Here is a 288,358-nt window from a genome sequence, read left to right on the forward strand (position 1 = left end):
GGGAAACTACACCCTAAAAAAACAAAAAATTAATCTTCTTGCAACAAAACCAAAAGAAGAGAGACACAAACATAATATCACCTCTAACAGCGAAAATAACAGGAAGCAACAATCATTATTCCTTAATATCTCTCAACATCGGTGGACTCAATTCCTCCAAAAAAGACATAGACTAACAGACTCGATAGCTAAAGAGGACCCAGCATTTTGCTGCATACAGGAAACATACCTCAGAGACAAAGACAATACTACCTCAGAGTAAAAGGTTGGAAAACAAAATTCCAAGTAAATGGTTCAAAGAAACAAGCTAGAGTAGCCATTCTAATATCAAATAAAATCGACATTCAACCAAAAGTCATCAAAGAAAAAAATCCACCAAGATGAACTCTCAATCCTAAATATCTATGCTACAAATGCTACGGCACCTACATTCCTAAAAGAACCCATATTAAAGGTCAAATCACACATTGAACTTCACACAATATTATTAAGAGATTTTAACACAACACTCTCATCAGTGGATCAATCATGGAAGGAGAAGTTAAAAAGCAACACAGAAAAACTAACAGAACTTATGAACCAAATTGATTTAACAGATATTTATAGAACATTCCATCCTAAACAAAAGGATATACCTTCTTCTCAGCACTTTATGTTACCTTCTCCAAAATTGACCATATGATTGGTCACAAAACAGGTCTCAACAGGTACAAGAAGATTGAAATAATCCCATGCATCCTACCAGATCACCACAGACTAAGGCTGGTCTTGAATAACAACAAAAAGGACAAAACACCCACATACACATGAATGTTGAACAGTGCTCTACTCACGGATAACTTGGTCAAGGAAGAAATAAATAAAGAAATTAAAGACGTCTTAGAATTTAATGAAAATGAATGCACAACATACCCAAACATATTGTCCACAATGAAAGCAGAGCTAAGAGGAAAACTCATAGCTCTGAATGCCTCCAAAGAAAACTGGAGAGAGCATACACTAACAGCTTGACAGCATACCTAAAAGCTCTTAGAACAAAAAGAAACAAATACAACCAAGAGAAGTAGGCAGCAGACAATAATAAAACTCAGGACTGAAATCAAGCAAGTAAAAACAAAAATAATTATACAAAGAACCAACAAAACCAGGAGCTGGTTCTTTGAGAAAATCAACAAGATAGATAAACCCTTAGTTAGACTAACCAGAGGGCACAGAGAGTGTATCCAAATTAACAAAATCAAAAATGAAAAGGGAGACAAAACAACAGAATATGAGGAAATTAAAAAAATCATCAGATCCTACTACAAAACCTATCAACATAAAAGAAATGGACAAGTTTCTAGAAAAATACCAGGTACCAAAGTTAAATCAGAAACAGATAAACCATATGAACCACTCCATAACCCCTAAAGAAAGAGAAGCAGTTATTGACAGTCTCCCAACCAAAAAGATCCCAAGAACAGATCGGTTTAGCGCAGAATTCTATCAGACCTTCATAGAAGACCTCATGCCAATACTGTCCAAACTATTCCACAAAATAGAAACAGATGGAGCCATAACTAATTCCTTTTATGAAGCCAGAATTACTCTTATACTTAAACAACATAAATACCCAACAATGAAAGAGAACTTCAGACCAATTTCCCTTATGAATATCGATGCAAAAATACTCAATAAAATTCTTGCAAACCGAATCCAAGAACACATCAAAACAATCATCCATCATGATCAAATAGGCTGCATCCCAGGGATGACAGGGATGGTTAAATATATGGAAATCCATCAATGTAATCCACTATATAAACAAACTGAAAGGTAAAAACCACATGTTCATGTCATTAGATTCTAAGAAAGTATTTGACAAAAATTCAACACCCCTTCATGATAAAAGTGCTGGAAAGATCAGGAATTCAAGGCCCATACCTAAACATAGTAAAAGCGATATATGGCAAACCAGTAGCTAACATCATATTAAATGGAGAAAAACTTGAAGCAATCCCACTAAAATCAGGGACTAAACAAGGCTGCCCACTCTCTCCCTACTTATTCAATATAGTTCTTGAAGTCCTAGCCAGAGCAATCAGACAACAAAAGCAAGTAAAAGTGATACCAAATTGGAAAGGAAGAAGTCAAAATATCACTATATTTGCAGATGACATAATAGTATACTTAAGTGGACACAAAAGTTCTACCAGAGAACTACTAAGCCTGATAAACACCTTCAGCAAAGTGGTTGGGTATAAAATTAACTCAAACATATCAGTAACCTTCCTCTCCTCAAAGGATAAACAGGCTGAGAAAGAAATTAGGGAAATGACACCCTTCATAAAAGTCGCAAATAATATAAAATACCTCGGTGTGACTTTAATCAAACAAGTGAAAGATCTGTATGACAAGAACTTGAAGTCTTTGTAGAAATAAATTGAAGAAGATCTCAGAAGATAGAAAGACCTCCCATGCTTATGGCTTGGCAGGGTTAATATTGTAAAAATGTCCATTTTGCTGAAAGCAATCTAAAGATTCAATGCAATACCCATCAAAATTCCAACTCAATTCTTCATAAAGATAGAAAGAGCAATTTGCAAATTCATTTGAAATAACAAAGAACCCAGGAGAGCGAAAACTATACTCAACAATACCCAAAAGATGCTCCAACATACAACAAAGAAACATGCTCCACTATGTTCTTAGCAGCCTTATTTATAATAGCCAGAAGTTGGAAAGAACCCAGATACCCTTCAACAGAAGAATGTATACAGAAAATGAGGTACATCTTCACAATGGGGTACTACTCAGCTATCAAAAACAATGACTACGTAAAATTCATGGGCAAATGGATAGAACTAGAAAATGTCATCCTGAGTGAAGTAACCTAATCACAGAAAAACACACACGGTATGTACTCACTAATAAGTGAATATTAGCCCAAAAGCTTGAATTAACCACCATACAACCCACAGACCACATGAAGCTCAAGAAAAAGGATAACCAAAATTCAGATGCTCCCCTCCTTCTTAATAGAGAGAACAAAAATATTCACTGGAGGGGATTTGGAAGCAAAGTTTGGAGCAGAGACTGAAGGAACAGCCATTTAGGGTCTGCCTCACATGTGGCCCATATATATATACAGTCACCAAAACTAGATAAGATTGAGGAAGCTAAGAAGTACATGCTTACAGGAACCAGATATAGATGTCTCCTGAGAGACAAAGCCAGAGCATATCAAATCCTGAGGCGAATTCTAACAGCAAACCACTGAACTGAGAATGGGATCCCTGTTGAAGGGATTAGAGAAAAGACTGAAGGAGCAGAAGGTGCTTCCAACCAGGTAAGAAAAACAATGCCAACTTACAAGAACTCCCAGGAACTAAACCACTAACCTACGACTGACCATGGACTCCATGGACTGACCCATGACTCCAGCTGCATATGTTGCAGAGGATGGGCTTGTTGAGCCCCAGTGGAAGGAGAAGCCCTTGGTACTGCCAAGGTTGGAACCCCAGTGTAAGGGAATGTTGGGGGCAGGGGAGGAGGTGGGGTGGATGAGTAGGGGAACACTCTTATAGAAGAAGGAGAGGGGGATGGGATAGGAGGATTATGTCTGGGAAAACAGGACAGAAAATAAAATTTGAAATGTAAATAAAAAGTATATCCAATTAAAACAGTAAAATTAAAAGGAGAAAAAGAGTACAGTGGAAAGCCTACAAATCTACAAGAAGAAATCTACATAGGCTGTCAATAACCTACTGTGTTCAGAGGAGATTCTTTTACAAGCAAAAAGTCCACTAATTGCTTATCCAACGCTAAAGAATTAATGTGTGTGTGTGTATGTGTGTATTAGTATTAGTAATTTTTTGTCCATACTTCCAAAGTTTACTTTCTGTCTTAACTAAACAACTGTTATAGGAACATATCACCAATATAGTAGCATTTATATTTTCTTGCAAAAGTAATAATTACCTTTACTTCAGCAGTAATATTTTATTATTTTTGACAAAGATAAAGATTTTTATTACCACAATAGAAATAAAAGTTAAATATTTGCTAGTCCCAGAACTAGAGGCTGTTCTCACTGCCATTGAACACAAAAAGTGTAGAGAGTTGTAGAGAGCTGGTCTGCCAGAACCACTCTCTCTCCTAAGGTCTCAGTCCACAGGTAAGACCCCAAATTCTCCCCATTGACTGGCCAAGAAGAGAATCCACAGGAGCACATGGAGCACTGGAGTCACAGGGAGGCCTAGGACAGCACTCTTACAATCTCCATCTGCTCCCAGAGCAGAGGCTGTCCCACAGCTCTCAGATTCAAAACATGCCTACAGAGAGCTGGTCTGTCCAGGAGCACTGTCACTCCAAAGATCACAGGCTTACAGGATCATAGGCCCACAGGAGAGAAGGTCCAATCAGAGACAGCGAGACCAACTAATAACAGAGATAACCAGATTGTAAGAGGTGAGCCAAAGAAAATAAGCAACAGAAACTAAGATAACTTGGCATCACCAGAACCCAGTTCTCCCACCACAGCAAATACTGGATATCCCAACACCCTGGAAAAGCAAAATTTGGATTTAAAATCACATCTCATGATGATGATAGAGGACTTTAAGAAGGGCACAAATAATTCCCTTAAAGAAATACAAGACAACACAGGTAAACAGGTAGAAGTCCTTAAAAAGGAAACACAAAATCTCTTTCAGGAAAACACAACCAGACAGTGAAGGAATTGAACACAACCATCCAGGATCTAAATTGTAAAGTAGAAACAATAAAGAAAGCTCAAAGAGAGACAACACTGAAGTTAGAAAACCTAGGAAAGAGATCAGAAGTGATAGATATGTGTATCACCAACAGAATACAAGAAATAGAAGAGAGAATTTCAGGGGAAGAAGATACCATAGGAAACATTGACAAAATAGTCAAAGAAAAAATGGGGTTCAGAGCTAAACAAAGAATTCACAGCTGAGGAATGCCGAATGGCTGAGAAACACCTAAAGAAATGTTCAACATCTTTAGTCATAAGGGAAATGCAAATCAAAACAACCCTGAGATTTCACCTCACACCAGTGCGATTGGCTAAGATCAAAAACTCAGGTGACAGCAGATGCTGGCGAGGATGTGGAGAAAGAGGAACACTCCTCCATTGTTGGTGGGATTGCAGACTGGTAAAACCATTCTGGAAATCAGTCTGGAGGTTCCTCAGAAAATTGGACATTGAACTGCCTGAGGATCCAGCTATACCTCTCTTGGGCATATACCCAAAAGATGCCTCAACATATAAAAGAGACACGTGCTCCACTATGTTCATCGCAGCCTTATTTATAATAGCCAGAAAATGGAAAGAACCCAGATGCCCTTCAACAGAGGAATGGATACAGAAAATGTGGTACATCTACACAATGGAATATTACTCAGCTATCAAAAACAACGAGTTTATGAAATTCGTAGGCAAATGGTTGGAACTGGAAAATATCATCCTGAGTGAGCTAACCCAATCACAGAAAGACATACATGGTATGCACTCATTGATAAGTGGCTATTAGCCCAAATGCTTGAATTACCCTAGATCCCTAGAACAAACGAAACTCAAGACGGATGATCAAAATGTGAATGCTTCACTCCTTCTTTAAATGAGGAAAAAGAATACCCTTGGCAGGGAAGGGAGAGGCAAAGATTAAAACAGAGACTGAAGGAACACCCATTCAGAGCCTGCCCCACATGTGGCCCATACATATACAGCCACCCAATTAGACAAGATGGATGAAGCAAAGAAGTGCAGACCGACAGGAGCCGGATGTAGATCGCTCCTGAGAGACACAGCCAGAATACAGCAAATATAGAGGCGAATGCCAGCAGCAAACCACTGAACTGAGAATAGGTCCCCTATTGAAGGAATCAGAGAAAGAACTGGAAGAGCTTGAAGGGGCTCGAGACCCCAAAAGTACAACAATGCCAAGCAACCAGAGCTTCCAGGGACTAATCCACTACCTAAAGACTATACATGGACTGACCCTGGACTCTGACCCCATAGGTAGCAATGAATATCCTAGTAAGAGCACCAGTGGAAGGGGAAGCCCTGGGTCCTGCTAAGACTGAACCCCCAGTGAACTAGTCTATGGGGGGAGGGCGGCAATGGGGGGAGGGTTGGGAGGGGAACACCCATAAGGAAGGGGAGGGGGGAGGGGGATGTTTGCCCGGAAACCGGGAAAGGGAATAACACCCGAAATGTATATAAGAAATACTCAAGTAAATAAAAAAAAAAAAAAAAAGAAAATGCAAAAATCAAAAAAAGCTCCTAACCCAAATAATCTAAGAAATCCAGGACACATTGAGAAAATCAAACCTAAGAATAATGGGTATAGAAGAGAACGAAGAGTCTTAACTTAAGGGGCCAGTAATTATCTTGAACAAAATTATAGAAAAAACTTTCCTACCCTAAAAAAAAAGAAAGATCCATGAACATACAGGAGTCCTGTAGAGCTCCAAATAGATTGGACCAGAAAAGAAATTCCTTCCATTATTTGAGAATCAAAACACCAAATACACAAAACAAAGAATATTAAAAGCAGTAATGGAAAATATCAAGTAACATATGAAGGCAGACCTATCAGAATTACACCAGACTTCTCAACAGAAACTATGAAAGGTAAAAGATTGCAGACAGATGTGATACAGACCCTAAAAGAAAACAAATGCCATCCCAGGTTACTATATTCAGCAAAACTCTCAATTACCATAGATGAAGAAACCAAGATATTCCATGATAAAACCAAATTTACACAATATCTTTCCACAAATTCAGCCCTACAAAGGATAATAGAGGGAAAACTCCAATATAAAGAGGGGAAATACACTCTAGAAAAAGCAAGAAATTAATCTTTCACCAAATCCAAAAGAAGATAGTCATACAAACATAATTCCAACTAAGAACAAAAAGAACAGGAAGCAAAAATCACTTTTCCTTAGTATCTCTTAACATTAATGGATTTAATTCCCCAATAAAAGGACACAGGCTAATAGACTGCATACGTAAACAAGACCCAGCATTTTGCTGGATACAGGAAAACACATCTCAGTGACAAAGACAGACAGTATCTTAGAATAAAAGGCTGGGAAAATATTTCCAAGCAAATGGTCCCAAGAAACACGCTGGAGGAGCAATTCTAGTATCAAGTAAAATCAACTTTCCACCAAAAGTTATCGAAGAAAATAAGAAAGGACACTTTATACTCATCAAAAGCAAAATCTCCCAAGATGAAATCTCAATTTTTAACATCTATGCTTCAAATGCAAAGGTATCCACATTCATAAGAAAACTTTACTGAAGCTCAAAGCATACATTGCACCATACACAATAATAGTGGGAAACATCAACAGCCCACTCTCATAAATGGGCATATCATGAAAACTGAAACTAGATGGACACACAGTGAAACTAACAGAAGTGATTTGAATTTAACAGATATCTATAGAATATTTCATCCAAAAAAAAAAGAATATACATTCTTCTCAGTACTTCATGGTACCTTCTCAAAAATTGACCATAGAAAACAGGCCTCAACAGATACAAGAAGATTGAAATAATTTCATACATTCTATCAGACCACCATGGACTAAGGCTGGTCTTCAATAACAATAAAAACATCAGAAAGCCTACATACACATGGAAGCTGAATAATGCTCTACTGATGACAACCTGGTCAGGAAAGAAATAAAAGACTTTTTAGAATTTAATGAAAATGAAAGCACAATATTCCAAAACATATGGGATACAATGAAAACAATGCTAAGAGGAAAACTCATAGCTCTCTCAATGCCTCCAAAAGAAATTAGAGAGAGAGAGAGCGAGCATATACTAACAGAGTGACAGCACACCTGAAATCTCTAGAACAAAAAGAAGAAAATTCACCCAAGAGGAATAGATGACAGGAAATAATAATTAAACAATTCAGTAGCTTTCTTCTACCCACAGGATAAACAATTTGAGAAAGAAATTAGGAAAAGATACCCTTTACAATAGCCATAAATATTACAAAATACCTTGGTGTGAATCTAGTAAAGCAAGTGAAAAATCTGTATGACAAGAAGTTCAAGTTGCTGAAGAAGGAAATTGAAGATCTCAGAAGTTAGAATGAACTCCCATGCCCATGGATTGGCAGGATTAATATTGTAAAATTGGCTACCCTACCGAATGCAGTCTACAGATTCAATGCAATCCTTATCAAAGTTCCAACTCAATTCTTCATAGAATTAGAAGGAGCAACTTACAGATTCACTTAGAAAAGCAAAAAAACCCAAGGTAGGGAAACTATTATTAACAATGAAAGAACTAGGGGGAATCACCATCCCTGACCTCAAGCTGTATTACAGAGCAATCATGATAAATACTGCATGTTATTGTTACACAGACGGGCAGGTAGGTCACTGGAATAGAACTGAAGATCCAGAAATGAACCCACATACATATGATCACTTAATCTTTGACAAAGGATCAAAATACATTCAGTGGAAAAAAGATAGCATTTTCATCTAGTTGCTAGTTCAACTAGATGTCAGCATGTGGAAGAATGCAAATTGGTCCATTCTTATCAATCCTGTACAAAGTTCATGTCCAAGTCAATCAAGGACCTCCACATAAAATTGGATACACTCGAACTAATAGAAGAAAAAGCAGGTAAGAATCTCAATCACATGGGCACTGGGGAAATTTTCCTGAACAAAATGCCCATGGCTTAGGCTCTAAGATCAACAATGGACAAATGGGACCTCATAAAATTGCAAAGCTTCTGCAAGGCAAAGGACACTATCAAAAGGACAAAATGACAACCAACAGATTGGGAAAATGTCTTTACAATCCTATACTTGATAGAGAGCTAATATCTAATATCTTCAAAGAACTCCAGAGAATCAAAAATCCTATCAATAAATTGCAAAGCTAAACAAAGAATTCTTTACTGAGGAATAATGAGTGGTTGAAAAGCACACAAAGAAATGTTCAATATCGTTAGTCATCAGGGAAGCGCAAATCCAAATCACCCTGAGATTCCACCTCACACCAGTCAGAATGGCTAAGATCAAAAACTCAGGTGAGAGTAGATACTGGTGAGCATGTGTAGAAATAGGAATATCCTCCATTATTGGTGGGATTGCAAGCTGCTAAAATCACTCTGGAAATCAGTGTGGCTTTTCTTTAGAAAGTTCAGCATAGTACTACCTGAGGACCCAGGGATACCACTCCTGAGCATACAGCCAAAAGATGCTCCGACATGTAACAAGAACACATGCTCCACTATGTTCATAGCACTCTTATTTATAGTAGCCAGGAACTGGAAAGAACCCAGATGCCCTTCAACAGAAGAATGTATACAGAAAATGTGGTACATTTACACAATAGAGTACTACTCAGCAATGACTACATGAAATTCTTAGACAAATGGATGGAACTGGAAAATATCATGCTGAGTGAGGTAACTCAATCAGAAAAGAACACAAATGGTATGAACTCACTGCTATGTCATCATTAGTCCTAAAGCTTGAAATACCTAAGAAAAATTTCACAGATCACATGAAACCCAAGAAGGAATGGCAGAATGTGGATGCTTCATTCCTTCTTAGAAGGGAGAACAGTATACTCATGGGAGGAAATACAGGAACAAAGAGCGGAGCAGACACTGAAGAAAAGGTCATCCAGAGACTAGCCTACCTGGGGACCCTTTCCATACGCTGCCACCAAACCCAGTCACTATTTCCTATGTCACGAAATGCTTGTTGTCAGGAGCCAAATATGTGAGTCTCCTAAAAGGCTCTACTAGAGCCCTACTGATACAGATGAGGATGCTTGCACCTAACCTTTGGTCTGAACAAGGGGACCCCAATGGAGGAGATAGAGGAAAGAATGAAGGAGCTGAAGGGTTTTGCATCATCATAGGAATAACAGCTACATCAACCAAACGAACCCTACCAGAGGTACCAGGGACTAAACCACCAACAACTGTGTGATCATGGAGGGACTCTAGCCACATATGTGACAAAGAATGCCATTGTCCAGCATCAATGGAAGGAAAGGCCCTTGGTCCTTTGAAGGCTTGTTTCTCCAATGTAGTGTAATGCCAAAGCATTGAGGTTAGAGTGGGTGGGTGGGAATAGAAACATCCTCACAAAAGCGGGGGCGTGAGGGGGTTAGGGGATATGGGAGAGTGGGGAAAGGGATAACATTTGGAATGTAAATACATAAAATATCCAAGAAAAATAAAAGTATAAAAATATTTAATTTATAATAGAACTCATCAATTTTATGAGTTATATATTTAGGTCTTGATTTATTTGTCATGGAGTTAAATGTTATCTTTTTATGATTTGGGTTGTTGTAACTTACTTAAAGAGTTGTAACTTACTCTTTTCCGTAGTCTTGGAAATCTTTGCCTCTTATCCAGTTGCCTTGTTGAGGCTCCAGGTGAAGACTTTTGCCTTGTGTTATTGGTTCTTGCTTTTTAGTGTATGGTTGTTGTCTCCTTGAGATCTGACCTTTTCTGAAGGGAAACAAAGGAAGAGTGTATCTGGGGGAGACGGGAGGTGGGGAAAACTGTGGGAATTGAAAGGAAAAGAAATATGGTGGTTGCTCTCACAAGTGATTAGAAACAAAGGAGTACTTTACAATAGATGTCAAAGATGAATAAAGTAAATAAGAAGTCATGAAGGAAAGAGACAGACAGACAGACAGGTAGACAGACAGGTCAATGAGCCCATAAGCCTTTTAGTGTTTTGAAAGACATTATGTATGATGGAAGGAATCTGGAAAATAAATTGAGGGATTCTTTCAAAGCTCAGCTATGCTGTTACAGTGTGCATGACCAGATGTTCCCTGCAAGACATACATATTTTTGCAGAGATGCTCAGTATATACAGAAACTGGGCATTTACATGTGGATACCTCAGATAGAGGTGCTGGCATTAGGAAGCAAGTACGAGCATGGTATTCTTACTCCAGAACACAGGAGACTCTGAGATCTGAGAACAAAATTAATTATGCACAGGAATGAAGCCTGCACATGCATTGCAAATGTCAGGAATGTTGTGGAACTGGAGCTTACTATTTGGAATAAATCATTAGAAACAAACAATGCACAATCCATTGGCTTGGCTCAGAAAATTTAACTCTTCAGTTGCTGCTTGTGGAAGCTTTATAATATGAGCATTTTTTACTTCATGGTTCCTTTAGAGAAGTTTTTCTAATATAGAAATGAATCAAGAATAACTCCCTGAAGTAAAAGTGACTGAAGACTGTTTACTATCAGAGAAAGATACTGAATGATGAGCAGGTATGTGCTAAAATTAACACCCATTAAGGCGGACACACATTTATTCATTTACTTACTCAATAATTCAAATTTGTCAGAGGCTGAAAATATGCACCACAGTCTTCGATTTGCCACGATGTTAGATATAGCCTTGCCACAGATAAAAAAACATCCCAAAGCTTCTTTGACTAAACTGCACTTAGCAGACTGCATATTTATGCTATAGACGGGAATGAGGGATGATATTTTTTCAGCAAAAGTTTCTAACCCCATTCACTTAATAATAGCTAAGAAGAGAACAGCCAAGAGATGATGAAGCAGGGACTATGTACACAGATAAATCAAGTTTGGCTGCAGTTGTCAAAGAAATTAAGAAGATAGCATGGCCTTTGATAACAGAGGCCGTTAAAATAGGGCAAAAGTTGACAATTTGATTTTTTGAAACTATTGATATTATCAAAGTAAAGCTATACTAAGAATTTGTCATCTCTTACAGGTTGTACCTGGCTATAATTCTATAATCATATTCAGGTATTTCCAGTACAACACATATTAATTATACATAGCTTAAATTGTTTCTTAATAAGTAAATATTCGTTCATCAGGGCTTCCCAATATCTTAAATAGACATTCAGAAGGTCAGATCTTACTCATAACTCTTAATTTTGATCTATGATAGGCTTTTAAATGTGGAGTTTTGATTGAGAATGGACATAGATCTGAGATATGATTTCAGGATTAGTATAGTAAGAAAATTATTTAGAATTAAGATATTTATAGTGTCCTGTGCTAAAATAATCTTTGTTGATTCTTTCTATTGAGTTAATGGACAGATTTAAGAAATGTTTCTATAATGGACAATTATGTTCTATATCTGGACAAACCAAGGAAACTGAGCCTTCTTTCTAGAAGTGATGAAATAATAAATCCAATTTAACACAAACACTGTGGTGTGTGTGAGAGTATCAGAAAAATAATTTATATGGTCAAATATGCTAGTAAGCAGAAAGAAGTCTGAGTGAGCTAAAATGCTTCCATTTTGCGTCTTCTCAGATATTTAGACACAATTACCAAGGTATAGAATTTACCTTTGCCACCTACATTAGATTCAAAATGTGCAGAAAATGTGGCTGGAAAGGCTGCTAAAGAATCAGTTTTTAAATATCTCAGCCTAAAGACATACACATAAATAATATTATACAGCATGAATATATTTATGTGGTGCAGATATAGGAGAGCTGGCAGGAATATTAACTCAGCTGCTACCCAGGTCCAGATCCACAGATTTGTGTTCGTCCACCCTAACATTTACCCCATCTGTGATATGCTGGAGTCCATAAAGGGCTGGTTCTGCAGAATTTCTATGACACAGGGCAACAGCAGGATATCTGAGAGGAGACCTGGTGGAGATCCAGTATTGATAGTATAACAGAAGTCAGGGACCTCGAATCAGACCAATGATTCACTGCAACGAACATTTGCAAGTAATGCTCTTTGGACAAAATGGTATACTATATACCTTCAATGGCGAGGTTCTTTTTTTTTTTAATTTAATTTATTATTAGTGTCTATTAATTTCCATTTTCTTTTTCAGGAAGAGGTTGCACTTGCAGAAGGTGGGTATGGAGAAAAAAGGTGAGATTGGGATACATGATGTGAAATTTGCAAAAAAAAATCAATAAAAAGTTTTAAAAGGTTACATATGTTTATAGAAGTACATATAATCGCTTCTCGGCCTTTTGGCTAAGATCAAGTGTAGAAGTACATATAAAGAAACAATTAATGCAATGAGAAGTCCTAAATTTAAAAGAGAACAAAGTAGGACATAAGGGAAGGTGAAGAGAGAGGAAAGGAAGGGGAAATTATGTACTTATATTATAATCTTAGTGGAAAAATCATGTTTTTAAAACTTCTAAAAGTTAATGGAGGGAAGTTTTATAAATGACATCTCTTATCCATCTAAATGATATGGATATTTCCAAATCAGGCTAAATCATGTCTTCATAACTCCAAATTAACCAATCTAATTTTTGTTGTATTTTAGCCCCACAAACATGTTGATAACAAGAAAATAGGGTGAGACAAGATAGTTTTTAGATTAGTATATTTTAGTTTGTTATGTTTTGTTGTTATCTCTTATAAGACTCTCTTTTTCGATTAGAGAAATAAAGGAAGGTGGATCTGGATGGAGATCTGGGGTGGAATCAACAGAATTGGAGGGAGGGGAACTGTAATAAGGATATATTGTATGACAAAAAATTATATTTTCAATAAAAGAAGGAAAAAGGAAAATTCTAGAAATAATAAAAATAAAACTACTAATACAAAACCATGCAAACAAGATATCCAAGTGCTTACTTGTAAATTATCATATGCTAGTAGGTTCATACTCCATTGTGAATATTTAAATGGGGGTACCCTTCTGTTTTCATGTGAGTGTAAAGGGGTGGCTATAGGTCCATGTGTTTGAACACTTAGACCCTATGTGGTGTTGTGATTTTGTAAGGTTATAGAGCAGTGATTCTCAACCTGTGGGTTCTGACTCATTTGGCAGTCAAACTACTCTTTCACAAGGGTCACCTAAGACCATCTGAAAAAACAGATATCATAGTATAATACATAAGAGGAGCAAAATTACAGTTATGAAGTAGCAACAAAAATAATTTTATTGTGTGTCAATGTAGACTGTATTCCATCTGGAACTATAGGCTAAACTGAATCACTTTTCCCATCTTACTTGGCGTTAGCTGTGAGACTCACCTGAGAAGAAAGACTGAATTGAGGGATTGTCTGTAACAGACTGGATTATAGTCAAGTCTGTGGAGAATAACTTGATTATTAATTGATGTAGAAATGCCCAGTCCACTGTTTTTGGCATCATTTCTTGGACATTGTCATCAGCTATAAGAAAACTTTCTCCCCATAAGCACAGGGAGCATTCTTCCTTAGTTTCTGTCTTGTTTTTCAGGTTCTGGCCTTTGATTTCCTTTCCCAGTTTCCCTAAATAATGGACTGTGACTTAAAAGATGAAACAAATCCACAACACAGCAAACTTTCTTTGGGTCACACCTTGGGCAGCATTTTAAGAGTATTTCCTTGGAAGTGTTCACTGAGTGGAGTGCCTGTCTTCTAGAGGGGGCTACAGCTTGTGATGGCCCAGATACAAGGAGGTCTGAAGGAAGAGATGGTGCTTTTGCCTGGTTGTCTTCATGCCTCTCTAGCAAGAACATCTAGTTGCTGATGATGCTGCTGCCATCCTTCTCTGACATCACAACTCTCCTTTCTGGCCTTTTACTATAGATTGAAGACCAGGAGCTCTTCAGAAATTCGCCACACCTTCATTATCACAATAGGACTGCCAAGACATCCAGCCTTTTGGGCTAAAGAAATGCAAGACTGCATCCTTTCCGGTGGGCAAATGGCTATTTCTGCACTTCCCAAGCCTATTTTCTAAGGTAATCTACCAAACTCCTTTTGTAGTACGCCTTATTGCTATCAGTTCTTCTCTTGAAAACCATGTCTCCTCATGAGCGGTTCATTTAAATGCTGACAGTAATCTGGAATTGCTTTCTTCTCTACTGACTTTTAAAAACTTTTCCCACTTCTGCTGTTTATAGCAGAATTTAAATCTCCTCATCACACAAGGTCATTCCAGACAGACAAGATCTTAAGTCCAGCTTTTCTGTGTTGCTGTGAGTTAAGTTTGTGGACTAAAACTACGAGTTGGCATTAAAGCAAATGAGCATCCTATTTATGCAGCTCAAATTACTGATATGACTTCACAGAGCAGCTGATGCTAGCAACCCTAGCATCCTCTAAATAGATCCCTGGACCCTTTATTTGTCACTCCCAAACGATTGGAATACTCTTGTCACTTGTGAATCAGTGATATAGTTTCTTTATAGATTTGCCAACTCAAGGCATTTTATATAACCTTAGGCACATCGTGGCTGGCATCTTTCACTTTTCATGCTTTTTTTAGGTCCACTATGTCATAAAACAATATTTGCAGTCCTTTAGTCAGTTGATAAAAACTTGAATTCTTTATTTTTGTTACAAATAATATTACTTAATATTTGTTTGGAACTTCTCCCATAACTCTTGCTCTCATTTGTTTTAGGTATGTAATTAGTAGAACTCTTTATTCAAATGTTAATTCTATGCCTTAGTTCTAAGGAAGTTTATGTGCCATTTTGAAGGAGTTGTTTATTTATAGTTTTTCCAGCAATCATACAGTTCTGAATGCTCATAGCCTCATCAGCAGTTTTTATTAGTGGTGTTTGGTTGCATTTACTGTGAGGACCAATTTGCATTTCTCTAATAATTAATGGTTTTGTGTGCTTACTAGCCTACAGGTTTTCAATAAAGTGTATGTTGACTATGTATTTGGTAGTGGGTTGTGGTAAGAGTTTCTTCTAAATATAAACACTTTCTCAGATCTCTCATACTATGGACTTTCTTTTTCCATTTTTATGGTGTTCTTTGAAGCATAGACTGTCTAAAAAGTTTTATTAAAGTCTAATCTTCCTGTTCTGTATTTTGTTGTGTTGCTCCAACTTCTAAGACATCCTTCCAAAATCCACCTTAGTGAAAATATATCTATACTTTCAACAAAGGATATTTCAGTTTTATTGTTACATTTAAGTATAATTCACAGTCTTTTGCGTATGCTACCAGGAAGGTGCCACCTTTTGGTACATAAAAGAAAGTACATGCTGTCTGTTTTATGCTTAGTGTCAGCCCAAGCTTTGGACCCTGACTACCATAAAACATAAATGTTAAAAATGAAGTTTTATTTAAAATTGTTACTTATGTTTCCTAAACACAGTTATTATGGAAAGGAACATGTATACAAGAAACCTAAACTGAGTTTGAATTTGATCCTCCATTTTAACTTTATAGTCTGTTCTACTGACCAAGCCAGCTTAGTCAGTCAAGTTCCCCAGGGCAGGAGTGAGGATTGAAAAGAAAAAAGGACAGTTAGACAACACAGTAGCTTGACTCCAGCCAGTTCTAAGTCTGAAGCAGATGTTTTGTTTTCCTATCTGCTTTTATGCCACTTTAATTACATGCAGAATAATAAGATCAGTTCTGGGTCAGGGAACAAGCTAGGCTTCTGTAAACACCGTTCTAGCGGCTAATCAGCATGACCAAGACTAAAGGACTGCCATACATGCTTCCACTGAGCCTGCTCTGAGCTTTGCAATAACTCAAATGTAAATGTTCTTAATCAGGGCCTAGTTCCTGAGCCCAAGCTCAAAGCTAGATTTTTGCCCTGGGCTTATTTCTTTTGTCCTGATAATGTCGGATTCCCACTAAGTGTCTAGAAACAAGTGGCCCCAAAAGGCTCTTGACATCCTATCATTGGGATACTCCTCAAACTTAAATTTTTTTCGTAAAACAGAAATTATACTGAACAAAAACAACACTATATTGGGAGTTGACTAAAATAGTCTGCTCAGTAGCTTATTGAGTTTTTACAGGTTACTAGGAATGAATCTCCTTCCTCTATCCATCCCTGCCACTGCTAGGACTATCCAGGCCTTATCCCTTATCCTGCTTGACTTGTTGATCTATCTTCTTTCCAACAGGAATTAACTTGATGGCTTTCTCCTTTCTGTCTCAGCATATGTAATGCCCCCACCTTGATATTTATGTTATAATTTATTTAGTTAACAGAGAGACCAAAAAATAAAAACAATGTGCTTTGTAGGGCATGGAAATGTCACATTCTGTAAATGCATTTGCTACATGAGACAGCTACTGGCATACAGGATAGCATGGTCTTTTACATCAGATGTAGCATTATTATCTCATTCTAACACCAGACTTTACACATGTAGCACTATAGGAAAACCACACCTGAAAGAACATGCAGCCAGTGCCTTGGTTCTCTGCAGTCCCTCCCCCCGAGCCAGGTACAACAGGAACATAAAGTCTGATTTTTGTCCATCACTATTTATAGCTTTGAATATTAGCCTTGTACTTTTAGTGAACTAGTATTGACACAGAAAATGTTAGAGAAAATCCATGGGAAACTGTAACATCATTTGTTTGCAGCAAATATGCTGTGTATTTGAGATACTCATATTTATGTATACATTTATATCCAGGTGAATATATCACGATATATAAAAAATATAAATGTATCATTAATATGTGTTTATATTAAATATAAAAATATACATGTATATCATGTGCATGTTAGTATTTGCTTATTTGCCATTGGTACTTATCTTATTTAGGCACCTGCATATCTGTATATGACATTCATTAACCACATAAATTAACACTTAAACAACTGTGGAATCTGAGATATTCTTTTTATATGAAATAGCACAATTGTTTTCATGCCTTGATGAATTCTTCTCTTAACTCTGAAATACATGTGATGAAGAGGAAAAAAAATCGTTATCAATTTTGAAACTATCCAAAAGTTAAATACATATTCCTATGAGTTTTGAAGACAGTAATATACACATTATCTGGAAAAGCCTATGGATCACCTTTGGTAGATACAAATCCAAAGAAAGATGTTATTTAGCTTTGAAGATAGATTCTGTTTCACAATAAAATAGATCAGAAGACACTAGTTTTAAACCATGTTCTACATATTTAATATTGATATAGCTAGAAACTCCAAATTTCATAAAATTTTATTTAAAATGGCTTAAATTTTGTTCATAGACATATAAAGAGCAACACGGGGTAAAAGGACACTATGAACACATTGACTACAAAAATATTAAAAAGGTGATTTAATTAACTCTTTAAAAAACACACCACAGATTTGTCTTTAAGATGTTTATCGTTAAATTAAACTTTTCCACAATGAAACTGTTTCATCTCTTCCCCAAACCTACTGCCCCATGTCAAGATAATCACTCCTCAGTGCAATTAGCAGTTGCCATTCATCCCAGTACACCGGTCTGTGAACTATCAATTCACATTTCAGACAGCTGCTGAGGGCAGTGCCCTCATCTTGGCTTGACTTTAAATTCCTCTCCTCACCTAACCCTCTCCTTTCGATTACCTTTCTCCTTTCCTCACTCCCACTGAGCTGTCAAGAGTTGAAATACTGTGCTATGAAATCATTGTCTCAGTGACTTTAAAGAGGGGGATTTCACTGCATCACCATCAAAGAGAATCTTTTACAAGCTAGGCGCAGTCAAACCCTTCAGGACTGTTATGTTCGCTCCAAACCAACATTATATGAAATGACAGAGGTTTAATCATTTTTTTCCCTATTAACTGCATGATTAGGGCTCAAACCGTACAATATCTTTTTCTTATGTTTTGCTAGTCAGCACCTCAGAAACCTTATGTTTCTTCTACAAAGATGAAGATAAGGACTCTGGAGGTAATCGGACAGATCTCTTTTACTAGCAGCAAAGCCTGAGGAATAATAAATAGTTGTAACTTATTTTAAAGAGGAAGAACTCTGGATGACTACCACAAGGCTACCATAATACAGTGGTACAGAAATTCAGGTCCTCTGTCTGGGTTGTTGATTCAAACGTGTCCAGGAACTCCTGTGACTCACAACTCACTAACATTTGCATCTATAGTGACATCTGCATCTATAGCGACTCTATTGAGAGCTTGCATGCTGAGGTTCTAACTTGGTCCTGATTTGGTCCACCATCATCTTGATGGGAACTGAACTTTACAATTCAGATATCTCCTCTTACCACAGTGACAGCAACGGGAGACAATTGTACTGGACTTCAAAATGTCAGAAGAGATGGATATAAGAGTGAGTACAGCAAACTTGGCACATTTCTGGCTTTTATAAAGCACTTTGTCTTTCATGAACACCCAAAATTGCATTTCTAATGCCAGGCATAGTGGTACACACCTTTAATCCCAGAACTGAGAAGGTAGAGGCAGGCAGATCACTCAGGTTGAGGCCAGCTTGGTCTATAGGATGAATCACAGAACAGCCAGAGCTACATGGAGAAACCCTGACTCAAAAACTAAAACTAAATATTAGGTATTTAAAATGTAAAGGAAAATAAAGATGGTACTTTGCATAATGGCATACTGCCCCAGTTTTAAAATGTTTATTTGTATTCTGGTATGGAAATGTTGTCATGCCATACACTTCTGGGAATACATATAGAAACACAATGAGTTCATTTATAATTTAATTTTTAGCTTTAGAAAATTGAACCTATTGATATAGTCCCTGTGTGAATATAATACGTTAAAAGTACATTTGCACAAGGTTTGTAAGGGAGATAGATGGCTGTGCAGGTAAAAGCATTGGCTGTGCAAGTCAGAGAATATGAATTAATCCTAGAACCCATGTTAAAAAACAAAACAAAACAAAACAAATACTGGCTGTAGTCCTGGGCATGTGGCATCCTAATACTTCTATATTGAGATGGGAGATGAAGCTAGGACAGTTTTTTAGATGTTTGCTGACCAGTTATCCTGGAATATACAGCATGGTGACAGAAACAACAGAAAACAGCCCTCAAATCGAGGTCAAAAGAGCAGAGTTGATTCCACAATGTCTTCTAGCCTCCACGGGCACATCGCTACAACTGTAAACCACAGATATCATCTCTCTCCCTTTCCTCCTCACCCTCAGGGCCTCCTCTCTTGCACAGAAAGTCTATGAGTTGAGTCACATCCCCAGGACCCATGTCCTCTAACCTTTATTTGCTCCTAATGGCACAAATCTACATTCACATATTCATAAACACACACACACACACACACACACACACACACACACACACACACACACACACACAGAGGAGAGAGAGAGGGAGTAGAAAGAATCAAAAATCATTAGTAAAGTCAAAGCCAAAAAATAAAAGCTAATGGAGGAAATGACATAATTTAAGTATGGTGAAGGTCGTTTGGTCCAAATGTTTGAGACTATTACAGAAACAGTAATATACATTATTATGTAAAAATCACATATTATTTGCATACATCAATGTTTTGGTACACATATGTCATATATGTGTAGGGATATAAATATGCCTATGAGAATTGTAAGACTTGAGAAGCACCCTCCCTCCTCCCCAGCCCTACGTTTGGGATGTCCCACTCACAGAGACACAGATACAGAGATCGATGCAATAAGTAAGAGGTTTATTGATCCAGTGCACTGGGGTCATTGTGCAATTGGAGCAGAGGCGATCCCAAAGAACAAAGGCACACACTCTTTATACTTTTTCATGGTATAGGCTTTAGGTTACAGGATGAGTTGGTTATTTCTAATTGGCGGGACTCATTACCTTTTGAATTCATTGATGGCTACCTATTGTCCTTTGAATTCATTTGAGACCCTAGGTGGGGAGACAGCTCTGGAACACAGAAGTGGGGAAGGTGGAGGTTCCTGCCCTTACTGTCGTTGGGACACTTCCTAAATAGGTGTTTACTCAGCAAATTCTTGTGAAACTCCCTGGCCTAAAGCTTATCGAGAAGTCCCAGGTGCCTGATGTTTTCTGAGATAGTTTTGTCTGCTTGGTTCTAACATTCCACACAATATGAAGGCACCAAAGGGACATGTACTAGTTACTGCTATCATTGCTGGGACAAAAATGTCTAAGAGTAGCTTAGGAGACTAAGTTTTGTTTTTTGGTTGTTTTATAGTTTGAGGAATATAATCTCTCTTATGGTTGATAAACAGTGAATATTAAGCTAAATTTGTCATCAGGGGTGTACTTCCTCCAGGAAAGCTCCATTTGCCCAGTGCTTCCGAACCTTCCACATCAACACGAGTAGCTGAGGACAAAATGTTCAAATACATGAGCCTATGGGAGCACTTCATACATAAAACTCATTAAGAATCCAGTAAAAGGGGAAAGAAAACATAATAATTCTGAAAAATATATAATTTCTATGTCAGTCCATGACTTATCTATGACCAAATTAGTGTATGGTACATATAAGAAACGCAATGATAACAGGAGAGGCAAGTTTATATCAGGAAGAATCAAACTTTCTTAAGGTAAGGGTTTCCACCAAAACACTGTTCAAAACCTGGGAGTTTTGGGGATGGTGAGGTAGATTCAACATTGATGAATAACCCAGTATTCAGACAGTAGAAAGTGGAAGTCAAAATGCAAAGTCTGATAACTACGTGAAGAAGTACATTTTGCTCAGCAATTATCTATTCAAATTAAATTATTAAATTGAGTTAGGTTTTGATTCTTCCATAAAATCTGAAACTCCTAATTTATTAAATGTCCACAGAGCATTAGAGTGGTTGGGAAATTTCTTCTGAAGAAAACATTGAAAAAGTCTTATTAATTTTAGTTAAAACTTATTTGATATTTTAAGTGGACCATAATTGGACATAATGGAAAGTCTGAGATGAAAAGCAGCAAAGAGAACCAAAGACGGTATGCTCACAGGCATTTGTATACATCATAAAGAGATGTATACCATTGCTTTATGACATGTTTAGTAGCATACATTTTTTTACCTTCATGTACTGCACTGCCCCAAGAGCTTTTCTCTTGAAACATGGAGGTAAGTGGAATCTACAAAGTTACTACTATATGATAGAGTCTCAGTTCTCTGGTGACTGTTCTCAGACAGATTAAAGCAGTTTACCCTAGTAATGAGACAATGCTATAAAAAGAGAGTTACAAAGATGCTATAATAAAGGGACATAGTGTGGCTGTGATGGACCCTTCTTTCTGCCTGTGCCTGCTCTCAGTGAGCCCAAGGTCTTTTCTCTCATGGTTCAGAAAGGAAAACTGAATATTCATGTTAGAAGAAAATAAGAAAGGATCTTATCATCATTTTTACTTGACTATATCAAAGGTCATTGCAGGTAACTCAATAACAAGATGCATTCTATTACAGGAAAGGCCAAATAAGTTCACCCCAAAACTGTTGAGCATGAAGATGTCTGCAAAAGAGAAATTTAAATTTCCAATCTGTAAAGATTACTAAACGTTATCAAACTTCCTAAAATAAAAGAAAACACAATCCTACAAAACTCTTTCTGCGGAAGCTTTTGCACACTTTTCAGAAATAGTTTTGTGTAGAAGAATCTGCACTTAATGAAATAAACTCTTTGAAACAGACAAAATTAAAGCTTAATTTTTATCCATTAAAAATGTGTTGATCTAACATTGAGTTCTAATAATAGATTCTAGAAGAAACTTAAGAACATTTGTAGTGTTGTCGAGCATGTTACCATGGGGCTGTGTTCCAACACCTAATAGCAATGTTCTTTATCCATTGGCTACTCTACTAAGGTTTATGAGTATGAAATTTTTATTAATATCCCACATGAGTAATAAGGCAGCTGCATCTGTTCCTGGCAATGTTTCTACCTGGGCTTCAAAAGTTGGATATGTTTGTGGTACTGACAATTTGATGAAGGAAACTAGACCAACTTCCAGGGATTGTTGTTGTTTCTATTGTTGTTGTTGTTGTTTTTGTTGTTGTTGTTGTTGTTGTTGTTAAGAGTGGTGGTAGCTTGTTTTCCTTCAATGCATGCCTTTTAAATCTGGGATGGGGAGCTATGTTACTTTGCTTTTACTACAAGAATGTTGACCTCATACAGCTGTGAATATGGATGGAAGTAGTCGAGGCATTCCAATGACAAAAGGCATTTCTGCTTTCCTAGGCTTTTCCTGCCTCTGATTTCTTGTCACCAAGAAGTGCCTAAAGAATTGGACATCTATGCTAAAAATAAACCATGAGTTTTTCTTAACATTTCCTTAACTAACTTGAAAAGTATCTTTGAATAAAATTAAAATAATAGAAAAAATTGGGAGGCTTTTCTAATACTTTGGTTAGTGTAATAGTCTAAAATACTAAAAAAAGGAAATATAACTACAATAAATATATACACATATCCAGTTTAATGTTTCCAGCCAAGAAAGCACTAACAATTTCTGTCATTTCCTTGTGTTTCCTACCTTCTCCCTTGTTTCCTCTCAGCTCAGGTAGTGTTGTTCTACTTCTGTCATTACTATGTGACTCTACTTTGCAAGATGTTATGGAAATAGACTTACACAGATGCTCTCATGCTTCATCTAGATTCTTCCACTTGTCATCACAAGTTAATGTCCTTCAATTCTATTTCATTCTTCAATTACATCTGTAAAAGATTATTCAACACTACTTTGTAACACATCCTCTCAATACTGAATAAGATCTTATGACAATAAACCACAGGTTTACTCTCCTTCGCTAATGGACATTTGAGATGTATATTTTATTTTCATGCATTATAATCAAAACTAAAATAAGTATTCATGTAAATTATTTAATTGCATGTAATTATTTAAAAAAAATTCACACTATTGCCAACCATGATCTAGTAACGTGGTTTCTTCTCCCCATTGCAAGCTGCAAGCAGTGGTCTTCCCTGCTTTCCTAGGCTTTTCCTGCCTCTGATCTGTTCTTATCTTCCCAGCCATCTGTCCCCTATGGCTAGCTGTCACAAACCTCTTTAACCCAGTAAATCAAAACTCCAGAGGCTTGTAAATTATCAGTCAGATTTATATCAGTATATTCTCAACTCACAAAATGCCCACACAATGAACTCAGAGCCAATTGATATTGATACAAGCTGCCCACCTAGGTTGTCCTATATTATTCTGTCCCTTCTATGATATTCATAGCTACCTCTGTCTATTTCAAGCTACATGGATCTGATTCGTTTCCTTCCTCCATCTTCTCTGCTCTTCTGTCTGTCTGTCTCCTGTCCTCTCTTCCTGAAACTCTCAGTCCCGGCTTCCATTTTCATTGTCCAATTGCAGACTCTAGTCTTATATTTCACCTGCCCTCACCTGTGTATCAATGGTAGTGTACAGTATTAATAGCAGTATACAGTATGCAGTAAGAATTATTATAGTCCTCAATATCTCTTTTGCCTGAAAGCAGAAAGACTATTAAACAATATTATGCTCAAATTTCTTTATAACAGTCAAATTACATTTTTGAGGTAGAAATACCAATTTATGTTTCCCCCACAATGAAAATTCCAGTTCTTTTTCCTCAATCACCACTTTTACATGAGATTTCAAACACCATGTAAATGATTACCTGTGTCTTCTCTGTGTTTGACTAATTTTCTAGTGGCTGATATGACTGAGAACATTGGACATTTGAAATATTTTTATTAATTTCTCAAGAATTTCATACAATGTAATTTGATGATATCACTCCCAACTCTACTTAACTCCTTCCAGATCCTAACAAACTCCCTGTTGTTTCTAATTTAATGTCCCTTAAAAATAACATTTAATTTATCACTTCATCTACTCCAATATGTGTTGTTCATGTACTGCTTGGTACAAGGCCATCTAGTGCTAGGTGGTTGACTTCCTAGTAGCCACACTCCTAACAATGATCTCTCCCTCCTCCAGAAGCCACCCACTGTCCATAACTCCACACTTTGGAGCATGAAATCCCTGTAACAGTGCATGTTACAGTGTATACTGTGTCTGTCAGTGTATGCAGGTCTGAGTGCACCCAGGTCTCTTGTTCTCTGCACTAATTGTGAGCTACTGTACTAAATGCCGTCCACTGTAAAAAAGAAACTTCTCTCATGGAATATAAAGGGCATTTGGATATTTTTATTTATTAAACTAATTGTAGTATGTTACTTCTGGAGCTTGTTAGATCCTCATCCATGGGTTTTTGGCAATATTTACAGTAAAAAAAAAAGAAACAAAAAAACAGCTAGTCTTATATCCAATCAGAAAGTGGTTGGATATCCCGATAACATTCATGCCAATATTGCACACATGGGTATATCTTGCCATACCTGTCCCTATTGTATTTTCCTGGGTTCACAGCCGGGTAAGACTGATATTTCAGTTATTGAAAATACAAAGACAGAAACTAAATCACTTTGTGAGATTCAGAGGCAACAAATGGAAATAGCAAAAGTAAAATCTGGAAAGAGTATAGACGGCACCACTGAAATCTTTGAGTTTTTTTTAATGTTGGCTTTGATCTGAGCAATAATAAATTCAAACAGTTACATTAGGATTTGTTACCAGTAGCCAGGCTTCTCATAAGGTTAAAACCTTATGCTAACATGTGCAGGAATTCAATCTTGTGTCAAACAATTAACAATACTGATGTGGTGTTAATACTATAAAAAATAGATATTTCCTCATTAGACAATCCTGTCATATTCTTTCCCTCTGCAAGAGACTGTCTCCCTTCCTTCCTAGCTCTCTTCTTTCCTTCATTCCTTCCTTTCTTCCTTCCTTCTTTTCTTACTATTCCCTCTCTTTCCCTTTTCTTCCTTCTTTTCATTAGCCTCAAAATATTTACTATTGTAATTCAGTGTCCTCATTTTTCCCCATGAACTATTCACAGATTCTTTCAAATAGTAACAACATGATCAACTTGTAAAGACTCATTTGATCTCTCCATTCTGCCTAATTATATTTAGCCCTAGTACGTTTTCTAGCTTTCTACCTATAAACTCTCTTGGATGGTGAAGACATACTTAAAAGACAAGATTCTCACAGCAATCCATTAGGATTTAGCATTAATTTTCTCATGGGCTTATGAAGATATAGCTACTAAGGATTTCAGCTCACCTTTCTCCCTGATTTCTGTAAGATGTGTGCATACAGCCCGAAGATCAAATTTTCTCACTCCGTACATGAGTTGAATGTTTTTCCAAGTACCTCAGAGAGTTGATGTGAACATCTAGTAAGGAAACAGAATGAAAGCTCTTTGAAAAGAGTAAAGCATTTCTACTACGAGTTTGGGGAATTGTTAATTATTGATACTATTAAGCCTAATTAGGACCTACTCTTAAATAATTCATCTGATTCTATTGATTTGTGTTCCATGAAATATTCTACCACTCTCTAAATAGCAAATTTACTTTGTTTTATGACTAAAACAGGAATGTTTGCCAGGGTATAATTTAAAATTCTTGCTACAAAGAGCCATTTTGAATACAAATAGGTTTTAGCATCCAGAATGAACATGAGTCATTGCCTCATGGGAGCAGACGTTTTTAATACATTCTTTTCAAAATCATGCATAACATTACAAAATTGAAAACATTCTATCTTATTCATATTTATCGCTAACATTTTAAACACAAATTATTTTTATTATATGCAGTAATGCATGAACCTGTGCTGTAGTTTTACCAATATTTAAATTATAGTCAAGTAGATGGCTATTCAAAAACTCACAACCAACCAATCAAACATTCTAGTAGAATTAGAATAATTAATATCTTTGACAACTATTTCTTTTCTTTTCTTTTTTTTCGGAGCTGGGGACCAAACCCAGGGCCTTGCGCTTGCTAGGCAAGCGCTCTACCACTGAGCTAAATCCCCAACCCTACTGAGCTAAATCCCCAACCCTGACAACTATTTAATTTGTGGCTTCATGGGTGTCATTCTTGGGTTGGATAATGCACAATGCCTGGGTGTTCATCTTTTTCATATTTTAATTATATATATTTTATGCCAGAAAATATCAGCACCCACTGTAGTCGTCGTGCAAATTTTGTTATAATTTTTCCGAGACAATTGTTACCTAATATCTGGAATATTTTATGTTGTTCTTAATATGGTCTTTTCTATTTATTCAAATATATGAGTGCTTACTGTTTAAGTGGGTTATAGAGTTTGCTGAAATATGCTATATTGTTTAAAATACAGTATTAAAATGTTACATTCCTTAAATTGGTTGTTCCTTGAATTCTGAGAACTCCAGTCCTTATGTGATCCAATTCTGATATAATACAATGAAAATCAACTTTAGAGAAATTAACATAGTAAAATAAAAGTGATGTAATTTATTAACTATAGAACTGTTCAAATAAAAACATCTTCAATTTTGACCTTCTACTATTGATTTTAAAAAGGAATTATGCCAGGTGTCATTGAATACCTGTAAATACTGTCCTCGGGAGAATGAAGACATGTAATCTAGTGTTTAAAAACAGGCTTAGATAGAGGCAAATGAGAGGCAAGCCTGAGCCACATGAAATCTTTTATAAGAAAAGTAGAAGAAGAGATGAATAATAAACACACAAGAAGTCATCTTTCCATGTTTCTGTGCTACAACTGTTACATTCTGCAAGTAGTTATCAGTTAGTTCATATGTACAAGGAAGTATTGGTCTTTCTTCAGAGTACCTAAGTCCCGAACTACACTTGAAAATACAATATGGTTAAGCCATCACTCAAGAGGTTAGTGGCTGCAAATTCTAGAGCTTGTAAAACTTCTAGAGATAACTACTTTAAAAAATCAGTGATAGGAGGAACACTTGTACTCACAGAACATTATTTTTAAACTCACTGCCAAGTAAGTAGTCTTACTGCTGAGTCAACAAGAAACCTATTTTAGTAAATTATGTGCAGTACATTAACATTCACTATGTCTTTAAAGCTAACTCAGATATTTATATATGCTGTGCATGTAATATCCAGGTCTGTGTTGCTATAAATATCTGTAATGATGTTACATCTCTAAGCGTACTTTGATCAGGGTAAAATATTCTTTTATACATTCTCATCACACTTCATTGTGGAGTCTTGTCCTCAAGGGCTTGCAAATTTTATACTTTCAGGCCATCACTTCTTATTTCCTCAGATACACAGAACAATGATATATATCTATCTCTATCTCTATCTCTATCTCTATCTCTATCTACATCTATCTATCTATCTACTTATCTATCTATCTATCTATCTATCTATCTATCTATCTATCTATCTATCTATTTCTATATCTGTACCTATATCTATATATACTCAGTTGAGTCCTGAGATGAGCCTACTTCCCTGTCTATACTGTAAAGTAGAAAAGAACTGTGGGTAATGAACAGAATTGATATAACACACTGAAAAATCTACTTTATAAACTATGGGAACATGTATCTCTCCAAGTTATTGACTTGTAAATTTGAAGCCATTTTCAGGGGATTGAAAATAGGGTTTGTTTTTGCAGTTATTGGTGGGTTTTGGTTTCGTTTCTTCTGTTTGCTTGCTTCTCTAGAGAATAATTGATTTATAATTTATAGTTGAGTGGATACCACAGGGATTATAAATTAGTGAAAAGTACTTTTGAGACTGAGAATTCCATTTCCAGGGCTACATTTTGGGGAATAGGATGCAGCTGTTAAATGAATTTCAGATCCATATATGGATTCCTATCACCTATGAAAGACAAATCTGAAAAATTTAAAAGCTTAGAAACTGCTTTCTTTCTGTATTCTTCCTATTCACATGTGAGGTCCTGTTTGGAATTGTAGGAAAACTGGGGATAGGGGTATATTTTATGCTTTTGTGTTTCTTCAGGGAGACTAAATTAGAATCGACGTGAAATACAATGTTCAGAGAAATTTTCCTTTAATCTTTTGCGTGTTGTTATCTCCTCTTGTTTATCTCTGGTCAATGAAATTTGAAATGTACTCCCATAACTCCTTCATCTATTCAATATTTCCTTCAACAGTGATGATGTTTTAAATTAAACAAAATTTGTTTTAATATTACAGTCCATTTGTGTTCTTTCCTTTGGATTAAAAACTACAAAAAAGGGATTGTAGATCTGGTCACTGAATATGGGCACTTAACAGGGGTAATTCTGTAATGCTTTGCATCATCAGTGGCACTTGAGCCTTTCATTCTGGGTTTTTCCCCAGTAATATTTGTTTATGAAACACAACTGATATAAATCACAGACTATAATTCCCTCCACCACAGACAATGGGCTTCTATGATTCCTGGTATATAGTTTAACTCTCCCAGAGATAATTGCAGAGTAAGAGTCTAGTGTTCTTTTCAAAGCTCAGGGTGTCTCAGCACTGACACAAACCTACAGTGTCACACACTTTCCAAAATTACTCCCTCTGTGTGCAGTTTAAGAGGCAAGTGAGATGCAGCAAGTCAAGCTCACAGCCTAGGCTTCCTGGGGATGTTTTATGTGCCCTGGGCACATTCTTCTGTGTTCTCTATCCATAGCCTGAAAATGTGACCATCTAACACATTCGGTGAAAACAAGTGGAAGTCTCAGTCTGTCACAGCTGTGCATCTAACGTCTATTACATTCTAGTATGCATAAATAACTTATAGAATTTGTCAAGTAATGAATATAGGAGTGAATGAGTGATAAAGGAACTACAACCTTAATTTTGATAGATAATAAACATTATAAACTGATGAAATTGGCAATCATATTTTATTTTACAAATAAATTTATATACCAAATTGAATGAAGCATCTCAGGACTCAATGATCAAAAGTTTACATTCCATATTAAACAACATGAATTGCATTTCATTGACATCTATTGCTCCCTAAGTGAATTGAACAAAATGTTTACAACCTTGTCCAGTTAGTCAATTAGAAGAAATGGTCTCATTATTACCTATTTTTGAGTCAGAGAAAAGAGCATGACAAGCATTATACTCAAGTCTTACTCTTGTTACTTTGCTTTTCTGATAATTTAAATTACAGAGAGTGGAATAATTTGCTCTGTAAGTTACATGCCTCAGTTTTTATCTCTAGATGTGGAAGTTGTAGTGACACATGTGAGTGTAGAATTCTTAGATCTCATCCCTGTCTGCTAGGTCCCCAGGCAAGCTCAGCAGCAGTGATTTCTCTCCTGTTCCCTCTGCCCTCCATCTTCAGGTCCACACTTCAACCTGCAAACCCAGAGGCCTGCCTACATCAGGGACCATAAAGTGAGACCCTTTACTCCAATTCTCTGGCTGCTGTCCCCTCTGAGCAAACCAGTAACAGAGAGTTCTGGCCTGACTTCTATGCACTCTATTTGTGAACCACAGTTCCACTTGGCATCCCTGGAGGTCTGCTGTCATCCAGGACAACCAGGTGTAATCCCCAAACCGGAAGTCCCTACCTGGTGTGTTCCCCAACAAGTCCAGCAACCCTGAGGTCTCCCTTGTCCCCTCTGCACTCAATATTCCCAGTCCACACTTCTGTGGTCAATCCAAGAAGTCTGCAGCCATTAGGGAACTCCAGGTAAGATCCCTATCACAATCATTTGCCTTCTGGCTCCTCTGGGAAAACCCATTAGGGTCAATTTCTGCCCTTCCCCTTTTGCACTCACTCTATTTCTGTGTCAACAGCTCCTGGGACTCTATGGGTGTGATTGTACCTGAGACTCCTAGCAGTGGGGGATATGGCACTTGAAGTGCCTACCTTCTGTAGTCAGGCAGGATTCCCAGTGGAAGAATAAGGACACCAACCCACCCATAAGACCTTTAACCAAAAATGTGTGCTGTCTATAAGTGAACAGGGACTGAGGAATGGACAAGCAATGAGTGGTACAACTTGAGACCCATCTGTGGGCAAGTACCAATACCTGAGTTTATTAATGATATGGTCCATGCTTGCAGACAGTACCGTTACATAATTGTCTTCTGAAAGGCTCCATCTAGTAGCTGACTAAAACATGTGCAGACTCATAGCCAAACATTAGATGGAGATTGGAGAGTCTTGTAGCAGAGTTGGGTTGGGGGTTCTATGGAACTCAAAGGGGATTGGAACTCTTCAAGAAGACCAACAGTCAGTCAACTAACTTGGACTCTTGGGGGCTCCTAGAGAGCGAGCATGGACTGGACCTTGGCCACCCACACATATGCAGCAGATTTGTACTAGGTCTTCATATGGGTCCTCCAACTACTGGAGAGGGAGCTGCCCCTGAGTCTGTTGCCTGCCTGTGTGTCCAGTTCTCCTCAGTGGGCTGTCACATCTAGCCTCAGTGAGAGAGAATTCCTGCAGTCACTTGATATGCCAGTGTAGGGTGATGTGGGAGGGTTCCCCCTATTCAGAGAAGAAGGGAAGGGAGAAACATGGAGAGGGTGTGAGGGGCATTGGGAGGATGATGAACTGCGACTGTGATATAACGTGAATAAATACTTAATGAAAAGAAAAAAAGAATTCATATATCTCCTTGAACTAATGGTGAAGTGTCTTTTATTCTTTGGAAAAGTCTCCCAATTCTTGATGTTTTAAACCTTATTTCCTCTGGTTTTGTCACACCCATTTTCTCAAGTCCCCTTTTTCTTTTCTCTGTCTCTTCCTGATCTTCCCTCATCTGGCCCTCCCATTCTTTTCACATAGGAGGCTAAACTCCTCCTCCTGCCTATCATAAATTTTTTTACTGTAGTTTTCACTGAATGTGAAATTATTTTTACATGACGATTTAAATTTGCTTGTATGAGTTTTTTGCCTGCATGTATGTATGGGCAACTTGTACAATCCTGGTGCCATGGAGGTCAAAAGAGGGTGTTGAGTTCTCTGGAACTAGAATCACGGTGGTTCTAGGCTACCATGTGGGTGATAGAAATTAAGCCAAGATACCCTACAAGAGCAACAAGTGCTTTTAACCACTAAATCTTCTATCTGCTCCCCATAAATCTGTTTTTCTCCCAGTTTGTTTTGATATGTAATGCAAAATTCTTAAACCCACTGAATCTCTAATTGTGTATTTTTCGAATCTAGAATTTTTGTACTTTAGTGTTTCACATCCTATGCAAAAAAATTGTCAGCTTTTTTATTTCTATTACTGTATTTTCACAATTATTTTAAAACCTCTTTGCACTGTATTTTATTTTAAAATCCTGATGACTTGTACTATATATAATTTTACCAGCAAATTTCTGAGGATGTCTGCTTTAGTGACAAGTACTTTATTTTTAAACATTTCTGTATTAATTTCTTGAGAATTTTATATTTAAATTACCTATTTTGAGCATATTCATTCCAATTACCCCTTCTAACCTTTTCTAAGTATTGTCCCCACAAATTTCTCTTTTCAACCTCATGTATATTGCAGGTTAAATAGAATACAACGAAAAGAAGTAGAGGCTAAGTGTAGTGTTATCTCACGGCAAGGAAAGCTCACATTGTCTCTGTCAGATGACTGGATACAGGAGTCAAGCCATTTGGATCATACAGATGAAATCTTAGGAAATGAGATCATGGGAAGTTATGCTTAGGCTTCGGAATAGTTCTATTTGAGTACCCATCTGAAGTCTCTACCTACTGCAATTGGGATTTTTCAGGTCACTGTCTCCTTGAATGACCTCCAGTTTCTCTTTGTCCAGTTAAACCTTTAAGACAGTTTCCAACATTTTCTTTTTTCTAGGTGGGTAGAACATTTCTTATAATGTACAGATCTTAAGAGACAAGGGGTCCCTAGTGACAAGCAACATTTCTGTATCATTTTCTCTTCTATCTTAGTGCAGTATGTTTCCAATCTGTGACTAATTCTAGTAGTGAATTAGTGTCCCCAATCCAAGATAGATATATTTAAAATTTTTCTACTGTACCTCACCCAATGACTGGCCCCTACATGGAAGAGAAAATATTTTTAAAAAATCATGTAAATTACGTTATATAACTCTCAATTATACATAAACATGAATGGTATTTATCAGCTATCCTGTGGTATGGTGAGGATAAAAGTATTAACGATAGCAATTTTGAGCATTTTCTGAAAAAAATATAATTTTTATTCTAATCTACAATTTTAAGCAGAAAGCAGCAAAATGCCTTAAACTAGTTGTGCTGCACATACTTGAGGTCTAAGCCAACAGTCTGACTGCATATTAAGTCTCTGCATTAAAAAACAAAAAATAAATACATCAACCCTGATCAACATGGAAATGGTTGTGTATCATGGGGTGCCAAAATAAACAAAATAAAAATGAAAACCACTGCTAGTATTTCATGGAATTTTGAGTTATTGATCATATTTTTTTATATCGGACAAACGTTATATTAAAACATTTTTTAATCCCAAGGCATCATAAAGAAAAGATACAATGAAAGATGAAGAAAGAAGGGGAAGGTCTTTAGCAGAACATGGGAGAGGGAGGGAAAGAAAAGTGGGAAATAAAAGAAAAGATAACTTGAGCTGTTTACGCATCTCCTAATAGTTTACCAGGAGGCTGGTGAATAAGGTGGAGAAGGAGTATTAGACTTGTATTGCTTATGCGCTCTACCTGATATATACAGCTCTTGTGTTTCATGGAGAATAACGGACACACTTCTGGCAACATATAGATTCAACCTGATGGAGCAGCAAGTAAGCCTGCCCCTCCTCTAAAGCCTGTGTGCCTTCCCAGAACAGCACCCTTTTTCTCTTTTAAGGCCCATTCATGCAACTTAGCCATTCTAAAATCACAGGGTGCTTTTTAAGCCTCCAGCAGCATCCCCTTTCTTAATGAAAAACAAAGAAACAAGTCAACAGAAGTCAGAAGTATTTTTTTTTATTAACTTGAGTATTTCTTATATACATTTCGAGTGTTATTCCCTTTCCCGGTTTCCGGGCAAACATCCCCCTCCCCCCTCCCCCCTCCCCTTCCATATGGGTGTTCCCCTCCCCATCCTCACCCATTTTCACCCTCCCCACAACAATCACGTTCACTGGGGGTTGAGTCTTAGCAGGACCAAGGGCTTCCCCTTCCACTGGTGCTCTTACTAGGATATTCATTGCTACCTATGAGGTTGGAGCCCAGGGTCAGTCCATGTATAGTCTTTAGGTAGTGGCTTAGTCACTGGAAGCTCTGGTTGGTTGGCACTGTTGTTCATATGGGGTCTTGAGCCCCTTCAAGCTCTTTCAGTCCTTTCTCTCATTCCTTCAACGGGGGTCCCGTTCTCAGTTCAGTGGATTGCTGCTGGCATTCGCCTATGTATTTGCTGTATTCTGGGTGTGTCTCTCAGGAGAGATCTACATCCGGTTCCTCTCGGCCTGCACTGTCAGAAGTATTTTTAAATGTGTTTCTTCAGCAAAAATTTCTTCTGTCTAAATGTAGACCAGGGATGTAATATTTTAGACAATAAACGGTGATTTCCTCTCCTTCAGCTACTTGGCATCTAATCTACATATATTGTTATATTTTATAAGTGAATTCATTTTAAAGCATGGCATTAATTCTCCTAAACACTTTAATAAGCAAATCACATAAGAATATTAATCAAGAAAAATTTTGTATATGAACACTGTATACATACTATTCATCTTTTCATATAGCTGATTCTGGCAGACATTTCTGTGTAGTTGTGTGTGAATAAGTGTTGGCCTAGTTGATATAGGAGCTAATTCTAATCACATGTATTCCAATTCTCTAATAAAATACTGACTCTGTTGATTTCATTCTCCTCCATAGACTTCTTTATTTTAACATTTTAATAGAAATGAAATTACGTCACTTGAACTCTATCTTTTCAGCCTTTCCCAGTTACCCTTTCTCCAACTCCTTCCAGGGAACTCCATTTTCTACATGAGAGTCTTTTTTATTGTTTCTGTTATATACATACAACTGTGAAATACAGGCATAAGAAAAAATTAATGCGAAATTTAAATAATATATAGTGCAATTATATACATACATTTCAGACTAAATTGGGAACTGATTAGTGATTTGCTAATTTGAGGTCACCTGTATGGAAATGCATTGTGACCATTCTCCAAACACAGTGATCCATTCTTTTTGCCTAATCTATGTGAGAAATGTGTTTGGAATGCTATTGCATTAAATTGAAGTTAAATTGTAGACAACGAGATAAAGCAACAAGTGGGGTGAGAGAGGTTAGGAGGAGACAACCTGTTGAATCTACAGGAGAGGAGACAGGGTGGGGCAGAAGGCTGAAGTAGGTGTTCTGTTGCAGAGCTGCAGACAAGTCTGGGTGATTTGCTGGAACACAGTGAGAGGTCAAGATTTACAGTCAGGGTATTACTTCCCTGCCAGGAGCCCACTTTCTTTTATAATGTAAATAATCAGTTTGTAATTTTGGTATAAACACTGAAATCAGAGCCTTGTTATATTCTTGTCTTATCACAACATTAAATTATATTTGCATATTGTAATTTTGGTATAGGCATTGAAATCAGAGCCTTATTATATTGTTGTCTTATCACAACATTAAATTATATTTGCATATGTCTTATAATGCAATTTGTCAATATGTAAAGATACATATAATTCACAACCTTTCACTGCAGTTAGTTATCTCAAGAAAAATATGAGTAAAGGAAAGAAAGAAATAGAAAGATGATGGTTTCAAAAACTATGAAGACTTCACTTATACAAACAACTATGCAAGGATATAATGTCATAAAATTAAAGTACTGTCTCGACAAGCAGATGAGGAAGTGAGTCTCTGGAGATTGAAGAGTGACCAATGTACCTACTTCAGGACTGTAATTATTAATCCACATTTATAAGGTCATTTTAGTATTTTAAACAAGTCATCAATAAAAATAGAAAAAGAAAAGGAACCAGAGAAGGAAAAAGATATAGACAGTCACTCTCTTCACTGTTTCGTGAAATATTATTTGTTCATACTAAAATAAGGAAAAATTACTGTATAACCTAATATTCCAACTTAGCTAGGAAAGATGCTAGGTTTTCCAATCATTTTCTCTGAAAAATATAATTTTTGTTTCTTTGAACTTCACCCCCCTCAGCAGTAACTCTTCCACAGTCTCACATCAGCCAAACAAGAGCACTCTAGACAGCACAATGGGTTCAGTAGAGCCTGGCATATTCCCTTTGTATTTTTTCCTCTTTTCCCCTAGCACTTGGAAGCCAATTATTTCCACACTTCCCGGATGTGCCTTGCATAATAGCTGGGATAAAGGAAAGGAAACCACTGTTGTTTTTGTGTATATCTTCTGGCAATGTGCAGGGCTCACAGTCCTCTTAGTCAGAAGGCTGACTGGGCTAAGCAAAGGGAAGAAGTAGGTAGCAAAGCTACAGCTTGCAGTTGCAACTCAATGTGGCTCTAAAAGGAAGGGAAGTGACCTTTAAGATTAAGGCCACACAGGCAAGCACAATGCAAAATGGAGTGATTATCGCTTGCTTCGATTCACTAAAATTGACCAAAGTATAGATTAGAAGTTAAATTATATTCACAATTATATCTTGTTTTTACCACACAAACTACTCCATTTTTATTCCCGTATATGCTACAGAAGCTACATAATGACAGAATTTCCAGGGCATTCTGGGGACTTGGCAACATGCTTGTTCCCAGAATCACCTTCAGTAGTACCAGGAGGTCATACTATTTCTTTTTATATATGATTAACTCTCAGGCTTTCATGAGATCAGTCTTTGGATGATATGGACTCATGATACACATACACATACACATATACACACACATACACACACAAGGGTGTTGGGAGGAGAGGCAGAGTTGTTTTAAGACTGTTCTATATATTATATCTTATTATAGTGGGAAAATCAAAACATGTTTTATTTCTTTCCTGCTCTCTATTAGTTAGAGTTCTCTAGAAATATAAAAATACATTTAGCAGACTTAAAGAATGAATCTCTCTCGTCTCTGTCTGTCTCTGTCTCTCTCTCTCTTTTTCTCTCTGTGTGTATGTGTATTGTGTATTTGTGTGTGCATGCATGTATTTATATGCTTTAAAGCATGATATATTCTCTCTATATAATTATGTATAAAGTATACATTATTCCTGTAGGTCCATAATTCTCTCTCTCATATAATATATAATATATTAGAATTACTTCACAGGCTACCTTACGACTAATCCAACAATGGCTGGTTATGAAAGAAAGTCCAATGATCCCATAGATGTTCAGTCCACCAGGCTGGGTGTCTCAACCCAGAAAGCAATGGATGTGCTAAAGAGGAGAAAGCAAATAGGCAAAGAGCCAAAGCTTTTTTAAAATCCATATTCTTGTATAGATTTCCAGAAGATGATGTGGAGTAGAATAAGGGTGTGTCATCCTACATCAAGACCTGGATTAAAGTTAGTGTATGTCTTTTTACCTCCAGATATGGATTAAAGGTGTGGGTTTTCCTACCTCAAGATTTCAATCAAAGAGATGTGTCCAGCCTAAAGGTGAATTCACTCACTTCAAGTCAAGCAAAACAAATCTATCATAGGTGTGCCCTACAGTTTGGAATTGTAGTACCTTCTAGAGGTAGTAAAGTTGACAATCAATAATAGCAATCACACATTCAGATAGCTACCCATAGTAAAGTGTTTCTTCTGTGCTAGTTAAACTTGCTAAATTATAAATTAGAGAGTGCTCTGCCAAAGAATACCTCTCCCTGCTCCAGTACTTTATCTAAAGGCAAAAACCATCACAGACTTTTATAATTCAACAAGGACTGGGAACGCATACTTCACATATGAAAATCAATTCTAAGTAAACTAAGTGAAGTTCTTGAGTTGTACACCTCCTTTCTGAATCATGTAAATTCCTATGAATATAAAATTCACTAGACAGTTAAAGTGATAGAAGATTTTCAGTTAATACTTTTAAATGCTTTACTTTAACCTAATATTTTCTACACTGTTCATCTATAAAATTTTCTTAATTCAATTTCATTGAGGATAGTATATTTTGTAAACATTTTTATTGGATATTCTCTGTATTTATATTTCAAATATTGTCTCCTTTCTCAGTTCACCCTCCAAAACCTCCCAATGCCATGCTCTCCCCCTGCTTCTATGAGGGTGCTCCCCCTACTACGCACCAACTACCACCTCACCTTCCTAGCATTCCCTTAAACTGAAGAATCAAGCCTTTATGGGACTTAGGGTCTCTCCACCTACTGATGCCAGACGATGCATCAATATGCAGATATTCTGCTACATATGCAGATGGAGCAATAGGATTCTACATGTGTACTCTTCAGTTGGTGGTTTAGTCCCTGAGAGCTCTAGGATGTCTTGTTGGTTGATATTGTAGTTCTTCTTATAGGGTTAAAATTTCTTCACCTCCTTCAGTCCTTTCTCTAACTCCTCCATTGGGGTCCTGGTGCTCAGTCCAATGTTCGGCTGTGAGCATCCACCTCTATTTTTCAGGCTCTGGCAGAATCTCCACAAAACAGAAACGGAAGGAACACTGCTCAATTCTTCTATGAAGCTACGATTATGCTTATGCCTAAACTACACAAAGGCCCAACAAAGAAAGAGAACATCAGACCAATTTCCTTCATGAATATCAATGCAAAAATACTCAGTAAAATTCTCACAAACGAAATTCAAGAACACATCAAAAAGATCATTCGCCATGATCAAATAGGCTTTATCTGAGGGATGCAGGGATGGTTCAATATATGGAAATCCATCAGTATAATCCACTATATAAACAAACTCAAAGAAAAAAACTATGATCATCACATTAGATGCTGAAAAAGTCTTTGACAAAATCCAACACCCCTTCATGCTAAAATCTTAGAAAGAGCAGGAATTCAAGGCCCATACCTAAACATAGTAAAAGCAATATACAGCAAACCAGTAGTCAACATGAAACTAGAGAGAAACTTGATGCAATCCCACTAAAATTAGGGACTAGACAAGGTTGCCGACTCTCTCCCTACCTATTTAATATGGGACTTCAAGTCCTACTCACAAAAGGAGGTCAAAGAATACAAATTGGAAAGGAAGAAGTCAAAATATCACTATTAGCAGATGATGTGATAGTATACATAAGTGACAACAAAATTCCACCAGAGTACTATTAAACCTGATAAACAACTTTAGCAAAGTGGCTGGGTATAACATTAACTCAAACAAATCAGTAGCCTTCCTCTATTCAAAGGATAAACAAGTTGAGAAAGAAATTAGGGAAAAGACACCCTTCACAATAGTCACAAATATAACATACCTTGGTGTAACTCTAACCAAGGAAGTGAAAGATCTGCATGACAAAAACTTCAAGTCTCTGAAGAAAGAAACTGAAGATCACAGAAGATGGAAAGATCTCCCTTTCTCATGGATTAGCAGGATTGATATATTAAAAATGGACAACTTGAAAAAGCAATCTAGATATTCAATGCAATTCCCATCAAAATTTCAACTCAATTATTCATATAGTTAGAATGAACAATTTGCAAATACAAAGGAAAAAAAAACAGGAGAGAGAAAACTATTCTCAATAATAAAAGAACTTTTGGGGGAATCACCATCCCTGAAATGTATTACTAAGCAATGAATGGGAGGAGAGGCACTTGTTTCTGTCAAGGCTCCATACCCCACTGTAGGGAAATGTAATGGTGGGGAAGTGGGAGGGAGTGGATTGGGTTGGGGAGCACCCTTACAAAAGCAGGAAGAGGGGAGATGGGATAGACTGTTTCTGGAGGGGAAACCTAGAAAAAAGACAACATTTGAAATGTAAATAAAAAAATCCAATAAAAAATTCGTTAAAAAATCAAATAAAATCAAATCCAGACAGTTATAATGAGGAAGTAGAGAGACAGAGACCTGTGTTTTGCCATGCCACTCAGTAAAGTTAGGAAAAGATGCCTACAGACTTGATCTCTGTCCAACAGTCTGGGTGGGGGAAGGGGGGACTGCATGACATTGGTGCAGAAACTGGTAGGTAGATCAATGGAATAGAATAGAAGACCCAGAAATGAACCCACATACCTATGGTCACCTGATTTTTGAGAAAGGAGCTAAAACCATCCCGTTGGAAAAAAGCACCGCATTTTCAACAAATGGTTCTGGTTCAATTGGTGGTCAGCATGTAGAAGAATGCAAATGAATACATTCTTATCTCCTTGTACAAAGCACAAGTGGATCAAGGACCTACACATAACTCCAGAAACACTGAAACTAATAGAAAAGAAAGTGGGAAAGTGCCTTGAACCACATGGTCACAAGGAAAAATTTCCCGAACAATACACCGATGGCTTATGATCTAAGATCAATAATTGACAAATGGGTACTCATAGAATTGCAAAGCTTCTGTAAGGCAAAGGACACTGTCAATAGGACAAAATGGTAATCAACAGATTGTGAAAAGATCCTTGCCAATCCTACAGTTGATAGAGGGCTAATATCCAATATACACAAAGAACTCAGGAAATTAGACCCCAGAGAATCAAATAATACTAAAGGGCTAAACAAAGAATTCTCAACTGAAGATTATTGAATGACCAAGAAGCACCTAAAGAAATGTTCAGAGGTTGGGGATTTAGTTCAGGGGTTGGGGATTTAGCTCAGTGGTAGAGCGCTTGCCTAGCAAGCGCAAGGCTCTGGGTTCGGTCCCCAGCTCCGAAAAAAAGAAAAAAGAAAAAAGAAAAAAAAAAAGAAATGTTCAACATCCTTGGCCATCAGGAAATGCAAATAAAAACAACCATAATATTCCACCTCACACCAGTCAGAATGGTTAAGGCCAAAAACTCAGATGACAGCAGATGCTGGTGAGGATGTGGAGAAATAAGAAAACTCCTCCATTTTTTGGTGAGTTTGCAGGCTGGTACCACCACTCTGAAAATCAGTCTGGCAGTTCCTCAGAAAACTGGATATATTACTACCTGAGGACCCAGCTATTACACTCCTCGGCATATACCCAAAAGATGCTCTAACATATAACAAGGACACATGCTCCAATATGTTCATAGCAGCTTTATTTATAATAGCCACAAGCTGGAAGGAACCCAAATGTTCCTTCAACAGAGGAATGAATACAGAAAATGTGGTACATTTATGCAATGAGGTACTTACTCAGCTATTAAAAACTATTACTTCATGAAATTCTATGCAAATGGATGGAACTAGAAATAACCCAATCACAAAAGAACACACATGGTATGTACTCACCAATAAGTGGATATTAGCCCAAAGACTTGGAATACCCAAGACACAATTCACAGAGAAGATGAAAGATCAATAAAAAGAAAGTCCAAAATATGGATGCTTCAGTCCTTCTTAGAAGGGGGAGCAAAATATTCAAGGGAAGTAGTGGGTAGGAGGGACTTTGGAGGATCAGAGGAAGGGGAGGGGGAAAGAGGCCCAGGATCCTGTATGGGAGGAGACAGGGATGATATACAGAGGGCCAGGAAGTTGAACATAAATGTGTAGCAATGGGGGATTGGGAACTAGGTGTAGCCACCAGCAAGTCCCAGATTCCAGGAAAGCAAGAGCTTCCCAGGACTTACAGATATGAGATTAGCAGAAAGGTCCAACAAAGAAGACAGAGAACCTGTAGAGACCATATCTGTAGGTTAGACAAGGCCCCCATTTGGAGGATGGGGCCACCCACTCATCTTCAAAAATATAACCCAGGATGTCTCCTGTCTAAAGGAAATAGGGAAACAAAGTGTAGAGCAGAGACTGAAGGAAAAGCCATCCAGAGACTGCCCCACCTGGGAATCCATCCCATATACGGACACCAAACCCAGACACCATTGGGGATGGCAAGAAATGTTTGCTGACAGGAGCCTGTTATAGATAATATTTTTTACTTTAAAAAATCCAATACAAATATGTCACCTGTAGTTGAACCCAATTAAAGCTACCCAAATTGACCTTGGTGTTGGGGGTAATGACAGTGGTGCTCCTCACCATCAGCCCCAGTGTTCTTGGTTCCCATATGAAAGATGCATACACTCAGCCTTTATTTTTAATATGCCTTAAACAGCTCAATAGCTGGGCCACTTCCTAAGCTCCAAGTGGTTGATGTATCTACTGATAATCCCATCTCATCACTTATTAAACATATTTTATCTTGGTTGCCCCAGGCCCAGAGCAGTAGCTCTCAGGCTGAATTCTACAGCACCTATGTGATGGCTTCGTTCTCTGTCAGGCACCTCTCAGGTGTGACATCTAGTCCTTTCTGGCCATGATGGATCTCTCTCTTCCTGCTCCTTCCTTAGTTCCTTGCCCCTGAATCTTAAAGTCCCACCTCTGACCCTCTGCCCAGCCACTGGCAGCCATCGGCTTTATTGACCAATCAAAACCATCTGGGTGCTGGGTTCGTCAGTGTCGTAAGAGTGGACATACAGATTCCTGTGCAATTTTGGGGGCTAAATTAACATAATACAAGCAGCACTAAACCAAATCCACAACAGTCATTGTTTATTACAAGTATTATAATGGTAAATAAATTTCAGTATATGTGCACAAACAATGCATTCTCTTCTTAAAAGTATTCATAGACTAAAAGGTGCAGGAGCTCAGGACATGACCCAAATATTATATGGATCGCTTCCCTGTTCAGTTGATAGACATAGAATGGCCTTCAAAAGGAGGCTTCATCCTTTCATTCACTTCTTTTGTCCTAGCTTCTCACCACAGTTCACCTCCAGCAGATGTTGAAACATGAGAAGGTCACCATCCCTTCTACTTCCCCTAAAAGTATATTATAAGACCTACGCTTTTAGGGTGTTAGGAAAGGAAGAAACAGTACACAAGTGATCCATCAGTCTTCTTATACCCAGTGATACTGTATCTGTAAATCATGTTTCATTACTGCTATGAAACTCTTTCATCCAATTTATCTTAAAAACATATCATCTTTGGATTTGGACCTTCATTTCTTAAGGGCCCAATGTCACTTTAGGCTGATTTAAAGAAGTAGCTATGTCAATCTCTTGTTAATATTTCTTTTCTTATACAGATATATGTCATAAACTGCATGATTCAGAATTTGACGAAAAATTTAATAATGGAAATCACATATTTGCTTTTCCTTTAGGAACAATAGAACAACAGAATCCACATTCCCAGTGATGGCCATAAAGTAAAGGATAATAACCTATGTGGATCACTTAGTTTATGGCAAAGGGAAAAATTCTAAAAAGATGTCTAGCACTTGGTTGTTAAGAATATAATTACTATGTGAAGGAATTTAATTTTGGAGAAAGATATTAAAATGAAATACAGAAATAAGACAGAGAATTGGCACTTCTGTCAGATTTGGGGGTTTATGTTTTACTGCAGTATATCTCGATAATCAAGCATATTGGTGAGAGGAAATTACAAGGACTGATCATTTTGCTCTACTTGTCAAATTCTGGGAGTCTTCACTGCACACAGGAAGTTAATTGTGTGTTGTATTAACTTCTTATTACAAGGAATGTTTAAGACAACTAACTTATAGAACAACTCATAAGAAGATAACAAACAACATTGTTCAGGACCTGTTTGCACCATCACTTTGAAGCAGGGAAGCATAGAGGGATAGTGTGGCAGAGCAAAACGTCATTCAGGAGAGTGATAAGGAAAGAAAGCAGGGTCTAGGTCCACAGACCCTTTCAGTGGTCTCTTCCAGAGACTGCCTATTTGAGTTTTTAAAACCCAATAGTGATTTTGTTGGAATGAAATCCCTAAAACATGGAACTTTAAGGGTTATTAAAAAATATCCAAACTCCAGAACATGAGTCTTAAATGAAAAGGCTGAATTCATATTGTAGAGGAGATAGACACCTACCTTTAGGAAGCAAATATTAGAAACCTTTAGTATATGACTCACTGATTTTAGTGTAAGGTTAATATAACCAAAAGAAAGTTCTCAGAAAACAACCTTTTGATAAAATGGTGCATACATGTTTGGAAAATACATATCCATACAGATTCACAGGACAGAATCCACAGAGATATCAGGAACAATGGAAAATAAGGATAAGGTATGAATTATTTCATATGTCACATATCCAGGAATTCCACCTGTAAAGAATTAAACAAATTCATTGTCAAAATATTGATAGGGATTTAGATTTTAAATTCATAAAATGCATGGAAGAAGTCAAGAAGAATGGATATTCAGAGATATTTGTATGGTATAGTTGGTTAAAGATGCAAAATTTATGTTTTAATTTGAGATAGGAGATGATGATGTATTAAGTAAAATGCAGCAGAAGACATGTGGAGATGAGAGGTCAACAGAAAGCTGTGACTCAGTGTGAGATGATGGGTCACATATAGAGGGCTCTGGGCAGTTTTAAAGAAAAGACAATGCAAGTCAAATTTCCAGATCTCTTCCAGAACTGTCATATAAACTTACTCCTCTACACGGAGTTGGCTACAATTCAAAAGAGTTAAGGATAAATATACATTATGAATTTAGCTTAAAAAGTAGCATTCAACTGGATACCCGAGATAAAATGAATATGAGGGTATTTGCTTATTTTCTCTTCTTTCTAAGACATAATGATACAACTGACATTGTTATTCTCAAAAAACCCATATTACCTAGCTTGAAAAACAATTACATATGTGTAATTATCAACTGACTATAAAATTAAACAACCAACAATAAACATCGTCTAGGACCCAATTAGGAAGAACTTAGCTTACTAATAATTAGTGTCACTTGTTTTAACTGCTTCTGTTACTGCCTAGTCAGGTCTCAGTATAAGTGAAAGTTTAGAGACTATTGAAATATGTATAGATCTGAAAATGCTAAATAAATGTGCACTTAAATTTGTATAATTATACAAAAGCTCATAGAAGGAACTCTAATTGTTATCAATAGTTTGCATGTAACTACCCATACACTTAAATGGAGCCACATTCCAGCCAAGATTATGAACTTCCTTCACAAGACCCTTACTCAGAAAATGTCATCCAATTTTAATTGAATGCCACCATCTGGTATATAAAAGGTTAAGCATTTATTCTTATTTATCTATTGAATTTGCTAGTTAAACAGTCTGGTAGATAAATTACAAAAAGTTTCTGACCTTAGAGTCTCTAACCTCCATTTATTAACTACATGGCAATAACCACATAAACAAGGAAGCTAGAAGTCGTCAAGTATCTAGTATTGAGGAACCCAGAGAGTTGTGTTCAAAACAGATTAGGAGGCTCTTCCTGTTTTAGATGGTCTGCAACATCAATCATATATGGACAGACTTAGCATTTCGTAGCAAAAAGTCTAAGTTTGGGCAGTAGGACAGAGGAAGGTCCATCATTTGCTGCAAAAGATTTCATTCCTTTTTCATGAGTTGTTTTTTACGGTCCTGGCAAGTGCCACTGTGTAATCCATAATATTCTCATCTGCAAATGCCTGGGTTTGTCTAGAGTAAACGTTTTCATAGTCAGGTATGAAGAATAAAACAAAACCAGGAACATGTGGATATTAAGACATTTGCCACAAGGAGTTTGGTTAAATGACCAACAATAGCAGATCTTAATACTCAGCACTGGTCATGAGAAGAAAGACAGGCTACAGTTGCTAGCCTGAGATAACAGGCAAGCTTTTTTCTTTGGGAAACATCCTAAACATTTTTTCCCATTTTTAAAATTTTTTATTGGTTACTTTATTTATTTACATTTCAAATGTTATCCCCCTTCCCAGTTGTCCCTCCACAATCCATTATCCCTTTCCCCTCTCCCTGCCTCTGTAAGGATACTCCTATACCCGCCCTCCCACTCCTGCTATAGCACCCTAGCATTCCGCTATGCTGGAGCATCAAGCCTTCTCTGGATCAAGGGCCTCTCCTCCCAGTGATGCCTGATAAAGCAATCCTCTGCTACATATCCAGTTGGAGCCATGGGTTCTCCCATGTGTACTCTTTGGTTGGTGGTTTAGTCCCTGGGAGCTTTGGAGTGTCTGGTTGGTTGATATTGTTATTTTTCCTATGCAGTAGCAAACCCCTTCAGCTCCTTCAGTCCTTCCCCTAACTCCTCCATTGGAATCCTCTCAGTTGACTTCAAGTGAGACGACTCCATCTGTATTGGTCAGGTTCTAGCAAACCCTCTCAGGGGACAGCTATATAAGGCTCCTGTCAGCAAGCACTTCTTGGCATCAGCAATAGTGTCTGTGTTTGGTTTCTGCAGATGGGATGGATTCCCAGATGAGGCATTCTCTGGATGGCCTTTTCTTCAGTCTCTGCTCCACTCTTTGTCTCTATTTCCTTTTGATAGGAGGCATTCTGGATTAATATTTTTGAGGTTAGGGGGTAGCCCCATCCCTCAACCAGGAAGCAAGCCTATCCACTGGCTATGGTTTCTACAGTTTCTATTTCCCCTTTGTTGGGCATTTCAGCTAATGTCCTCCATGCTGGATCCTGGGAACCCCTTGGTTCTTTGGCATCTTGGACTTTCAAGTGGCTATATCCAGTTCTCTCTTGCCCCTTGATATACACCTTTCAAACACCTGACCCTCTGTACTTCTTCCCCTTTTCCTCCTATATCTGAACCAGCCTCCCCTCTTCTCTTCGCCTCCTCTGTTCCTCCCAGATACCTCTCTTCTACTTCCCTTCTGAGTAGGACTGTAACATCCACACTGTGGTGTGATCTTCTTTCTTCTTGGGTTTTATATGGTCTGTGAGTTGTATTGTGGGTATTTCGAGATTCTTTTGGGCTAATATCCACTTATGAATGAATACATACCATATGTGTTCTTTTGTAACCCATTTTAAGATCTTTTAAAGAACTGAATCAGGCACTATTAGATCACCTAGACTTCTCTTCTACCTAATGTATGCTGCTAACAAATTTTAATCATATATAGAAAACACATTCACAGCAATGTCTAGCTTGCTGTTTAATTAGTAGCTAATAATTATAATTCAAATAGCATATAATTTGCCTTCACAGTGATAGCAAAGTTTCTAAATTTTAAGTGTCTTTTTTTTTAACAGAACTGAAATAAAAAAGAGCGGGATACAAAATAACTTGTTTGTATTTTTACTCAATAACTCTACCTTATCTGATTTTAAAAAGTACTCATTTTTTGCAATTATTTGATACATATGTGCTAATCAATTAGATGAAAATTAATTGTTTAAGTGCAATATGCCTTTTTGAAAAATACCTTTCAGGAAATGTTCCAATTATTTTGCTCTTTTTGTGAGAGAGATCTAGTTTGTGGAGTAGAGGATGATATTACCTAAATGTGAGCAACTATAATATCCCTCCCAATTCTATTTCTCTATGTTCCAAAGCTGAAATGGGAATTTCTCGTTTCATTGGAGACTCAGTTGTGTCATGCGTTTTTCTGGAAACTGTCTAATGAGAGGATGTTTTGCTGAGAGCAGACACATGGTGTTTTTCTGGAAGCTGCCTGGTGAAAGAGCACATTGTGCTCTTCTGGAGCAGATTCTTAAGAGTGCACACAGTGTTTGGAAAGAGTGTAGGTATAAGCCAACAGACAATGGACAACACCTTGCAATTCTTTGCTAGTCTTTATTGAGCTTCAGTGACACTGATCTTCACTAATGACACTCTTACATTGGTTCAGCTCGCTTTCTTTGCTCATCTTTGCTTGTTGTGATTTCATAGAGAGAAACAAACCAAAGAATTTCTAATGGTATTCCAGATGTTTCTTGTTGCTTTGGGGGACACATGGCAATCTCAGGAGCCTTGACATTCTTTTGGATCAAGCCACTGCTACTTATTTAGGTTTGGTGTTTCGCTAGTGGGCTGGACTGCTGGAATCAAAGATTGGTATTTCCTCAAGGAATGATTTCTAAACAGGTCCACAAACTCCATTTCCTATTAAACCGTTCTTTTTCACTACTTCTGCTTAGTGGTTTTGCTAGAAGGGCAGTTGAAGTGTTAAAGAACCACAAATAAAGTTGGTTTTGAAAAAAATCTAAGCCTACAACTCATAAGAATAATAGCTTGCTGTGCTCAAAATCTTTAACTACTAATGCTGATCAGTTTAATATAAAAGGCCCCCTCTTTGTAGCACTGCTCCAATATGTTCATGTCCTATTGAGAGGTAAAAGCAGACTGTTCTCAGGCAGTCAGACTTCTTCTCCCAGGTTTTCTCCTGTCACAGAAAAGTCCCAAAAATTCCATCTGAAGAATACTTTGAAATTAAGCATCTAGAGTACTTGTGCTTCAGTTTGAATGCCTCTCGGTTAGTTTTGGGGCCTTCCCAGTATATGAAGTCGTCACGAGAAAGGTGACTTACAACCAGATAGCTTTGATGGAAACCATGCTTTTTTATTTTATAGTCAGGCAATCCAAATTTTTTCAGAGGTCTTCATGATCTGCAAGATCATAAAGGAAATATTTAAAAAATTATTTATATTGTGATGCTAAGTAAGACAATTCTGGACTTAAGATCTAAACATTTAATTATTTTGCCTTTATATTACTAACTCCAAATAGATTTCTCTGATTTAACCATAGAAACAAATTATTTTATCCCACAATCTCACCATTTTTTGTGCTTCTTGAAAGTGTTTTGGGATTCAAGGGGGGGGTAGCATTTGTTGTATGACTACAGCAGCCTACTAAGGAGACAAGAAGACATTATTAGTATTTTTTCAGTCTCTCTTCCTTATAGCTTCATATTCTTAATTTTTATTGGATATTTTATATATTTACATTTCAAATGTTATCCTCCTTCCCAATTTCTCCTCAACAAACCCCATAAAACATACTCCTTCCCCCTGCATCTATGCAGGTGCTCCTCTACCCACCCACCCACTCCTACCTCACCACTCTGATATTCCCCAACAAACAGACATCAAGTCTTCACAAGAACAAGGGCCTCTCCTCCCATTGATGCCAAATAAGGCAACCCTCTGTCACATATGTAGCTATAGCCATGGGTGACTCCAAATATAGTCTTTGGTTGGTGTTTAGTCACTGAGAGCTCTGTGGGTTCTGATTAATTGATATTCCTGTTCCTCCTATGGAGTTGCAATCCGCTTCAGCGTCTTCTCTTCTTTCCCTAATACCTCCATTGGGGACCCCGTGGTAAGTCCAATGGATGGCTGCAAATATCCAAAACTATATTTGTCAGTCTCTGGCAGAGCCTTACAGGAGATATCCACATCAGGCTACTGTCAGCAAACATTTCTTGGCAGCCTCAATTAGTGTCTGGGTTTGGTGTCTATATATGGCATGGATCCCTAGGTGGAGCAGTCTCTGGAAGGCCTTTTCTTCAGTCTCTGATCCACACTTTGTCCTCATATTACCTATAGACAGGGCCAATAATGGGTTAAAAATTTGGACACAAGTGGGTGGAACCATTTCCCAACTGTGGGCCTTTACTAACCTTTGGATATGGTGTCTACAGGTTCTCTTTCCTCATTGTTGGGCATTTCAGATAATCTCTTCCTGGTTGAGTAATGAGAATATTTGCTTTCCTGGAGTCTCACACTTTCTGGTAGATACCCCCAGATCCCTGTCCATCATTTCTATATATATCTGTTAAATTTCCGGACCTTCTGTATATCAATCCTGTCTCCTCCCAGACCTAACCTGCCTCCCCTCTCCTCCTCCCTCTCCTCTCTTCCTGTAAAGACCCTCCCACACTCTATTTCCCATGAGTATGTTGTTCCCCCTTCTAAGAATGACTGAAGATTCCACATTTTGGTCTTCCTTCTTCTTGTGCTTCATAGGGTCTGTGAGATGTATTTTGGGTATTTCTAGCTTTCAGGCTAATATCCAGTTATCAGTGAGGACCATGAGTGCTCTTTCCTGAGTTACCTCACTCAGGATGATATTTTCTTGTTCAATCCATTTGGCAAAAAATATCATGGAGTCAATGTTTTAAATAATCGAGTAGTATTCCATTGTGTAGATGTACCACATTTTCTGTACCCATTCCTCTATTGAGGGACATCTGGGTTCTTTCTAGCTTCCGGCTACTATAAATAAGGCTGCTATGAACATAGTGGAGCATGGGTCCTTATTATATGTTGGAGCATAATTTTGGTATATGCCAAGAAGTGGTATACCTGGGTCCTCAGGTAGTACTAAGTCCAATTTTCTGAGGATATGCTAGATTGATTTCCAGAGTGGTTGTACCAGATTGCAACCCCACCAAAATGGAGGAGTATTCCTCTTTCTCCACATCCTCTCCAGCAACTGCTATCACCTGAGGTTTTGATCTTAGCCATTCTGTTTGGTGTGGGGTAGAATCTCAAGAGTTTTTGACTGGTATTTTCCTGATGACTAAGGAAGTTGAATATTCTTTAGGTGCTTCTTGGCCATTTAATATTTCTCAGTTGATAATTTTTGTTTAGGATTCACCTCATTTTTTAATAGGTTACTTCACTCTCTGGAATCTAACTTCTTGAGTGCTTTCTATTTATTAGATATTAGCCCTCTATCAGATGTAGGATTGGTAAAAAAACTTTTCCTAATCTGTTGATTGCCATTTTGTCCTATTAACAGTGCCCTTTCCCTTATAGAAGGTTTGCAGTTTTATGAGGTCCCATTTGTCGATTCTTGATCTTGAGCAAAAACCATTGGTGTTCTGTTCTGAAAAATTTCCCCTGGGCCCATAAGTTCAAGGTTTTTACCCAATTTCTCTTCTATAAGATTCAGTATATCTGGTTTTATTTGCAGGACTTAGATCGACTAGAACTTATGCTTTGTATTAGGAGACCAGAGTGGATAGGTTTGCATTCTTATACATGTTGACCGCCAGTTGAAAAAGCAGTAGGTGTTGCAAATGATGTCTTTTTTTCCACAGGATGGTTTTAGCACCTTTGTAGAAGATCAAATGACCATAGGTGTTTGAATTCGTTTCTGGGTCTTCAATTTTGTTCCATTGATCTACCTGCCTGTCACTGTACCAGTACCATGCAGTTTTTATCACAATTGATCTATAATACAGCTTGAGGTCAGGAATGGCAATTTGCACAGAATTTCTTTTATTGTTGAGGACAGTTTTCTCTACCCTAGGATTTTTTTTTTATTCCAAATGCATTTGTAAATTGCTCTTTTTAACTCTATGAAGAGTTAAGTTGAAATTTTGATGGGGATTTCATTGAATCTGTAGATTGCTTTTGGCAAAATGGCCATTTTAATATCTTAATCCTGCAAATCCATGAGAATGGGAAATATTTATATTCTCTGAGATCTTCTTTGATTTCTTCTTCAGACTTGAAATTCTTGTCATACAGATCTTTCACTTACTTTGTTAGAGTCACACCAAGGTATTTTATATTATTTGTAAGGGGTGTCATTTCCCTAATTTCTTTCTTAGCCCTTTTGTCCTTTGCGTAGAGGAAGGCTACTGATTTGTTTGAGTTAGTTTTATATCCAGCCATTTTTCTGAGGTGGTTTACCAGGTTGAAAACTTCTCTGGTGAAATTCTGCAGGTCAATTAATTAAATTATCATATCATGAGCAGAAAGAGATATTTTAATTGCTTCCTTTCCAATTTGTATCCCTTTGACTTCCTTTTGTTGTGTAATTGCTATGGCTATGATTTTGAATACTATATTGAATAAGTAGGGAGAGAGTGGGCAGCCTTGTCTAGTTCCTGATTTTATTGGGATTGCTACAAGTTTCTCTCCATTTAGTTTGATGTTGGCTACTGGTTCACTCTATACAGCTTTTACCATGTTTAGGTTTGAGCTTTGAATTTCTGACCTTTTAAAGACTTTTAGGATGAAGGGGTATTGGATTTTTTCAAATTCTTTCTCAGCATGTAATGAGATGGTCATGTGTTTTTTGTTTCCTTTGAGTGTGTATATACAGTGGATTATATTGATGGATTTTCTTATACTAAACCCCTACTGCATCCCTAGGATGAAGTTTACTTGATCATCATGAATAATACTTTTGATGTGTTCTTGGATTTGATTTGTCAGAATATTATTCAGTATATTTGCATCAATTTTCATTGGTTAAACTGTTTTGAAGTTCTCCTTCTTTGTTGGGTCTTTGCATGATTTAGGTGTAAGCTTAATTGAGTCTTCATAGAACAAAATGGGTAGTGTTCCTTCTGCTTCTATTTTGTGGAATAGTTTGAAGAGTATTGATATTATTTATGTCTTCTTTGAAGGTCTGACAGAATTCAAGACTATAAACAACTGGGCCTGGGACTTTTTTGTTTGGGAGACTTTTAATGAGTGCTTCTATTTATTTAGTAGTTATGGGACACTTTAGATGTTTTATGTGATCCTGATTTGATGTGGTACCTAGGAACTGTCTAGAAAAAGGTCCAGTTCTTCAGATTTTCCACTTATGTTGAGCATAGGCATTTGCAGTAGGATCTGATGATTTTTTTGAACTTTCTCAGATTCCATAGTTATGGATCCTTTTGATTTCTGGGTTTGTTAATTTGGATATTCTCTTTGTGCCCTCTGGTTAGTCTGGCTAACAATTTATTTATCGTGTTGATTTTAGCAAAGAACCAGCTCCTGGTTTTGTTGGTTCTTTGTATAATTACTTTTCTTTCTACTTGCCTGATTTCAGCCCTGATTTTTATTATTGTCTGCTCTCTACTCCTCTTGGGTATATTTGTATTTGTTTTTGTTTTTGTTTTTGTTTTTGTTTCATAGCTTTTTGCTGTGCTGTGAAGCTGTTAGTGTAGGCCCTCTCCAGTTTCTGTTTGGGTATGTTTTACCTTCATTTTCATTAAATTTAAAAACTCTTTAATTTTTTATTTCTTCCTTGACCAAGTTTTCATTGAGTAGAGCGATGTTCAGCTTCCATGTGTATGTGGGCTTTCTGTTGTTTTGTTGCTTTTGAAGGCCAGGCTTAGTCCATGGTGATCTTACAGGATGCATGGGATTATTTCAATCTTCTTGTACCTGTTGAAGACTGTTTTGTGACTGATTATATAGTCAATTTTGGAGAAGGTACCATCAGGTTCTGAGAAGAAGTTATATTCTTTTGTTTTAGGATGAAATGTTCTATAATATCTGCTAAATTCATTTGGTTCCTAACTTCTGTTAGTTTCTCTGTGACCCTGTTTAGTTTCTGTTTTCATGATCTGTCCATTGATGAGAGTGGGGTGTTGCAATCTCCCACTATTATTGTGTTAGGGGCAATATGTGCTTTGAGTTTTCATAAGGTTTCGTTTATGAACGGAGGTGCTCTTGCATTTGGAGAATAGATATTCACGATGCAGAGTTCATATTGGTGGAAATTTCCTTTGATGATTATGAAGTGTCCTTCCTTATTTTTTTGATAACTTTGGTTGAAAGTCAATTATATTAGATATTAGAATGAGTACTCTAGCTTGTTTCTTTGGACTATTTGCTTGGAAACTTGTTTTCCAGACTTTTACTCCAATGTAGTGTTTGTCTTTTCACTGAGGTGTGTTTCCTGAATGCAGCAAAATGCTGAGTCCTCTTTACGTATCCAGTCTGTTAGTCTATAGCTTTTTACTGGGAATTGAGTCCATTGATGTTAAGAGATATTAAAGAATAGTGATTGTTGTTTCCTGTTATTCTTCTTGTCAGAAGTAGAATTGGATTTGTGTGGCTATCTTCTTTTGGTTTTGTTACAAGGAGATTAATTTCTTGCTTTTTCTTGGGTGAAGTTTCTTCCTTACGTTGGAGTTTTCTATTTCTTAGGTCTGGATTTGTGGAAACATATTGTGTAAATTTGGTTTTGTCATGGAATATTTTGGTTTCTCTGTCTATGTTAATTGAGAATTTTTCTGGATATAGTAGCCTGTGCTGGCATTTGTTGTGTTCTCGTAGGGTCTTTATGACATCTGTCAAGGATTTTCTCTCTTTCATAGTCGCTCTGGAGAAATCTGGTGTAATTCTGATAGGTCTGCCTTTATGTGTTACTTGACTTTTTTCCTTTTTAATATTCTTTCTTTGTTTTCAATTCTTCTGTTTTCAATATTCTTTCTTTGTTTTGTGTATTTAGTGTTTTGTCTATTATGTGATTAAAGGAACTTCTATTCTGGTCCAATCTATTTTTAGTTCTGTAGGCTTCTTGTATGTTCATGGGCATCTCCTTCTTTAGGTTAGTGATGTTTTCTTCTATAACTTTATTGAAGATAATTACTGGTCCTTTATGTTGGGAATCTTTACTCTCTTCTATACCTATTAGCCTTAAATTTGATCTTCTCATTGTGTCCTGGATATCCTGGATGTTTTTGGTTAGTATCTTCTGCCCCATGAGATTCTCTCTTCTGTCTCTTGTATTCTTTTGGTGATGCTTGCATCCATGACTTCTGATCTCATTCCTAGGTTTCTATCTCCAGGGTTGCCTCCTTTTCTGATTTCTTTATTGTTTCTATGTCCATCTTTAGATCCTGGATGGTGTAGTTTAATTTTTTTCACCTGTTTGGTTGTGTTTTCCTGTAATTCTTTAAGGGATTTTTGTGTTTCCTCTTTAAGGGCTTCTACTTGTTTACCTTTGTTGTCCTGTGTTTCTTTAAGGTAGATATTTGTATCCTTTTTAAAGTCCTCTGTCATCATCATGAGATTTTTTTTTAATCCAAATCTTGCTTTTCCTGTGTGTTGGGATGTCCAGTATTTGCTTTTGGTGAAATGGTCTCTGATGATGCCAAGTAGTCATGGTTTCTGTTGTTTAGGTTCCTGTGCTTGTCTCTCACTATCTGGTTATCTTTGGTGTTAGCTGTTCTTGCTGTCCCTGACAGTGACTTGACCCTCCTTTAAACCTGTGTCAGTTCTCCTGGAGACTGGCTTTCTCCCAGTGGGATTTGGGTACAGAGAGCTGTGTCACAATGTCAGCTCTGGGCACAGGAGGAAATCAGAAGGATCCTGTCCCTGACTTCTCCTCAGTTACTGTTTCCTGAAAGTTCCCCCATTTGTTGATTTTCTATCTTAAAGCATAAGCCATTGGTGGTTTGTTCAGAAAAAATTCCCTTGTTTCCATGTGTAGCAGGGTCTTCACCATTATTTTTTCTATTAGTTTGAGTATATCTGGGCTTATGTGGTGGTCCTTGATCTACTTGGATTTGAACTTTGTACAGGGTGATAAGAATGAATTGATTTGCATTCTTCTACATCCTTACTGCCAGTTGAACCAACACCATTTTTTGGAAATGCTATCTTTTTTCCACTGGATGTTTTTTGTTCCTTTCTCAAAGCTCTATTGTCCATAGGTGTGTGGGTTCATTTCTTGGTCTTCAATTCTATTCCATTCATATACCTCCCTGTCTCTATACCAGTATTGTACAATTTTTTATTACTACTCCTCTGTAATACAGCTTTTCTGTTTAGACTTAACATATAGGAAGGTATTCTTATCACTGTGAAGTATCACCTGATACCTTTGAAATGCTCACCCTGTTCAGTCTTTGACTCTGCCACACTTAATAATTTTCAAAATTATTTAAACTAAATTTATAGGACATAAGTCAGATACTTACTTCAAAATTGCTGTTAAATTGGTAAATCATCTGAACAGATTATGATGAAAAATTTTAAGTTCTTAAATTGAATTTGAAGTTACTTAATTTGAAATCATTTATATTTCTTTTATTTAGAATTGTCCAAAAGTATACAACAGAATATAAGATCAATTTATGTGCAGAGAGGCCAGTATTGATATATTAATTGAAGAATAATTCAGTTTCCTCAAAATTGTTTTTTTATTAAAAAAATAATTTCAAAATGACACAAAAATTTAATGAGATTCCTTTCTGAGTTTGGTTATGTGTGTCAAGAGCATCTTAAAACTGGAGGAAAGATGGGACCATAAATATGCTTCTTGCCCTAGGGTTTCATTGATCAGGTTATAAAATGGCTATAACCAGAATATTTCAACTGAGAATTACTTGAGTTTATTTAAAAAAATGGATTTCCACCTTGTTTCCTTTTCTAATGAGTCAGATCATTTTCAGGACCTTGTTTGGAACCTCTGACTTAAATAAGCCTTTGAGGCCTATCCATGGCCAGATTTGGGTATGTTTTCATCAGGCATATTTTGTACCTAAATACAGGAAATGTTGAGTATTTTCCAAAGACATGATTCTGACTGTACAAGTATACTGCAGCATTATCATATCTTTCAGTAGTCAGTCTACTATTCTATAACTTAGGGTGTAAATATTTCATGTTCTTCAACTTAATAATAAATCTTAATTACACAGATTGTATCTTTATCATTAACAGTTTATATATGAGGAAGGAAGAGGAAGAGGAGGAGGAGGAGGAGGAAGAGGAGGAGGAGGAGGAGGAGGAGGATCCAGTTCCACTTGCCTTATCTTATGTTTGAATGCTGAAAGGCATGTGTCAGAAATCATGATCTACACAAAACTCTGACATTCTGACTCCTCACTCAGCAGCTCTTTCCACCAAACACTTCTGTTCTTTCTCTTCCTCCTTACCCTTCCTTTCTTCCAATGCTTTTTGTTATAACTTTCTTTGATTTGCCAAACAATTTTGGAAAAAATTTTACCTTTCTCCTGATTCAGTGTCTTACCTACTTATAAACTATGTATAATCCATATAAAATGTTTATATTTTTTATTTTTATTTATATTTGTTTTCATATATCATTTCTTAAATATGTAAGTAATAAAATGCACAGATTTTAAAAGAGTTTATAATATGGACCCGATTATTCACTACCTCCACATGTAAAGAAGATATGGAAATTTTCATTTCCAGCAGATGAGATAGTAGTATCTTGTTTTTGGCAACACCTCTGTCTTTATTACAGTTTTATTACTGTGATTAAACATCATAACCACAAAGCAGGTTGGGGAAGAAAGAGTGTATTTGGCCTCCACTTCCAAGTTTTAATCCATCCCTAGAGAATGTCAGAACAAGAAATCCAGAAGGCAGGAGTTGATCCAGAGGCCATGTATGGGTATTGCTTACTGGCTTGCTTACCCTAGCTTGCTTCGACTTTCTTCTTGAAGAATCCAGGACTACCAGGCCTGGGATGGCACCATCCATAATGAGCTGGAGCCTCCTCCATTGATCACTAATTTAGAAAATGCCTTAAACCTGGATCTAATGGAGGCTTTTTCCCAACTGAGGTTCCTTCTTCCTCACTGATGATTTTTAGCTTGTGTCAAGTTTATGCTTAGAGGGGTTGGGGATTTAGCTCAGCGGTAGAGCACTTGCCTAGCAAGCGCAAGGCGCTGGGTTCGGTCCCCAGCTCTGAGAAAAAAAAAAACAAAAAAACAAAAAACAAAAAAAACAAGTTTATGCTTAGAAACCATCCGATACAAGGTCTATCCAGACAGTACCAGAAGTCCATCACCTCTGTAATAGTATATGTAAATGAAATTTTCAACTGAGTTTTTCACCCTTTAGTTTATTTCATCTTTTTGTTTTGACATTTTGGTATTTTGTGATTACTAATGAAAGCAACTGAGTATTTTTCTCTCTTATTTATGAATTATTTTTTCTCAGTTAACTTTATGATGGGTTTAAAATCTGTTCCAGTCTTTGGTTCATAAGTTATAGTCCAATCAATTGATTTCCAAAATTATTTTCATTATTTCCTTCATTCCACACATTTTTTCATTTAATTTTGTAGTTACTTCTCTTCTTAGCTTCTTGAGATACAAACACTTATAAAGATTTTAAAATATTTTCCAAGTTTAATTATCAGCATATATTCTTACACATAATCCCTTTAAAGATTCCTTCATGTCACTCTCCAAACATTATGCTTCATATTCTTATTACTGAAGACAAATTAATTCTCAGTTCATAAATAGTTTTTAATGTCACTATATTAAACTATATCGAAGGGTACATTCTCTTTTTACCTCTCTTTGTAACTGCTAGAATAAAAAAATATGTTTAGATAACTGCAATGGTTATTGCAGTTAAGGTAAATGTCTACTGGGTTCTCAGCATTTCACAGGTAAATAGTCTATCAGGGTGGATGCTATTTGTTTCTCTGAACTCATTCGGCCAAAATTCACATCTTCTTCAGGGACTTGGAGAAGGTGGTGTTGTTTGATTGATTGCTAGCTACAAAATTTTGAAGGGAGCGTCTTATGGTGGGCAAGGGAATTATACTGGACAGATTGGAGTGAGACTCTCAAATAAGAATGAATGAATTCAAGTCAGAATGTACTAGATGTGCTGGAGAAACAATTAAGTAGAAAATTTCTTAACAACAGTTAATCAAGTATTACACGACATGTTTATTTAATTTTTCCTGCACATTAAAGTACAATGGAAGCTGTCTCTGTGGTATTCAATTATAAGTATGGACAAGTCTTCAAGACAACATAAAAGATGATATGGTGAAATTGTCCTGAATTTATTTCTTAAACAACATCATAGATGGTGCTTACATTTCCTGTCATCATTTTTTTTTCAGAAAAACTTCAGTCATATCTGTCTGAAATTAGGCTGATCAGCAAGAAAGGAAATGCACTAATGATTTTTAGTCATGGCCTTGATATATTGGATAATGGGCTTGAATCTTAGGTTACATTCTCTAAGGTAATTAAATATTCAAGTATCACTAGTGCTTTTGTGTAGTTTCTATATTTGTGTATGACTGTTTATACCATACAGTTTAAAATTATATTGTTGATACCATTTAACAAGAATATAATATTAAAACTCAAGCAGTATTACAGAGCAATAGTGATAAAAACTGGATGGTATTGGTACAGAGACAGACAGATAGACCAATGGAATAGAAATGAAGACCCAGAAATGAACCCACACACCTATGGTCACTTGATTTTTGACAAAGGAGCCAAAACCATCCAATGGAAAAAAGATAGCATTTTCAGCAAATGGTGCTGGTTCAACTGGAGGGCAACATGTAGAAGAATGCAGATCGATCCATCCTTATCACCCTGTACAAAGCTTAAGTCCAAGTGGATCAAGGACCTCCACATCAAACCAGACACACTCAAACTAATAGAAGAAAAACTAGGGAAGCATCTGGAACACATGGGCACTGGAAAAAATTTCCTGAACAAAACACCAATGGCTTATGCTCTAAGATCAAGAATCGACAAATGGGATCTCATAAAACTGCAAAGCTTCTGTAAGGCAAAGGACACTGTGGTTAGGACAAAACGGCAACCAACAGATTGGGAAAAGATCTTTACCAATCCTACAACAGATAGAGGCCTTATATCCAAAATATACAAAGAACTCAAGAAGTTAGACCGCAGGGAAACAAATAACCCTATTAAAAATGGGGTTCAGAGCTAAACAAAGAATTCACAGCTGAGGAATGCCGAATGGCTGAGAAACACCTAAAGAAATGTTCAACATCTTTAGTCATAAGGGAAATGCAAATCAAAACAACCCTGAGATTTCACCTCACACCAGTGAGAATGGCTAAGATCAAAAACTCAGGTGACAGCAGATGCTGGCGAGGATGTGGAGAAAGAGGAACACTCCTCCATTGTTGGTGGGATTGCAGACTGGTAAAACCATTCTGGAAATCAGTCTGGAGGTTCCTCAGAAAATTGGATATTGAACTGCCTGAGGATCCAGCTATACCTCTCTTGGGTATATACCCAAAAGATGCCTCAACATATAAAAGAGACACGTGCTCCACTATGTTCATCGCAGCCTTGTTTATAATAGCCAGAAACTGGAAAGAACCCAGATGCCCTTCAACAGAGGAATGGATACAGAAAATGTGGTACATCTACACAATGGAATATTACTCAGCTATCAAAAACAAGGACTTTATGAAATTCGTAGGCAAATGGTTGTAACTGGAAAATATCATCCTGAGTGAGCTAACCCAATCACAGAAAGACATACATGGTATGCACTCATTGATAAGTGGCTATTGCCCAAATGCTTGAATTACCCTAGATCCCTAGAACAAACGAAACTCAAGACGGATGATCAAAATGTGAATGCTTCACTCCTTCTTTAAATGAGGAAAAAGAATATCCTTGGCAGGGAAGGGAGAGGCAAAGATTAAAACAGAGACTGAAGGAACACCCATTCAGAGCCTGCCGCACATGTGGCCCATACATATACAGCCACCGAATTAGACAAGATGGATGAAGCAAAGAAGTGCAGACCGACAGGAGCTGGATGTAGATCGCTCCTGAGAGACACAGCCAGAATACAGCAAATACAGAGGCGAATGCCAGCAGCAAACCACTGAACTGAGAATAGGACCCCCGTTGAAGGAATCAGAGAAAGAACTGGAAGAGCTTGAAGGGGCTCGAGACCCAAAAAGTACAACAATGTCAAGCAACCAGAGCTTCCAGGGACTAAGCCACTACCTAAAGACTATACATGGACTGACCCTGGACTCTGACCCCATAGGTAGCAATGAATATCCTAGTAAGAGCACCAGTGGAAGGGGAAGCCCTGGGTCCTGCTAAGACTGAACCCCCAGTGAACTAGACTATGGGGGGAGAGCGGCAATGGGGGGAGGGTTGGGAGGGGAAACCCATAAGGAAGGGGAGGGGGGAGGGGGATGTTTGCCCGGAAACCGGGAAAGGGAATAACACTTGAAATGTATATAAGAAATACTCGTTAATAAAAAAAAAAAAAAAAAAAACTCAGGTGACGGCAGATGCTGGCGAGGATGCGTAGAAAGAGAAACACTCCTCCATTGTTGGTGGGATTGCAGACTTGTACAACCATTCTGGAAATCAGTCTGGAGGTTCGACAGAAAATTGGACATTGAACTGCCTGAGGATCCATCTATACCTCTCTTGGGCATATACCCAAATGATGCCCCAACATATAAAAAAGACACGTGATCCAGTATGTTCATCGCAGCCTTATTTATAATAGCCAGAAGCTGGAAAGAACCCAGATGCCCTTCAACAGAGGAATGGATACAGAAAATGTGGTACATCTACACAATGGAATATTACTCAGCTATCAAAAACAAGGACTTTATGAAATTCGTAGGCAAATGGTTGTAACTGGAAAATATCATCCTGAGTGAGCTAACCCAATCACAGAAAGACATACATGGTATGCACTCATTGATAAGTGGCTATTAGCCCAAATGCTTGAATTACCCTAGATGCCTAGAACAAATGAAACTCAAGACGGATGATCAAAATGTGAATGCTTCACTCCTTCTTTAAAAGGGGAAAAGAATACCCTTGGCAGGGAAGAGAGAGGCAAAGATTAAAACAGAGACTGAAGGAACACCCATTTAGAGCCTGCCGCACATGTGGCCCATACATATACAGCCACCCAATTAGACAAGATTGATGAAGCAAAGAAGTGCAGACCGACAGGAGCCGGATGTAGATCGCTCCTGAGAGACACACCCAGAATACATCAAATACAGAGGCGAATGCCAGCAGCAAACCACTGAACTGAGAATAGGACCCCCGTTGAAGGAATCAGAGAAAGAACTGGAAGAGCTTGAAGGGGCTCGAGACTCCATATGTACAACAATGCCAAGCAACCAGAGCTTCCAGGGACTAAGCCACTACCTAAAGACTATACATGGACTGACCCTGGACTCTGACCTCATAGATAGCAATGAATATCCTAGTAAGAGCACCAGTGGAAGGAGAAGTCCTGGGTCCTGCTAAGACTGAACCCCCAGTGAACTAGACTCTTGGGGGGAGGGCGGCAATGGGGGGAGGGTTGGGAGGGGAATACCCATAAGGAAGGGGAGGGGGAGGGGGGATGTTTGCCTGGAAACCGGGAAAGGGAATAACACTCAAAATGTATATAAGAAATCCTCAAGTTAATAAAAAAATATTTTAAAGGAAAAAAAAGAATATAATATTAAATTACATGAAAAACTAACACAAAACAATCAGTTAATTCTCGTGAAATAATATGCAACTTTCACAAAAGACTACTGCTAGAAATTTACCATGAATTCCAACACATTACTCCTAAAAGTTAAATGGTTTCTCAATTTTTTGCTCTGAAACAGCCATTAAGTAAGTACATTTTCAATCAGCTAAAGAAATAAATCATGCACCCACATTCCTGTGTCAGCCTTCCAGTATGTTTGGTAGTTGTTAATCTATTGGTAAGGAAGAAAAAATTGGGTCAGGAGCAGCAGCCAATAGCTGGAATGAACAGTCTTCGGAATGGACACATTTAACTCAAACAGAGACACTTAAGCCTTCACGTCCTCCATGCTTAATGGTAAAGGTAACATCTGGAGTGAACCGTCTGTCAAGCACATTCACATAATAGAAGCTGATATACAAAAACTCTCAGTGATTGAAGTTGCAATTTAGAATGAAAGGACCTAAAACAAGGTCTTACAAGGGGGCTGACAAATTAGATAGGTCAACAAGAAACAGAGCTTCACAGAGGTACAGGGAAGGGGAAAAGGACACCTAGAACATCCAGAGAAGACCCCTTAGAAACTCGGAGTTTCTTTCATGAATGGGTGAAAGGTCAGGCTGCAGCTGAGCTCTGCAAATCTCCTGATAATTAAGGGTTAGTCAAATTCCATGCTTGAGGTGTCTCTTGATGACTGTCCCCACTTGCATTTTGGAACAACTTTGTCAAACTAAACTCATTGTCCTACTTTTCAGGACAATGAATTGAGTTCATTTTCAGGACTTGATGTCATTGAGTTAACGAGCCAGTCACTGGAAACTGACTTACAACAGGTCTCCAAGCTCTCCACTTAACACTTTCATGTTTTGTTTTGTTTTTGTTTTTTTTCTTATTTGTCATCAAGTGTTTATCCAATATTCTGTCTTGTATTCAGTAGCAGACAATGGTACAATTTTTGACTTTTCTCCTTTATTTTAATCAATTCATTTGTAAACAAATTATGATTCTAAATTTCAGCATGTCTGATTTATATTTAAATAAACTAATAATATAAAGTCCTTTGGAATCCTAATGAAATGCATAACTGATAACAATTTTTAAAATAAGCATACTATCCTAATGCAAAAGAAAAGTTTATATGTTAATATGTTGAAAAGTTTAGTATCCAAAAATGTGCAAAGCTTTTGTAATTACAATGTGAGAAAATGTAGTTTTCTAACATTCCAATATCAAAAATAACAATTTCAAAAATATAAAAATTCAATATCAAAAATAGACAAGCTAATCAAAAATTAAAACCATACTTTATGTATAAAAGTAAAATTTACTTAATAGCAAAATAATAGAATAATTTAACATAGTTTTAAACAAAGTGGAATTTTTCAGACTACTAAATTCTACCCATAAAAATAAATTATCTATATTATATTTTAGCTTTGATGTTAGTTGATCTAATATTAGCTATTTTATTTTATTTTTTTCTCCATTTGCGTATTTCTTTTTTTTTCTTTTTTCTTTTCTTTTCTTTTTTCTTTTTTTTTTTCTTTTTTCGGAGCTGGGGACCGAACCCAGGGCCTTGAGCTTGCCAGACAAGCGCTCTACCACTGAGCTAAATCCCCAACCCCCATTTGGGTATTTCTTATTTACATTTAAAATGTTATTCCCTTTCCCAGTTTCCAGGCCAACATCCCCCTAACCCCTCCCCTTCCACTTCGATGTGGGTGTTCCTCTCCCCATCCTCCCCCCATTACAACCCTCCCTCCAACAATCCTGTTCACTGGGGGGTCCCAAGGGCTTCCTCTTCCACTGGTGTTCCTACTAGGCTATTCCTTGCTACCTATGAATTTGGAGCCCAGGGTCAGTCCATGTATAGTCTTGGGTAGTGGCTTAGTCCCTGGAAGCTCTGGATGGTTGGCATTGTTGTTCATACGGGGTCTCAAGCCCCTTCAGTTCTTTCAGTCCTTTCTCTGATTCCTTCAACGGGGTTACTGTTCTCAGTTCAGTGGCCTATATATTTGCCATATTCTGGCTGTGTCTCTCAGGAGAGATAATATATTCTATTATCTATGATTTTTAGTGTGAATATCGGAAATTTCAATAGGTGGTGTTTAAAATATACCACAGTGTTAATTATTAATGGTTAAGACATCTTGGTAAATTTTGAACAAAATTTACATATTCTTGTATTCTTGGGGAAATTCAGTAGAAATTAAAATCATGAAAAAACTGCTATAGGTTAAAGATTACATAGAGAATTATTTTAAAATATATTTCTATGAATTTAAATTTTACACTAATGAATATAAGCAAGTATATTTAGTAATCCCTTTTAGTGGGACTTTGTGCCACTCCAAGCTATCAGCCTGATTCTCTTGAAGTAGAAGTATATCTCTCACTTTGATGACCAAACCGGGTGGATCCTGTGTGCTGTGAGAGAATACATTGAGAATCCTGTGAGACTCACCCAGACATACACTGAGAATTCTGTGAGACTCTCTCTCAGCCCTATACTGGGCAGAAAGTGAGACCATTCTAGACCCATGCTGGGCAGTGTGTGAGACCCTTTGAGACCTACATAGGGAAGTATGTGTGAGCCTTCTAGCACTAATCTTGTATATATATATATATATATATATATATATATATATATATATATATATATATATATATATATATACTGTTAAGAAAATTTCCTAAGTAAATCCCAATAGTCAGTAATTATTTCTGGTGTAATAACCTATTTCTAAGACTAGCATCTACTTGAAATTATGTGTGGAAAGAAGAGTAGCTGCTTCTTGTGGGCGAATATGCCAAAGTACAGGACAAGCTCTGGACAGAGATCATGGGAGTATAGGAACCCTCTGGTGTATACATCCTTGACCACAGTAGGACTAGGACAGTGTTCAGTTAATGCTGAGGGTTTGTGTTAAAAAAAAAATGACAGCTAAATAGGGGAGTGCCTATTAACCAGATTATTCAGCCTTGTGACTGGAGTATTTGTTCCAATTGCCAGGGTGACACCAGAAGCACAAGATTACCTATGTTCTCTGGAATGATAAATGTCACAACTGCAAATTTACCTTTTGTTTATATTTCAAAAATATCTTGTGTTCTTCCATTGACTTCTGTGGGATTTGGGATTTGGTGCCCTGATGTTTTCACTAGAAAGCACAGAGTTGAGGTGAAATAAAAATAGTAGAATTTCATCATGCTTGTAAAACTCAAGGGGTTTTTATTCATTAACATATTTTTCAGTTGTGAAGCAAATAACTAAGAACAAAATAGGAAACTAAGAATGCTAGTCACAATGGAGTCAAAGCTAATTCATAGATTAGTAACCTTTGTTCATAGACGTCTCTGCAGGAGAAATGTCCCATATTCACCATTGTCCTTCAGTCCAGCACTACTGCTCTATGTCTACCGCACTCTGCTTTAGCAGGGAAAATGTTTAATAATATGTCAATCACTTTGGCCATTGCCAGTCTCTCCAAGAATGAAGCAGTAGCAAAATACATGCTTTCAAATTTCACAACAGATATCTCACAGAAGTCTTCAGAATTCTCAGACTTTATGGGCCTTTTTTTTTTTTTCAGCATTATATCAGGGCTGTTTCAGAAAGACCCAAACAAGAATATTCCAGAACACGTGAGAGATTAGCCGGTGAGGGGTCAGAAGAGACATACATCCAAGAGGTCCATGTTGTGTAGACCACTCCCACTTCCTCTACAAAGCCACAAGGTTCTGCTAAAAGTAAATAGTAGCAAGCTAAATAGAAATCTGTCCTGAATCATTTAGTCAGGGGGAAAATATCACTTAGTACACATCAATTTCCTCATTTTTAAAATGACTAAATGCATTTGTTCTCTGAAAGAAAAGAAACTAAAGATCCTTAAGTGGAAGGATTGAGTCTTGTTTTATTAATAAAGTATTATTTTTCTTCTAAGAATAATAGTAGAGAAGCACTTTTTTCCTACGCCACTATCCATCAGCTGGAGGAGGTGTTCCGAGCAGCTCTCTATATTTCAGCTGATTTATGGTTAATGCTGACTATATTTCTTAATGACTGCAAGCATGAGCAGCTCTGGAGAACCACAAAGCTTGATGTCTGTGATTTATTTTTCTATCCAGATAAAATTTCAAGTATGCTACAAGCAATTAAAGTGCAGGCAAAGCCTTCTTTCCCATTTAGACCTTTACAAACTTCAAAAATATATCACCATCTCTGTAGCATAAAATGTTCTCCAGCTGGGAAACTGTGTTGGAGTAAGGCAATAAGATCTGAGTTCTGTTAAAAGACTGTCCACCGACATCATTCATGGGCTTCACCAGCTGAGCACTGCCAAGATATGTTTACACTCCAATATGGCTTTTGGTTTAACTCAATGTCACTGAGCAAAAAGACATCACCCTGTAAATGAGTTGGATGATCGCCACAATTCTCACTAAACTATCTTCATAGAAAAACACCAATAAGAAAGGTAGGAAAAAAAAAACATAATTAAGACGTTGGTAGACATTTGCAGGCTTAAATGGGTGATTTATTTGTATGTGCTGGAAGTCCCATCTAATAAAATATTCATCTGTGTCACCCTGGGTGTCAGGGACCACAAGTTTCTATTAAATTTAGGTCCATTGGACCAGAAAGCCCCCCCCCCAATAAAGGATTTACTTCAATTTTTACTGATATGATTAAATGAAATGTTTTGCATAAAGATTTCCCAAATTGCTATTGCATCGTTTTACATTTTCCTTCACCATCCATACATGCAGATTGCTTTCTACATTTGAACTGATTTTGAATCAATGCTAAATATCAAGATGTAATATTTAGATCTGGGAATGATTAAAGCACAATATACATTAAAAATATCCTAAATAATGGTTGGGTTTTAGTTCCTCTGAATGACTTTTATACAGAGAAAAAAATAAAGTACTCCTTTTTTTTCCTCCTTTTTTTATTGTATATTTTTTTAAATCTACATTTCAAATGTTATCCCCTTTCCTGGTTTCCCTCCAGAAAACCTACCACATCCTTCATCCCCCTGCTTCTACGAGGGTGCTCCTTCACCCACCCACCAACAGTCTCCCACCATCCCTCCCTGACATTCCCCTAAACTGGGGCATCACGCCTTAACACGAACAAGATCCTCTCCTCCCATCGATGCCCAACAAGGCCATCATCTGCTACATAAGCGGCCGCAGCCATAGGTCCATCCCTGTGTACACTTGGGATGGTGGTATAGACTCTGGGAGCTCTGGCGGGGGGCGGGGGTGAGTGACTGCTTGGTTGATATTTTTGTTCTTCCAAACGGGGTTGCAAAACCCTTCAGGACCTTCAATCCTTTCCTTTCTCTAACTCCACCACTGGGTAGCTGTTTCTCAGTTCAATGATTGGCTGTAAGCATCCACATTTGTATTTGTTAGACTCTGGCCGAGCATCTCAGGAGACAGCTATATTAGGCTCCTCTCTGCATGCAGTTCTTGGCGTCTGAAATATTGTCTGGGTTTGGTGGTTACATATGGGCTGGAACCATAGGTAGGGCAGTCTCTGGATGGCCTTTCCTTCAGTCTCTGCTCCAAATTTCGTCTCCATGTTTCCTTCTGTGAGTATTTTGATCCCCCTTCTAAGAAGAAATGAAGCATTCGCACTTTGGTCCTTCTTCTTCTGGAGTTTCACATGGTCTGTGAAGTATATCTTGGGTATTCCAAGCTTTGGGGGTAATATCTACTTACCAGTGAGTACATACCATGTGTGTTATTTGTGATTGTGTTTCCTCACTAAGGATAATATTTAATAGTTTCATTCATTTGCCTATGAATTTCGTGAGCTCATTGTTTTTAATAGCGGGGCAGTACTCCACTGTGTAAATGTACCATATTTTCTGTATCTATTCTTCTGTTAAAGGACAATTGCATTCTTTCAAGCTCTTGGCTATTATAAATCATGCTGCAATGAACATAGTGGAGCATGTGTTCTTGTTAAATTTTGGAACATCATTTGGGTATATGCCCAGGAGTGATATAGCTTGTTCCTGAGGTAATACTATATAAAATATTCTGAAGAAATGCCAGACTTATTTCCACAGTGTTTATAGCAGTTGCAATCCCACCCACAATGAGTGTTCCTCATTCTCTACATTCTCACCATCATTTGTTGTCACATGATTTTTTTTTATCTTAGCTATTCTGACTGATGTGAAGTGGAATCTCAGAGTTGTTTTGATTTGCATTCCCTGATGACTAAGGAGTTTGAACATTTCATTAGGTGTTTCTTGGCCATTAGATATTCCTCAGTTGAGAATTCTTTGTTTAGCATTCTCCCCCCTTCCCATTTTTTGATAGGGTTATTTGATTCCTTGGAGTCTAACTTCTTAAGGTTTTTTTTTATGTATTGGATATTAGCCTTCTATCAGATGTAGGATTGGTAAACATCTTTCTCCAATCTGCTGGTTTCCATTTTCTCCAAATGACAATTTCCTTTGTCTTTCATAAGATTTGCAATTTTATGAGGTGTCATTTTTCTACTGTTGATCTTAAAGCATAAGCCATTGGTGTTCTTTTCAGGAAACACTCCCCTGTGTGCATGTTTTCAAGGCTCTTCCCCACTTTCTCTTCTATAATGTTCAATGTGTCTGTTTTCATGTGGAGGTCCTTAATGCACTCTGACTTGAGATTTGTACAGGGCAATAAGAATGGGTTGATTTGCATTTATCTACATGCTGACCTCCAGTTCAACCAGTACCATTTGTTGAAAATGTTATCTTTTCCCCACTGGATGGTTTTACCTCCATTGTCAAAGATCAAGTGACTATAACTGTGTGGATTCATTTGTCAGTCTTCAATTCTATTCCATAGATCTAATTGCCTGTCTCTGTACTAACACTATGCAGTTTTTTTAAATCACTATTGTTCTGTAATATAGTTTGAGGCTAGGGATGATGATTATTTTATTGTTCAGAGTAGTTTTCACTATCCTGGGAATTTTGTTAATCCAAGTGAATTTGCAAATTGCTCTTCCTAACTCTATGAAGAATTGAGTTGGAATTTTGATGAGAATTGCATTGACTCTGTAGATTGCTTTTGGCAAAATGGTCATACTTACTATATTAATTGTATCAATGATTATGGGAGAAGTTTCCTTCTCCTGGGATCTTCTTCAATGATTTTTTTTGAAAGATATGAAGTTCTTGTCATATCAATATTCACTTGATTGGTTAGAGTTACACCAAGATATTTTATATTACTTGTGACTATTTTTAAGGGTGTTAGTTCTCTAATTTCGTTCTCGTCCTGTTTAACCTTTGAGTAGAGGAAGACTACTGATTTGTTTGAGTTAATTTTATACCCAGCCACTTTGCTGAAATTGTTTATCAACTGTTCTCTGTTGGAATTTTGGGGGTCACTTAAATATACTATTCTATCATCTCCAAATAGTGATATTTTTGACTTCTTCCTTTCCAATTTTTATCTATTTGACCTTGCTTTGTTGCTTAATTTCTCTGGCTAGGAATTCAAGTACTATGTTGAATAGATAAGGAAAGAGTGGGCATCCTTGTCTATTTCCTGGTTGTAGTGGGACTGTTTCAAGTTTCTCCCCATTATTTTGATATTGGCTATTGGTTTGCTGTTTATTGCTTTTATGGTGTTTAAGTATGACCCTTGAACTCCTGATATTTTCAAAATTTTTAGCATGAAAGCATTTGTCAAATGGTTTTTCAGCATCTACTGGGATGATCATGTGGATTTTTCTTTGAGTTTGTGTATATAGTGGTTTATGTCGATGAATTTCTATATATTGAACCATCCTTGACCCTGGGATGAAGCCTACTTGACCATGATACATGATCATTTTGTTGTGTTCTTGGATTCATTTTGGGAGAGTTTTATTGAGTATTTTTGCGTTGATATTCATAAGGGAAATTGGTCTGAAGTTCTTTTTTTGTTAGGTCTTTGTGTGCTTTAGGTATAAGTGTAATTGTGGCTTCATAGATTTGATTGGGAAGTATTCCTTCTGTTTTTGTTTTCTGCAAAAGTTTGAAGAGTATTGGTATTAGATCTTCTATGAGTGTCTGATAGAATTCTGCACTAAACCCATCTGGTCCTGGGCTCTTTTTTTTGTTTGTTTGTTTGTTTGGTTTTTTGGTGGTTTTTTGTTTGTTTGTTTGTTTGTTTATTTGTGAGAGTTTTAATGATTGCTTCTATTTCTTTAAGCATTATGGGACTGTTTAGATGGTTTATCTGACCCTGATAATGTTGGTACCTGGTATCTGCCTAGAAAATCACCCTATTCATCCATATTTTCCAGTTTTTTTTTTTTTTTGAGTATAGGCTTTTGTAGTAGTATCTGATATTTTTTTTAATGTTCTCGGTTTCTGTTGTCATGTCTATATTTTCATTTCTGACTTTGTTAATTTGGATACTGTCTCTGTGCCCACTGCTTAGTCTGGCTAAGGATTTATCTATCTTGTTGAATTTCTCAGAGTTCCAGCTTCTGGTTTTGTTGATTCTCTGTATAGTTCTTTTTGTTTCTACTTGGTTGATTTCAGCTCTTGGTTGATTATTTCCTGTGGTCTCCTCATCTTATGTGTATTTCCTTCTTTTTGTTCTAGAGCTTTCAGGTGTATTGCCAAGCTGGTAGTGTATGCTCTTTCCAGTTGCTTTTTGGCAGTATTCAGAGCTATGAGTTTTCCTATTAGCACTGCTTACATTGTGCCCCATAAGTTTGGGCATGCTGTGCCTTCATTTTCATTAAATTCTAAAATGTCTTTAATTTCTTTCCTCATTTTTTCATTGACCAAGTTATCATTGAGTAGAGTGTTGTTCAGCTTCTTTTGGGTTTCTTGAGAGAAGATTAATTTCTCGCTCTTTCTAGGGTGTAGTTTCTCTCCTTTGTTGGAGTTTTCCATGTACCATCCTTTGTAGGGCTAGATTTGTGGAAATATATCATGTGAATTTGGAATTTTCATGGAATATCTTGGTTTCTCCATCTCCAGTAATTGAGAGTTTTGCTTTATATAGTAACCTGGACTGGCATTTGTGTTCTCTTTGGGTCTGTATGGTATCTGCACAGGATCTTCTAGCTTTCATTGTTTCTGTTGAGAAGCCTGGTATAATTCTGGTAGGTCTGCCTTTATATGTTACTTGACCTTTTCCTCTTACTGCTTTTAATATTCTTTCTTTGTTTTGTTTATTTGGCTTATTGGATATTATGTGATGGAAAGAATTTTTTTTCTGGTCCAATCTATTTGGAGTTCTGTAGGTTTCTTGTATGTCCATGGGCATCTCTGTCTTTAGGTTAGGGGAGCTTTCTTCTATAATTTTGTTGAACAAATTTTCTGGCCCTTAAAGTTGGGAATCTTCACTCTTTTCTTTATCTGTTACCCTTAGGTGTGATCTTCTCATTCTTTCCTCGATTTCTTGGCTGTTTTGGTTTAGGAGCTTTTTGTGGTTTGCATTTTCTTTGTCTGTTGTGTCAGTGTTTTCTATGGTATCTTCTGTACCTGAGATTCTCCCTTCCATCTTTTGTATTCTGTTGGTAATGTTTACATCTATACCTCCTGATCTCTTTTCTACGTTTTCTATCTCCAGGGTTGCATCCCTTTGTGATTTCTTTATTGTTTCTATTTCCATTTTTAGATCCTGGATGTTTTTTTTTAATTCCTTTACCTGTTTGGTTGTGTTTTCCTGAAATTCTTTAAGGGATTTTTGTGTTTCTTCTTTAAGGGTTTCTATCTGTTTACCTGTTTTGTCCTGTATTTTCTTAAAGAAGTTATTTATATCTTTCTTAAAGTCAACTAACAACATCATGAGGTGTGAGTTTTAAATCAGAATCTTGCTTTTCTATTGTTATGGGTTGCCCAGTACTTGTTGTGGTCAGAGAATTGGGTTCTGATGATTCCAAGTGGACATGGTTTCTGTTTCTTAGGTTCTTATACTTGCCTCTTTCCATCTGTTTACCTCTGCTCTTAATGGGTCTTGTTGTTGCTGACGGTGATTTCAACCTCCTTTAAGCCTATGTGTTAACACTTCTTCGAGACCAGTTCTCTTCTGGCAGGATTTGTGTGTGGAGAGCTGTGGCACAGGGTCATCTCTGGGTGCAGATGGAAACTGGAAGGATAATGTCCCAGGCTGCTCCTTGGTTCCTGTGTCCTGAGGCCCGGGCAGGCCCTTTGAAGCAGAAGTGGCCATTATAACTGTGTTCTCTGGTGTGTCAGCATTCTTGGAGAGACCAGAAGGACCTGGGTACAGAGAGCTGTGGCACAGGGTCAGCTCTGGATGCAGACGAAAACCAAAAGTACTCCTTTAACCTTCTGTCCCATGGTGTGTTTCTCTCTAACTTTCTCTCTCTCTCTCTCTCTCTCTCTCTCTCTCTCTCTCTCTCTATCTCTATCTCTATCTCTATCTCTATCTCTATCTCTATCTCATGTGTATGTGTGTGTATGTGCTCTTCCCTTAATCCTTCCATCATCCTTTTATCCCTTTCTATCATTTTTCATTTTTGCTTCCTTTCCCTTCCATATTTTTCTTCCTTTTCTTCCTTTCCTTCCTTTTATCCCTCCTTGCTTCTTCCCTTCCTTCCTTCCTTCCTTCCTTCCTTCCTTCCTTCCTTCCTTCCTTCCTTCCTTCCTTCCTCCATGTGTGTTGCTAAGGTTTGAGTGCAATGATTTCAGGTAGACTGTAACCCACTTGTATCTGATTTATAATTACGATTTTTTCTTTATAAGTAAATGTCTGAAAGTATTGGACATCATGGATATTTCACTCTGTGTTTAAGGTGACTGACCACTTCAAATGTTAGTGATGCTCCTTCATATTATTTATGCTTCACACCACTAAGGAAAACAAGTACTACCTAATATTCGCTGGCAACTTTCTTTCTTACTAAAAAAACTACAGACAGATCTCCCATGCTCATGGATTGGCAGGATTAATATAGTAAAAATGGCCATTTTACCAAAAGCGATCTACAGATTCAATGCAATCCCCATCAAAATTCCAATCCAATTCTTCAGAGAGTTAGACAGAACAATCTGTAAATTCATCTGGAATAACAAAAAACCCAGGATAGCTAAAACTATCCTCAACAATAAAAGGACTTCAGGGGGAATCACTATCCCTGAACTCAAGCAGTATTACAGAGCAATAGTGATAAAAACTGCATGGTATTGGTACAGAGACAGACAGATAGACCAATGGAATAGAATTGAAGACCCAGAAATGAACCCACACACCTATGGTCACTTGATTTTTGACAAAGGAGCCAAAACCATCAAATGGAAAAAAGACAGCATTTTCAGCAAATGGTGCTGGTTCAACTAGAGATCAGCATGTAGAATGCAGATCGATCCATTCTTATCACCTTGTACAAAACTTAAGTCCAAGTGGATCAAGGACCTCCACATCAAACCAGATACACTCAAATTAATAGAAGAAAAAGTTGGGAAGCATCTCGACCACATGGGCAATGAAGAAAATTTCCTGAACAAAACACCAATGACTTATGCTCTAAGATCAAGAATCAACAAATGGGATCTCATAAAACTGCAAAGCTTCTGTAAGGCAAAGGACACTGTGGTTAGGACAAAATGGCAACCAACAGATTGGGAAAAGATCTTTACCAATCCTACAACAGATAGAGGCCTTATATCCAAAATATACAAAGAACTCACGAAGTTATATTGCAGCGAGACAAATAACCCTATTAAAAAATGGGGTTCAGAGCTAAACAAGGAATTCACAGCTGAGGAATGCTGTATGGCTGAGAAGCACCTAAAGAAATATTCAACATCTTTAGTCATAAGTGAAATGCAAATCAAAACAACCCTGAGATTTCACCTCACACCAGTCAAAATGGCTAAGATCAAAAAACTCAGGTGACGGCAGATGCTGGCGAGGATGTGGAGAAAGAGGAACACTCCTCCATTGTTGGTGGGATTGCAGACTGGTACAACCATTCTGGAAATCAGTTTGGAGGTTCCTCAGAAAATTGAACATTGAACTACATGAGGACCCAGCTATACCTCTCTTGGGCATATACCCAAAAGATGCCCCAACATATAAAAAAGACACATGCTCCACTATGTTCACAGCAGCCTTATTTATAATAGCCAGAAGCTGGAAAGAACCCAGATGCCCTTCAACAGAGGAATAGATATAGAAAATGTGGTACATCTACACAATTGAATACTAATCAGCTATCAAAAATAATGACTTTACGAAATTCATAGCAAATGGATGGAACTGGAAAATATCATCCTGAGTGAGGTAACCCAATCACAGAAAAACATACATGGTACGCACTCATTGACAAGTGGCTATTAGCCCAAATGCTCGAATTACCCTAGATGGTCAGAATACATGAAACTCAAGAAGGATGACCAAAATTCGAATGCTTCACTCCTTCTTTAAAAGGAGAACAAGAATACCCTTGGGAGGTAATAGGGTAAAGTTTAGAACAGAGGCAGAAGGAACAGTCATCCAGAGCCTGCCCCACAGGTGACCCATACATATACAACCACCAAACGAGACAAGGTGGATGATGCAAAGAAGTGCAGGTTGACAGGAACCAGATATAGATCTCTCCTGAGAGACATAGCCAGAATACAGCAAATATGTAGGAAATGTCAGCAGCAAACCACTGAACTGGGAATGGGATTCCCGTTTAAGGAATCAGAGAAAGGACTGAAAGAGCTTGAAGGGGCTCAGGACCTCATATGAACAACAATGTGAACCAACCAGAGCTTCCAGGGACTTAGCCTCTACCCAAAGACTGTACATGGACTGACCCTGGGCTCCAACCGCGTAGGTAGCAATGAATAGCCTAGTAAGAGCACCATTGGAAGGGGAAGCACTTAGTCCTGCGAAGACTGAACACCCAGTGAACGCGATTGTTGGGGGGAGGGTGATAATGGGGGGAGGATTGGGAGGAGAAACCCATATAGAAGGGGAGGGGGAGGGGCTAGGGGGATGTTGGCCTGGAAATTGGGAAAGGGAATAATAATCCTAATGTAAATAAGAAATACCCAAGTTAATAAAGATGGAGAAAAAGAACAGTACAAAAAGAAAGTCTAGTTGCAAATTATAGCGATAACTTTCTTGATACACTCTTTACCGTGTGGATATGCTGATTTCAGTTTGATCCCTAAAACTCATGTACAAAATTGGGTATTATAAATGGTTTTCATCCTATGAAGAGGCTGTAGATACAGCAGATCTCTGGGGATCACAGGCCAACAAAACTGGTCTACTTGACTGTGATAATCCCTGTCTTCAAAAACAAGGAAGACCTGTTACAGGAGAAATAAAAACTGAGGCAGTCCTATGGTTTTCATATACTCATGTATGCATTTTCACATATACATGAATGTACCCAGAATAATCTCTATATGGAAAAAGTGTGAACTGGGAATATATATATATATATATACATATATATATATATATTAATTCTGTCCCACTGTATGAAAATAACAAAGACAAGAATCAACTCTGTTTGCTCTGTGGTTATTCCACATCTCTTTCAATGCTGCCATGTCTCACTATAGACTACAGCTTACTGTATCCACAGGAATTCAATGTTTACAGTAAACTTTGTTTTCTGCTTATGACTTTACAAAATAGAGGTGTGTACTCTGATTCTGAGAGTATAAAACAGTTATAATAAGAAAAACAAATATAATTAATGAAAAGGCAAGAGCTTGCAAATCAGGAAGTCAACATAGCCAGACCTCCAAGAGTCAGTGAGAGTCATAGAACAACCAAGATAACACTTATTTAGGATAAGCATGAAGTAAAACTAGTACAGTCTTCACACCACATTTAATAACCCTACCTACTCCCTCCCTGGAACAACTGCAATCTTTTATGTTAGCTCAGCTTCACAATTGCTGCTGGTTTTAGAAGAAAACCATAGACTTTGTTCCTAACAAAACTGCTCATTAACTTATTTGTCTTGACCTGACAGGTTTCCCTAATCTCTAGCACAAAGGCTTTTCCCCTTCTCCTGTAAATGAAAATCCTCCTAGGCCACTAAGACTGTGAAAGCAGACATACACAAATCTTCTGATACTGAGATAGTATTTAGTAGTAAAAAATGTCTGACACATCAACAATCTAGAAATTATTCTAGGTATTGAGAATTGGAAGAATAAAGGTTTCTCTCAATTACCATATATGCTGGAGTATATCGCTAATATGGTATGGAAGATACATGACCAGAGAAGATTTCAAATATTCTAAGCTGCAATTTTACCTGACCGTGGGCTCTATAATAGCAAAAGAAATGACTCAGCAGGTGGGGATTTCTTAACACAAGACAAATCTTGTGCTTTCTCTCTGTATCTCTGTTTCTTTCTCTTTCTTTCCCACTCCCATATACAATGCTCTTTTCTTCTCCCTCAATCTTTTTCTCATTGCTTTCTCCTCCTCTTTTTTCCTCCTCATTTTTCTCGTCATTTTCTCCTTTTCCTGGTATTTCTTTATTTCATGGGGTTAAAGAAAATTCTATTCATTCACAGAACTGCCGAGTAAGACTCAGAAAGTCATATTTTCTTTCTTGTATAGCATCTAGAGTGTATGTTTGTGTATATATGTGCAGGGGTGTGTGTGTGTGTGTGTGTGTGTGTGTGTGTGTGTGTGTGTGTATGTGTGTCTGTGTGTGTGTTCCTATATGAAAGTACAAAAGAGACAAGGTGAATAGGAGTAAGATGTAAAAACGATCTGTGAGGCATAACAACTGATAACTGAGGGGAAAGTAGTTAGAGTAAAAATCATATTAATATTCAGAATATATCACAACAGAAAACAAAGTTATTTTCAGGTGGAAAGAGACCAGTAGAAGCTTCAGGGAGATAAATGGGGAATTGCTGAGCAAATAGAAGCAAAATATAACCATTAATATATATTATATAATATATAATAAAATATATCCATTAATGAAAATGACCCATGAAAATTCATTAAATTGTATGTTAAAAGTTAATTTAAGTTGAAGAAAGAAATTCTGTCACTTATAGGAAAATGAATGTAAGTAGACAAAGACAGAGGCAAAGCTATGTAATGCATACATAATAAACACAAATAAAAAGTTATTTAGAAATATTTAATTACTTCAACATAGAAGAGGGGCTATAAGAATGTCATAAATACATTACAGGGAAGGGATAGCATCACAATGAAGACCATAAATTTGTTCAATTAATGTTTATGAATTATAATTATAATAAAAACATATAAACAACTGCAGAAATATTATATTTCTTCTATATTATTTAAAGTGGATAACAGTATTTCAGATTCTAAAACACAACTGGTAATTTATATATAAAAGTGTAATTTTTGACCAACAAAAACAAGAAATGTGTGTGGAAAACTGACAATATAAACAAAATAGTAACAATAAAGTATTTGTTATGGCCAATAGAAAAAAAACAAAAATTAAATTCATGTATGTATTCCAGTATTAACAATAGCTTGCTAGTCATTGGATCACTAGACCTTATTTTTCTTGTCAAAAATTATACTTTGATTTAATTCAAATTATATCATCTCACTCTTTTAAGAATTGCAATTATTGAGAAAAGAAAGTATCAACAAATCAGTGATATTTCAGAGAAATAGAAACACATTATTCATTGAAATCTCACATAGTGTAGCCACATTTGAGATAAGAAAAGGTTTACCTAATATACTAAATACATAAATGCTATATGGAAAAGGTATATTCTTCTTACATATTCCATGTAAAGACTCCAAGGCAATATGTTATAGAGATATGTAAATGTCCATGTTCATGGCTGAAGTATTCACAATAGCCAAGATGAAAAATCAAACGTAATATTTATCAATAGATGAGTGGAGAAAGTACATATACACAATGGAGTTTATTCATTCTTGAAAGAGGACTAAATTATACTATTTGCAAGAATATAGATGTAACTGGACATGATGCCAAGTGAACCATACCAGAAATGGACAAACATTAAATGCTTTCTCACAATTGTGAAATTTATATTGAAATATATATATATATATATATGTATATTCTTTAACATATATATGACATGTAGAAGGGAGATTGGAGAGAAAAGTATTGAAAGAAGAGTAAGTAGAGATGGTCATGGAGGAGTAAATGTGAACAAAGCATGAATGTATCATTTTGATATGCGATATTCTTACATTAAAGAAGGCTGAAGATTGGATTGTACAGAAAACACTGAGATCACAGAAAAAGCTGAGCTAGCCAGACAAAGAGATGGCTGGATTAAAGATATTGAGCAAACCTAGAATAAAGTACACATAAAACAGTTGCTAGAGGAAGTTTTCACTTTATCAAGAAGGTAACATTCTTACGAACAAGCATGCATCTAACAGCAGTAATCCAAAGTGTGGAAAAATGTTTTTAAAATGAAGGTTTAACTATTGATAATATTGGATGGTTCAGTATGTCATATTCAATAATAGATTTAACAATTAGCAAAAACATTTTTTAGTGGAGAACTCATGCTGTATTGTAATGCAAAGAGATCTAACAGACATGTAGTTCAGGTTTGTATGGAAAGAGAGAGTTATCCATGTATATTTCATAAAATCTTGTGCATTTAGAAGGTGAGATTATTTTAGTGATTATAAAACTGTGACAAACAAGTGACTTATCATATCCAGCATCTCTTAGAACAACCATAGCTCATAAGTGGTTGGCAAAAACAGCTAAATCTACTTAGCCAATTCAAGTACAATGCACATAATTATAGTACACAGTCATTACCCTATGCATTATGTTACCAGCATATTTGGTTAAAATGTTCACCCTTCGATAAATACTCTTTGGCTATTTCATTTGATTTTCAGTCTCTAAAAGCAGAATTATTCCCTGTGCTTATACAAGTCTAACTCTTTTGCTATCCACATAGAGGAAAATTGTACTTAGAAGTGGGATTGCACAAAGCTTGTCTTCCTATGTTTTACTTATTCCACCTAAGCTAGATCAGCCAATGTCATTGAAAAATGTCAAAATTTCCTTCCAATGTAAGTGCATGTCCATGTATTAATATCTGACATTTTCTTTGTCTTCTTCTTCAGCAATAATGACTGGCTAAAAAATTGTATCTTGAGAAGAGGTGAATTAATTTGTTTGTCTCAGATAAGACTCCAGTTACACACTGAAGAAATTATTTGCCTCCATTCTCAATAGGGGGACAATGTATTTACTAAAGTTATTCTGAGGTAACTGTGTCATTGGACAGACAATGCTAAAGTGAGGATAACTCATGAAGATGGCATCCAGTAAACTTCCTGCTCAACTCGCAAGGCTACCCCACCAACTGATACTGCTTGTACCTTTGTGAACTGCTTCCATAACCTGCAGTTTTCAAGAGCTTCCTGAGTCTCATAGATTTCCTTAGCTACTTGAATTCTATGAGTCTGTATCCAAGAGAGAATAACTTTGAAACTAATAGTCACAAAACAGGTGATATTTCAAAGTAGCTTCAAATTGTATTTCTCTGCTTATTATTGATATCAAGTAGCTTTTTATATAACTGTTACACCTCTGTATATCTTTTTTTGAAAAATGGTCATGGAGTCACTTTACCCATTTTCAGTTAGGTGGGGGTTTGTTGTGTTGATTTTAAAATCTTACTGTTTATTTGTTTTTAAACATTGATTTGTATATATAGTTTCATTGTATAATTTGGGGGTTGTTTGTTTATGCTTTTAAAAACAGAATCTTGAGTATCCCATGTTGCCTTCAAAGTTGTTTATGTAGTAGAGAAAGGACTTAAATTTCTGATCTTCCTGCCTCCACCAGCCAAGTGTTGGGATTGTAGGCTTTTACTATTAAACCCTGTTTATGATACACTGGGAGTAAAACCCAAGGCATCATGGATCCTTATATAGTGTGAAGATTAATATCTTATTAGTTACATAACTGAAAAAATACTTCCATTCTATGACGTGTTCATTTTTTAATTTTCTCAATTGTTTTGTTGCAATGCTACACATTTACTTTGCCATAATCCTATTTTTATTGTTCCATAGCTACTTATTATTTTTGTATTAAACTAGAGATCATTATCCAAAAACACTATTAAGTATATGACTTTTTTTGCTAGGAATTCTATCATATCAATTTTTTTTAGAATTTAATTCATTTTTAATTTATTCTTCTGTGTGGTATAAGCAAAGAGCTTAAATTCATAATTTCATTCTTTCAACTGTGTAACAAATTCTCTGATCACCATTTAATGAAGCCTACTATTTTCTTAGTGGAAGATGAAGAATTCAAGGCCCATACTTAAACACAGTAAAAGCAATGTACAGCAAACCAGTAGCCAACATCAATCTTAATAGAGAGAAACTTGAAGCACTAAAATCCCACTAAAGGGTTGGGGATTTAGCTCAGTGGTAGAGCACTTGCCTAGCAAGCGCAAGGCCCTGGGTTCGGTCCCCCACTCCGAAAAAAAGAAAAAAAATCCCACTAAAATCAGGGACTAGACAAGGCTGTCCACCCTCTTCTGGCCTACTCAATACAGTACTTGAAATCCTAGCCAAAACAATTAGACAACAAAAGTGGGCCAAAGGTATACAAATTGGGAAGAAAGAAGACAAAATATCACTATTTTCACATGACATGATAGTATACTTAAATGATCCCTAAAATTCCATCAAAGAACTCCTACAGCAGATAAACAACTTCAAAGTGTCTGGATTTAAAATTAACTGAAACAAATCAATAGCCTTTCTCTACACAAAGGATAAACAGGCTGAGAAAGAAATTAGAGAAGTGACATTCTGCATAATAGTTAGAAATAATATAAAATACCTCAGTGTGACTCTAACTAAGCAAGTGAAAGATCTGCATAAGAACTTCAAGTCTGTGAAGAAAGAAATTGAAGATCTTAGAAGATGGAAAGACTCCTTCCCGCCCCCATAGTCATGGAGTGGCAGGATTAATATAGTAAAAATGGCCATTTTGTCAAAAGCAAACTACAGATTCAATGCAATTCCTATCAAAATTCTAACTCACTTCTTCATAGACTTAGAAAGTGCATTTGGAATAACAAAAAAACCCCAAGATGGTGAAAACTATTCTCAACAATAAAAGAACTTCTAGGAGGATTCACCATCCCTAACCTCAAGCTGTATTACAGAGCAATAGTGATTAAAAACTGTATGGTGTTGGTACAGAGACAGGCAGGTAGATCAGTTGAATATAATTGAAGACCCAGAAATGACCCCACCCATCTATGGCCACTTGATCTTTGACAAAGGAACTAAAATCATCCAGTGGAAAAAGATTGCATTTTCAACAAATGGTCCTGGTTTTACTGGTGGTCAACATGTAGAAGAATGCAAATTGATCCATTCTTATCCCCTTGTACAAAGCTCAAGAAGAAGTGGATCAAGGATATCCACATAAAACCATTTACACTAAAACTAATATAATAGAAGAGAAAATGGGGAAGAGCTTTGTACACATGGGCACAGGGGAAAATTTCCTGAACAGAACACCAATGACTTATGCTCTAAGATCAACAATAGACAAATGGGAACTCATAAAATTGCAAACATTCTGAAAGGCAAAGGACACTTTCTGTAGGACAAAACAACAATCACCAAAGTGGGAGATGATCTTTACCAATCCTCCATCCAAAAGAGGGCTAATATCCAATATACATAAAGAACTCATGAAGTTAGACTCTAGAGAACCCAATAATACTATTAAAAATGGGGTACAGAGCTAAACAAAGAATTCTCAACTGAGGAATATTTAATGGCCAAGAAGTACCTAAATAATGTTTCAATATCCTCGGTCATTAGGGAAATGTAAATCAAAGCAATCCTGAGATTTCCCCTCACACCAGTCAGAATGGCTAAGATAATACACTCAGGTGACAACAGATGCTGGTGAGGATGTGGAGAAAGAGGAACACTTCTCCACTGATGGTAGTACACCACACTGGAAATCAGTCTTGTGGTTCCTCACCAAATTGGACATAGTACTATTTGAGGACCCAGCTATACCACTCCTGGGCATCTACCCAAAAGATGCTCCAACATATAACAAGGACACATGCTCCATGATGTTCATAAAAGTCTTATTTATAATGGCCAGAAACTTTAAAGAGCCCAGATGTACTTCAATAAAGAAATTTATACATAAAATGTGGTACATTTACACAGTGGAGTACTATTCACCTATTAAAAGCAATGACTGCATGAAATTCTTAGGAAATGGATGAAACTTGAAAATATCATCCTGGGGCTGGGGATTTAGCTCAGTGGTAGAGCACTTACCTAGGAAGTGCAAGGCCCTGGGTTCGGTCCCCAGCTCCGAAAAAAAGAACCAAAAAAAAAAAAAAAAAAAAAAAAGAAAATATCATCCTGAGTGAGGTAACCCAGTCACAAAAGAACACACATAGTATATACTCAGTGATAATTGGATATTAGCTCAAAAGCTTGGAATACTCAAGGTACAATTCACAGAGCAGATGAAACTCAAGAAGAAGGAATTCCAAAATGTGGATGCTTCTGTCCTTATTAGAACGGGGTACAAATACTCATGGGAAGTAGTAGATTGGATTGGGGGAACTCTGGAGGAACAGAAAGGGGTAGGAAGGAAGTCAGGATTATGTATGGGAGGAGACAGGGATGATATACAGAGGGTCAAGAAGTTGAACATAGGTGTGTAGCAATAGGGGATTGGTAACTGGGTGTAGCCACAAACAAGTCCCAGATTCAAGGAAAATAAGAGGATCCCAGAACCCAACATATATGAGATTAACTGACATGCCCAACAAATGGGAGGGAGAACCTGTAGAGACCATATCCATACTTTAGGCAAAATCTTCTCCAAAATTTTAAACCAGAATATTTTTTTCTTTTTTGGCATATTTTATTTATTTATCTTTCAAATGTATACCCTTCCCCTGTTTCTCTTCTGGAAAACCCCTATCCCATCCCTGTTCTCCCTTAGATCTCAAAGTGTGGATCAGTGATTGTCAGTGTTGGCTGCTCTTCTAGAGGATCAGGGTTTGTTTTACAGCACCCATATAGTATCTCATAACCATCTATAACTCAAATTTCAAGGGTTCTGATGCACTTTTATAGTTTCTTATGGCACTGCACATAGGTGGTCCCATGCATACATTCATGCATATTACAGTTGCATGCAGTAGTGTCATAGCAGGTAAAATTTTATATGGAGATACTTTGTGGAGTACAAAAGGTATATAGAATAGCACCCTCTAATGATCAAGTTTTGTGGCAGCTCACTAGAAATGCCCACACCAAATCAAAGCAATGAGAGGTACAAGTCATGATCAGGTACGTAGTCTACATAAAAAATGGTTTTCTTCCGAGTGCTTTTATGAATTTCTTCGGTGTATATTCAAGAGGTTCTATAATACCTGTGTCATGTCTTAGGTTCTTTTCCTTCTCTTTATTGCTTTGTCCTATTTCAATGTATTTTGAATAATATTGTAGTATTTTATTAAAAATTAAAAAACAGATATGATGCTGGGAGTGGATACAGTTGATCTATGAGCAGGTATGAGGGAGAGGAGTGGGAGGGTGAATATAATCAAAATACATTGGATACATGAGTGAAATGCTCAAGTGTTAATAAATAAAAGTAAAAGGAAGCATGCAGGGAAGGAGGGACAGAAGGATTATTAGGGAAGAAGGGAATAAAATCCCAGAACCAGGATAAAAGTATTTCTTAGGGTTATATTTTTTTTGTTTGTTCGTTTGTTTTTCTTCTTTTGGGTGTTCCCCTCCCTATCCTCCCCCCATTGCCGCCCTCCCTCCAACAATCACGTTCACTGGGGGTTCAGTCTTAGCAGGACCAATGGCTTCCACTTCCACTGGTGATCTTACTAGGATATTCATTGCTACCTATGAGGTCAGAGTCCAGGTTCAGTCCATGTATAGTCTTTAGGTAGTTGCTTAGTCCCTGGAAGCTCTGGTTGCTTGGCATTGTTGTTCATATGGGGTTTCGAGGCCCTTCAAGGTCTTCCAGTTCTTTCTCTGATTCCTTCAACAGGGGTCCTGTTCTCAGTTCAGTGGTTTGCTCCTGGCATTCGCCTCTGTATTTGCTGTATTCTGGCTGTGTCTCTCAGGAGCGATCTACATCCGGCTCCTGTTGGCCTGCACTTCTTTGCTTCACCCATCTTGTCTAATTGGGTGGCTGTATATGTATGGGCCACATGTGGGGCAGGCTCTGAATGGGTGTTCCTTCTGCCTCTGTTCTACACTTTGCCTCCCTATTCCCTCCCAAGGCTATTCTTGTTCCCCTTTTAAAGAAGGAGTGAAACATTCACATTTTGATCATCCATCTTGAGTTTCATGTGTTCTATGCATCTAGGGTATTTCAATCATTTTGGCTAATAGCCACTTATCAATGAGTGCATACAATGTGTGTTTTTCTGTGATTGGGTTCCCTCACTCAGGATGATATTTTCCAGTTCCAACCACTTGCCAATGAATTTCATAAAGGCATTGTTTTTGATAACTGAGTAATATTCCTTTGTGAAGATGTACCACATTTTCTGTATCCATTCCTCTGTTGAAGGGCATCTGGGTTTTTTCCAGCTTATGGCTATTATAAAAAGACTGCTATGAACATAGTGGAACACGTGACTTTTTTATATGTTGGGGCATCTTTTGGGTATATGCCCAAGAGAGGTATAGCTGGATCCTCAGGTATTTCAATGTCCAATGTTCTGAGGAACCTCCAGACTGATTTCCAGAATAGTTATACCAGTCTGCAATCCCACCAACAATGGAGGAGTGTTCCTCTTTCTCCGCATCCTCGCCAGCATTTGCTGTCACCTGAGTTTTGGATCTTAGCCATTCTCACTGGTGTGAGGTGAAATCTCAGGGTGGTTTTGATTTGCATTTCCCTTATGACTAAAGATGTTGAACATTTCTTTAGGTGCTTCTCAGCCATTCGGCATTCCTCAGCTGTGAATTCTTTGTTTAGCTCTGAACCCCATTTTTTAATAGGGTTATTTGTCTCCCTGCGGTCTAACTTTTTGAGTTCTTTGTATATTTTGGATACAAGCCCTCTACCTGTGGTAGGATTGGTAAAGATCTTTTCCCAATCTGTTGGTTGCCGTTTTGTCATAACCACAGTGTCCTTTGCCTTACAAAAGCTTTGCAGTTTTATGAGATCCCATTTGTCGATTCTTGATCTTAGAGCATAAGCCATTGGTGTTTTGTTCAGAAATTTTTTTCCAGAGCCAATGTGTTTGAGATGCTGCCCTAGTTTTTCTTCTATTAGTTTGAGTGTATTTGGTTTGATGTGGAGGTCCTTAATCCACTTGGACTTAAGCTTTGTACAGGGTGATAAGCATGGATCGATCTGCATTCTTCTACATGTTGACCTCCAGTTGAACTAGCACCATTTGCTGAAAATGCTATCCTTTTTCTATTGGATGGTTTTGGCTCCTTTGTCAAAAATCAAGTGACCATAGGTGTGTGGGTTCATTTCTGGGTCTTCAATTCTGTTCCATTGGTCTATCTGTCTGTCTCTGTACCAATACCATGCAGTTTTTATCACTATTGCTCTGTAATACTGCTTGAGTTCAGGGATAGTGATTCCCCCTGAAGTCCTTTTATTGTTGAGGATAGTTATAGCTATCCTGGGTTTTTTGTTATTCCAGATGAATTTGCAAATTGTTCTGTCTAACTCTTTGAAGAATTGGATTGGTATTTTGATGGGGATTGCATTGAATCTGTAGATTGCTTTTGGTAAAATGGCCATTTTTACTATATTAATCCTGCCAATCCATGAGCATGGGAGATCTTTCCATCTTCTGAGGTCTTCTTCAATTTCTTTCTTCAGAGGCTTGAAGTTCTTATTGTACAGATCTTTTACTTGCTTGGTTAAAGTCACACCGAGGTACTTTATATTATTTCAGTCTATTATGAACCGTGTCATTTCCCTAATTTTTTTCTCGGCTTGTTTCTCTTTTCTGTAGAGGAAGGCTACTCATTTATTTGAGTTAATTTATACCCAGCCACTTTGCTGAAGTTGTTTATCAGCTTTAGTAGTTCTCTGGTGCAACTTTTGGGATCACTTAAATATACTATCATATCATCTGCAAATAGTGATATTTTGACTTCTGCTTTTCAAGTCTGTATCCCCTTGATCTCCTTTTATTATCTGATTGCTCTGGCTAGAATTTCAAGAAGTATATTGAATAAGTAGGGAGAGAATGGGCAGCCTTGTCTAGTCCCTGATTTTATTGGGATTGTTTCAAGTTTCTCTCCATTTATTTTAATGTTAGGAACTGGTTTGCTGTATATAGCTTTTACTATGTTTAGGTATGGGACTTGAATTCGTATTATTTCCAGGACTTTTATCATGAAGGGGTGTTGAATTTTGTCAAATGCTTTCTCAGCATCTAATGAAATGATCATGTCGTTTTGTTCTTTCAGTTTGTTTATATAATGGATCATGTTGATAGTTTTCCGTATATTAAACCATCCCTGCATGCCTGGAATGAAGCCTAATTGAAAATGGTGGATGATTGTTTTGATGTGCTCTTGGATTCGGTTTGCCAGAATTTTATTGAGTATTTTTGCATCGATATTCCTAAGGGAAATTGGTCTGAAGTTCTCTTTCTTTGTTGGGTCTTTGTGTGGTTTAGATATAAGAGTAATTGTGGCTTCATAGAAGGAATTCAGTAGTGCTCCATCTGTTTCAATTTTGTGGAATAGTTTGGATAATATTAGTATGAGGTCTTCTATGAAGGTCTGATAGAATTCTGCACTAAAGCCATCTGGACCTGGGCTCTTTTTGGTTGGGAGACCTTTAATGAGTGCTTCTTTTTCCTTAGTAGTTATGAGGTTGTTTAACTGGTTTGTCTGTTCCTGATTTAACTTCGGTACCTGGTATCTGTCTAGGAAATTGTCCATTTCCTGCAGATTTTCAAGTTTTGTTGAATATAGGCTTTAATAGTAAGATCTGATGATTTTTTGAATTTCCTCTGAATCTGTAGTTATGTCTCCCTTTTCATTTCTGATTTTGTTAATTTGGACACACTCTCTATGTCCTCTCGTTAGTCTGGCTAAGGGTTTATCTATCTTGTTGATTTTCTCAAAGAACCAACTTTTGGTTCTGTTGATTCTTTCTATGGTTCTGTTTGTTTCTACTTCGTTGATTTCGGCTCTGAGTTTGATTATTTCCTGCCTTCCTGATTCTTCCTACTCCTCCTGGGTGTATTTGCTTCATTTTGTTCTAGATCTTTTAGGTGTGCTGTCAAGCTGGTGACATATGCTCTCTCCTGTTTCTTTCTGCAGGCACTCAGAGCTATGAAATTTCCTCTTAGCACAGCTTTCATTGTGTCCCATAAGTTTGGGTATGTTGTACCTTCATTTTCATTAAATTCTAAGAAGTCTTTAATTTCGTTCTTTATTTCTTCCTTGACCAGGTTATCATTGAGTAGAGCATTGTTCACCTTCAATTTATATGAGGGCTTTCTTCCCTTATTGTTATTGAATACCAGATTTAGGCCGTGGTGGTCTGATAGCACGCATGGGATTATTTCTATCTTTCTGTACCTGTTGAGGCCCGTTTTTTGACCAATTATATGGTCAATTTTGGAGAAAGTACCATGAGGAGCTGAGAAGAAGTTATATCCTTTTGCTTTAGGATAGAATATTCTATAAATATCTGCTAAGTCCATTTGGCTCATGACTTCTCTTAGTCTGTCTACCTCTCTGTTTAATTTCTGATTCCATGATCTGTCCATTGATGAGAGTGGGGTGTTGAAATCTCCTACTATTATTGTGTGAGGTTCAATGTGTGTTTTGAGCTTTAGTAAGGTTTCTTTTACGTATGTAGGTGCCCTTGTATTTGGGGCATAGATATTTAAGATTGAGAGTTCATCTTGGTGGATTTTTCCTTTGATGAATATGAAGTGTCCTTCCTTATCTTTTTTGATGACTTCTAGTTGAAAATTGATTTTATTCCATATTAGAATGGCTACTCCAGCTTGCTTCTTCAGATCATTTGCTTGGAAAGTTGTTTTCCAGCCTTTTACTCTGACGTAGTGTCTGTCTTTGTCTCTGAGGTGTGTTTCCTGTAGGCAGCAGAATGCAGGGTCCTCATTGTGTATCCAGTTTGTTAATCTATGTCTTTTTATTGGGGAGTTGAGTCCATTGATGTTGAGAGATATTAAGGAATAGTGATTATTGCTTCCTGTTATATTCATATTTGGATGTGAGGTTATGTTTGTGTGCTTTCATTCTCTTTGTTTTGTTGCCAAGACGATTAGTTTCTTGCTTCTTCTTGGGTGTAGCTTGCCTCCTTATGTTGGGCTTTACCATTTATTATCCTTTGTAGTGCTTGATTTGTAGAAAGATATTGTGTAAATTTGATTTTGTCATGGAATATCTTGGTTTCTCCATCTATGTTAATTGAGAGTTTTGCAGGATACAGTAACCTGGGCTGGCATTTGTGTTCTCTTAGGGTCTTTATCACATCTGTCCAGGATCTTCTGGCTTTCATAGTCTCTGAAGAAAAGTCTGGTGTGATTCTGATATGTCTGCCTTTATATGTTACTTGACCTTTTTCCCTTACTGCTTTTAATATTCTTTCTTTATTTTGTGCATTTGGTGTTTTGACTATTATGTGACGGGAGGAGTTTCTTCTCTGGTCCAATTTATTTGGAGTTCTGTAGGCTTCTTGTATGCTTATGGGTATCTCTTTTTTTAGGTTAGGGAAGTTTTCTTCTATGATTTTGTTGAAGATATTTACTTGTCCTTTGAGCTGGGAGTCTTCACTCTCTTCTATACCTATTATCCTTATGTTTGATCTTCTCATTGAGTCCTGGATTTCCTGTAAGTTTTGGACCAGTAACTTTTTCCGCTTTACATTGTCTCTGACAGTTGAGTCGATGATTTCTATGGAATCTTCTGCTCCTGAGATTCTCTCTTCTATCTCTTGTATTCTGTTGGTGATGCTTTTATCTACGGCTCCATGTCTCTTCCTTTGGTTTTCTATATGCAGGGTTGTTTCCCTTTGTGCTTTCTTGATTGCTTCTATTTCCATTTTTAATTCCTTCAACTGTTTGATCGTGTTTTCCTGAAATTCTTTCAGGGATTTTTGTGATTCCTCTCTGTAGGCTTCTACTTGTTTATTTATGTTTTCCTGCGTTTCTCTAAGGGAGTTCTTCATGTCTTTCTTGAAGTCCTCCAGCATCAGGATCAAATATGATTTTGAATCTAGATCTTGCTTTTCTGGTGTGTTTGGATATGACATGTTTGCTTTGGTGGGAGAATTGGGTTCCGATGATGCCATGTAGTCTTGGTTTCTGTTGCTTGGGTTCCTGCGTTTGCCTCTTGCCATCAGATTATCTCTAGTTTTACTTTGTTCTGCTATTTCTGACAGTGGCTAGACTGTCCTATAAGCCTGTATGTCAGGAGTGCTGTACACCTGTTTTCCTGTTTTCATTCAGCCAGTTATGGGGACAGAGTGTTCTGCTTTCGGGCGTGTAGTTTTTCCTCTCTACAGGTCTTCAGCTGTTCCTGTGGGTCTGTGTCCTGAGTTCACCAGGCAGGTCGCTTGAAGCACAAGGTTGGTCTTATCTGTGGTCCTGAGGCTCATGTTTGCTCATGGGGTGTTGCTTACGAACTCTCCGTGAGGGCAGCAACCAGGAGGACCTGCGCCTCCCTTTCCGGGAGCTTCCGTGCACCAGGGTTCCAGATGGCGTTTGTTGTTTTCCTCTGGAATCAGTAATGTGAGCAGAGTGTAGTCTCTTCTGGTTTCCCAGGTGTGTCTGCCTCTCTGAAGGTTTAGCTCTCCCTCCCACAGGATTTGTGTGCAGAGAACTGTTTATCTGGTCGGTCCCTTCAGGTTCCGGTGGTGTCTCAGACACAGGGGACCTGCTGCTCCTGTGACGTTATCTCTGGGAACCCAGAGGCCGTATACAGTTTCCTCTTGGGCCAGGGATGTGGGCAGGGGTGGGCAGTGTTGGTGGTCTCTTCTGCTCTGCAGTCTCAGGAGTTCCATCTGTCCGGGCGGTGAGCTCTCTCTCCCACAGGGTGTGGTAGCAGTGATCTGCTGCGGGCAGGGATCTGTGAGGTTGGGAATCCCCAGGGCTATATTCTTATAGAGTTAAATAAAGTCTAAGATATATATATATATATATATATATATATATATATATATATATATATATATATATATACAGTCTAGGAAAGGGGTGCTCAAGACTATACCATATATTGAGAACAAATTTATTGGTTTGAGAGGTCAGGACCTTGTTACTAGTGACTAATTACATGGGATAGCTTTTAACTCCAGAAAAAAAGAAAAGAAAAGAAAAAGTAGAGACATGGAGCTGGATAAGACCACAGGGCTCAGCAGCTAATCATAACTAAAAATACAGCACCTTTTATAGAAAAAAATGTGTAAACAAATCTACAAAGTGCTGCTATCGTATTTCAAAATAGCTCAAACATTTTTCACACAATCTTCAACGTGTCTTATGCTGTGTCTGCCTGGTCTTTGTCTATAAAGTTTTTCACACTTAAAACTATTTATTTTACATGAAGAAACATAGCATTACATCTTGTACTTTTGAAATGTATTTGTTATCATATTGGCTAAGCTACTACTACAGAAGGTAAAACTTTAATGTGATATAATTTTATTTATTTCTCATTTACTGAAAAAAATCTGCCTGGAGTCCCACACTAGACAGAGACATACATTTCCAGCTGAGCTAATTCAATCTACCTGCTCTCAGCTGGCCCTATCTTCCTGGTTCAGACTCACTCATTTGTTTGTACCTTATCTGCATTTCAATAGAGAAAGGAACCAAAGAAAAATGACAAGGCTAAATACCTTCTTTTATGTGTAAAACTTGGAGGATTGAATTACATCTTCTCCTCACCACCTAGTATCTTCCAAGTGTTCTTAAGAAAATGACCACACCTATATGAAAATGCTATAGCACATTTTCAAGGGAAAAGATAGAAATGGAAGAGAATGAATATCTCTTTCCAAAAAACATTTGCATGTATTATAATTGCTTAGTATTGTGCCCACATCTCTGGTCCTAGATTTGTAGAAAGTACATTCGCTCTAGGAATTTCCCATTCTATGGGAGTTTTAAACTTGAGTAACTCTTCTTTGGAACTGATCACTCTGTGATCTTGAAATTTTGGAACATGATCTATAGTTACTTTTATTTCCAGTTTATGGGATAATATTTTTTTAGTTAAAAATTTGAGTTAAGAGTATATAACTCGTGCTATTTTATGATAAGATAACATGATACCATGTTTATCAATACAATGGTGACATATTGGGAATCCTGTTAGAAGGATAAAAATTTTCCTTTAGCCATTTTCTCTTAAATAGATTTACTGAATCTTAACTCTCAACATCACCTTTTACAGGTTTCACTTGACAGTAATTTTCATGACAATTCTTTGTTCTTTATTAAATTGTACATTGCAAAGAAGTCTTCACTGGGCAATACTCCAATGAAAGTAAACTCTGTAGAAGTACTGAATTAGCACTAGGTAAATCGATCCCAGTGGCAACAGCATGTTCTTACTACCTGCCCAAAGGTTTCATATTCCCGAAGGAAAGACACACATACAGTGTTTATATTTTGATATATCTAAAACAGCTCTATGGCTGGGTCACTTCCAAATCTCTACATGGCAAATCCACCTTCTGATATTCCCAAGTTATTATTTACTAAGACCTACATTTCATCTTAGCTGCCAAATGTGCAGTCCACTGTGTTCCCTCAGTTCCTACATTTCCACTATGCCCTATCTCCCCCACTTCTCAGGAGTGGCATCTTGGTTCTCCCTCTTTCCTCCTTCCTCAGTTCATTGTCCAGGAATCCTAAAACCCCTCCTCTGTCTCTCTGCCTAACCATTGGCCTCCAACAACTTTATTTCCCAATCAAAACCAACAGGGGACAGGGTTCCCTCAATGTAGACTCACTTGTAATATGTGGGGCCACAGATAATACACACAACATTAGACCAAACCCACAACAATATTCTAGTATTTGGACATGTACAAAGAATACTTAATCCAATATACTTAGAATCTTTAAAGCTATATACTCTGTCACAGTGTGCCTGTATCTGTGTATGTGTTTATGTCTGTGTCTGATCATATTCCAAAGCATCACTGAGCCTCAAGTGGAATGATAACTGGGAAGTCATTCATAGCATTCATGACTCAGTAGGGGAAGGACAATTTCCATTGAATACATTATTTTCTATTCACAACAAATAGTTCCATGTACTGTTGTACTCACTACTTGATTATAAGAAAGTGTCAGTTGCTGTTTTTCCAGTGAAATTCATTGCTGTTAAATGATGACTTAATAATTTAAGAAGTTCCCTAATGTAGAGTAAAACTGTAGTTAATAATTAACCCAATTTCTCTGGCTAGAACTTCAGGTACTGTATTAAATAGATAGGGAGAGACTGAACAGCTTTGACTTGCCCCTGATTTTCATTGGATTGCTTCAAGTTTCCTCTTATTTTGATGTTGGCTATTGGTTTGCTGTACATTGATTTTATTATGCTTAGGCATGGTCCTTGAATTCCTGATTTTTCCAAGAATTTTAACATTAAGAGTTGTTGTATTTTGTCAAAGGCTTTTTCCGCATCTAATGAGATGATCATGTGGAATTTTCTTCTGTGAGTTTGTTTATATAATGGTTTATGATGACAGATTTTGGGTCGGTAGGAGGGGGAGCACTGTCATAGAGGCAAAGTGCAGGCGGATGGGAAAGGAGGTTTATGGAGGAGAAGCCAGGTAGGGGACAACATTTCAAATGTAAATAAGTGAAATAACCAATAAAAATAATGAACCCAAGCTAGGCTCAAGCAGACACAGACTGTTTACTCCAAGAGTTTGTTTAATCATGTTCAATGAGGTAAAAGGCAAAGGTGACAAATAATCTTTCAGGGTGGATATAACCACAGGAAGTAGAGTTGTTCCATAGAAAGTAGACTTATTCTATTCCTCGGATGAAAACTGAAATTCTATGAATGGAATCAAAGAACCCAAATTTTTACTTTTAAAAATTCTAGGTTTGAAGTCATAAAAATGTATGTAAAGATTCATTTAGATTTTTCAAGTAAGTTTTCTTCTCAGCCACTCATCTCTGTAGGTCAGTGTTCACAATAAAGTAAGTGACTAAAGAGAAAATAATATAATTAGTTAACTTGTTAGTTTCCAGATGCATATATATATATATATATATATATATATATATATATATATGGACAGCACTTTTGTGGACTAAACAGGAAAAAAAAAGAAAGAAAGATTTTTCCCCCCATTTCCATCTGTGCCCAGAGCTAAGGCTGTCAAACAGTCCTCCATACACAAATCCTGCCCAGAGAGAGTTGGCCTCCTAGGAACACTCTCACTCCTAAGCCCACAGGTGAGACCCCACTTTTCTTCCAATAACTGTCGAAAAAGGGAGCCACCAGGAGCAAAAAGGTCACAGGAACTGCAGAGTAGCCTGGGACAGGGTCCCATTGGTCTCCATCTGCATCCAGAGCTAAGGCTTTCCTATAGCCCTCCATACACAAATCTTGCCCAGAGAGAGCTGGTTTCCCAGGAGTGCTCTCAGTTCTAAGATTACAGGCTCACAGGCACACAGGAGGGACAAGTTCCACTCAGAGACATCAAGACCAACTATGACCAGAGATAACCAGATGTCAAGAAGCAAGCACAAGAACCTAAATAACAGAAAGCAAGGCCACTTGACACCATCAGAACCCAGTTCTCCCAGCACAGCAAGTCCTCGGTATCACAACAAACAAGAAAAGCAAGACTTGATCTAAAGTGACATTTCATGATGATGATAGAAGGACATAAATATGCTCCTTAAAGAAATACAGGACAACACAGGCAAACAAGTAGAAGCCCTTAAAGAGAAAACACAAAAATCCCTTAGAGAATTACAAGAAAAAAAAAAGACAGGTAAAGGAATTGAACAAAATCATCCATGATCTAAAAATGGAAATAGAAACAATAAAGAAATCAGAAAGAGAGACAACCCTGGAGACATAAATGCTAAGAAAGAGATCAGGCATCAGAGATTTATCATTATCAACATTATCAACAGAATACAAGTGATAGAAGAGAGAATCTCAGTGCAGAAAATTCCGTAGAAAACATGGACACAACAGTCAAAGATAATGTAAAATGCAAAGAATTTCTAACCCAAAACATCCAGGAAATCCAGGACACAATGAGAAGACTAAAACCTAAAGATAATAGGCATAGAAGAGAGAGCAAAGATTCCCAAATTAAAGGGCCAGTGAATATCTTCAACAAAATTATAGAAGAAAACTTCCCTATCCTAAAGAAAGAGATGCGTATGAGGTGAGAGGAAGTCTACAGAACTTCAAATAGACTGGATCAGAAAAGAAATTCCTCCAGTCACATAATAGACAAAACACCAAGTTCACTAAAGAAAGAAAGAATATTAAAAAGCAGTAAGGGAAAAAGGTCAAGTGACATATAAAGGCAGACCTATCAGAATTATTCCAGATTTCTCAACAGAGACTATGAAAGCTAAAAGATCCTGGGAGATGTCATAAAGACCATAAGAGAACAAAAATTCCAGCCCAGGGTATTATACCCAGCAAAACTTAATTAATATATGTGGAGAAACCAAGATATTCCATGACAAAAACAAATTTACACAAAATCTTTCCACAAACCCAGCCCTACAGAGGATAATAAAGGGAAAAGTCCAACACAAGGAGGGGAAGAAACTATGTGCAAGAAAAAGCCAAAAAAAGCAAACTTCTTTCAACAAATACAAAAAGAAGATAGCTACACAAACATAATTCTACCTCTGACAACAAAAATAACAGGAAACAACAATCACTATTCCTTAATATCTCTCAACATCAATAGACTCAATTCTCCAAAAAAAGACACAGGATAACAGACTGGACAAGTCAAGAGGACCCAGCATTTTCCTACATACAGGAAACACATCTAAGTGACATAGATGTGTCACTACCTTAGAGTAAACAACTGGAAAAAATTTTCAATATCCTTAGTCATCACGGAAATGCAAATAAATCAACCCTGAGATGCCACCTCACTCCAGTCCAAATGGCTAAGGTCAAAAAATCAGATGACCGCAGATGCTGGCAATGATGTGGAGAAAAAAGAACACTCTTCCATTGTTGGTGGGATTGCAAACTGGTCCACTCTTGAATTCAGTGTGGCGGTCCCTCAGAAAATTGTACATTGTGCTACCTGAAAACCTAGCTATATCTCTTCTGGGCATATACCCAAAGGATGCTCCAACATATAACAAGGACACATGATCCACTATGTTCATAACAGCCTTACTTATAAGAGCCAGAAACTGGAAAGAACCCAGATGTCTGTCAACATAGGAATGGATATAGAAAATTTTACACAATGGAGTACAGTTGTTAAAAGCAACTATTTCATGAAGTTCATAGGCAAATGGATGCAACTAGAAAATATCATTTTGAGTGAGGTAACCCAATCACAAAAGAACACACAAGATATGCACTCACTGATAAGTGAATATGTTGTGGGACAAAAGGCCATCCAGAGACTGCCCAACCTGGGTATCCAGCCCATATGCAGCCACTAAACCCAGAGAATATTTCTGAAGCCAAGAAGTGCATGTTGACAGGAGCCTGATACGCTGTCTCCTGAGAGGCTCTGCCAGAGCACGGTAAATACAGAGGCGGATTCTCACAGCCAACCATTGAACATAGAATGGGGTCCCCAGTGGAGGAGTTAGAGAAAGGATTGAAGGAGCAGTAAGGGTTTGCAACCCCACATAAACAACAATACTAACCAACCAGAGCTTCCAGGGACTAACCCACCATCCAAAGAGTACACATGAAGAGAACCCTGGCTCCAGCTGCATATGTAGCAGAGGATGGCCTTGTTGGGCATCAATGATAGTAGAAGCCCTTGGTCCTGCCAAGGCTTGATGCCCCATTGTAGGGGAAATGTCAGGGCAGGGAGGTGGTTGAGTGGGTGGTGGTACACCCTCCTAGAATCAGGGGAAGGGTTAATGGAATACAGGGTTTATGGATAGGAAACTGGGACTACCAGTTCCATGCAGACATCTGCCCATTGTAGTTATACTCACAATTCCCAGTAACCTGGCAAAATCAAAACTCGAGAGGCTTATAATTTATCAATCAGATCTATATCAGTAAATTCTCATCCCACAAAATGTCCACACAATAGACTGAGAGCCAATCGATATAAGATATTCATAGTTGCTAGTGACTATTAAGGACACATGGATCTGTGTCATTCTTCTCTTTCTCCATTTTCTCCTTCTCCTTCTTGCGCCTTCCCTCATTTCCATATAGACATCAACCCACATTTTCCCCCTTTTGTCCAGTTAAAAGGCACTTTCCTCTCACATATAGATTGAGTATAAGTATTACCATTCTGTAATTTATTAAGTACAAAACACACATAATATACACAGTCCATCATTTTGTCTATTAAATTGAACACTCTATTATCTATCTTAACCCAAGAAAGGCTTAAAATCTATATGTTATGTCCTAACTATCTTGTATATTATCTGAAAACTCTCTAATTAAATATGTTTTATCAATGTTAAATAGTCTTGGTAAGCTATGAGACTATAATTAATCTTCAACCCCATCAGAAATTCAAGAATGACAAATTAATTACCTGAAAATATGAGAAGCACAAAATGTAGATTCCAAAACTTAAACCAAGATATAGAGCCTTCTGATCACCTGGCTAGTCCCTTATTCTTCAAAACCTTGGGGCATCAGTCCTTAGTCTTCTGGACCAGGATCATCTGACAGAACTTTAGAATGCATAATTTTGAAGGGTTGATTACCTTGTTTATTACCCTGTTTTGCCAGAGATTATCACTCAACTATTCTGTGTAGTTTGTCCTTTTCATAGACAGTGCTTTGTCTTTGAATGAATTGAGGCAATTCTTACCTAGTGGCTGTCTGGCCATAATTGGAGCAATTCCACTGATGCTCAATGCCTTCTGAGAATTCAAAAAAGGGGTGCTGTCTGAAGCAGACTGCTCATTATTCAAATGATCTTTAATAAAGAAATGTCCATAAATATAATATTTTGTGAACTTCTGATGTGTTTGAATACCATCTATCTATACAACACATTTCTGAACTGTTAAGCCGTGACTACTTTCAGCCATTCCTAATTGTGTTATCTCAAAAACATCCTTTTACTTTGCTATCTGGCCTTTAACTCTTATTGTTTAGTCATCTAAATAAAGTTTATAATAGTCGTTATAGGACTGGATCTAAGCCGTGTATCCTTAAATGTCAAGTATAGGCACAATGCCTATATGAGAATAACAGTGTTAATCCCAATTTTGTATCAATAAGTAATTCATACCAATGACAACCTTAAATTTTTATAAAAATAAATTCTGTACCAATGTAAATAATCATAACTTTAACTTTGTATCAATTATAAGGGTTCCTATCAATTAAGATTATCATCTATTTTCTCCCTCTTGAAAATTATGGCCATTCCCAAATTATCCCTTAAATAACAATTTTTTTATAGTTTATAAAATAGCCATTACCAGAACCCAAAAACAGAGAATTGGGCTGATGAATCTCCTTAACTTCTTCAAGCTGTATATGAGCGCAGAGATATCTTTGAGGTGGGAGAGGGGAGTTGTTTTGGCCTTAAGAAGGCCACACCAACAATTATTGTAGTCTCTGATGTCTGTCCTGACTGGATTCGGCTGATGTCCCTGAGATCAGGAATTCAAGCAGGTCAGTTCATCATGTCTGATGATGAGACTCACCAAAGCTATACATTCTGTAATATCTAAATCTCAAAACAAAATTTAAGTATCATCATGATATCTGTATGGATTGTATCAGTCTGTATAGGTTGTACAGACTGGTTAGGATGAATTTCTGTTCCTTTTATGTTTTATTCTCTTGAATCTAGTTCTTTCTGTGACCTCCCTCTATCAAATCTGAAACATAGAGCTCTGGAAGATGTCCAGAGTCTAATCACCTTTTCTAAAAACAAAGACATAATCTTTTCCCCAAATCAACATATCATCTAGTGGGCAACTGGAAAAGCTTGTATCTTGTATTCTATCCCAGAGAAATAATACAACCACAAATTTCAAAACCACATCCATTTTGAAAATTAAAACAAACCAAAATAAATGAAATAAACTAAAATATTGCATGAAACTAATTTTAGGCCTTTTCTAATTTGTCATGTCAAAATTCCCATGGAGACCATGAACATAGAATATGAGTTTCCTGTACATTATATATACCATCTATCTGTTATGCTTTCTACCTGGAGCCTCAGACTGCTATTTATAAATAACTTTTATAATATCTCTCCATTATGCTCTCTGCCTGGAGTTATAGATTTCTTTTTTTTCCCCTATCCTAGTTCCAAAGCTTGGGCAAAATTCCCCAAGTGATTCAAACAAACCCTGTATATAAATCTATCCTAAAAGCAAATAAGCCAACCTTTGAATTCCTCTCTGACTAAGACACCAGCTTCTTTGTTTCCACAGTAGGGGACCTTAGCACCTGAGCACATACTCCCTTTTGTTTTTTTTGTTTTTTGTTTTTTTGTTTTTGTTTTTGTTTTTTTTTTTTTTTGCTTCAAGTTTCCCGTGCTTGAGTCCACATGACTCGTCCCTGCACCACGTTTCTCTCACTTATAAAATAGAACTCTAACTCTTAGACTGATAATCTTAAATTTCTAGCAGATTTTTCCTAACACATTAGCTCACCATCTGTGGCAGGAAATATTTAAGAAATGAACACTATCTCACACTAATGTCAGCACCGGTGGACCATATGGCAATACTGGGGTATTCTCATCTCAGCAGACTCTCTGGCCTGGAGCTCCTGAAATGTTTCCACACAATTTGCTAAGTTCCTATAGCAGTCGCTGCCGTGGCAGTCACTGCCACGCCAGCCCATGCAGCCATTTACCCCTTGTGGTTATAATCACATTCCCATTAAACCAGCAAAATCAAAACCCTAGAGGCTTGTAATTTATGAATCAAATTTATTTACAGATTTATATCAGTAAATTCTCACATAAAGTTCACACAATAAACTCAGAGTCAATTGATATTCATAGATAATGACCACATAGATGAGACAAGCTGTCCTGTAATTATCCATCCCTTAGAAGATATTCATTGCTACCAGTGGCTACTTAAGGCCACATAGATCTGTGTTATCCTTCTCTTCCTCCATCTTTTTCCTTCTCTCTCTTTTTTAATTAATTAATTTATTTATTTTTATTTTTATGCATCTTTATAAACTTGAATATTTCTTATTTACATTTCGATTGCTATTCCCCTTCACGGTTTCCGGGCCAACATCACCCTAACCCGTGCCCCTCATTTTCTATATGGGTGTTCCCCTCTCCAGCCTCCCCCCATTACCGCCCTCCCCCCAACAATCATGTTCACTGGAGGCTCAGTCTTGGCAGGACCAAGGGCTTGCCCTTCCACTGGTACTCTTTCTAAGCTATTCGTTGCTACCTATGAGATTGGAGCCCAGAGTCAGTCCATGTATAGCCTTTGGGTAGTGGCTTAGTCCCTGGAAGTTCTGGTTCCTTGGCATTGTTGATCAAATGGGGTCTCCAGGCCCTTCAAGCTCTTTCAGTCCTTTCTCTGATTCAACCGGGGTCCCATTCTCAGTTCAGTGGTTTTCGGCTGGCATTCGCCTATGTATGTGCTGTATTCTGGCTGTGTCTCTCAGGAGAGATCTACATCCGGTTCCTGTCGGCCTGCACTTCTTTGCTTCACCCATCTTGTCTAATTGGGTGGCTGTATATGTATGGGCCACATGTGGGGCAGGCTCTGAATGGGTGTTCCTTCTGCCTCTGTTCTACACTTTGCCTCCCTATTCCCTCCCAAGGGTATTCTTGTTCCCCTTTTAAAGAAGGACTGAAGCATTCGCATTATAATCATCTTTCTTGAGTTTCACGTGATCTGTGCATCTAGGGTAATAAAAGCGTTTGGGCTAATAGCCACTTATGAATGAGTGCATACCATGTGTGTTTTTCTGTGATTGGGTTACCTCACTCACGATCATATTTTCCAGTTCCATCCATTTGCCTATGAATTTCATAAAGTCATTGTTTTTGATAGCTGAGTAATATTCCATTGTGTAGATGTACCATATTTTCTGTATCCATTCCTCTGTTGAAGGGAATCTGGGTTCTTTCCAGCTTCTGGCTATTATAAATAAGGCTGCGATGAACATAGTAGAGCATGTGTCTTTGTTATATTTTGGGGCATTTTTGGGTTTATGCCCAAGAGAGGTATAGCTGGGTCCTCATGTAGGTCAATGTCAAATTTTCTGAGGAATCTCGAGACTGATTTCCAGAATGGTTTTACCAATCTGCAATCCCACCAAAAATGGAGGAGTGTTCCTCTTTCTCCACTTTCTCACCAGCATTTGCTGTCACCTGAGTTTTGGATCTTAGCCATTCACACTGGTGTGAGGTGAAATCTCAGGGATGTTTTGATTTGCATTTCCCTTATGACTAAAGATGTTGAACATTTCTTTAGGTGTTTCTCAGCCATTTGGCATTCCTCAGCTGTGAATTCTTTGTTTAGCTCTGAACTCCATTTTTTAATAGGGTTATTTGTCTCCCTGCGGTCTAACTTCTCAAATTTTTTGTATATTATGGATACAAGCCCTCTATCTCTTGTAGGATTGGTAAAGATCTTTTCCCAATCTGTTGGTTGCCATTTTGTACCAACCACAGTGTCCTTTGTCTTACAGAAGCTTTGCAGTTTTATGAGACCCCATTTGTCGATTCTGAATCTTGGAGAATAAACCATTGGTTTTTTGTTCAGGAAATTTTCTCCAGTGCCCATGTGTTTGAGATGCTTCCTCACTTTTTCTTCTATTAGTTTGAGCGTATCTGGTTTGGTGTGGAGGTCCTTGATCCACTTGGACTTAAGCTTTGTACAGGGTGATAAGCATGGATCAATCTGCATTCTTCTACATGCTGACCTCCACTTGAACCAGCACCATTTGCTGAAAATGCTATCTTTTTTCCATTGGATGGTTTTGGCTCCTTTGTCAAAAATCAAGTGACCATAGGTGTGTGGGTTCATTTCTGGGTCTTCAATTCTACTCCACTGGTCTATCTGTCTGTCTCTGTAACAATACTATGCAGGTTTTATCATTGTTGTTCTGTAATACTGCTTGAGTTCAGGGATAGTGATTCACCCAAAAGTCATTTTATTGTTGACGATAGTTTCAGTATACTGGGTTTTTTGTTATTCCAGATGAATTTTCAAATTGTTCTGTCTAACTCTCTGAAGAAATGGATTGGTATTTTGTTGGGAACTGCATTGAATTTGTAAATTGCTTTTGGTAAAATGGCCATTTTTACTCTGTTAATCCTGCCAATCCATGCGCATGGGAGATCTTTCCATCTTCTGAGGTCTTCTTCAATTTCTTTCTTCAGAGGCTTGAAGTTCTTATCATACAGATCTTTCATTTGCTTGGTTAAAGTGACACCAAGGTATTTTATATTATTTGGGACTATAATGAAGGGTGTCGTTTCCCTAATTTCTTTCTCGGCTTGTTTCTCTTTTGTGTAGAGGAAGGCTACTGATTTATTTGAGTTGATTTTATACCCAGCCAGTTTCCTGAAGGTGTTTATCAGGTTTAGTAGTTCTCTGGTGTAACTTTTGAGATCACTTAAAAATACTATCATATCATCTGCAAATAGTGCTATTTTGACTTCTTCTTTTCCAATCTGTATCCCTTTGATCTCCTTTTGTTGTCTGATTGCTCTGGCTAGAACTTCAAGAACTATATTGAATAAGTAGGGAGAGAGTGGGCAGCCTTGTCTAGTCCCTGATTTTAGTGGGATTGCTTCAAGTTTCTCCCCATTCAGTTTAATGTTAGCTATTGGTTTGCTGTATATGGCTTTTACTATATTTAGATATGGGCCTTGAAATCCTATTCTTTCTAGAACTTTTATCATGGAGGGGTGTTGAATTTTGTCAAATGCTTTCTCAGCATCTAATGAAATGATCATGTTGTTTTGTTCTTTCAGTTTGTGTATATAATGGATTATGTTGATGTTTTTCTGTATATTAAAACATCCCTGCATGCCTGGGATGAAGCCTATTTCATCATGGTGAATGATTGTTTTAATGTGCTCTTGGATTCAGTTTGCCAGAATTTTATTGAGTATTTTTGCATCGATATTCATAAGGGAAATTGGTCTGAAGTTCTCTTTGTTGGGTCTTTGTGTGGTTTAGGTATAAGAGTAACTGTGGGTTCATAGAAGGAGTTCGGTAGCAGTCTGTCTGTTTCAACTTTGTGGAATAGTTTGGATAGTATTGCTATGAGGTCTTCTATGAAGGTCTGATAGAATTCTGCACTGACCCCATCTGGACCTGGGCTCTTTTTGGTTGGGAGACCTTTAATGACTGCTTCTATTTCTTTAGGAGTTATGGCATTGCTTAAATGGTTTATCTGTTCCTGATTTAACTTCAGTACCTGGTATCTGTCTAGGAAATTGTCCATTTCCTGAAGATTTTCAAGTTTTGTTGAATATAGGCTTTCATAGTATGATCTGGTGATTTTTTGAATTTCCTCTGATTCTGTAGTTAAGTCTCCCTTTTCATTTCTGATTTTGTTAATTTGGACACACTCTCTGTGCCCTCTCCTTAGTCTGCCTAAGGGTTTATTCATTTTCTTGATTTTCTCAAAGAACCAACTTTTGGTTCTGTTGATTCTTTGTACTGTCCTTTTTGTTTCTACTTGGTTGATTTCAGCTCTGTGTTTGATTATTTCCTGCCTTCTAATCCTCCTGGTTGTATTTGCTTCTTTTTGTTCTAGAGCTTTTAGGTGTGCTGTCAAGCTGCTGATATATCCTCTCTCCTGTTTCTTTCTGCAGGCACTCAGAGCTATGAGTTTTCTGCTTAGCACAGCTTTCATTGTGTCCCATAAGTTTAGGTATGTTGTACCTTCAGTTTCATTAAATTCTAAGAAGTCTTTAATTTCTTTCTTTATTTCTTCATTGACAAGGTTATCATTGAGTAGAGCATTATTCAACTTCCATGTATATGCGGGTGTTCTTCCCTTATTATTATGGAAGACCAGCTTTAGCCCGTGGTGATCTGATAGGACGACTGGGACTATTTCTATCTTTCTGTATCTGTTGAGGCCTGTTTTATGACCAATTATATGGTCAATTTTGGAGAAAGTACCATGAGGTGGTGAGAGGAAGGTATATCCTTTTTTTTAGGATAGAATGTTCTATAAATATCTGTTAAGTCCATTTGGTTAATGACTTCTCTTAGTCTGTCTATGTCTCTATTTAATTTCCATTCCATGATCTGTCCATTGATCAAAGTGAGGTGTTGAAATCTCCTACTATTATTGTGCGAGGTACATTGTGTCCTTTGAGCTTTAGTAAGGTTTCTTTTATGTATGTAGGTGCCCTTGTATTTGGAGCATAGATATTTAGGAATGAGAGTTCATCTTGGTGGATTTTTCCTTTGATGAATATGAAGTGTCCTTCCTTATCTTTTTTGATGACTTTTAGTTGAAAATCGATTTTATTCCATATTAGAATGGCTACTCCAGCTTGCTTCTTCAGATCATTTGCTTGGAAAGTTGTTTTCCAGCCTTTTACTCTGAGGTAGTATCTGTCTTTGTCTCTGAGGTGTGTTTCCTGTAGGCAGCAGAATGCAGGGTCCTCATTGTGTATCCAGTTTGTTAATCTATGTCTTTTTATTGGGGGAATTTAGTCCATTGATGTTGAGAGACATTAAGGAATATTGATTGTTGCTTCCTGTTATATTCATATTTGAATGTGATATTATGTTTGTGTGCTTTTCCTCTCTTTGTTTTGTTCTCAAGACGATTAGTTTCTTGCTTTTTTCTAAGGTGTAGCTTGCCTCCTTATGTTGGGCTTTACCATTTATTGTCCTTTCTAACGCTGGATTTGTAGAAAGATATTGTGTAAATTTGGTTTTGTCATGGAATATCTTATTTTTTCCATCTATGTTAATTGAGAGTTTTACAGGATTCAGTGACCTGGGCTGGCATTTGTGTCCTCTTAGGGTCTGTATGACATCTGTCCAGGATCTTCTAGCTTTCATAGTCTCTGGTAAGAAGTCTGGTGTGATTCTGATATGTCTGCCTTTATATGGTTCTTGACCTTCTTTCCTTTCTGCTTTTAATATTCTTTCTTTGTTTTGTGCATCTGTTGTTTTGACTATTATGTGACGGGAGGAGTTTCTCTTCTGGTCCAACCTATTTGGAGGTCTGTAGGCTTTTTGTATGTTTATTGGCATCTCTTTCTTTAGTTTTGGGAAGTTTTCTTCTATGATTTTGTAGAAGATATTTACTAGTCCTTTGAGCTGGCAGTCTTCACTCTCTTCTATACCTATTATCCTTAGGTTTGATCTTCTCATTGAGTCCTGGATTTCCTGTATGTTTTGGACCAGTAGCTTTTTCTCTTTTACATTATCTTTGGCAGTTGTGTCGATGATTTCTATGGAATCTTTTTGCTCCTGAGATTCTCTCTTCTATCTCTTGTATTCTGTTGGTGATGCTTGCACCTACAGCTCCTTGTTTCTTCCTTTGGTTTTCTATGTCTAGGGTTGTTTCCCTTTGTGCTTTCTTTATTGCTTCTATTTCCATTTTTAATTCCTTCCATTGTTTGATTGTGTTTTATTTGAATTCTTTCAGGGATTTTGTGATTCCTCTCTATAGGCTTCTACTTGTTTATTTATGTTTTCCTGTGTTTCTCTAAGGGAGTTCTTCATGTCTTTCTTGAAGTCCTCCATCATCATCATCATCAAATGTGGTTTTAAATGTAGATTTTGCTTTTCTGTATTTTCTGTTTAGATATTCAGTGTTTGCTTTGGTGGGAGAATTGGGCTCCAATGATGCCATCTGGTCTTGATTTCTATTGCTTGAGTTCCTGTGCTTGCCTCTTGCTGTCAGGTTTTCTCTCATGTTACCTTGTTCTGCTATTTCTGACAGTGGCTAGACTGTCCTGTAGGCCTATGTGTGAGGAGTGCTATAGACCTGTTTTTCTGTTTTCTTTCAGCCAGTTATGGGAACAGAGTGTTCTGCTTTCAGGCATGTGGTCTTTCCTGTCTACTGGTCTTCAGCTGTTCCTGTGGGCCTGTGTCCTGAGTCCACCCGGTAGGTCACTTGAAGCAGAAAAGTTGGTCTTATCTATGGTCTCTGGGCTCAAGTTGCTCATGGGGGGCTGCTTTTGAGCTCTCGTGAAGGTGGCAACCAGGAGGGCCTGTGCTGCCTTTTCCCGTGCACCGGGGTCCCAGATGGTGTTAGGTGTTTTCCTCTGGATTCAGAAATGTGGGCTACTGCTGTTTTTCCTTCCTTCTCTTTACTATCTGTCCCATCTCTAAAATATTCAGCTTGCCTTTTTTTTTCTCCCCAATCACAGCCCGTGCTTTACACTGTGCCTATACTCACCTACATATAGACATCAACCCGCATGGATATTAGCTTGATAGCTCAGAATACCCAAAAGACAATTCATAGACCACATGAAGCTCAAGAAGGAAGACCAAAAATGAAGATGCTTCAGTCCTTCTAAGAAGGGACAACAAAATACTCACAAGAGGAAATGCAGGGACACAGTGTGGAGCAGAGACTGAAGGAAAGGCAATCCAGAGACTTCTCCACCTGGGAATCCATCCCAAATGCAGCCACCCAACCCAGTCACTATTGCTGATGCCAAGAAGTGCTTGCTGAGAGGAGCGTGATATGGATATCTCCTGACAGACTCTGCCAGAGACTTACTGATACAACTGAGGATGTTTGCAGCTAACCATTGGACTGAGCATGGGGACCCGAATGGGGGACTTAGAGAATGGACTACTATAGAAACTGCATTTGAATCCAACATTTTTTCACCAAGCTCTCTCACAGCATAAAAATTTCAGCCTTTCTTGTACAAATACAGTCTCACACAGTTGAAAGGTAAGATTTCTAATATGAAACTATAACATAAGTGAATTCTAAGAAGTTATTTCTGAGTGTAATGTATTTGATAATAGAATAATCCAATTTTGTCAGCTCTTGTCAAATTGACATCTATATAATTCTCTAACCGTACATATCTTTTGAATCATCTATGGTTTTTATTCCTAATATAGCATGGCAATCTTTAATTTTATAGAATTATAAATATGTAAATGAAACTTTAGTCATGATATCCCAAAGCCAAAATCTCCACTTTGGATGATGTTTATTCTTCTTCTACCAGGTAAAGAGTTCCAGGAATCTATACCTTCAGTGATGCTATGGAAGGTCAACATCGATCTCTAGGACCTATATGTACATGCACATTGTGTGAAAACATGTGAACATGTATGTATGTCTGTTTCTTATACGTCTCAGAAATGGCACAGACCTTGTTTCTGATCATGCCCAATATTCAGTTCCTTCATCTGGTATGGAATGTTAAATCATCCTCATAAAGGTGGCTATTGTTTAACATTGAAGTAATGAGAAAATGACTTCATTAAGAGTAAAATACAATTCCTTTTATTATGGTCTTTTCATTTTTCTGTTTTTCAAGCAAAACATATACATAGTTGGTAAATATATAGATAAATTAATGATCAATAGGTAGATGACAAGTAGAAGATAGCTGATAAAAACGATAGATTATTGGGTTGAATTTACATCAATTATGATAAATAGGTAGATGATAGATAGATAGATGATAGATAGATAGCCAAGGGAGTAACTCATAAGGAATAATATTTATTTTTTGGTACATTCTTGCTAAATTTAATAACTTTCTACAATTCTGTTCTGCAGTTCTTCCTTATTCTCAAGGAGAGATATTTTCTGTGAGTTATAAGTACTGGCTATAAGATTAAAAAATCCTTCTTTGCAATAAATATCTTCATTTGAAAGATATTCACCTCTAAAATGAAGCCAATAAGCTTGCAACAGTAATGACCATAATATAATTACACTACTCCTTATTAAAATGTTCCTCTATTTGCTACAGATGCACAGTTTGTGGTTATGGAAAGGGGTATTTTGTTTAATAATATATTCACTCAGCTACACATAATGTGATTTAATCAGTACATTATATACAAGCTCCAAATGTAAAGCATCTCAGATGATCAAATAAATTATTAACGGTTTGCAGTCACTGAGCTCTTATCGAGGAATGGGGAAAGCTGAGTCTATGGGCCCTTATAAATCTCTCTACTCTCAGCTGTGTTTAAACACCCACATTCAAAAACAGCCTTTCATATGAAACCACTGAACAGCAGTTTTCCTTATAGTTAACAATCTAAAGCTATTTTCATGAGTTAATATTGTTAAATCCACATTATTTTTAAAATAAGCATTTCTTCTTATTTTCTCCAAAACCTGCTTTCTCGTATTTAGTATTAAATGCATCATACACCCTTCGGTTCTACCTGTAAAACATAACCATAATCTGACCACCTTCCTACCATGGCTTATCAGGACCATTGCTTCTACCTTTAGCATTCATCTTCATGTTAATTCATAAGCCAGGACAGTGTTTATAAAATGAAAGCCAGTTTCTGACTTTTCTTTGCTAAAAGGCCTTTGATAAAAGATTTAAAGGTTCCCCATTCAAGGCATTAAAGCAAAAACCCTCAAATGGTCATATTGTGAAGCAGGTTACCTAGACTGACCCCATGGTGGGCTCAGAATCAGCCTGCCTTCATCTCATTCTCTGCCTTCCAGCCTGTCTCCCAGAAGCCCAGATTATGGAATTCCTTCTCTGAGTGAGAACTGTCACACCCTCACTGTGAAGTCTGTTTGGCTGTTTTTCTGCCTTACGCTTATAAGAACCTATAGTTCTTTTGTCTTTGCCCCTCTTAACCTTGGCATCAGGCCACTCTTTGATTTCCGATGTATTCCTCTTCTAAGTATGACAGATGTGCAAGGAAAAGCAAGAGTTGTGCAGACATTAAACACTGCTTCTTGTTAGTGCTCAAAAACATTGGACTATTTGGACCAAGGGAGCTTTGGGTCCTCAATTTAAATGTAAACAAATGTTTAAAGGATGAGGGGAAATCAATTCAGCATAAGTCCAAAGATTCTTTATACAAATTTTGCTTAGACACTTATATTAGTTTAGTTAAAGATGTGAAAATGGAAGAAATAAATCTGTTCCACCACTTCCTAAATATACTTTCAAAAGAAGACCCAAATAATACTAAGGTATAATTTTGAATAGTCATAGAACAAGAAATTGTATTCAGGATAAGTAAAAATTGGTTTGATGTAATCAATTTATTTATAGTTAGAAAAACATACCAAATCTATAAATAATCAGAAAACAATAATATTTACACGCGGTAGGACAAGACACCCATAGAGCAATGTAATTTTGTTCCTTGTAAAAGAGAGAGTTCTGCAAGTAAGCAGCAGTTTGCCATCTTCCTTTTTTTTTGTCTTTTTAGTTAAACAAAAATATAGTTCAGTTTTTTATATGTTTAAAATAACAAGCATACAGACTACATTTAAAAATAGTTCTCTCTTTTAGAGGGACATTTTTACTTTGTATTATACAATATGAAAACCCCAAGCTTATTGGAATCTAGCTCAGAAAAGTATTCTATATTTCAAACATGTATAATATACACAACTGGGAAATATTTGAGATATCTTTTTAAAAGTCATTTATTGTTACTTAGTAGACAGAGACACCATGCCAAACTATAAATGAGGTAATGGATTTGGATTTGGTAAGACATCCTGATTGAAGTGGAGGCTGCTTTTGAACAGAAGCTAAGCTGGATCACAACACTTCTTTCTGCGTTTTAAGTAGCTGTCCAGGTGTGATGAAAATTCCCTGAGAATGTTTGGAAGTGTAAGGTTATGAAGATCTTATTGAATGTATTAAGTACAAAATCTAAGATACAGAGGACCTGAGAAGTGTTGCTCCATCAGAACATTGTGTGGTGTACTATTGAGTTGTACAGAAAGTTGTCAACCTAATACCTCTCACATTCCTTCCACATCACTCAATGTTTACAAATGTTTTGTCAGATATATAACATATGCCAACATGAAAATATCCAATAATGTGCAAATTTAAGTCACACAACAGCAAGGAGTTCACTCACTAGTTTAGACTCACTGCTTTGTATCCAGTAATGACAAAGTTCTATTTAACTTCAATGGACTGCAGAAATTCTATCTTAGCTATTTGTTTAACCTGATTATTCTTGGTCACAGTATACAAGATTCAGGAGCGAAAGACACTGCTTTTCCTCCTAGACCTAGTTCTTCACACTACTACCTGAAGATACCAATGCATGAACAAGTGTCATAAAAAAGATCATCTCAGAGTCCTTCACTGTTGGAATGAAGAAACAACAGATCTGTTCCCTAACTTTCTGTGATAAACGAACTTTGTTGTCTGTTTCATACATGCTATAGACACACACAAAGCAAAACTTCAGAATGAGATTTATTTGGTGTGTGTGTGTGTGTGTGTGTGTGTGTGTGTGTGTGTGTGTGTGCGTGCGTGCGCGTGTGCGCGAGCATGCGTCCAGGCATGCATGCGTGTGTGCGTGTGCGTGCGTGCGTGCGTGCGTGTGGCTGTGTGTGTGTTGGTTTCTGTGTGTCTCTTCTTCACTAGGGACCATGTCTATCTGCCGGAGGTGCACTCTTTAGGTTCTACTTTCCTGCTGTTGCATATTTCAGCTAATGTCATATGTGCTCTTTGGGTTCTGGGAGCCTCTCGCATCCCTTTCTGGGACTTTCTAGTGGTTCCCCAAGTTCCCCAACCCCAACTGCTACGTATTTAAATTCACTCCTGAACATCTGGACTTCTGTCCTGTGTCCTCCCATACTTGGTACTGTCCCCCTATTTTCCTCACACTCCCTTTTCTCACCCAGAACCCTCCCTCTGTCTACCTCCCATGGTGATTATGTTGTTCCCCCTTCTACGTGGTTTTACAGCATCAAAAGTTTGGCCTTGTGAATCTTCATAGGGTCTGTGAGTTGTATCTTGGCTATTCTCAGCTCTTGGGCTAACATGCATTTATCAGTGAGTGTATACCATGCTTTTGGGTCTGGGCTACCTCACTCAGGATGATATTTTCTAGTTTCATCCATTTACATACAAAGTTTGTGAAGTCATAATATTTTTTGGATATTTTCTTCATTTACATTTCAAATGTTATCATATTTCCTGGTTTTCCCTCTGGCAATCCCCTATCCCAAACCCCTGCCCCTGCTTCTATGAGGGTACTCCCACTCACCCACCCACACCCTCCCCTTTCCCCACCCTGGCATTGCAGTACATTGGGGTATCGAGCCTTCACAGCACCAAGGGCCTCTCCTCCCATTGATGCCTGACAAGGCCATCTTCTGTAGCAACATATGTGTCTGGAGCCAAGGGTTGCCCAGTGTGTACTCTTTGGTTGGTGGTCTAGTCCCTGGGAGCTCTTGAGTGTCAGGTTGCTTGATATTGTTATTTTTCCTATAGGTTTGCAAACCCCTTCAGCTACTTCAGTCCTTTCTCTAACTCCTCCACTAGGGACCCTGTTCTCAGTCCAATGGTTGACTGCCAGCATCCACCTTTGTATTTGTCATGCTCTGGCAGAGCCTTTCAGGAGACAGCTATATCAGTCTCCTATCAGCATGCACTGACTGTTATCCACAATAATGTCTGGGTTTGGTGACTGTATGTGAGATAGACCCCAGTGGGACAGTCTCAGTACGGCCTTTCCTTCAGTCTCTGTCCCACACTTTGTCTCTCTATTCCTTCTGTGAGTATTTTGTTCCCCCTTCTAAGAAAAACTGAAGAATCCATCTTTGGTCTTCCTTCTTTTTGAGCTTCATGTGGTCTGTGAATTGTATCTTAGGTATTCTGAGCTTTTGGGCTAATATCCACTTATCAGTGAGTTCATAGCATGTGTGTTCTTTTGTGACTGGGTTACCTCATTCAGGATGATGTTTTCTAGTTCCTTCCACTTGAGTAAGAATTTTGTAAAGTTACTGTTTTACTGCTGAGTAGCATTACATTGTGTAAACATATCATGTTTTCTGTATTTTTTCTTAGTTGAAAGACATATGGGGCTGCCGCTGCAGAGAGCCCGTGGGCAGCACCCCACGAGCGAACTTGAGCCTCGGGACCACAGGTAAGACCAACTTTTCTGCTGCAAGAAAGCTGCCTGGTGAGCTTGGGACACACGGAAGCAGAATTCCTCTAGGACTGGGCACGTTCTGTGTTTACCGGAAGTCCCACACCCGCGCATCCCGGCCCGCAGCAGCTCTCTGCTCCCAGACCCCGTGAGAGAGAGACCCAACCGCCTGGTCAGGTGGGCACTCCTGAGGCTGCAGAGCAGAAGAGACCACCAACACTGCTCACCCCTGCCCACATCCCTGGCCCAAGAGGAAACTGTATAAGGCCTCTGGGCTCCCGTGGGGGAGGGCCCAGGAGCGGCAGGACCCCTGCCTGAGACACCGCCAGAACCTGAAGGAAACAGACTGGATAAACAGTTCTCTGCACCCAAATCCCGTGGGAGGGAGAGCTAAACCTTCAGAGAGGCAGACAGGCCTGGGAAAACAGAAGAGACTGCTCTCTGCACACACATCTCGGACGCCAGAGGAAAAAGCCAAAGACCATCTGGAACCCTGGTGCACTGAAGCTCCCGGAAGGGGCGGCACAGGTCTTCCTGGTTGCTGCCGCTGCAGAGAGCCCGTGGGCAGCACCCCACGAGCGAACTTGAGCCTCTGGACCACAAGTAAGACCAACTTTTCTGCTGCAAGAAAGCTGCCTGGAGAACTCAAGACACAGGCCCACAGGAACAGCTGAAGACCTGTAGAGAGGAAAAACTACACGCCCGAAAGCAGAACACTCTGTCCCCATAACTGACTGAAAGAGAGGAAAACAAGTCTACAGCACTCCTGACACACAGGCTTATAGGACAGTCTAGCCACTGTCAGAAATAGCAGAACAAAGTAACACTAGAGATAATCTGATAGCGAGAGGCAAGCACAGGAACCCAAGCAACAGAAACCAAGACTACATGGCACCATCTGAGCCCAATTCTCCCATCAAAACAAACATGGAATATCCAAACACACCAGAAAAGCAAGATCTAGTTTCAAAATCATTTTTGATCATGATGCTGGAGGACTTCAAGAAAGACGTGAAGAACTCCCTTAGAGAACAAGTAGAAGCCTACAGAGAGGAATCGCAAAAATGCCAGAAAGAATTCCAGGAAAACATAAATAAACAAGTAGAAGCCCATAGAGAGGAGACACAAAAATCCCTGAAAGAATTCCAGGAAAACATAAATAAACAAGTAGAAGCCCATAGAGAGGAGACACAAAAATCCCTGAAAGAATTCCAGGAAAACATAAATAAACAAGTAGAAGCCCATAGAGAGGAGACACAAAAATCCCTGAAAGAATTCCAGGAAAACACAATCAAACAGTTGAAGGAATTAAAAATGGAAATAGAAGCAATCAAGAAAGAACACATGGAAACAACCCTGGATATAGAAAACCAAAAGAAGAGACAAGGAGCTGTAGATACAAGCTTCACCAACAGAATACAAGAGATGGAAGAGAGAATCTCAGGAGCAGAAGATTCCATAGAAATCATTGACTCAACTGTCAAAGATAATGTAAAGCGGAAAAAGCTACTGGTCCAAAACATACAGGAAATCCAGGACTCAATGAGAAGATCAAACCTAAGGATAATAGGTATAGAAGAGAGTGAAGACTCCCAGCTCAAAGGACCAGTAAATATCTTCAACAAAATCATACAAGAAAACTTCCCTAACCTAAAAAAAGAGATACCCATAGGCATACAAGAAGCCTACAGAACTCCAAATAGATAGGACCAGAAAAGAAACACCTCCCGTCACATAATAGTCAAAACACCAAATGCACAAAATAAAGAAAGAATATTAAAAGCAGTAAGGGAAAAAGGTCAAGTAACATATAAAGGCAGACCTATCAGAATCACACCAGACTTCTCGCCAGAAACTATGAAGGCCAGAAGATCCTGGACTGATGTCATACAGACCCTAAGAGAACACAAATGCCAGCCCAGGTTACTGTATCCTGCAAAACTCTCAATTAACATAGATGGAGAAACCAAGATATTCCATGACAAAACCAAATTTACACAATATCTTTCTACAAATCCAGCACTACAAAGGATAAGAAATGGTAAAGCCAAACATAAGGAGACAAGCTATACCCTAGAAGAAGCAAGAAGCTAATCGTCTTGGAAACAAAACAAATAGAATGAAAGCACACAAACATAACCTCACATCCAAATATGAATATAACGGGAAGCAATAATCACTATTCCTTAATATCTCTCAACATCAATGGCCTTAACTCCCCAATAAAAAGACATAGATTAATAAACTGGATACGCAACGAGGACCCTGCATTCTGCTGCCTACAGGAAACACACCTCAGAGACAAAGACAGACATTACCTCAGAGTGAAAGGCTGGAAAACAATTTTCCAAGCAAATGGTCAGAAGAAGCAATCTGGAGTAGCCATTCTAATATCAAATAAAATCAATTTTCAACTAAAAGTCATCAAAAAAGATAAGGAAGGACACTTCATATTCATCAAAGGAAAAATCCACCAAGATGAACTCTCAATCATAAATATCTATGCCCCAAATACAAGGGCACCTACATATGTAAAAGAAACCTTACTAAAGCTCAAAACACACATTGCACCTCACACAATAATAGTGGGAGATTTCAACACCCCACTCTCATCAATGGACAGATCATGGAAACAGAAATTAAACAGATACGTAGACAGACTAAGAGAAGTCATGAGCCAAATGGACTTAACAGATATTTATAGAACATTCTATCCTAAAGCAAAAGGATATACCTTCTTCTCAGCTCCTCATGGTACTTTCTCCAAAATTGACCATATAATTGGTCAAAAAACGGGCCTCAACAGGAACAGAAAGATAGAAATAATCCCATGCGTGCTATCGGACCACCACGGCCTAAAACTGGTCTTCAATAACAATCAAGGAAGAATGCCCACATATACTTGGAAATTGAACAATGCTCTACTCAATGATAACTTGGTCAAGGAAGAAATAAAGAAAGAAATTAAAAACTTTTTAGAATTTAATGAAAATGAAGGTACAACATACCCAAACTTATGGGACACAATGAAAGCTGTGCTAAGAGGAAAACTCATAGCGCTGAGTGCCTGCAGAAAGAAACAGGAAAGAGCATATGTCAACAGCTTGACAGCACACCTAAAAGCTCTAGAACAAAAAGAAGCAAATACACCCAGGAGGAGTAGAAGGCAGGAAATAATCAAACTCAGAGCTGAAATCAACCAAGTAGAAACAAAAAGGACCATAGAAAGAATCAACAGAACCAAAAGTTGGTTCTTTGAGAAAATCAAGAAGATAGATAAACCCTTAGCCAGACTAACGAGAGGACACAGAGAGTGTGTCCAAATTAACAAAATCAGAAATGAAAAGGGAGACATAACAACAGATTCAGGGGAAATTCAAAAAATCATCAGATCTTACTATAAAAACCTATATTCAACAAAACTTGAAAATCTTCAGGAAATGGACAATTGCCTAGACAGATACCAGGTACTGAAGTTAAATCAGGAACAGATAAACCAGTTAAACAACCCCATAACTCCTAAGGAAATAGAAGCAGTCATTAAAGGTCTCCCAACCAAAAAGAGCCCAGGTCCAGACGGGTTTAGTGCAGAATTCCATCAAACCTTCATAGAAGACCTCATACCAATATTATCCAAACTATTCAACAAAATTGAAACAGATGGATCACTACCGAATACCTTCTACGAAGCCACAATTAGTCTTATACCTAAACCACACAAAGATACAACAAAGAAAAAGAACTTCAGACCAATTTCCCTTATGAATATCGACGCAAAAATAATCAACAAAATTCTGGCAAACCGAATCCAAGAGCACATCAAAACAATCATCCACCATGACCAAGTAGGCTTCATCCCAGGCATGCAGGGATGGTTTAATATACGGAAAACCATCAACGTGATCCATTATATAAACAAACTGAAAGAACAGAACCACATGATCATTTCATTAGATGCTGAGAAAGCATTTGACAAAATTCAACACCCCTTCATGATAAAAGTCCTGGAAAGAATAGGAATTCAAGGCCCATACCTAAACATAGTAAAAGCCATATACAGCAAACCAGTTGCTAACATTAAAGTAAATGGAGAGAAACTTGAAGCAATCCCACTAAAATCAGGGACTAGACAAGGCTGCCCACTCTCTCCCTACTTATTCAATATAGTTCTTGAAGTTCTAGCCAGAGCAATCAGACAACAAAAGGAGGTCAAGGGGATACAGATCGGAAAAGAAGAAGTCAAAATATCACTATTTGCAGATGATATGATAGTATATTTAAGTGATCCCAAACGTTCCACCAGAGAACTACTAAAGCTGATAGACAACTTCAGCAAAGTGGCTGGGTATAAAATTAACTCAAATAAATCAGTTGCCTTCCTCTATACAAAAGAGAAACAAGCCGAGAAAGAAATTAGGGAAACGACACCCTTCATAATAGACCCAAATAATATAAAGTACCTCGGTGTCAGGTAATCATAATAGACCCAAATAATATAAAGTACCTCGGAATCAGAGAAAGAACTGGAAGAGCTTGAAGGGGCTCGAGTCCCCATATGTACAACAATGCCAAGCAACCAGAGCTTCCAGGGACTAAGCCACTACCTAAAGACTATACATGGACTGACCCTGGACTCTGACCCCATAGGTAGCAATGAATAGCCTAGTAAGAGCACCAGTGGAAGGGGAAGCCCTGGGTCCTGCTAAGACTGAACCCTCAGTGAACTAGACTATGGGGGGAGGGCGGCAATGGGGGGAGGGTTGGGAGGGGAACACCCATAAGGAAGGGGAGGGGCGAGGGGAATGTTTGCCCGGAAACCGGGAAAGGGAATAACACTTGAAATGTATATAAGAAATACTCAAGTTAATAAAAAAAGAAAGACATATGGAATATTTCCAGCTTCCAGGCTATTAAAAATAAGGCTGATATGAACATATTTGAGCATGTGTCCTTGTTATTTTTTGGAACATCCTTTGGGTGTATGCCTAGGTGCAGCATAGCTGGGTTTTCAGGTAAAGCAACTTCCAAATCTGAGGAACTGTCATATTGATTTCCCAAACGGTTTTTACACGATTGTAATTCCACCAGTAATAGAGGAGTCTTCCTCTTTCTCCACATCTGATATTGCCTGAGTTTTTTTTTTCTTTTTTTTCTTTTTTTATCTTAGCCATTCTGATTGGTGTAAGGGGGAAATCTCAGGGTCATCTTGATGTACATTTCTGTGATGACTAAAGATGTTGAACATTTCTTTAGGTGCTTCTCGGCCATTTCAGATTCCTCAGCTAAGACCTCTTTTTTTTTTTTAGTTCTGTATACCAAATTTTAATTCGGCCATTTGTTTTTCTGGAATCTAACTTCTTGACTACTTTGTGTATTTTGGATATGAGCCTTCTATTAAATGTAGTGTTGATAAAGATCTTTTTCCAACATGTAGGTTGCTATTTTGTCCTACTGCCAGTCTCCTTTGCCTGACAGAAGCTTTTCAGTATTATGTGGTCTCATTTGTCAACTGCTGATCTTAGATGATGAGCCAATGGTGTTCTGTCCAGGAAATTTTCACCTGTGCCTACATGATCAGGACTATTTCCGACATGCTCTTCATTTAGATTAAGCTTATATGGTTTTATGTGAAGGTCCTTGATCCACTTGGACAAAAGCTTTGTAAAGGGAAATTAAAAATGTTTTTAAAAGGCAGATCAGCATGCCAGAGTAACGGAGAGACTTTGACAGCCCAGGTTATCACAGTGCCTGCTGTTGCCACTCAGCTCTCCTATATGTTTTTCCACTGGAGTTATGAGCTGCCTGTCCTTCTGTCCTGTGGTATTCAAAACAAACTTTCCTTCTGCAGTGTGCACTTGGGCGGTTCTTGGAAGAGTGAGGAGACAGCCTGTCAGCCTCTGCTCATTAACCTAAGGACCATGTGACCAGTGAGGTGGCCATCTTGTGATTTGGTCTGCATTATTTGTTGGAAAAATGCCACAAGAAGATCACACTGGGATTTAGAAGTTTCTGGCTAATACTTAGCCAGGTAGCCTTTTGTGGCCAGATTGGTCTACAAAGAGAAACAGCATTTTGGAAAAGTGAAATACCTTTGTAACCTAACATGCAATTGGTTCAATAAAGACTTCAAATTTCAAAAAAAAAAAAAAAAGGCAGATCAATATGAATTCTACTTACAGACCTCCAATTAAACCAGCACCATTTGTTGAAAATGCTGTTTCTTTCAGCCCCCCAGAGGATTATTTTAGTTTCTTTGTCAAATATCAAGTAACCATAGGTTTAGATCTGTATCTTCAATCCATTGATTGATCTACCTGTCTGTACAAATACGATTTGCTTTTAATTACGATTATTCTGAGGTCCAGGATGGCAGTTACCCCACAAGTTCTTTTATTGTTGACAATATTTTTTGTTATACTGAGTTTTTAATTATTCCAGATAAATTTGAGAAATGCTCTATCTTTGTGAAGAATTGAGTTGAAATTTTATTGGGGATTGCATTGAATCTGTTTAGGATAAGATGGACATTTTTACTATGTTATTCCTGCCAATCCATGAGCATGGGAGATGTTTTCATTTGATTTCTTCAGAGACTTGAAGTTCTTTTCATATAGACCATTCACTTGCTTGGTTAGAATTTCACCAAAATACTTTATATTATTTGTAACTATTTTAAAGGGTGCTGATTCCTTAATTTCTTTCACAGGCCACTTATCCTTGTGAAGAGAAAAGCTACTGATTTGTTTGAATTCATTTTACATGTACCCAGTTTCCTGAAATTGTTTTTCAGGTGTAGAAGTTCTCTGGTAGCATTTTTAGAGTTGCTTGTTTATACTATCATTTCATCTGCAAATAGTAATACCTTGACCTCTTTCTTTCTCATTTGTATGCCTTTGACATCTTTTTATTTTTATTTGCTAATTGATCAGGCTAGAACTTCAAGTACTATATTGAATAAATAGGGAGAGGGCAGTTAGCCTTGACTTGTCACCGATTTTAATGAGATTGATTTAAACTTCTCTCCCTTTAGTTAGAGGTTGACTGTTTGCTGAATATTTCTTTTATTATGTTTAGGTATATGCCTTGAATTCTTGATCTTTCCAAGACTTTTAACATAAAGGGACATTGTATTTTGTTGAAGGCTTTTTTACTTTTAATGAGATGATCATATGTAGTGGATTATATTGAAGTATTCCATATATTAAACCATCCCTGCACCCCTGGGTGAAGCCTACATGAACATGGTAGATGATCATTTTCATGTAATTTTTTTTATTGGATTTGGTTTGGGAGAATCTTTTTGAGTATTTCTGCATATATATTCATAAGGGAAATTGAACTCAAATTCTCTTTTTTTTTCTTTGTTGGGTCTTTGTGTGGCTTAAGTATTGGCATAACTAATCCTTTATAGCATGAATTAATATTCTTTCTGTTTCTCTTTTGTAAAATAGTTTGAGAAGTACTGGTATTAGGTATTCTTTGAAGGTCTGATAGAATTCTGAACTAAAACCATCTTGCCCAGGGATTATTTTTCCTTTTGTTTGAGAGAATTTTAGTGACTACTTTTATTTCCTTATGGGTTATGGGACTTTATCTGTTCCTGATCTAACTTTGGTACCTGGTATCTGTCTAGAAAATCATCCATTTTAATTAGAATGCCCAGTCTTGTTCAGTATAAGCTTTTATAGTAGGCTCTGGTGATATTTTGAATTTCCTCAGTTTCTTTTGTTTTGTCTCCCTTTTCATTTCTGATTATGGTAATTTGGATACTCTATTTGTGCCCTATAGTTAGTTTGGCTAAGGGTTTATCTATCTTATTGATTCTTTCAAAGAATCAGTTCTTAGTTTTGTCAATTCTTGTATAGTTCTTTTTGTTTCTAATAGGTTTATTTTAGCCCGGAAGTTGATTATTTCCTGAAGTCTCTTCCTCTTGGTTGTGTTCGTTTCTTTCTGTCCTAGAGTTTTCAGACGTGCTGTAACACCAATTTTTTTTTTTTGATGAATGTACTCACTGCTTTTATTTTGTCCCATAAATTTGGGTATGCTATGCCTTCATTCTCAATAAATTCTGGAAAGTCTTTAATTTCTTTTTTTATTTCTTACCTGACCAAGTTATCATTTAGTAGAGAGTAACACAGTTTTCATGAGTATGTGGGCTTTGTGTAGTTTTTGTTTTTTTTTTGAAGATCAGTCTTAGTCTGTAGTGATCTGAAAGAGTGCATGGGATCTTTTCAATCATCTTGTATCTTTTAAGGTTTGTTTTGTGTTCAATTAGATGATAAATTTTGGAGAAGGTACCATGAGGTGCTGAGAAGATAGTATATTCTTTTGTTTTAGGGTTAAACGTTCTGTAGATATCTGTTAAATCCATTTGTTTCATTACCTCTATTAGTTTCACTGTGTTTCTGTTAAGTTTCTGTTTCCGTGATCTGTCCATTGATGAGAGTGGGCTGTTAAATTCTCCCACTAATATTGTATGAGGACCAATGCACTTTTGAGCTTTAGCAATATGTCTTTTACAGATGTTGGAACCCTTGCATATGGAGCATAGATGTTCTGAACTGAGCATTCATCTTGGTGGGTTTTTCATTTGATGAATATGTAGTGTACTTCCCATGTTTTTTGATAACTTTTGGTTGAAAGTCTGTTCTATTATATATTGGAATGGTTACTCCAGCTTGTTTCTTGGGACTGTTCGCTTGGGAAATTTTTTTCTAGCCTTTTCCTATGAGGTAGGGTCTATCTTTGACACTGATGTATGTTTCTTGTATGCAAGAAACGAACGAACGTTGTGTCCTGTTTGTATACACAGTCTGTTAATCTCTTTCTTTTTATTGCAGAATTCAGTCCATAAACATTGAGAGATATTAAAGATAATTGTATTTTTGGTTCCTGTTATTTTTCTTGTTAGTGCTTGTATTATGTCCATGTGGTTCTCTTCTTGAGGGTTTGTTGTGAGATGATTAATTCCTTGGTGTTTTGTGGGTTTAGTTTCCCTCTTTGTTTTGGAGTTTTCCTTCTATTTTCCCTTGAATGGCTTGATTAGTGGAAAAGTATTGTTTAAATTTGGTTTTGACATAGAATATCTTTGTTTCTCCATCTACGGTGATTGAGAGTTTTGCTGGGTATAGTAGCCTCACTGGCATTTGTGGTCTCTTAAAGTCTGTAGGACATCTGTCCAAGATCTTCTGGCTTTTATAGTCTGTTTTCATGAAGCAGGCATAGATTAAAGCACCTTTGGATATAGCAAATATGTAAAAGGATGCTTAAAGAAGGAATATAAATATGAATCCACAGACAGTAGGAAATGAGCATTGATCATTGATTTAGTTTGTTTCACATTGTTATTCATTCTAAAGATACATATGCATTGCTTCACCTTATATAATATTGTTGAGTTCAACTTGTGGTAATGTTGCTAAGGAGAGAAACTCACCCAAGAACTGATTGTGAGGTTCCTGCAGCAGCTTGCCTCTGCTGTTGACTGGTGTTTTTTTTTTTTTTCTTCATGAATGAATTATAACTGCCTGGTTTCTACTTGCTGAAAGCACTGGACAGTAGGCACTGGTTTATGCCTGGTATCTACCAGCCTAGAGGACTGCTCTGCAGCTCTTGATTCATATTTTGTGTTTGCTATGGTTCTAAACTGCTGCCAAACAAGATTGAGCTCACCCCCAAAGAACTGTTGCTGAACAGGTCCACTTCCTCCATATCTTAATAACTTTTGTCTTCTTCTACTGCTGCTTGTGTAGTTGAACCCTTATTAAAGTAGATTATAAGAAATTTATGAATACAAACGTATTAGTGACTTTTGAATCACTGTTGAAAAGTATATTTTTTTCCTTTTTCCTGATCCCCCTACTTTATTTGTAACAGAAAAACTTGATTGAATCAAAATTCCAAAGGGTATTCTCAATAATATGGGTTCTGTACCTTCTAAACTTCAGCTAACTTAAATCTATCTAGCTTATGCAAATGCAGTTCTTCATTCTTCTGTTTCCTCTGTGTCTTTCCTCATCTCCTTACCCTTCCTCATTCTTGTTACATGTAGCTTTTGTTACCCTGCTTACCTCCAAGAAAGGACTGTGCTACTAGCCCTCACACAGAGATATAGGGTCCATAGCATAAAAATACAGACATAGACAGTTGTTCAATTTCGACTTGCCTTTTTGGCACAATTGCTGGGAACTAATTGGGTACTACTTATCTCCTGCTTGAAGAAGCATGACTTTACCAGTATTCTTAGGTCTGTACCTCTCCATCTGACCTCAACTTTAGTTGCTCAGTTCCATCTAGTCCCATCTAAACATCCTAAACCACCTTCCTACAGGAGTGGCCTTCGGCCACTCCAAGGGAGGTTTCACATGGCTGGCTATCTTTTCTCCCTTAGAAACAAGGTAACCTCTTTCTCTCCCCTCCTTGTATCTCTCTGCTTGCCTTCAGGGACCTGGAAGTCCTGCCTAGTCTTTTCACACAGCAGTTGGTCCATGGCTTCTTTACTGATAGATCAAGAACCAACTGAAGAAGAGGATCTTAGCATTAGACCCACCCATAACAGTTCTTACATTTTTTTCTTACCTCACATATACTATGTTTGTCCTTTCTTTCCAAGCTTTTATTTCCTGTGTTCTCACCATTTCCTCGATCCTTTATTTCTCTCTTCTTCTTGGTTTCTTTTATTTTTTTCTCCTTTGTCTTCTTCTGCTTTCTCTATTTATCAAAAATCATTCCCTTTGCTCTTGGCAATCTAACATTTTACTCCCATCCCAAACATAAGTAGAGCATCTATTTTTCAAACATAATCGATACAAGAATAAAAATCATTTATCTTCTACAGAGTTTACTCAAGAAACTTGACCTAAATTCAATATTAATGGTTTAGATTTTTAAATACGTGCTGTAATATGAGTAATTTTGTATCATCTACTTCTATTGAAAAGCATCTCAGTGTAATAAAGCATCTGAAATGGATATTGAACCTGTATCTGACAGAGTTAAGATGTGGAAGAACCACAAAACTCATTTTAGATTATTCCTATTCATTTCTACCTGTCTATGGATTTTATTATACTCTAAAATATGTGCAGAGATGAATCTCCATTTTCATTAAAATAACAGATCTTTGTATGACTGAGCACAAGTGTAAAAGTGTGGTAGCGTATCCAGATACCATTTCATTTTAAAGCAGAATTTCACTGAAAAAATATTTAGAGATGTTTTACAAAAAAAAAAAAAGATTAGGAATAATATTCAGCTTTAAAGAGAAGTAAAAATCTAGGAAAATGTGATTATACTGTCAATGGGATACCTCTTAAGCAAGATCCATATTATAATTTCCATCCAAATTTTAATCAGAATTACTCTCTGTTTTACCATTTAGGAGCACTGACTGTTGTAGCTTTTCCATCATAGATGAATTGCTTCAAATTTAAACTGTCTTTTATAATTTTTGTTCATCAGAGTTTTGTTTGGGAAACTAAAAAAAAAATTGATTTTTTTAAGTGGCTTGAATTTACCACAATTACAGTAATTCCAAATATTTCAAATGACAGATTAATCTTATTGAAAAAATATTGTGGATTTGATCCTGTGAGGCTTGTAGTCCTTTTTGTGAACACACATTCATAAAAATGTAATATAGATTAAGAGTTAAGAGAAAGCATGTTACGACCTTTAACAAACATCCAACGGCCTTTTCCCCCTTTTTTTCCTTTTTCCCACATCACAAGCCTGGGCCATTTTTGAGCCTAAATCTCCTTGAGGAATGGACTATTGATAAATTCCAAATGTTGACACAATTGATGCCAAAAGAATTGCTTTTTAGTTTTATCTAGCTCCTGAGACAAGTGAGAATATACAGTGTTTTGATTGTGACTACAGCCATGAATCTTATGATGGACAAATCATAAAAGCACTGATGAGGAGAAATCGCTAGTGAGTAGATACTTTCTTCACAAATGAATTCTTCTTGTGTATTATTTAATAATTTTAACACATGCAATGGCTCTTCCTGGTTGTCAACTTAACTACATCTGGAATAAAACATAATTCACAAATAGAGAGCATATCTGTGACCTAGATCTTGAGGCTGGAAGACACTGGCTTCTGACTTGGATCTTGACATGAAAATAGTGAGACACTGTGGCCAAGAAAAGTTTATATCCAGGTAGCATAGTATACACCTTTAATCTCAGGATACTCAGGCAAACAGATCTCTGAGTTAAAGGTCAGCCTATGACCAAGTAACTTGCACATCCAGGTGGGGTGTTACAAATCTTCAATCTGGGCCAGATCTTCTGTGCGGGTCTACATAAGATCATTGGAAGAAGGAAGACTCACACTTCTTTGCCTGATGGCAGTTTCTGGCCAGCACATCTAGTAGAACCTACTTTTTTGAGAGTCCAGTTCATAAAGAAGACCAAGTGAAGCAACTAGCTTTCTGAGACTGAACAAACAAGAGATTTTTAGACTTCTCATTCACAGTTGTCCATTGTTCCATTAGTTGGACTGCAAACTGGAAGTCATTACAGTAAATTTCCCTAGCATGTACAGACATACCATAAGTTCAATAACTCTAGAGAACCCTGACTAATACAATACAGCACTCTTCTTTTCTTTAATACCCTATATTTAAAGTAGAAAAGAAAAGTATAGTAACAAAATTGATTGCTATTTTATCTTGATCATTAAGAAAGTAAAAATGTAGATTTTTATTTATTTTTTGTACTTTTTTATTTTTCTTTTCTTTTTTTTCTTTCTCCATCTTTAATAAAATGGTTCTTTCTTATTTACAATTCAATTGTTATTACCTTTCCCGGTTTCCAAGCAAACATCCCCCTAGCCCCTACCCCTCCCCTTCCATATGGGTGTTCCCCTCCCCATTCTCCTCCCCTTACCACCATCTCCACAACAATCACGTTCACTCGGGGGCTCACTCTTGGCAGGACCAAGGGCTTCCCCTTCCACTGGTGCCATTACTAGGCTATTCATTGCTACCTATGGAGTTGAAGCCCAGGGTCAATCCATGTATAGTCTTTGGGTAGTGACTTAGTCCCTGGAAGCTCTGGTTGCTTGGCATTGTTGTTCATATGGGGTCTCGAGGCACTTCAAGCTCTTTCAGTCCTTTCTCTGATTCTTTCAATGGGGGTCCAGTTCTCAGTTCCGTGGTTTGCTGCTGGCATTCGCCTACGGATTTGATGTATTCTGGGTGTGTCTCTCAGGAGAGATCTACATCCAGTCCCTGTCAGTCTGCACTTCTTTGCTTCATCCATCTTATCTAGTTTGGTGGCTGTATATGTATGGGCCACATGTGGGGCAGGCTCTGAATGGGTGTTCCTTCTGCCTCTGTTCTACACTTTGCCTCCCTATTCCCTCCCAAGGGTATTCTTGTTCCCCTTTTAAAGAAGGAGTGAAGCATTCACATTTCGGTCATCCTTCTTGAGTTTCACGTGTTCTGTGCAACAAGGGTAATTCGAGCATTTGGGCTAATATCCACATATCAATGAGTGCATACCATGTACGTTTTTCTGTGATTGGGTTACCTCACTCAGGATGATATTTTCTAGTTCCATCCATTTGCCTATGAATTTCATAAAGTCATTGTTTTTGGTAGCTGAGTAGTATTCCATTGTGTAGATGTACCCCATTTTTTGTATCCATTCCTCTGTTGAAGGGCATCTGGGTTCTTTCCAGCTTCTGGCTATTATAAATAAGGTTGCTATGAATATAGTGGAGCATGTGTCTTTGTTATATATTGGAACATCTTTTGGGTATATGCCCAAGAGAGATATAGCTAGGTCCTTAGGTAGTGCAATGTCCAATTTTCTAAGGAACCTCCAGACTGATTTCCAGAATGGTTTTACCAGTCTGCAATCCCACCAAAAATAGAGGAGTATTCCTCTTTCTCCACATCCTTGCCAGCATCTACTGCTGCTGGAGTTCTCGAAAGAATAGGAATTCAAATCCCATACCTAAACATAGTGAAAACCATATATAGCAAAGCAGTAGCTAATATTAAACTAAATGAAGAGAAACATGAAAGAATCCCACAAAAATCAGGGACTAGACAAGGCTGCCCACTCTCTCCCTACTTATTCAATATAGTTCTTGAAGTTCTAGCCAGAGCAATCAGACAACAAAAGAAGTTCAAAGGGATACAGATCGGAAAGGAAGAAATCAAAATATCACTATTGCAGATGATATGACAGTATATTTATTTGATTCCAAAAGTTACACCAGAGAACTACTAAACCTGATAAACATCTCCAGCAAAGTTGCTGGGTATAAAATTAACTCAAATAAATCAATAGCATTCCTTTACAAAAAAGAGAAGCAAGCCAAGAAAGAAATTAGGGAAACGACACCCTTCATAATAGTCCCAAATAATATAAAATTCCTCCGTGTGACTTTAACCAAGCAAGTGAAAGATCTGTATGATAAGAACTTCAAGTCTCTGAATGAAGAAATTGAAGAAGATCTCAGAAGATGGAAAAATCTCCCATGCTCATGGATTGGCAGGATTAACATAGTAAAAATGGCCATTTTACCAAAAGCGATCTACAGATTCAATGCAATCCCCATCAAAATACCAATCCAATTCTTCAGAGAGTTAGACAGAACAATTTCCAAATTCATCTGGAATAACAAAAAACCCAGGATAGCTAAAACTATCCTCAACAATGAAAGGACTTCCAGGAGAATCACTATCCCTGAACTCAAGCAGTATTACAGAGTAATAGTGATAAAAACTATATGGTATTGGTACAGGGACAGGCAGATAGACAAGTGGAATAGAATTGAAGACTCAGAAATGAACCCACACACCTATGGTCACTTGAGTTTTTGACAAAGAAGCCAAAACCATCCAATGGAAAAAAAGATAGCATTTTCAGCAAATGGTGCTGGTTCAAGTGGAGGTCAGCATGTAGAAGAATGCAGATCGATCCATGCTTATCACCCTGTACAAAGCTTAAGTCCAAGTGGATCAAGGACCTCCACACCAAACCAGATACACTCAAACTAATAGAAGAAAAAGTCGGGAAGAGTCTCAAACACATGGGCACTGGAGAAAATTTCCTGTACCAAACACCAATGGTTTATGCTCTAAGATCAAGAATTGACAAATGGGATCTCATAAAGCTGCAAAGCTTCTGTAAGGCAAAGGAAACTATTGTTAGGAAAACAGCAACCAACAGATTGGGAAAAGATCTTTACTAATCCTACAACTGATAGCAGGCTCATATCCAAAATATACAAAGAACTCATGAATTTAGACGGCAGGAAGACAAATAACCCTATTGAAAAATGGAGTTCAGAGCTAAACAAAGAATTCACAGCTGAGGAATGCTGTATGGTTGAGAAGCTCCTAAAGAAATGTTCAACATCTTTAGTCATAAGGGAAATGAAAATAAAACAATCCGGAGATTCCACCTCACACCAGTCAGAATGGCTAGATTTTTATTATTATTAATATTTTCTACTTAAATATTTGATGTATTGAAAGTGTAAAATTAAATATGAAAATTATATATATATATTCCCTGAGTGATCTTTGTAACCCGCTATACTCATGAGAAAAAAAAATAAGTAAATTCCTCAGAAATATGCACAATTAATATGTTTCACACAGATTTATAAAGAGTAATTTGGAGCACTGTTTCCCTTAATGTTTTGAAATACAGAAAGTCATCTCTGAAGCTTAGGTTCCTATAACTGAATACCATCTTGTTATACAATTATAATAAAGACTTATCTAATGTATCTGATAATATCTTCTATAAGATTAACCCTAAAACTACCTCTTGAGAAAAACCACAAAGCAAAACAAATTTACAGTTTACCACACTCACTGGTAGGTAGATCTCACCACTATATAACCTTTAAAATAATACCAAAATCAATATTTAAAATACAGCTTGCCTTGTATCACTATAAAAAAATAAGACACAATGATATTGTCACAATAGTTCTTAGAGATAAAAAATAAAGCTTTGGATATGATTTATTTGAGTATTCATCAATATCAATGCCAAACATAGAGTTTAGGACATATTTGTTATCATTCCAATAGAAAGAGGAATAGACTTTATCAAATTACACTGAATTCCAATAAAAACATAAGGAACGGTGCTCATTTTAAATTGTTTTATTTAAATTAAGTAATCTATTTTTCTTTTCATAGCGTATGATAATTTCATATAAGTATATGGCATGTTTTGGTTAAATTTCCGCACTTTCCTTAACTTCATTTTTCTTTCCCATCATGTGTGGTTTTTTTTTTTTTTTTTTTTTTTTTGAAACTAAGTATATTTGGCTCTTCCTGTATGGGCATGGCTTATCATCATCTCCTGGAGCATGAGTAGCCTCTCAGGGCCTATATTCCTGAAGAAACAGACTCTTTTCTTTCCCAAGCTGCCATCAAGCACCCACAGGTTCTCAGCTATAGAGGAAATGGAATGAGCCATTCCTCACCAAGACTTAAAGGTTGACTGTGTTCATACTGTATAGGAATAATATATGCATCTGCCTTTGCTTTAAGTTAAAATATTCAAGACCTCTGTCATATATCAAAAAACTGTTTTACTGTACACATACAGCATCTCTGGATCTTACCTTTCGTTGCTTTGTTTTGTGTTTGTTTTGCTTTGTTTTGTTTTGTGTTGTTTTCCCTTTGCAGTGGAGGTAGGCACGTTATATAGAAATATAGCTTTAAAATTCAGAAAAGTAACTTTTCATTAAAGCAATTTTACTTTATTTTATTTATTGATTGATTTCTTTTTACTTTTATTTCTTTTCTTTCTAATCATTATCCATGTCCTGGTCTGCCCGCTCACAGTTCCTCATCCCATTTCTCCTCCCCCCTGTCTCCCAGAGGATATCTGCACTCCTCACCTCATACCCCCATCTCCAGCAGGTATCCCTATTTTCTGGGGTCTTAAGTCTCTTGAGGGTTAGGGATGTCTTCTTGCACTGATGGAAGACCAGGCAGGCCTCTGCTGTATATGTGCTGGGGGCCTTGGACCAGTTCATGTATGCTGCCTGGTTGTGCTGCTTTATTAACATGGTTTTATTTTTCATATAAGCCAATACATACTTTCAGTCAGCAAGGAAATATATGTTAAAGCCATACATCCTGCAAAACTTTTAAAAGATTTCATGTGATATCTAGATGAAGATACACACACACACACACACACACACACACACACACACACACAGATATGAATACACATACACTTTATAATGGCTAAATCAATGCTGTTACTTCCACTGGTTTCAGAAAGACCTCTACAAACAACAATTTCTTGGCCATTCCATGTTCCCCATTTTCCTGACTCTCAAATTTAATTTTATATCTTAAATAGTTATTTTCTTGCTTAAGAGGCCTTACTAATCAGTTTTGCTGAAGACATATCTCTGAAGACAGAATCCAGGAGTCCTCCCAAACTGTGAATAATTAAAACATACTTTATCAAGAATATGTTATCATTAACTATTGTGGACTTAGATTTTTATTAATAAAGCAATATATATATATTTGTGTGTGTGTGTGTGTGTGATATAACAAAATATTTACAACATAGCACTCCCCCCCAGGTCTCATTATGGAGAAAAAATATCTTTATGGCTTGTCTGTATTTAATTTTTAAATAAAATTCAATTTAACAGCAACTAAAATTGCAAAATAAAAAAATCCCAATAACAACTAAGAATCAAAATAATGCTTTCCACTGGTTAATTAAATTGCAAAACGCCAAAGAGTAGCCTTCCTCCTTATCACTACTTTCTAAATCAACCAAAGGGTAGAGAAATTATAAGAATTCATCTGTAATAGGAGTATTGTTCTTAATACTGTTGAAAATATTATTTAATTTTGCATCTTTATATGCCAAGACCAAACTAGGAAAGCATTTTTTGATAGTAGAATCCATGAAAAAACTCACTGGGACACATAGTCTAGTTTTTGAAGAAACAGCCATGGTCTAAACAAAGATGGTTGAGTGAATTTTATATGTCAGACATGACAATGTTGAGACTTATTAATATATTTTATTTATTGTAACAAAATGAATAATAAATAGTATTGCCATTACTGTAACTTATAAGTGGCCTGGGAATTTTGTTTGTTTGGTTGGTTGGTTAGTTGGTTGGTTTGTCTGCTTGGTTTTCTGAAGCAAGGTCTTAGTATGAAGCTCAGGCTATATGGAACTCCTTATGTAGAGTGGGATGACCTCAAACTCCAGTTCTTTTTCAGGATCATCAAAATCTTTATCATTTTTATGATGTGAAATGCATTTAGAAAAAATGGCCTGTAAATAACCAAAATTCTATATTTGCATTTGTTACAAATTATATGGATTTTTAATTAATGTTCAAATCATGAATTGACCCTTAGAGTTGTAAATATAAAGAAAATTGAGGACTTAATGTAAGTTCCACCATTAAATAATTTAACTTTTGGCCTCTCTCATGGGTATGTAATTAAGGGATACCATGTGGAGTTAAGCTACACAGTCAAATGTTTCGATTTACTCAAAATCTCTACTGAAACATTTTCATAAGCCACAGTATCTCATGTCTAAAACTTTATGAGAAAAAGTTTAACAAATATATATTCTTGTGGCTTTGAACACTAAACATCTAAAGACAAGGAAATTGTGAACTTGGGCTGTAATATGGACTCTAAAAGAGGGAACTGGTTTTTGTTATTGTTTTTGTTGCTATTTTTGTTGTTGGTTTTGTTTTCCTTTGCTTTCTTCAGTGTCTGATAGATAACAGCATTATCACTTTGCTATGTTCTGTCTGCTTATACTTCTGTGCTGGTTGGTTTTATGCCATTAGAGAAAAGAGGGAACCTCAATTAAGAAAATGTCCCTACATGATCTGACTGTAAATAATGTTTAATTAGTGACCAGTGGAGAAGGGCCTAGTCCATTGTTGGTGATGCCATCTGGATTGGTGATTCTGGGTTCTATAAGAAATCAAGGTAAGCGAGCCATGGAGCAAGCCAGTAAATAGCACCCTTCCATCGTCTCTGCATCAGCTCCTGCCCCCACATTCCTGACCTTCTTGAGTTCCTGTCTTGACTTCCTTAATGATTGTAATGTGGAAACAGAACATACAAACATTTTCTCCCTGAGTTAAGTTGGTCATGGCGTTTCATCACAGAAACGGTAGCTATAACTTAGACAATTATTTGCTTATCCTTAATGTGCATCTTATAATCAAGATCTATGTGCTCCTTTAGCATTTATATGGACAGTATAGGATAGCTCTTCCTTTGAAGAGCCTTAATTCTTCTATCATTTACCATAAAATATAATGCTAAGAAACTTGACTTCTAGATACTGCTTTCTAGGGATTATCATAAAGTTTAAGTTTTGCATTTTACCATCTAGGCGAATGCATTCCAATCTGTAACATATCTAAGCCCTATTCACCATGAACTGTAGTGTGATGTCACAGGTGAGGCAGGTACAAGATAGAAGGAGGCCTGTCATTGGACGAGAAGGGAGGATAGGTGGGAGAAAAGTTTGAAGGAAGAGGAGACTGGAACAGAAAGGAGGAAGAGACAGGAGGGACAGGATGAGAAGCCATGGCAGAACAATATGGCAGGTGATGTTCAGATTCTACGCTGTACCTTTACAGGTTGTTACAAATGTTCTTAAGGAATTGATGGTACTGGGCTTTACATGTTTAGGTGGCAATTAAATCTTCTCAATTGGGTCAAAGGTTATTGTTTTGTGTGTTCTTTTGTGTGACGGTTTGAGTGTAAGAAAGTGTGTGGTGGCTAGAGATACTGGGCTGCTGCCGAGCTGGGATGTGAATTTCAGGCAAGATATCCAGCAGATATCTTGGGGGCACTGTGGTGCTTAACCTAGTGGGGGATAAAAGACAATTTTTTTTATTTTTTATAATATTACAACAACAATAAACCTATGATTTACCCCTAATATTCTGTCATAATTCATATTAATGTATTCAAAAAGAATGTTACTGGTTTAGATCACTCAGTTCCTTCCATCTGTACGTCAATATTTCTTCCTGTTTAGTGGTAAATCATATTCCATAGCATGGACATACCACAGTTCAATCATTAACTTTCACAGAATATTTTCACCATTTAAGGCTAGCTTATAAAGCTTTTACAAGCAATCACCTATAAGATACTGCTATGAACATGTATTTTTAACTCTCTAAGAATTCTCTGAGATAAATGAACAGAAATGTACTCTCAAAATCCTATTATAAGTGGATATTTAGTTTGTTTATGAAATCACCCAGTCATAGTCTAGAATAATTCAACTTTGCATATTGCTTTTGACAACCTTTGACATCATTTGTTATCATTTAGTCCTTTTTAAGGTGCTCTAACAGGTATATTCTGACTTCTTCACCATCTTCCTAGTAGTAAATAAAAGTAAGTGCAGTTTTTGTGATTGTTCTTATTGACATATCTTCAATAAAATGTCTTATCAGTGTGTTCATTTCTTAAAACTAGAAGTTTTTGTTTTATGTTGAAATTGAGGGTCCATTATATTTCACTGATTTGAGCTTTAATTATTTGAAATTTTCACATCAGAATCTGCAGAGCACATCTGAAACTATCTTACAGGCCCTTTTAAAGAAAAAGGTGTCATTCTTGATATGATAGCAGATATTTTCTCTCATTACAATATTCCTATTGTAATAAAGAGTACACGTCTTCTTTGCAATAATATAGATGAAGCTGGAGTACATTATGGAAAATGAAGTAAGCCTTATAGAGATAGAAAAATCTTGCATGACATCAGCTATGTGGAGAATGCAAAACAACAAAACAAAACAAAAAAAACCATACATTTAAAGAATCAGAACCCAGAACCTATAGTCATTAGAAGTTTGACTGGATGAAAGGGAACAGTTTGATGTCAGTTCTCTAGGACAAATAACCTCTGGAGGTCACAGTGCAGGAACTGTAGGTAAATAGAATATGTTATCAATGCACTATCTGCTTGAACAAAAAGATAGAGCCTAAATACCTCACCATATGATAACCTGTGAGAGAATAGATATGCTAATCAATTAATTCAATAATTTCAGACTTCACAAATAACAAAACATAACATTTTACAACTTAAATATCTCATTTTGCTAGTCATTTGTTGATAAATAAAAGTGAGGGAAATTAATGAAATATAAAATATTTTAAATAAAGAGAAAACAAATTTCTTCCCTAAGGCATTGGAATATTAGATGCTTTCTGTCTCTTTTCCTTTCTACACAGCACACATTGGTTAATTTCTGCACAGTATAGCTAATATGAGTTTGCTATGTGGTCTCTTCTTTTTCTTTGTCTTTGGACACTTAGTTATTCCAGCAATCACTGTTAAAACATACTTTTTCTACACTGAATTATTGATCCTTTAAAAGAATTAGTGAAGTGATTATTAGTGATCATTAAATTTCCCAAGACAAAGATATAGAAATTGCCTCAAAAATATCCAGAAAGAATGGACCTCTCACAAAGAAACAAGAGTTAGAAAGTTGACTAACACTACAGATTATAAACAGGATCAAAGAACATACAAATTGATAACAATTCGCAAAATATATTCCTTAAAAATAAGAACTATTTGCCCATGAAACTATTTTCATCATAGACATAGAATTCCTTTTTCTTCTTATTAATGTGCTGCCAAGCATGAAACAAAAAACCCAGCCTTACATGCCCAGGCTAACATTCCATTGCTAAGCTATGTTCCCTTTCTATGGGGAAGTTCTTTATATGTTTACTTTTCATTTTCCCATTTTAAGAATTTATTGACTGAATGGGTGTGGGTGCTATACATGATATTTCCATAGGCAAAAGTGCTCATGAGGAAGTCGTAGCATGACATTATTATTACTCTCTGCTTCTTTCTTTTAAGACAAAGTTTCTTGATGTAACTGGAGCCAAGCTGCTGGCTAGCAAGTTGCAGCTTTTTCCTATCACCACACACAACATAGTTAGGGTTAGTGATGCACAGTTGTGCCACGTTTATCCTTTTAAGTGGCTACTAGAGATTTCAACTCATGTCCGAAATGCTGGCTTAGAAAGCACTCCTACCTGATGAGCTATCTCCACAATCCCTCTAACAGTTTTACATACAACAGCCTTAGGAAGAAAACAATCAAATCAAAAGCATCTGAAAGATTAGTGATCAGAATAGCTATACCCTTTTATCCAGTAATTTAATTCAAAGGTAAAAGAATCATGCTTTGTTGTGGGGAGGGCGGTAAGGGGAAGAGGATGGGGAGGGGAACATCCATATAGAAGGGGACGGGGAGGGCTTAGGGGGATGTTTGCTTGGAAACCGGGAAAGTTAATAACAATTGAAATGTAAGAAATAACCAATTTAATAAAGATGGAGAAAAGGAAAAAAAAAAAAGAATCATGCTTCTGATTCATTCTATCTTGGAGTGACTTAAAGGCTGCAAAACTTAGTCACTAAAGCCAATATTAAAACTCCAAAATATATACAAGGTGACAAATAAAATGTTCTTAAAATTAAAATATAAAGACATGCAGAACAGACTGGTCATTTTCAGGGGTTAGAAAAAGAATAGTTTTGGGAGAGGGGGTGTGTATGTGTAAGTCAAAACAGGCATCTTTGCACAACTAAAACAGAATACTCTGAACTTGTATCAATGTCCTGAACTGAGAATTCAGTGCAGTCCTTTAATACGTACCATTATGAGTAAGTAAGTGGGACATGAATTGACGAGCATACAAAAAGTTAATTTAAAATATGAATTGTTAGGGGCTAGGAACCTAGCTCAGTTTGTGGAAAGACTCCTAACTTGCACAAAGCCCTGGGTTCAGTCCTCAGCACAACATGTTCATCCGTTTTGTTTTTTGTAAGACTATATTTTAAAAGTCATTCTCTAGATATTATGAGTTTAATATTTCACAAAAATGTATTTTTTAACATTTACGGCTTTTTATGAGATAATAAATTATTTGACAATGCAGATATTTCTTTTCAAATAATGAAACTTGGCATGAACATGAAGTGGGGAATTACGTTTTAGAAATAATTCAGATAAATAAAATTCAGACTTAGTTTAAACAAAAACGTTTAGTACAAGAAAATTTTACCCTTAACAGTAGATTTTAATAAAAACTCCGGTGCATGCATAATAGTAAAAGGCTGTCACTTAGGACTTGATGATTCCTGGAGAACTACTGTTCTTCAGTTCATGTTAGCAGTTTTGGATAGGTGAAAGAATGCAGCAGGGGGCAGCAGCACGAGTGACAGAGATATCAGCAGTGGTGTGGATGAACACAGCAGCAAGGCATCATGGTAATGGAAAAAAAATTAAAGTTTTTCCAGGCTGTTATGTTAAGTGTCACCGAAACTTAGGGAGACTTATTCTTATTCAAGTAACTTAGTCAAGAAAATTTCACATAAATATGACCAGTGGATTTTCTCTTAATTGACTCTAGAGCTAGTCAAGCCAATAACCAGTGTTTACACCCCAAGGATGTATATAGAAATATGGAACCATGAATGAGAAGTCCTTGTACAAGGATAAAAGTCATAAATCTTTGGAGAAATGGTTTGTTCCACACAATAGTGAACAAGTTTCCCCAGATCCTTGTGGTCTAATGGAACCTTGGTCACTAGCAAAGGAATAAACTGCCTTCTATATTGTAGGCAGACTATGGTTAGCAAGCCATCATGTGGAGGAGTTGGCAAGTTGGGAGTAGTATGTCTTATCTCTAGTGTGTATTGGTGTGTAAGTTCCTTTTATTTCTTCAAGTAACTCAAGTTTATAAAGCTTACATTTTCTTCAATGAATAGCTTCTAAAAGTCTTACATATGAGTAAACTGCATTTTACTGAAATTCTCTACAACATTGGTAATTATTTGCTGACATTTAGAATGCTCTAAGATTTATTTTTTGTCTTGGTATTTACAACATTAGCTATATGATTACTGAAAATACCACTGACAAATGTGAGAATGTATTATAATGAATAAATCGCTTCTTATATTTAATTAAAAAAAAAAAAAAAACAACCCGGGGCTGGGGATTTAGCTCAGTGGTAGAGCGCTTACCTAGGAAGCACAAGGCCCTGGGTTCGGTCCCCAGCTCCGGAAAAAAAAAAAAAAAAAAAAAAACCCATTCAGCATAGTGAAAAAAAAATCAGTATTTCTTCAATAATACTGGGACATTCAACATGGCAGTTCAAGCTCATATCTCTTTCTCAGTAACCATACAATTCTTCAAAATATCCTCAAATTTTAGTATTTTCTACTGAACAGCTGTACACTTTACCATTTAAGTGCTTCTTCGGTCCCATTATCATAGGTCTGGATTTCTAAAGTCATTTTAATTCTGATTTAAATGGAATAGTAATACATCACTTTCTCTCTTCTTTTCTGTGCTCCAGCCCTTCCTAGGTAACCCATCTCAAACTACTCTATGTTCCACCTACTGCAAGTTTCTAGACTCTTCTTTTGTTATTTCACATGTTTAAGTACACATAAATCTATAATTGAGTGTCATAGTTAGGGTCTTATTGCTGTGAACAGACACTATGACCAATGTAAGTTTTCTAAAGGACAACATGTAATTGGGCCTGGGTCAGAGGTTCAAAGGTTCAGTCCATTATCACCAAAATGGGAGCATTGCAGCATCACAGAATCCAGACCGGCATGGTGCAGGAGGAGCTAAGTTCTATACCTTCACCCAAAAGGAGCCAGGAACAATCTGAACATTCAGGCAGCTAGGAGGAGGGTCTCCAACCCCACCCACAGAGATACGCTTCCTCCAACAAGGTCACACCTTCTAATAGTGCCACTCCCTGGGCTAAGCATATGCAAACCATCACATTCCACTCCCTGGCCTCCAGAGGCTTCTTTAAACACATGAGTCTATGGAGGCCATACCTAAACTTTGCATAATAAAAAAGTATATTTTGTTCAAGTTCAAAGTCCAAATAGTCTATAGCAGTATCAACAATGTTAGAAGTCCAAAGTTCAAAGTCTCTTCTGAGATCCATCTAATCACTTAATTGTAATTCCTGAATTAAGACTTGCAGCTACCTGGGCAAACTCCAAACTCTGCCCACTCCATGTCTGATGTCAAAGTGGTCCTTCAGATCCAATCACCGTTAGCAGCTTTCCTCAGCAAATAGCCCGTGACTCTGGCATATTTAGTATTTTTGGGTCTCCAAGGCAGCTTCAATGTTATAGCTTGTTTCAATGTTTGGGACCCAAACATGATCCCCCAAAGGGCTGGCTTCACTTCTCCAGCTCTGCCTGAAAGACCCCAGCTTAGCAGCAGTAACGCCATTTTGCAAGGCTGTTTCAAGAAGGTAGCTAGGAAACTTGCCCCTGGGCTGAACCCTTGGGGGGCCGAGTCAGCCATTATGTTTCAGGAAGGTAGCTAGGAAACTTGCCCCCGGGCTAAACCCTTGCCACATTAGAATCCACCAATTATATCCCTGTAACCGTGCATCTGCTTCTGTATGCTTGCTTCTGCTCCCCAGAATCCTATAAAAAGCCCATCCTTGGTTCCGTGGGGCGCGCCAGTCTCCCGAGTGACTGAAGCGCCCACAGGTGCCTGTGCCTGTGTATCCCGACAATAAACCAAATCCTCTTGCTGATTGCATCCTGTGGTGTCTCGGTCTGGTCTTTAGAGTTGGAGGGTCTCCATCCCGAGGGAAAGTTCTACCTGAGAGCTTTTCATTTGGTGCATTGGCCGGGAAAGGAGATCCTCCACCCAGGGACCACCGACCACCCACTGGGAGGTAAGCCGGCCGGCGTCTGTCTGATTCTGTCTCTTTCTGCCTTATTCTGTCTGTTCTGTGAGCGCTCGGCCAGGTCCACTGTGAGCGCTCAGCCAGGTCTGTTCTGTGAGCGCTCAGCCAGGTCTGTTCTGTGAGCGCTCAGCCAGGTTGTTTGGAATTTGGGCGGGACGAAGAAGGAGCTGATGAGCTCAGACTTCTCGCCCCGCAGCCCTGGAAGACGTTCCAAGGGTGTTAGGGGCCCGACTTTTCGGGGCCCAATCTGGGACTCTTGTTAGAGGAGAAAGATCCGGACTAACGGCACCTCTGTCTGTATTTTTGGCTTTCAGAGGGCCCCGGACCTTTGCCACCTCCATCTGACTTTTTGCTTTCAGTTTGGTACCAAAGCCGTGCAGCACGCCTGTCTGTTGTTTGTTTGACTGTTGGTGTTGTTTGTTTTCTCTGTGTTCTAATCTTCCTTAGAACTAACATGGGACAGTCTCTGCCTTTGTGAAATCAGAGCCTTCTAAGAAACCTGTCCTCCCGGCAGACCCAAACTCCCCTCTCATAGATCTTCTCTCTGACAGGCCCGGCTAAAACGGAGGAGGCAGAGCCGCCGGCCAAATCAGTTGCCGGGCCACAGTCTGATAAGGGTTTCTCCCCTGTCACAGGGAGATTGCGCAATAAGCGCGAGGTGATGCCAGATACAACCTCCCAGACTTTCCCACTTAGACAGGGAACCGGTGGCCAGACCCAATACTGGCCGTTTTCAGCAGCTGACATTTACAATTGGAAACAACACAACCCTTCTTTCTCCAAAGATCCGGTGGCACTCACCAACCTAATAGAATCTGTTTTACTTACCCACCAGCCTACTTGGGATGACTGCCAACAGCTCTTACAGGCCCTCTTAACCTCAGAAAAAAAAAACAAAGAGTGTTCCTAGAGGCCAGAAAACATGTTCTGGGAGATGATGGGCATCCCACCCAGCTGCCTGAGGACCAAACTGGGATTTTAATACAGCTGAAGGTAAGGGACACCTATGCCTTTATCGCCAGTTGCTTCTAGCGGGTCTCCGAGGGGCTATACGACGCCCTACTAATTTGGCCCAGGTAAAACAGGCATTACAGGAAGCAGGGGAAACTCCCTCCGCCTTTCTAGAGAGACTTAAGGAGGCCTACCGTATGTACACTCCCTATGACCCAGATGACCCAGGACAAATGACGAGTGTCTCTATGTCCTTCATCTGGCAGGCTGCTCCAGATATCAGGACTAAGTTACAGAGGTTAGAAAATTTACAGGGCTATACATTACAGGATTTACTTAAAGAAGCTGAAAAGATTTTTAATAAGAGAGAGATAAAAAAGAAACAAAAAATTGAGTCGAATCTTGGCCGCCGTAGTTCAGGGCCAAGAAAGGAAGGGAGATGGGGGGGAGCTCGAAAGGGGCTGAAGCTGGATAAAGATCAATGTGCCTATTACAAAGAGAAAGGGCACTGGGCCAGAGAGTGCCCCAAGAAGCCTGGCGGACCCCGAAAGCCTCGACCACAAACCTCCCTCTTGGCTCTAGATAAAGATTAGGGAGGTCAGGGCCAGTAGCCCCCCCTGAGCCCAGGGTAACACTTAAAGTTGGGGGGCAGCCGGTTACTTTCCTGGTAGACACAGGAGCCCAGCATTCAGTCCTCACCCAAGCTTCAGGACAACTCAGCGACCCGACGGCCTGGGTACAAAGAGCTACTGGTGAGAAACAATACCGATGGACTACGGACCGCCGGGTTCAGCTGGCTACCGGTAAGGTGACCCATTCCTTCTTACATGTTCCGGACTGCCCGTACCCTCTGCTGGGCCGTGACCTGCTCACCAAACTAAAAGCACAAATTCATTTTGAGGAAGGAGGGGCCCGAATAACTGGCCCCCACGGAACTCCCCTTCAAGTTCTAACCCAACAATTAGAGGATGAATATAGACTATATGAACCGGGACAGGACAAGCCACAATCCCTAGAATAGACACTTGGGTCACGAATTTTCCACTGGCTTGGGCAAAGACTGGTGGGATGGGGTTGGCGCTCCAACAGCCCCCCTTAATTATACAGTTAAAGGCCACTACAACTCCAGTCTCCATAAAACAATACCCCCTGTCACATGAAGCTTATCAAGGTATAAGGCCTCACATTACGAGGCTTCTAGATCAAGACATCCTAATCCCCTGCCGGTCGCCTTAGAATACGCCTCTTCTGCCTGTTAAGAAACCTGGCACTGGAAATTATAGGCCAGTACAAGACTTGAGAAAGGTCAACAAGAGGATAGAAGATATTCATCTGACTGTTCCAAACCCTTACAATTTGCTCAGTAACTGTTCATCGATGAGAAACAGGGGTATGCTAAAGGGGTCCTAACACAAAGGTTGGGACCCTGAAAACGCCCTGTGGCCTACCTGTCTAAGAAATTGGACCCTGTGGCCTCCGGCTGGCCACCGTGCCTAAAGATGGTGGCTGCTATTGCTGTCCTGATCAAGGACGCTGAAAAATTGACTTTGGGACAGCCACTCACCATCCTAGCACCCCACGCAGTGGAGGCCTTGGTAAAGCAGCCCCCAGACCGCTGGCTCTCTAATTCTCGCACCAAGCCTTGTTACTGGATGCAGAACGGGTTCAGTTTGGGCCCGTAGTCGCCCTCAATCCTGCCACCTTGCTTCCTCTACCAGAGGAGACAAAACAGCATGACTACCTACAAATCCTCGCAGAAGTACATGGAACCAGGCCGGACCTATCGGACCAGCCTCTTCAGAATGCTGACCACACATGGTACACGGATGACAACAGCTTCTTGGCAGAGGGAGAGCGAAAGGCTGGAGCTGCGGTCACTACGGAGGACAAAGTGATTTGGGCGAAAGCCCTGCCTGCTGGTACCTCCGCACAACGGGCTGAACTCATCGCCTTGACTCAGGCGCTCAAGATGACAAAAGGTAAGAGGCTAAATATATATACAGACAGCCGTTATGCCTTTGCCACGGCACACATCCACGGGGAGATCTACTGGAGGCGGGGGCTGCTCACATCTGAGGGTAAAGATATGGCTAAAACTCTGGCCCTCTTAGAAGCCCTATTCTTGCCCAAAAGACTGAGTATTATACATTGTCCAGGACACCAAAAAGGGCACAACCCAGAGGCACGAAGAAACCGGCTGGCTGATGCCACGGCGCGAGAAGCGGCCATGAACAAACAAATCTTGCCCTTAAATAGCCCAGACCAACCCACGCCCCCACCAGTGGGACAAACCAGTTGGGTTTATGCCCATGAGGACATAGAGCTCCTAAAAAAATGGGGGCCATCTACCACCCTCAACTAAAACAGTGGGTCTACAAAGGACTTTTAAATTGATCTCCTTTTTACATAAATTAACCCATTTGGGGTTTAAGAAGATGAAAACCTTACTAGATCGGGAAGAGATAAATCTGTGTTTTTTGAATCAGGACAAAGCGATACAAAAGGTGACTGAGAGTTACAAAGCGTGCGCTCAGGTTAACCCGGGAAGGACCATGATTGGACAAGGAGTTCGTCCTAGGGGACACCGTCCCGACATCCATTGGGAAATTGATTTTACTGAAATTAAACCAGGTATATATGGATACAAGTATCTCCTAGTGTTTGTAGACACCTTCTCAGGATGGGTCGAAGCCTTCCCCACAAAACACGAGACTACAAAAATGGTCACCAAGAAGCTCCTCGAGGAAATCTTTCCCAGGTATGGCATGCCTCAAGCGTTGGGGTCGGACAACGGGCCTGCTTTCGTCTCCCAAGTAAGTCAGTTGGTGGCCAAATTGCTGGGGATTGATTAGAAATTACATTGTGCCTATAGACCCCAGAGTTCAGGTCAGGTAAAACACATGAATAGAACAATTAAGGAGACTTTATCCAAACTTACGCTTGCAACTGGCTCAAAGGATTGGGTGGCTCTCCTTCCCCTAGTTCTATATCGGGCCCAGAATACCCCGGGCCCCCATGGTCTAACTCCTTTTAAAATAATATATGGAACACCACCCCCATTTGTCCATTTCTTTGATTCAAACATTGCTGATTTTGCTGACAGCCCTTCTCTGAGGGCCCATTTACAGGCCCTACAGATTGTGCAGAGAGACGTCTGGAGACCTTTGGCCGCTGCTTACCAGGACAAGCTTGAGCATCCGGTGGTGCCACACCCGTTCCAGATTGGAGACACCGTGTGGGTGCGCAGACACCAGACCAAGAATCTCGAGCCACGGTGGAAAGGACCCTACACCGTCCTCCTGACTACCCCGACCGCCCTAAAGGTAGACAGAGTCTCGGCTTAGATCCACGCACCACACGTCAAGGCAGTCCGGTCTGAGGAATTGACTAATCACAACACTACACCCCAGACATGGAGAGTTCAGCACACTCCAAACCCCTTAAAGTTAAAACTCCTACGTGGCTCCTCCTAGCCCTTTTGTGGCCTAGAGTCAGTGGGGGAATAAGCCCCCACCAGACAGAAATTTCTTGACCAAGTCGAGTAAAAGATTTCACTCAAAGTTAGCAAAAAAAAAAAAAAAATGGGGGAATGAAAGACCCCAGCTTAGCAGCAGTAATGCCATTTTGCAAGGCTGTACTTAAGATGACTGGTTCAGGGAAAGGTTAGAACACTGAGTACACAGCGGCTGCCCAGCAAGATATGTTTGGTTGAAGGCCTGGCAACAGGACGACTGCGGTTGAGCACCTGACAATGAGAAAAGCCCCGGGAGAGGTCCCACACCCTGGTAGGGGGCCGAGTCAGTCGTTGTGTTCCAGGAAGGTAGCTAGGAAACTTGCCCCTGGGCTGAACCCTTGGGGGGCCGAGTCAGCCATTATGTTTCAGGAAGGTAGCTAGGAAACTTGCCCCCGGGCTAAACCCTTGCCACATTAGAATCCACCAATTATATCCCTGTAACCATGCGTCTGCTTCTGTATGCTTGCTTCTGCTCCCCAGAATCCTATAAAAAGCCCATCCTTGGTTCCATCCGCCGGTGCCTGTGCCTATGTATCCCGACAATAAACCAAATCCTCTTGCTGATTGCATCCTGTGGTGTCTCGGTCTGGTCTTTAGAGTTGGAGGGTCTCCATCCCGAGGGAAAGTTCTACCTGAGAGCTTTTCATGCCCTCTGTCACACTTTAACTTCAGGTTGATCCACAGATCACTGTTGCTGTTGTTCTTGGTAATCATCCCATGTTACCGGTGTACGCAGTTAAGTTAGCTTCAGGCAACTAAGTACAAATCTTTTATCTCAGGAAGATGTTACCAGGGACTGGTGTACTGCTGTGATAGGCCTGACCACGCTTATGTTTGGAAGAATGTGCATTTTGGGACTTTGGATTTGGAAAGCAGTGGAATGTTTTAAATGGAGCCTAATGGGCTATCTCGGTAGGAATGTTGAAGTCTTTGTTACTGATAGTGATTTGAATTATACAGGGCTGGCCCAAGGGGTTTCAGAGGAGAAGAATTCCCATATGTGCTGTAGACTGCTTTTGTGATATTTTGGTGAAGAATGTTGCTGCTTTTTGCTCTTGTCTGAAGAGTCTGCCTGGGGCTAAGGTGAAAAGACTCAAATCAATTAAATTGACAATGGAAGTCTCAGATATGCCCATCATAGATTTTGTTCTCTGGTTAAGTCTCATGAAGAGCCTTTTAATGAAAAAAGGGAAGTTGAAAAGGGAAAAATACAAACTATATGGTTTTAATATTAAAGGGACACCCGAGAGTGAAATGGAGCTGAATCCTGTGTTCAAGGATATTAAATTGAATTAAGGAAGTAATAACGTTGGGGCAAGATCCCACCCAGCTAAGTTAGCTCCAGGCAACTTAGCACAAACCTTTAATCCCAGGAGAAAGGCATACAGATCCCTAATTCCAAGGTCAACCTACAGAGCAAGATCCAGGACAGCCAAGTTTAGGCAGTGAAGTACTTAGAAAAAAGGAAGGTAGTGATAATGTGGTAGAACAAAGGGGCCATGCTCCACCTACTGCAAGCAGCAGAGCTTCAGCCATGTGTCTCTGGCTTTATATTCAAGAGGAAGAGGAGACAATTGATGCTGGTTAGCTGGAGCTAACAAAGAGATCAGCATCACTGAGGTGAAATCTTCTGGGAAGTGTTTTTTGAGAGCTGTGTTCCAGAGATGCCAAGGTTGTGCCTTGTACTGTGGCAGGACTTGGTAACATGTAAGAGTCACCCAGTTGGTACTGGTTTTGAAGGGATGAAGAGCAGCTGAGGCTCGGTACTGTGAGAGGCTGTGGAATGCCATTGGTATTGAAAGACCCCCAGAGAGGACCTTTCCCTCAGGAGGAGTCCCAAGCGCCCAATGACCGAGCCCACTCGGATGCAATCAGCAAGAGGGTTTATTGGAAAACACAGGTACCTGCGGGCACACAGTCTCTTTGGAGGACTTGCGCGCCCAGCAGCTCCAGCATGGGGCTTTTATAGGGATTGGGGAAGCAGAAGCGGGCATACAGAAGCAGATGCATAGTTACGGGGACTGGTGGATTCAAACGAGGCACATAGACATGTTCACATATGATTGGCTATTTCACATGATGAGGTAATAAGGTATAGCTACACACATTGGCAGGTTTGGGGCATCCTGGATGTCGGGGGCTGGGGGCTTATCTCTTCCTGCCAGGTGGCCTGTGAGTCAGATCCGGTACTCCTGGTCTGTTCTGCATTCCTTTCCTTTTATGGTCTGTTAGTTCTAGCGGCAGGGCGGGGCTGCCTGGACTTGCTTTTCACAGTGTTTAGCCCTGAGTCTGAATTTAAAACTTATTCTTTTAACTTCATATTTTTAAACCTCAAATCTGTATAATTTTCCTTTCAGTATATAGGTGCACCTTCAGTTGCAATTGGTGGCCCAGGACAAAGGAGTTGAGGTTTGGTACCATGAAGAGAGCCTAGGAGAGGCTATTGGTGAAGCCTAGATGCAACGGAAGACCTCAGTGTATTGGAGACACCAGTACCATGGGATGATCACCAAGAACAACAGCAACAATGTAGTGGATCAACCTGAAATTAAACAGCTACAGAAGGCAGAGCTGGAGAAGTGACACCAGCCCTTTGGAAGATCATATGTACATCCCAAATATTGAAATAAGCTCTAACATTGAAGCTGCCTTGGAGACCCAAAGTTATTAAAGATGCCAGAGTCAGGGTCTATCTGCTGAGAAAAGCTACTAACAGGGAGTGGATCCAGCTCAGAACAAAGAAGTTTGCTGTAGTCATCAAAGATGAAAAAGGAGTTGAAGATCTGAAGACCACTTTGACATCAGACATGTAGAAGGCAGAGTTTGCCCAGCTGGTTTCCTGTCTTAATTCGGGGATGGATCTCAGAAGAGACTTTGAACTTTGGACATTTGAACATTGTTGATACTGCTATAGACTATGGGGACTTTGGAAGTTGAACTAAATATATTTTTTATATTATGCTAAGTTTAGGTATGGCCTCCATAGACTCATGTGTTTAAAGAAGCCTCTGGAGGCCAGGGAGTGGAATATGATGGTTTGCATATGCTTAGCCCAGGGAGTGGCACAATTAGAAGGTGTGACCTTGTTGGAGGAAGCGTATCACTGTGGGTGGGATTGGAGACCCTCCTCCTAGCTGCCTGAGGCTGTTCAGACTGTTCCTGACTCCCTTAGGGTGAAGATGTAGAACTTAGCTCCTCCTGCACCATGCCGGCCTGGATGCTGTGATGCTGCAATGCTCCCACTTTGGCGATAATGTACTGAACCTTTGAACCTCTGACCCAGGCCCAGTTACATGTTGTCCTTTATAAAACTTACATTGGTCATAGTGTCTGTTCACAGCAATAAGACCCTAAGACACTGAGTCAGTAGTTGTTTTTCACACTCTATATATGGTGCCAGGATGTATATTGGGCCATTTTGTATAGGAGGAGCAAATAAGGGCTCATTATTTGGAAATGCTGATACTCCCTCTCTCTGTAGGTCTCTGTGTAGTGGTGAAACTCCATGAGAGAAGTCCACTGACTTCTTCTGGCCTTGCCTCCCAGCAGAGTCCCAGGTATTCTTGTTCTTGCCATAAAGAGAAGTTTCTTTGATGAAGGGTGACTACTATGTTTAGCAATAAAGTTGTCTCAGGAACAAGGAGCATCACAAACTGAGATACTTTGTTTTCAAAACTATATATGTGAATAAAATAAAAATAAAGCCCCTTCAGTAACCAGTGTCTTGGCTGCAATGAACTCAACTCTGTCCTGCTCTTTTCAATTCGAAGTTCTTTTTCTCTTCATCACACTTTCCTTCACTTTCCTCTTTGCTAGTCCATTACCTGTGTTTCTTCCTGCTATTTCTTACTTTATTATAGGAATTTTTTCCCTGCAATATGATGGACATAAATTTCCCTCCTACAAAAGCTGTTACCCCTTTTATTTGCAATATGATTCTCTTATTATCAAAATACACAGATAGTTAAAGGAGAAAATTTGAACTCATGTTAAATTTGCACTCTATTTTGAGATCATATTATAATTTACAACTCTGTCTCAGACCCGGGTGTCTCCTGATAATTCTATTTTCCCTATGGCTTTCTATGTCTAATTTTAATTCATGTCTACCCACCTCATTGGTCTGTTATTGTAACTTCTGGAGATGTCTGTCTTCTGGCTTCTTTGTCAACCAAAGCTAGTATTCAGCAGTCATCTTGGGTTAACAACTCACTATTACTTCACTTCATGCTATTCTAGAAAACCATTATGGACATCATACAGAATTTTAGGAGTAGTGTAATTCATATAGCAATCACTTTAATCTAAAACTTAATATTATTTTCTGTGTTTAGATCAATTTGCCTGAAAGCTACTAATTAAATTTCTGACATTACAATTAACACCTTTAAGTATTTGTACATGACTCTAATATATAATGAAAATTTCACTTATAGTTTAAACATAATTTTATCGCAGTACAAAAGACATTATGTTCTTGCCATAATATAATAGCTATTCTCTAGGCATATTTTTCAAATTTTCACTGTGTCACTTGAAAATTATCTGCATTTTCTTATGCTTATAAGTCAAATTTAACATGAAACAGACCCATGTCTAAATAAGTTAGGTTGTTGAAAATTAGGTCACATTTTCCGAGTGAGTATTCCAACTTCTGACTTTTGACATCTCTTTTCTCAACATGTCATTCATTTTTTAGTATGTTTCCTGAATTTCCTGTAGCAGTGGATTAAAGAACAAAACTTGATTTATTTCAGATTAAACATGTTTGGCATAGATTATAAACTCTGATTCTACATGGCAAACATTTTTATACACTAGAGATCAGCTGTAATATATTATAAATGGTGGGTGCATCTACTAGATGATTTAGTTATAGTGTACATTACTTTCTATAATTATAAACTTGAATAAGTTGCAAAAATGAAATTTGTAAGCCACATAAAACTCTTTTTTCAAACTTGCCAACAGATTATGCCCAGACACTTTTATTTTTCCTTTTCTTGCAGTATAGAATGACATGTTGAGAAAAGAGATGTCAAAAGTCTTGCAGTATAGAATGACATGTTGAAAAAAGAGATGTCAAAAGTCAGAAGTTGGAATACTCTCTCTCTCTCTCTCTCTCTCTCTCTCTCTCTCTCTCTCTCTCTCTCTCTCTGTCCACTTTGGTCTCAACCATTTGAAAGTAAGTTGGAATATCATTTCCATTAACCTGTATGTAATTTACTAATAACGAATATATTCTTAGAGTAGCACAATATTACATAAGCAGAAATATTATTAAATTAGTATGATTAATATTTAAAAGAAATAATAATGAAAAGAAAAATGCACATTTTTGTTAGATACAGAAGTTCTGAAGGGAAAATGCACTTTATTTTCATTGTCACACAAATTGTGTGGCTGATTCAAAATTCTTAGTCATCATAGATATCAGACTCATTTTGGGGACTTTAGAAAACACAACAGGAGCCAGAAAGCTATCAAAAAGATTGAATAATGGAAACAGCATGTGGTGCACAGTCTGAGAGACCCATGTGCATTCTGGTCAATTTACTAGTTCTGACACTGGAATTTGCTTTGTTGAGATTATTAATCATCAAAATATATAGAGTTCTGAGCAGCACAAACAAAACATCTTTGAAACCAGAAGAAACGCAGAGAGATTTCAGTGAATTGCAGAGTTCTTAATTTGATTGATTCTTGAATCTTTTAAATTAGTGGCTCTGTGAATGGAATAAATGGGGAAATAGAATCAATAAATAGAGCTGAATATGTGAGAACACTTCTAGCATGTAACAAACACTAGGTTCAAACTTCACCATCACAACAAAAATAATAAATCAAACACTTAATTAACGGGTATGTTTGAGAATTTTAGAAACATCAAAGAACATTCTACAGCATGATTACTTAGCAGGGTGGAGTCAAGGGTGGGGGAAGCATGGCTTGAATAAAATTCCTGGGCATATATGGTCCATCACTGGAAATTATGGGCAAGTAAGGTGGTTAAAAAAACGGAAAATCTACTGGTTCCAGCAGGTAAGGAAGCTGTCTTATTGCTGTGCATATAAAGCCTGCTATCATATTCAAGAAACTGACTTTTTAAATTTCCTATACCTAGTCAAATTGAGTCCCCATTCCTATATATAGTAAGAGGGTTTCATTACTTATGCTTTGACTTTTAAATTGTTATGAGAAACCCCGAAATAAATATTATCTCATAGAGACAGAGTACCAGAGTATACTTTGAACAGGATTTAATATCTGTATGCTTACCTACACATTTGGGGTTTTATTACATTATAGTGATTTCTCCTGCTCTAAAATGTCAGTGTTTGAAGAAAGAGATGGGTGAATTTCTGTGTTTGCTCTCAGCACACCTCTGACCTTACCTCTTGTGACTCACATTCTGCCTACCTGTTCTGTTCATTAGACACACCACCCACATTCCTGCTTATGGACTTTTGAACTTAAATTTCTTATGCATTTACCAGATAATCTCAATCAATCCTATTCTTCTTAGAATTCTTCTAATAGCATCTGATTTGTTAGAGCTGCCCAAGTCCCACCATCAAAATGATAACCTTACTTTCCCAGCTCCAGTCTTACCAATCTAACAGTACTTTCTACTACCTGGTAAACAATACACTTATTGTGTAGTTAACCATCTGCTCTCAACAGTAGATGTTAGAGACACATAAGAAAAGAAGTGTTCTACAATATATTTTCAGTCATCAAAATAATATCTAGCCCATTACCAATATTTAACAAATCCATCTAAATGAGTTGATACCCCAGAGTGCCATTCATTTCATATTTTGTCAAAGAAAAATGTCCATAGTTGGTAATTGAGCTATTCCTAGTGGAACTGCATGTTTACAGTGCCAGGACTGGCAAAAATGAAATGCATCTATAGAGAATAATAGCTGAATAAGACTGTACAGTACAGAAAATGAGAACTGCTCAATTTATTCAATCAGTGAAATTCAGTGGTATTATGTCTACTCTGATCACCGTTGCCTTATTGCTTTTTGTTAAATTAACATTGAAATGACAGTTACATTTTAAACATATTTGTTAACAATGAATCAGGTGTTGCTTATTCAATGATAAGTAGGGCTGCTTAGTTTGAGAGTACTTAATCTTGAGGCCATGTTAGTTGAGGCATGATATTTGAGGGGACAATTATTATGAAGTATGCATGAGGGAAACTTTGAAACAGACATGTATTGTCTTCTATATGACAGGAAATATAAAGTTCCTTCTGACTTTTGATGTTTGCTATGAAAAATGTGCTCAAATGTCTTGTTAGATGAATTATCATACAATATTACTTTCTCAAATACACAAAGACAGTCTTGTGCTGTCATTGTTTGCTATGCAAAGACACAGAAGCTCCCATAGAACTTACAGCTGATCAGAAAACATGAAAGTAATAGTTAAATTGACGGTGACTCTTAGTGAAAAACATTATTAGTTTAAGAGGAGAAAATGGTTGTAGATATAATGTGGTTGATATTGTTCTACCCAGAAAATTCTAATAATCCTGAGATTTCATAGATATCAAAAAAGACCACTTAGCTGTTGACGAGGAATATATACACTCTACAGATTATGTTTCTGACTTTAAATTTGTAATGATTTCTCTGTTGGATGTAGGGTTGGTGAAGATCTTTTTCACAATTTGTAAGCTCCTGTTTTATCCTATTGATAACATCCTTTGCCTTACATAAACTTTTCTTTCTCATGAGGTCCCATTTATCAATTGTTGATCTTAGAGTTTGAACTGCTGGTGTTATATTCAGGAAGTTGTTTTCAGGGCCAATGTGGTCAAAAGAGTTTCCCAAATTCTCTTCTATTCGATTTAATATATCTGAATCTATGTTGAGGTATTTGATTCATTTGGACTTGAATTTTGCTCAGGGTGATAGAAATGGATCTATCAGTATTCTTATACAATCAGACATCCAGCGTGATCAGAACCACTTGTTGAAGATAGTTTTCTTTATCATATTGTATGGGTTTGGCTTCTTTGGCAAATATCAAGAGTCTATAAGTGTATGGGTTTATTCTGGGTCTTTAATTCTATTCCATTGATCAGCTTATCTACGTTTATGCCAATAACTGGAGGCTTTTATTATTATTTCTCTATTGTACATCTTGAAACAAGGAATAGCGGTACCTCCAGGTGTTCTTTTATTATATAGAATTGTTCTAGCTGTCTTAGGCTTGTTTTGTTGTTGTTGTTTTTCCACAAGAAATTAAGAATTGCTGTTTCAATCTCTCTGTCAAGAATACAGTTAGAATATTGAAGGGAATTGCATTGAATCTGTAGATTGATTTTGGTAAGATGGCCATTTTTGTTATATTAAGCCTTCTTATCTGTGAGCATGAGAGATCTTTCCATCTTCTGATATTTTTCTCTAACTCTTTTTTCAGAAACTTGAAGTTATTACCATAGGTCTTTCACTTGCTTGGTTCCAAGCTATTTTATATTATTTATGGCTACTTAAAAAGGTCTTGTTTTTCTAATTTCTTTCTCTGATTGTTTATTGTTTGTTTATAAAGGAAGGCAAGGAAGGCTGCTTTTTTTTCTTTTTCTTTTTTTCTTTTTCTTTTTTTTTTTTTTTTAGTAATTTTGTATCTGACTACATTTATCAGCTCTAGGAGCTTTCTTTTAGAATATTTAGGGACACTTATATATACTATCATGCAAAGAACTCAAGAAATTAGACACTTCAATGACATAACCCATTTTTAAAAAGGGTACATAACTAAACAGAGAATTCTAACAATCTCTAATGAGTATGAAGTCCTTAAAATATTCAAATCTTTTGTCATCAAGGAAGTGCAAATCTAAATTACTCTGGGATTCCATCTTACTAGTCAGAATGGCTAAGTTCAAAACTCAAGTGATAGCATATGCTGGTGAAATTGTTCATCCCACACTGCTGGTTGGAGTGGAAACATGTACAAACTCTCTGGAAATTAATTTATTTTTTTCTAGGAAAATTAGAAATAGTTGTACCTCAAGACTCAACTATACTATTCCCGGGCATATATGCAAAAGTTGCTGTACCATACCAAAAGGCCAATTTCTCAATTATGTTTTACCATGTTTATTCATAATATTCAAGAACTGGAAACAACCTAGATGACTATGAACCAAAGAATTGATAAAGGAAATTTAGTTCATTCACACAATGGAATACTACTCAAATATTAAAAACAAAGACATCATGAAATTTGCAGGTGTGTAGGTAGAATGTAAGAACATTATCCTGAGTGAGGTAACTCAGGCTCAGAAAGATATGCATGGTATGCATTCATTCATAAATGACTGTTAGCCATAAAATATAGAATGACCATGCTACAATCCACATGCACAAGAAGCTAAGTAACAGGGAGGGACCAAGGGACGATGCTTGAATATCACTTAAAAAGGGATATAAAAATGATACTGGTGGTGATGGAAGGAGGGATTGGATGGAAGAGGGAATAGTGATGGTAACTGGGGTGGGAATCAGATGTGTAAAGAATAGAGGTAGGGTATTTGGGAGAGAAAGAGAGACAGGGGACATCAGGTGCATGGGACAGGGTGCATTTCTAGGATGAATCAGAGAGCTGAGACAGGAAAGGCTCCTGGGAGTGTATGGGGGTGACCCTATATGAGACACCTAGCAGTCAGGGTTATGGAGACTGAAACAGCCACTTCCTGTAGCTAGACATGACTTCCAATGAAGGGATGGGGGACACTAATCCACCTACAAAATATTCAACTCAAAATTTGTCCTGCCTACAAGTGTGCAGATATTAAACCATCACCCAAAGAGCATTTCTCAGCTGGACATAGGCCATCTTCACATTTGTAGCAGATGTACAGCTTGGTCTTCATGTGTGTTCCCTAATTATTGGAGTGGGAGTGTTTCTGATGCTGTTGTCTTCCTTTGAATTTCCTTCCCATAGTTGAGTTGCCTTGTCTGGCCTCAGTGGAAGAGGATGCCCTTAGTCCCGATTCAACTTCATATGCCAGAGTGGGTTGCTACCTAATGGGACTTCACCTTCTCCTCAGAGAAGAGAAAGAGATAATGGGGGAAGGGGACTGAGGCTGTGAGAAGCAAAGGGCAAGATCAGGATGCCAGATGAATAAATAAAAGATATTGAATGGCAAATTGTTTAAAGGCATTAAAACCACAAGAGAAAATACATAAAACTAAAATCTTCAAGAAATATCATTATAGGATATGTCCTAAGAATGATGACAGAATCTTGTTAGGTTCACTAAAAACTACTCTGTAAGTAAATGAAAAGTTCTGTTAGAATATGCCCTGTCACTAAGAAATAAAGCTCTGAAACTGAAGGAATCTTCCCACTGAATGAAAGGTAAAGGAAGAAAACAAATGGAAGGAAAGATAATTAAATAACAAGAAAGTGGCAAATCAAAGTTCAAGAAATGGAAAGTCATTTTCTGGGCCTTTCCCACAGCTCTGTACCCAAATCCTGTGGAAGACAGAATGGGAATCTAAAACATGCCAACAATCCTGAGAACACAGGTGAGACCACCACTCCTGCACATGTTCCTGGCCCGAGAGGAACCTGTTTGGAGTGCTCTGAACACAGAAACCAAGGAGCAGTCTGGGACAGGATCTTTTTAGTTTCCTCCTATGCCAGGAGCAGACCTTGTGACACAGCTCTCTGTACCCAGATACTGCTGGGAGAAAGCCTGTCTCCAGGAATGCTGACACACAGACTTAAAGAAGAGTCAAGCCACGGTCAGAGACAGCAAGACCACCTAACACCAGAGACAACCAGATGGCAAGAGGCAAGTGAAGGAACCTAAGTAAGAGAAACCAAGACTACTTGACATCATCAGAGACCGCTTCTCCAATCAAAGCCACTACAGGATATCCCAACGTACCGGAAAAGCAATATTTGGATTTTTAAATCACTTCTCATGATGATGGTAGAGGATTTTTAAGAAGAAGGATGTAAATAACTCCCTTGAAGAAATATAGGACAAGACAGGGAAACAAGTAGAAGCCCTTAAAGAGGAAACACAAAAATCCCTTAAAGTATTACAGGAAAACACAACCAAACAAGTGAAGGAATTAAAAAAAAAACTGTCCAGAATCTAAAAGTAGAATTAGAAACAATAAAGAAATCACAAAGGGAGAGAACCCTGGAGATAGACCTAGGAAAGAGATCAGGAGTCATAGATGGAGCATCAACACAGAATACCAGAAATAAAAGAGAGAATCTCAGAGGCAGAAGACACTGTAGAAAACATTGATGCAACCATCAAAAAGCAAACAAAAAAAATGTAAAACAAAAAAGCACCTATACCAAAACATCCAAGAAATCCAGGAAACAATGAGAAGATCAAAGCTAAGGATAATAGGTATAGAAGACAGCAAAGATTTCCAACAAAAAGTGCCAGTAACTATCTTCAACAAAATTATAGAAAAAAACTTTCTTAACCTAAAGAAAGAGATTACCCATAAACATACGAGAAGCCTACAAAACTCCAAATAGATTGTACCAGAAAAGAAATTCCTCCTGTTACATAATAGTCAGAACACCATATTCACAAAACAAAGAATATTAAAAGCAGTGAGGAAAAAATGGTTAAGTATCTTATAAAGGCAGACCTAGCAGAATTACAACAGATTTCTCACCAGTGAATATGAAAACAAGAACAGATATCCTGGACAGATATTAGACAGACCATAAAAAAACACAAGTGCAGGGGTTGGGGATTTAGCTCAGTGGTAAAGCGCTTGCCTAGCAAGCACAAGGCCCTGGGTTTGGTCCCCAGCTCCGGAAAAAAAAAAAAAAAAGAAAACACAAATGCCAGCCCAGGCTACTATATCCAGTAAAATTTTCAATTACCATAGATGGAGAAACCAAGATATTCTATGAAAAAAACAAATTTATAAGATATACTTCCACAAATCCAGCTCTACAAAGGATAATAGATGGAAAACCATAACACAAATAGGGAAATTACATTCTAGAAGAGCAAGACCATTATCTTCTTGTAACAAACTGAAAAGAAAATAGCGACACAAATATGATTCCTTCTTGAACAACAACAACAAAAACAAAATAACAGGAAACAATCACTATTCCTTAATATCTCTTAATGTTAATGGACTCAATTCCCTAATAAAAAAGACCTAGACTAACAGAGTGCAAATGTAAACAGGACCCAGCATTTTGCTGGATAAAGGCAATGCACCTCAGAAACAAAGACAGGCACTACTTAAGAATAAAAGACAGAAAAATTTTATAAAGAAAATGGTCCTAAGGAACAAGCTGGAGTAGCCATTCAAATATCAAATAAAATGGATTTTCAAACAAAAGTTATCAAAAAAGATGAAGAAGGAAATTTCATACTCATCAAACAAGAAATATACCAAGATGAACGCTTAATTCTGAATATTTACGCTTCAAATGTAAGGGCAACCACATTCATAAAAAAACTTTACTAAAGTTCAGATCATAGATTGCACCACACACAATAACAGTATGAGACTTCAACCCACCACTCTCATAATGGACAGATGATGGAAACCAACTATACAGAGACACAGTGAAACCAACAGAAGTTATGAACCAAATGGACTTAACAGACATCTATAGAATATTTCATCCTAAAACAAAAGAATAGAACTTCTTCTCAGCTCCTCATGATAACTTCTCTAAAATTTACCAGATAATTAGTCACAAAACATGCCTCAACATATTCAATAAGATTAAAATAATCCCATGCATCCTATTTGATCACCAGGGACTAAGGTTGGTCTTATATAACAACAACAACAACGACGACGATGATAGTAACAATGTCAAACAACAAAAACAAAAACAAAACAAATAAATAAACAAAAAAACAGAAAGCAAACACACATGGAAGCTGAAAAACACTCTACTCAATGGTAACTTGGTCAAGGAAGAAATACAGAAAAAAATTAAAGACTTTAATGAACTCAGTGAAAATAAAGGCAAAGCACACCAAACCTTATGGAACATAATGAAAAACAGTGCTATGAGGAAAACTCATAGCTCTGAGTGCCTCCAAAAGGAAGCTGGAGAGCCCATACACTTACAGCTTGAAAGCACACCTGAAAGCTCTAGAAGAAAAATAAATAAATATACACAAGAAGAATAGAAAGCAGGAAGTAATAATCTCAAGATTGAAATCATCCAAGTAGAAACAAAAAGAACTATACAAAGGACCAATAAATCCAGGAAGTTGTTCTTTGAGAAAATTAACAAAATAGACAAATCCTCAGCCAAAGTAACCAGGGGACACAGGGATTGTACCCAAATTAACATAAACAGACATGAAAACGGAGACATGAAAACAGTAAATGAAGAAATTAGACACCGGCGGATCCCGGACCGCAGCAGCTCTCTGCTCCCAAACCCCGTGGGAGAGAGACCTCACCGCCTGATCAGGTGGGCACTCCTGAGGCTGCAGAGCGGAGGAACCACCAAAACTGCCCACCCCTGCCCACATCCCTGGCCCAAGAGGCAACTGTATAAGGCCTCTGGGTTCCCGTAGGGGAGGGCCCGGGAGCGGCAGGACCCCTGCGCCTGAGACACTGCCAGAACCTGAAGGAAACAGACCGGATAAACAGTTCTCTGCACCCAAATCCCGTGGGAGGGAGAGCTGAACCTTCAGAGAGGTAGACACGCCTGGGAAACCAGAAGAGACTGCACTCTGTGCGCATCCAGACGCCAGAGGAAAACACCAAACGTCATCTGAAACCCTGGTGCACGGAGGCTCCCGGAAGGAGCGGCACAGATTTTCCCGGTTGCTGCCACAGCGGAGAGGACTTAGGCAGTACCCCACGAGCAAACTTGAGCCTTGGAACCGCAGGTAGGACCAACTTTTCCCCTGCAAGAAACCTGCCTGGTGAACTCAAGACACAGGCCCACAGGAACAGCTGAAGACCTGTAGAGAGGAAAAACTACACGCCCGAAAGCAGAACACTCTGTCCCCATAACTGGCTGAAAGAAAACAGGAAAACAGGTCTACAGCACTCCTGACACACAGGTTATAGGACAGTCTAGCCACTGTCAGAAATAGCAGAACAAAGTAACACTAGAGATAATCTGATGGCGAGAGGCAAGCACAGGAACCCAAGCAACAGAAACCAAGACTACATGGCATCATCGGAGCCCAATTCTCCCACCAAAGCAAACACGGAATATCCAAACACACCAGAAAAGCAAGACCTAGTTTCAAAATCATATTTGATCATGATGCTGGAGGACTTCAAGAAAGACATAAAGAACTCCCTTAGAGAGCAAGTAGAAGCCTACAGAGAGGAATCGCAAAAATCCCTGAAAGAATTCCAGGAAAACACAATCAAACAGTTGAAGGAATTAAAAATGGAAATAGAAGCAATCAAGAAAGAACACATGGAAACAACCATGGACATAGAAAATCAAAAGAAAAGACAAGGAGCTGTAGATACAAGCTTCACCAACAGAATTCAAGAGATGGAAGAGAGAATCTCGGGAGCAGAAGATTCCATAGAAATCATTGACTCAACTGTCAAAGATAATGTAAAGCGGAAAAAGCTACTGGTCCAAAACATACAGGAAATCCAGGACTCAATGAGAAGATCAAACCTAAGGATAATAGGTATAGAAGAGAGTGAAGACTCCCAGCTCCAAGGACCAGTAAATATCTCCAACAAAATCATAGAAGAAAACTTCCCTAACCTAAAAAAAGAGATACCCATAGGCATACAAGAAGCCTACAGAACTCCAAATAGATTGGACCAGAAAAGAAACACCTCCCGTCACATAATTGTCAAAACACCAAATGCACAAAATAAAGAAAGAATATTAAAAGCAGTAAGGGAAAAAGGTCAAGTAACATATAAAGGCAGACCTATCAGAATCACACCAGACTTTTCGCCAGAAACTATGAAGGCCAGAAGATCCTGGACAGATGTCATACAGACCCTAAGAGAACACAAATGCCAGCCCAGGTTACTGTATCCTGCAAAACTCTCAATTAACATAGATGGAGAAACCAAGATATTCCATGACAAAACCAAATTTACACAATATCTTTCTACAAGTCCAGCACTACAAAGATAATAAAGGGTAAAGCCCAACATAAGGAGGCAAGCTATACCCTAGAAGCAAGAAACTAATCATCTTGGCAATAAAACAAAGAGAATGAAAGCACACAAACATAACCTCACTTCCAAATATGAATATAACGGGAAGCAATAATCACTATTCCTTAATATCTCTCAATATCAATGGCCTCAACTCCCCAATAAAAAGACATAGATTAACAAACTGGATAAGCAACGAGGACCCTGCATTCTGCTGCCTACAGGAAACACACCTCAGAGACAAAGACAGACATTACCTCAGAGTGAAAGGCTGGAAAACAATTTTCCAAGCAAATGGTCAGAAGAAGCAAGCTGGAGTAGCCATTCTAATATCAAATAAAATCAATTTTCAACTAAAAGTCATCAAAAAAGATAAGGAAGGACACTTCATATTCATCAAAGGAAAAATCCACCAAGATGAACTCTCAATCCTAAATATCTATGCCCCAAATACAAGGGCACCTACATATGTAAAAGAAACCTTACTAAAGCTCAAAACACACATTGCACCTCACACAATAATAGTGGGAGATTTCAACACCCCACTCTCATCAATGGACAGATCATGGAAACAGAAATTAAACAGAGATGTAGACAGACTAAGAGAAGTCATGAGCCAAATGGACTTAACGGATATTTATAGAACATTCTATCCTAAAGCAAAAGGATATACCTTCTTCTCAGCTCCTCATGGTACTTTCTCCAAAATTGACCATATAATTGGTCAAAAAACGGGCCTCAACAGGTACAGAAAGATAGAAATAATCCCATGCGTGCTATCAGACCACCACGGCCTAAAACTGGTCTTCAATAACAATAAGGGAAGAATGCCCACATATACGTGGAAATTGAACAATGCTCTACTCAATGATAACCTAGTCAAGGAAGAAATAAAGAAAGAAATTAAAAACTTTTTAGAATTTAATGAAAATGAAGGTACAACATACCCAAACTTATGGGACACAATGAAAGCTGTGCTAAGAGGAAAACTCATAGCGCTGAGTGCCTGCAGAAAGAAACAGGAAAGAGCATATGTCAGCAGCTTGACAGCACACCTAAAAGCTCTAGAACAAAAAGAAGCAAATACACCCAGGAGGAGTAGAAGGCAGGAAATAATCAAACTCAGAGCTGAAATCAACCAAGTAGAAACAAAAAGGACCATACAAAGAATCAACAGAACCAAAAGTTGGTTCTTTGAGAAAATCAACAAGATAGATTAAACCCTTAGCCAGACTAACGAGAGGACACAGAGAGTGCGTCCAAATTAACAAAATCAGAAATGAAAAGGGAGACATAACTACAGATTCAGGGGAAATTCAAAAAATCATCAGATCTTACTATAAAAACCTATATTCAACAAAACTTGAAAATCTTCAGGAAATGGACAATTTCCTAGACAGATACCAGGTATCGAAGTTAAATCAGGAACAGATAAACCAGTTAAACAACCCCATAACTCCTAAGGAAATAGAAGCAGTCATTAAAGGTCTCCCAACCAAAAAGAGCCCAGGTCCAGACGGGTTTAGTGCAGAATTCTATCAAACCTTCATAGAAGACCTTATACCAATATTATCCAAACTATTCCACAAAATTGAAACAGATGGAGCCCTACCGAATTCCTTCTATGAAGCCACAATTACTCTTATACCTAAACCACACAAAGACCCAACAAAGAAAGAGAACTTCAGACCAATTTCCCTTATGAATATCGACGCAAAAATACTCAATAAAATTCTGGCAAACCGAATTCAAGAGCACATCAAAACAATCATCCACCATGATCAAGTAGGCTTCATCCCAGGCATGCAGGGATGGTTTAATATAAGGAAAACCATCAACGTGATCCATCATATAAACAAACTGAAAGAACAGAACCACATGATCATTTCATTAGATGCTGAGAAAGCATTTGACAAAATTCAACACCCCTTCATGATAAAAGTCCTGGAAAGAATAGGTATTCAAGGCCCATACCTAAACATAGTAAAAGCCATATACAGCAAACCAGTTGCTAACATTAAACTAAATGGAGAGAAACTTGAAGCAATCCCACTAAAATCAGGGACTAGACAAGGCTGCCCACTCTCTCCCTACTTATTCAATATAGTTCTTGAAGTTCTAGCCAGAGCAATCAGACAACAAAAAGAGATCAAGGGGATACAGATCGGAAAAGAAGAGGTCAAAATATCACTATTTGCAGACGACATGATAGTATATTTAAGTGATCCCAAAAGTTGCACCAGAGAACTACTAAAGCTGATAAACAACTTCAGCAAAGTGGCTGGGTATAAAATTAACTTAAATAAATCAGTTGCCTTCCTCTATACAAAAGAGAAACAAGCCGAGAAAGAAATTAGGGAAACGACACCCTTCATAATAGACCCAAATAATATAAAGTACCTCGGTGTGACTTTAACCAAGCAAGTAAAAGATCTGTACAATAAGAACTTCAAGACACTGAGGAAAGAAATTGAAGAAGACCTCAGAAGATGGAAAGATCTCCCATGCTCATGGATTGGCAGGATTAATATAGTAAAAATGGCCATTTTACCAAAAGCAATCTACAGATTCAATGCAATCCCCATCAAAATACCAATCCAGTTCTTCAAAGAGTTAGACAGAACAATTTGCAAATTCATCTGGAATAACAAAAAACCCAGGATAGCTAAAGCTATCCTCAACAATAAGAGGACTTCAGGGGGAATCACTATCCCTGAACTCAAGCAGTATTACAGAGCAATAGTGATAGAAACTGCATGGTATTGGTACAGAGACAGACAGATAGACCAGTGGAATAGAATTGAAGACCCAGAAATGAACCCACACACCTATGGTCACTTGATTTTTGACAAAGGAGCCAAAACCATCCAATGGTAAAAAGATAGCATCTTCAGCAAATGGTGCTGGTTCAACTGGAGGGCAACATGTAGAAGAATGCAGATCGATCCATGCTTATCACCCTGTACAAAGCTTAAGTCCAAGTGGATCAAGGACCTCCACATCAAACCAGACACACTCAAACTAATAGAAGAAAAACTAGGGAAGCATCTGGAACACATGGGCACTGGAAAAAATTTCCTGAACAAAACACCAATGGCTTATGCTCTAAGATCAAGAATCGACAAATGGGATCTCATAAAACTGCAAAGCTTCTGTAAGGCAAAGGACACTGTGGTTAGGACAAAACGGCAACCAACAGATTGGGAAAAGATCTTTACCAATCCTATAACAGATAGAGGCCTTATATCCAAAATATACAAAGAACTCAAGAAGTTAGACCGCAGGGAAACAAATAACCCTATTAAAAAATGGGGTTCAGAGCTAAACAAAGAATTCACAGCTGAGGAATGCCGAATGGCTGAGAAACACCTAAAGAAATGTTCAACATCTTTAGTCATAAGGGAAATGCAAATCAAAACAACCCTGAGATTTCACCTCACACCAGTGAGAATGGCTAAGATCAAAAACTCAGGTGACAGCAGATGCTGGCGAGGATGTGGAGAAAGAGGAACACTCCTCCATTGTTGGTGGGATTGCAGACTGGTAAAACCATTCTGGAAATCAGTCTGGAGGTTCCTCAGAAAATTGGACATTGAACTGCCTGAGGATCCAGCTATACCTCTCTTGGGCATATACCCAAAAGATGCCCCAACATATAAAAAAGACACGTGCTCCACTATGTTCATCGCAGCCTTATTTATAATAGCCAGAAACTGGAAAGAACCCAGATGCCCTTCAACAGAGGAATGGATACAGAAAATGTGGTACATCTACACAATGGAATATTACTCAGCTATCAAAAACAACGAGTTTATGAAATTCGTAGGCAAATGGTTGGAACTGGAAAATATCATCCTGAGTGAGCTAACCCAAACACAGAAAGACATACATGGTATGCACTCATTGATAAGTGGCTATTAGCCCAAATGCTTGAATTACCCTAGATCCCTAGAACAAAGGAAACTCAAGACGGATGATCAAAATGTGAATGCTTCACTCCTTCTTTAAATGAGGAAAAAGAATACCCTTGGCAGGGAAGGGAGAGGCAAAGATTAAAACAGAGACTGAAGGAACACCCATTCAGAGCCTGCCCCACAGGTGGCCCATACATATACAGCCACCCAATTAGACAAGATGGATGAAGCAAAGAAGTGCAGACCGACAGGAGCCGGATGTAGATCGCTCCTGAGAGACACAGCCAGAATACAGCAAATACAGAGGCGAATGCCAGCAGCAAACCAGTGAACTGAGAATAGGTCCCCCGTTGAAGGAATCAGAGAAAGAACTGGAAGAGCTTGAAGGTGCTCGAGACCCCAAAAGTACAACAATGTCAAGCAACCAGAGCTTCCAGGGACTAAGCCACTACCTAAAGACTATACATGGACTGACCCTGGACTCTGTCCCCATAGGTAGCAATGAATATCCTAGTAAGAGCACCAGTGGAAGGGGAAGCCCTGGGTCCTGCTAAGACTGAACCCCCAGTGAACTAGACTATGTGGGGAAGGTGGCAATGGGGGGAGGTTTGGGAGGGGAACACCCACAAGGAAGGGGAGGGGGGAGGGTGATGTTTGTCCGGAAACCGGGAAAGGGAATAACACTTGAAATGTATATAAGAAATACTCAAGTTAATAAAAAAAAAAATAAAAAAAAAAGAAATTAAAAAAAATTATCATGTCCAGTACAAAATTTTATATTCAACAAAACTGGAAAATCTGCCTGAAATGGATATTTTAGACAAATACCAAAAAGCAAAGTTAAATCAGGATCAGATAAATTATCTAAACAGTCCCATAACACCTAAAGAAGTAAAAGCAGTCATTAAAAGTCTCCCAACCAAAAACCCCAGAACCAGTTGGATTTAGAGCAGAATTATATCAGACTTTCAAAGAAGAGCTAATACCAATCCTCTTCAAACTATTCCACAAAGCAGAAACAGAAGGAATGCTACCAAATTTATATTTTGAAGGCATAATTATGCTTATACATAAGTCACACAAAGACCCAATAAAGAAAGAGAACTTCAGACCCATTTCTCTCATGATAACAATACAAAATTCTCTATAATATACTTACAAACCAAATCCAAGAACAAATCAAAATGATCATTCACCATGATCAAGTAGGCTTCAACCTAGTGATGCCAGGATCGTTCAATATATGGAACTCCCTCAATGTAATCCACTATATAAACAAACTCAAGGAGAAAAAAATGATCATTGTGCTTGATACTGAGAAAGCATTTGAAAAAATTCAATACCCTTTCATGATAAAAGTCTTGGAAAGACCAGGAATTGAAGACTCATACCTAAACATAGTAAGAGCAATATACAGCAAACCAGTATCCAACATCAAACTAAATGGAAAGAAACTTGAGGCAATCCCAGTAAAATCAGGGACTACACAATGCTGCCCACTCCCTCCCTACTTATTCTATATAGCACTTGAAGTCCTAGCCAGAGTTTTTATATAACAAAAAGAGGTCAAAGGAACCCAAATTGGAAAGGAAGAAGTCAAAATATCACTATTTGCAGATAATATGGTAGTATACTTAAATTCCACCAGAGCACTCCTATACCCGAAAAACAACGTCAGCAAAGTAGCTGAATATAAGTTTAACACAAACAAATCAGTAGCCTTCTTCTACTCAAAGGATAAATGTCCCCGCCAGCGGGGACCCAGTTATTCAGGGTCCCGAAGAGGCTTTCTACCTGTGGGCCAAAATGGGGGTGAAGAGAAGAAGGAGACCAAGCAAAAGTTCTGTTGTCAAGGTCTCGTTTATTGGGATGAACGTTACAGCTTTTAAGGCTTTCAGGTAGGGGGAGTGACCTTTGTGAAACATGAAGGAGGGGGAGATGAGGGTATAGGCAGTGATAGCTGGAGGCAAAGAGGTCAGGTGATGAGGTCAGGTGGTGGAGACACCGGGTGTAGACTGAGGAGATAACTGGTATCTGTTCGAGCTGAGGCATCCCTTGAATGTTATCTTCCTGTGCTGTTCATTCATGGGAGAGGCTTTGTCTAACAATCTTAAGACTTATGGCAGTCATCTTAGGGGTGAATATCTGTGGCCAAACAGCGCAGAGTCACCTAGTCATTTTGAGCCATGAAGTCAAAAAGTGGCTAGGCCCAAATCCAATATGGCTCCGTGCAGATAAACAGACTAAGAAAGAAATTAGAAAAATGACACCTTTCACAATAGTCACAAATAATGTAAAATATTTTGGTGTGACTCTAACCAAGCAAGTGAAAGATCTGTATGACAAGAACTTCAAGCCTTTGAAGAAATAAATCCAAGACGATCTCCGAAAATGGAACAATCTCCCATGCTCATGCATTGGCAGGATTAATATAGTAAAAATGGTTATCTTGCTGAAAGCAATCTATAGATTCAATGCAATCCCCATCAAAATTTCAATTCAATTTTTCCTAGAATTAGAAAGAGCAATTTAAAAATTCAATTGGAAAATCAAAATACTCAGGATAGTGAAAATTATGCTCAATAATAAAAGAACTTCTGGAGGAATCACCAGGCCTGACCTCAAGCTTTATTACTGGGAAAACATGATAAAATCTGCATGGTATTGGTACTGAGACAAGCAGGGAGATCAATGGAGTAGAATTGAAAGCCCAGAAATGACACATATTGTCACTTGATCTTTACCAAAGAAGCTAAAGCTATCCACTGGAAAAAAAAAAAAAGACAGCATTTTTCAAAAAATGGTGCTGTTTGAATTGGAGGTCAGCATTTAGAAGAATGCAAATGGACCCATTCATGTCTCCTTGTTCAAAGCTCAATTCAGAGTGGATCAAAAAGCTCCACATAAAACTAACACTCTAAAACCAATAAAAGAAAAAGTGTGGGAGTGTCTTGAACACATAGGCACAGTGGAACATTTCCTGAACATCAGTGGTTTATGCTATAAGAGCAAGAATCAACAAATAGGACATTATAAAACTGCAAAGCTTCTGTCAGACAAAGGATGACATCAATAGGACAAAATGCCAACCAGGAGTTTGCGAAGAAGTCTTTACAATTCCTACATCCAATGGAGGACTAATATCTAATATACACAAAGAAATCAAAAACTTAAACTCCAGAGAATCAAATGATCCTATTAATAATTGGAGTACAGATCTAAACCAGGAATTCAGAATGGCTGAGGAGTATCGAAAGAAACGTTCAACATCCTCAGTCATCAGGGAAATGAAAATCAAAACAAACCTGAGATTCCATCTAACACCAGTCAGAATAGCTAAGATTAAAAACTCAGGTGAAAACAGATGCTGGCAGAACGTGAAAAAAATGGAACACTACTCCATTGTTAGTGGGATTGCAAGCTGGTACAACCACATTAGAAATTCCTCTGGCTTTTCCTCGGAAAAATATACATAGTACTACCTGAGTACCCAACTATACCAGTCCTGGACATATAACCAAGAGAAGATCCAACATAAAACAAGGGCACATGCTCCACTATGTTCATAGCAGCCTTATTTATAATAGCTATAAGCTGGAAAGAACCCATATGTTTTTCAACAGGGGATTGGATACAGAAAATATGGTACATCTACACTATTGAGTACTACTCAGCTGTTAAAAACAATGACTTCATGAAATCATAGACAAATAGATGGAACTAGAAAATAACATCCAGAGTGAGGTAGCCAAGTCACAAAAGAACATACATGGTATTCACTAATAAATTAACATTATCCCAAAAGTTTGGAATACCTAAGAAAAAAATATCACAGATCTTATGAAGCCCAAGAAGACGGAAGACCAATATTTGAATGTTTCATTCTAAGAATAGAGGTGAAAACAAAGTACTCATGGGAGGAAATACAGGGATAAAGAGTGGAACAAGGATTGAAAAGAGGTCATCCAGAGACTGCCCACCTGGGGTTCCATCCCCTATGCAAAATCTAGTCACTATTGCTCATGCCCAGAAGTTCTTGCTCACAAGAGCCAGATAAGTGTGTGTCCTCAGAGTCTCTTCCAGAGCCCTACTGATACAGATGAGAATGGTTGCAGCAATTCATTAGACTGAACAGGGGTTCCCCAATGGTGGAGTTAGAGAAAAGACTGAAGGATCTAAAGGAATTTGGAACCCCAAAAGAAGAACAACAATGTCAACCAACTATACCCTACCAGAGAGCTCCCAGTGACTAAAACCATCGAATGAGTACAAATGGAGGGACTCATGACTTCACCAACATATGTAGCATGGGATGGCATTATCCACCATCAATACGAGGAAAGGCCCTTGGTCCTGTGAAGGCTCATTTCCCCAATGTAGGGCAATGCCAGGTTGTTGAAATTTGAGTGAGTGGTTGGGAGTGGGAGCATCCTCATAAAAGCAGGGGGAAGGGGGATGGGAGAGGAGGAAAATGGATAACATCTGAAATGTAAATACATTAAATATCCAAGAAAAATAAAATTAAAAAAAAAAAAGAACCAGCAAATGGGACCTCACGAAATTGCACAGCTTTTTCTAAGGCAAAAGGACTCTGTCAATACCACAGAATGGCAACAAACAGATTGGGAATATATCTTTACTAATCCTAAATCTGATAGAGGGCTAATATCTAATATATATATTATTTCATGAAGTTAGCTTTAAAGAACCAAATAATACTATTAAAAATGGGGTACAGTGATAAAGCATTCTCAACTGAGGAATATTGAATGGTTGAACCTAAAGAAATGTTCAATATCCTTATCCATCAGGGAAATGCAAATCAAAACAACCCTGATATACAACCTTGTACCCTTCAAAATCCCTAAGACAAAAACTGAGGTGACAACAGATGCTAGTGAGGATATAGTAAAAAGAGAAACATGCCTCCAATTTTGGTGGAATTGCAAGCTGTTACAACCAGTGTTGAAATCAGTCTTGCATTTCCTTAGAAAGTGCTTATAATACTACTTGAGGACCTGGCTATACCAATCCTGGGCATACACCCAAGAGATGCTGCAACATATAGCAAGGGCACATGCTCTACTATGTTGATAGAAGCTGGAAAGAACCCAGATGTCCTTCAACAGAGGAATAGATATAGAAAATGTGGTACACTTACACAATGGAATACTATTCAGCTATTAAAAACAAAGACTTCATGAAATTCTTAGGCAAATGGATGGAACTAGAAATTATCATGATGAGTGAGGTAACCCAATGACAAAATAACACACATGGTATACACTCACTAATTAGTGTATATTAATGGAGCTCAAATGCTTGAAAAACACAAGATAAAATTCCCAGACCACATGAAGCGCAAATAGAAGGAAGATCAAAGTGTGAATGCTTCAGTCCTTCTTAGAAGGGGGAACAAAGTAAAACACAAGAGAAAATATGGAGATAATGTGTAGAGCAGAGACTGAAGGAAAGGCCACCCAGAGCTTGCCCTCCCCCAAAACCTCTGCTGTGGATCTATCCCATGTACAGTCACTAAACCCAGACACTATTGCTGGTGCCAAGAAGTTCATGCTGACAGGAACCTGATATAACTCTCTCCTTAGAGGTTCTGCCAGATCCTGACAAATCAAAGGTGGATGCTTGTATTCAACCATTGGACTGAGTAAAGAGTCCCCAATGGTGGAGTTAGAGAAAGGACTGGAGCAAGTGAAGGGATTTGCAACACCATAGGAAGAACAACAATATCAACCAACCACACATCTCAGAATTCCCATGGACTAAACCACCAACTAAAGAGTACGCCCATGGCTCTACCCATATATATAGCAGAGGATTGAGTTGATGGGCATCAATGGTAGGAGAGGTCCTTGGTCCTGTAAAGACTCGATGACACAGTATAGGAGAATGTTAAGGCAGAAATGAAGGAGTGGGTGTCTGTGTGGGTGGGAGAGCACACACATAGTATCAGGGGGAGGGGGAATGATATAGGGAGTTGCTGGAGGAGAAACTGTGAAAGCAGATAACATTTGAAATGTAAATGAAGAAAATATCCAATAAAAAAAAGAAAGACAGCTACATACAGTTTAATATCTAGATGAATGGCAAGATTTCAGTCAGCATTTGTGCTCATGTGCAGGTGCACAATAGGTCATACTTTAATTTAAAAATGTAACTATTTCATTAAGGAAGAGGCATATAGAATCTCGTATGTTGTCGTACCACAAAATATCAAGAAAGATCTCTTATTTGAACGTATGTTTATGTTATCTATCTATCTATCTATCTATCTATCTATCTATCTATCTATCTATCTATCAATCATCTATCTGTCCATATATATATATATATATATATATATATATATATATATATATATGAAAATACAGTATTTGTTGTGGTGAAGTATGCCAGTAATCTGAGCACACTCAGGAAGTTGAAGGAGAAGGATCTAGAGCAAAATCTGCGCTTAGCTACCTAGTGAATTTGAGGCCAGTTTGGACTACAGGTAATCGAGAATCAAAAAATATATTAAAATTATAAAAAGATCACAACTAATAAAACAGTACAGCGGTGGCTCATTGAATGGCATTGAAACTTAAGAAAACCCTAAGAAAAGCCAGGTTGTAAGTGTAATTAGTATTTTTAGAAGAAATTTCAAATCTCTTCTACAAGATTACCAGCAAAGGGAAGTACATGGAACCGGCATGTAACAAAACATGAAGTTGGGTATAAATTCACAGTTTCACCACCATAAATTCCAATTAGGCCAAAAACTTCCTATGTGAATAAACACACATGAGTACAAGAGACATAGTAATTTTTATTACTTTGATGTCTTCCCAAATAAGATGTATTAGTATACTGTTTTTTATATTGATGTTTTTAAAATAATTTTGAATTAAGTTACATAAATTATTGATGAATTAAAATGCAAGTCTAAAATATGTTATATGTAACAGAGCCCACTCTTATCAAATAAGTTTCAATACCTATGAATGTATTGGTGATTTACATATACACATTCATTACAATTACATAACACAAACATGCATACCTCATACATAGTGATGAATCAGTTTAATTTAGAATACTGGAATATAGGACAAATGGACATGTAACAATGAGCAAACACAATATAATACATTATCTGAAAAGTGGACACCATAGACATCTAGCAGACATAGATTGCAAAGATGATGATTTGGTGTTCAAAATCAGTCAGAATAGAATATGAGAGAGGAAAAAAGAAGGTTTATGTCTGCAAAAGATTAAGATTATTCTATTTAAAAATTAAATTACTTAAACTAGTTCACAAATAAGAATACCACACTGCTAGCTAAATAAAAAGTCAAATACATGCCCATCCTCAAACTTGACACATCTCAGTGAACTTCAGTGAACTTAGCATTGGAGCTCAGCTTAGAGTTAGGATGGTTTCAAACTCAACTTGGTTTCAAACTCATTCACTATCAATTACGTTATTTATTTATTCTGGTTGTTGCTAATTCAATACCTTGAAAGTTGAATCCAATTATTCACCATGAAGAAAAATAGTGTGATGGAGTCAAAACAAGAAAATTAAACTCAATCTGTTAGTGACTAATTCGTCATCTTGCCAACATCATCATACATATTTTATGTATGCTTTCAATCTATATTTTATAGATTTATATATATATATGTTCATAAGCAGACATACACGTCTTATTTTAATATTTCATTACTTTATGCTTGCTTCTTGAGAACATTTAATAGCATCTATATGTTATGTTTTTTTCTAACCATTAAGCATCTTCTGAATAAAACACCCTTATTTATGTGATGTTTTTAAGCCATTGGGTTGATCATGTCATCTAGTAGAACATAGCTGTCAAAAAAATAAAAGTGAGGTTAAAAGAGTTAAGCAATAAAACATTACTTACTTCAAAAGCCACGAATAATATCTGAGCACATGTTTTCATGTGTTAACTATGACTTAGCATACACCTCCATATTTCTATCACATGGCCAATGTCAATTGGCACTTAACTTATAGCATAGCGTATGCTTACATTACTTTTCTGCTTGGTTTCAAACTCAGCACCTACCACGTGACCGAACAGAGGACTCTGTAAATGTTTGTAAGGCTAACAGAATGAGGCATAATCTCCCATTAATAATAGCAAAACGGTGTAGGTAGATAAACCTACCTCACTAGAACTGAACAGAATTAGAAAGTCTTTAGAAGCTTCAGACCTCCCATTCTCTCTTGATTGCCTCCACTCTGAGAGCTGCTGGTGAGGCTGACCTGTGAGCAAATGCTCCCTCTGCAGGAGTCTACCAGATTGACCATGTCTAAAGTTACTAGTAGTTCGACCCTGAGCATTTTATTTAATCTCTCTAGGATTTCATCATTTTACAAAAGTGCTTCTTTCTGTGATTAGTTAATTGTATCACGAATGTAAGGAGTCTAAAATAAAACTTACACATCATCAAAAGTTAGTATAAATAGCTTAGAGAGAGATAACAGGAAGGCACTGATTACTTTATGCTTACATGTTGCTTGTTTTTAATACCATCCATATGTTTTGCTTTTTCCAACCACACAGCATTAGATAAATCTAAAGACAGAGTCAAAAGAGATAGATCTAACTGAGAAAGGAATCTTCCTCATCACATTTACAAAATGAACTTAGATTACAGCTGATTCTGGTGAAGGTAAAACTTTTTCATTAATTGGTTATCTTATTTATTTACATTTTCAGTATTTAGACTTTTTAAAAGAGCATGGCCTTTTAAATGAGTCTGGCCAAAATTTATAGTCTGACGTTTATCAACTATGTAGCTTTTGGCAAATTGTTTTTAGTTAGATTATTAAATACTAACTTACTGGTTCATATATTGATAGTATATGACAACTTCTGTGGGGACCTAGAATTATAATTAGTCTTTGATATCACAAGTATAATGTTGGTCCAACAGCTCTGAGTATAGAGATTTCTGAACTGTTCTCCTGTCATCATGAATATGCATGAGTATTTTGATTCTCTTACAACTGCACAATCCTAGAAGGATCACAATGAAACTCTTGATAATACACAGTAAATCAGACCAATATGGGATGTGGTGGAGAGGAATACTTTCCTATAATGATCATGAAAGAAATAGAGATCTACTCAGAGAGATACGTGATTTTAATAATCTACGTGTTTTTGTAACATGTCATGGTACATGGAACACAGAGAAATGAACAAGGCAAACTTTCTGCCTATCGAAGTTCAAAGGTGATTCAAGTGTGAAGGAAATGACGTTCAGCTTAGTTGTCACTCTGGCTGATGCATTATGGGAATACCTGGAGATGTTTCTACTTTTAAGAAGGGAAGGCAGATGAACATATAAAATGTAGCAAAAAACCAAACTGCATGTCTGGAAATTTTCGATAGTGATGATCAGAGTTCTTCAGACAGTGATGATTTCTCGAAAGCAGTTCATGATATGTCCAATAAACCTCAAACATGTAAAAATTTCTCATTATCCTTTACCCCTGTTTTATCTAGTATTTTAACTCTAAAAATTGTTTGGATTCTCATCAAAGAGGAATTATGTAGGTTTGACTGAAGCATAGAAGTATAAAATAGAGAATTTATAGCTTTTTCTGGAATCTTATATCAGATCAAGGCGTGAGTTCTTTTATGACCATCTTGCTTATTAAAAAAAAGATATCACAGAAGCTAGGACAACAAAGATACACTGTCAGAATTCACTGTCAGAAATCCCCATTCTTAGGGACAGCATGGATAATAAATAATTACTGGTCGACACCTTTGTCGCCTGCGTGGGATACGTGTCGGCCTGGAGATCTCCATAATAGGTCTCTGTAATAAACCTCGCCTTTGCATATTACATCCAAAATGGTCTCTCTGTGTCCGGGGTCTGCGACTTCCCGAAACTTGAGTAAGGGTCTCTCTTTGGGGATCTTTCATTTGGGGGCTCATCCAGATTTTCGCGACTGTCCCAGACCCTGAAGACCCCTTGGAGGTGAGTTGGATGTTTGTCTGAGTGTTTCTGTGTGAGCGGTGCCGCATTTGTCAGTCCGTCTGCTTGTCCACTGTCTATCTGTTTCCAGTCATCTCTGGGTAGGAATGACTAGGGTCAGTTTGTTTCCACTTGTCTCTGGGTAGGAATGACTTGGGCAGGTGTTGCGGAGGTCTGTGAGGACCCCAAGACTGCAGGGGACAGACGTGTCCAGTATTGCAGGCTGCAACCCTGGGGGACGCCTCGAGGGTGGAGGGGGCCCAGAAGGAACTGGTTGCCTCCTATCTCTTCACTTGTTTCTTGTGGAATGGTCGCAGAGGGCGACTAATTCTAGACATCCTTGTCTCTCTTGTTATTTTGTTAGTCTTCTGTTTTGGGTGTTTGTCGTACTTTGTAGACAGAAGGAAGAGTGATGTGGAATCCGCTCTCCCTCATCTGTCTTTGGTGTCCCTTTGGTAAGGAGGAATGAAGTGGAATCCTCTCCCCTTCACCTGTCTGTGGTTGAGAAGGAAGAGTGATGTGGAATCTGCTCTCCTTCATCTGTTGTTGGTGAGCTCAGGGAAGTTCTCATCTAAATCAGTTCAGTTCAGTGGTGATTTCACAGTGGCCATTTGTTTTTTGTTTTTGTGCGCACTTCTGTTTTTTTGTCTGTTAATCTTTTGATTGTCTTTCTGTGTGACTGAATGCTATTTGTCCTGTTCAGCAGACCTCTATTTTCTGGACTCTTGTTTTCTCGCCATCCCACTTGAGATGCTTGTTAGTAGCTGTTACAGGAAATACAGAATCCAACTAGAGGCAAGAAAAAAATGTTCCAGACATGGATGGAAGGCCCTCACTGGTGCCTGTTGACTTCAATACGCCTGAAGGTAGGGAGCACTAGGTCTACCGCCAGACTCCATTGGTGGGTCTCTGAGGGGCTGGAAAACGCCCCACCAATTTGGCTAAGGTAAGGAAAAGATATGAAGAAACTTGAGGGGTAAAGCTAAGTTGCTGAGAGAGTTAGTGTAAGTTGCAGAGAAAGTAAGGTTGAACGGAGAGACTGAGGAAGAGAAAGAGAAAAGAAGGTAAAAAGAAGAGGAAGCTAGAGATCTAAAGAGAGATAAAAGACAAGAGAGGAACATATACTGGCCACAGTAGTTAGGGAACCTAGGAAGACAGTACCTGGCAACAGAAGAGAATTCCTGGCTAAAGATCGGTGTGCCTAATCCAAAGAAAAAGGACACTGGGTCAGGGACTGCCCCATCAAGAACAAGAGGGGCCTCTCCAGTGGCCCCGAAGGCAAGCCTCTCGGTCCTAGAGTGCTGGCTATGCTCGAAGATAGAAGGGAAGCCTGCCCAGTTGTTTTGTGAATACAGGGGGGCCTAACACTCTGTGCTCCTACGCCCAAATGGACTAGTATCCAGCAAAAGACCTTGCTTACAGGGGGCTAGTGGCAACAAACAATACTTATGGACTGCCCGAAGAACAGTGGACCTTGGCATGGGCCGGGTAACCCACTATTTCATGGTCATCCCTGACTTCCCCTATTCCCTGCTCATGAGAAATTTGCTCTCCAAAATGGCTTGTGTGGGATGAAATGGCTGGGTGAGGCCATGTGTATGCATATCTGCAGACTGTGTATGTGGAGCTTAAGACCTGTTTCAGTGCACCAGTATCTGATGCTGGGAGATGTGTGGCTTAGTGCTATTCTGCCTGGAACACACCGCTCCTGCCAGCTGGGCACTAACAATTATCACTCAATCCAGGACTTAAACTGTGATAGAGTGGCTGATGTTTTGCCTTTGAATAGAATGTCCCAGAGGATGGGACCACTGGTCAGCTGACATGGACTAGATTCTCCACTGGTTGGAGACAATCTGGACACCTTGCTGCCCAATCCTGACCTGGAGCCACCACAGTACAAGTGTCAAGCACTGGCAGAAGCCAATGGGTGGAGGAAAGACCTCTGTGACTGACCGATCGACTCCTGCTGAAAGCCGAGGCTACCTTGTCCACAGACGGAAACAGTTCTCTTCAGGAAGCTCAGAGATAAGTGGGTGCTGCCATGATGGACAACACAAATGTCATCTGGGATGGACAAACCTCTATCCGCCAGCACATCAGTGCCACAGATGCCTTTACCATCTCTTGGATGCCCTGATGAAGCTAGTAACTGTGAGTATTATATCAGGAGGGAAGAGATTCAGTGACATGGGACAACAACAAAGTAGATTAAGTGGCTTGAAAAATGGCTATGTAGGAGCCTATCCTGGTTGCAGGCCTCCAAGAGACAGCCACTGGGAACTGGGATCGGACTAAAGGGATGGCCTCACTTAGAATGTACAACAGAAGAAAAGGCCCAAATTGCTTAGAAAAAACAAAAAGGACAATGGCACACTTGAGGGAGAACTATATTCCTCAGAGAACAAGCAAAAGACTCACTTTGCCAAATACACAAATGGACTCATTTAGGAGATAAGAAGCTTGTCCAAGTAGTTAAGGTATATGTAATAGACTTCAAGATTTTTTTAGCCAGAGAGGCAGTAAAAAAAGTATAAGGTATGTCAGTAAGTGAATGCTTAGCAAGCAAATAGGGCAAAGAGACATAGAAAGTTTAGTGGGAAGTCAAAGTGAACTTCACTGAGATAAAACCAGGAAAATATGATCTCAAGTATCTCCTAGTGCTTGTAGATACCTGTTCAGGAATAAATAGAAGCTTTCCTCACCAAGAAAGAGATGGCCTTGGTAGTCATCAAGAAGATACTAGAAGAAATCTTCCCCCGGTCTGGAATGCCCAAGGTAATCTGGTCAGACAACGGCCCTACTTTTGTTGCCAAGGTAAGCCAGGGTGTGGCCAAGTATTTAGAAGTCGATTAGAAATTACATTGTATTTACAGACCTCAAAGTTCAGGACAGGTAGAGTAAATAAATAAAACTCTAAAAGAGACCCTGACCAAATTGAACATGGAGACTGGCGCAGACTGGGTGGCACTTCTTCCCTCATGCTCTCTTCAGAGCAAGAAATACCCCTTCCAGATTCAGCCTTACCCACTTTGAGATCTTATATGGGGCCTCAGCTCCTCTGACTGTATTAGATGATGTTACTGAACCAACATGTCATAGTAATAATGATTTATATGCTAGGCAAAAAGACCTACAGGTGATACAGAAAGAAGTCTGGTCACAGCTGACAGCAGCCTATGCCCGGGGGACCCCCAAGACATCTCACCAGTTCCAGATCAGAGACTCCAGCTACATACAATGACACCGAGCCTGGACACTCGAGCCTCGCTGGAAAGGACCGTGCCTGGACCTGCTGACCACCCTGACAGCCATCAAGTCTCAGCCCTCACCAGCCGCATACTAGCTGTTGGAGCTAAGAGCTGGGACTGAGAGGGACACTCAGATCTTCAAAAAGCTCCCTAGTCTTGCACATCAGATAAGTGGATACATCAGAGACGTGACTGGGAGGTTGCTATAATGCTCATTTGAGGAGTGTGCTTTAGAAACAAGAATTTCATGTTTGCCCTGGGTTCCATCGGGATAGGTGTGGGGATAGGCTTGATTTCTATTGCAAATGATGTAACATTGCATATGTTAGTACTCCTAGCACTTCTTGGGACTGTGCCTCAGGGATCACAACCTGTATAAGTTTAGAAGTTCTAAAAGGTAGTCATGACCTTTGTGTGTAGGTTCAGATAGTGTCCAGATTGGAGTCCTGATTCTGAAGAGTTTAGGTACTGCAAAGTCAGCTACAAGGACATCTGCTGTTGCCTTGCAATGCAAGGCTTATAGAGAATTCAGAACTGCCATTGACTCAGATATAAAAAGAGTGAAAAAGACTTTTTAGTTGACCTCCAAGAATATCTAACCTCCCTCTCAGAGGTAGACCTTCAGAATAGGAGAAGATTAGACCTGATATTTCTTAAAGAAAGAGTCTGTGTGCTACACTGAAAGAAGAATGTTGCTTCTATGTAGACCATTCAGGAGTAATTAAAGACTCCATGAGTAAACTTAGAGAAAGGTTAGACAAAAGACAGAGAGACTGAGAAATACATCAGGGATGGTTTGAGAGCTGGTTTAGTAGATCTCCTTGGATGACTACTCTGATATCTTCCCTTATGGGACCCTTCTTAGTTTTGCTTCTGCTTCTGATTATAGGTCCATGTGTGTTAAATAAACTAGTTACCTTCATTAGAGAAAGAGTGAGTACTGTTCAGGTTTTGATGTTACACCAACAGTGTCATGCTTTAGGAGGACAAGAAAACCAATATTATAAAGGTACTAAAATTTAGTTCTATGATTAGAACAAGCCAGTAGAAGAAGTAGGGAATGAAAGAATAAAAGTCAGAAGTTTAGGAATGCTGTCCCACCCCTAAGAAGCCCTAAATATCTCAAATTCCAGACCCTGCCCTCTACCTGTAAGTAAGCAAAGGGTCACATTTCTTGAGCCTGCTTTCCCAGGATCCAGATAAAAGGGTTTAAGATAAGGCCCTTGATAGGTGATCCCGACCTAGTAAAGACAAGAGGAAGCTTCTCCCAGGAACTAGCTGACCATAAAGTTAGATTAAAATCTTAGAGAACTGGCGGACCATAAAGTTAAGCCATCTTGAGAGACGGGAAGCTTCTTGTGATTTTCCAATGACACCACCCCTGCCCCCTTGGGTTGTGGTTTCTCCCTTTAAATACCCTTTCTCCCAGCCTCTCGGGGTTGACACCTCTGTTTCCCGTGTGGGATACGTGTCAGCCCGGAGATTTCCATAATAGGTCTCCATAATAAACCTTGCCTTTGCATATTAAAAAAATTACTAAAGACTAAAGATGCCTGGCAGAAAGAAACCTTCATATACCTGGCAACATTCTAAAAGGTAAGCTCTCCTTCAGGCAGAAAATATATGAAGTCAAATAAACTGCTGTACCTCTTATGTAAAGTTCATTTTAATTAAAAATAGCATAATGAATATGTGTTTGTATGAGAAAAAGATACAGATAGAAAACAAGTTAAAGAAATATGTTAATTTTGTTGTTTTTCTGGTCATATAGTTCATTGGCAGAATGGGTACATAATGAAAAGTTCAGGGATTATACCCCTATATGCACAGAGAGAGGGAGGGAGGGAAGGAGAGAGGGAGAGAGAGAGAGAGAGAGAGAGAGAGAGTCAGATAATAGAGATAATAGCCTTCAAAATCTTCCACAAAGAAAATAACCTTAATCTTAATAGCAAATGAATTATTTAAGAGGACATAGGGAAAAAGTAGGTGTGCCAAATGAGAGAGAGCACTGTATGAAACATAAAAATGTGGGCAATTTTTGAGCATGTTCTTATGACCAAAAAGGGGGGGTTCATTAACAGAAAACGGGGAGGCATGAAGGTGAAACTGAGGGCAGGATGCATGTGGAAGAAGAGTTATTGATGAAGACATCATTGTTAGCCTGGTTAAAATCTCTTGCTGAGATAATAGCTAATAAAGCTAGCGTCTGTCTGCATGTACTTGCTGTGTCTTGTCTGGCTGGTGTGTCACTCCATCTGGTAGTAGCCACCTTACCATAAGCAAGCACAGTGCAAGGTTTTTGTCTATTTCTCAGTAATATGCCTGCCTGTAAAGAGAGTTATTATCTTCACATTTCAGATAAAATTAGATAAACCAGGGTATTACAATTCTTTATGGAATATTTGGGACAAACTGTCCACACTATAAAAACATTCTACTTAAGTTTAACTGTATGTCACACACACACACACACACACACACACACACACACACACACTCACTCACACACACACAGTCACACACAAGCACAAACACACACATACACACAATTTTTGCATGTTATATTTTGTGTGTGTGTGCGAAATTAAATCTATCAACTTCTCCTAGACCTCTTAGGAAGTATTAGATTGTGGGTAGTTATAAACTGTTGGTCCAAACACTAGCCACTAAGAATCAAATATCTGTAATATTAGCTTTTAAATTAAGCTTAACTAATGATAGGCTTGGCTTGTTTATATGAGGGATACTTTTTTCTACAGAAGTGGCCATTGTATTAGTTTTTACAGGCTTACATTAAGTTGCAAAATGAAGAAAAAATAAATAAATTAAAATATATAACTCAGTCATTTGAGAGGAATGTAATTTGAAAATGACTTGAGCACGTCAGTTACATCTGGGTATTTCATCTTCGTGGATAACTACGTATGGACATAAAGTGTTAAGCAAAGAATGGTATTCTGTGGCAAAGGTTAGGAACCACTGTCAAATTCCCCTTGCTCAAGTTATGTACATGGAAGGGTTAAACCTGAGAGCTCTCTTCAGCTTTTAGCCCTGGGACTCCTATTTACTTTAATAGAAATCACTTTTCGAAGGCACCATGCAGAGATTTGAAACACAGGGTGAAAGGTCATCCTGCAACTCTAAGAATAATAAATTCGCAATTTGTACTTTTCTGACCTCTAGAAATATTTTGAGGTGTTTGAGGCCAAAGAAAACAAAGCAGTGCTTTGAAAGGGCTCTGGGAACTATCAATTGATCAATTTAAGAGGGATTATCTGATAATTGGGTAAATATATTGTTATTGATGTGTAAAAAGAGGAAGATGTGCCAAGAAAAAGCTAATGGCCAGACTGAGATTTATCTGCTAATCCTTGTAGGAGGCAGTGTACTGAGGACATGAGTAATTGCTCTGCTAACAGATTTATTCTTCTCTTAAGCCCATTTGGGGCTTAAAGCCTCCCCTTTCTTCCCAGAAGTACAAAATGCTGCCTGAACCACTGCTACCCACTGTGCTAGACTTTGCAATACCTCCTGGGTATAGTTAGACTCCAACTCCTTTGATTTCACTTGGTTGCTGCAAAGGGGTTTTCTGGCCCGATGTGCTTTGAATGAACTCTCAGGAATTTACAGTTGTTTGGGTTACCTGAAGATAACTGTCCATTTTTTTAGAACTATAAATTTTTGGTTAATTAATTAATGACTTAATTTTCCTTCCATCCCAACTGCAGTTTTTCTTCTGTCCACTCCTCCCTGTCTCCACCCCCCACTCGCCAATCCACTCCTCTTTCTCTTCATAACAGGAGAGGCCTTACATAGATCACAACCAGCAGTGGCATATCAAGCTGCAGGAAGGCTAGGTGCATCTTTGCTTATTGAGATGAGAAGAAACAGCTCACTAGAAGGGAAAGAAGCCCAATGGCAAGCATCAGAGACTGCCCTGGTTCTGTTGTTTTCCCACATAAAAACTGTGCTGTGCAACTCCCATGCATTCCTCCTGATTGGAGCTTCAGTTTCTATATGTCCCTGTGGAGCCAGGTTAGTTGAATCTGTAGGATTTTTGTAATGTCCTTTGCCCCATTTGCTCCTCCAATCCTTCTCTCCCCTTTTCTACAGGATTCCCTATGTGCTAAATAATATTTGGCTGTGTGTCTCTGCATCTGTTTCCATTAGTTTCTGGATGAAGCCTCTTTGATGACAGTTATGCTAGAATCTTGTCTAGAGATATAGCAGAATATCATTAACAGTGTCAGGGTTAGGCTCTAATGATTTGAGTCTCAAGCTGTGCCAGACACTGGTTGGAATTTCTTTGTTCCTGCACATCATGTAGACAAGGCAAATTGTAGGTCCAAGTTTTGGCTGTGTTGTTGTCCCAACTTCTTCATTGGAAATCATAAAAAAAAATCTTGCTAATTAGGTCATGTTCAATGTACAAGGCAGAAAGCAATTATTATGTCCTTCACTGTTTGATAGAGCTGCAAACAATATGAACTCTTTCTCTTGGATCACAGACGGGAAAGACAACCCAAGGTCACCTAAAAAGCAGGGAAAGCGCAGAATGAAAGCTTAGTCTCCTGTTTCCATGTTTAGAGAACTCCTATGAATGCTTAGGATCCTACTTTAAAACATTCCATGTCAAAATTATGGCTTCTACATATCATCAGATGCTTTCTAAAATACGAGATTATTGGTCATAAAATTTGTATTTTGTAAATTACAGAGAATAAGATGGATTTTCATTATCCAAGCATTAAATGAACTTTTCTTATTAAGTGTTAAACTATTTTGAAATCCCAACATATCCAATTTATTTTTATAAAAATACATTTTCAACAACATAAATTTTAAAGTCAAATATCTAAATATGTATCTAGATAATTGTCACCCATAATGCTCAATTAAAATAATTAAAACTCTATCAGTGGCATATATTATCTAATATCTAACATTGTCTAATATATATGAATAATAAATTGAGAAATAAATATATAATAGATAAATGACAGATAAAAGTTAGATGATAGACATGATAGGTAGTTAGATAGATAGATAGATAGATAGATAGATAGATAGATAGATAGACAGATACATATATATTAATTCTATGACATCTATAATTGAATAAGCCTGAACTCTGTAGTGATCTTATTTTACAGGACAGATTTAGTATTATAAAATAGATATGTTTCAGCATGTATCTCATTTGTCAGTAAGAATCATAACATAATTCACATTCACTTTAGCAAAATAAAGAAACACAATCAAAGATGCTGTGAAAGGAGAGAGAACTGTCTGAGTCATCATTCACCATACATTCTAGAGTGCACTGGTATTTATGTAGGCTAGTCTTAAGAAATATAATGCTAATAATATGTAAGTTAAGTAAGGTAGATGCTTCTCATGACTGGATTAATAGAAAATATGAAGAAAGGCCACCTCAGAATTCAAATATAAAGGTAACCTATAATCTTCATTACATCTAGATATCTAAAGAGTCTTGTTCCTTATATCTTGCTCTGTACTCAATATCCTCTTCTTTGGATGGCTACTCTCGGCCTCTAATTTTCATAAGATAGAATATGTATAGCAATCTCGACTAACCTGAACCCCTGAGATCTCTCAGACACTGAGCCACCAACTAGGCAGCATACACCAGCTGATATAAGGCAACTGACACGTACACAGCAGAGAACTGCCTGGTCTGGCCTCAGTGAGAGAAGATGCAGCTAATCCTTGAGAACCTTGAAGCCGCAGAGAGTGAGGAGGTCTGGCGGGGCATGGGGGTAGCAACATCCTCTTTGAGACAGAGGAGAAATGGGATGAGGAACTGTCAGAGGGAAGACATGGAGGGGTATTATGAATGGACTGTTAAAAAAGATTAATAATAATAATAATAATAATAATAATATACTTTCAATATAAAATTTGAAAAGAAAGTGACTTAGGACTTTATGCATCAGTTTTGCTTAACCTGTTAGCAAAAATTTAAACTTGGTCATTTCAATCAGTAGAAATTATTTTCTACCCACTCCATACTGTATATTCTGTAATTTTTAACTTGTTATTGATAATGGCAGTATTTCAAAGAGGAGTTGTACTTTCATGTAATGAAAGGTCTAGCTGATAATACTACCAACAAGAACCATAGTTCCAGGCACAAGAATCTCTTTTAGAATGGCTAGTCAGGGTAGGACAAATAACTTGCAAAATAATATAGACTATGCTTGATGTAGTTGGTTTCTTCTCAGAGGTGGAGGGTAAACCCCTGTTGATAAGGACTCCAATCTTTTAGAACAGACGTCTGAGATTATTTAAGCTGTATCTATCCTGAAAGCCTCCTTCTTGCTGTCTAACCTTCATAGTGCTAGAAAATACTATGCAAGGTAACTAAGAAAAGAAGCAATTAATAGTCTAGCCCAATCGTGACATCTAAGAACCACAACAATGACCAACATGCCATGATATCCATCTATAAAAGTGTTTTAAGTGACTATCACATGTTGGTGATATCTAATTGAACTTAAGGTTTACTCAACTGAAGAAAACCAGCCTGCTAATAAAAACCTACCAAACTTTCAAGAAGTAGTGATAGAAAAAATCTTCTTAGATAAGAATCTACTATTACCATTTTGCTAGGCCACCATATTCTCTAATTATATTCTAAAACTATGTAGCTATAAGGTCTTATCAATGAAACATTTCTTTCCAGAAAATGGATACACACTCCTTAACTGTAAACAATGCAAAAAAACACCAAGCACTAATTATAGAGCTGAGTATCAATGGATATATCTATATCACCATTCCTGCAACTACATCTCAGGGGAAATAAAAGAGGAGAAAGATTTGATAAGAGCGTAAGAACTAGAATACCAGCATGTCTGCTGTGAAGTAATCTTTCATAAAAGTGGTTGCATAAATGAGATCTGAACAATGGCAGTTTCAATAGACATGCCAAGGTGAAAGAGGAGAATTTTTTTTATTGGATATATTTCTTTGAATAACATTTCAAATGTTATTCCCTTTTCCTGTTTTCTGTCCACAAGCCCCATATCACCTCCCTCTCCCCCATAAGAGTGTCTCCCCATCCACCTCCCCATCACCCCCTGACATTCCCCTGCACTGGGGGTCCAACCTTGGCTGTACCAAGGGCTTCCTCTTCCACTGGTACCCAACAAAGCTATTCTCTGCTACATATGCAATTGGAGCCCTGGGTCAGTCCATGTATAGTATTTGGGTAGTGGTTTATTGCCTGAAGCTCTGGTTCATTGGCATTGTTGTTCTTAGGGGGTTGCAAGCCCTTTCAGCTCTTTCAATCCTTTCTCTCGTTCCCCCCAAAGGGGTCCCATTCTCAGTTCAGTGGTTTGCTGCTAGCGTTTGCCTCTGTATTTGATATGTTCTGGTGTGTCTCTCAGGAGAGATCTATATCCGGTTCCTGTCAGCATGCACTTCTTAGCTTCATCAATCTTATTTAGTTTTAGTGGTTGTACATATATGGGTCACATGTAGGGCAGGCTCTGAATGCCCGTTCCTTCAGTCTCTACTCTAAACTTTGCCTCCATATCAAAAGGGAAGTGCCCCTGCCAGCTGGGACTCAGTTATTCGTGGGGGTCGAGGGGGACCCATACCTGCGGGAGAATGGGCGAGAAAGAGGAATGAGACCAAACAGTGTCCTCGTCAAGGTCTGTTTATTGAAAGGAGTGTACAGCATTTAAAGCCCTGAAGCAGGAACTGAAGCAGGAAGTGAAGCTTAGGGTGGGGGTGGGGGGGGAGAGTACTGGGAAGTGCCCAAGGACGTAAGGTGAATCATTAAACCCAAAGATGTTCTCCTTAGACAATGAGACAACAGTTTTCCGATGACATGTTCTTTCTTTAAAAAGGCCAAGCCCTTCTCAGGAATCTGCTCAGGGCAGGGCTCCAGCTTTGCCTAGTCTGGCAGTCCGGTCCCCAAGAGGGAAGAATCTTACTCATGGTGCTACACACCTGGATAAGGAACTAAAGGCTACTGATGACTGCGAGAGAGGGTGAGTTAGCCTATTTTAGAATGAGCTCAAAAAACAAAGTAGACAATTCTTTAACCACATATACACAAAAATCAAAAATGAACTCTGGATTCTATAATTATATTTTTGTTACATATTATCACATATGCATGTGTTTGTGTGTGTGTGTGCTTAACAATAATAATTGGGAAAGAAAAGGCTATCGATTTGAGAGTGAATTGAGAACCTGGCATGAGATATAAGGAAGGAAATTTGGAGGGACTAGAAAAATGAATGGGAAGATGGAACATTATAATATAGTTATATTTTAATTAGCATGCATGTAGAAAAATAAAAATATTCTTACTATGTGCTTTCAGTATTCAAGAAATATAACAACATTTTTAAAGGAGTCCAGCTAAAGGCCAAGGACAAATACTTGGACCTTTCTAATAAATGAATAAATGAATAACTGAAGGATTAAAAATTAATAATAAGCCGCCTAGCTACCCAAAAAGAAGAGGTAGGGTCTGTGAGAACATGAACTTTTCGCCCCTCCCTTGCTGTACAATGGTTCCCGGAACATTCTTGCATGAAAGGTTTCCTGGAACAGCCACAATGACCCATAGCCTCCGGCCACAATGGTCCAATGGCCCTGTAAAATGTCACTACCCCTAATCACAATGTCACAAAGTCCTAAATTGTATGGGCAGTTTATGGTTTTGGAATTCCCCTCCTCCCTCCCTCTTGATCCCCCTGGTTTGTGGTTTTTTCCTTTATAAGCTCTGTGAAAATTCAGGTCGGGGTCGAACTCCTCTACTCCCTGTGTGGTGTATGAGTCTCGACCCCAGCATGCTGGCCTGAGCTCTCGTTTCATCTCGCTCACAATAAATCTTCCTCGTGTGATTACAGCAGGTCGGTGTCTGTGTCCTACTGGGTGCGCGTCTTTCCCGAGACTTGAGTGGGGGGCTCCCTTCGGGGGTCTTTCATTTGGGGGCTCGTCCGGGATCTGCGCGACCACCCAGGGGTCCTAGACCCACTTGGAGGTAAGATTCTCTGTTTTATCTCAGCGCTGTGTCTGGGTCTGTGTCTATGTTCTGTCTGGGAATCTGGTGCGATCGCTGTTTCGGTTTTGCGGACGCTCAGTGAGACCGCGCTCCAGGAAGGAGAGCGGGGTGGATAGGGATAGACGTGTCCAGGTACCCACCGTCCGTTCGCCCTGGGAGACGTCCCAGGAGGACAAGGGGGGACCAGGGACGCCTGGTGAACCCCATCTGATAGGTCCAGAGGAGACTTTACTCCTTGACGACCGGTTTGTTAGGCAAGGTCTGCGACCTGCCGATCAGTTTCAGTGCCTCTGGTCGACACGAAGTCGACGTCGGTTTTGTTTTGTTTTTTTTTTTCCTCTTTTGTTTGTGCTCGTGTGTGTGAGTGTGTGTGAATTAAATCCTGTAGTCTGTGTTTTTCGGTACCGGTTTAAGGTCTTAGTGCACTGTCTGGGCAGATGAAGGATTCCTGTCCTGTGCACGAGAGTCTTAGTGCACTGTCTGGGCAGAAGAAGTTTTCCTGCCCTGTGCACGGGTGGAAGAAGGTTCCCCACCCCGAAATGGCGCCTGTGAGTAGATGAAGGATTCCTACTCCGAATAGTCTTTTTCTTTCTTTTTTTTCCTTTTTAGAAAGCGCACCGGGGGACGCCCCAATCGCGCAGGCTCTGGGACTCGTGAGAGACGTTCCACGAGTCAGCCTTTGTTGGGTCCTGGCTCTGGGACGCGTGAGAAACGTTCCTCGAGCCGAATTTTGTCGGGAGGACCCGGCAACGGACAGTCAAAAAGATCTGACTGTGACTTTGGAGGTCGAGTTCGGCTGCCTATTTAAGTATAGGCACGGACAAGTGTGCTTAGATGTGTTAGTGTCTGTTGTCTGTATTCTGTTTCTGTGTTTGGTATCCCGGAAGCAGCTAAGGTTAAGCTGCAGTTTGGGCCAGGTACTGAAGGTACCAGGCATCTGTGGAAATTGGTTATAGGATGCTTTGTCTTGGTCTTGTTTGTCTGGATTGTTTTCTGTGGTATTGTCCAGTGTTTTTTTTTGACTTTTGTTTCGTGTTTGAATTTGGACTGACGACCGTGTTTAAAATCTTGGACTGACGACTGTGTTTGAAATCATGAAACTGTTTGCTTTGTTCGTTGAAGAGTTTTACTTGGTCCCCTTAATGCTTAGTAAGAAACTTAATCTTATGGACCCCGCTCTAGTGGCGGTGTGTTGGTTGATAGCCAAAGTTAATTTTTAAAATAGTGTTTTATCTGTGCTTGTGCTCGCAGCACACAGTAGAGGGGAGCGAAATTAGCTGCGGAGCTGCTGCAGCGAGCATGGGGACTTCTCAAGTCTCACCCAATTTTTCTGGCTCTTCAGGAGCTGTTTAAAAGGAAAAGGCTTAAGGTAAAAAGAAACACTATAGAGAGATTTCTTAGTGAATTACTACACCTTGGTTCGCGATCTCTGGGAATCTCATGGTGGACAGCTGAGATAAGCTGGAAAAGGATTTAAATTTTGCTTGGGAGCAAAGAATCTTAAAGGTGGAGTTTCAGCCGGTATGACACTTAGTGCGTAGCTGCCTAAAAGATCAGAAATGCTGTTAATAGGCTATAAAAAAAGGGACAGGCTGTGTTAGAAATGCTACAGAAGAATAATCTAAAAAGGCTGAGAGCTAGGTGGGGCTATAAGGTAAACAAGAACAGGAAAGGAATTTCTGACATTTGCTCACAGAAGGAGAGTGCTCATTTAGAGAAGTTCTTTAAGGAAGCCTGCCTTATCTGCTGTCTTTATTCCAAGGGAGGAGTCAGTCTCCAGCACTAAATTACTTGGAGGTAGCCAAGGTCAGGATTAATGTTTTCTTTTCCATGGGCCTTTAAACCCAGTGAGACAGTTTGGTGAAGGGCTACTACTGAGGTCCTGATAGCCCCAGGTGAACTGGTTACAATTCTTTTATCAGCCCCCTGGCATCTAGCACCCAGGTTCTAACCATCTCTCCATCCTTTTGTTATTAGTTGTTACTAGAAGCCTAGTGTCATTTGGAGGCTGGTTCTCTTGAGAGGCAAAGCCATGGAGCTGACACTGACAATGGCCTTTTTGTTCCAAGAAAGGCCTCCTGGTTTAGCTGTGTGACTAAATGCTGTTTGCCCTCTTCGGTAGACTCTATTCTCAAGATTCTCTTGTTTTCTCACCATCCCATTTGATATGCTTGTTAGTAACTGTTACAGGTCTTCTTTACCACTGAGGAAAGACGGAATCCTACTAGAGGCCAGAAAAAAAAAAAAAAAAAGGGTTCCCACACGCATAGAAGGCCCTCACTTCTGCCTGCTCTCTTCATACCCCTGAAGGTAGGGAGTGCCAGGTCTGCCCCCAGGCTCCAAGGGTCGGTCTCCTAGGGGCTGGAAAATGCCCCACCAATCTGGCTAAGATAAGGAAAAGATATGAAGAGAAAGTTACAGAAACTTGAAGGGTTAAGCTAAGTCGCTGAGAGAGTTATTGTAAGTTGATGCATGGTTCAGGGTCTGTGCAGAAAAGTGGACAGCACCTAATAGCTGTAGAAGAAGATGCAGAGAGACAGAAAAAAAAAGAAAGAAAGAAAGAAAGAAAGAAAGAAAGAAAGAAAGAAAGAGGTAAAGAGTGCAGGAAGCTAGGGAAGAAAAGAGACTAAAAGAAGAGGAAGCTAGAGAGCTAAAGAGAGATAAAAGACAAGAGAGGAACATATACTGGCCACAGTAGTTAGGGAACCTAGGAAGACAGTACCTGGCAACAGAAGAGAATTCCTGGCTAAAGATCAGTGTGCCTAATGCAAAGAAAAAAAAGACACTGGGTCAGGGACTGCCCCAGAAAGAACAAGAGGGGACACTGGAGAGCCTCTTGGTCCTAGAGTGCTGGCTATGTACAGAGATAGAAGGGAAGTGTGGATGCAGGGACCCAATGCTCTGTGCTCCTATGCCCCCCTCCAGTGGGCCAATATCCAAAGACCTTGGGTACAGGGGCCTACTGGCAACAAACAATACTTATGGACTGCCCGAAGAACAGTGGACCTTGGCGTGGGCCGGGTAACCCACTAGTTCATAGTCATCCCTGACTGCCCCTATCCCTTGCTCATGAGAAAATTGCTCTCCAAAATGGCTTGCGTGGGCTGAAATGGCTGGGTGAGGCCATGTGTATGCATATCTACAGACTGTGTATGCGGAGCTTAAGACCTGTCTCAGTGCACCAGTACCTGATGCTGGGAGATGAATGGCTTAGCGCTGTTCTACTTGGAACATATCACTCCTGCCAGCCGGGCACTAACAATTATCACCCAATCCAGGACTTAAACTGTGATAGAGTGGCTGATGTTTGCCTTTGAATAGAGTGTCCCAAAAGATGGGACCACTGGTCAGCTGCCATGGACTAGATTCTCCACCGGTTGGGGACAATCTGGTCACCTTGCTGCCCAATCCGGACCTGGAGCCACCACAGCACGAGTGTCAAGTACTGGCAGAAGCCCATGGGTGGAGGAAAGACCTCTGCGACTGGCTGATTGACCCCTGCTGAAAGCCGAGGACCTTGTCCACAGACGGGAACAGTTCTCTTCATGAATGAAGGTCAGAGACAAGTGGGTGCTGCCATGGTGGACAACACAATGTCATCTGGGATGGCTGAACCTCTACCCCCCCCAGTACATCAGCACTGCAGATGCCTTTACCATCTCTTGGATGCCCTGGTGAAGCCAACAACTGTGAGTACTATTCATTGCTCAGGATATCAGGAGGGAAGAGATTCAGTGACATGGGGCAATAACGAAGCAGATAAAGTGGCTCGAAAAATGGTTATGCAGGAGCCCATCCTGGTTGCAGGCCTGCAAGAGACAGCCACTGGGAACTGGGATCGGACTAAGGGATGGCCTCACTTAGAAAAGGCCCAAATTGCTTAAAAGATAAAGGACAATGGCACATTGAGGGGAAAGCTATACTCCCCAGAGAACAAAGAAAAGACTCACTTTGCCAAATACAGAAATGGACTCAATTAGGAGATAAAAAGTTTGTCCAAGTAGTTAAGTGTATGTAATAGACTTTAAGATTTTAGCCAGAGAGGCAGTAGAAAGTATAAGGTATGTCAATAAGTGAATGCTTAGCAAGCAAACAGGGCAAAGAGACCTAGAGAGTTTGGTGAAAAGTCCAAGTGAACTTCACTGAGATAAAACCAGAAAAATATAATCACAAGTATCTCCTAGTGCTTGTAGATACTTTTTCAGGAATAGATAGAAGCTTTCCTCACCAAACAAGAGACGGCCTCTGCAATCATCAAGAAGATACTGGAAGAAATCTTCCTCCGATTTGGAATGCCCAAGGTAATCTGGTCAGACAATGGCCCTACTTTCGTTGCCAAGGTAAGCCAGGGTGTGGCCAAGTATTTAGAGGTCGATTGGAAATTACATTGTATTTACAGACCTCAAAGTTCAGGACAGGTAGGGTAAATAAATGGAACTCTAAAAGAGACCCTGACCAAATTAACCATGGAGACTGGCACAGACTGGGTGACACTCCTTCCCTCTTGCTCTCTTCAGAGCAAGAAATACCCCTTCCAGATTCAGCCTTACCCCCTTTGAGATCTTATATGGGGCCTCAGCCCCCCTGACTGTATTAGATGATGTTACTGAACCAACATGTCATAGTGCCATAGTAATAATGATTTGTGTGCCAGGCTAAAAGACCTACAGGTGATACAGAAAGAAATCTGCTCACAGCTGACAGCAGCCTATGCCCCGGAGACCCCTGAGACATCCCATCAGTTCCAGGTTGCAGCTACACTGAGTCCAGACACTCGAGCCTCGCTGGAAAGGACCGTACCTGGTGCTGCTGACCACCCTGACAGCTGTCAATTCTCAGCCCTCACCAGCCATGTACTAGCTGTTGGGGCTGAGAGCTAGAGGGAAACTCAGTCATGTTTGTCCTGGGTTCTATCAAGATAGGTGTGGGGTAGGCTTGATTTCCATTACAAATGATGTAACATTGCATATGTTAGTACTCTTAACACTTCTTGGGACTGTGCCTCAGGGATCACAGTCCGTATAAGCTTAGAAGTTCTAAAAGCTAGTCATGACCTTGGTGGATAGGCTTGGATAGTGTCCAGGTTAGAATCCTCATGTTAAGACTACAATACCAAGCTGTTATGCTAGATGAAGCTGAGTTCTCCATGAAGTTCTAGGATTAGAACTATTAACAAAAAGAAGAAGTGGGGAATGAAGGATTAAAAATTAATAATAAGCCGCCTAGCTACCCAAAAAGAAGAGGTAGGGTCTGTGAGAACATGAACTTTTCGCCCCTCCCTTGCTGTACAATGGTTCCCGGAACATTCTTGCATGAAAGGTTTCCTGGAACAGCCACAATGACCCATAGCCTCCGGCCACAATGGTCCAATGGCCCTGTAAAATGTCACTACCCCTAATCACAATGTCACAAAGTCCTAAATTGTATGGGCAGTTTATGGTTTTGGAATTCCCCTCCTCCCTCCCTCTTGATCCCCCTGGTTTGTGGTTTTTTCCTTTATAAGCTCTGTGAAAATTCAGGTCGGGGTCGAACTCCTCTACTCCCTGTGTGGTGTATGAGTCTCGACCCCAGCATGCTGGCCTGAGCTCTCGTTTCATCTCGCTCACAATAAATCTTCCTCGTGTGATTACAGCAGGTCAGTGTCTGTGTCCTACTGGGTGCGCGTCTTTCCCGAGACTTGAGTGGGGGGCTCCCTTCGGGGGTCTTTCATAACTAACTAACTAAATAAATAAGACTAAAGAAATTTGCATGCCAAATATTCTTTTACATCTCTATTGTTAATTCTATAATTTTCCTTGAATAATTTGTTACACTCAGTGATATTTCATATTCGTGAACTTAGGTGGATATATTATAGCATGTCTAAGAAGATCTCAGGCTTATGTTAAAACAATTGTAAAAATTAAACCTTAAACAGAAAATAACTTGACAGTCCTTTTAACAGGAAAAAATGGAGAACCTGCTCTGCAGCAGATCCAGTGTTTTGCTATTCCTTTTGAGTAAACTGCAATTTTTAATAATTCAAAATCTGGATAGTGTCTGTGAAGTTTATATAACTTGTTTTTTTTTTTTTTTTTTTTTTTTTTTTTTTTTTTTTTTTTTTTTTTTTTTTTGGAGCTGGGAACCGAACCCAGGGCCTTGCGCTTGCTAGGAAAGCGCTCTACCACTGAGCCAAATCCCCAACCCTGATAACTTGTTAACAATAAAGCTGTAATTTAGATGTAGCTTGGCAAATTAAGGAATGGGAGGCTTAAAGCCATGCAAAAGTTCAGGTGAATCCAGTGTCATTGTCAACTTCAATACCTGAGTAAGTGGCTATTAGTGTGACAGTGATAATCAGAAAGGGTAATATGCAGATCATACATACTGTAACAAAATACATACCAGCTTTATCCTATCATTATTGATTTTGAATTGTAGCAGTGATTTATATATTATTAAGAAAAGAAACAATTGTTTCATTTGTGAGATATGACTTAATATGACAGTTCATGCAATGAGAACAAATATAACAAATTGGTATATAATTGATGTCACATGGTAACAGCAGAGACAACATACAGAGCCAAGCAGTTACTGAACGCTACTCTGAATCCCACTTCCAAGCCCATCTTCCAAGCCCATTACCAATCCCATAGACTGTGTTCCATGGTACAGACCCAGGGTCTGGCTAATTCTTCCTCATCACTCCTTTTATCCTACTTTGTAGCCTATCTCACTTCCTTTGTGACTCCCATTTGAAGCAAGGAATCATTCTCTACCAAGGGCAAAGTAGGGCTAGAACACACACTTGGCTAGAACCGAGATTGGACCAACAAAAGCCAAAGAATAGAACACACACACACACACACACACACACACACACACACACACACACAAACACACACACACATATCATTTGAATGTGAGCTGGATATCTACACTAAGAGATAAAAATCATAACTCCATAAACATAGATCACAAAGTAAAAGCAAAAGCATGGTACAACCGAGATCATCTATCTCCTCTGAAACCCAGAAACCCAATTTTATTGGGTCATAGAGAAGGGAATTTACTAAAACACAAGAAATGGGATATCAAAATACTAATTATGAATATTTCCAAGGAAAATAAAGAAAACATGATATAGCTGACTTTTTAGATGCTCTGCCAGAGTCTGACCAATACAAATGCAGAAATTTGCAGTCAACCATCAAACTGAGCATGGGGACCCCAATGGAGTAGTTAGGAGAAGGACTGAAATAGCTGAAGGGGTTTACAACTCCACAGGAAGAACAATAATATCAACCAACTAAATCCTCCCAGAGCTCCCAAAGACTAAACAACCAACCAAATTTTACATATGGAGGGACTCAAGGCTCCAGCTGCATATGTAGTAGAGGATCCCCTTATCTGGCATCAATTGGAGAGGAAGCCCTTTATCCTGTGAAGGTTTGATGTTCCCCCACTGCAAGAGAATGACAAGGCAGTGAGACCAGAGTGGGTGATTGGGTTGGGGAGCACTCTCATTGAAGAAGAGGAAGGGGAATAGAATAAAAGGTTTGAGGAGGAGAAACGAGGGAGGGAGGTAATATTTGAAATGTAAATAAATATTCAATAAAAAGGACCAAAAAAAGAGAAAATTTAAATAAATGTCATTATAAAGACAAACCCAAACACATGAATGAATAATAAAAACAAATAAAGCCACTAAAGTAAAATTTAACAAAGTGAATGCCCTCATTTAAGAAATAGAGTAACTTTAGTGCCATCTTTGCCCTCTGGGCACAGGAACCCAGGAGCAGTAGGGGAAGGGCCATTCTGTTTGCTGCCCTCACAAATAGCTGAAAGCCAGACCCAAGGAGCGACTTCAGGCCAGAGACCAGAGGTAAGACCAACTTTTCTTCTCCAAGTGACCTGCCTGGTGAACTCAGGACACACAAAGGCAAAATTCCTCTGGGACCGGGCACTTCTTGTTTCTCCCCGGTGCCAGAACATCTCTGATTCCCTGCTCCCAAACTCCGTTGGTAAGAGTGCGGATCACCTGGAGGTGTGGGCAATACTGAGACAGCAGGGCAGGAGAGACTTTCACTTCTGCCCACCTTTGCCCACATCCCTGCCCCAAGAGAAAACTGTATACTGCCTCTGGACACAGGAAGATAGGAGCAGTCAAGCTGCAGGAGTCCTGGGATCCAGACTGTGCCTGGATCTGAACGGAACCAAGCAAACAGTTCCCTGCACCCAAATCCAGTGGTGGGGAGAGCTAGACCTTCAGAGGGGCAGACAATCCTGGGAAAACAGAGGAGACTACTCCCTGCCCACATTCCGACTCAAGAAGAAATCACCTTGTGCCATCTGTGAACTATGCACACAGGGACCTAGGAAAAGTAGGGGCAGGCCCTTCTGGTTCCAGCCCACAGGGACAGCTGAATGCCAGCAGACAGAAACGACTACACACCTGGGAGCAGAACACTCTGTTCCCATAACTGGCTGAGAGAAAACAGGAAAACAGTTCTACAGCTATCCTGACACACAAGCCTACAGGCAAGTCAAGTCACTGTCAGAAACAGCAAGACAAGCTAACACCAGGGACAACCTGAAGGTGAGATCAAGCACAGGAACCCAAGCAACAGAAACCAAGACTACATGGCATCATCAGGGCCCAGTTCTCCCACCAAAGCAAAAACTGGACATCCAAATACACCAGAAAAGCAAGATCTGTATTTATCATGATGATAGAGAAATTAAAGAAGGTAATAATTAACTCCCTTAATGAAATATAGGACAACACCAGTTAACAATTAGAAGCACTTAAAGAGGAAACACAAATATCCCTTAAAGAACTACTGGGAAAAACAATAGAACAGGAAAAGAAAATGAAAAAAATCATCCAGGAGTAAAAAATGAAAATAAAAACAATAAAGAAAGCACAAAGGGAGAAAACACTGGAAATAGAAAATCTAGGGAAGAGATCAGGAGTCACAGATGCAAGCATCACCAAAGAGATAGAAGAGAGAATCTCAGGAGCAGAAGATTCCATAAGAATCATTGACTGAACTATAGCACTTCTTACATTTCAACTACCTTCATAGACATATTTCTTATCTACATTAAAGCAGCTAAACATGGATGGTAGCTATTATCTCTGGTGGTCTTAAAAAGTTTACTGAAGAGTTTTAAGTGTAGGGAACATCTAAATATGATAACTTTGAATTAATCATAGTAACTTTAAAGTACTTCTAAATATATCTACTGGCTTTGAAAGATGTTTCCTAAATCACTCTCACCAAAGGTACTTAATGGTGAATTTAAAAATAATTTACCTGTGCTTCAAAAACCATCTGACAGTATGAAAATAAAAATACAAGAATTAGAGGCTATGTACTATGTTGTGCTCTTAAATGACACATTCATATATATATATATATATATATATATATATATATATATATATATATATATATATAATCTTTTTCTCAGTCTCAACTTCATTTAAACTAAACAAAATAACTCGACTTTGTGGTTCAGAATTCCAGGGCTAATGTATGAGTCATTCATTAAGATCTTATCATCTGTGGTATGTTACTGACCTGGTCTCCTTTAGTGTTGACCAATGGTCACCGGACTATCTAACAAGTGTTTAGTCATTCATTTTATTATTTTCCTACTAATTCAAATATCAGGATATAGGTGTATATAAATGCATTTGCAGTTTAAAAGTTATATTTGAATATAAAGTTTGCAGAATTGGAACTCTAGCTTAAAGTATATGGTATAACATTGATTATACTGTCATCTATGTGCAGACTTATGGGGAAGCTCAAATTCTTTAACTTTAAACCAGGAAAACTCATGAACAAATTAGGTTATGAGAAAAAGTGAGAGAATATTTTTGTAATCACCAAATTATGCTGTTACTGTAAATGGTTACCTTATTTTGCATCATATTCTATGGCATTTAGAATTTGAGAAATAATTAAAATATTCAAGTGTGCCATGCATATGTGAGCTCTAAGCATAGCCTCTTTCAAAACGGTAAATTTTCTGCTTAACAGTATCAGGTTTCTGGTTGCTAAGTTGTAACAAGACAGCATTTTCTATTTTAATTAGCACATGTTAACTGTTGAAAAGACCCAGGATTATTATAGTTGTTTAATATATGTTCATTACATACTCTTTTATCTTCTTCCTATTCCTCTTTCTGCATCAACTCACTCATGCTTGGGGATTCCCTCTATCTCTAGTTTCATTTTCGTTGTTCTTTTCAGATGACTAAAACTCCATTGTGTGTGTGTATGTTGTTTTCTTCATCCACTAATCTCATCTGATTCCTTGGCTTGACTGTTGAATGATTAATCTAGCAATAAAAAGATTCAACTATATATGTGGCAAACTGACTTGGAATCCTCCAAGTAGATTTGTAGAGGTGGTATTACTGGATCATATCTTATTTTTATGTTCAATTTTATTAGGAACCCTCACAATAATTTTTAAAACAATATGTTCCTTTTATTTATATTTATCACATATAGTACACCCCAATGACATTCCCCCACTCTTACCTCCCCCACATCCCTTTTCCTCAGACTCACACCTTTCACTTCCATTAAAAATATCAACAACAGGGTTGGGGATTTAGCAAGCGCAAGGCCCTGGGTTCGGTCCCCAGTTCCGAAAAAAAGAGAAAAAATATCAATAACAAAGCAACAAACAAACAAAACAAAATAAACAAATAAAAAGCCCCAGGTCTTCTAAAAATATCAACAAAATATGCCATACCAAATTGCCATAAGACCAGAATCATACTACCCCATCAAGTCTGGACAAGGCTACCTAGTAGAGAATCCTACAAGAACATTGAGATGCACAACCATAACATATATGTAGAGGACCTACGTCAGACCCAGACAGACTCCCTGGTTTTTCTGAGCCCATTTGAATTTAAGTTGGTTCATTCTGTAGGTCATGTACTTGTGGGTCAGCAACCCTCCATTTGAGGCCTTGCTTCGTTACAGAGGTTGACCATTTTAGAATCCAAGTTCGCCATTACTAGGAATCTTCTTAGCACCTCACAGAACATTTTCCACAATTGAACACATACTCAGTCACAAAGCAAGTCTCAACAGATTAAAATAAAAATTGAATTAAAATTAAATAAATCCCTGTAAATTAAAATAAACCCCTGCATCCTATTAGACCACCATTGATTAAAGCTGGATTTCGACAATGACAGAAAACAAAAGAAAGCTTACAAACTCACGAAAACTGAACAAATCTAGACTGATTGACTGGTTAAGGAAAAATAAAGAAGGGAATCATAAACTTTTTAGAATTCAGTGAAAATGAATGCTCAACATACCCAAACTAATGGAACAGTTGGGAATCTGTGAGAAGAAAGTCTATAGCCTTAAGTGCCTCCACATAGAAACTGGAGAGACCTCAGAATAGCAACTTCACAACACACCTGTAAGCTCTAGAAGAAAAAGAAGTAAACAAATGGAAGATGAGTAGATGTCAGCAAATAATCAAAGTAAAGGATGAAATAAATAAAATAGAAACAAAGAACAATAAATAGAATCAATAAAGCAAAGAGTTTGTTCTTTGACAAAATCAACAACACAGACAAATCCTTATCCAAATGACAGAAAAGACACAGAGAGATTATGAAAATTAACAAAATCAGAAATGAAAAGAGGGTCATAAGACCAGACACTGAGGAAATGCAAAGTGTCATTTGTTCATACTGCCCAATGATATTTGTAGAGGTTGCATTTATATGTACATTGCCACCAGCACTTGTAGTTTGTGCTCTGAATTGTAGCTATTTTTACTGGGGTGACATGGAAGCTCAAAGCAGTTTTGAGTTATATGCACTATTAGGGTAAGAATGTTAAACATTGTTTCAGATTGTTGGTTCTTTGGATATTTTGTTTTGAGAATTGTCCATTCTGTTTCTTTCACCAGCTATTGAGTGGCTTAGGTAAGGAAGGGATATTTAATTTGGTAGTTATTTATTTGTTCTAAATAGCAATCTCCAAAAATAGGACTTTCAAGAAACATACATGGTTTTGTCTGAAGAATAAGGGGTTCCACAGTTTACTTCTCCAACAAAAAGCAAACTCCCAGTAATCTACTTTATGGTCATAAAGATTGCTTAATGGGTAAAGGTACTTGTTGCCAAGCCTAACATGTTAAGTTTTATTCACAATTCCTATATTTTAGATGAGAAATTTCATGCTCACAAGTTGTTCACATGTATACTGTGGAACACACACATGCATGCATGCTTGTATAAGCAAAATAAAATTAATATAGTTTAAACATTTTTATATAATTTGCTTTAGTCAAAAGAAATTTCTACATATAGAGCTCATTAATTTATACATTGATATGCTTCAGAAAAGGAACAAGTATTTTCTTGAGTATTGCCACATATAAAGTACTTATGTATTACACAGGCTTGTCTTCTACACTGATATAATATCCTAAAGGATGATGTTTACCCTTAAGCTTTACCTCTTGTGTCTCTACTATGAAATTACAAAATGAAAGTTTTTATTCCTTTAGTCCTGACTCTCAAAGAATATAATTGACTCTATTGACATTCCACAAAAAGGACTGAATATTCACCTTGCTCTATTTTATGTGATGTGAACATTTTCTTAAAATCATATTAGGAGTAGACTCCTTGCAACAGACCAAGACTTACTAATGTGTCAAAACATTCATATAAGACAGTTGAGCTTCCTGGTTGAACCTGAGCCCAAAGTGTTCCCAGAGATCTGGCTTTACACCCACTCCTAAAACATCCAGAGGAAGCTTGACTACTAGGTGCTCTGACACACTCAGGATCACAGGTGATGCCAAAACACCTTCCCCAATACCTGCTATAATGGAAACCTCACAGGAACAAGGGAAGCAGGTACCCTCAGACATACCAGGACCTCAGGAGCTCAGACACACGAGGACATCAGGATCTCTGAGGCAGCTTGATCCCAGGAGCTCTGCCATACACAGGATTTCAGGATCACAGGACCACAGAATCACAGGATCACAGGGATAGCTGGACTCTGCAGAATTCTGATACAAACAGGCTCACAGGAGGGACAGGCTCCTCTTAAAGACAACAAGAGCAGTTACCACTAGAGACAACCAGGAGCAAGAAGCAACCATAACCAAAACAAACCAATGCTACTTGACAACAAGAGAAGCCACTTCTCCCACTACACCAAGCCTTAGATGCCCTCAACATACTCCAAAAGGAAGATTCAGATAAAAAAAATCCCATCTCATGAATATCATAGAGACTTTAAGAAGGACAAAAATAATTCCCTTAAAGAAATGCAGGAGAGGGTTGGGGATTTAGCTCAGTGGTAGAGCGCTTGCCTAGGAAGCGCAAGGCCCTGGGTTCGGTCCCCAGCTCCGAAAAAAAGAACCAAAAAAAAAAAAAAAAAAAAAAGAAATGCAGGAGAACAAAGATAAACTAGTAGAAGCCCTTAAAAAGGAAACACATAAATCTCTTAAAGAAACACAAGAAAATATAATCAAACAGATGAAGGAATTGAAAAAAAATACCATCCAGGATCTAAAAATGAAAATAAAAACATTAAAGAAAACACAAAGGGGACAATCCTGGAGATACAAATCCTAGGAAAGAGATCAGTAGTCACAAATGCAAGCATCACCAACAAAATACAAAATATAGAAGAGAGAATCCAGGCATAGAAGATACTCTAGAAGAGAGTAACGTAACACTCAAAAAAAAAAAAAGAACCCCAAAAACAAAACAAAGAAACAAAAAAAAAAAAACAAAAACAAAACCCCACGAAAAGGAAAACACTCCTAACTCAAATCATTCAAGAAACCTAGGACACAATGAAAAGTCTGAACATAAGAACAATAGGTATAGAAGAGAATGAAGATTCCCAACTCAAAGGGCTAACAAGCATCTTCAACAAAATTATAGAAGGAAACTTCCTTACCCTTCCCCTAAAGAAAAAGATCCCTATAAATGTACAAGAAGCATACAGAACACCAAACAAGTGGGACCAGAAAATAAATTCCTCTCATGACATATTAAAACACAAAGTGCACAGAACAAAGGATATTGAAAGAGATATGGGGAAAGTGTCAAGTAAAATATAAATGCAGATCCATCAGAATTCTACCAAATTTCTCAGCAGAGATTCTAAAAAACCAAATGATCTTGAGCAGGTGTCATACAGATTCTAAGAGAACAACAATGCCAGCCCAGGCTACTATATCCACCAAAACTCTCAATTATCTTAGATAGTGAAACAAAGATATACATAACAAAACCAAATTTAAACAATATCTGTCCACCAATCCAGCTGTACAGAAAATAATAGAATGAAAACTCCTTCACAAGGAGGGAAGCTACATCAAAGTGAAAGCAAGAAACTAATCTTATCACAACAAATCCAAAAGAATCCACATCATTGGTCCTTAATATCTCTGAACTTCAATAGATTCAATTCCACAATAAGAAGACATAAATTAACAGACTGGATGCATAAACAGGACCCACCATTTCGCTGCATATAGGAAATACAGTCCAGTGAATAAAACAGACACTACCTCAAACAAGAGACTGAAAAATTTTTTCCAGGCAAATGGTCCCAAGAAACAAGCTGAAGAAGCAATGGCATTATCCAATAAAATAGATTATAACCAAAGGTTATCAAAAAAATATGGAGAAGGACACTACATATGCATCAAAGGAAAAATCCACCAAGAGGAACTCTCAATTCGGAACATTTAAGCCCCAAATTAAAAGGCAAACAACGTTGTAAAAGAGAGATTACTGAAGCTCAAAATACACATTGAACACCACACAATAACAGTAGGAGACTTTAACACCCCACTTTCATCAATGGACAGATTATGGAAATGGAAACTAAACAGAGACCCAGTGAAACTATCAGAAGTTATAAAACAAATGGACTTAACAGATGTATCCAGAACATTTTATCCTAAAACAAAAGAATATAAATTCTTCTAAGCATTTAACACTACCTTGTCCAAATTTGACCATATTATCGGACACAATATAAGCCTTAAAAGAAAGGAGAAAATTTAAATAATCCCACCCATCCTACCAGATCACCACATACAAAGATTAGTCTTCAAAAAGAACAAAACAACTGGAAGCCCCTATATACATGGAAGCTAAACAACTATCTACTCAATAATAACTTTATCAAGGAAGAAATTAAAGACTTTTTTTTATGGTTTTATGTTTTATTAAATTACTAGTTCTTGATTTACTTTCTGCTCATTTGTAATATCTCTTCTCTTTAATAGACTATTTCAATATTCTTTTCAGAGTTCACCAAGGATGTTTATTACTAAAAAATAAAATAATTCATTGACCTCTGTTATTGCTCAAAAAGATAAATTCATACTTCACTAAATAATTGCATTATCATATACCTCACCATCATAGAATATACTTCCAGAATCTTTTATTACTATAACCTACTTAATAAAATTCAGATGATCTCTAAAAATTACAGTTAAACCTATCCTTATAGATTTTGTGGTTAAGTTGATTCCACAAAATGTCTCTTCTTTTTTTTTTTTTTTCTTATTTTTTTTTTTTTATTAACTTGAGTATTTCTTATATACATTTCAAGTGTTATTCCCTTTCCCGGTTTCCGGGCAAAATCCCCCTCCCCCCTCCCCTTCCTTATGGGTGTTCCCCTCCCAACCCTCCCTCCATTGCCGCCCTCCCCCCATAGTCTAGTTCACTGGGGGTTCAGTCTTAGCAGGACCCAGGGCTTCCCCTTCCACTGGTGCTCTTACTAGGATATTCATTGCTACCTATGGGGTCAGAGTCCAGGGTCAGTCCATATATAGTCTTTAGGTAGTGGCTTAGTCCCTGGAAGCTCTGGTTGCTTGACATTGTTGTACTTTTGGGGTCTCGAGCCCCTTCAAGCTCTTCCAGTTCTTTCTCTGATTCCTTCAACGGGGGACCTATTCTCAGTTCAGTGGTTTGCTGCTGGCATTCGCCTCTGTATTTGCTGTATTCTGGCTGTGTCTCTCAGGAGCGATCTACATTCGGCTCCTGTCGGTCTGCACTTCTTTGCTTCATCCATCTTGTCTAATTGGGTGGCTGTATATGTATGGGCCACATGTGGGGCAGGCTCTGATTGGGTGTTCCTTCAGTCTCTGTTTTAATTTTTGCCTCTCCCTTCCCTGCCAAGGGTATTCTTTTTCCTCATTTAAAGTAGGAGTGAAGCATTCACGTTTTGATCATCCGTCTTGAGTTTCGTTTGTTCTAGGGATCTAGGGTAATTCAAGCATTTGGGCTAATAGCCACTTATCAATGAGTGCATACCATGTATGTCTTTCTGTGATTGGGTTAGCTCACTCAGGATGATATTTTCCAGTTCCAACCATTTGCCTACGAATTTCATAAACTCGTTGTTTTTGATAGCTGAGTAATATTCCATTGTGTAGATGTACCATATTTTCTGTATCCATTCCTCTGTTGAAGGGCATCTCGGTTCTTTCCATTTTCTGGCTATTATAAATAAGGCTGCGATGAACATAGTGGAGCACGTGTCTCTTTTATATGTTGAGGCATCTTTTGGGTATATGCCCAAGAGAGGTATAGCTGGATCCTCAGGCAGTTCAATGTCCAATTTTCTGAGGAACCTCCAGACTGATTTCCAGAATGGTTTTACCAGTCTGCAATCCCACCAACAATGGAGGAGTGTTCCTCTTTCTCCACATCCTTGCCAGCATCTGCTGTCACCTGAGTTTTTGATCTTAGCCATTCTCACTGGTGTGAGGTGAAATCTCAGGGTTGTTTTGATTTGCATTTCCCTTATGACTAAAGATGTTGAACATTTCTTTAGGTGTTTCTCAGCCATTCGGCATTCCTCAGCTGTGAATTCTTTGTTTAGCTCTGAACCCCATTTTTTAATAGGGTTATTTGTTTCCCTGCGGTCTAACTTCTTGAGTTCTTTGTATATTTTGGATATAAGGCCTCTATCTGTTGTAGGATTGGTAAAGATCTTTTCCCAATCTGTTGGTTGCCGTTTTGTCCTAACCACCGTGTCCTTTGCCTTACAGAAGCTTTGCAGTTTTATGAGATCCCATTTGTCGATTCTTGATCTTAGAGCATAAGCCATTGGTGTTTTGTTCAGGAAATTTTTTCCAGTGCCCATGTGTTCCATATGCTTCCCTAGTTTTTCCTCTATTAGTTTGAGTGTGTCTGGTTTGATGTGGAGGTCCTTGATCCACTTGGACTTAAGCTTTGTACAGGGTGATAAGCATGGATCGATCTGCATTCTTCTACATGTTGCCCTCCAGTTGAACCAGCACCATTTGCTGAAGATGCTATCTTTTTTCCATTGGATGGTTTTGGCTCCTTTGTCAAAAATCAAGTGACCATAGGTGTGTGGGTTCATTTCTGGGTCTTCAATTCTATTCCACTGGTCTATCTGTCTGTCTCTGTACCAATACCATGCAGTTTCTATCACTATTGCTCTGTAATACTGCTTGAGTTCAGGGATAGTGATTCCCCCTGAAGTCCTCTTATTGTTGAGGATAGCTTTAGCTATCCTGGGTTTTTTGTTATTCCAGATGAATTTGCAAATTGTTCTGTCTAACTCTTTGGAGAATTGGATTGGTATTTTGATGGGGATTGCATTGAATCTGTAGATTGCTTTTGGTAAAATGGCCATTTTTACTATATTAATCCTGCCAATCCATGAGCATGGGAGATCTTTCCATCTTCTGAGGTCTTCTTCAATTTCTTTCCTCAGTGTCTTGAAGTTCTTATTGTACAGATCTTTTACTTGCTTGGTTAAAGTCACACCGAGGTACTTTATATTATTTGGGTCTATTATGAAGGGTGTCGTTTCCCTAATTTCTTTCTCGGCTTGTTTCTCTTTTGTATAGAGGAAGGCAACTGATTTTATTGAGTTAATTTTATACCCAGCCACTTTGCTGAAGTTGTTTATCAGCTTTAGTAGTTCTCTGGTGGAACTTTTGGGATCACTTAAATATACTATCATGTCATCTGCAAATAGTGATATTTTGACTTCTTCTTTTCCGATCTGTATCCCCTTGATCTCCTTTTGTTGTCTGATTGCTCTGGCTAGAACTTCAAGAACTATATTGAATAAGTAGGGAGAGAGTGGGCAGCCTTGTCTAGTCCCTGATTTTAGTGGGATTGCTTCAAGTTTCTCTCCATTTAGTTTAATGTTAGCAACTGGTTTGCTGTATATGGCTTTTACTATGTTTGGGTATGGTCCTTGAATTCCTATTCTTTCCAGGACTTTTATCATGAAGGGGTGTTGAATTTTGTCAAATGCTTTCTCAGCATCTAATGAAATGATCATGTGGTTTTGTTCTTTCAGTTTGTTTATATGATGGATCACGTTGATGGTTTTCCGTATATTAAACCATCCCTGCATGCCTGGGATGAAGCCTACTTGATCATGGTGGATGATTGTTTTAATGTGCTCTTGAATTCGGTTTGCCAGAATTTTATTGAGTATTTTTGCGTCGATATTCATAAGGGAAATTGGTCTGAAGTTCTCTTTCTTTGTTGTGTCTTTGTGTGGTTTAGGTATAAGAGTAATTGTGGCTTCGTAGAAGGAATTCGGTAGGGCTCCATCTGTTTCAATTTTGTGGAATAGTTTGGATAATATTGGTATGAGGTCTTCTATGAAGGTTTGATAGAATTCTGCACTAAACCCGTCTGGACCTGGGCTCTTTTTGGTTGGAAGACCTTTAATGACTGCTTCTATTTCCTTAGGAGTTATGGGGTTGTTTAACTGGTTTATCTATTCCTGATTTAACTTCGATACCTGGTATCTGTCTAGGAAATTGTCCATTTCCTGAAGATTTTCAAATTTTGTTGAATATAGGTTTTTATAGTAAGATCTGATGATTTTTTGAATTTCTTCTGAATCTGTAGTTATGTCTCCCTTTTCATTTCTGATTTTGTTAATTTGGACACACTCTCTGTGTCCTCTCGTTAGTCTGGCTAAGGGTTTATCTATCTTGTTGATTTTCTCAAAGAACCAACTTTTGGTTCTGTTGATTCTTTGTATGGTCCTTTTTGTTTCTACTTGGTTGATTTCAGCTCTGAGTTTGATTATTTCCTGCCTTCTACTCCTCCTGGGTGTATTTGCTTCTTTTTGTTCTAGAGCTTTTAGGTGTGCTGTCAAGCTGCTGACATATGCTCTTTCCTGTTTCTTTCTGCAGGCACTCAGCGCTATGAGTTTTCCTCTTAGCACAGCTTTCATTGTGTCCCATAAGTTTGGGTATGTTGTATCTTCATTTTCATTAAATTCTAAAAAGTTTTTAATTTCTTTCTTTATTTCTTCCTTGACCAGGTTATCATTGAGTAGAGCATTGTTCAATTTCCACGTATACGTGGGCATTCTTCCCTTATTGTTATTGAAGACCAGTTTTAGGCCATGGTGGTCCGATAGCACGCATGGGATTATCTCTGTCTTTCTGTACCTGTTGAGGCCCGTTTTTTGACCAATTATATGGTCAATTTTGGAGAAAGTACCATGAGGAGCTGAGAAGAAGGTATATCCTTTTGCTTTAGGATAGAATGTTCTATACATATCCGTTAAGTCCATTTGGCTCATGACTTCTCTTAGTCTGTCGACATCACTGTTTAATTTCTGTTTCCATGATCTGTCCATTGATGAGAGTGGGGTGTTGAAATCTCCCACTATTATTGTGTGAGGTGCAATGTGTGTTTTGAGCTTTAGTAAGGTTTCTTTTACGTATGTAGGTGTCCTTGTATTTGGGGCATAGATATTTAGGATTGAGAGTTCATCTTGGTGGATTTTTCCTTTGATGAATATGAAGTGTCCTTCCTTATCTTTTTTGATGACTTTTAGTTGGAAATTGATTTTATTTGATATTAGAATGGCTACTCCAGCTTGCTTCTTCTGACCATTTGCTTGGAAAGTTGTTTTCCAGCCTTTCACTCTGAGGTAGTGTCTGTCTTTGTCTCTGAGGTGTGTTTCCTGTAGGCAGCAGAATGCAGGGTCCTCATTGCGTATCCAGTTTGTTAATCTATGTCTTTTTATTGGGGAGTTGAGGCCATTGATATTGAGAGATATTAAGGAATAGTGATTATTGCTTCCCTTTATATTCATATTTGGATGTGAGGTTATGTTTGTGTGCTTTCATTCTCTTTGTTTTGTTGCCAAGACGATTAGTTTCTTGCTTCTTCTAGGGTATAGCTTGCCTCCTTATGTTGGGCTTTACCATTTATTATCCTTTGTAGTGCTGGATTTGTAGAAAGATATTGTGTAAATTTGGTTTTGTCATGGAATATCTTGGTTTCTCCATCAATGTTAATTGAGAGTTTTGCTAGATACAGTAACCTGGGCTGGCATTTGTGTTCTCTTAGGGTCTGTATGACATTAGTCCAGGATCTTCTGGCCTTCATAGTTTCTGGCGAGAAGTCTGGTGTGATTCTGATAGGTCTCCCTTTATATGTTACTTGACCTTTTTCCCTTACTGCTTTTAATATTCTTTCTTTATTTTGTGCGTTTGGTGTTTTGACAATTATGTGACAGGAGGTGTTTCTTTTCTGGTCCAATCTATTTGGAGTTCTGTAGGCTTCTTGTATGTCTATGGGTATCTCTTTTTTTAGGTTAGGGAAGTTTTCTTTTATGATTTTGTTGAAGATATTTACTGGTCCTTTGAGCTGGGAGTCTTCACTCTCTTCTATACCTATTATCCTTAGGTTTGATCTTCTCATTGAGTCCTGGATTTCCTGTATGTTTTGGACCAGTAGCTTTTTCCGCTTTACATTATCTTTGACAGTTGAGTCAATGATTTCTATGGAATCTTCTGCTCCTGAGATTCTCTCTTCTATCTCTTGTATTCTGTTGGTGAAGCTTGTATCTACAGCTCCTTGTCTCTTCTTTTGGTTTTCTATATCCAGGGTTGTTTCCATGTGTTCTTTCTTGATTGCTTCTATTTCCATTTTTAATTCCTTCAACTGTTTGATTGTGTTTTCCTGGAATTCTTTCAGGGATTTTTGCGATTCCTCTCTGTAGGCTTTTACTTGTTTATTAATGTTTTCCTTTGCTTCCCTAAGTGTGTTCATGTCTTTCTTGAAGTCCTCCAGCATCATGATCAAATATCATTTTGAAACTAGATCTTGCTTTTCTGGTGTGTTTGGATATTCCATGTTTGTTTTGGTGGGAGAATTGGGCTCCGATGATGGCATGTAGTCTTGGTTTCTGTTGCTTGGGTTCCTGCGCTTGCCTCTCGCCATCAGATTATCTCTAGTGTTACTTTGTTCTGCTATTTCTGACAGTGGCTAGACTGTCCTATAAGCCTGTGTGTCAGGAGTGCTGTAGACCTGTTTTCCTCTCTTTCAGTCAGTTATGGGGACAGAGTGTTCTGCTTTCGGGTGTGTAGTTTTTCCTCTCTACAGGTCTTCAGCTGTTCCTGTGGGCCTGTGTCTTGAGTTCACCAGGCAGCTTTCTTGCAGCAGAAAATTTGGTCTTACCTGTGGTCCCGAGGCTCAGGTTCGCTCGTGGGGTGTTGCCCACAGGCTCTCTGCAGCGGCAGCAACCAGGAAGACCTGTGCCGCCCCTTCCGGGAACTTCAGTGCACCAGGGTTCCAGATGGTCTTTGGCTTTTTCCTCTGGCGTCCGAGATGTGTGTGCAGGGAGCAGTCACTTCTGGTTTCCCAGGCTTGTCTGCCTCTCTGAAGGTTTAGCTCTCCCTCCCACGGGATTTGGGTGCAGAGAACTGTTTATCCGGTCTGTTTCCTTCTGGTTCTGGTGGTGTCTCAGGCACAGGGGTCCTGCCGCTCCTGGGCCCTCCCCCACGGGAGCCCAGAGGCCTTATACAGTTTCCTCTTGGGCCAGGGATGTGGGCAGGGGTGAGCAGAGTTGGTGGTCTCTTCTGCTCTGCAGCCTCAGGAGTGCCCACCTGACCAGGCGGTTGGGTCTCTCTCTCACCGGGTCTGGGGAAATTAAAGACTTTTTAGGGATCCTGGCCCACAGCTCCCTGTTCCCAAGTCCTGTGGGAGAGAGAGCTCATCACCCAGACGAGTGGGCAATCAAGACTGCAGGGCAGGAGACACCACCACTTCTACCCACCTTTGCTCACATCCCTGGCCCATGAGGAAACTGTATAGGGCCTCTGGGCACAGGAAGATAGGGCCAGGCAAGCTGCAGGAGCCCTGAGGTACAGACTGTGCCCAGATCTGAATGGACCCTGTCAAATAGCTCCCTGCACCCAACTCCAGTGGGAGGGAGAGCTAGACCTTCGGAGGGGCAGACATGCCTGGGAAACCACAGGAGACTACTCTGTGCCCATATTTCTGACTCTAGAGGAAAACGCCTAGCGCCATCTGAGCCCCCTGTGCATAGGGGGCGAGGAGAAGGAGGAGCAGGCCCTTCTGGTTGCTGCTCTCATTGAGAGCTGAAACCTTGCCCCGAGGTGCGACTTGAGGCCTGAGGCCAGAAGTAAAACCAACTTTTCTGCTCCAAGTGACCTGCCTGGTGGACTCAGGACACACGCCTGCAGGAACATCTGGAAGCTAGTGGACAGAACAATTACACGCTTAAAAGCAGAACACTCTGTTCCCATAAGAGGCTGAATAAAAACAGGAAAACAGGTCTACAGCACTCCAGATACACAAGCCTACAGGACAGTCAACCCACTCTCAGAAATAGCAGAACAAGGTAACACCAGAAACAACCTGATGGTGACAGGCAAGCACAGGAACCCAAGCAACAGAAACCAAGACTACATGACATCACCAGAGTCCAATTCTCCCACCAAAGAAAACACTGAATATCCAAACACACCAGAACAGCAAGATCTAAATTTAAATCACATTTGATGATGATAATGATGGAGGACTTTAAGAAAGACATAAAAAACTCACTTAGAGAAATGCAGGAAAATGCAAGTAGAAGCCCTTAGAGAGGAAACACAAAAATACCAGAAAGAATTACAGGAAAACATAATCAAACAGTTGAAAGAATTGAAAATGGAAATAGAAACAATAAAGAAAGCACAAGGGGAGACAACCCGGGAGATAGAAAACCAAAGGAAGAGACAAGTAGCTGTAGATATAAGCATTACCAACAGAATACAAGAGATAAAAGAGAGAATCTCAGGAACAGAAGATTCCACAGAAATCACCAACACAACTGTCAAAGAGACTGGAAAATGGAAAAAGCTAATGGCCCCAAACATACAAGAAATCCAGGACACAATGAGAACATCAAACCTAAGGATAATAGGTATAGAAGAGAGTGAAGATTCTCAACTTAAAGAACCAGTAAATATCTTTAACCAAATCATAGAAGCAGACTTCCCTAAACTAAAGAAAGAGATGCCCATAAACATAGAAGAAGCTTACAGAACTCCAAATAGATTGGACCAGAAAAGAAACTCCTCCCGTCACATAATAGTCAAAACACCAAATGCACAAAACAAAGAAACAATATTAAAAGCCTTAAGGGACCAAGGTCAAGTAATATATGAAGGCAGACCTATCAGAATTATACCAGACTCCTCACCAGAGACCATGAAAGCCAGAAGATACTTGTCAGATGTCAAACAGACCCTAAGAGAACACAAATGTCAGCCCAAGTTACTGTATCAACCAAAACTCTCAATTAACATAGATGGAGAAACCAAGATATTCCATGACAAAACCAAATTTACACAATATCTATCTACAAATTTAGCCCTAAAAAGGATAATAAATGGTAAAGCCCAACACAATGAGGCAAGCTAAACCCTAGAAAATGCAAGAAACTAATTTTTTTTTGCAAAAAAACAAAGAGAAGACAAGCATACCAACATAATCAACCTCCAAATATGAAGATAACAGGAAGAAATAATCACTATTCCTTAATACCTCTCAACATCTCAATGGACTCAATCACCAATAAAAAGACACAAATTAGCAAAGTGGATACATAATGAGGTCACAGCATTTTGCTGCCTACAGAAAACACACCTCAGAGACAAAGACAGACACTACCTCAGCGTAAAAGGCAGAAAAGCAACTTTCCAAGCAAAAGGTATGTAGAAGCAAGCAAGAATAGCCATTCTAATATCAAATAAAATTGATTTTCAACCAAAAGTCATCAAAAAAGATAAGTAAGGATGTGGGGAGCGGGTGTAGCGGCAATCCCAAGATGGAGCCCGGGACTACTGCTGAGTCTTACGACTAGCAGCTGAAAGTAAGCCATGCCCCATCGTGAGAGCTGCACAGGTGCACAATGACAACAGATCAGGCCATGTGACCTGGACCTATGAATGGAGGTTACGCAGACTGGACGGTTGAGGCGGAGTTGAGGGAGGTTATAGGAGAGCGCCCTCGGTGATTGCAGAGAGATTGTTGCTGCTTGCATGCTAAAAGATTCCTGAATAAACTGCTCTTTTCCTGCTGGTCGGGGTTGGAAGCGACATAAGGAGACGTCATATTCATCAAAGGAAAAATTACTATGCTCTAATTAAAAGGTCACCTACATATTTAAAGGAAACCTTACTAAAGCCGAAAGCACATATTGCACCTCACACAAGAATAGTAGGGGATTTCAACACCCCACTCTCATCATTGGACAGATCATGGAAACAAAAATTAAACAGAGAAATAGAAAGACTAAGAGAAGTCATGAACCAAATGGACTTAACACATATTTATAGAACATTCTATCCTAAAAGAAAAGGATATACCTTCTTCTCACCACCTCATGGTACTTTCTCCAAAATTGACCATATAATCGGTCACAAAACATGCCTCAACAAATACAGAAAGAGAAATAATCCTATGCATCCTATCACACCACCACGACCTAAAGTTGATCTTTGATAACAATAAGAAAAGGAACTTCCACATTATACATGGAAGTTGAACAATGCACTACTCAAGGATAACCTGATCAAGGAAGAAATAAAGAAAGAAATTAAAGACTTCTTAGAATTTAATGAAAATGAAGGTACAACATACACAAACTTATGGGAAAAAATGAAGGCTGTGTTGAGGTAAACTCATAGCTCTGAGTGCGTGCAGAAAGACATAGAGGAGAGCATATATCAGCAGCTTGACAGCACACCTAAAAGTTCTAGAACAAAAAGAAGCAAATAGAACTAGAAGGAGTAGAAGGCAGAAAAAATCAAACTCAGAGCTGAAATCAACCAAGTAGAATCAAAATGGATTATACAAAGAATCAACAGAACCAAAAGCTGGTTCTTTGAGAAAACCAACAAGATAGATTAAACCCTTAGCCAGACTAATGAGAGGACACAGAGGGTATGGCCAAATTTACAAAATCAGAAATGAAAAGTGAGACATAACAGCAGAATCAGAGGAAATTCAAAAAATCATCAAACTTCTACAAAAGCCTATATTCAACAAAACTTGAAAATCTGGAGGAAATGAACAATTTCCTAGACATATACCAGGTACCAAAGTTAAATGAGGAACAGATAAACAATTTAAACAACCCCATGACTCCTACAGAAATAGAAGAAGTCATTAAAATTCTCCCAACCAAAAAGAGCCCTGGTCCACATGGTTCAGTACAGAATTCTATCAGACCTTCAGGGAAGACCTCATACCAAAACTATCCAAAATATTCCACAAAATTGAAACACAGATCACTACTGAATCCCTTCTATGAAGCCACAATTACTCTTTTACCTAAACCACACAAAGACCCAACAAATAAAGAGAACTTCAGACCGTTTTCCTTTGTGAATAGCGACAAAAAAATACTCATTAAAATTCTTGCATACCGAATCCAACTACACTTCAAAACATTCATCCATAGTGATCAAATAGGCTTCATCCCTGATGTGCAAGAATAGTTTAATATGCAGAAAACCGTCAACGTAATCCACTACATAAACACACTGAAAGATAAGAACCACATGATCATTTCATTAGATGCTGAGGAAGCATTTGACAACATTCAACACCCCTTCACGATAGAAGTCCTAGAAAGAACAGGAATTCAAGGACCATACCTAAACATAGCAACCATCATGTACAGCAAACCAGTAGCTAACATTAAACTAAGTGGAGAGGAACTTGAAGCAATTCCACTAAAATCAGGGACTAGACAAGGTTACCCACTCTCTCGCTACTTTGTCAATATAGTTCTCGAAGTCCTAGCCAGAGCAATCAGACAGCAAAAGGAGATCAAAGGGATACAAATTGGAAAGGAAGAAGTCAAAATATCACTATTTGCAGATGATAGGATAGTATATTTAAGTGATCCCAAAAGTTCCACCAGAGAACTACTAAACCTGATAAACACCTTCAGCAAAGTGGTTGGGTATTAAAAAACTCAAATAACTAAGCAGCCTTCCTCTGCACAAAAGAGAAACAAGCTGAGAAAGAAATTAGAGAAACGACACCCTTCATAACAGTCCCAAATAATATAAAACAGCTCAGTGTGAATTTAACCAAGCAAGTGAAAGATCTGTATGATAAGAACTTCAAGTCTCTGAAAAAGGAAATTGAAGAAGATCTCAGAAGATGGAAAGATCTCGCATGCTCATGGATTGGCAGGATTAATATAATAAAAATGGCCATTTCATTAAAAGCAATCTACAGATTCAGTGCTATGCCCTCAACACTCAAATTCAATTCTTTATAGAGGTACACAGAACAACTTGCAAATTCATCTCAAGTAACAAAAAACCCAGGATAGCTAAAACTATCCTCAGCAATGAAAGCACTTCTCGGGGAATCACTATCCCTGAACTCAAGCAGTATTACAGAGCAATAGTGATAAAAACTGCATACTCTTGGTAGTGTGACAGGCAGATACAGAAAATGTGGCATATTTCCACAATGGAGTACCACTTGGTTTTTTAAAAACAATGACTTCTTGAAATTCAAAGGTAAATGGATAGAACTTGAAAATAATCATTCTGAGTGAGCTAACCCAATCACATTGAAATGCACACATTGTATTTATTCACTAAGTGGATATTACTCAAAATGTAGCCATGATACATCTCACAGACCATATGAAACCCAAGAAGGAAGAAGAGGACACCTTCTTCTTGGATGGCACAGTCCTTCTCATACGGGGGAAGAACATAATCTCAGGAAGTAGCAAGAGGAATCTTGGAGGTAGAGAAGATGGAGAAGGAAAAGGGAGGCAGTTCAGATACAGGAGGAAGTGGGTGAGGAGTACACTGGGTCAGGAATTTGAAAGGATGTGTGTAGCAGTGGGGGAGGGGGACCTGAGAGTAGCCACTAGAAACTCCCAGATGCCAGTGACCCAAGATGTTTCTAGGACCCAACAAGGTGGACATTAGCCAGAAACCTTAATGAAGAAATTAGGGCAAGGACTAAAGGAGCTAAAGGGGTTTGCAACCCTATAGGAAAAACAACAATATTAACTAACTTGATCCCCCAAAGCTCCCAGGGACTAAATTATCGATCAAAGAGTATACATGAGGGGACCCATGGCCACAGCTGGATATATTTCAGAGGATTGCCTTATTGGGCATCTCTGAGAGGGGAACTCCTTTGTCCTATGGAGCCTCGATGACCCAGTGTATGGAAATCCTAGGGCACTGACACAGGATTGAGTAAGTGAATTGGGGAACATCCTCATAGTTGCAGGTGGGAAGGGATTGGGGTAAGAAGTTTTGTGGAGGGGAAACTTGGAAAAGGGATAACATTTGAAATGTAAATGAATAAAATAAACAATATTTTTCTTTAAAAAGATGGTTGAGAAGACTCTTTAGTTATACTCATGCAGGGTAGGTGGAAGCTCAGTTGTTACACTCATGCAGGGTTGGATAAAAGGCTCAGATTTAAGCACTTGCTCTTTTTTCAAAGTACCCAGGTTTACTTTTCAGAATCCTCTGTGGTTCACAACAACCCATGTCTATAGTTCCAGGAATTTGGATGCCTTCTGACAAACAAAACACTTATTTGTATGATATAATGAATAAATAAATAAATAAATAAATAAATAAATAAATAAATAAATAATGCTCAGGAAAAATCTTACAAAGTCTTAGCAGCTGAGTAACACTCCTATTTGTCTATGAGGTGTTTTATGTCTCCCCTGCCTGACTACCCTGTGTAATTTCTTATTTTGAAGATTTTTAGTAATTTGTACACAGAATCAAATGTCTACAAATCCTTAGAATAGCAATGCAACAATTTTATATTAATTAATGCTAATAATTTTTGCAAGAATATAATGTTAAATACATATAATGTACAGACTTTCTATTGCATGGGCTCATGTTTTAATTATAATTATGGTAGTACACACACAGCTGGACATTTGATAACATACATACTGAAATGGACATTGACAGACTGATTTCTGATGTTGTTCTTCATGAAGCTATGATGATATGGTGAAAATGTGCATTAAATACAGGACGCTTAACATCATTTGAGAGTGAATAGGAAATGTAAGATTTTGGAAATCTTGCCTGATACAGACAATCTTTTATTATTATTGTTTCTGGAAGATTCCTTGGTTGTTCTCATGAATTTTAAATTTCTGAAAAACTGATACAACTAAAAGCATAAAACTTTCCAATAGTACAATACCCAATTTATGTAAATTTGGTAATCCTTTTATTCAACATTTTGCCAGAAGACTAAAATCAAAAATGAGAACTGGTTATTTCTTGTTCTGAATGACTTATTCTCTATTATAGTGGCTACATAAGGCTAAAACATATAATGTATCTTGAGCACATATCTGGCTATAACCCACAACAGACAGGTTTCTTCGCCATCCCCCTCCTGTTAGCACTAGACAATATTACTTCTACCTTCATGTAGTAAGTACATACATGAATATAAAACCTACAACCCATAATTGAGGCAAAACATAATGTACGTCTTTCTAATGCACGTTATTTAGAGAAGTAGGAACAGGTCCTTCTGGTTGCTGCCCTCACAGAGAGCTAAATGCCAGTCCTGAGGATCGACTTCAGGACCGAGACCAGAGGTAAGACCAATTTTTTCTGCTCCATGTGACCTGCCTGGTGGACTCAGGACACAAAATGGCAAAATTCCTATGGGACCAGACACTTCTGGTTTCTAGCTGGCACCTGAACCTCATTGATCCAGGCCCACAGCTCCCTGCTCCCAAACCCTATAGGAGAGAGAGCTGGTCACCCAGAAGTGTGGGCAATCCTGAGACTGTAGGGCAGGAGAGACCGCCACTTCTGCCCACCTTTCCCCACAACCCTGGCACAAGAGGAAACTGTATATTGCCTCTGGGCACAGAAAGAAAGGAGCAGTCAAGCTGCAGAAGTCCTGTGGTCCAGACTGTGCCGAGATCTGAACTGAATGGGTCAAAGAGCTCCCTGCACAAAAATTGTCTGGAAGGGAGAACTAGACTTTCAGAGAGGCAGACACTCCTGGGAATCCAGAGAAGACTACTCTCTGCCCACATTTCTGACCCAAGAGGAAAATGCCTAGCACCATCTGGGCCCCCTGCGCACAGAGACAGGAAAAGTAGGGGCAGGCCCTTCTGGTTCCTGCCCACAAGGACAGCTGAAAGTCAGTGGACAGGAATTACTACACTCCTGAGAGCAGAACACTCTGTTCCCATAACTGGCTGAAAAAAAAAACAAAACAGAAAAACAGGTCTACAGCACTCATGATACACAGGTCTATAGGATAGTCAAGCCATTGTCAGAAATAGGAAATCAAGGTAACACCAGAGACAACCTGACAGCAAGAGGCAAGTGCAGGAGCCCAAGCAACAGAAACAAACACTACATGGCATGATCAGAGCCCAATTCTCCAAACAAAGCAAACACTGAATGTCAAAACACACCAGAAAAGGAAGATCTAGATTTAAAATCACATTTTATCATAATGATGGAGGACTTTAAGAAAGTCATAAATAACTACCTTAAGGAAATACAGGACAACAAAAATAAACAATTAGAAGCCCTTAAAGAGGAAACACAATAATCCCTTAAAGAAATACTGGGAAAAACAACAAAACAGGAGAAGGAAATGATCAAACCCATTCAGAGTTAGAAATGAAAATAAAAACAATAAAGAAAGCACAAATGGAAACAACGCTGGAGATAGAAAACCTAGGGAAGAGATCAGAAGTCACAGATGCAAGCATAACCAACAGAATACAGGAGGTAGAGAAGAGAATTTCAGGAACAGAAGATTCCAAAGAAATCATTGATACAACTGTAAAAGATAATGTAAAACAAAACAAAAAAAAGCTACTAGCCCAAAATATAGAGGAAATCTAGGACACAATAAGAAGATCAAACCTAAGGATAATAGGTATAGAAGAGAGTAAAGTCTCCTAACTCAAAGGACTAGTAAATATCTTCAAAAAAATCATAGAAGAAAACTTCCCTAACCTACAGAAAGAGATGCCCATGAACATACAAGAAGACTACAGAACTCTAAATAGATTGGACCAGAAAAGAAACTCCTCCTGTCACATAATAGTAAAAACACTAAATGTACAAAACAAAGAAAGAATATTAAAAGCAGTAAGGGAAAAAGGTCAAGTAACATATAAAGGCAGACGTATCAAAATTGCACTAGACTTATTACAGAGACCATAAATGCCAAAAGATCCTGGACAGGTGTCATACAGACTATAAGAGAACACAAATGCTAGCCCAGATAACTGTATCAAGCAAAACTCACAATTAACATAGATGGAGAAACCAAGATATTAAATGACAAACCCAAATTTACACAGTATCTTTCTGCAAATCCAGCCCTCCAAAGGATAATAAATGGTGAAGCCCAACATAAGGAGGCAAGCTACACCCTAGAAAAGGCAAGAAACTAATCTTTTTTGCAACAAAACAAAGAGAAGAGAAGCACACGAACATAATCTTCCATATACAAATATAGCAGGAAGCAACAGACACTATTCCTTAGTATCTCTCAATATCAATGGACTGAATTCCCCTAATAAAAAGACACAGATTAACAAACTGGATACGTATTGAGGACACAGCATTTTGCTGCCTACAGGAAACACATCTCACAGACAAAGACAGATAATATTTCAGAGTAAAAGGCTGAAAAACAACTTTCCAGGCAAATGGTCTGAAGAAGTAAGCTGGAGTAGCCATTCTGATATTGAATAAAATCAATTTTTCAACCAAAATCATCAAAAATGATAAGGAAGCACACTTCATATTCAAAAAAGGAAAAATCCACCAAGATGAAATCTATCCTAAATATTTGTGCTCCAAATACAAGGGCACCTACATACATACATAAAAGAAACCATACCGAAGCTTAAAGCATACATTGTACATCATACAATAAAAGGAGGAGATTTCAACACCACTCTCTCATCAATGGACAGATTATAGAGAGAAATTAAACAGAGATATGGAAAGACTAACAGAAGTTATGAACCAAATGGACTTAACAGATATTCATAGAACACTATATCCTAAAACAAAAGGATATACCTTCTTCTTACCACCTCATGGTACTTTCTCTATAATTGACCATATAATTGGGCACAAAATAGGCCTCAACAGATACAGAAAGATAAAAATAATCCCATGTGTTCTATCAGACCACCATGGGCTAAAGTCTTCAATAACAATAAGGAAAGAATGCCCACTTGTACATGGAAGTTGAACAGTGCTTTACTGAGTGATAACCTGGCCAAAGAAGAAATAAAGAAAGAAATTAAAGACTTCTTAGAATTTAAGGAAAATGAAGGTACAACATACCCAAACTTCTGGAACACAATGAAAGCTGTGCTAAGAGGAAAACTCATAGCTCTGAGTGCCTGCAGAAAGAAACAGGAGAGAGCATGTATCAGCAGCTTGACAGCACGCCTAAAAGCTCTAGAACAAAAAGAAGCAAATACACCCAGGAGGAGTAGTAAGCAGAAGATAATCATACACCCAAGAGTTGTAGTAGGCAGAAAATAATCAAACTCAGATCTGAAATCAATCAAGGAAAAACAAAAAGGACTATACAAAGAATAACAGAACCAAAAGCTGGTTCTTTGAGAAAATCACCAAGATAGATAAACCCTTAGCCAGACTAACCAGAGTACATGGAGAGTGTGGCCAAATTAAGAAAATCAGAAATGAAAAGGGAGACATAACAAACAAATCAGAGGGAATTAAAAAATCATCAGATCCTAATATAAAAGCCTACATTCAAAAAACTTGAAAATCTGGAAGAAATGGACAATTTCCTAGACAGTTACCAGGTACCAAAGTTAAATCAGGAAGAGATAAACCATTTAAACAACCCCATAACTCCTAAAGAAATAGAAGCTGTCATTAAAAGTCTCCCAACCAAAAAGAGATCAGGTCCACATGGGTTCAGTGAAGAATTCTATCACCTTCATAGAAGACCTAATACAAATACTATCCAAAATATTCCACAAAATTGAAACACAGATCACTACTGAATCCCTTCTATGAAGCCACAATTACTCTTACACCTAAACCACATAAAGACCCAACAAAGAAAGAGAACTTCAGACTGATTTAACTTATGAATATTGATGCACAAATACTCAATAAAATCTTGCAAACCAAATCCAAGAACACATCAAACAATCATCCATCTTGAACAAGTAGGCTTCATCCTAGGTATGGAGGGATGGTTTAATATATGGAAACCCATCAATGTAATACACTACATAAACAAACTGAAAGATAAGAACCACATGATCATTTCATTAGATGCCAAGAAAGCATTTGACAAAATTCAACACCACTTCATGATAAAAGTCCTGGAAAGCACAGGAATTCAAGACCCCTACTAAACACAGTAAAAGCCATATACAGGAAACCAGTAGGTAACATTAAACTATATGGAGAGAAACTTGAAGCAATGCCACTAAAATCAGGGACTACACAAAGTGGTCCACTCTCTCACTACTTATTCAATGTAGTGCTTGAAGTCCTAGCCAAAGCAATCAGATAATAGAAGGAGATCAAAGGGACATAGATTGGAAAGGAAGAAGTCAAAATATCACTATTTGTAGATGATATAGTATATTTAAGTGACCCCACAAGTTCCACCAGAGAACTACTAAACCTGATAAACACCTTTAGCAAAGTGGCTGGGTATAAAATGAACTCAAATAACTCAGCCTTCCTCTACACAAGAGAGAAACAAACTGAGAAAGAAATTAGGGAAATGACACCCTTCCTAATAGTCCCAAATAATATAAAATACCTTGGTGTGACTATAACCAAGCAAGTGAAAGATCTGCACGATAAGAACTTCAAGTCTCTGAAGAAATATATTGAAGAAGATCTCAAAAGATGGAAAGATACCCCATGTTCATGGATTGGCAGAAATAATATAGTAAAAATGGCCATTTTACCAAAAGCGATCTATAGATTCAATGCTATACCCTCAACACTCCAATCCAATTCTTCAGAGAGTTAGACAGAACAATTTGCAAATTCATCTGAAATAATAAAACTCGCAGTATAGCTAAAATTATGCTCGACAATGAAAGGACTTCTGGGGAACCACAATCCCTGAACTCAAGCAGTATTGCAGAGCAATAGTGATAAAAAAAACTGTATGATATTGGTACAGGGACAGGCAGATAGACCAGTGGAATAGAATTGAAGATCCAGAAATGAACCCACACACATATGGTCACTTGATTTTTGAGAAAGGGACCAAAACCCTCCAATGGAAAAAAGATAGCATTTTCAGCAAATGGTGCTGGTTCTACAGGATGTCAGCATGTAAAAGAATGCAAATTGATCCATTCTTATCACCCTGTACAAAGCTTAAGGCCAAGTGCATCAAGGACTTTAACATCAAACCACATATACTCATGCTGATAGAAGAAAAAGTGGGCAAGAATCTCTAACACATGGGCACTGGAGAAAATTTCCTGAACAAAACACCAATGGCTTATGCTCTAAGATCAAGAATCAACAAATGGCATCTCATAAAGCTTCAAAGGCAAAGGACCCTGTCCTTAGGACAAAACGACAACCAACGGATTGGGAAAAGATCTTTACCAATCCTACAACTGATAAAGGGCTTATATCCAAAATATACAAAGAAATCGCGAAGTTAGACCGCAGGGAAACAAATAACCCTATTAAAAACTGGGGTTCAGAGCTAAACAAAGAATTCACAGATGAGGAATGTCAAATGCCTGAGAAGCACTTAAAGAGATGTTCAACATCTTTAGTCATAAGTGAAATGCAAATCAAAACAACCCTGAGATTTCACCTCATACCAGTCTGAATTGCTAAGATCAAAAACTCTGGAGACAGCAGATGCTGTCAAAGATGTGGTGAAAGAGGAACACTCTTCCATTGTTGGTGGGATTGCAGACTGGTACAACCATTCTGGAAGTCTGTCTGGAGGTTCCTCAGAAAATTGGACATTTCTCTTTCTGAGGATCCAGCTATACCTCTCTTGTGCTTATACCCAAAAGATGCTCCAACGTACAACAAAGACACATGCTCTGCTATGTTCATAGCAGCCTTATTTATAATAGCCAGAAGCTGGAAAGAACCCCGATGCCCTTCAAAAGAGAATGGATACAGAAATGTGGTACATCTACACAATTGAATACTACTCAGCTATCAAAATCAATGGCTTTATGAAATTCATAGGCAAATGGATGGAACTAGAAAATATCATCCTGAGTGAGGTAACCCAATCACAGAAAAACACATGGTATGCACTCACTGATTAGTGGATATTAGCCCAAATGCTCAAATTACCCAAGATGCACAGAACACATGAAACTCAAGAAAAATGACCTAAATGTGTATGCTTCACTCCTTTAAAAGGGGAACAAGAATACCCTGAGGAGGGGATAGGGATGCAAAGTGTAGAACAGAGGCAGAAGGAACACCCATTCAGAGCCTGCCCCACATGTGGCCCACATATATACAGCCACCAAACTAGATACGATGGATGAAGCAAAGAAGTACAGGCTGACAGAAAACGGATGTAGATTTCTCCTGAGAGAGACAGCCAAAATATGGCAAATACATAGGCGAATGCCAGCAACGAACCACTGAACTGAGAACGGGACCCTAGTTGAGGGAATCAGTAAAATGACTGAAAGAGCTGAAGGGGCTTGAGACCCCATATGAACAACAATGCCAACTAACCAAAACTTCCAGGGACTAAGCCACTACCCAAAGACTATACAGGAACTGACACTGGGCTCCCAATACATATGTAGCAATAAATAGCCTAGTAGTGGCACAAGTTGAAGAGGAATCCCTTGATCCTACCAAGGCTGGATGGACTCCCAGTGAATGGGATTGTTAGGGGGAGGGCGGTAATGTTGGGAGGATGGGGAGGGGAACACCCACATAGAAGTGGAGAGTGAGGGATTAGGGGAATATTGGCCTGGAAACCAGGAAAGGGAATAACACTTGAAATGTACATAAGAAATACCCAATTTAATAAAGATGGAAGAAAAAGAGTTACTTAATCTACCTAATTAGATAATCATTAGTAGCCTTCATTTTCTTCCTAACAATACAATTTGGTTCATTTTATGGTTGAAATATATCTATGAACATAATCTGCATTTTTCTTTATCCATACTTTTGCTGACATGCTTCTAGGTTGGTCCGATAACTTAGCTAGTGCAAGTGTTGTTGCAGCATACACTGTGCTTGCACCACTCTGGTACATGTATTTGTAGTTCTTTACATGAACCTGCAGTCATGGTATAAAGTAATTACAGTTTTAGCTTTGCAAACCTCTGTGCTGCATTCCCTACTAGCTGCATTAGTTTACAAACATACCAGCAGTATAGAAGGGTTCACTTTTGTTCTTCTAAATGCCAGAGTTTGTTGTCTTGTCCCCAATTTTTATATCTCAACCACTGTTTCCTGTACTTCTACTCCTCCTAGTTCCCTGCATGTCCTGTCTCATCCAGATCTACTCCTCCACATCCATAAAAAAAGAGAGATTGTAGAGGAAAAATTTAGGCCTACCATGGATATCAACCAAGCATATCTTAACAAATTACTACAAGACTAAGTGCAAACCTTTATATCAAGGTTGGATGAGATTTATTTACTCAGTAGGAGTAAAAGGGCCCCAAGCACAGACAGAAGAGTCAGAGATACTCCCATGCCCACAGTTATGTGTCCTACAAGAACACCGAACAACACAAACAACAGAAGACAGATAACCTTGAAGAGGTGTGGGGTTGTAAGGTCCAGCTAAGGCTTGGTGCCACAGGGTCCCGGAAGGGACTGCAGGAGCTTCACTTGCTTCCAGCACCAAGCCCCTATCAAATAGCCACAGCCTACCGTAGAGAGAATTGTGGCCATCAGTCACATAGAAGCAGCACCCCAACCCCATCCACATGTAGATGAGGCCTTCCTAACATGTTAGACCAAGCCAATAGTAAGCACCTGCTGTCAGACTCCAATCATCCCCTAAAACCTATGTAAGATCCTATCCAGAAGGAATATTCTCAAGATGACAGAATTACTGTGTCATCTGAGAATATCTGACACAAGAGCTGTAACACTGCCTGGGAATAGAATGCTCTCCTGAAGCTTTTACTCCCAGAAGCTCCCCTGCACTCAGCTTACTCAGCCAGGGCAGCAGTAGAAGCAGCAGCAGCAGCAGCAGCAGCAGCAGCAGCAGCAGCAACAGCAGCAGCAGCAGCAGCAGCCCACCATGCAGAGCCACAGATCTCCATGTATAGCCTCTGGTACACAGAAAACCAGAGAAGTATGGATGAGAGAGTGCAGAAAGAAAAGTGACCCTATTGACGTCTCCTAGTTATAGGGTGTGGAGCCTGAATGTTCATTTTCTGTAATTAGGCAAGGATCTCAGCAGTTGGAATGGGACATCAACCTCTGACCTACAATATGCTCTGCATATAAGATGTGCTAAGGTAATGGTAGCACAGAACTTGTAGGTGTAGTTAACTAATGAGTAGTCAAACACGAGGTTCTAGACAGGAGAGGGACCCAATGCTGGATCTCTAACACGGCATGGATGGTCAGAAACAAGATTCTGGTCAGAGCAAAGACTCAGGGTAGATTCAAATATATATGGCAAAAAAGAAAGAGAGAGAGGGAGAGGGAGAGAGGGGGGAGGGAGGGAGGGAGGGAGGGGGAGAGAGAGAGAGAGAGAGAGAGAGAGAGAGAGAGAGAGAGAGAGAGAGAGAGACCAGTCAATGATATTCTGGTGTACTCATAGATCAGCATCTAGCCCAGTTGGCATGAGGGAGTCATTGCCCAACAATTGATGGGGGCAGATGAAGAGACCCGCAGTAGAACATTTGGCAAAGTCAGGGAAAGGCCACAGAAAAGGGGAGGAAGGAATTTTAGGAGCTGGAAAGAACAAGGACACTACAACCCTCAGGATAAAATAAACAGGGCTCATAGGGAAGCACAGAGACTTAAGGGACAATTAAGGATGCTGCCTGTTGTTACTCACTACCACTGTGACTGAGGTGAGATTGAATGCCAAAGTTCCCTTAAGTTGCATTCAACAGCTGAATAGGGAGGTTAAACATCCTTTCTTGTTTATTAACTATTTGTACCACACCTTACAAAAATGTCTGATTCCAGTAACGTATTTAACAACGGGGTTGTCTGTTGTATTATGGATTAGTTTTTTTTTTTTGTTTATCCCATATACTAATCATTTGTCAAATACATAAGCATCAAATATTTTATTCTACTTTTTATTCTGTCTCCTTACTTGAAAAGATACTGCTTTTGCTGTTCAGAAGCTTTTTATTTTAATTAAATCTCATTTGTCAACTGTTAGTATTACATTCCCTGTAACTAAATTTTATTCCCCAAATCCTTCCTTATTCTTACTTTTTGAAATTTTATTCCTCTAGGAATTCCAGTTTCAGCTAGCACTTGCTTTCTTCTTTTATTTTCTCTGTTCCTGGTTTTCTGTTTCTTTGTTTCTTAGGTTTTTCTTTCTGCCTTTCTGTCTTTCTTTTATGGCTCATCTGTTGTTTCTTTGTTTGTTTTGCTTTCCTGGCTCATTTTTTTTCTCTTTTGTCCTCCTCTCTTATAATACATCCCAACCAACTTCAGCCTCCACTCCCTCCCTCCCTCCCAAGCCTCTCACCTCTACTTTTCCCCAGATCAACTTCATTTTATGTTAAGATTCTTTTATACATTTGAAGTTAACTATCACCCAAGATGAGAGCTAGTGATCAATCTAACTTCATTTTTCATACTGAATATGGAATTTCCCCATTTGCTGGAGATGCTATCTTCTCTTCAGTGAGTATATTTGGCTTCTGTTGACAGTCTAGTACTGTAGCTGCATTGGTTTATTTTACGGTCCTCTGTTGTACTTCACTTAACCTTTTTCATACCAAGTAACATGGTACTTGCTTCTGGTTATGATTCTGTAGTGTACCTTCCAATCCACTGTGAGGATTCTTCCAGCATTGGTTTTTGCTTGGAGTGGCTTTATTGTTCAAGGTCTTTCATGGATCTCTATAAAGCTTATATTTGTTTTCATTATTATGTCTGTAAACCAGGACATTTTAATTTTTCTGGGTATGGAATCACCTCCGGATATTGATTTTGCTAGTATAGTCACTTTAAGTACTACTATATTTTAAAAATATGTGGGATGCTTTCAATATGCAGGTGTCTGTTTTAGTGTTTTAAAAGTTTTCACTGTATAAGTCTTTAACTTAACTCATCAGGTTTAGTCCAATATTTTTCATAGAAGTACGACTGAGATGAACTTCTAAAGTTCTTTCTCATGCTCTTTACTATTAACATATAAGAGAGCTTCTGTTTTTGATGTGAACTTTGCATCACAGTATTTTTCTAAAAGTGCTTTTACATATAAGTGTTCTCTACCTAAGTCATTCAAGTTTTTTCCTTTCTTTCCAATATTTTAAATGATTAATTAATTAATTAATATTCAAGCCCTGCTCCCTTCCTGATCCTTCTCACACATAGTACATCCACCTTAATTCTGCTTCCCTTCTTCTTTGAGAGTGTGGGGTCTCCTGGGTATACCCCCTCCACACACACACACACACACACACACACACACACACACACACACACACACACACACACTGGAACAATTTGCTGCCAGATTAGGCACATTCTCTTCCACTGAGGCCAGACAAGGCAGCTAGGCAATGAAGACTAAGCTGCCTGTTTTCTACATATATGCCTGGGTCCTCAAACCAGTCTGAGTGTGTTTCTTGGTTGGTGGCTCAGACTCTGAGAACTCCCAGGGATTCAAGTTTGTTGACTTTGCAGGTTTTCCAATGAAGTTCCCGTCTACTTGAAGGCCTCCCGTCAAGCTGTTAGTGTATGCTCTCTCCAGTTTTCTTTGGAGGCACTCAGAGCTGTGAGTTTTCCTTTTAGCTCTGCTTTCATTGTGGACCATATGTTTGGGTATGCTGTGATTCATTTTCATTAAATTCTAAGAAGTCTTTAATTTCTTTCTTTATTTCTTCCTTGACCAAGTTTTCATTTGAGTAGAGCATTGTTCAACTTCCATGTATAAGTGGGCTTTCTGTCCTTATTGCTGTTGCTGAAGACCAGTCTTTGTCTGTGGTGATCTGATAGGATGCATGGGATTATTTCTATCATCCTGTATCTGTTGAGGCCTGTTTTGTGACTGATTATGTGGTCAATTTTGGAGAAGGTACCATGAGGTCCTTTTGTTTTAGGATGGAATGTTCTATAAATATCTATTAAATCCATTTGTTTCATAACTTCTGTAAGTTGCTCTTTATCTCTGTTTAATTTCTGTTTCCATGATCTGTCCATTGATGAGAGTGGGGTATTGAAATCTCCTACTATTATTGTGTGAGGTACAATATGTGATTTGAGCTTTAGTAAGGTTTCTTTTATGAATGTGGGTGCCCTTGCATTTGGAGCGTAGATATTTAGGATTGAGAGTTCATCTTGGTGGATTTTTACTTTGATGAATGTGAAGGGTACTTCCTTATCATTTCTGATGACTTTTGGTTGAAAGTCAATCTTATTCGCTGTTAGAATGGCAACTTCATCTTGTTTCTTCACACCATTTGCTTGCTTGTTTTCCAGCTTTTTACTCTGAGGTAGTATCTGTCTTTGTCTCTGAGGTATTTCCTGTTTACAGCAAAATTCTAGGTTCCTTTTATGTATCCAGTCATTTAGTCTATGTCTTTTTATTGGGGAATTGAGTCTGTTGATATTGAGAGATATTAAGGAATAGTGATTATTGCTTCTTGTTATTTTCATTTTTAGAAGTGGAATTATGTTTTTGTGTCTCTCTTTTGGTTTCATTTCAAGAAGATTATATTCTTGCTTTTGTACTGCATATTTTCTCTCCTTGTGTTGGAGTTTTCCATCTAATATCTTGTGTAGTGCTGGATTTTTAGAAAGATATTGTGTAAATTTGGTTTTGTCATGGAATATTTTGGTTTCTCTATCTATGGTAATTGAGAGTTTTGCTGGATATTGTAGCCTGGGTTGGCATTTGTGTTCTCTTAGGGTCTGTAGGACATCTGTCCCTGATCTTCTGGCCTTATATTCTCTGGGGAGAAGTCCGGTGTAGTTCTTATAGGTCTGCCTTTGTATGTCACTTGACCTTTTTCCCTTACTGCTTATAATCTTTCTTTCCTTTGTGAGTTTGGTGTTTTGACTATTATGTGATGGGAGGAATTTCTCTTCTGGTCCAATCTACTTGGAGTTCTGTAGCTTTTTGTATGTTTATACGCTTCTCTCTTTTTTTTTTTTTTAGGTTCGGGAAGTTTTCTTCTATAATTTTGTTGAAGATATTTACCGGCCCTTTAATTTGGGAGTCTTCACTCTCTTCTATACCTATTATCCTTAGGTTTGATCTTCTCATTGTGTCCTGGATTTTTCTGGATAATTTGGGCTAGGAGCCTTTTGCATTTTACATTATCTTGAATGGTTGTGTCAATGTTTTCTATGGTATCTTCTGACCCTGAGGTTCTCTCTTCTATCCCTTATATTCTGTTGGTGATACTTGTATCTATGACTCCTGGTCTCTTCCTTGGGTTTTCTATCTCCAGGGTTGTCTCCCATTGTGCTTCCTTTATTGTTTCTATTTCCTGTTTTAAATCCTTGAAAGTTTTGTTCACCTATTTGGTTGTGTTTTCCTGTAATTCTTTCAGGGATTTTTGTGTTTCCTCTTTAAGGGTTTATACTTGTTTACTTGTGTTGTCCTGCATTTCTTTAAGGGAGTTTTTTATGTCCTTCTTAAAGTCATCCGTCATTATCATAAACTGTGATTTTATATCTAAATCTTATTTTTCAGTGTGTTTTTATATCCAGTATTTTCTTTGGTGGGAGAACTGGGCTCTGATGATGACAAGTAGTCTTGGTTTCTGTTGCTTAGGTTCCCGACCTTGCCTCTCACCATTGGTTGTCTCTGGTGTTTGCTTGTCTTGCTGTTTCTGACAGTGGCTTGAATTTCCTGTAGGCCTCTGTGTCAGCACTCCTGTAGAACAGTTTTCATGCTTTCTTTCATCCATTTCTCAGAAAAGGTGCTCTGATCTCAGGTGTGTATGCACTCCTGGGGACTGTCTTTCAGCTCTAGGCATGGGCAGAAATCAGATGTGTCCTGCCTCCGACTGCTCTTAAATCCTTGCACCCAGGGGGCATAGCTGGTAAGAGGTGATTCCCCTTGGGTCTGGAATGTGGGCAGAGGGTATTCTCCTCTGATTTGTCAAGGGTGCCCACATTTCTGGGGGTCCAGCTCTCTCCCCCATGGGATTTGAGTCCAGGGAGCTGTTTGGCCAGTTCAGTTCAGTTCAGTTCAGTTCTGGGTACAGACCAGATCCGTAAGTACTGGCGGCTGACTGTTACTATATTCCTGTGTCCAGAGGCACTATGCAGTTTCCTCTTGGACCAGGGATTTGGGCTGAGGTGCACAGAAGTGGCATCTGTCCTGAGGTCTCAGGATGGTCCACACTTCTGGGTGTTCAGCTCTCTTCTCCATGGGATTTGGGTGCCTCTTTTCAATTTCTTGATGCCCTATCTTCTCACCAATCTCCTCCTACATCTGATCATGGCTCCCCTTTCCCCTCCCCCTTCTTGTTCCCTCTTGACCTCTATCTCCAGTCATTATATCTTTCCTCTTCTTAGTACAACTGAAATATCTACACTTAGGTCTTCCTTATTCTGGGATTTCATATAGTCAGGGAATGTAGTTAAATCTTGGGTATTCCTATCTTTTTGGCTAATATCCACTTATTAATGAGTACATACCATGTGTGTTCTTCTTTGATTGTGTTTCCTCACTCATGGTGACTATTTTCAAGTTCCATCCATTTGCCTAAAAATTTCATGAAGTCATTTTATTTAATAGTTGAGTTGTACTCTTTTGTGTACCACATTTTCTGAAACCGTACCTCTGTTGAGGGACAACTTTTTTTTTTTTATTTTTTTCTTCAGCTTCTGGCTATTATAAATAAGGCTGCTATGAATATAGTAGAGCATGTGTCCTTCTTATATGTTGGCACATCTTTTGGATAAATTGCCAGTATTAGTGTAGCTGGGTCATCAGGTATAACTATTTCCAATTTTCAGAGGAACCTCTAGACTGATTACAGAATAGTTTCGGAAAGAGCATTTTTGTAATCATTCACTAAGCATCTATTAGAATTCAGTAGTGGTTCTATTTGGGCCTGCAATCTTCTTAATGGAGAAACATGTATTTTTGCTTTAATCTCACTGCTAAAGTGATGTGTCTCATTTCTATTCGTTTTAGTTGCTTATATCTAGTAATTTATTCATTTATTTAATCTTACAACTACAGTGAGATGTATGATTTCAAAACATATTGTACTTTTTTTCTGAATTTCATTGTTATTTGTTACAATGTTTTTGTTGCTTCTCAAATTTTGTTAGTTTAGATCTTTTTCTTTTGTCTAGTCTGACCTAGAGTTTGTTTATATTGTTAATCATTCCAAAGAAACAACTCTTTCAATATTCTCTTTGCTTTGTTTGTGTTTCATTAAGTTTTATTATTATCTTATTATCTCTTTTGAAATACTGATTTTGGGTTTGACCCTGAGACCTACGTGTACACCATTAAGTTATTTATGTAAGTCTCAACCTTACTTTTAAAACACAGGCATTTGTAGCAATGAATTTGATTCTTAAAGATCCATTCAATTCAATATAATTCATAAATTTTGTTATTTTGTATAGTCATCTACTTTTAGAATTATTTTTATTCTGTATTTCTCTGATGACTTATTCTTCATTCAATATTGTACCTTAGAATTCTTTCCTGGCCTGTGATGTGTAATGTATCAAACTGTACTTATGGAGAGTGTGCAACATATAATTCAAATGCAATTGTCTAAACCCAGATTTTGAACCTCTGTTACCTTACTGGACTTTAGACAAATCACCCTTTGAATTGAGTTTCTGGCACAAGTACATTGAGTTAAACAGTGTAGCTTTTCAGTCCCTATGGTTTTTTTGTTTTGTTGTTGTTGTTTTTTTTTTTTTTATTAACTTGAGTATTTCTTATATACATTTCAAGTGTTATTCCCTTTCCCGGTTTCCGGGCAAACATCCCGCTCTCCCATCCCTTTCTTTATGGGTATTCCCCTCCCCATCCTCCCCCCATTGCCGCCCTCCCCCCAACAATCTAGTTCACTGGGGGTTCAGTCTTAGCAGGACCCAGGGCTTCCCCTTCCACTGGTGCTCTTACTAGGATATTCATTACTACCTATGAGGTCAGAGTCCAGGGTCAGTCCATGTATAGTCTTTGGGTAGTGGCTTAGTCCCTGGAAGCTCTGGTTGCTTGGCATTGTTGTACTTTTGGGGTCTCGAGCCCCTTCAAGCTCTTCCAGTTCTTTCTCTGATTCCTTCAACGGGGGACCTATTCTCAGTTCAGTGGTTTGCTGCTGGCATTCGCCTCTGTGTTTGCTGTATTCTGGCTGTGTCTCTCAGGAGCGATCTACATCCGGCTCCTGTCGGCCTGCACTTCTTTGCTTCATCCATCTTGTCTAATTGGATGGCTGTATATGTATGGGCCACATGTGGGGCAGGCTCGGAATGGGTGTTCCTTCTGTGTCTGTTTTAAAGTCACTATGTTTTTTATTATTCTCCATTTTTCTCTCTCCTTCCCTCCCTACCCCTTCTCTGTCTCTTCTCTGTAGATTTCTGGGAATTGCTTTTGTATATGGAAGAGAAGGCCATAGATGGAAGTACGTGGCTTACAGGAGCAGGTATGTAAGGGGTTTTGCTTTACCCTCAGAGTGCCATACATGCATCTCATTCTCCATATCTAGGACTGATCAATTGGCTCTGCCCATATAGCTTCACTGAACTTCTTATATCACCATAGGAATTCTCTCCAACTCTTAATAGAAGCACTGTTTATTAGAGAAGAAACTATATGTCAGTATTTGACAGTTCCCACTAACTTAAAATAGAGCCCTGTAAGTTTGTGGCCTTAACACTGATTATATATCCAGTCCTCAATATTCTAGCTAGCTATTTTCACAGGGCTGGGAAGAGGGTTCCCTTCCATTTAGTTCTCTGGAACCAAATGGAATAGCTGTGGTTATATTACTAATTCTCCTCCCCATTTCTGTGAAGCTCTCACAGCTCAATAAGTTGGCTTATAGCTATTTTCTGTTGCAGTAACACAGATATTTATTATCTGTTGTGTTATCCCAGCTCTTTGCTTTCACTACACCACAATAGGAATTCAATCCCACATCTTACCTAGAAAGTAAAAATTCTTAGTTTTTAATATGAGTAAGTAATCTATATTTCATATTTACATCTACTATATAACACATGCAGTAAATTATTTTATCTTATATTATTACCTATGTATGTATATCTACATTTTTACTGGACTTTAGACTTGTACTATGTTTTGAGCTCTTAAAGCCTATATAGACTCAGGTGTGGTGGTTCACACTTCCAGTCTTAGGGCAACTGTGGTACATGACTTTAATCCCAGAACTTGGGAGGCAAAGGCAGATGAGTCTCTGACATCAAGGTCAGCCTGGTCATAGAGTAAGCCCCAGGACACCTAAGACTACACAGAAACTCTATGTCAAAAAATATGGGAAATGAAAATATTGAGTTTAAGACTAACCTCAGCAACAGAGTTCCCAAGACCAGTGTTACACAGTGGGACCTGTTGGGTGTAATTTTAAAAACATGCTTGCTCTTTCTTGGGAGCTCTACCTGAGGTCCGAGCTATGATCTGAGAACAGCCTCAGCCATATTGCTAGCTGGTGTTTTCCCCAAGAACACTCCCATTCCTCTCTTCCTCCAGTTGGCTTTGCCAAATTGCCAACAGCTGCCCTTCCTGAAAACGCTGAGAACTCCTGCTAGCATGGTACCAGCTACTTTCACCAGCGGCCTGCTCTCTTTTCCTGTCCCCTTTAGCCCTGGGAAAACACTAGAGGTTTTTATTATTTTAAAATAATAATAAACTATTGAGTTAAAAGATAACTCAGTAGCTGGGCGAAGAATCTATAGTCCTAAACTCATCAGCTAACGAATGTAAAATTCCGCCATTGGCATAGATTGACACTGGTTCTAGTAGCCCCAGACCTTACATGGTGTCCCGTGCTCCTCTCTCCAAAACCTAGCCAAAAAAGCCCTTTCTCTTTCTCTTTCCCTTCTCTTCCTGCTGGGACCTGGAAAATATGCTCAACGATTAGCTTCTGCTGTCTTTATTGACATAAATCAAGAAACAATTAGGGGACCAGATTTCATGATCAGCTCCCCCTACAGGGACCCAGTATTAAAAAGCTATTCTGTACCCCACGCGAAAAAAAAAAAAAAGGAAAGAGAAAAAAATCTTTCTAATTCAATTTAAAAGATAATGAAAGTAAGATTAAAAAGATAAGTAATGTCTTGAATACTCAAATGTCTCTGTATCTCTCTGTCTCTCTGTCTTCACCACCATAATTAAGCCATTCAGTTATCATAACTGCCCACTGAGTAGATTTCCAAAAACAAAAAGGAAGCACGGCAGATGGCAGAAAAGTCAGAAATGACTAATTTGGATAGGAAATCGAGATGCATTATAATAAATGTTGGTGCTGAGAAAAACATCTCCATTTTATGGACCAAGTTGCATATGCAATTTTCCCCAAAATAGCAGTGAAACCTTTTAAGCTAGAATATGTTATAAGTAGTTTTGTGTTTTAGATAATCTGCTCTGACAGCATTACGGAAAACCTACTGGAAAGGAGAACCGAAATTGTAAATTTGTACAGGAAAACTAAATATATTTTCTTGCTGAAGTCTAGGCAAGTTTAGGTATATTGGGTTCAGGATGAGTCCATGACAACCCAGAGAAATAAAAACAGGAAATAGAGGTAGTGTTTACTGACTTAAAATAAAAATCAAACAACAGTTTTGGTATTCTGGCTTGTTATTTTAATGAATGAGCCTTTCTTGTCTGACAGAAATAGTAATCCTGGGAGGATAAGAGATGGAATCTTGTAGATTGTAAAAATGGAAGTGAGATGTATATCAACCATTGCAGCAAATGTAAGTTTGAAAGTATAAGCCAGAGATTCAGAAGGGACTTTGTGCAAATGACATTATGTTGTGACTAAATCAAGCATACAAAAAGCACCATGGGTTTAATGTTGCTTTCATGAAAGATAAGATACTTTTAAATTTTTAAAATTTATGATGATCTAATGAATGGTAGACAGGAAGATTGATTATAAAGATATTCTCTTTACTGTCTTCAGGAACATTGGCTCAGTGTACCCCTCTGGCAAGGTGATCCTGCTCTGTCCAGAGAATAAGAGGGTGCCTCAGATGTTATGCTATTGCGGTGAAGCGACCCCCATGACCATGGCAGTTCTTATTTTAAAAAAATCATTTAATTGTGGTTTGCTTACAGCATCAGAGGTTTAGTCCATTATCATTATGATGGGAACCCTGGCAGTATGAATGAAGACATGGTACAGGAGAGTAGTTGAGTTCTACATGTGAATGAACAGGCAGAAACACAGAGGCACTGGGCTTGGCCTATACTTCTGAAACCTGGAAGTCCATCATCTCCAGTAATACACTTTCTCCAACAATGACACACCTCTTAATTCTCTTAATGCATCTCCAATAACACTACTCCCTGATGACCAAGCATCAGAATATGAGTCTATGTGAGCATTCATTCGTATTCGAATCACCAAAGAAAGGTAGGAATGTTAATCTGTTATAGATGGCAGTGTGCTTAATAGCCTTCATATAGAATTTAACCTCAGGTGAGAGACCTGCTCTAATTTACAGAGAAAGAATGATTTCCACCAAGAGCTTCTATACTACAAATACATGAACTTATCAGTGGATTCCCTTATTCATGAAACTGAACAACTTTATATTAGTTGCACTGAAAGATTTAACATCCTGACACTTGCTAATTTGTAATCATGAGTATATTTCTATAAACAGCCCACAAAGAGATATTCTTCACACCTAATCAAAGGTTCTTACATTATCTAAAACACCATCAATAGTAAACAGTTTGTGTACTTTTACTATCAATTTAGTTAATAAAATTATTAACTATTTTTCTAAATTGGTGGATACAAATCTTGATATTAATCATGATAAAATAATACTCCTACCAAGTTAAGAAACTTGTGAATCTAAATTAAGAAAACACCTTTGATAGTCCTACAATTCAGAACTGCAGATTGTAGATATTCCAGCTTCTGAAATAGACACAATATTTAAAAACATCTTTATTTATGGTTAATGTAAGAGAAATCAAATTTTGTTGCTGAACTACTAAGTTGTACCTCAAGGTGACTCTGATTGCTTTGCTTAATGCAAAATATTCAACATTTTTAAGATTTCTATTTAAGATTTTAATCTTTCTTTACTCTATTTCATCTTCCCCTTCCCACCTGATCCTCCCATTCCTACCCTCACTTGCTCTCAGTCTGCCTGTAAAATCTAGTCTATTTTGCATATCTGGGAGATCCATGTGCAATCCATGTGTAGACCCTTTCTCTACAACTAAACTTTCTGGGTCCATGGATCATGGTTTAGTTATAATTTACTTAAAGGATAATATCCACTTAGAAATGAATATGTACCATATTTCTCTCTCTGAGTTATCAGGATTTTTTTTCTAATTCCACCTATTTGCAAATTTCATGATGTCATAGTTTTAAAAGCTGAGTAATATTCCATTGTATAAATCTACCACATTTTCTTTATCCATTCTTTTCTGTTGAAGGATATCTAGGTTGTCTCCAGATTCATTATTATGAATAATGAAGGAATGAACATGATTGAGCAAGTGTCCTTGGGGTAGGATAGAGCATGCTTTGCCTATGTGCCCAAGAGTGGTAGAGCTGGATCTTGAGATAGCTCAATTCCCAATCATTCCAATCATATTGATTTCCATAGTGGTTTTACAAGTTTACACCTCTATCATCAGTGGAGTAATGTTCTTCTTGCTCTTCATCCTCACCAGCATATGTTATCACTTGTGTTGTTGATATTAGCCATTCTAACAGATGTAAGGTAGAAGCTCAAAGCAGTTTTAATTTGTATTTTCCTGATGGCTAAGGATTTATTCACATACTCTTCATCCATTTGAGTCTTCAATATTAAGAATTCTCTGTTTAAATTTGTGGCCCAGGTTTAAATTATACTGCTTGAATTTTGATATCTAGTTTTAGTTATTTATATATTTTAGTGATTAATATGAATTTATGTGCATCATGCTACATACAGATATCAAGCCTGGCCAGTACAATTTGTTGAAGTTGCTGTCTTTTTTCAGCATGTATTTCTAGCTTCATTTTCAAAATCAAGATATCTATAGGTTGTAGATTTATGTTTGGGTCTTCAATTGAAGTCCCTTGATTAATATCTGTTTTATTTTGATACTATGCAGTTTTTATTGCCATAACTATGGTTCAACTTAAATTTGGAATGGTGAGACCCTCAGCGGTTCTTTTATTATTCAGAATAATGGTGCTAGGTATGGATTTTGTCTTATGTAATGGGTCATAGTTTTATTAAAAAGTGGTTGGTTACCTCTGTTTTATTCCAATATCGTATCTGTGAGCATATTTTTCCAAAATGATTGATCCTTTGTATTTTAGAGTCAGAGCTGAGAAGACTAGTGATAACTTTTCTCCCCTAGTAACATGCATAGTACCTTCAATCACTATTAAATCTAGTTATTAAGGATGGGTTTTCCAGGTGAATACATGCTTTATTTTTTCATGTTCTATGATGCAAGTGTCTTCAGCAATAGGGTTTTATTGTCATGTTCTGAAAGATAAGCAAAAGTATTGACAATAGCCTATAATTCTTGGGAGTATGTATGATCTTACTGGCCAATGACTCCAAAAGAGGTGACCCATTCTTAATACCAGACTTTTCATTTGTTAGCTTTTGGGATCTAGTAAAGATATTATTGCTCATTTATAAAGCATGTGTATTTCAAGTCTCACTGCTTCTCTCACTCTCTCTCTCTCTCTCTCTCTCTCTCTCTCTCTTTCTCTCTCTCTTTCTCTCTCTCTCTGCTGTGTGTGAAGTTTAATACTAAATTACTATATAACCTTTTCAAAAGTTTTTTTTCCCATTTATCCTTCTATGAAATTCTGCTCTCTAATTTCTATCCCTGTTTAACCCTCCCTGTTCTATTACTCCCCTTTATATTTTATATAACTGTGTTTTGTCTCTCTTTCTTGAATGCCTCTTCCCCTACAGCACTGATTTCCTGACTTCTATGGATTCTAAATGAAGTATACATATCTAAACATTAGATGCTACAATCCATAAGAGAAAACATGGGGAATTTATCTTTCTGTGCCTTGCTTATTTCACTTAGAATGATTGCTTATACTTCAATCCACTTATCTCTGAATTTCATAATTTTGCATTTATTAATAGATGGGTAGTATCCGACTGTATAAATGCACCATATTTTATTATCTGTTTACCAGTTGATAGATACCAAGGCTGTTTCTATTCCTGGGCTATTTAAAATTAAAATATCAACACATATGTATGAGCATATATCTCCGTGGTAGGGTAATGGGTCTTTTGGGTATATGTATGGCCAAGACTGATATAGCTAGATCATATGATAGATTTATTTGCACCATTTTGAAAATCCCCTCTCTGGTTTACATAGTGATTGCATGCATTTTTACTCCCACCAGCAGTGAATATTTGTACCTCCCAGTTCTTTACCTATGCTAACATTTCCTGCCCAAGAATTTGTGACTAAATGGATCATAGTCCACAGGGAAGAACCTAGTATTGTTATTACACTAGATGGTTATAATATTAAACTGACTCATCATACTGTAGATTAGTGTATTAGTTAACCATCATCATCCTCAGTTTATGGCAATTAGCACAAAGTCCCACAACTGATAAAGTTGTAGAGAATCGGACACTGTGGAATGAGGCAGTTCTAATTGGGGCATCTATATCGTACCTACCCATTCCAATGTTTAGAGATCATTCTAGAAGATGGGGTAGAAAGATTCTAAGATCCAGCATGGCAAATAACTACAAAGAAATAGTGATTTCCAAATGCAGCAGCTTAGTTTCCCACCACTCCTCTGACCTTCACAAGTTCAAGCTATCAAAAAAAAAAAAAAAAAAAAGGGCCTCTAAGCCCCACTATTTGCATATAGGAAATTGGCAATCTATAGATTTTAGGAGAGGAAGAGTCCATTCTCTTTAAAGTGTTGCCCATCATAGAACAATCACACTCTAGTGGAAATCCACATTCCCAAAAATATGTTGTCAATACAGTTTGGAGTAAATAGATTTAAGAAGAAATTAAGACATAAAAGAGAGAAGTGGTGATAGATCAGGGAACACTTGGATGAAGGGAATGAATGCAATAAAATACATTGTATGAAAATATCAAAGAATTAACTAGAAATAAATAAATGGTTAAACCTTTTCTTGATGCCCTCCAGATCTCTCCAATGTCATCATTTTAGATTTTTATAGTTTCATTTTTTTGTTCATGTCTATATTCTATTGTGAGTTACATGCATTTTTGTCAAGTGTCTAACTAGAGTTTATGTTCATCTAAATTCTGTTTTTCTAATTTGAATATTCACTGGTTCCAGCATGTACAGGGAAGGCCATGTCTTCCCTTTTATTTTTGGACCTTGAGCAAATATCAGTTACTTTATACATTTGAACTTTTTCCTAGGCTCTATGTTTCATCTCATTCACCTAAATGTTTCTTTTAGCATCAATATTATATGGTCTCTGTTGCCTTGTCTTCATGGTAAAGTCTTTTTAGTAAATCATGTAATCAGTTCATTAAATTCATTTTTCTCTTTCAACAATGAGTTGGTGATTCTAAATTCAAACAGAGACACTCTTTGAAGATATCTTCATTCAATATAAATAACATTATACAAACTGAACAGATCATATTTATGAATATAAGCAAATACATCATATACATATGTTTATGTGACAGCAATCAATAAAAAAGGGGCCACAAACTTGAGAAAGGAACTTGAAAAAGAACAAGGATTAGTATATAAAAGAACTGGAGGGGAAGGCTTGAGGAAAAAATAATACAATTACATTATAATGTCAAAAATAAAAGAAAAATGAGTTAGAAATATTAAAGTATCCAATAAATCCAGTAACAAAAAAATCTCCAACAATTTTAAAATAAAATCATTTAACAGTGAACACACACAATATGGAAAAGATATACCTTTGAATTTCATAATTATAGTTTGAAATATTTAACATGAATGAAGGAATTTGACCAAACTCCTAAGATTTTATGTGTAATCTGTATTCTGTAGTGTAATGAGATGAAGAGAAAAGATATAAATATAAACTACCGTGTGGCATCTAAAAATATAATATACTCTGGTTGGGGGAATGAAATTATGAAAATTCATGAGCTAACAAAACAACTTCAATATAAACAAATAAGAATTAAAATTTACCTGATGTATTAAAGTTTGTCTTGTCCTATCAATCTATTGGAATGTATAGAAAGGCAATATTTCATTTGAAGGAAATATCTGAAGAAAAAATATCTTCAGTTGAAAATTTCCTGAGTTCCAGGAAAACGGAATGCTCAAACAATGCTGGTATGTGATTGGCTAAAGCTGTTATATAAAATTTTCTAACTATAGTATATCAACTTTCCAAATATATGTGTGTGTTCATTAAAACCTTACTTCTATACATAAATTTATTAATAAGTACTTCAATACCTTTTAAAACTCAGAATATTCTATCTCAGATACTTAAATTGACTCTTACTGTATTTTAAAAGAACGTGGGCTCTACACGCCAAATCCAGAAGGGAAATAAGAAAATAATGAGCAGCAAGTAGGTTCCGAGGTCAACAACCAAACAGATTGTGTATGTCTTACAATGAAAACGACCACCGTGCTGTAGTGCTGTAGTTCATTGTAGTATGCATGACTAAAATGAATACTTCCAATCTAATGTAGCATGAAAATAAGGTGTCTCATGAACAAATTGTGTTCAGGGAACAAGGCAGCAGAATTTCAATGTTTATGTCATACAATACAGAATCACAACTATTCCTGGGACAGTTGTGAAGTAGTATAAAATGACAAGAAAGTGGAGGAGGACATAAAGTCTGAGTTTGGTCAGTTTCCCACCAGGACAGACTCATGAATTCCAGCAAATCAACATATTCTATGATTTTGAAGATGCAAAAACTACATTTTTAATATAAATACTTAAAATAAGATTAAGATAGCAATGAATCATGCTTACAGTCTAAACATGTCTAAATCTGGTGTTTCTCTTGTCCCAGCTATAGAATTGTCTTAGAATCTCTAATAAAATTCATTTACAGTAACAGACATAAATTAGTAACCTTATCTAACACTGGTGACCACATCATTATTATATTAGATACTAATTCCTTTCCAAGATATCTCTAGAGCTAGATTCTCAACTCATTTGCCAAAAAGAGAGAAAGAAAAAGGGCTGTTAGAGATTATTAACAGCATTTTAAGATATAACTTGAAAGGCAGCAAAAACATTCAGAGAAAGATTGCAAAGATACTTCAGCATTGCACTCTCTTAAGAGCCAAACCCGCACCTAAATGTGTCTGATCCTCTCATTACTTCTGATAACCCCAGTACCTACAACTGTGTCAAAATATGTTCCTAATGAACTCTAATGGCTCATTTTAAATATTTTTATTGAAAAATTCTTCATAGAATATATTCTGGTCATAGCCTCCCCTCACCTAACTCCTGCAAGTCCTTTCCATCTCCCATCCACCCAACTCCATACCATTTCTTGCCCCCATTCTCTTTAGAAAGCAAATGAGCACCAAACACAACAAATAAAAAGAAAAACAAAATAGAAAAACACAAAGAAAAAACACAAGAATACACACATCTTTTGGGGCTAAATTCAAGACCTGCTTCACTTGAATAAAGATCTCTGGGGAAATAAAAACAAAAACAAAAAAACCAAAAAACGTTCAGGTTTCTGTAAACGGGCAAGCTCAGTCTCTAGGCCCTGTCCCAACTGCAGGTACCATTGTCTTCAACTATGTAGACAGGGACAAAACTGAGTCTCATGTTAAAATGAATAAATAATAATAACCTTAAGTTATAATTTAGATATAATCTAACACAGTGAGTTCCATGTTGGCAAATGATACACTTAACAGACATTCCCATCATCATTGAGGAGGAGAGAATAACCCACAATCAGTCCCTCCAAGGAATACTGGATTGTAAACTCAAAAAGACACTTTTCACTCCCCTCTTATGAGAACAAGGACTTAGAGATTTGAAAAGGGAACACAGGGGTTTTGCAATTAACAGGATAAATATAGAGAAATTAGCAGTACCTGTGCATGGTGTTTAGCCGTAGTATCTTTCAATAGTTTACCTTTTCACTACGTGTCCTATGACTTGTCTAAAGTATTACAAGTCTCATGAGTTTCCCTGAATTACAGTGAAAGAAATTTTGGATTGATTCAGATGTAAATGGTTTCTAAAATATGTATCTGAATAAAGACACGCATGAAAATTGTTTATCTAGACTGGTCAGGGAATACATGTTCTGGTTGACTTAATATCCAAATTAATAGACCATTGTAATACGTGTGTGTGTGTGTGTGTGTGTGTGTGTGTGTGTGTGTGTAATAATTACAGATTTTCAAGCCTTCATATTAAAAGAAAAAAATCAATATTTTTTAAATAATATGCAATTTAAATATTTACCATATTTTATTTTCTTTTTAAATGCCACTCTTTCTTTAAACTAATTAGTCCCACCCTTCACTAACCTAACATTGCATTAATTATACATTCCTGCAGTTTTAGCCACTTGGGGTTTTCCAAAAGGCTCTGTAACTGTAATAAGGCACCAAAACATATCTTCTTTTCTATATCCTGGTTCTTCAGTGGTTCTCTAGAAATGATCATCTTGAGTAGTTTTAGGCTTCCGGAAACCATCCTGGATGATGTTCTGTTTTGTGGTTCATTTTACTGTGAGTTATCATCATTTTGCAGGGCATAGGATTGTTTATTCTCATCTACATATTATTCAGATGTTCTCCATTTCCCTTAGGTCCTGTCTAACTTCCTGAAATTACTCTCAGTGGCTTTCATATTTTGCTTCTGTGTTTATGAAAGAGGCAAAGGTAGTGTCATATGCACATATAACTCCTAATAGGCTCACATGCATCGTGACCTCCATCTCTAGGGCACATACCCACTTCTCAAAGGGCTCAGAGGGAGTGCTAACCACTCTTGTGTTTACTTATATAAATCATTTTTTGAAAGCCTAATCCTGCATACTTGCAGGCAGTCTTGGACAGCCTAATCAGCAGTTTAAAAATTCAGAACCAAAATATCTCAGGCAATATTTAAAATGATTGTCTTCATTTTTCTATCCTGAGGAGAGAAGCCAGGTCACCTCAATAGAGTGGGAAGTGCTCTACCCCTGAGCCCATAAATGCAGGCTTAAAAACATAAAAAGGATGGAAAAGTAAAGACAGAACTCAGGTTTATGGCTTAATTAAGGAGGACAATAAATGTTATGACTAGATAAGCTATTTTATTAATATTATAAATTAACATAAATGTTAGCCTTATCAGTAAATTTTTGATAAGTGCTTAAATGTATATATATATATACATATATATATATGTATATATATATATATATATGATGTAAGATGAGGTATCCTCTGTCCATGAAAGAGGATTGCACATATAAAATCTGTATTAGTATGAGAAATAGAGGAAAAAACCTTTACTTACATTATTTGTAAGTATATGTCTATCTTCCACATGTATATTTACATCATTACTTATAACACCATTTAATCCATAACTTTTTAGTATTATGGTAAAATGTAATTAATATTGTTACAATAATTCCATAATTATGGACGATTTCTGCACATAGTTAGCCATTCAGAGCACATTTTATATAAAATTAAAAGATAGTAACCTTGAATGATGCCCATTGACACATAAATCATACTATAAGAAGCTCATGTTGGGGATTTAGCTCAGTGGTAAAGCGCTTGCCTAGCAAGCGCAAGGCCCTGGGTTCGGTCCTCAGCTTCGGAAAAAAAAAAAAAAAAAAAAAAAGAAGCTCATTATAGCTCTAGCCTATTCTCATAGCAAACAGCTGTAATTGACCTCACATTGAAAAACATCTATTATATCTAAACATAAGAAAATGACAATTAAGGTATCATTGAATGCAGAAATCTTTAGAATTTACAAAACAGTCTAGATCAGGATAATGCTAATAGTTTTGGTGTAAGGAGGAACCAAAAGTTCTGGCATCCTTTATTTTAATAGAAGTCACTTTTAACTTGTGAACAAAACAAACTACCATAAGAAACTGCTGCTATACAATCTACAACTACTAATATTATAACACTATGAATTATGCTAACACTATTAAAATTTATTCAAAGTTCTCAATTCAAGGACTACACTGACCCATTTACATAGGAAAATACATGCTATATTATTTGCTAAGATTTCATTTCTCCCTATCATTAATATACACCTAATGCTGCCTTTTAAATTATGAAGCCATGTTACAATTTCTGTAAGGCTGCTTCTGGCTCTTTGTATTTTATTCTAAAGATCAGACATGCTGTAAGATCTCTATTACCTACACCCTAGGGTAGCTTCAAGAGAGGCTGGTTTTTATGACCTCTATTTTCTCTGTATTTTCAAAATAATGAGGTGAAGATCCTCTGAGTTCTTCAAGGGAAACGTTTTAAAGCTCCTTGAGTTTAAAGTCCACCAGCACCTTTTACAAATAAACATGAAGGATATGGTCACATGAAAGCTGATTCTTCAATTGTCACTCTGAGTACTCATTTCATAGGAAATATTAAGCACCTTTTACAAGTAAACATGAAGGATATAATCTTGTGAAAACTGATTCTTCCATTGTCACTCTGAATATTCGTTTCATAGGAAATATTAAGTGGTGTCATCCAAACATTACCTACATACTAAGGGACTGTATTTTGCAGCTTGTTAGCTGACAACACATCAATTTTAAATCCTTTGGTAGGAAAGGTATCCCTTCTCAGCAATGTCGGTTCGCACAGTACAAAGTCTTTGTACTGTGGTCTTTTTGCCTTAATGAAAACCTGTTATGTAATGTGCCCTCTGTCACAAGGGTCCCCAAAGGGCTGAGGGAGAACTATGGTTCAGTATTTCCCTCATTCCAGTCCGGCTTTTCCCATTATTTAACATGGCACTTTCTGAATCTTCAGTCACTCAGCTAGAGTCCTGACACATGCAGATCTTAGATCTCAGAGTCTGCTTTAATAAAAGGCTAAATCATGATATATAGTTTTCAAAGTGGCCATTGGAAGCAGATTCTAAAGTTGCATGTGGGATCCAGATGGAATTTAGGGGAAAATAGATTGTAAAATATTTCAAGGATAGTAGAACAGGTGTAACAGTTCTAACAAAATGCAAAGGAAGGAGTAAGGACTTCTAGGTGAGAGAAGTAAAAGTCTTAAAACCTCAGATTCTCTCAACTTTGAGATTATCAAAAGTATTCACTTTTGTTGGGTGTTTTAGAATGGCTATTTTGGATTGTGGTCTCATAAGCACTTAATTGGCATTAAGGAAAAAGTCAAATAGCATTGCCCTGACTTGTAGTATTTCCAAATGTATAGAGTATAAATATTAGCAGGATGCTGGCTACCATCTGAATCCTTACCTGAGAGTTGTTGTCTAGCAACTGGTTCCAACTCATTGCAGTTCAGCAATGGTCAAGATTTCTCATGATAACCAAAAATATGCAATAATTTTTTTTTAAAAAATGTAATGTATACCTGGCTGAGAGATATTGAGAAGGAAGATAATTTACCCTGAAAGTTATATGGCTTGTCTTGAATATTGTCAGACCCTCCTGGGTCCCCTGCAGTGTTTGACCCTACTTGTCAGGCACTTCTGAGTCCCTCTCAATGTTTGACCCATGCTAAGCCCTGCTGATGCATGTAGAAGCCTTTTGTTCCTAAGGAAGGAACGCCCTGGCCCAGTAGCAACACACCAGGGCATGCACCTGGGTGATGGTCCCTTGGTTCCTGTCTTTTGTTCTAAGTCTTTGTTCAGGGGATTTAGGCTGGTCTTCCTGGATTTCTCCCCAGTAAATTTGGGGCAGGTATTCAGTCTTTTGTTACTGAAGCCTTCAGCCAGGTTTTCCCACTGTGCTTCCTAGAATTTTCCACCCAGTCAACTGGGGTATATGTTCAGTGAATAAAGTTACAGAATTGGCATTCTTTCTTAACCCAAATGACCCACATATGGGTGTTTTTTAATCCCACAAGTTTATGCCTGGATCTCGGTACCATTTCCGTGCAGGCATTGACAGGATATTTCTACAGTCTTGAACACAAATGGAATTTCATGATAAAATGACAATATCCCAAGGTGTAGAGAGAATATGTAACAATATAAAATTGGATTTTTAAAGATGTTTACTGATATAAAGACTATTAAACTATGTGACTATAATACAATTAAATGTTTGGAAAGGGTCTTTAGAAATGATAAAATAGGGCTAGAGAGATGGCTCAGCCATTAAAGGCTAGGCTCACAACCAAAGACATAAGAAATGATAAACGATAGGTGGAATTGTCATGCAAGTTTTGAGAAAACAAATACTAAACAATGCAAACAATCTTTGGCAGACAAAAAACATGAACATAAACTTACAAAGAAGGACAGATCACACTGCAAAAACAAAAATATCTATAGTCTCCAAAATTTCTAGAACACTCTCTATTGCTCACACAAACATTAAGGGGATTTCCATGAGAAGGTGAAGAGAACCAATTCTTGAGCTCACACCCAAGGCTACAAACCACTCCTCTATAACAGGGCTTCATAAGGGTAAGGAGGGCAAATGTTCAAAGTACCACAAGACCATAAAGGATAGTTAATGGACAGAAATTCCATTAGCAATTGTCAGAATAACATCAAGGACCAAGTAACAGAAAGGGTGGTAGAAGAACAGTCTATGGAGATTAATTCTAGAAAATAGGGCAGGCATGGTAGAAGACTGGATAAATTAAGCCCCACTGTTATGACTGGCAGTTAATGCTATAGGAATCAGGTGATGGCGACATTGAAGAGTGCTCTCTTACAAATGAACCACAATGCCATGGGGAAATATTATGTTTTGAGGTAACTATGTTCTATTCTCTGGAGATTTGCCTGGGTGCATTCATTTATAAATTTATAAACTGCCTAAATTAAATTTGCCAAACTATATAATAAGGACTTGAATCACATTTACTGAAAGACCCATCCCATGAGTCTTAACTCAGAGCTGCAACAGGCTTGAACGACCCCAGGCATGCCCAGATACCTAGGGCCGAGTCACCGTTAAAACTAACAGACCATAAAAGGAAAGGAATACAGAACAGACTAGGAGTACCGGATCTGGCAGGAAGGGATAAGCCCCTAGCCCCCGACATTCAGGACGTCCCCGCCCACACGTACTCTTTTACCATGTTACAACCTCGTTCGAATATGATTCAAACCTGACAATGTGTGTAGCTATACCTTATTACCTCACCATGTGAAATAACCAATCATATGTGAACATGTCTATATGCCTCGTTTAAATCCACCAATCCCCGTAACTATGCATCTGCTTCTGTACGCCCGCTTCTGCTTCCCCAAACCCTATAAAAGCCCCATGCTGGAGCTGCTGGGCGCGCAAGTCCTCCGAAGAGACTGTGTGCCCGCAGGTACCTGTGTTTTCCAATAAACCCTCTTGCTGATTGCATCCGAGTGGCCTCGGCTCGGTCATTGGGCGCTTGGGGTCTCCTCCTGAGGGAAAGATCCTCTCCGGAGGTCTTTCATTACAATATGAGGCCCCATGGACTGTATATTTTGCTTTGATTTTCCCTTTCCAGGTCCCTGGATATTCTGGAGGGAGCTCCTGCCCCTGCCAGTGGGGCCTCAGTTATTTGTGGGGGTCCAGGGGGACCCAAACCTGAGGGAGAATGGGCGAGAAAGAGGAGCAAGACCAAGCAGTGTCCTTGTCAAGGTCTGTTTATTGAGAGGAATGTACAGCATTTAAAGCTCTGAAGCAGGAATTGAAGCTGAGGGTAGAGGGAGTACTGGGAAGTGCCTAAGGACATAAGGTGAATCATTAAACTGCCAGATATCCTCCTTAGACAAAGAGGCAACAGTCTTCCAGGGACATGTTCTTTCTTTGAAAAGGTCAAGCCCTTCTCAGGAATCTGCTCAGGGCAGGGCACTAGCTTTGCTTAGTCCGGCAGTCTGGTTCCTGACAAGCTCCCAGTACTCCTATATCCTGAGGTGGCCTGTTTCAATTCTTTCTGCTGGCCCTCAGGGCTTCAGTCCTTTTCTCCCACTCAATACCAGATCATGTTCCTCTCTTCCTCTACCACCTGTCCTCCCCCTTCCAGGTCTCTCCCTCCTTCCCATCTTGCATTGCTTTCTTCTCCCTCCCAAGTGGGACTGAGGCTACCTCACATAGACCCTACAGTTTGTTGAATTTTGAGTTTTGTGGAACATATCTTGGATATTCTGTACATTTTTTTGGCTAATATCCACTTATTAGTGAAAATGTACCATGCATTTCTTTCTGAGTCTGAGTTAGCTCAATCAGGATGATATTTTCTAGTTCCATACATTTACCTGCAAAACTTAGTATATCTGCATTCTTAATAGATGAGTAGTGTTCCATTTTGTAAATTAACCACTTTCCTCCTATCCATTCTTCTGTAATGGAACATCTGGGTTGATTCCAGCTTCTGGCTATCACAAATAAAGCCACTATGAACATAGCAGAAAACATGCCCCTGTGGCATGGTGGGGCATCTTTTGGGTATATTCCCAAAAGTGGTATTTCTTGGTCTTTAGGTAGATCTACTTGAATTTTCTGAGGAGCCTCCAAATTGATTTAGAGTCATACCTGTTTGCAATCTCACCAGCAATGGAGGAGTGTTCCTCTTTTTCCACATTCTTGCCAAACTGCGTTATGAATTGAGATTTTTGATCTTAGCTATTTTAATTGATGTAAGGTGGAATCTTAGGGTTGTTTTGATTCCCATTTCTCTGATCAATAAGGACTTTGATCACTTCTTTAGGTGCTTCTCAACCATTTGATATTCCTCTATTGTGAATTGTCAGTTTAGTTCTATACCCCATTTTTTTGATTGTGTTTTTGGTTTTTGGGTGCCTAGCTTCTTCATTTCTTTATATATTTTGGATATTTTCCCTCTGTCAAATGTGTGGCTAGTGAAGATTTTTTTCCCCAGTCAGTAAGTTGCCCATTTGTCCTATTGACTATGTCCTTTGCCTTACAGGTGCTTTCCAGTTTCACAAGATTCTATTTATCAAATCTTGATCTCACAGCGTGAGCCATTGGAGTTCAGTTTAGGAAGTTTCCCCCTGTGCCAATTAGTTCAAGGCTCTTTCCCATTTTCTATTCTGTGAGATTGAGTGTATATGGTCTTATGTGGAGGTCCTTGATATACTTGGACTTGACCTTTGTACAGGGAGATAAGAATGGGCAGATTTACATTCATCTACATGCTGACCTCTAGTTGAACCAACACGATCTGTTGAAAATGCTGTCTTTGTTCCACTGGATGGTTTTAGCTCCTGGTCAAAGGTCAGGTTACCATAGGTGTGTGGGTTCATTTCTGGATCTTCAACTCTATTCCATTGATCTACCTGCCTGTATCTGTACCAATACCATACAGTTTTTATCACTATTGTTCTGTAGTACAGCTTCAGCTCAGGAATGGTGATTCCCTTAGAAGTTCTCTTTTTGTTGAGGATAGTTTTCACTATCCTGGGTTTTCTGTTATTCCAAATAAATTTCCAAATTGCTTTTTCTACCTCTTTGAAGAATTGAATTGAGATTTTGCTGGGGATTGCATTGAATCTGTAGTTACTTTTGACAAAATGGCCGTATTTACTGTATCAGTCCTGCCAATTCCTGGGCATGGAAGACCTTTCCAGCTTCCAAGATCTTCAATTTCTTTCTTCAGATACTTGAAGTTCTTGTCATACAGATCTTTCACTTGCTTGGTTAGTTACATGGAGGTATTTTATGTTACCTGTGACTATTTTGAAGGCTGTCATTTCACCAATTTCTTTCCCAGCCTGTTTATCCTTTGAGTAGAGAAAGACTGCTGATCTGTTAATTTTATACCCAGCCACTTCACTGAAGTTGTTTACCAGGCTTCGTAGTTCTCTGGTGGAACTTTTGACTTCACTTCAGTATACTATCATATCATTTGCAAAAAGTGATATTTTGACTTCTTCCATTCAAATTTGTATCCTTTGTCATCCTTTTGTTGTCTGATTGCTCTGGCTAGGACTTCAAGTACTATACTTAATACATAGAAAGAGAGTAGGCAACTTTGTGTAGTCGCTGATTTTAGTGGGATTGTTTCAAGGTTCTCTCCATTTAGTTTGATGTTGGCTACTGGTTTGCTCTATATTTCTTTTATTATGTTTAGGTATAGGCTTTTTAACATGAAACTCTGTTGAATTTTTTCAAATGCTTTCTCAGTATCTAATGAGATCATCATGTGTTTTATTTATTTATTTTTTGTTTGTTTATATAGTGGATTATGTTGTTGGGTTTCCATATATTGAACCATACGTGCATCCGTGGAATGAAGCCCACTTGATTATGATGGATGATCATTTTGAGGTGTTCTTGGATTCAGTATGTGAGAATTTTATTGAGTATTTTTGTGTCGATATTCATGAGGGAAATTGGTCTAAAGTTCTCTTTCTTTATTGGGTCTTTGTATGGTTTAGGTATAAGCATAACTGTAGCTTCATAGAACTAATAAGATAGTGTTCCTGATGTTTCTATTTTGTGGACTAGTTTGGACAATATTGGTGTTAGATCTTCTGTGAAGGTCTGATAGATTCTGGGCTTTTTTTTCTATTTGTTTGTTTGTTTGTTTGTGAGACATTTAATAACTGCTTCTACTTTTTTTTAGAAAAAAAAAGTATAGGGTGGTTTATCTGATTCTGATTTAAATTAGGTACCTGGTATCTAGAAAATTGTCCATTTCATCCACATTTTGCTGTTTTGTTGAGTATATGCTGCTGTGGTAGGATATGATGATACTTTTTAAATTTCCTCAGATTCTGTTGTTATATTTCCCTTTTCATTTCTGATTTTGTTAATTGAGATACTCCCTCTGTACCAGCTCCTGGTCATGTTGATTTTTTTTTTTTTTTTGTATACTTCTTTCTGTTTCTACTTGGTTGATTTCAGCCATGTGTTTACTTATTTCCTGCTATCTGCTCATCTTGGGTGTATTTGCTTCTTTTTTGTTCTAGAACTTTAAGGTGCTGCTGTAAAGCTGCTAATGTATGCTCTCTCCTGTTTCTTTATGGAGGCACTCAGAGTATTACTTTTCCTATTAACACTGTTTTCATTGTGTCCCATAAGTTTGAGTATGTTGTGCCTTCATTTTAATTAAATTTTTAAAAGTCATTAATTTTTTTTCTTTATTTCTTTCTTGGCCAAGTTATCTTTGAGTAGAGTGTTGTTCAACTTCCATGTATATGTGGGCTTTCTGTCATTTTTTATGTTATTGAAGACTAGCCTTAGTCAGTGGTGATCTGATAGGATACATGGGATTATTTCAATCATCTTGTATCTTTTGAGGCCAGTTTTTTGATCAATTATATGGTCAATTTTGGAGATTGTACCATGAGATGTTTTGAAGAAGTATCTTCTTTTGCTTTAAGATGAAATGTTCTATAAATATTCTGGCTTTCATAATCTCTGGTGAAAAGTCTGGTGTAATTCTGATACGTTTGCCTTTATATGTTACTTGACCTTTTTTCTTTTACTGTTTTTAACATTCTTTCATTGTTTTCAGTATTTGGTGTTTTGATTATTATGTGATGTGACAAATTTCTTTTTCTGCCTCTGAGATTCTCTCTTCTATCCCTTGTATTCTGTTGCAAGTGCTTGCATCTATAACTCCTGATCTCTTTTCTAGGATTTCAATCTCCAGGGTTGTCTCCCTTTGTGATTTCTTTATTGTTTCTATTTCTCTTTTTAGATCCTGGATACTTTTGTTCAATTCCTTCAGCTGTTTTGTTGTGTTTTTCCTGTAATTCTTTAAGGGATTTTTGTGTTCCTCTTTAAGGGTTTCTACTTGTTTACCTGTGTTGTCCTGTATTTCTTTAAGGGAGTTATTTATGTCCTTTTTAAAGTCCTTTATCATGAGATAGGATTTTAAATCAAAATCTTGGTTTTCTGGTGTTTTTGGATATCCAGTATTTGCTTTGGTTGGAGAACTGGACTCTGATGGTGCCAAGTAGTCTTGGTTTCTGTTGCTTATGTTTCTATGCTTGCCTCTTTCCATCTGACTAGCTCTGTTGTTACCTGGTCTTACTGTCTCTGATAGTGGTTTGACCCTCCTGTGAGCCTGTGTATCAGCACTCCTGTAGACCTGTTTTCTCCCAGCAGAATCTGGGTACAGAGTACTGTGGGACTACTAGGTCAACTCTGCACACAGGCAGAAATTGGAGGGTCTTTTGTAATTATTATAGGCCTAACTTTGTATGTTACTTGGCTCTTTCTCTTACAGCTTTTAACATTCTTTCTTTTTTTCTGTCTGTTTAGTGTTTTCATTGTTATGTGACAAGATGATTTTCCTTTCTGGTCCCATCTGTGTTCTGTTCTCTAGGCTTCTTTTACCTTTTTGGTGATCTCTTTCTTTAGGTTGGGGAATTTTTCTTCGATAATTTTGTTGAATATATTTTCAGATCCATTAAGCTGTGAATCTTAATTTTCTTCGATGCCAATTATTCTTAGATTTGCTCTTTTCATGTATCCTGAATTTCCTGTATATTTTGGTTTAGGAGTATTTTAAGTTTTGGATTTATTTTGCCAGTTGTGTCAATCACTTCTACAGTGTCTTCTACACCTGAGATTCTCTCTTTGATCTCTTATTTTCTGTTGGTGATACTTACATCCATTAATTCCTGACCTCTTTCCTAGGTTTTCCTTTCTAGGTTTGCCTCCATTTGTGTTTTCTGTATTGTTTCTAATTCTACTTTTAGGTGTTGGACAGCTTTATGGAATCCTTCATCTGTTTAATTTTGTTTTCCTTTACCGTTTAAGGGATTTAGTTGTTTTGTCACTAATAGCTTATGTTAACCTGTGTTTTCATGTGTTTCTTTCAGTGTGTTATTTATATCTTCCTTAAAGGAGATAGAATTTTAGGTCAACTTTCTGATTTTCAGGTATGTTGTTATATTCAGGGCTTGCTGTGGTGGGAGAACTGGGTTGTGTTGATACCCACATATATTAGCTTCTGTTGCTTATAGTCTTTTGCTTGCCTCTACCCATCTGGCTGTCCCTGGTGTTTGCTGGTCTAAGTGATTCTGTCTAGAGTCTGCCTCTTTTGTTCCTGGGTTGTTTCAAGTCTCCTGGTAGGCTTGTGGCCCTGGCTGTAGCAGACTCCCTGTGAGACTTTCCAAGTGGAACATCTCCAGAAAGGCAGAGAAGCTGCTGATCTGTTGCCCTGGCTGTATTAGATCTCCTGGGAGGTCTTCAGACTCTTGGGTCTTCAGAGGATCAGGCAAGCTGTTGTCTTGTGTGAAGCTGTTTCCAGGGATCGCTATGGACTGTGGTTTTTGTTTCCCTGTCTGTAGCAGAACTCCAGGGAAGATTTCAGTCTTTTGTGTCAATTGCCCTGTATGTCACAGAGCCCCCCTAGAGGTTCAGTCTCTTGTCCAGTTGCCCTGTATACAGAACTCCTGGGATGCCTTCGTGCTGTAGTGTCCTGAATGCAGTGTATCTCCTGCGATGCCTCAGGATGTGGTATCAAATGCTCTGTGTGCAGAGTATCTTTTGCGATGCCTCAGGATATGTTGTCTTCCAAAGAGCAGACCAGCTAGCATTCTGTCCCAGCAGAAAGACTGGGGCAAAAGACTAGAAAATATTTTAATGAAAAAATTTAATAAAATTACTTAATTTTTTTTTCTTAACCACATTTAAAACCTCTATCATTATCTCATACTTTATCCTGAGAACAAGATGTGGGATATGTGTGGAAAATGCAAAGTGTTATAGGCAGAACATGGAAAAAGAGACTGTTAGTTTCCTTAGCAACAAACTGTGAAAGTGATTTCCCCCTCTTTCTCTTTTTTGAAAAAAAAAAAAAAAACCTCAACAGTAAACTGTAATATTTATATTTAGAAGTCACAGAATCTAATGTGAGCATGACTCATTATAGCAGACTGTGGGTAGTATAAGCGTCAGTATAAATGTTAAATGCATCCAAATTAATAAATTTCCATCTTTGTTTCAGAATTTAGATATCTCTCAGGGTCTGGCACCTCACTCTTTGAAGTTAAGCACCTATAAGTCCCTAAAGAAAGTGCAAAGAAAATTGCCCTACCATTGCTGAACCAGTAATTCTTCATGTCAATGCAGTCTATTTGTCCCTCCAACAGAGTGGCCATTACAATATTCATAAAATACTATTCAGCCCTGACTTATGAATTCATTCTCCTGGGTGTGCCTTACTTCTTAATTTCTTATAATGCAAAGCCACTTTGACTAAGTCAAATAAAAATGCATCAGACGAGTCAGTTAGCCCATCCAAATGCTGGATATATGATAGAATTTTTAAATCTTCAAAGTAGCCAATGTCTTCTGGCCTATTTTGTAATGTCTTCAGCTTACCATCCCATAATAGTGCCACTAGGTCATGTAAGTAGTGTGTTGCTGGCAGTAAATGTGAAGAAAGAATTGCTGCTGTTAAGATTTAAAGGAGATCATAAGAAGTGGTACTTTTACTTATTTTAAGGGTAGTTTACATGGTACTAAGGAGCCAATATTAGCTTCTGTGAAATATACTACAGTGTTCAAACAAGACACAAACAAAATCCAGAGAGGCCTCATGTAACAAAGAATGTGTACCTCCCAAAAATATGCAGCACCAACTATGAGAAAATTTTCATGATTTTACTGACTGCCAACTTTTCTTATATGAGCTTTGTAAGTACCCCAGGTTGCAAGTAGCAACTTTAGATAAGGATGTTATTTTTCAGAGAAAAGCATCAGTAATATTTACAACATATGAGACTATTTTCCATTAATTTATCCCTTCTTCTCTTACAATTTTTAAAATTATTTTTATACTTTTATAGTTCAGTTTTTACTTCACTCCTGGTCTGCCTTCCAACAGTTCCACATACACCACCACCATCTCCAAGAGGATGTTACCCTAGCCCCACTAGACCTCCCCACTCCCACTCCCTGGGGCCTTAAGTCTCTTGGGTGTATGAGCCTTCTCCCACTGAGGCCAGACAAAGCAGTGCTCTGTTCACTGGAACTCCTTTTCCTCAGTTTCTTCTCTGTTTTATCCCTGCAGTTCTTTTAGATAGGAACAATTCCATGTCAAGTTTTTGACTGTGGGATGGCAACCCTCTTCCTTCATTTGATACCCTGTCTTTCTTTTAGAGGTTGCCCCTACTAACTGTTGGGACGTCCATTAATTTTTGTATTTAATTTTTATCTTCTATTGTTTGTTTGTTTGTTTGTTTGTTTATTTATTTATTTATTTATTTATTTATTTATTTATTTATTTATGTTTTTACTTAGTCATTTTACATCACACTCATTACCTTACTCACATTAAACTACTCCCACAAGCCCTCCCCATAACCCTCTTCTTCTCAGAGCAGGTGTGGTATACTGATATTCTGGGAGTTCCCCACCCTGGTGCTGCAAGATTCTGCTAGGGTAGGTACATCCTCTTTCACTGAAAGCAAACAAAGCAACCCACCTAGAAGAATATATCATACACACAGGCCAAAGCTTTTGAGATAGCCCCCACTCTATTTGCTTAGGACTCACATGAAGACCAAGGTGTATATCTGATACTTATGTGCATGAAGGCCAAGGTCCAGTCTATGTATGTTCTTTTTTCTTTTTAATTTTTATTGGATATTTTTATTTACATTTGAAATGTTATTCCCTTTCCTGGTTTCCCATCCACAGGCCCCCATCCTCTCTCTCTCTCTCCTTCTTCTATAAGGGTGTTCCCCCTCCCCAAACCCCCATCCCACCTTCCCTCCCTGACATTCCCCTATACTGGAGGGTCCAGCCTTGGCAAGACCAAAGGCTTCTCCTCCCATTGTTGCCCCAAAAGGCCAACCTCTGCTACATATGCAGCTGAAGCTATGGGTTTGTCCCTAAGAGTTCTGGTTGGTTGGTATTGTTCGTTGGGGTTGCAAACTCCTTCAGTTCATTCAATATTTTCTCTAACTCCTCCAACAAGGAACCTGTTCTCAGTTCAATGGTTTGCTTCTAGCATTCATCTCTGTATTTATCACTCTCTGGCAGAGCCTCTCAGGAGACAGCTATATCAGACTCCTGTCAGCATGCAATTCTTGACTTCATCAATATTCTCTAGTTTTGGAGGCTGTATATATATATATATATGCACTGAATCCCCCAGGTGGAGCAGGCTCTGAATAGCCATTCCTTTAGTCTCTACTCCAAACTTTGCCTCTATATCTCCTCCTATGAATACTTTTGTTGCCCCTTTAAAGACTTGGGTTGCCCTTCTGTAGCTTCATGAGGTCTGTGGATTGTATCGTGGTAAATTTGAGGTTTTAGGCTAATATCCACTTATCAGTGAGTCTTACCATGTGTGGTTTCTGTTGTTGGGTTACCTCACTCAGGATGATATTTTCTAGTTCCATCCATTTGCCTATGAATTTTATAATGCCACTGTTTTTGATAGCTGAGTAGTGTATAGATATACCACATTTCCTGTATCCATTCATCTGTTGAAGAGCACCTGGTTCCTTTCCAGGCTTCTGACTATTATAAATAAGGCTGCTATAAACATAGTGGAGCAAGTTTCTTTTTGTTTTATGTTGGAGCATCATTTGGGTATATGCCCAGGAGTGTTATAACTGGGTCCTCAGGTAGTATAATGTTCAATTTTCTGAGGAATCTCAAGACTTGCTTCCAGATTGGTTGTACCAGCTTACAATCCCACACTGTGTATGTTCTGTAGTTGGTGGTACAGACTCTTAGATTCCCAAAGGTCCTTGCTAGTTAACTCTGTTGGTCTTCCTGTGGAGTTCCTATCCCCTTAGAGGCCACAGTCTTTCCTCCTTTTCTACCATAAGAGTCCCTAAGTTCCATCCACAATTTGGCTGTGGATGCCTGCATCTGGCTAAGTTAGCTGCTGGATGGAGCCTCTCAAAGACAGCCATGTTAGACTCCTGTTTACAAGCATAGCAGCATATCATTGACAGTGTTAGAAATTAGTGCTTGTCCATGGGATGGGTCTCAAGTTGAACCCATTATTGATTGGCCGTTTCTTCATTTTCTGTTACTCCCCAATCCCTGCATTTGTTATGAACAGGATAAATTTTGGATAGAAAGTTTTGTGGATGGATTGGTATCCCTATAACTCCACTGGGGTTCATGCATGTGTAAGGAGGTAACCTGTTCAGGTTTCATAACCCCAATGCTGTGAATGACAGCTAAGGCTGCCCTCATTGGTTTTTGATCACCTCTCTTATCTCTCAGGTCTTGGTCTCTTCTTGGAGATTCACCCTACTTTCCCATCCCTAAATGGAAATTGCAGTTTCCATTTATTCTCATGGCCATCTGGCCAATTCTCTTGTCCTGCATTACATCTGACCCTTCACTCTTCTATTCCCCTCCATATCCCATCTCTTACCCAGTTCCCTCCCTCCCTCTGCCTTTTATGACTATTTTATTCCTCATTCTAAGTGAGATTCAAGCATCTTCACTTGTGCCTTCCTTCTTGTTAATTTCTTTGGGTGTCTGAAGTCTAACATGAGTATCCTTAATTTTATGGCTAGAATACACTTATAAGTGAGTATGTACCATGAATGTCCTTTGGGATCTGGGTTAACCTCACACAGGATGATATTCTTAAGTTCCAACATGCAAAATTTGCCTACAAAATTGATGATATTTTTGTTTTTAATAGTTGAGTAGTATTTCACAGTGTAGATGTACCACATTTTCTTTATCTATTCTTCAGTTGAGGGACATCTAAGTTGATTCCAGTTTCTGGCTTTTATAAATAATGATGCTATGAACATAATTGAGCAAGTGTCTTTGTGGGGTTTTATAGCCTCATTGGGTATATGCCTAGGAGTAGTAGAACCCTCCCACTGTTGATAGAGAAGTATTTTTCTTGCTTCATATCCTTGCTGGCATGTGTGATCACCTGAGTTTTTCATTTTAGCTATTCTGAACAGTGTAATCTGAAATCTCTGAGTCGTTTTGATTTCCTTGTTATTTGCTTTTTCCTGATGACTAAGAACTTGGAACATTTCTTTAAGTTTTTCTTGGACATTCAAGATTCCTCTGTTGAGAACTCTAACTAGCTCTGTACTCCATTTTTAATTAGGATATTTGAGTTCTTTCGTGTTTGACTCCTTAAGTTCTTTATATATTTTGGATATAATTCTCTGTCAGATGTAGGTTTGGTAAAGATCTTTTTGTATTCTGAAGGTTGCTGTTTTGTTACATTAATGGTGTTTTTAGCCTTGCCATTTTTTTTTATTTAATGAAGTCTCATTTATTATTTGTTGATCATAGTGCCTGAACTATTAATGATGTGTTCAGGACTTTTTTCTCCTGTGCCAATATGTTCAAGGCAGTTCTTTTATTAAGTTACTGTGTCCAGTTTTATGTTGAGGTCTTTGATGTACTTGGGGTTGAGTTTTGGTGCAGCAGGATAAACATGGGTCTCTGACTGGAAAATGTCATCCTGAGTGAGGTAACCCAATCACAGAAAAACACACATGGTATGCATGCATTGATAAGTGGATATTAACCCAAATGCTTGAATTACCCTAAATTCACAGAACACATGAAACTCAAGAAGGATGTCCAAAATGCGAATGCTTCATTCCTTCTTTAAAATGGGAAAAAGAATACCCTTTGGAGGGAATAGGGAGGCAAAGCTTAGAACAGAGGCTGAAGGAACACCCATTCAGAGCCTGCCCCACGCTTGGCCCATACATATACAGCCACCAAACTAGATAACATGGATGAAGCAAAGAAGTGCAGGCTGATAGGAACCGGATGTAGATTTCTCCTGAGAGACACAGCCAGAATATAGCAAATACATAAGCGAATGCCAGCAGCAAACCACTGAACTGAGAACGGGACCCCAGTTGAAGGAATCAGAGAAAGGACTAGAAGAGCTTGAAGGGGCTTGAGACCCCATATGAACAACAATGCCAACCAACCAGAGCTTCCAGGGACTAAGCCACTACCCAAAGACTATGCATGGACTGACCCTGGGTTCCAACTGCATAGGTAGCAATGAATAGCCTAGTAAGAGCACCAGTGGAAGGGGAAGCCCTTGGTCCTGCCAAGACTGAACCCCCAGTGAACGTGATTGTTGGTGGGAGGACGGTAATGGGGGAAGGATGGGGAGGGAAATACCCATATAGAAGGGGAGGGGTAGTGGTTAGGGAGATGTTGACCTGGAAACTGGGAAAGGGAATAACAATTGAAATGTAAGAAATACCCAATTTAATAAAGATGGAGGAAAAAATATGGGTTTCTGCATTTTTCTATGAGCAGAAAGCAAGTTAGATCAGCATGGTTTGTTAAAGATTCTTTCCTTTTTCCATTGTATGGTGTTGACTACTTTCTCAAAAATCAAAAAAATTAAGTGTGCTGATTTATTTCTAGGTCTTTGATTCAATTCCAGATTTGGTTGATAAATCTGGATGCCTTTATGCCAACACCATGCAATTTTTATTACTATTGATATATTATAGTCTTATTTCAAGACTTACCACTTTCATTTTGTAACTACTGTAATCTAGTCAGACTGATTTTAGAAGAATTAAAAAAAAGAAGAAAATGTTCTTAAAAATCTTAAAAGCACACTTAATTACTGATAAATTCTAATGGATTCCCACAATATTTGAACAAATACATGTCTTGATTAATGAATTCTGGTAGGAAATGCAAATCATTCTGTTATCAGCTCAGATTACCAGTTGAACATTATTCATTTATTAAATTCAGGGACATAATGAAAACAACCTTGTTGTATTAATCCAATTGTTGCATAGTTCACAAATAGGATTTATTCATCTCTGCAAACCCTGGACTAGATTCTAGTAAATGTGGTGATAAAATTACCTTTTAAAACAAAAATAAATTATGATACATGTGCCTGTTAAGTCATAAAAATGCTTTTACAATCATATTTAACATTATAGATAGAAAAGCTAACATTATTTTTTTCATGCATATAATTATTAACACCTTAAGTATCATATTAAAAATTCAATTTGCTAAATATAAATCTTTTGAGCTATTCAGTTTATTCTAAGTATGAAATGTGGTTGATTTTGTTGACAATCTAGAATCTATTTTGGAGACTACATGTTTAATGAATTGCTATTTTTTAGTCGAAAACTTTTTTAAACTTTTAAATACATTTTGAAGGAAAACTGAAACTTGTGAAAGTGTTTAATATGTTGGCAATTGAAACAATAGTGTCGATAAAGGTACATGTGGGTGATATGTGAGAAGAGGAAGAGACCTGAGGGTACAGTGGGCAGAAAATGATAAGCAGGAAGAAGAAATATATTTTATTTGTGTAATGATAATTTAGTCATATATTTACATATGTACATGTAGTTATATGAATATGCATCTATAAGAAGAAAACGTATTAATATAAGAGCATCAAAGGGCCAAAAAGGCTTGTAGGATAAATGAGACATAGTGATGAGGGTTTACTAGGAGCAAAATACAATGATCTACATGTATAAACATCATAATAAAATCTATTATATCATATAGTAATTTAAAATTACTATTTGTATAAAGGTAAAAATAACAATGTCAATATCATGAATACATAAAACACTATGTAGAAGAGGATTGCTGTGTTTGTGAAATGGCAGAGAAGACATAAACACTTGCCTCTTTCCTTGCAGCCCTAATGATTCCTAAAAACCATGTATAGAAGCAAAGAATTGACTCAAAAAATTATGCTCCAACCCCCACAGACCAATTCTGGTATCCGCCACACATACATACATACATACATACATACATACATACATACATACATACATGCATACAGGCACCTCTCTCTCTCTCTCTCTCTCTCTCTCTCTCTCTCTCTCTCTCTCTGTCTCTGTCTCTGTCTAACACACACATGCACATATTTTACAATAATAATAAATATAGTCTGATTTCAAGGAAATCCTGTATTACAAGGCAAGTTCAAAGCCAGAGTGGACTGCAGAAGAGATCTTATCTCAAATCTTAGACAAACAGATAGATAGATATAGATAGATAATGATAGATGATAGATAGATAGATAGATAGATAGATAGATAGATAGATAGATAGATAGACAAATATACAGCAACAGTGGCATCAAGCAGTTGCTCTGCCTTTCTATGTTAAGTGAGTCACTTTATTGTTTGTCCTTCTAGAGCCAAATTGATTAAACAAACAAACAAACAAACAAACAAACAAAAAACACCCCTGATCTAAGAGGGGAAAACCAGTGTTCCACAGGAGATTAAAGCAGGAAGTGCTTGTACAAGAGCACAGAAAGTGAGCACAACTTTAGATTGCAAAGTCCCTTTCCCTCTCCTTACCCTCACTATAATTGTACAAGGTCATCATTAACATTTACAAAACCTCTTAATATATGAAGGACATAGCATGTTTGCTTGGATAAAACTCCATTTCTATTATTTTTAATAAAATACTTCACATTTGGCTCAATAAGTGAATTCCAAGGGAGTGGGAGGACTGATATTTTCTTTTTAATTTTTTTCATTTTTATTAGATATTTTATTCATTTACATTTCAAGAGATATTCCGTTTTCTGGTTTCCCCTCTAGGAACCCCTGATTCAATCCTCCCTCCACCTATTTCTATGATGGTATTCCCAACCCATACACCTATGTCTTCCCACCTCCCTGTATGGCATTTCCATATACTGGGGAGTTGAGCCTTCACAGTACCAATGACTTTTCTGCTTATGGATACTCAACAAAGCCATCCTCAGCTACATGTGCAACAGAAGCCATGTATTGCTTCATGTGTACTGTTTGGTTGGTGGTTTAGTTCCTGGGAGCTCTGGAGTATCTGGTTAGTTGATATTCTTGTTCTTCTCATAGGTTTGTAAACCCAGTCAGTTACTTTAGTTCTTTCTCAAACCCTTCTATTGGGAATGCTATTCTCAGTCCAGTGGTTGACTGGGAGCATCCACCAATATACATGTCAGTCGCTGGCAACGTTTCTCAGGAGAAAGCTCTATCAGGCTCCTATCAACATGCACTTAGAGGTATCTACAATAGTGTCTGGGTTTTGTGACTGTATATGAGATGGATTTCCATGTGTAGCAGTCTCTGGATGGTCTTTCCTTCAGATTCTGCTCCAACTATTATCTCCACATATCTTCCTGTGAGTATTTGTTCTCCCTTCAAGAAGGACTGAACTATTCACACTTTGGTCTTTCTTCTTCTTGAGCTTCATGTGGTCTGAAAATTGTATCTTGGATATTATGAACTTTTGGGCAAATATCTACTTATCAGTGAGTGTGTATCATTTGTGTTCTTTTGTGATTGGGGTACCTCACTTAGAATGTTATTCTAGTTCCATCTATTAGCCTAAAAATGTCAAAGTCATTGTTTTTAATAGCTTATTAGTACTCCATTGTATAAATGTACCACAATGTCTGTGTCCATTCCTCTGTTGAAGGGTGTAGGGAGCCGTATTGGATTTGGGCCTGGCCATTTTGTGACTGTATAGCTCAAAGTGGCTACGTGACTGTTGGCAGCATGGCCACACATACTCCTCTAAGATGACTGCCATAAAGCCTCCAGATTGTGGGACAAAAGCCTCTCCCATGAATTTACGGCACAGGAAGATAACATTCATGGGATGCTTCAGCCTAAGCAAATATCAGTTATCTCCTGAGTCAACACCCGGTGTCTCCATTGCCTAACCTCATTGTCTAACTCCTGACCTCTTTGCCTCCTGCTATCACTGCATATACCCTCATCTCCCCGTCCTTTGTGTTTCACAAAGGTCACCTCCCCTACCTGAAAGCCTTAAAAGGTGTAACGTTCATCCCAATAAACGAGACCTTGACAATAGAATCTTGCTTGGTCTCCTTCACTCGCCCCCCATTGGCCCAAGGGTAGCGCCCCTTCAGAACCCTAAATAATTGGACCCGTTGGATGAGTCAGAAAGGCATCTTGTTTTTTTCCTGCTTCTGGTAGTTACAAATAAAGCTGCAATGAAATAGTGGAACATGTGCCATTGTTATATGTTGGAGCATCTTTTCAGTAGATGCCCAGGAGTGATATAGCTGGGTCCTCAGGTAGTACTATGTCCAATTTTTGAGGGACCACCAGACAGATTTCCAAGGTACAAGCTTGCAATCCCTCGAATACTGGCAGAGTGTTTCTCTTTCTCCACATTCATGACAGAATCTGCTGTCACCTGAGTTTTTGATGTTAGCCATTCTGACTGGTGTGAGGGGGAAACTCAGGATTGTTTTGATTTGTATTTGTCTGAAAACTAAGGATACTGAAAATTCCTTGCTTCTCAGACATTCAATACTCCACAGTTGAGAATTCTTGGTTTAGTTCTGTACTCCATTTTAAAAGGGTTATTTGATTTTGCAGTCAAATTTCTAGATTTCTTTGTATATGATGGATATTAGCCCTCTATCAAATATAAGATTGGAAAAGATCTTTTTTCTAATTTGTTGGTTGCCATTTTGTCCTATTGATACTGTCTTTTGCCTTACACAAGCTGTGTAATTTAAGGAGTTCCCATTTGTTGACTCTTGATCTTAGAGCATAAGCCATTAATGTTCTATTCAAGAAATTTTCCCCCGTGCCCATGTGTTCAAGACTCTTACACACGTTCTCTTCTATTAGTTTGAGTATATGTGGCTTTATGTGGAAGTCCTCAATCCACTTGGATTTGAGCTTTGTACAAGGTGATAAAAATTGATTGATTTGCATTTTTCTACATGCTGACTTCCAGTTGAACCAGCACCATTTTTGGCAAATGCTCTCTATTTTCCACTGAATGGTTTTAGAGCCTTTGTCAAAGATCAAGTGACCATAGGTGTGTTGGTTCATTTCAGGGTCTGTAATTCTAGTCCACTGATACACCTGCCTGTCTTTGTACCAATATCATACAGTTTTTATCACTATTGTTCTGTACTACAGCTTGAGATTAGGGATGGTGATTCCCCAGAAGTTCTTTCATTGTTAAGAATAGTTTTTGTTATCCTGGGTTTTTTGTTATTCCAAATAAATTTGCAAATTGATCTTTCTAACTCTATGAAATAGTCAGTTGGAATATTGGTTGGGTTGCATTGAATCTGTAGATTGCTTTTCACAAAATGGACTTTTTACTATATTAGTCCTGCCACACCATGAGCATGGGAGATAGTTTCATTTTCTGAGATCTTTTTTTATTTCTTTCTTTAGAGACTTGAAGCTTTTGTCTTAAAGATCTTTAACTTCCTTGGCTACATTCACAACAAGTTATTTGATATTATTTGTGAAGAGTGTCATTTCACTAATTTTTTTCTCATCCATTTATCATTTCAATATAGGAAGGCTGCTGATTTGTTTGAATTAATTTTATATCCAGCCTCTTTACTGAAGTTTTTTATCAGTTTAGGAGTTCTCTGGTGAAATTTTTGGGGTCACTTATGTATACTATCATATCATCTGCAAATAGTGATATTTTGACTTCTTTCCAATTTTTATTCCTGTGACATACATTTGTTGTATATATGCTCTGGCTAGGACTTGAAGAACAATATTGAATAGGTTGGGAGAGAGTGGGTAGCCTTGTCTAGTCTCTGATTTTAGTGGGATTGCTTCAAGTTTCTCTCTATTTAGTTTGATGTTGTATACTAGTTTCCTCTATATTGTGTTTATTATGTTCAGGAATGGGCCTTGAATTCCTGATCTTTCTAGGACCTTTAGCATGAAGGTGTGTTGAATTTTGTGAAATGATTTCTCAACGTCTAATAAGAGGACCATGTGGTTTTTATGTTTGAGTGTGTTTATATAATGGATTACGTTAATGGATTTCCACTTATGGAACCATCTCTGCATCCTTGGTATAAAGCCTATTTAACTATGATGGATGATCCTTTTGATGTAGTCTTGGATCAAGTTTGTGAGAATTCTGTTGAGTATTTTTGAATTGATATTTATAAGGCAAATTGGTCTGAAGTTCTCTTTCTTTGTTGGATCTTTTTGTGGTTTAGAAATAAGTGTAATTATGGCTTGATCGAATGAACTGGGTAGTGTTTCTTCTTTTTCTATTTTGTGGAATATTTTGAAGAGTATTAGTATTAAGTCCTCTATGAATGTCTGATAGAATTCTGAACTTATCCCATCTGGTCCCAGACTTTTTTAAGGTTTGGGGAATTTTAATGACTGCTTCTGTATCCTTAGGTGTTATGGGACTATGTAGGTATTTTATCTGACTGGGATTTAACTTTGGTACCTGGTATCTTCCTAGAAAGAAATTTTATTTTATTCAGATTTTCCAGTTTTACTGAGTATAGACTTTTGCAGTAGGATCTGAAATATTTTTTGAATTTTTTCAGTTTCTGTTGTTAGGTCTCATTTTTCATGTATTATTATTATTTTTTTAATTTGGATACTGACCCTGTTTCCCCTAGTTAGTCTGGCTAAAGGTTTATCTATATTTTTGATTTTCTCAAAGAACAAGTTCTTTGTCTTGTTGATTATTTGTATAGTTCTTTTTGTTTCCACTTGAGTGATTTCAATTCTGACTTCCATTACTTCCTGTTGTCTACTCCTCTTGGGTGTATATGCTTCCTTTTGTTCAGGAGCTTTCCAGTGTGCTGTTAAGTTACTAGTGTATTCTCTTTCCTGTTTCATTTTGGAGGCACTCAGAACTATGAGTTTTCCTTTTAACAGTGCTTTCGTTGTGTCCCATAAGGTTTGGTATGTTATGCCTTCATTTTTCTTAAATTCTAAAAAGTCTTGAATTTCTTTTTTTCTTCCATGTGTTATCATTGAGGAGAACATTGTTCAACTTCCATGTGGGCTTTCTATTGAGTTTGTTGATCACCAGCCTTTTTCCGTGGTGATTTGATAGGATACAAGGGATTATTTCAATCTTCTTGTATCTGTTAAGGCATGTTTTGTGACCATGTTGTAAGGCATGTTTAAAAGGTCAATTCTGAAGAAGGTTCCTTGAGGTGCCGAGAAGATGGTATATTCTTTTGTTTTGGGATGAAATGTTTTGTAGATATCTCTTAAATACATTTAGTCATAACTTCTATTAGTTTCACTGTGTATCTGTTTAGTTTCTATTTCAATGTTCTGTCCATTGATGAGAGTGGGGTGTTGAAGCTTGCCACTATTATTATGTGAGGTGCAATGTATGTTTTGAGATTTGTAAATTTTTTTCTGAATGTGTGTCCTTGCATTTAGAGCATAGATGTTCAGAATTGAGAGTTCATCTTTGTAAGGTTTTTCCTTTGATGTGTATGAAGTGTCCTTCAGGGGTGTTTGTGTGTGTGTGTGTGTGTGTGTGTGTGTGTGTGTGTGTGTGTGTGTGTGTTTGAGTTTGATAATTTTTGTGTGAAAGTCAATTTTATTCTATATTTGAATGGCTACTCTAGCCTGTTTCTTGGGACCATTTGCTTGGAGAATTGTTTTCCAGCCTTTTATTCTGAGGTAGTATCTGTTGTTCTCACTGAGGTGTGTTTTTGTTGTGCAGCACAATGCTATTCCTGTTTTCATATTTAGTCAGCTAGACTGTGTCATTTTACTGTGTGAATTAGGTCCATTGATTTTAAGATATATTAAGTAAAAGTGATTGTTCCTTCCTCTTATTTTTTTGTTGTTAGAGGTTGAATTATGTTTGTGTGGCTATCTTCTTCTGGGCTAGTTGAAAGAAGATTAATTTCTTGCTCTTTCTAGGGTGTGGTTTCCCTCCTCATGTTGGTGTTTTCCATCTATTAGTTTGTGTGAAGATATTATGTAAATTTGGTCTTCTCATGGAATATCTTGGTTTCTCCATGTATGTTAATTGAGACTTTGGCTGGATATAGTATCCTGGATTGGCATTTTTGTTCTATTAGGGTCTCTATGACATCTTCCCAGGATCTTTTGGCTTTCATAATCTCTGATGAGAAGTCTTATGTAATTTTGATAGGTCTGCGTTTATATGTTACTTGGCCTTTTACCCTTACTGCTTTTCTTTTTTCTTTCACTTTATCGGATAATTTATTTACATTTTCCTGGTTTCCACTCCAGAAATAGCCCATCCAATCTCCCTCACCCCTGCATCCATGAAGATGTTCCTCCACTCCCACATGTCGGGGACCAGGACAAGACTACTGGACTGGGCAAAGCTAGAACCCTGCCCTGAGCAGATTCCTGAGAAGGGCTTGACCTTTTCAAAGAAAGAACATGTCCCTGGAAGACTGTTGCCTAATTGTCTAAGGAGAAAATCTTGCGGTTTAATGATTCACCTTATGTCCTTGGGTACTCCCCAGTACTCCCCCAACCCCCCCCCATCTTAAGCTTAAGTTCCTGCTTCAATTCCTGCTTCAGAGCTTTAAATGCTATACACTCTTCTCAATAAATAGACCTTGACAAGGACACTGCTTGGTCTCACTCCTCTTTCTCACCCGTTCTCCCACAGGTATGGGTCCCCCTCAACCCCCACAAATAACTGAGTCCCCGCTGGTGGGGGCAAGTGTCACCCACGGTGGGGCTTGAGGTACGGACCCTCACCGGACAGAAAAAGAAGTTGAGGACCCCAGGTATTTGTACAGAAACTGACACAAATAAAGTAAAAGTTGCTGCACCGATCTGATGTTCATGGCTGTGTGCTCTCACTTCTCATGAGAGAAAGATGTAGTAGGTAAGAGTTTCCTGTCTAATTTAGAATGGGCAAAAAATGTCTAAGGAAGCAATCTTTGTCAAAGACCTTAAGGCTTCTCTCAGGGAAAGGGGAGTAAGAGTTAAGAAAAAGGATCTCGTTAAATTTTTTTGTCTTAAAACAGCAACCAACAGATTGTGAAAAGATCTTTACAAATCCTACAACAGATAGAGGGCTTATATCCAAAATATGCAAAGAACTCAAGAAGTTAGACCACAGGGAGACAAATAATCCTATTAAAAATGGGGTTCAGAGCTAAACAAAGAATTCACAGCTGAGGAATGTCGAAGGGCTGAGAAACACCTAAAGAAATGTTCAACATCTTTAGTCATAAGGGAAATGCAAATCAAAACAACCCTGAGATTTCACCTCACACCAGTGAGAATGGCTGAGATCAAAAACTCAGGTGACAGCAAATGGTGGCGAGGATGTGGAGAAAGAGGAACACTCCTCCACTGTTGGTGGGATTCCAGACTGGTACAACCATTCTGGAAATCAGTCTGGAGATTCCTCAGAAAATTGGACATTGACCTACCTGAGGACCCAGCTATACCTTTCTTGGCCATATACCCAAAAGATGCCCCAACATATAACAAAGACACGTGCTCCACTATGGTCATTGCAGCCTTATTTATAATAGCCAGAAGCTGGAAAGGACCCAGATGCTCTTCAACAGAGGAATGGATACAGAAAATGTGATACATCTACACAATGGAATATTACTCAGCTATCAAAAACAATGACTTTATGAAATTCATAGGCAAAAGGTTGGAAATGGAAAATATCATCCTGAGTAAGGTAACCCAATCACAGAAAAACACACATGGTACGCACTCATTGATAAGTGGCTATTAGCCCAAATGCTTGAATTACCCTAGATGCACAGAACACATGAAACTCAAGAAGGATGACCAAACTGCGATCGCTTCACCCTCTTTAAAAGGAGAACAAGAATACCCTTGGGATTTCTCCTGAGAGACACAGTCAGAATATAGCAAATACATAAGCGAATGCCAGCAGCAAACCACTGAACTGAGAACTGGACCCCCATTGAAGGAATCAGAGAAAGGACTAGAAGAGCTTGAAAGGGCTTGAGACCCCATATGAACAGCAATGTCAACCAACCAGAGCTTCCAGGGACTAAGCCACTACCCAAAGACTATGCATGGACTGACCCTGGACTCCAACTGCATAGTGAGGGGAAGCCCATATAGAAGGGGAGGGGGAGGGGGCGGAAGATGTTAGCCCGGAAACCGGGACGGGGAATAACAATCGAAATGTAAATAAGAAATACTGAAGTTAATAAAGATGGGAAAAAATTTTTTTTCGTCTTTGTGTCAGAAACTTGTCCTTGGTTTATTATTGAAGGACCAGAAATTAGCTCCTATAGTTGGGACCAGGTTGGAAAGTGTTTAAAGAACTTATTGTAAGAAAAAGGATCTGAGGTAGTTCTGATTCAGGAGAAAGCGTCTGTGTCTTTGTGACTTTGTGTTTTGTGCCAGCTAAACTCTGGGTCTGTATTTGCTACTCTGAGTCTGTATTTGCTCTCGAGTTCTGGAGTTCTGATTTTGCAGTTGCTTCCATGGAGGGCTGAGAGGGAGGCTCCTGTCTCAGGAGAGACTCGAGTGTGAGGGGTAGATGTGCCAGGGGCTAACCGATTGCGCTGCCCCAAGAGACCTCCCAGGAGGTGAGGGAACCCAGGGACGCCTGGGAGATTCCTGATTGGGTGCCAGTGAGAATTCGGGGATTCTCCTGGATTGGAGAAAAGACCCGCCCTCCCAGCCATCTGTATTTCCAGAGTGGTCTTTGTCTGTGTGTCTTAGGTCTTTGTTTTGTGTTACTTGTGACTTTGACAATGGGAAGATTCTGGTTGGGAAGGAGGAGTGATGTGGAATCTGCTCCCCTTCATCAGTCTTTGGTGAGCTCATGGAAGCTCCTATCTGAATCAGTTCGGTTTTGTGGCAATCTTGTGGCGGCCACTTGTTATTTGTTTTTGTGCGCACTTTTGTATTTTTTTTTTTTTGTCTGTTAATCTTTTGATTGTCTTTCTGTGTGAATCAATGCTATTTGCCCTCTTTGTAGACCTCTATTTTATGGACTCTATTCTTGTTTTCTCACCATCCCACTTGGAATCTTTGTTAGTGGCTGTTACAGGAAATCTATAATACTCACTTGAGGAGTGTGCTTTAGAAACAAGAATTTCATGTTTGCCCTGGGTTCCATCGGGATAGGTGTGGCTTGATTTCTATTGTAAATGATGTAACATTGCATATGTTAGTACTCCTAACACTTCTTGGGACTGTGCCTCAGGGATCACAACCTGTATAAGTTTAGAAGTTCTAGAAGGTAGTCATGACCTTTGTGTTTAGATTAAGATAGTGTCCAGATTGGAATCCTGATGTTAAAGACTTAGTAAGACACAAAAGAGAGTTAAGAATTACTTAGGGCTATCTGAAGGCTGAGTCTAGGTGCTGCATGGGCAGCTACAAGGACATCTGCTGTTGCCCTGCAGCACAAGGCTTATGGAGAATTCAGAACTGCCATTGACTTAGATATAGACAGAGTAAAAAATACTTTTAGCTGACCTCCAAGAATACATAACTTCCCTCCCAGAGGTAGTCCTTCAGAATAAAAGAAGAATAGACCTGATATTCCTTAAAGAAGGAGGTCTGTGTGTTACACTAAAAGAAGAATGCTGCTTCTATGTAGACAATTCAGGAGTAACTAAAGATTCCGTGAGTAAACTTAAAAAAAAAAAAAGGTTAGACAAAAGACAAAGAGACAGAGACCATCAGGGATTGTTCGAGAGCTGGTTTAGTAGATCTCCTTGGATGACTACTCTGATATCTTCCCTTATGGAACTCTTCTTAATTTTGCTTCTGTTTCTGATTATAAGTCCATGTGTGTTAAATAAGCTAGTTATTTTCATTAGAGAAAGAGTAAGTGCTGAGGTTGGGGATTTAGCTCAGTGGTAGAGCGCTTGCCTAGCAAGCGCAAGGCCCTGGGTTCGTTCCCCAGGTCCGATAAAAAAAAAGAAAAAAAAAAAAAAGAAAGAGTAAGTGCTGTTCAGATTTTGAGGTTATGTCAGCAATATCATGTTTTACTTTAGTTCTATGATTAGAGCTAGTCACTAGAAGAAGTGGGGAATGAAAGGTAAATGTTTTAAAGTTGCCCCCCTAGACACAAAGTTCAGAGCAGAAAAAACAGGTTAGGCCCCAGAATTGTATGTTCTAGGAAGCCTCTCCTAGGGCTATACAATCAATAATTACATCAGCCGGTTTGGCAACTCTCTCCCTGGAACTAGCTGACCATAAATTTAGATTAAAATCTTAGAGAACAATCTTGAGAAGCAGGAAGTTTCTCCCAGGAACTAGCAGACCATAATGTTAAACAATCTTGAGAAGCAGGACGCTTCTCCCAGGAACAAGTGGACCATAAATTAAACAATCTTGAGAAGCAGGTAGCTTCTCCCAGGAACTAGTGGACCATAAAGTTAAACAATCTTGAGAAAGAGGAAGCTCCTCCTTGTGATTTTTCACTGGTATTCTCAACATTTTCCAGTGATGTCCTTCTTAACCCCTTTTCCCCATCAGCAGTTTTTTGGCAGCAATATCCTCTTTACTGGATACATTTACTTGCCTCCTCAACTAGGGTCCTTCCCACCTATCCCTTGCTGGTGGCACAAATCATACGTCTTGAAAGAGAACAGTCAATAAGATCTTTGGAAGGGACCTCGATGCTGTAATCTTACCCTATAGCCCCTCCCAGGTCTCTTGGCTCAGTCAACATGTAGAAGAATGGACAATTAGCTACATTTCCTTTCAGGGTAAGATAGATAATCATTACCCGTCAGATAACTTGATACCGTTTTCTCATAAAATTACAGTCCCAGTGATCTTTCCAAAGGTAACACGTGATCACCCTATGTCAGGAGTCCACCTTGTCTTTACAGACGACTCCTCTAATGCACAAGCCGCATTTTCCATTGATGGTCAAATACAACAGTTCTCTACCCCTTTAGATTCGATTCAGCTGGTAGAGCTTCAAGTTATCCTCGCAGTAATTTGTGCGCTGCCCGATGCACCCTTTAACCCATATACAGATAGCTCATATTTGCCTTTTCTATCCCCCTGTTAGAAACAGTGCTCTATATTCAGCCTACCACCAATGCTGCCCCCCTGTTTGCCACCTTACAAAAGTATATTCAGAGGTGTTCTTGCCCCTTCTTTGTGGGACACATCCAAGCACATACCGGATTGCCAGGCCCCTTGGCCGATGGTAATGATGCCATTGATCGCCTCACCCTGCTCGTGACCTTGGCCCTTAAACTTGCCTAAAAAGCACATGACTTACATCACCTTAATGCACAAACCCTTAGGATTAAATATAAGATCACCCGTGAACAGGCTCTCCAAATAGTCCATAATTACCAAGGCTGCATGACCCTACTGCCTGATCCCCACCTATGGGTCAACCCATGAGGGCTGGTTCCTGGAGAGCTCTGGCAAATGGATGTCACCCATCTTCCCTCCTTTGGTAAATTAAAATATGTTCATGTCACCATTGATACCCTTAGCGGCTTTATCTATGCCTCCCTGCAGACAGGGGAGGCCACCAAACATGTTATAATTCATGTTCTGGCTTGCCTCACAGTTTTACCTCAACCCAAGATTGTTAAAACAGATAAGGGACCTGGATATACTAGTTCTAATTTTAAAGACTTTTCTTCCCAACTCAGAATTAAACATGTCACAGGCAGTCCTCATAATCCTCAGGGACAGGGTATAGTTGTAAGAGCTCACCAAACCCTTAAAAGTATGATACATAAATTACAGTGAAATGGGGGAATATTATTCCCCCTCCCCAGTAATCACAAAATTTAATAAATCATGCACTCTTTGTCCTTAACTCCCTTGTCATGGACAAGGATGGAAAAACTGCAGCAGACCGCCTGTGGCACCCCCATACTTCTTATGATTATGCATGAGTCCTATGGAAGGACCTGTTAACATCCCAATGGTATGGCCCTGATCCGGTCCTCATTTTGGAACATGGATCAGCCTGCATTTATGATTCAAAGACTGGGGGCACCCGTTGGCTACCTGAGTGCCTTGTTAAGATCTTTAACTCACCCAGGGACAACCCTGAGGAAAAGTCTAACTATGCTTAATTACAGACCATGCTGACCATGTTCCCCTTCATCTGGATCCCTGGAAGCATCATCACGTCTGCCTTTGCAACATCGCCTCACCAGATCTTCAACTATACCTGGGTGATTCTTAATGGCGCTGGAGATGTGGTGTCTGCCAACTCCACCACCACTGCACGAGTTCCCTGGCCCAACCTTGAGTTCCTGTAGTTCTGGGAAAGAGGCACCTCCACGCGTACAAAGAGAGAACCCATCACTGCAGTGACTCTTGCAGTACTCCCAGGCCTGTCAGCTGTGGGGACAGGAACCGGGGTTGCCTCCCTGATCACCTCCCAACAGAGTTGTCATCAGCTCAGTGCCGCCATAGACAGACATCAGTGAGCTTCAACAAGGAATAACCTATCTTAAAGATTCAGCCAGTTCCTTGGCTGAGGTTGTTCTACAAAATAGAAGGGGATTAGATCTTCTCTTTCTCTAACAGGGAGGACTCTGTGTGGCCCTGAAGGAGGAGTGTTGTTCTTATGCTGATAAGGCAGGATTAGTAGAAAACAACGTACAAAAAGTTAGAGAAAGTCTACAAAAGGGACAAAGAGATAGAGAAAAGAATGAAGCCTGGTATAAAAATTGGTTTTCTGCCTCTCCCCTGCTCCCCACTTTTTTACCCAGTATCCTGGGTCCCTTTATAGGACTCCTGCTACTCCTCTCCTTTCGTCCATGGGTGCTTAGAAACTTAACTGATTTTATCAAGGCCCAAGTGGATTTAGCTACCAAGCAGGTCTCAGTCCATTACCACCACCTCCATTGTGAAGAGGCTGAGACAATCAGGGAGAGTGATACTCCCCTTGGGTTGCCCATGGCTGGCCTTGACTTCTCCACCCTAAATACAGCCTATAACTCAGGCTGGTAAATCAGTCACTGGTGGAAGCATTAATGACGGGAATATTATGGTACCACATACCAGGCGCACACCTCACCACTGTGCAGTAACCCTACGATGGGATTATCACAGGTCCATGATCTGGGTTGCTCACTTACACAAAACACACACGTATAGCCCAGAACGGTGTGTTAAAGCATAAGATCATTCCTAGCCATTGGGGTGCAGTCCTAACTGCAAGAGTGGCTCACCATGGCCGAGCTGGGCACTCTGTAAGGCATGTCTGATGTATCTCAGACCACTACTTCCACCCTGGTGGAAATAATGGAACTTAAGTGAGAGTGCCAGACATGGGGCAACCTGTGTAGCCTAAGACACAGGGCTTCACCAACCAGGTGCTGGTTGTGGATGCACACCATATAGACAGACCTTCCTCCCACTAAGAGTTTAAGAAAGGGGGACCCACACCCACCCCTCCCATCACCTGTCCTGATATTTCTCTACACTGGGGCATTGAACCTTCGCAGGAACAAGGTCCTCTTCTCCCACTAATGCTGGACAAGAACCAGCCTCTGCTAAGTATGTAGTTTAAGCCAAAGGTCACACCATGTATACTCTCTGGTTGGTGTTTTACTCCCTAAAAGCTCTGGGGTGTCTGGTTGGTTGATATTACTGTTCTTCCTATTGGGTTGCAAAACTCTTCAGCTCCTTCAATCCTTTCTCTAACTCCTCCATTGGGGACCCCTTTCCCTCTCTCCAGTGGTTTTGCTGAAAGCATCCACCTCTGTATTTGTCAGGCTCAGGCAGTGCCTCTCAGGAGACAGGTATATCAGGCTCCTGTCAGCATGCACTGCTTTGCATCCCCAATAGTGACTGGCTTTGGAGACTGCATGTGGGATGGATCCAATGTGTGACAATCTCTCGATGATCTTTCCTTTAGTCTATGCTCCAGACTTTGTCTCAGTATTTCCTGCTGTGAGTATTTTGTTCCCCCTTCTAAGAAGTACTGAAACATCCAAACTTTTGTTTTTCTTCTTGAGCATCATGTGATCTGTAAATTGTATCTTGGGTACTCAGAGGTTTTAGGCTAATATCCACTTATCAGTGAGTACTTATCATGCATATTCTTTTGTGCTTGGGTTACCTCAATTAGGATAATATTTGCCTAAGCATTTCATGAAGTCATTCCTTTTAATAGCTGATTAATATTCCATTCTGTAAATGTGCCATACTTTCTGTATCCTTTCATCTTTTGAAGGACATCTTGGTTTTTTTCCTGTTTCTGGGTATAATAAGTAAGGCTGCTATAAACATAGTAGAGCATGTGTTCTTGTTATATGCTACAGCATCTTTTTGGTATATGCCCAGAAGTGGTATAGCTGGGTCCTCAGGTTGTACTATATCTTCTTTCTCTGTGTTGGCATTGGATGTTATTATTATTATTATTATTATTATTATTATTATTATTATTTGATTATTGTGATAGGAGTTTTTTTCTGATAGTTTATTTTGAGTTCTATAGGCTACTTGCATGTTTAAGATCACCTCTTTATTTGCTTTAGGGAAATTTTCTTCTGTAATTTTGTTGAAGATATTTACTGGCCCTTTGATTTGGGAATCTTCACTCTCTTGTAATCCTATTATCCTTAGGTTTGTATTTCTCATTATATATTGGATTTCCAGGAGGTTTTGGGTTAGTTTTTTTTTTCATATTAAATTTTCTTTGACTGTTGTGTTAATGTTTTCTATGGTACCTTCTGTCCCTGAGATTATTTCTTCTATCTCTTGCATTCTGTTGGTTATGCCTGCATCTATGACTCCTGATCTCTTTCCTAGGTTTTCTATCTCCAAGGATGTTTCCCATTGTGATTTCTTTATTTTTTTCTATTTCTGTTTTTAGGTCTTGGATGGTTTTGCTCAATTCCTTCATCTGCTTCTTTGTATTTTCATGTAATTCTTTAAGGGAATTTTGTCTTTCCTCCTTAAGTGCTTCTACCTGTTTACTGGTGTTCTCCTTTAAAGGAGTTATTAATGTCCTTCCTAAAGTCCTCTATCATCATCATAAGATGTGATTTTATATCCAGATCTTGCTTTTCTGGTGTGATGGCAGGACTTTCTGTAGAGGGATAACTGGGTTCTGTTGATCCCAATTAGCCTTGGTTTCTGTTGCTTATGTTCTTGTGCTTGCCGCTTGCTGTCTGGTTGTTCTAGAGTGGTACCTGTCCTTGCTGTCTCTAACTGCAGCCTATCCCTCCTGTGATCGTGGTTGTGTCAGAACTCCTCAGAATACAGCTCTCTCTGTTATCCTATGATTCTGTGATCCTGTGAGCCTGAGATCCTGGGTGTGTCTGAGCTCCTGGAAGTCATGATGCCTCAGGGATCCTGAAATTCTGGTGTAACCTAACTCCTGAGATCCTTTTGTGTCAGAACTCCTTCGAGTCAAGTTTTTCAGGGTATTGTAGGAGTGGGTAGGAGCCATAGTCTTGGGTTTGCTCCAAGCACAGGTAGAAGCTGGAAGGAACCCATACCTCTGGCTGGCCCAGTTTGAATTTCCTTGATTATTGTGGAAGTCCCATTTATGCTGTGTATTGGGAAACATGATTTGGCCTCAACTGTTTTTGAATGTGTCAGAGCTTCAGCGCTCCTGGTTGTGACCAATCTACTGGGAGGAGAGCTTTCTCTGTGATCATGTGGTCCTGGACATTTCAGAACACTTGGGAATAGGGTTCCCTCTGATTCTCGTAAGAGTGGATGAAGAGCCAACAACCCAGGTCTGCTTCAGGTTCAGGTTCAGCCTGGAAGGGATCTAAGCCACTGGCAGGGTGGGGTTCCTTATTCCCTGGATGCTAGTGGATCCAGTCCCTTGATGTTGGGGCAGATGTTGTGGCCTCTCCTGTGACCCTGGGTATTTCAGAGCACCTGGTAGTCAGGATCCCTCTGGGTCTTGTAGGAGTAGCTGAGAGCCACCCCCTAATGTCTGCTCAGTGCTCTGTTTTAGGCCAGAAGAAACCTGTGCCATCAGCTAGCCTTGGGTTCCTGGATCCCTGGATTCCAGTTGGGTGGAAGGCTATGATTCCTGATTCCTGGTCAAATCCCCAGGGACCCTTAAACGGACAGCAGGAGCATTTCCAGGCTCCCTGGAGATCAGAGCCCTCTCATGTAGGTACAGCCCTCCATAACCCCCTTTAGAGAGGTTTGAGACAGATCAGTCACATAGGGTAACACCCCAAACTCCCCCTCCAGAGGTGAGGATGTGACCACAAGTCACATAGGCTTAGACAAATTAGTCATTTAGTAGCAGGACCATGCCCCCAAATATGTAGATGAAGTATTCCCAAGCTCGCAGGCCAAACCAATAAAAAGTACCTGCTGCCAGACCCTGACCCATCCCAAAACTATATTTAAGAATCCTATTCAGAAGGATTAAATGTGTGAAGGAATTATTCTATCATCTGAGAGCTTCTGCCATAAGAGCTGTAACACCGCTGCTTGGGGAAGAGATTCTCTCTCTCAAAGTTACTGCCATATGGCGTTGAAAGCTGTTGCCCCGCCCAGGCCAAGTTCTCTCCTCCTGAACCAGCACACCTAGCTGAACCAGAGATATCGGTGGAAAGAGCCCTGTAAACAGCTCCACAGATCTCAAGGGATCCCAGTTACTTTGGGTGTTGGGGCAAATATAACATCCTTACCTCTGATCCTGGATATGATAGCAACCTCCTAATTTCTATTTAGGAATTTTAGTTTACAATATCTGGTTGTGTCATAATATATTGGAATTTTGACTTCAAACTAAACTTTTCTGTTTTCTTTTTTGGGCTCTAACCTTTTTCTCACTTATGAAATGTAGAGCCCTGCTTCTTTACAACAGCTACATGGGAACAAAATATACCCAAGTCCTTTCAAGTTGGTTAGTACATCAATAATATTTTGTAGTGGTATATTTTTCTGTGATCATGTTCACATGTCTTCTGATAATTAAGCAGCCACAATGACACAACTGCTCATTTTGAAACAGTCAAGACATTGTCCTAAACCATAAGGGTGCTGTTTTTTTTTTTCATGACTAGCTTTCAATGAAGAGATAAACTTAATCAAATTTTAAATTTCTGCCCCTAAGCACACTGTATTAAATAATCTATATGATGAGATAGTAAAAAAAAAATATTTGTGTTCTTTTCCAAAGACTGAGGTTTACCTGAGTGAAAGCACCTTAGTGTCCTCTCCTATGTCTTGGTTTGTTTGTTTGCTTGTTCATTTGTTTTCATCCCAGAACGATGTTTTTACTTAAAATAAGTAAACATTTTTACAAGTTCTGAATTTTCAAGTTAGTCTCAAGTTAGTCTTACTGCCTTGCAAATAGACCAAATGAAATAGAATTCAACAAATTCTATGTGCTTATTGTCAGTGATAGCATTAAAAATTCAAGTACAACTTAGTTTAGAAAAACTTCATCCCTTGTAAATATTCTAAAGTCTAAAGACTTTCTTGATGAAGTAAATCATAATATCTTTTCAATGATATAGAATAAATTGTGCCATGGTCAGGTGCTTGATATCACTGTGACAAACAATACATTTTGTGTAAGTAATAATGTTACAAAATCAATCAGCATGCAAGAAAGACCAAGAGTGCAATGTAAAAAGAAAATAAGATATGCATGGCCATTGGCTTACATTTCAGAGAGTTAGTTTTTAAGATAATCCCCCAAGTTGAGTTTAGCAAATGAAAAAAGTGGACCTGGAGCTACAAAAACTGAGAACCATGTAGCCTAAGCAAAAACCAGCAACCAAGTAAACAAAACTATTATATCCTTACAGACTTAAATAGGCCTCAGTAGACATTACATTTCTCTCTGCAACTATTCAGTAGCAGTCATGCTGACAATCTCCTGGCAGAAAGCCACTATTCCAAAACAATGGTCTTTAGCCATATGCCACTTTACTATTGAGACCCTCTAGATATCATTGTCCTGGCAACTCTGATCTGTGATTTGTTCAGAATTCTTTCACTCTCTCACACTCTTTCTGCACACATACATACTAAAATCTTTGATTAGCTCATCTTCAAATACTTTGACCTCAGTGCCCTATTTCCTTCGTATTCTAATAAACACACACACACACACAAGCACACACACAAACACACACAAACATACACACAGAAGAGTACATATATATACTGAATTTGTATATTTAAAAATATATAACTCAATCTTGCACTCCCTGCCTCCAGCTCACTGCCCCCAAACCCCGTGGGAGAGAGAGCTCACCGGCTAGACAGGTGGGCACTCCTGAGACTACAGACTGGAAGAGACCACCAACACTGCCCACCCATGCCCACAACCCTGGCTCAAGAGGAAACTGTATAAGGCCTCTGGGTTCCCTTGAATAAGGGCACAGGAGCAGGAAATCTGCTGCGTCTGAGACACCCCGGAACCTGAAGAGACCGACCAGATAAACAGTTCCCTGCACCCAAATCCATGGGAGGGAGAGCTAAACCTTCAGAGAGGCAGACAGGCCTGGGAAACCAGAAGAGTCTACACTCGGCCCACATCCCTGACTCCAGAGGAAAACACCAAACACCATCTGGAACCCTGGTACACAGAAGCTCCTGGAAAGGGCGGCACAGATCTTCCTGGTTGCTGCCGCCATGGAGAGCTCATAAGCAACACCCCACGAGCAAACTTGAGCCTCTGGACTGCAGGAAAGAACAACTTTTCTGCTGCAAGTGACCTGCCTAGTGATCTCAAGACACAGGCCCACCGGAACAGCTGAAGACCTGTAGATAGGAAAAACTACACGCCCGAAAGCAGAACACTGTCCCCATAACTGACTGAAAGAGAGGAAAACAAGTCTACAGCACTCCTGATACACAGGCTTATAGGACAGTCTAGCCACTGTCAGAAATAGCAGAACAAAGTAACACCAGAGATAATCTGATGGGGAGAGAGGTAAGCGCAGGAACCCAAGCAAGAGAATCCAAGACTACATGGCATCATCAGAGCCCAATTCTCCCACCAAAGCAAACACAGAATATCCAAACACACCAGAAAAGCAAGATCTAGTTTCTAAATCATATCTGATCACGATGCTGGAGGACTTCAAGAAAGACATGAAGAACTCCCTTAGAGAAACACAGGCAAACATAAATAAACAAGTAGAAGCCTACAGAGAGGAATCACAAAAATTCCTGAAAGAATTCCAGGAAAACACAAACAATTGAAGGAATTAAAAATGGAAATAGAAGCAATCAAGAAAGAACACATGGAAACAACCCTGGATATAGAAAACCAAAGGAAGAGACAGAGTCATAGATACAAGCATCACCAACAGAATACAAGAGATAGAAGGGAGAATCTCAAGAGCAGAAGAGTCCATAGAAATCATCGACTCAACAGTCAAAGATAATGTAATGCGGAAAAAGCTACTGGTCCAAAACATACAGGAAATCCAGGACACAATGAGAAGATCAAACCTAAGGATAATAGGTATAGAAGAGAGTGAAGACTCCCAGCTCAAAGGACCAGTAAATATCTTCAACAAAATCATAGAAGAAAACTTCCCTAACCTAAAAAAAGAGATACCCATAGGCATACAAGAAGCCTACAGAACTCCAAATAGATTGGACCAGAAAAGAAACACCTCCTGTCACATAATAGTCAAAACACCAAATGCACAAAATAAAGAAGGAATATTAAAAGCAATAAGGGAAAAAGGTAAAGTAACATATAAAGGCAGACCTATTAGTATCACACCAGACTTTTCCCCAGAGACTATGAAAGCCAGAAGAAGCTGGACAGATGTCATACAGACCCTAAGAGAACACAAATGCTAGCCCAGGTTGCTGTATCCTGCAAACCTCTCAATTAACATAGATGGAGAAACCAAGATATACCATGACAAAACGAAATTTACACAATATCTTTCGACAAATCCAGCACTACAAAGGATAATAAATGGTAAGGCCCAACATAAGGAGGCAAGCTACACCGTAGAAAATGCAAGAAACTAATGGTCTTGGCAACAAAACAAAGAGAAGAAAAGCACACAAACATAAACTCACATCCAAATATGAATATAACAGGAAGCAATCATCAATATTCCTTAATATCTCTCAACATCAATGGTCTCAACTCCCCAATAAAAAGACATAGATTAACAAACTGGATACTCAATGAGGACCCTGCATTCTGCTGCCTACCAGAAACACACCTCAGAGACAAAGACAGATACTATCTCATAGTGAAAGGCTGGAAACCATATTTCCAAGCAAATGGTCTAAAGAAGCAAGTGGAAGTAGCCATTCTAATATCAAATAAAATTAATTTTCAACTAAAAGTCATCAAAAAAGATAAGGAAGGACACTTCATATTCATCAAAGGAAAAAATCCACCAAGATGAATTCTCAATCCTAAATATCTATGCCCCAAATACAAGGGCACCTACATAAGTAAAAGAAACCTTACTAAAGCTTAAAACACACATTGCACCTCACACAATAATAGTAGGAGATTTCAACACCCCACTCTCATCAATGGACAGATCATGGAAACAGAAATAAAACAGAGATGTAGGCAGACTAAGAGAAGTCATGAACCAAATGGACTTAACAGATATGTATAGAACATTCTATCCTAAAGCAAAGGATACACATTCTTCTCAGCTCCTCATGGTACTTTCTCCAAAATTGACCATATAATTGGTCAAAGAACGGGCCTCAACAGGTACAGAAAGATAGAAATAATCCCATGTGTGCTATCAGACCACCATGGCCTAAACCTGGTCTTCAATAACAATAAGGGAAGAACGCCCACATATACGTGGAAGTTGAACAGTGCTCCACTCAATGATAAACTGGTCAAGGAAGAAATAAAGAAAGAAATTAAAGACTTCTTAGAATTTAATGAAAATGAAGGCACAACATACCCAATCTTATGGGACATAATGAAAGCTGTGCTAAGCGGAAAACTCATAGCGCTGAGTGCCTGCAGAAAGCAACAGGAGAGAGCATATGTCAGCAGCTTGACAGCACACCTAAAATCTCTAGAACAAAAAGAAGCAGATACACCCAGGAGGAGGAGAAGGCAGGAAATAATCAAACTCAGAGCTGAAATCAACCAAGTGGAAACAAAAAGGACCATAGAAAGAATCAACAGAACCAAAAGTTGGTTCTTTGAGAAAATCAACAAGATGGATAAACCCTTAGCCAGACTAATGAGAGGACACAGAGAGTGTATCCAAATTAACAAAATCAGAAATGAAAAGGGAGACATAACTACAGATTCAGAGGAAATTCAAAAAATCATCAGATCTTATTATTAAAGCCTATATTCAACACAACATGACAATCTGAAGGAAATGGACAATTTCCTAGACAGATACCAGGTACTGAAGTTAAATCAGGAACAGATAAACCAGTTAAACAACCCCATAACTCCTAAGGAAACAGAAGCAGTCATTAAAGGTCTCCCAACCAAAAAGAGCCCAGGTCCAGACAGGGTTAGTGCAGAATTCTATCAGACCTTCATAGAAGACCTAGTACCAATATTATCCAAATTAATCCACAAAATTGAAACAGATGGATCACTCCCGAATTCCTTCTATGAAGCCACAATTACTCTTATACCTAAACCACACAAAGACCCAACAAAGAAAGAGTACTTCAGACCAATTTCCCTTATGAATATCGACGCAAAAATACTCAATAAAATTCTGGCAAACCGAATCCAAGAGCACATCAAAACAATCATTCACCATGATCAAGTAGGCTTCGTCCCAGGCATGCAGGGATGGTTTAATATACGGAAAACCATCAACGTGACCCATTATATAAACAAACTGAAAGAACAAAATCACATGATCATTTCATTAGATGCTGAGAAAGCATTTGACAAAATTCAACACCCCTTCATGATAAAAGTCCTGGAAAGAATTGGAATTCAAGGCCCATACCTAAACATAGTAAAAGTCATATACAGCAAACCAGTTGCTAACGTTAAACTAAATGGAGAGAAACTTGAAGCAATCCCACTAAAATCAGGGACTAGACAAGGCTGCCCACTCTCTCCCTACTTATTCAATATAGTTCTTGAAATTCTAGCCAGAGTATACAGACAACAAAAGGAGGTCAAGGGGATACAGTTCGGTAAAGAAGAAGTCAAAATATCACTATTTGCAGATGATATAATAGTATATTTAAGTGATCCCAAAACTTCCACCAGATAACTACTAAAGCTGATAAACAACTTCAGCAAAATGTCTGGGTATAAAATGACCTCCAATAAATCAGTAGCCTTCCTCTACACAAAAGAGAAAGAAGCCAAGAAAGAAATTAGGGAAATGACACCCTTTATAGTAGACCCAAATAATATAAAGTACCTTGGTGTGACTTTAACCAAGCAAGTAAAAGATCTGTACAATAAGAACTTCAAGACTCTGAAGAAAGAAATTGAAGAAGACCTCAGAAAATGGAAAGATCTCCCATGCTCATGGATTGGCAGGATTAATATAGTAAAAATGGCCATTTTACCAAAAGCGATCTACAGATTCAATGCAATCCCCATCAAAATACCAATCCAATTCTTCAAAGAGTTTGACAGAACAATTTGCAAATTCATCTGGAATAACAAGAAACCCAGGATAGCTAAAACTATCTTCAACACTAAAAGGACTTCAGGGGGAATCACTATCCCTGAACTCAAGCAGCATTACAGAGCAATAGTGATAAAAACTGCATGGTATTGGTACAGAGACAGACAGATAGCCCAATGGAACAGAATTGAAGACCCAGAAATGAACCCACATACCTATGGGAACTTGATTTTTGACAAAGGAGCCAAAACCATCCAATGGAAAAAAGAACTGGTGCTGGATTCAACTGGAGGTCAACATGTAGAAGAATGCAGATTGAACCATGCTTATCACCCTGTACAAAGCTTAAGTCCAAGTGGATCAAGGACCTCCACATCAAACCAGATACACTCAAACTAATAGAAGAAAAACTAGGGAAGCATCTGGAACACATGGGCATTGGAAAAAATTTCCTGAACAAAACACCAATGGCTTATGCTCTAAGATCAAGAATCGACAAATGGGATCTCATAAAACTGCAAAGCTTCTGTAAGGCGAAGGACACTGTGGTTAGGACAAAACGGCAACCAACAGATTGGGAAAAGATCTTTACCAATCCTACAACAGATAGAGGCCTTATATCCAAAATATACAAAGAACTCAAGAAGTTAGACCGCAGGGAGACCAATAACCCTATTAAAAAATGGGGTTCAGAGCTAAACAAAGAATTCACAGATGAGGAATACCGAATGGCTGAAAAACACCTAAAGAAATGTTCAACATCTTTAGTCATAAGGGAAATGCAAATCAAAACAACCCTGAGATTTCACCTCACACCAGTGAGAATGGCTAAGATCAAAAACTCAGGTGACAGCAGATGCTGGCGAGGATGCGGAGAAAGAAGAACACTCCTCCATTGTTGGTGGGATTGCAGACTGGTACAACCATTCTGGAAATCAGTCTGGAGGTTCCTCAGAAAATTGTACATTGAACTGCCTGAGGATCCAGCTATACCTCTCTTGGGCATATACCCAAAAGATGCCCCAACATATAAAAAAGGACACGTGCTCCACTATGTTCATCGCAGCCTTATATATAATAGCCAGAAGCTGGAAAGAACCCAGATGCCCTTCAACAGAGGAATGGATACAGAAAATGTGGTACATCTACACAATGGAATATTACTCAGCTATCAAAAACAATGACTTTATGAAATTCGTAGGCAAATGGTTGGAACTGGAAAATATCATCCTGAGTGAGTTAACCCAATCACAGAAAAACACACATGGTATGCACTCATTGATAAGTGGCTATTAGCCTAAATGCTTGAATTACCCTAGATGCCTAGAACAAATGAAACTCAAGACAGGTCATCAAAATGTGAATGCTTCACTCCTTCTTTAAAAGGGGAACAAGAATACCCTTGGCAGGGAATAGAGAGGCAAAGATTAAAACAGACATAGAAGGAACACCCATTCAGATCCTGCCCCACATGGGGCCCATGCATATACAGCCATCCAGTTAGACAAGATGGATGAAGCAAAGAAGTATAGGCGGACAGGAGCCAGATGTAGATCTCTCACGATTGTCACAGCCAGAATACAACAAACACAGGGGCGTATGCCAGCAGCAAACCACTGAATTGAGAATAGGACCCCCGATGAAGGAATCAGAGAAAGAACTGGAAGAGCTTGAAGGGGCTCGAGATCTCATATGTAAACAATGCCAAGCAACCAGAGCTTCCAGGGACTAAGCCACTACCTAAAGACTATACGTGGACCGACACTGGACTCTGACCTCATAGGTAGCAATGAATATCCTAGTAAGAGCACCAGTGGAAGGGGAAGCCCTGGGTCCTGCTAAGACTGAACCCCCAGTGAACTAGATTGTTGGGAAGAGTGCGGCAAGGGGTGAGGATGGGGAGGGGAACACCCATAAAGAAGGGGAGGGGGGAGGGGGATGTTTGCCTGGAAACCAGGAAAGGGAATAACACTCGAAATGTATATAAGAAATACTCAAGTTAATAAAAAAAAGAGCAAATTCAAAAAAAAATAATGTATTTGGTATACATATCAGGATGGCCATGGTGTTTTGAACTTTGCTTTCAAAGGCACCTACTAAAATGCTTACAGAGTAAATAGAAACATGAGTAGATGAGGCTTCAATATAATTCAAAGGTTAACTAAACGTAAGTGGATCTCTGGTGAAATAATAGGAAGCCCCTCTCCTGATCATTTTATTAGTATCAGTGGTAGTAGTAGTAGTAGTAGTAGTAGTAGTAGTTGTTGTTGTTGTTATTGTTGTTGTTGTTGTTGAGTGATAAATTTATTTCCTAAGAAAGTTTTTATTAAATGTCTTTAAACTCAAAAAAAAAGAATACCAAAAAAACAAAAAAAAAAAAAAAAGAGAACTTCAGACCAATTTCCCTTATGAATATCGACGCAAAAATAACAATAAAATTCTGGCAAACCGAATCCAAGAGCACATCAAAACAATCATCCACCATGATCAAGTAGGCTTCATCCCAGGTATTCAGGGATGGTTTAATATACGGAAAACCATCAACGTGACCCATTATATACACAAACTGTAAGAACAAAACCACATGATCATTTCATTAGGTGCTGAGAAAGCATTTAACAAAATTCAACACCGCTTCATGATAAAAGTCCTGGAAAGAATAGGAATTCAAGGCCCATACCTAAACATAGTAAAAGCCATATACAGCAAACCAGTTGCTAACATTAAACTAAATGGAGAGAAACTTGAAGCAATCCCACTAAAATCAGGGACTACACAAGGCTGCCCACTCTCTCCCTAATTATTCAATATAGTTCTTGAAGTTCTAGCCAGAGCAATCAGACAACAAAAGGAAATCAAGGGAATACAGATCGGTAAAGAAGAAGTCAAAATATTACTATTTGCAGATGATATGATAGTATATTTAAGTGATCCCAAAACTTCCACCAGAGAACTACTAAAGCTGATAAACAACTTTAGCAAAGTGGCTGGGTATAAAATGACCTCCAATAAATCAGTAGCCTTCCTCTACACAAAAGAGAAAGAAGCCGAGAAAGAAATTAGGGAAACAACACCCTTCATAATAGACCCAAACAATATAAAGTACGTCGGTGTGACTTTAACCAAGCAAGTAAAAGATTTGTATAATAAGAACTTCAAGACTCTGAAGAAAGAAATTGAAGAGAACATCAGAAGATGGAAAGGTCTCCCATGTTCATGGATTGGCAGGATTAATATAGTAAAAATGGCTATTTTACCAAAAGCGATCTACAGATTCAATGCAATCCCCATCAAAATACCAATCCAATTCTTCAAAGAGTTAGACAGAAAATTTGCAAATTCATCTGGAATAACAAAAAACCCAGGATAGCTAAAACTATCCTCAACAATAAAAGGACTTCAGGGGGAATAACTATCCCTGAACTCAAGCAATATTACAGAGCAATAGTCATAAAAACTGCATGGTATTGGTATAGAGAAAGACAGATAGACCAATGGAACAGAATTGAAGACTCAGAAATGAACCCACACACCTATCGGCACCTGATTTTTGACAAAGGAGGCAAAACCATTCAATGGATAAAAGATAGCATTTTCAGCAAATGGTGCTGGTTCAACTGGAGGTCAACATGTAGAAGAATGCAAATCGATCCATGCTTATCACCCTGTACAAAGCTTAAGTCCAAGTGGATCAAGGACCTCCACATCAAACCAGATACACTCAAACTAATAGAAGAAAAACTAGGGCAGCATCTCGAACACATGGGCAGTGGAAAAAATTTCCTGAACAAAACACCAATGGCTTATGCTCTAAGATCAAGAATCGACAAATGGGATCTCATAAAACTGCAAAGCTTCTGTAAGGCAAAGGACACTGTGGTTAGGACAAAACAGCAACCAACAGATTGGGGAAAGATCCTACAACAGATAGAGGGCTTATATCCAAAATATACAAAGAACTCAAGAAGTTAGACCGCAGGGAGACATATAACCCTATTAAAAAATGGGGTTCAGAACTAAACAAAGAATTCACAGATGAGGAATGCCGAAGGGCTGAGAAACACCTAAAGAAGTGTTCAACATCTTCAGTTATAAGGGAAATGCAAATCAAAACAAATAAATAAAAGCTAAAAATATCAACTGAAAAAAAATATAACTTATAAATCTTTAGTATAATAACTATGAGTACATGGATAAACGACTATGGTTTATACTGACAAGTTATCTATACAATGCAGTGTATAAATAGCTATGGCATATCCACCTTTTGATTCTTACTTGATAAAATATGAAAAGGAAATTACAAGTTTCAATATTCATGCCAGGTGCTAAGTTAATATACATGCATACTCACCTAGACCCAAGGCATCTTTCCTGTAATTTCATTGCCTTAAACACCACTCTAAGAAATAAACGACTGTCAAAAAATGTGCTGATTAGTTTTCGTCAATTTGATTAGTTGATTAGTTGTTGATTAGTTTTGTCACTTGGGAGTAGAAAATGTGAATTTTAGAATTGCCTCCATGAGATTGGATTAGCCTGTGAGTATGACTATGATGTAGTTTGCTGTTGTTGTTAGCTTTGTTTTGTTTTTCTGTTTGATTGTTTGTATTACTGATGTATATAGTGGGGTCCATTCAACTGTATTGATATCAGACCTCAGCAGGTATTCATCTGCTGCATAAGAAAGCAAACTGAGCAAGCCATGGGCATTACTCCAGGAAGCACCATTTTTCATGTTTTTCCTTTGGTTTCTCTCCAGCTTTCTACTTTGATTTCCTGCCTTGATTTCCCTTAGTGATGGACTACAACCTGGAAAACAGTTGTTTATGGTTAGTGTTCTACCCAAGCAATAGAAAACAAACTAGATTAATGTCTACATTAGCTTCAATATCATGGCTGTTTTTGTGGATACTGTGATTTTTGTTGGTTTTTAATTCCCCATCTTCCCCTCACCCACAGAACACTAGATGAAGAAAAATAAAAGAAGAGGCATTTCTATAACTTACCTCAATAAGAATATCATACTTATCATAGCAAAATATCTACCTAAAGATTGGCTTCCTTTAGATCTTGTTTACCTCCAGCACAAATATGAACTTTACTTCCTGTATTATTTCAGTTTATATTCATATCAAGACATATTTCACCCCACCGGTGCTCTTTCTTCATAAATATCTAGAATAGCACTAAGTGTTTAGAGACATTAACAACTTCCTGGTTTCCAGAATGCAAGAGACAATGCCTCATACTACAAATACATGTGCAAAGAGAGCTCTCAAGCTGATTAAATGTGTCACTGTAAACCAAAGGAGTCATTTGTCATCCAAACCAGGAAACTTCACCCTATTCCAGGAATACATGTGCTCTGGTGGCTGCTACATGAGGCAGGCATTTGGTGGTCATCTCTGTGCACAATGGCAATCCTCTTCATTTCGATCACATTAATTTTATGTGATCACCTGATTTCTGCACAAATATTCATACAATAATCATCACATCCTCAATTTTCCTCAGAACAGTTTTTTAAACTCATAACCTGAAAGTTGTCATCCCTCTCTTGTGATTTCAAGGGCCCCCAAAATAGCTCTTTTCTCATTCCTCCTACATTTCTCACCTGCCAGTTTTCTGAACATTTTATTCTCTAACCAGAAGGCAAAGCCTTTCCTCCCACATTCTGAACTAAATAAAACTGAAAATATAAAATTCTCAGGAGAGGAAACATTATCAATTAAGTTCATACTCAGGTGTCAATGACTGATATAAAGCACTTTCCAGAAAACACATTTTGGCATGAGGAAAGCAACCCAGACTTAATGGAAAATAGGGAGTCATATAATAATCAAAAGTCTTTCAGGAGGATTTCTGGGGAGACCACTGCATCAGAGTATGACATAGGTTTGTGAGACCTATCTAGTGATTAAAATAATAATGTATTTTATTAAACTGTCAAATTATTAGACTTGTTCTAGAAATACCAACTCAGACTTTTAATAAAAAGGCCAGGGAACTTGTACTTGCACCCATTCCTAAGTACTCAAGCCAATTCAGGGATCATTTTTACAAGGAGAGGGAGAGCTTAACTCTAGTAGACTGTGTCACATAGCTATCTTGTACTGATTTTTTTACTACTAAGATAGTAATGCTAATATTGTATTTATATTATTGTTTTGAGGTTTAACTGTTTTTGAGTGACATGATATAGTGGTTCATTCTTTGCTGGTTCTGTGGGTTGAACCCAGGGACTATTATAAGTTTCACATGTTATCATTGACTGATAGACACAGACATAAACTTATAAAGTGCTTTTTTCTGGAAGGGGGTATATTCTGATCATTGGGTGAGATATGAAATGTAAATGACCAAGAATTTGTTATTCTCTAGTAATCACTCTTATCCTTTATTGTGCCATGGTTTGCTGCCTCTATTATACACTGCTAATTCTGGAGTTATTCTCTACATTTCTTTTAAAAGTCTGGACACCTACAAGAGGTTCTCTGAACCCTCAATACCAGAAAACATTAAACTTGAAGATCTTCTCTGAAGAAGGTGAAGTATCTGATACCCTCACAATAGAAAATTCTGGAAATGATTTAAAAATGGTTCTTCCTCATGTAACTTGAGGGACATCAAGTAAGCCCACAAAGAAAAACCTTATGTCTAGAAGAAGAATCAGCATCATCCTGGCCTTATCTGTGCCATACACCCAGTATTAAGAGACATTTATTTTTTTTAATTTTTAAAATTTTTTAATTTAATTTTTTTCTTTATTAACTTGAGTATTTCTTATTTACATTGGGATTGTTATTCCTTTCCCGGTTTCCCAGCCAACATTCCCCTAGCCCCTCCCACTCCCCTTCTATATGGATGTTCCCCTCCCCCATCCTCCCCCCATTACCACCATCCCCCCAACAATCACATAACTGGGGGTTCAATCTTAACAGGACCAAGGGCTTCCCATTCCACTGGTCTCTTAATAGGCTATTCATTGCTAACTATGAGGTTGGAGCCCAGTGTCAGTCCATGTATAGTCTTTTGGTTTAGTTCCTGGAAGCTCTGGTTGGTTGGCATTGTTGTTCAAAAATGGGTCTAGACCCCTTCAAGCTTTTCCAGTCCTTTCTCTGATTTTTTCAACCGGGGTCCCGTTCTCAGTTCAGTGGTTTGCTCCTGGCATTCGCCTCTGTATTTGCTGTATTCTGGTTGTGTCTCTCAGGAGAGATCTACATCTGGTTCCTCTTGGCCTGTACTTCTTTGCTTCATCCATCTTGTCTAATTGGGTGGCTGTATATGTATGAGCCACATGTGGGGCAGGCTCTGAATGGGTGTTCCTTCTGCCTCTGTTTTAATCTTTGTCTCCCTATTCCCTGCCAAGGGTATTCTTGTTCCCCTTTTAAAGAAGGAGTGAAGCATTCACATTTTGATCATCCTTCTTGAGTTTCATGTGTTCTGTGCATCTAGGGTAATTCAAGCATTTGGGCTAATAGCCACTTATCAATCAGTGTATTCCATGTGTGTTTTTCTGTGTTTGGGTTACCTCACTCAGGATGATAATTTCCAGTTCCATCCATTTGCCTATGAATTTCATAAAGTCACTGTTTTTGATAGCTGAGTAATATTCCATTGTGTAGATGTACCACATTTTCTGTGTCCATTCCTCTGTTGAAGGGCATCTGGGTTCTTTCCAGCTTCTGGCTCTTATAAATAAGGCTGCGATGAACATAGTGGAGCACGTGTCTTTGTTATATGTTGGGGAATTTTCTGGGTATATGCCCAAGAAAGGTATAGCTGGGTCCTCAAGTAGGTCAATGTGCAATTTTCTGAGGAACGTCAAGACTGATTTCCAGAATGGTTGTACCAGTCTGCAATACCACCAACAATGGAGGAGTGTTCCTCTTTCTCCACATCCTCACCAGCATTTGCTGTCACCTGAGTTTTTGATCTTAGCTATTCTCACTGGTGTGAGGTGAAATCTCAGGGTTGTTTTGATTTGCATTTCCCTTATAACTAAAGATGCTGAACATTTCTTTAGATGTTTCTCAGCCCTTCGGCATTCCTCAGCTGTGAATTCTTTGTTTAGCTCTGAACCCCATTTTAAATAGGGTTATTTGTCTCCCTGCAGTCTAACTTCTTGAGTTCTTTGTATATTTTGGATATAAGCCCTCTATCTGTTGTAGGATTGGTAAAGATTTTTCCCAATCTGTTGGTTGCCATTTTGTCCTAACCACAGTGTCCTTTGCCTTACAGAAGCTATATAGTTTTATGAGATCCCATGTGTCGAATTTGGATCTTAGAGCATAAGCCATTGCTGTTTTGTTCAGGAAATTTTCTCCAGTGCCCATGTGTTTGAGATGCTTCCCCAATTTTTCTTCTATTAGTTTGAGTGTATCTGGTTTGATGTGGAGGTCCTTGATCCACTTGGACTTAAGCTTTGTACAGGGTGATAAGCATGGATCGATCTGCATTCTTCTACATGTTGACCTCTAGTTGAACCAGAACAATTTGCTGAAAATTCGACCTTTTTTCCATTGAATGGTTTTGCCTCCTTTGTCAAAAATCAAGTGACCATAGGTGTGTGGGTTCATTTCTGGGTTTTCAATTCTATTCCATTGTTCTATCTGTCTGTCTCTGTACCAATACCATGGAGTTTTTATCACTATTGCTCTGTAATACTGCTTGACTTCAGGGATAGTGGTTTCCCCAGAAGTCCTTTTATTGTTTAGGATAGTTTTAGCTATCCTGGGTTTTTTGTTATTCCAGATGAATTTGCAAATTTTTCTGTCTAACTCTTTGAAGAATTGGATTGGTATTATGATCAGAATTGCATTGAATCTGTAGATCGCTTTTGGTAAAATAGCCATTTTTACTATATTAATCCTGCCAATCCATGAGCATGGGAGATCTTTCCATCTTCTGAGGTCTTCTTCAATTTCTTTCTTCAGAGTCTTGAAGTTCTTATTGTACAAATCGTTTACTTGCTTGGTTAAAGTCACACTGAGGTATTTTATATTATTTGGTACTATTATGAAGGGTATTGTTTCCCTAATTTCTTTCTCGGCTTGTTTCGCTTTTGTGTAGAGGAAGGCTACTGATTTATTTGAGTTAATTTTATACCCAGCCACTTTGCTAAAGTTGTTTATCAGCTTTAGTAGTTCTCTGGTACAACTTTTGGGATCACATAAATATACTATCATATCATCTGCAATTAGTGATATTTTGACTTCTTTTCCAGTCTCTATCTCTTTGATCTCCTTTGTTGTCTGATTGCTCTGGCTAGAACTTCAAGAACTATATTGAATAAGTAGGGAGAGAGTGGGCAGCCTTGTCTAGTCCATGATTTTAGTGGGATTGCTTCAAGTTTCTCTCCATTTAGTTTAATGTTAGCAACTGGTTTGCTGTATATGACTTTTATTATGTTTAGGTATGGGCCTTGAATTCCTATTCCTTCCAGGACTTTTATCATGAAGCGGTGTTGAATTTTGTTAAATGCTTTCTCAGCACCTAATGAAATGATCATGTGGTTTTGTTCTTACAGTTTGTGTATATAATGGGTCACGTTGATGGTTTTCCGTATATTTAACCATCCCTGCATGCCTGGGATGAAGCCTACTTGATCATGATGGATGATTGTTTTGATGTGCTCTTGGATTCGGTTTGCCAGAATTTTATTGAGTATTTTTGCATCGATATTCATAAGGGAAATTGGTCTGAAGTACTCTTTCTTTGTTGGGTCTTTGTGTGGTTTAGGTATAAGAGTAATTGTGGCTTCATGGAAGGAATTCAGTAGTGCTCCATCTGTTTCAATTTTGTGGAATATTTTAGATAGTATTGGTACTAGGTCTTCTATGAATGTCTGATAGAATTCTGCACCAAAGCTGTCTGGACCTGGGCTCTTTTTGGTTGGGAAACCTTTAATGAGTGCTTATATTTCACTAGCAATTAGGCAGTTATTTAAATGGTTTATCTGTTCCCGATTTAACTTCATTACCTAGTATCTGTCTAGGAAATTGTCCATTTCCTGCAGATTTTCAAGTATTGTTGAATATAGGGTTTTATAGTAAGATCTGATGATTTTTTGAATTTCCTCTGATTCTGTAGTTATCTCTCCCTCTTCATTTCTGAGATTATTAATTTGGACACATTCTATATGTCCTCTCATTAGTCTGGCTATGTGTTTATCTATCATGTTGATTTTTCTCAAAGAACCAACTTTTGGTTCTGTTGATTCTTTCTATGGTCCATTTTGTTTCTACTTGGTTGATTTCCGCTCTGAGTTTGATTATCTCTTGCCTTCTACTCCTCCTGGGTGTATTTACTTCTTTTTGTTCTAGAGCTTTTAGGTGTGCTGTCAAGCTGCTGACATATGCTCTCTCCTGTTTCTTTCTGCAGGCACTCAGAGCTATGAGTTTTCCTCTTAGCACAGCTTTCATTATGTCCCATAAGATTGGTTAGGTTGTGCCTTCATTTTCATTAAATTCTGAGAAGTCTTTAATTTCTTTCTTTATTTCTTCCTTGACCAGTTTATCGTTGAGTAGAGCATTGTTCATCTTCCATGTATATGTGGGCATTCTTCCCTTATTGTTTTTGAAGACCAGCTTTAGCCCGTGGTGGTCTGATAGGATGACAAAGATTATTTCTATCTTTCTGTATCTGTTGAGGCCTGTTTTATGACCAATTATATGGTCATTTTTGGACAAAGTACTGTGAGGGGCTGAGAATAATGTATATCCTTTTATTTTAGGATAGAATGTTCTCTGAATATCTGTTAAGTCCATTTGGTTCACGACTTCTCTTAGTCGGTGTACGTCTCTGTTTAATTTCTGTTTCCATGTCCTGTCCATTGATGAGAGTGGGGTGTTGAAATCTCCTACTATTATTGTATGAGGTGCAATGTGTGTTTTAAGCTTTAGTAAGGTTTCTTTTACGTATGTAGGTGCCCTTGTATTTGGAGCATAGATATTTAGGATTGAAAGTTCATCTTGGTGGATTTTTCCTTTGATGAATATGAAGTGTCCTTCCTTATCATTCTTGATGACTTTTAGTTGAAAATTGATTTTATTTGATATTAGAATGGCTACTCCAGCTTGTTTCTTCCGACCATTTGCTTGGAAATTTGGTTTCCAG

The 288,358-nt window shown here is 38.3% G+C and overlaps 2 long non-coding RNA genes and 1 pseudogene across 2 annotated transcripts; 2 read left to right on the forward strand and 1 right to left on the reverse strand.

Annotated features, from left to right (window-relative positions):
• Positions 1 to 20,382: 20,382 nt before the first annotated feature.
• On the reverse strand, positions 20,383 to 195,280 carry LOC134479998 (uncharacterized). The gene is made up of 3 exons (XR_010054085.1): positions 195,089 to 195,280; positions 25,838 to 25,949; positions 20,383 to 23,373 (listed from the first exon to the last, which is right to left on the reverse strand). It is a non-coding gene; the product is annotated as an uncharacterized LOC134479998 (long non-coding RNA).
• On the forward strand, positions 116,215 to 116,318 carry LOC120094462 (small nucleolar RNA SNORA44; annotated as a pseudogene).
• On the forward strand, positions 181,584 to 187,805 carry LOC134479997 (uncharacterized). Its single transcript, XR_010054084.1, has 2 exons — positions 181,584 to 185,726; positions 185,802 to 187,805. It is a non-coding gene; the product is annotated as an uncharacterized LOC134479997 (long non-coding RNA).
• Positions 195,281 to 288,358: the final 93,078 nt, after the last annotated feature.

Source organism: Rattus norvegicus, chromosome 8, assembly GCF_036323735.1.
Source record: "Rattus norvegicus strain BN/NHsdMcwi chromosome 8, GRCr8, whole genome shotgun sequence".
Lineage (NCBI taxonomy): Eukaryota > Metazoa > Chordata > Mammalia > Rodentia > Muridae > Rattus > Rattus norvegicus.